Source organism: Mesoplodon densirostris, chromosome X (genome assembly GCF_025265405.1).
Source record: "Mesoplodon densirostris isolate mMesDen1 chromosome X, mMesDen1 primary haplotype, whole genome shotgun sequence".
Taxonomy (NCBI): Eukaryota; Metazoa; Chordata; class Mammalia; order Artiodactyla; family Ziphiidae; genus Mesoplodon; species Mesoplodon densirostris.
In genome coordinates this window covers 77346548-77634905 of record NC_082681.1, presented here as the reverse complement: position 1 = coordinate 77634905, position 288358 = coordinate 77346548, and the positions used below count along the sequence as shown (strand labels likewise).

The following is a 288358-nucleotide window of genomic DNA, read 5'->3' as shown; positions in this document are numbered from 1 at the left end:
TATTTCATAATATATTTTTTAACGAAAATGCTTGTTTTTAACACAGAAGTGAAATGTACCTCAAAATGATCAGTCCCTACCCTCTTGCACTGTTGGTAGGAATGTAAATTGATACAGCCACTATGGAGAACAGTATGGAGGTTCCTTAAAAAACTAAAAATAGAATTACCATACAGCCAGCAATCCCACTACTGGGCATATACCTTGAGAAAACCATAATTCAAAAAGACACATGCACCCCAGTGTTCATTGCAGCACTAGTTACAATAGCCAGGACATGGAAACAACCTAAGTGTCCATCGACAAATGAATGGTTAAAGAAGATATGGCACATATATACAATGGAATATTACCCAGCCATAAAAAGAAACGAAACTGAGTTACTTGTAGTGAGGTGGATGGACCTAGACTCTGTCACACAGAGTGAAGTAAGTCAGAAAGAGAAAAACAAATACCATATGCTAACTCATAGATATGGAATCTAAAAAAGAAAAAAAAATGGTTATGAAGAACTTAGAGGCAGGACAGGAATAAAGACACAGATGTAGAGAATAGACTTGAGGACACGGGAAGGGGGAAGGGTAAGCTGGGACAAAGTGAGAGAGTGGCATGGACATATATACACTACCAAATGTAAAATAGGTAGCTAGTGGGAAGCAGCCGCATAGCACAGGGAGATCAGCTCAGTGCTTTGTGACCACCTAGAGGGGTGGGATAGGGAGGGTGGGAGGGAGACACAAGAGGGAGGGGATATGGGGATATATGTATATGTATAGCTGATTCACTTTGTTACACAGCAGAAACTAATACAACAGTATAAAACAATTATACTCCAATAAAGATGTTAAAAAAAAAAAGGATCAGTCCCTGTACAGAGCAATGGGGCCAACAGGGCCATACTTGAGAGAGCCTCTTCTTGCTTGTCCCAAGCTTTTGAGCAGGGATGTGAGAAGCTGGCGACTTCCCCACTCTCCCCAGAGAGGGTCCCTGATAGGGTGGGTCCCCCTTTTCCAAAATAGATCTGCCTAGGTGACCCAGCCCTTAATCTTGTCCCTTCTTGACCTTTCCCACCCGAGGTGATGGTTTCAAAGATTTGGGCTGATACAGCAGAGGGCGGGGTGTGGGGTGTGGAAGAGCTCTAGCTATCAGGGGACCAGGGTTTCAGTACCAGCTCCATCTCGAGTGTGACCTCGGCCATTTATTATTCATTCATTCAGAAATCCTTCATTGTGTCCACAAGGCACTGACCATGGGGGGAAGGGAGGAGGCCAAAGCTGTGAACAATTATCCCGACCTTAAAACAGCTTATGCCTCACACAGGACCCCACACATAGGTGACCCACAAATATTTGCTGAATAAATAAATGCTACGTCTTAATCACTACACACAAGGGCAGGGAATTTTGGCTCACTGATGTGTCCCAGGTGCCTAGAACAGTGCATGACACACAGTAGGTGCTCAGTAGTTGGTCAAATAAATGATAAAGGAATACATTAGGCATTTTGTGAGCACAGAGAACACCTAACCCACAAGAGTAAGTGACATTTGAACCAAGTCTTGAGGAAGAGTGGGTGTTAGCTAGGCACCCAGGACCAGAAGGGAGGGCGATACAGGCAGAGAAGAACCTGTGCCAAGGTCCAGAGCTCACGATGTCCTCACCAATCTGTGCCTCAATTCGTTCCTGTAAGAAAAAAAAAAAAAAAAGGATAGGGTTGGCCCTCTAATCTCTCAGATTCTTCAGGTTCTGAGGTTCTCTGATTCTAAAAATGAATCTAGTTACCCAGGTTAGGGCCTGCACAGCTTTGCAGTTCAAGATATTCAGGTTTTGACTTTTGAGTGGGCCCATCCTCAGAATAAAGACTTGGCAATCTTAAGCACCCCTTTCCCATCCCTTTGCTCTGTCTTTTTTTGTTTGTTTGTTTGTTTTGTTTTGTTAACGTCTTTATTGGAGTAGAATTGCTTTACAATAGTGTGTTAGTTTCTGCTTTATAACAAAGTGAATCAGTTATACATATACATATGTCCCCATATCTCTTCCCTCTTGTGTCTCCCTCCCTCCCACCCTCCCTATCTCACCCCTCGAGGTGGTCACAAAGCACCGCCCTTGCTCTGTCTTAAACCTTGGAAATCTCCCTCGAATCCTCATACAATGAGTTATCTCTGCCACAAAAACCAGCACTCATTTGTGTATTGCCACGATTTTTCTTTGTATTCAATTGGTTTTTGAAAGAAAGCCTTTGTTAATTTCATATTATTAAACTAACACAGTTAATTGTGGGCAAAACAGAAACGTATACAGAAGAAAATAAAAACCACCCATCCTTCACCTACCTGATGTAGTTCCTGGAAGATTTGTTATGCCTTCATTATAATACACACACCTGAGCTCACAAAACACACTGTCACAGATGACTGTCATGTGAGCCTTACCTTCCCAGTGAAAGCATGAGCTGGAGGCAGTTCTCGCTTACCCTCCATTAGTTGTGTCTCTGATGAGAAGAGATGTTGGCTGGGACCCCAAAACTCTGATTCTTTAGCCAGGTGTAGACCATCATGTTAAGTCCTCAAAGGCCATACTCTTCAGAGAACTTTTCTTTCTGAGGCAGGGCTTTGGGCCTGAACCACTGTGGGGCCTTCTCACCCTGCCTGGAGTTGGGCTAGAGTTGGGCTAGATTACATGGGGGCCACCAGGCCTCCTTTGATCCAGACCAGAGACAGCGCTGAGCAGCTTTCTGGGGGCCCTGGGGAGAGGCTGCTTGGGAACTTACTTCCCTACCTGCCTGAAGGGGGCCCCACAAATAAACCCATAACCCTGGCTTACTCAGTTTCCCTTGGTCCCTCCCATTAAAAGCTTCATCCCCAGCACACTGACCCCTTATTGTGTCATAGTTCCTTTCTATTCAATGTGGGATCCATGGGCCAGTGGCATAGACAACAAGCTCTCTAGGAGATGGTTTGTATATTAAAGTTTAAGAAGTAAAGTGCAGATTCTGTTTCAGAAGGTCTGGGGTAGAACCTGAAATTCTTCATTTTCTAACAAGTTCCCAAGTAATTGTGATGCAGCTGGTCCACGGACCACACTTTGAGTAGCAAAGATCTAGAAGTCTCTTTTGCCTTCCCTTGTCCTCCCTGAAGGTGAAGGGTTAGGAGAGGCCTCCAGCATTCCCTAGAGGTTAGAATATGTAGACACACACACACACACACACACACACACACACACACGGAGTCAAGAGCTGTCCTGGGTGTTGAGTAAATGTTTGATGAGTGAATGCATGAAGTTTAAGGATGAGAAGACTTCAAGGTACACTTGCAGTCCTCCCACCCCTCAGTGTGTTGCCCATTTCAGTGGCGATAGCATCAGCTTCAGTCACCAGATGGAATTGGTTCCTTAGCCAATTTTTTAAAATTTATTTTTATTTTTATTTGTTTTAAAATTCACATTTTAAAAATTAATTTATTTATTTTCGGCTGCATTGGGGCTTTGTTGCTGCATGCAGGCTTTCTCCAGTTGCGGTGGATGGGGGCTACTCTTCGTTGTGGTACGCAGGCTTCTCATTGTGGTGGCTTCTCTTGTTGTGGAATGCAGGCTCTAGGCATGCGGGCTTCAGCAGCTGTGGCACGTGGGCTCAGTAGTTATGGCCCACGGGCTCTAGAGCGCAGGCTCAGTAGTTGTGGAGCACAGGCTTAGTTGCTCCACGGCATGTGGGATCTTCCCAGACCAGGGCTCAAACCCGTGTCCCCTGCATTGGCAGGCGGATTCTTAACCACTGCGCCACCAGGGAAGTCCCTCCTTAGCCATTTTTGCCTGGCTTTGTCTTTCCTTTCTCACTGCTTCTATTCTCATTCAGACACTTCTCATCTATCCCCAGGCTTCCTCCTGTCTCTGGTCCCACTCCCCTCCAGTTTACCAATAATCCTCTGCAGCTGCACACCAGGCCTTGAAAAAATATTTCCAGAATCTCTCTTCTCCACTCTGAACATGCTTTTAGTACCATGGTGTGTCTGGTTCCTGGAAACCTTACCTGGTTTTCCCCACTCCACCCAGCCCTGTTACAGCCTGCTGCTTAACTTGATGTCCACTTGGATCCAAGGTGCTACCCCCGTGACTTGCCCTGCTGCGCCCTCGCACCCAACTGCTTTTGCATTGCAGCCTCATTGCAGTGCCCCAGGCTCCTGCTTGGCCTGCAGGGAAAGTCAAACATGGCAACCTGGTTCTATATTCACATATTTCTATTACTTTCTATATCTTGTGTTCATAAGTAAACTCTAAGCTCCTGGAGGGCAGGGTTGTCTGTGTCTTATTCCTCTCTTTCCCCCTTGCAATATCAGCATCTTCATTCATTCATTCATTTCTCAGAGATTGAATCTCCATTCTATGCTAGGCCTGGTACCAGGTGCTGGGGCAGCAGAGGAGAGGCAGACACAGTCTAGTATATTCTAGGAGATTCAGGGCAACAGGGAAGTCCACAAACGTGAGACTGGCAAACTGATTTTGAGCCCAGGCCAGTAGAAATATTTGTGAAAATGGTTGGTGAACAGGCAGGGCCTAACCATGCTTGGGACAGATCAGGAGGCAATTTGGGCTGGTGGATGCTGGAGGCCTACCTTAGGGGCTCTGGGGAGAATTGGAAGAAAGATATGGAGTATTGTCTACATTAGCATGTAGAAGGGGAAGTAGCAATTATGGTCCTGACCAAAACAACGTTTCCAGTTGTTACCTGAAACAATAGGATTTGGGGTGTAATTCTGAGAGGTGGGTGATGTCATGGGAATAGCACTAAAGTCAATTCTTTCTAGAACTCAGATTCCACGACCCTTTGACCTGGGTTTGGGTGCCAGCTCTCCCTCTTTCTTGCTGTCAGACCTTGGCAGGCCCCATTCCCCTGTGGCCTCAGCGTCTTCCTCTCTGATATGGCAGGATGTGGAGTGGGGTGATGTGTGAGGAGTTGGGCTCATGAACCATAAGCTTCCTCCGAGCTCTTGACATCCGTGGCATGCAACGGGAGGAGAGGCACAGAGTAAGAAGGCTCAAGCAGCAGAGTGGACTAGGGTTGGGGAGGCAGGTGAGGAGTGGAGGGAGAGAGGGCCTGACCCAGGGCAGGTACTGGGGCATGAAGAGGGGCTAATGGATTGGTACCATATTTAGGAGGAAATGGAACTGACAGGAAGTACCAACTGACCAGATGATGGAGAAAAAGAAGAAGGGAGAAGTCAAAGACGATGGAGATTTTGCTCCAATCCAGGAGGACGGAATAAGAGGAATCTTGGGTCACAGGCCCAGCACTGCCTGCAAACTGCCACGTGGCCTTCAGCAAGTCTTTGCTTCTTTCTGGGTCTCAGTTGCCACATCTGTACACTGAAGGGATGGCTTTGATCTACACAGACCCCCTCCCTGACCCATGACGACTGCAATAAGTTAGGAAGTGCTTCTGGTTTCCAAATTACCCTTTCGCTTGTTAGAGGTTTGGAGGCGAATTCTAGACTCTTAAGTGGGAAACCTGAAGCCATGGCAGAGCCTGTAACTGCGGCGCCTTGGGCAGCGGAGGTACGGAGGAGGTGGGGGGGGGGTTGTTTGAGGGAAAGTGGGGCTATGGGGAGAGGCCTTGGAGGCTGTCCTGAGGCAAAGCCCAAGGGCAGGCAGTCCTTGAAAAGGGGCTTGTTTCTTGGCCTCAGAAGACCCGGCCTTGGCAGTGTTTTAAAGGGGATATTTAAAGATCCCAGGTCCCAGAAGAATACAAATGGCACAGCATTGTGCGTGGTGTTGGAGTCATCTTTGCATAGTAGGGGAGCTTAGCTGGAGGTAGGGCTTTGCCCTGGGGTTTGAGTTAATGAACTCTGCACCCTGATCTATGGAAGCCCATTTGTACATAACAATAAGAGCTAACACTTAAAGAGCACCTGCTGCGTCCTAGGCCTGGATGTAAGCACTTTACATGTACTCATCCACTCATTGCATCCTCACAGCAACCCTGTTTTACACATGAGGAGACAGGCACAGAGAGGCTAAGTAGGTTGGGCCAGATCACATAGCTATTGAGTAGAGGAGTGAGAAGATCTGTCTCCAGTGCAGTAAACCACAGTGGTATTAGCAGCATCTGGGACTGTCGCCGGTAGAGTCACAGCTTTTTTTTCATATCACATCACAGTTGTTGCATGTATCTCAAAAAATCATTTCTCCTTATTACTGCCTCAAAATGTTGTATTAGACCTACTGCTAGATATTGTTACATTGAATCTGTTCATCAAGAAGCACATATGAGGGCTTCCCTGGTGGCGCAGTGGTTGAGAGTCCGCCTGCCGATGCAGGGGACACAGGTTCGTGCCCCGGTCCGGGAAGATCCCACATGCCGCGGAGTGGCTGGGCCCATGAGCCATGGCCGCTGAGCCTGTGCGTCCGGAGCCTGTGCTCCGCAACGGGAGAGGCCACAACAGTGAGAGGCCCGCGTACCGCAGAAAAAAAAAAAAACAAAAAAAAGAAGCACATATGACCAGATTGTAAATTGCATTTCAGTAATCAGTTTCCTTTGTAATCCTAAGTAGTTATTTAACGTATTTAAAGGCTTTTTTTTTTTTTCTGAGAAAGGGTCCATAGACTGTCAAAAGGCTTTGCTGCATGCTCTAGAAGGCTCCTCTGATAGAGGGCAGGCTGGAGAGTTGGGAAGCGTGCACACCAAGCACCCCTCTGTGCCAGGCACTTCGCCCATGTACTTTCATTGCAGTCCCGTGACCCAGGAACTTGGTGTGATTATCCCACTTGACACACGAGGAGACCAGGGCTAGCGAGGAGGAGAGCCTCATGTACAGTCACCATCAAGTAAGTGGCCAGGCTGGGCTGTGCGTCCAGGTCTGTCTGACCAGAGTTTATTTTGTAACCACTGCAGCTGTCTGTCTCCCCGGAAGGTGAGTGCCAGACCTCAAATGCAGTTTCCTCAAATACAAATGACCTCCCTAGGACAAAGGACAGCTGAATGCATACGAGGTGACACCATTTTTTCAGCCCCAGTGCATCTCCAGACCTAAGGTATGGGATGAAGCCCCTTCCAGGGAGGAGAGGAGTGTCTTGAGAGCAGTGCCAGATTTGATGGTTGGCAGCCAGGGGGATGTGACATAACGGCTGACAGCTGCATGCCTGAGCTCAAATCCTACTCTTGGACCAATTGCTTCACCTCTCAATGCCTCAGTTTCTTCAACTGTAAAATAAGGATAATAATGATACCGCCTACAGTGGTCATGAGGATTCAGTGAGGTAACAAAGCCTTTGACACTGTGTCTGGCATGACGGTGTGAGCCGTTGGCATTATTTTCTCCTGAGAGAGTGATATGCATGGAGGGAAGAACTGCTTCTGGAAGAACTTTGGGAGATACCAGCCCTTTCTCTTTCCGCATACCTGTTATCTGGTCATCCTTCCTCTGATTCCCTGATGTATTAAGCAGCAGGAACCCTCAAACCCATGGCTCGCGCCTCTGACATCACATTAGAATCACCTCTAGAGCTTTTACACCCATGGTGCCCAGGGCGCCCTAGACTAACGGAATCTGACTCCAGGGGTGAGGCTTGAGTAGCAGCCTTTTTTTCCAAAGCTCCTCAGGAGATTCTTAGGTGGAGACAGCTGAGAACCATGGCCTCAAAAGGAAATGAGGCTGTGTGCTGCCGTTTCTGGTGAGAAAGGAGGAGGGAGCTTGGAGACGGTGCCCCGCTCTGCAGACAGGATGAAAAGGAACAGAAGCCCAGGGGTGAAGAGGTGGGAAGAAAGGGAGCTGGCGCCTGCAGTAAGAAAGAGCCACCAGGCCCAGAGCCTGGCCCCAGGCCCTGCCAGGCTGATGGCCTAGGTGGTTTTCCTGCAGAGGAAATGGTAAATATGGGGACAAGGGGAACATGAGGATGTGTTCACAGCCTCTTTCTGTGCCCTCGAATGGCAGATCCTGACAGGTTGTTAATACCTTGTAAAGGACACGGGAGACAGGCTGTTCCTCCTCCTCCTCCCCTGGCACCCACACAAAATGGCTCCCCATCTACCCACTCCCTAGCTCACACCCAGATTCCACCCCCACCCAACCCAGCAGAAAGTCCCAACTCTGATCCTTGTAAATATCTGGCAGCTGGAACAGCACAGCCTGCTGGGAGTCAGACGCCAGGACCCTAAGAGTGCTGCCTTCTGCTGTTAACAGGAGACGTCAGCAAGCTGGGAGCATAGCAGGGCTGCCACTGTTCGCTTTTCATGCGTCACGAAAGGAAACCGTGGCCCAGAGGAGGAGAGTGACTTGCTCATGGTGACACAGGAAGTAGTGAGAGGTGGGACTCCTGCTCCAGTGCTCTTTTCCCCACACCCACCTGCAGACTTCAGCAGACCAGCCCAGTGGCTCTAGCAGAGTCTCTTGAGTCACCCAGCAGAGGTCCTGAGTTGGCTGCTCTGAGGGAATCTCCAGCTGTGGGTCTGGATCAAGAGTGGAGGTGCGGGTCATTTGGGGTTTTGCACTTGTGTTGCCTTCCCCCTATCTTTTGTCCTGGGACATATTTGGGCCAGGTGAGATTCCCACCGCCCCGCCCCCCCCCCATAGTGGAGACTATGTCTTTAAGAAAGGCCGAGTCAGAGCCGCAGGGATCAGTTTCAAGCAGCCTTCAGAAGGCAAATCTGGATTGAGTTTAGGAGGAAAAAAGAAGGGGTTAGCTTTGGTCCTGCCTCTTTTCCTTTCTCTCCTTTGCTTGTCCCTCCTCCAGCTTTAGTCTGGAAATTCAGTTCATATGGCCAGGAGGTTACGGAGCCCAGGGCTTTCCCCAGCAGCCTTGTCCTCTCATCTTGTCCCTCCTCCAGCTCCCAAGCACACGATCTGGAGGACTACCGGGCAAGTTGCTGGAATGACTAGGTATGTAGTTTGGACATTTTAACCTTTGCCCTGTCACTGAGGTCCGGGAGTGTCTGACACGGACCTGGTGGGAGGTGGGAGGGGGACCCCCCAGGACCTCCAAGAACCGTCGTAACTGAGGCAGGAAGAAGATGCGTGGGCTTTGACCACAGCCCTCTGGTTGACTCCACCAGGGGCTCTATGTTTGGGAGTCTGTAAGCTCAGACAGAGGCCCGGTCCATGCAGGCTGGCCCACCAGCACCCTCATGAGTTGCCTACCCAAATTCTGATGAGTGGCAGTTTGGGAATGCGAAGTGTTGAGTGTGCTGCTGCTGCTGCTCCTGGAGGAATTGAGGCCAGAGGGGTGCCAGGAATCCCATGAGAAAGGCAGATGGGAACATTTCCAGCCCCAGCCATCAGTCTGTCTGTCCATGACACGCTGGTATATAACCTCTCCCATGAGGCAAATGGCATTCGGTCGGCTCGAGTTGCACGTGTGGTGGCCGTGGTAGCCAGGAGCCATGCAAGTTCTTCTAGGGCTTGTTTTCCACTTTGTGGATGACTACAAGCAAGGCTCTTAGTTTTTAAAGACTTCAGTTTACATTTCAGAGAAAAGGACTTAATGCTACTTAACTGAAAGGGGGGAAACACAAAGAAAGAGGTAGGGAAGGTAAACTGGGCCAGTGATAGAGATTCAAAGAGAGCCTGAGATTTCTGTGAGCTTAAGAATGCTTTTCTCCTATATTTTAGGATTCATCCATGCATTTCTTTATGGGTTTATTCAGCAAACATCTGTTAAATGACTATCGGCCACTGCTGGTGTTGGGGGAACCAGCAACCCAACATGGCAGCTGACCCTCCCACCTGAACTCCTTCTCTACGTCTCTCCTCCTCCCTTCCCTCACCCAACTCCCAGCCCCTTTGAGAGTGAAACAGGCACCAGCTTCTAGTGCACTCAGGTGACCTGATGAGGGCATGATAAGTGCTGACATTGTTGGCACTAGAGTGGGTATATCTCACCTGACAGCAGTCCCTCTTGAAAGAAACTTGGGGCTGGGCCCCAGACATGACCTCAACCACTGGGAAGGACTTTGAAGGTCAGGAACCAGCAGGGACACAGAAATCCAGCCTAACCCGTCCCAGACAGAAGGGGTGGTCTAGCCCTTCTCTGGATATTAGGGGTAAAGCTGGGCCCCTGGTTGGGCCTCAGCATCATACGTGGGCCAAGGATCGGTTGGATTTTCCAAGAGTATCTGAGGACTTTTTTCTTTGTGACTTAAGCAAGTTGTCATAATTTGGGCAGGAGGCATGCTGGGTTCTCAGCCACGAGGCTGTTGAAGAAGGGGTGGGGTTGGGAATACTGGTCCTTGGGTGGTCTTTGGGTGTGGAAGGCTTAGGCATGGCAGAGACAAGCTTGTGTGCCCACGTGTGTGTGTGTGTGTGTGTGTGTGTTATAGGAAGTAGTCCCTAGGAGAAAGAGCCTGGCAAAAGCCAGGCAGGAAGTGTAACCCTTTCCAAGTAGGCTTGGGATTCAGGACTGGACTCATAACTGGCAGGTTGCACAAGGGCCCCGTGAATACAGTGAAAGAGCAGTAGAACCAGTGCCTGGGCCTGCTCACCCTGCTGGAGGGAGAAACTGGAGGGGCTGAGTGGACTGGTGAGTTCCATGACTTCAGCTGAGGGGGCTGAGTGGGACTTCCAGGAGCTACCACCACTCCACTTAAAAACACCTCCTCGTAGCAATATCTGTCTACAATGCACTCTGGACACTTGGGCTTGAGCTGGGCTTATCTGAGGGGCTATTTCTGAGCCTAGAAGGGAGATGGGGACTAGACTGTATGATTTCTTGAGGCTATGATGGTGACGCTCTGCAAATTTATCCTCGTCCACCCTTCACATCCCACTGTGGTTGCTCCTAGCTCCCCATGAAGAGCTATCACCGAGCTACACCACCCTCTCACATGCTGTGCCCACTTCCTGGACCCCGGGCTCTGCCTGCAAGCTCCTGTCATTCTTTCACAGAATAAAGCTGCTGCCGCAAGCAAGTTGTTCAGCTGGGTGGCTGAGGGGAGAGGGGCAGGGAAAGCAGAGGAGGACAGGAATTGTGTCAGGCAGGTTAAATGCCAGCCAGCATCCTAAAGATAAAATAGGGAGCTGGGCCTTCCCATCTAGGGCAACTTCATGGAAGAAGTTCAGTAAACGTTGTTTTCTCTCTGAGGGTGCATTTTGGAGAAGCACTTCGTTTAGTCTCCACTTTCTCCACAAATTGATTGTCTAAGGAGAGCAGGTTTTGTGAACTATTTGTTTAAAGTGGAGAAAATCACCCCTTCAATGTAAAGCTAAGTAATTCCAGTAAAATGATCCAAGCAAATGAGGCTTCTGCCCAAGTATGGGAAAATATCCGTCCATCTCTCTCCACTTAATTAGAAAAATGATCTGCTGGGCAGTGAGTCATGCTGCCCGTCAGCAAACAGCACCATCCCTAGCCACAGAGCCAGGAATAACGTAGGTGAGAGATGACAGCAGCCATGACGAAGAAAAGACGTGACGGGACTCGGATTCCTGATGCCAGCAGCTGTTTGGACCACCTTTGCCCCCTCCTGCGCAATAGATAATACACTGAACTGGGCTGCCTCATCATCCGTGACGCATGCAGATCAGTATGGCTGGGGAGCGTCAGTGCAGCTTGATTAGTGGGGTCTCTGCAGGGGGGCACTCAGGATCAATCTGCAGCTCTTTGCATTGTCTGGGAGTTCCTTTTTATTGAGTAAAACATGCATACAGTAAATTGCATACATTTCGCTAGTTGTAAATGTGCAGCTCAATGGATTTTTACCTATGTATACATCTGTGTGTAACCATAAGCCAAATCAAGATAAAGGACATTCTCAGCACCCCAGAAGGCTCATTTTTGCCCCTTCCACCTGGGAGTTCTTTATTTACATGCACCTAGGTGCTGCAGCCAAATGTCTTGAATCAGCAGTGTGCTGGTAAATGTTTAACAACCAGTTCTGGTGTTTGTGGGGGGTGCCCTGCTTTGTAGCATTTGCCAATTTTTGTGGCATAGATATTCCTGCCATGGCTGATTTCAAGCTATGAACAGTTTAACAATTGATTTGCAAAATTCTGAAACTTTAACAATCAGCTATGGTGAGCCAGGGCAAACTGGCTCCAGTATACCAGTGGCTGTGATGTGGGCTCAAAGAGAACTGGGTCCACACATCTACCCAGCCCACCTGAGATAGATGAAGGTGGGCTGTCAGATACTCCCAGGTGCAGCCCCCTTAGTTAAGAGAATTGGTCACAGGATTTAAAGTGACCTCTAACTTCTTTCATCCATGCACCAGACATCAGTTGTTCCTCTATTCTAGAGTCATGAACCTGAGTAAACCATGGTTCTGTCTCTCAAGGAGCTTCCATAATTTAGCACCTGGAGGGAGAGGCAGGCATGTGGAGGTAGGTATGCAGTAAAGCGTTCTGGGGACTGGGGTAAGAGACTCATGGGACTTATTTAGGGCGCCGAGGAAGGCTCATCTCTGCTTTGGAATCTGAATTTCTTACCCCACTTTACTTTGGGAAGTGCCTTGGGGTTGAGGAAAAGAGCATCATACACGCCTGTCTTGGATCCTGATTCTACCTCTTCCATACTGTATGATCTTGAGTAGGTCATTTAACCTTGCTGAGCTTCAGGTCCCTCATCTGTTAAATGAGAGTAATAGTAGTACCTGCCTTACATAATTATTTTGAGTTATTAAATGAAATAATTCATTATAGCACTTAGCACACAAAGCACTTAATAATTATTAGCTTCAATTAGGAATTATTAGCCACTAACTTGGATAAGCTCTGAGTCTCTTTAAGACTTATTTTCTTCATCTGTGAAATGAGAAAAAAATACCAACCTTGCCAGAGTTGTCTTGAGATTTAACTACAGTCATGTAGGTGAGTTGTCTGGCCCAGAGCATGTTCCCAGCAAATGCTGGTTTCCATCCCTTACCTGCTTTCTGATAAACTGAGAATGAACCTCTCCCAAAAAACCCCAGCTCTGATATCTTAGGAAATAATACATCAAGTAAATATACCAACCCCCCTTTTTAAAATTTTTATTTGGAAATAATTATAAATTCACAGCAAATTGCAAAAAAAATGTACAGGGGGTCCTGTGACCCTTCATCCAGTTTTCCCTGATGTTGACATCTTATATGACTGTAGTACAATGCCAAAATTGATATTGGTGCAATCCACAGAGCTTATTCAGATTTCATGTTTTACATGCACTCTGTGAGTGTGTGTACGTATTGTGTGTGTGTATGCAATTTTATCACGTGTGTAACCATCCCCAAAATCGAGGTGCAGAATAGTTTGGTCACCACAAAGATCTCCCTGGTGCTACCTCTTGATATTCACACCCACCCACTCCCCACTGCCCCCATCGCTAACCCCTGGCAACCAAGACGCTATTCTCCATCTATATGGTTTTGTTATTTTTTTAATGTTATATAAATGAATTCATATCATATGTAACCTTTCGAGACTGGCTTATTTCATTCAGCATCACTTTCTTGAGATCCTTGCAAGTTGTTGCATCTATCAATAGTTCGCTCCTTTTTATTGCTGAGTAGTATTCCATGGTATGAATGTACCAGTTCATTTAACCATTCACCTGTTGAAAGACATTGGTGTTGTTTCCAGTTTGGGGCTGTATGAATAAAACTGCTATGAGTATTCATGTAACAAGTTTGTCTGTGAACATAAGTTTTCATTTCTCTGGGATAAATGCCCAAGAGTGCAGTTGCCAAGTTGTATAGTAATTGCATGCTTAATTTTTTTTCCATGAGGATTTTTTTTATTGAGGTATAGTTGATGTACAATATTATATAAGTTTCAGGTGTACAATATAGTGATTCACAATTTTTAAAGATTGCATTCCATTTATAGTTATTATTGGCTATATTCCCTGTGTTGTACGATATATCCTTGTAGGTTATTTATTTTATATGTAGTAGTTTGTACCTCTTAATCCCCTATCCTGTCCCTCTCCACTTCCTTCTCCCCACTAGTAACCACTACTTTGTTCTCTATATCTGTGAGTCTGTTTCTTTTTTTTTTTTTGCGGTATGCGGGCCTCTCACTGTTGTGGCCTCCCCCGTTGCGGAGCACAGGCTCCGGACGCGCAGGCTCCGGACGCACAGGCTCAGCGGCCATGGCTCACGGGCCCAGCCGCTCCGCGGCATATGGGATCCTCCCAGACCGGGCACGAACCCGTATCCCCTGCATCGGCAGGCGGACTCTCAACCACTTGCGCCACCAGGGAGGCCCGAGTCTGTTTCTTTTTTGTTATCTGTTTCTGTTTTGTTATATTCAATAGTTTTTTTTAGATTCTACATATAAGTAATATCATACAGTATTTGTCTTTCTCTGTCTGATTTATTTCACTTAGCATAATGCCCTCCAAGTCCATCTATGTTGTTGCAAATGGCAAAATTTCATTCTGTGTGTGTGTGTGCGTGTGTGTGTGTGTATACACACCATCTTCTTTATCTGTTCATCTGTTGATGGACACTTAGGTTGCTTCCATATCTTGGCTATCATAAATAATGCTGCTATGAACATTGGGGTACATGTACTTTTCAATTTAGTGTTTTCCCTTTTTTTGGATAAATAGCTAAGAGTGGAATTGCTGGGTCATATGGTAATTATATGTTTAGACTTTTGAGAAACCTCCATACTATTTTCTTTAATGGCTGCACCAATTTACATTCCCTCCAACAGTGTGTGAGGGTTCCCTTTTCTCCACATCCTCACCAACATTTGTTATTTGTGTTCTTTTTTATGATAAACATTCTGACAGGTGTGAGGTGATATCTCATTTGCATTTCTCTGATGATTAACAATGTTGAGCATCTTTTTTAAGTGCCTGTTGGCCATCTGTATGTCTTCTTGGGAAAATGTCTATTCAGATCTTCACATTTTTTAATCAGGTTGTTTGGTTTTTTGATATTGAGTTGTATGAACTGTTTATATATTTTGGATATTAACCCCTTATCGGCCATATCATTTGCAAATATTTTCTCCCATTCAGTAAGTTGTCTTTTTGTTTTCTCAGTCGTTTCCTTTGCTGTGCAAAAGCTTTTAAGTTTAATTGGGTCCCACTTGTTTTATTTTGCTTCTATTTTCTTTACTTTAGGAGATAGATCCAAAAAAATACTGCTACGATTTATGTCAAAGAGTGTTCCGCCTAGTGGCTGTACCAGGATTTGGTGTTAAGCCACTCTGATAGGTGTGATATCTCACTGTGATCTTAACTTACATTTCACTAATGGCTAATGATGTTGAACATCCTTCTCATAGTTTACTTGCCATCTATATATACTCTTCAGTGAAATGTCTGTTAATGACTTCTGTCCGTTTTCTAATTGGATTGTTCTTTTTTTACTGTTGAGTTTTGAGACTGCCTTATGTATTCTAGCATCTAGATATGTGGTTTCTTGGATATGTGGTTTGCGAATACTTTCTCCCACTCTGGAGCTTGTCTTTTTGTCCTTTACACATGCGCTTTTGCAGAGCATACATTTTAATTTTGACAAGATTCAGCTTATCAATTTTTCCTTTTATGGCTTATCCTTGAGATGTCAAATCCAAGAACTCTTTACCTAGCCCTTGATACCAAAGATTTTCTCTTTTTTTCTCTGAAAGTTTTATAGTTTATATTTACATTTAACTCATCATCCATTTAGAGATTCTTTTTCCCCCCTGGGGAGGTCAATTCCTTCAGTACCATTTTTTGAAAAGGTTATTCTTCCTCCATTGAATTGCTTTTTCACTTTTGTCAAAAACCAGTTGGGCGTATTTTGTGGGTCTATTTCTGGGTTCTCTATTCCATTTCATTGATCTGTATATCTGTCCCTCCACCAATACCACTCTTGATTAATGTAGCTATATAGTATGAGTAGAGTGAGTCCTCCCACTTCACTCTTCTCTTTCAAGATATTTTTAGCTATTCTAGGGCCTAGTGCCTTTCCACATAAATTTTAGAATAAGTTTGTCTATATCTACGAAAGAATCTGTGGGATTTTGTTAGGAATTGCATTAAACCTATACCTTCAGTTTGGGAAGAATTGGTATCTTTACTATGTTGAGTCTTCCAATCCATGATACAGTATTGTCTCTCCATTTACTTAGGTCTTTAATTTCTTTCCTGATCGATTTAGTAATTTTCAGCATAGAGATCCTGTACAAGTTTAATACATAAGTACTTCTTTTTCTTTGGAACAATTGTAAATGATATTATGTGTTTTTAATTTGGTTCCCACATGGTCAATGCTAGTATATAGTAATGCAATTGTCTTTTCTGTGTTGAGTAAGAGTGGTAAGAATAGACATCCTTGCCTTGTTCCTGATCTCCAGGGGAAAACAGTCAGTCTTTCACCATTAAGTTTAATGTTAGCTGCAGATTTTTTTTGGAGGTGTTCTTTATTAAGTTGAGGAAGTTCCACCTCTCTTCCTGGTTTTCTGAGCATTTCTATCACGAATGGGTGTTGGATTTTGCCAAATGATTTTGCTTCAGTTGATCCGATCATACGATTCTTCTTCTTTAGCCTGTTGATATGGTAGATTACACTGATTTTTCAAATATTGAACAACTCTTGCATTCCTGGAGTAAACCCCCATTGGAATAAAATATCCACTTTGTCATGGCATTTAGTTCTTTTTCTATATTGCTGATTTCTATTGCTAATATTTTGTTAAGCATTTTTGTGTCATGTGTCAATTCATGAAGGATATTGGTCTGTAGGTTTCATTTTCATACTGTCTGTGTCTAGTTTGGTATTGGGGTAATACTGAACTCATAAATGATTTACAGGAGTGTTCCCTCCTTTTCTGTTATCTGTAAGAGATTGTGTAAAATTGGTGTTAAATTTTCTTTAAATGTTTGGTTGAACTCTCCAGTGAAACCACCTGGGCCTGGAGATTTCTTTTTTGGAAACTTTGTAAATTTTGAATGCAATATTTTAAATCATTATAGGACTATTCAGATGATCCATTTTTTGATTGAGCTTTGGTAGTTTGTGGTTTTGAGGTATTGATCCATTTCTTCTAAGTTGTTGAGTTTATGAGTGTACAGTTGTTTTATAATATTTGTTTATTATTCTTCTAATGGTTTCAAGATCTGTACCAATATCCCTGTTTCATTCCCGATATTGGTAATTTGTGCCTTCTCTTTTTTACCTTTGTTATTCTTCCTAGAGGTTTATCAATTTTACTGATTTTTTTAAGAACCAGCTTTTTGTTTCATTGATTTTGATCAATTGCTTTCTCATTTTTCAATTTCATTGATTTATGCTCTTATCTTTATTATTTCCTTCATTCTTCTTACTTTGGGTCTATTTTTTTCTTCTATGGTCTTGGAGTATGAACTTAGATTATGGATTTGGGGCCTTTCGCCTTTTCTAAGGTAAGCATTTAATGCCACAAATTACCCTCTAAGCACTGCTTTAGAAGCATCTAACAAATTTTGATATGTTGTATTTTACTTTTCATTCAGTTCAATGTATTTTTTTATAATTTTATTTATTTATTTATTTTTGGCTGCGTTGGGTCTTTACTGCTGCCCATGGTCTTTCTCTAGTTGTGGAGAGCAGGGGCTACTCTTCGTTGCAGTGTGTGGGCTTCTCATTGCAGTGGCTTCTCTTGTTGCGGAGCACAGGCTCTAGACATGCAGGCTTCAGGTGTTGTGGCTCATGGGCTCTAGAGCACAGGCTCAGTAGTTGTGGTGCATGGGCTTAGTTGTTCCATGGCATGTGGGATCTTCCAGGACCAGAGCTCGAACCTGTGTCTCCTGCACTGGCAGGCAGATTCTTAACCACTGCGCCACCAAGGAAGTCCAGTTCAATGTATTTGTTAATTTCTTTTGAGACGTCCTCTTTGACCCATGGATTTTTTAGAAGTGTGTTGTTTAACTTCCAAGTATTTGGAGATTTTCTTGTTGTCTTTTTTTATTGACTTGTAGTTTGATTCCATTACAGTCATAGAATACACTCAATATGATTTCAAATATTTTTAACTTACTGAGGTCTGTTTATACATAGTCTAGGATATGGTTTACCTTAGTGAATGGTCCATGAATGCTTGAAAAAAAATGTATTCTGCTCCTGTTGGGTGGAGTTTTTCATGTATGTCAATTAAATCCTATGGATTGATTGTATTGTTGAGTTCTTCTGATTTTATGTCTAGTAGGTCTATCAGTTATTGCAAGTGGAGTGTTTAAGTCCCCAACTATAATTGTGGATTCATCTATTTCTCCTTTCACCTCTTTTAGTTTTTGATTCTTGTGTTTTGCAGCTCTGTTGCTTGATGCATCCATATTTAGGATTGCTGACTTCCTAATGAGTTGATCCTTTCATCATTATGTAATGTCTTTCTTTTTCCCTATGTAGACTTGAAAGCAAAGAAAGTAATTTTCTTTGCTTTCAAGTCTACTTTATCTGATATCAATATAGTCTCTCTTGCCTTTTAAGTTAATGTTTGCATGACATATCTTTTTCCATCTTCTTACTTTCAACCTACCTATATTGTTATGTTTGAAGCAAGTTTCTTGTGGACAACATATAGTTGGGTAATGCCTTTTAGTCCACTCTGCTAATCTCTATCTTTTAGTTGTAGTATGTAGACCATTTACATTTCATGTAGTTATTAATATGTTAGGGCTTAAGTCTGCCACTTTATCTTTTGTTTTCTATTTTCCTTTTCCTGTCTTCATGTGGGTTACTTGAACATTTTTTAGAATTCCATTCTGATGTATCTAAATGTCTTTGAGTGTATCTCTTTGTGTAACATTGCTGAAGGTATTTATAGATAGGTAGATAGACAAATAGATATAGATAGATAGATATTTATATAAATAGATATCTCATAAGATATAGATATAGATGTAGATATAGACCTTATCACAGTTGCTAATGTCATTTTACCAGTTCAATTGAAGTGTAGAAACCTTACCTCCCTTTATGTCCTTTTTAGCATCCATTTATAATTGTCTTAAATATTTCCTCTAGATACATTTAGAACTACGTCAGACAATATTATAATTTTTGCTTCAACCATAAAACGTAATTTAGAAAATTTAAGAGAATCTTAAATCTATTGTATTTACCCATATTTTTGCTTATTCTGTGCTTCCTTCCTTCCTGATGTTTCAAAATTCCTTCTTTAATAATTTCCTTTATATTTAAAGAATTTCCTTTAGCTATTCTTTCAGGGTAGTTCTCCTGATGACAAATTCTCTTAGTTTTCCTTTCTCTGAGAATGTCTTGATTTCCCCTCCATTCCTGAAAGATATTTTCATTGGATATAGGATTCTAGGTTGACAGCTCTTTTCTTTCAGCACTTGAAAAATGTTCTACTTTTTTCTGAACTCCATGGTTTCTGATGAAAACTCTACTGTCAGTTGCATTGTTTTTGCACTATGGGTAATAGGTTGTTTTTCTCTGACTGCTTTCAAGATTTTTTTCTCTATATTTAGTTTTCAGAAGTTTATTTATGGCTTGTCTTGGTGTGAATTTCTTTGGGTTTATTCCATCTGGGTTTGCTCACCTTCTTGAATCTGTAGGCGTATGTCTTTGACCAAATCTGGGGAGTTTTCACCCTTTATTTCTACTCTCCTTCTGGGGCTCTGATGATATTAATCTTAGATCTTTTGTTATTGTCCCACAGGTCTCTGATGCTCTGCTCATATTTTTTAGTCTATTTTCTCTCTGCTGTTCAGATTGTATAATTTCTGTTGTTCTATCTCCAAGTTCATGGATCCTTTCCTCTGTCATATGATTTCTTCTACTGAGCCTAGCCAGTGAGTGAGATTTTGTTATTGTATTTTTAAGTTCTATAATTTATGTTGGGTTCTTTTTGTATCTTCTATTACTTTGGTTGAAATTTTCTATTTTAAAAATTTTTTCAGTAGTATTTGTTGAAGCACTTTATGATGGCTGCTTTAAAATCCTTGCTTAATAATGCCAACATCTGATTCATCTTGGTGTTAGCATGTGCTGATTGTCTTTTCTCATTCATATTGTGATTTTCCTGGTTCTTGGTATGATGAGTGATTTTTTTTAATGTGTCCCAGACATTTTGGATATTATGTTAGGAGACTCTAGATCCTATTTCAATCTTGTATTTTAACAGGAAGTAATTCTGTTTAGGTTTAACGGGCAGGTCCTGGCCTAATTCTGTGGGCTGTGGTTCCAATAACAATTTAGTTTTTAGAGCCCTTGCACTAGTATTCTGGTCTTTTTGTTCACCCTACTGGTGAACAGTAGAATGGGAGTAGAATGCACTTTACATGGGAGTAGAATGCTTCACATGGGAGTAGAATGCACTTCTCCAGGACTGATACTGTTATGTGAGGGTGTGAGACACCAGGCCTGTGAAGGAAGAAAGCTCTTCGCCAGGCCAGATGTCTGTAGACCTCCCACTGGATCCCTACTGGTGCCCCCAGTGGTGGCAGAAGGTGCTTCCCCAGGCCTCTTACCAAGTTCTTCTTGGTAAGCAGTGAGAGATACCAGATTGCTAAGCAGAGAGTGCCGCACCCAACCAACTCTCTGGGCAGCCTGGTGCCAACAGGGTTCCCACTCCATCTCTACTAGTGCCATCAGGGAAAGAAAGGCTTACCTAGGCTACCTTCTGTCACTGGGTGGACGGTTGGGAGATGCTGGACCTGGGTTGCCTTCTGCCACAAGGTGGAGGGTTGAGAAATGCCGATCAATCCCGTTTAAGAATCCAAGCCACCAGAAAACTCAAAGAATCCCAGTTTGCTTTGGCAACATAGGACTTATACTTCCAGATGCAGGGTATGAGAATGAGGTCTGGGAGCCTAAGACCTAATCATGCTTCTTGTCTTTGGACAAGTCATTTCACCTGTCTGAGCCTTAAGTGCCTCCTTTGTAAAATGAGGTGAAGGTTGTGTGAAGGTTTAAATGATCTGTGGTCTGTAGCAGGCCCTCAACAAAGAAGCGTGTGTAAAAGGATGAGGCAGGGGCAGCCCGAAACACTTTTTTCCTCCATATTTTCAAAATTATAAACTCTTTCAAACATACATCAAAGTAGACAGGAAGGGGCCTCCCTGGTGGCGCAGTGGTTGAGAGTCCGCCTGCCGATGCAGGGGATACGGGTTCGTGCCCCGATCTGGGAGGATCCCATATGCCGCGGAGCGGCTGGGCCCGTGAGCCATGGCCGCTGGGCCTGCGCATCCGGAGCCTGTGCTCCGCAACGGGAGAGGCCACAACAGTGAGAGGCCCGCATACCGCAAAAAGAAAAAAAAAAAAAAAAAAAGTAGACAGGAAAATGTCAAATCTTAACATTTTGCCACATTTGCTTGAGATCTTTTTTAAGAAACAGCTCATTACAGATCCAGCTGTGAGCCCCACCCCATCCTGGCCTGGAGGAAGCCAGTATCCCAAATTGGCTCTTTCTAATTCCCATGCATGCTTCCACCACATACATATGCATCCATAAAAATATATATATTGTTTTTTGCATGTTTTTAAACTTTGTATAAATAGCATCATACTGTTCATGCATATTCTTCTGCAACTTTCCTTTTTTAAAAACATTATGCTTTTGAGATTTATCCATGCTGATACAAGAGTTACAATTTATTCATTTTTATTGCTGTATACTAGTCCATATAATAGCTGTACCACAATTAATTTATCCATTCTCCAGTTGTTAGACATTTAGATTTCTTCTCATTTTTCAGTGTTTACAAATACTGCCACTATGAAATGCCTTTTGAAGCTTTCAAAAAAAGTCTCCCACTTCGAGTTTAGTCAAGTTCAGTGGCAGGTACACTTCCAATCAGTAATCCCATGTGGTATCTGTGGGAAATCTCAGAAAGGTCCATTAACCACAATCTGGCCCATTTTAGTTGGGTAGGAGCTGGTTATGTCAGTGGGCTGGGTCCTGTGTGGAGTTGTTGTGGGTATTCAGGACACACACATGCATCTTTTTCACTCATTCTCAATCCCTTGGCCTCATCTCATCATGGGCCTATTAAAATTCCTCCTGTCCTTGTCACTTTCATGTACACCCCCTTCAGTACACAACGTGACATGTCCTCAGTGTCCCTCCCTCTGCCATTATTTATTTGTTAGCCTGCAGTCCTGTGGCCCCACGGAAGGGAAAGGGCCCAAGGTTTATTGAGCATCTGCTCTGTACACTAACACCAAGTTAAGTGCTTCAGATGTCCAGTCTCATTAATGGTCCCACCCAGCCCTCCAAGCAATTGTTATCATTTTCATTATAGAGATGAGGAAACATCCAAACAGCAGCCAAAATGGGTTAAGTGAGTGCAGCACCTATGGGTGTTGTGGGCACTAGGGGATGGGGATTGGGGTGGTGCAGAGCTCTGCTGTGCCTGTGAGCAGCCTTTGATGGAGGAACTGGACTTAGCTCTCTCTTTGGAGGTCTTGTTAACCATCCTGTAATAGGATTCTTCCTTTTAGAGGATGTGTCCTAATCTTCCCTTGAAGTATCCCAAGGAATCGGAGCTGAATAGGAAAACAGATCACATCTGTACAGTTCCACATGTAATTTAACATATCCACTCACTCTCACACACACACATACTCCTTACTAACCTAGACCAACAAAGGGCCCAACACTTATTAACTGTCTGTCTGCAACATTTCACTTGACCTAGAGATACCTTGTTTATACATCATACCTACTCTGTGATAAAGTATTATTATTATTTTCTCTTTTTTTCTGGTTTGGATGTTGAACCTCAGAGAGGTTAAGTCATTTGTCTAGGGCCCCAGAGCTAGGATGTGCTGGAGGCAGGATTCTAAACCAGAGTGATGTGAGGTGGCCCCTGGAGCACTCCAACTCCAAAATAAAGTTTAAGTATCACTCTCCTTGGTCAGATGAGCTCCATTCTTTTAATCCGTGAGCATTTAGAGTGTGACAGGCTCTGTGCCAAGCACTTGGTGCCTAATGAGATTGACTTCAGGGAAACTAGAATCGCTCTGGTACCACCCAACTGGCCTCTGGTCCCCATCAAGGGATAGTCACTATCTATCCTGAGTGAGCACTTTACAGCTCCCTTTTCATCCCTTCAGTCAGTCATTCCATCATTTATTCAACAAGCATTTGAATGTCTCCTATGTGCCAGGCCCCTTGCTAGGAGATGGCAATTCAAAGATAAGGAAGACCTAGTTTAGTAGCACACAGTTTAGTAGCAGAAACAGACATATAAATGCATAATTATCATCCAATGGGTAAATGATAATGGTGGAGCATTGGCCTCGATGCAAGAATCCAGACAATGAAATCCCCAGCTCTGCTTGCATGAGTTAGGGAAGGCTTCATAGGGGAGATGAGGTTCAGTTAGGTTGTAAAGGATGGGTAGACATTTTCTAGGTAGGCTATAGGGTGGCATTCCATGCCAACAGTAGAATAAAGCAAACATGGAGGTGTGTTTTGGAAATAATAAGTAGCTGAAAGTAAATCAGAGATCTCAACTGAAGTGCTGAGAGGGCCCAGGAAGTTAATATAAGTGTGTGAAGCAGGTCATGTACAAACAAAGACTAGCATGAACATAGTAAGTGGCCCTCCATGCCTGGAGCACCAGAGGGAAGTATGAGGAATGTGGGAGACTGGACAGTCTGTGCCCCAAGGGGACTGCTGCTTCTAAGCTCTACTACTCGTTGTCATCTCGAATTACTGGCCCAGTGCTGCCGCATTTTCCAGTTTTTCGAGATGCCAGAAATTAATATTTTTTACTGTAAAATATTGTCACTTTTCAACGTTGACAATGACTTCAAATGTGTAAGCTACACCATCGAAACATGTCTACTGCAGGAATAAAGATGCAAATGTAGAGAATGGACTTGAGGACACGGGGAAGGGGAAGGGGAAGCTGGGATGAAGTGAGAGAGCGGCATGGACATATACACACTACCAAACGTAAAATAGATCGCTAGTGGGAAGCAGCTGCATAGCACAGGGAGATCAGCTCTGTGCTTTGTGACCACCTAGCGGGGTGGGTTAGGGAGGGTGGGAGGGAGACGCAAGAGGGAGGGGATATGGGGATATATGTATACGTATAGCTGATTCACTTTGTGATACAGCAGAAGCTAACACACCATTGTAAAGCAATTATACTCCAATAAAGATATTTAAAAAATTAAAATAAAGGAATAGCTGGATGGAAAAAAAAAGAACACATCTACTGGCCACTCCTTTACGGCCTCTGATATGACTGTAACATGGAGAGCAGAGGGAGCAGGGAAGAAACACTAGGGCCAGATGCCCTACCCTTCTCCTCTGCAAGTAGCCCTACTCCTGGGTGATGCAGAAGTACATCCACCTGACTTTAAAAATTGGCTTTCAAACAGGAGACAGCACAAAATAATATCCAAGAAGTTGGAGAAGAAAAAATGGGAGGAGGGTTTCATGTCACTTTCCTCTTTCCCTTTCTGGGTGGAAACATTTAGTGTCTGGCTTATTTACTCATCTGATCCTGGCCTTCAGCTAGTGATTCTCAGCAGGCTAGGGGTGGGGGTGGGATGGAAAACAAAAGGAGTTCAAGAAGGGCATGGTGAGGGCTTCTCTCAGAAGCTGCCCTTGCAGGATGCTGCTTGCCTTCTCTTTCCCCTTCACGCCTCAGTTCTGGGCTCCTCTATGAGAGTTGCCAGCCCTGAGAGAAACAGCTGCCACAGAGCCCAAGAGCTTTCTTTCGGGTAAGAGCAGGTAGACTGGCCTGGGGTGGAGACTGGAGGCTTTGCTTGGGGACAAAGGCCTTGCAGGCATCATGGATGAAGCCACCCCCTCGGGCCTTGCCCCTGGGTGTTCTACTCTCCCCTCCCAGTCTGTCTGATCCCTAGTCCCTGTGATTTCAACAGAAAAACATCTAGGATGGTTTCAACCCACAGGGTCAGGTGGAGTGAGCTAGCCTTTGAAACAAAAGCCTGAAACTCCGGCTCACTGGGCTTCAACCTCCTGTGGGGATGCGGCGGGGCAGCCGGCCCAGTGTGCTGCCTCTGTGAGAGATTGGCTGTCCCAGTTCACCCCCAGTAGGGGTCTAGGAAAGGACTGTCCCCAGCTGACTTCCTGGCCTCACTGTTTCTCTGCCCTGCTCCATCCCGATCCACGTCCTCCCTGAGAGCAGGGCTCAGTTGCTCTCTTCTCTTTGTCTTTGAGTTGGTCCTCAATCCTGACCCCTTTTTCAGGCCAGTAGGAGCCTGGAGTGTTAGGGCCAGGCCAGGGTGGGGTGTCCTGGAGCTGGAGGGGGGTTAGGAGCTATACACCACACCTATTTGTAGGCCGTAATGGGAGGAGCCAAGAGGTAGGATTTAAGAAGCAGAATCTTGTGAAGAAGCTGAAAATCAAAGCTGAGCAGGATGTCCGGCGAAGAAGACAGTTCCCGAACCCAAAGAAGGAGCTGCAAGGACTTTGTAGAGTGAGCAGGGAGACTTAGGCCTGGGTTGGTGTGGACCTACTGTGTGCCTCGTGCATGGTAGGTGCTTTATTGAATAAGTGAACGTGTTGCAGGAAAGAGAGCTGGGGCCAGAGAGGATGGTCACGTCCCAGGTCTCAGGCGAGTCCCTGGGACGGCCGCCAAGTGTGTGTTCTTGGCTTCATGCAGAAAAGAATTCAAGAGCAAGCCATAGTAAAGTGAAAGGTTTGAAACATACTCCATAGACAGAGCGTGGGCCATCTTGGAAGCTGAGAGAGGCAAGAGGGTATGGAGTTGTCAGTTTTTATAGGGGTGGGTAATTTCATGGGCTAATGAGTGGGAGGAGTATTCCAGCTATTTGGGGGAAGGGGTGGGGATTTCCAGGAATTGGGCCACGGCCCACATTTTGACCTTTCTGGTTGGCCTTGAACTGTCATGGCACCTGTGGGTGTGTCATTTAGCTTGCCAATGTGTTACAATGAGCGTATACTGAGGATCAAGGTCTAGTGGAAGTCAACTCATCCGCCATCTTGGACCTATTTGGTTCTAATCAGTTTATGTCGTGTCCTTGGGCTATGTCATTCTTTTAAAGGTTGTGCCCTGTCCCCTTCCTGTGTCAAATGGATGGATGAACGAACAAGGCGAAGACATGTAATTCAGGGCTCTCACAGACCCAAGTTGGGTAGCTTCTGTCCAGAATTCTCTGGTTGCCCTGTCCCCTCATGCATCTGCTCTGTGCCAGGCCTGGGCTAGGTACGTAGGGTGGTGGGGCAGAGAGAGGAGGGTTGGGCTTGGTGCTGCCACTGGGGTGCCCACAGTTGGCTTGGCGGAGGTGAGCATGCACACATGCAACTGCAAGGTGCAGGTCCCTACTCCAGTGTTCTCTGCCTCATCAGACCTAATCCCCATCAGACCTAATAAATAGCCAGTTCACTGTCACCTCATTTACTATCCTAAAGTGAATTTCCTAGAAGATATAACCTGCCTACACACATAATTCCACCCTGAAGACCCTGCTTGAAGTCTCTGCAAATTTAACCAGGTTCAACTTTGTGCGTCAGGATCAATCATGTACCAAACATTATTAATCGTATTACTAATATATGCCATTTATTGAGAATGTTCCAGGTTACAAGGTAGCTTCTATGTATTATTTGTAACCTTTGTGCTAACTTGAAGCAGATAATGTTACTATCCCCATTTTACGCACGAAGAAATAGGCAATGAAGTTTTCTTATGAAATTGCCAAAGTCACCCAGTAGATGGCAAAGCTGGGATTTGATCCTAGGCACTCTGGCCTCAAACCTGTATGCTTTCTGTTACACCATGCTCCCTCAGAAATGACTTCTTTAGAGCCCCTGTGCACATTTCAGCACTCTTTACTTGGGGGCCCCTTTCCTCAGAGGCTGCCGTGCATTAAGACTCCAAGGCTTCCTTTTGACCAATGTGGTTGCTGTCCCTCTTGGACCACGCACAGTTGATTATGTTGGCAAATATTTACTCTCCATCTCATCTGGGGCCTGTGTTCTAAGCCCTTGTCCTTCCCCACTCAACTCAGCGTGAGCAAAAATTCACTTTGTAATCACAAGTGGAAATCCAAGTTTTAGGTCAGATCTTTCTTTGAAAGGAGTGGAGATTCTTCAAGGACAAAATAAGCTGACCAAGCCATGAGGAAGCCAGTTTAGTCCTACACTCGAAGCCGAGTGCAGGTATTTGTTCTGCCAACACTTACAGGCCCTCCTTTGTGTCACACACTCTGTGGGTGGTGATGGAGATACAGAGATGAATGAGACCCAGACCCCATCCTTAAGGGCCTCGCAGGCTAATTGGGAGGTTTGTGGAGAGCCAGTTCCAGATGGGCATCACCAGTGCTGTGGTCGTGGAAGACAAAAGGCTGGAGCTGAGGGGACACAGGTCAATCTTAGACCCGGCAGACTGGCACTTAAGGCAGACTGTCACAGAGAGCCAGCATTGACACGAGAGCCAATCAGGAATCCAAAGAAGTACCAGAAGCAGATATCTGGGGCCAACATGGTAGTAGTGGAGGGCGTTGTGGCTCTTTGGATTCTCACGTGCTTGGGGCCCATCCGACACAGCTAGAGACCAGGATTTAGGACAGCAGACTGAATCCCGGTTCCTCCTAGTTTGGGAACTCTTCCCCACATTGAGTGGAAGGGAAGGTGCTGCTCCCTAAACAAGGACTCAAGCCCTCTTTAGTGTGGGCATCAACCAGTATCCTTGTCAGTGTGCCCCTCCCACCTCCCACCTCAGCGTGGCTTGTGCCCCCACAGAACACTGAACTGAATGAAAAGTAAAATACAATATATCAAAATGTGTAGGATGCATCTAAAGCAGTGCTTAGAGGGAAACTTGTGGCACTAAATGCTTACCTTAGAAAAGGGGAAAGGCCCCAGATCCAAAATCTAAGTTCTTACTCCAAGAACACAGAAGAAAAAAACAGACCCAAAGTAAGAAGAATGAAGGAAATAATAAAGATGAGAGCATAAATCAATGGCTCATGGAAACTTCCTAACTGGGGTGGCCCTGGCTGTACAGCAGGCTAGAAACTCCCACGTGGGGGTAGGGGGCCATCAGGGTCCAAGCTGGCTCTGGACAGAGGGGCCGGGGACAGCTAGAACCCAGCAACCTTCCCAGCTTCTAGCTCACGGTAGGTGCTAAAATTAAGGAATAGCCCAGCCAGGGCATGAGAAGTAGTCTGAGTATAAAGTCTAAAGGATATGGGGGAAACTCAAGGCATATGTGATACAGAGTGCAATATCTAGGGAGTGTGGGCAGCAGGGTGCAATAGCAGGCTTTGGTGTTCAGTGGAAATCTAGTCACCCATCCCACAAGCCCACACAAGGCATGAGGTCTAAGTACAGTTTTAACATTGAGGAAAGGGAGGGACTGGCAGGAACCAAACCTGCCAATTGGCTCCCCAACAGCCAGCTGAGGCTCAGGACTGGATGCCAGGTCCCCTGGGAGGTGAGGCTGATGGAGAGATCAAGGACAGTGGCCCCAGGCACAATGGCTGGTCAGGAAAACCAGCCCTTCGAGGTGGGGGTTCAGGGGCAGTGGGAGGTGGGAGACCCCCATGACCTCTGGGGCTTAGCTCACTCCCAGCCTCAGATGCAGCGCCCAGGGCAGCAAATGCTATTTGCAGTGTCCCCCTCATACCGCTTGCTGAGGAGGGAACCCCCTAGCGCCCTGTCAGGCTGGGTTCACATTGATTCCAGAGCCGGGCCGAGTTGAGCGGGCAGAAAGTCTTTGATCATCCTTGCTGAATGAGACAGGCTTGAGGCAGGCAGGGACTGACATATAAATAGCTTTTCCTTCACTCAGGGGTTTAAGATGACCATGTGTGCCTTTTTATATCATGTACAGACCACATGCCTATGGCCTGCACAATTTGCATTTGTGCAGACCTGGCAAAAGCAAAAGTCTGCTAAAAACTGCTGTAGGTTTTTTTGTTTTTGTTTTTGTTTTTAATATGACTGAGAACTTACAGATGCCAAAGGCCTGAGTGGGAACGCCCCCAGCTTTCTTAAGCCCCCTCCATGGACAGGTATAAGTACCTAAACAGAGCTGCAGACCCCTCCTCCCCTTTCCCCAGTTCAGGAAGACAGTTTCTTGATCACAGCCAATGATAACCAAGGCTGCCTCATGGAAACAGAGGGGCTCATCCTCCATTGGTCCTTGGATGTTGCTGAGTGCTTTCATTGGTCCGTTCCCCCTATCTCCCTGGGCTCTGCATTCCTAACCTTTTAAGGTTTGGAGTTTCTTTCCTCCTAGGCCTCCCCACAGCCCCATCTGATAGGTAAAAGAGTCGCTTAGACAACACCAGGCAGCCTATCTTCCTGGAAACGTATCGAATGGCTCGAGACCCTAAAATGCCATCCCTAAAATTCTAACAGCAATAAGGCAACTCCGCGTACCCAGAAGAGGGTTTTGATCAGGCCAGGTGTTGGAAATGGCAGAAATCTTGTGCTTCCCAATTCCCACATCTTTAAACAAAAAGAAAAATACTCCCGTGGCCCCTGAGGGCTGATGTGGGAGTGAACTAATCAGAGTGATCTCGATGCACTTTGCCAATATAAAAGTGAGTTGGCAGTACTCATGATCGCTAAGGAATCTGGCCCATTTCCTCCTCTTCCTGTGGTTATGAAAGCAGAAAGCTTATTAAAGCTGAGAGTCTGGTGGCACTGATAAATGGGCCATGCCACCTGGATTCTGGCTCCCAAATCCTGGGCTGAGGATTATGCTCTCTTCTCTGGGGACATTTCAAGGACAGACACTACAGGGGGGCGGGTTCAGGGGTCACCTTTGCCCTGTGTTTCTGCTTCTCGGTGTCTTTACATTGCTGGAAAAGCCCCTAACGCTGGCTCAGAACAAAATTTAGATGTAACAAATAAATGACTTCCTCTGTGCCTGGCACTTGGCTGGCTTCCCTTGTACACATTTAAGCCCCCAAACAACATTACCAATTTAGTATTGTTATTGTTGTTATTATTATCAGGGTTGTACAGATGGGAAAACAGAGGTTCAGAGAGGTTAAGTGACTTCTCCAAAGTCACACAGCTAATAAGTGGCAGAGCTGGTGTTAAAATCTCAGGATTGTTTAATTCAAAATGTAATGTCATGTGCATACACTACAGCTGTTGTTCACCCTGAAGGTGGTGAACTTGAAACATGGCTGCCCCCTTAGTTCCCTCCCTCTTACACACACATACCTCACTTCATCATCCTTTTTGCCCACCATCCTGAAACCGTATCCAGGAGCCTAGTTTCCCTCATGCTTCCCCCAAGGGGTCTCCCCCATTATGCTTCCCTTACTTGTATTTGAGTATTTATTTCTCAGGAGGTGTTGGCAGACAGAGCATGGGGAGAAGGGAGCTGGCACCCGTTGTGTTTCTCAGTTTTGCAGAGACTTTGCTCAGTAAACTGTTCTACTAAAGCCATCAACATTCGAGACTGATTCACTGTGTTCCCATTCTCAGGCTTCGCATTCTCACTGGGAACAATGGCTTTGGCCATGGAATGAAGCTTTCTAATGGCAACAGCCACTGAATGACAGAGGAGGCACTTCTCGGCTTTTCTCTTGCTCTCCAAATCCTCTCTGCCTATATTGAGCCTGGCCCTGACTGTAAGTTTTTTAGTTCATTAGTTGTCTCACCAAATCGGGTTCCAGGGAGCCCCAAGTGTCTCAGGATGAGAACCGTTAGTAGATTTCTCCCAACCGTTGTGAGGCCCAGTGTGCTGAGCTGGACACAGAGAAGGTGTGCCTGGTGCCTGGATGCAACATGGCACCTGAGGCCAGCTCCTAGTGCTAGCAGCCCTTGGGGTTGCCCAGTCATTTCAGATCAGGAGAGCAAGTCGAAATAGGGTGAAGAGGAGGCAAGTTGGGAAGCCAAGAGTTTCAGGAGGAAAGGATTGCCGACTCCGCCATGCAGAAGAATGCACCCTGAGGGCTCTGGGATCCAGCCTGGCAGTGACCAGGAGCCTTCTTTTGTAGGGCTTCCATCCTGAAACAAACCCTGAGCTATCCAACCCAGACTTGTCCAGACTGGTTCAGTGCCATTGACACTTCATTGCCGTTCACCGTGCCCTTCACACTCAAGATAATGATAATAATAATAAGCGACACTTATCGAGTCCCTACTACATGGCAGGCACTAAGCTAAACACTTTATGTGGATTAACTCCCTCAATCCTCACAACAACTCCATAGGGTAGATACTGTTTTCTTCCCATAATACAGATGAGGAAGCGGAGGCACACAGATTAAGTCACTTTCCACCACTTGTGTTAAAGGAAAGGTAGTTAATAGGATGGGATGTGATCCAGGATAGAGGTGGGCAGGGGCAGACTTGAGAAAAGATGAAGGACCGATCACCCTTCAGGGGAGAAAGGAACTCACGAAAAGCAGATGCAGATAACTTTGTTGGTGGGAGGGGCGGAGTGACAGAGCTCCCATCTGATGGCTACCACTTTCTCAGAATTACGAGTCTGTATTCTCTTGCTTGAAAAGGGGTGACATGATCCCACTGCGATCTTGGGGAGAGTGCTGATGCTCTATCCCCATTATTTCCAATGCAGATGTTCCAGCAGACTCAAAAACTCACGTGTGGATGCCAGTGGGGGAGCCTTTTATTTCTCCTTCAGAGTGACAGGAGAAATGTCATCAACGTTGCCTTTAGGCAACACCAGGGGGTGCAGCAGCTTGTTTGTAGCCTCTGGCTTCTTGGACTTTACTCGACCTCTGTTGGGAGGGTAGAGAAGCATGTACCTCCCTAAATGAGGCAGGTGAGACGTTGCTGATAATAGAACACAGAGTCCTTGCTTGTAGAATAATATTCAGAATTCACCCAAGAACTGACTTTCGTCCGTTGGCTCCACCTACCTTCCTGCCAGGGAAGAAACTGCTGTGTTCCAGGGCAAGGTGGCCTGTCAGGAGCTGTGAAACAGGGATAGCAGCCAGGGTGGTGACAGTGCCCTCAGCAGGTGGCAGTGGGTTACAGAATGATGGGAGATTAGAAACAACCTGGTTGGCCAGAGGGCTGATACGGGGATCAGGACCGCTGCATATGGTTCTTCAAGTTGTGCCCTGTGCAAGGGCGCCCAAGCAAGTTGGGACTGAAATCCAGCCCAAGCTCCAATAGCCAAGCTCTGCATCTGGGGGCCATTTACCCTAATCCTCCCCAAGGCATCACTGCTCTCCAAATTGTGTGTCCAGCAGGAGAAGACACCTTTCTCAAATTTGTGCAAAGGTGCCCTTGTGAGCTAGCAGTGCCCAATGGGAGTAGGACCCTCCTCCCTTCCTTATTCTCTCTGGTGTCCGTTTTGCTTCTAAGAGCCCCCTCCCCATACATTTTTTAGGGACGTTTCCTGCCTGAGCCTCCTGGCTTTTTCCTCTTCCTGGAGTCTCGCTTCTCTGTAGCTCTATCACCCTTCCTTCTGCCGACGGCTCAAACCCAGTCCCCAGCTCCTACCTCAGGCAACAGTATACATTCCCTAGAAACACTGTGAGCACCTGCTTTGGCACATCTGAAATCCGGTCATTTGAGCAATCAAAATGATGCAGAGCTGGGGACACTCAAGGCTTCTCCCTTCCACCCTGTGCTCCTCAGCGCTCCTTCTCACTCACTCAGCAGATAGTCGGTGAGCATCTACTCTGTGCCAGGCGCTCTTCTAGGCACTGGGGACGCAACAGTGAACACGAGTAAATCCTGCTGGAGCTTACGTTCTAGTTCTAGAGAGATCACATTCCCTTTGATTTCACCATCCTTCTCTGGGTCTGATGACCTGAAAGCTCTCCTCTTCTCCTTCCCCTCCGGAAGACCCCCTCCTGGCCCCTGCAAAGGCTGGACCTGCCACCTTGGCTATGGATCTCAGACATCCTGCAGGGAGGAGCTGATTCTCATGTGAGGAACATATGTGTAAATTTTGCTCTCCAAGTGCCTTTGCATCCGGGCCTGGCAATAAGTTCCAAATCATTGTTCTCCACCTTGGGTCACTTTCGTTTAATATTTATTTATTGTTTTTTTTGACTGAAAGCCAGTGAAGCTGGGTACGGGCAAGGGTGGCACTGAACCCAGGCTCTGTGATTTGGCTTTTATTAGGAGCCGTGGGATCATTTTTCCTGTTATTTTTCCTGATCATGGCTGTGTTGTTCTTCAGTACGGGTCTGTGGGCTTCTAGTTGGTTGGATGTATTCGTGGCCAGCTCTGTATCTTTCATCCCTCTCCTACTTTGCTTTTTTCTCTTTTCCTTAAAGAATGTTTCAGAAAGTCAGAGGATAATGCAGCAAATGCTCATGTACCTTCCACCAAAATGAACAAATGTTAACATTTGCATCATGTTTGCCTGAGATTTTTTTCTAGCAAGATGACACATTACAGATCCCACTCAACTCCCTGTGCTGTCCTCTCAGTCCCATCCTTCATTGCCTTAACCATGATAACGTTACGTATCCAGGCCATGTTTATGTGTCCATATATGGTGTGTAGTGTTACTTTTTGTACTTTAAAATTTGTCATAAGTGATATTCTTTATGAAATAGCTCTCTAAAATTTGCTTTTTTCACTCAGCACTATATTTTTGGTCTCTGTTCTTTTTACACATATAGATGTAGGTTGTTCATGGTAACTGCTACATGGTGTACCATCATATGAATAATAAAATCTACTTCTCTAATCCCCGATGATAGAAACTTAGGTTGTTTCTATTTTTTACCACTGCGAACTACGCTGCAGTGAACGTTCTTGTGCATATTTCCCCACGCACATGTAGAAATTCAACTGTATGTACCTAGAAGTCAGATTGCTGGGTTGAGGGGTATGTCTAGATATTACAAAACTGCTCTTTAAGATGGCTGTGCCAACTTACAGTTCCACCAGTAATATATGAGAGAACCTCTTCCCCTAGGTCGACATCAGCATTTCCCACAGCAACTGCACATCCCAGATAATGTCATGCCACAGGATCACCTCCTACCTGACCCACCTCTCTCTTGCTTCTCCCACGTCACTGCCAGGTCAATCTTAGTTAAGATTTCCTTCTCCACAATGCATTCCTGATCCATTCCTCCAGCTGGAATTTAAGACCCTCCACAGGATGGGTACAGGCAACCTTTCCAATATCATCTCCTACCACTTGCTTCCAGCAAAGTCTTCTAATTGCAGGCCTCCAACCATGCATCCCAATCTGTTATCTACACACCTTTGGTCATGCTACTGTTCCCTACACCTAACCACAGTGTTCATTTCCACCTATGAAAACCTCATTTATTCCTCAAAGCTTGCCTCAATGGCACCTTCTCTGGAAGCCATCCCAGATACCTCTAGGCAAAGCCCCCTCTTGGTTCCCACTGCACTTAATACAGTATGTATCCCAGCAGCCTGAAAAAAATCAGACATAAAGCCTCTTGACTCTTGCTTGGAAAGTAAGTTTGGCCAGCGTGGACTCATTTTCCCTTGTTGCTTAGAATTTCTTCAAGAAATTAAACAAATATGAATCACATGCCCACTACATCCGGGCCAGGTACTGACTGGTGGCTGAGCCCAACTGGGCCCCTGCCCTCCTGGTGCTCCCAGTGTGATGGGACAAGGAGCAACATGCGTGCCTGTCATCCTCTGAGAAAGCTGGGCCCTCGGGCCTCTGAGGCATGCCTGACTGGATGCCCCACTTTATGTCCCCAGTGCCTGGCGCCAAGGAGGGATGAGAGTGAGCTTGCTTGTGTGCAAGGTCAGACACTGAAAGGCTTGGAGACTGGAAGGGGGAGAAGCAGTCCTCAGTTAGGTCACAGAGGTGCCAGGAGGCCTCCAAGCCAACCATCCTGGGAGTTGTCTGGGAAGCCACACAACTTCTGGAGCAAAGCTAGGAGTCTCAACTGAAGGAGGTGTGCTTGGAGGCGCAGGAGGGGATGGGGCAGGGACCTGACTACTCTCTGGTCCTCCCCACTTCTGCCTCTCCATTCCACCTTCCCCTGTGTCCCTCTCTCATTCCTCCAGGGGCACAGGACACTCTCACCTGCCTCTCCAACTTGGGCTGATGCCCTGGTGGTTTCCAAGCTTGACATTTTCCTGTGTGTGAGGAGTGAAAGCCCCCCTCCAGGTTGCAATGGAAAAGGCAGTTGGTGGCCTCCCTGGAGCCACCCATCTCTCTGGGCTTTCCCTCCACGCTGCTCAGGCAGCAGAGCTGGGGACATGTCACTGCCTTGCCCCCCACAGCCCCTCTGCAGACACCCCATTTCCGGGTTGCTAACTGAAAAGGATAATTTTCTCTCTTGTTAACACCTGTTGAAGGTGCCGCTGTGGTCTGGCCCTCTTGGCCTCTGTAGGAGGTGGCTTGATTTCTACTTGCAAAAGGCAGCAGGGATCTGATGTGAACCTTTCCTGTGGGGAAACATTTCCTGCCATTGCCCAGTCCAGTTGGCACTTTGTTTAAACAGCCATAACAATGTGTCCCAAATTGGGGAAGGGAAATGAAAAACAATACTTCTCCATGTTGGGAAGAACATAATGGCCAGAATTGAATGTGAGCCCTGCCTCATTAGGAATTGAGTGCAGCGAACCGGGAATTAGAAACCTGTTCTTTAGTCGGTCACTTCTCCCCGCCGACCCCAGGCTTCTGGGCCATTTCTTCAGAGTTGAGGGTCGCACCCCCTCTCACTAGATTCTTGCAAGAGCCTCCTGACTAGTTTGCCCGCCTTCATTCTCTCCCCATCTAATCTTCTCAATTCTGGAGATACAGCCTTCAGTGGCTCTTTATTACCTTTGGTACAATTTCCCAAAACTTGGAATCTCCTCCACTTTCATGAATTGAAATGCCTTCCAGAGGTATGGATGAACTTTTCCTTTTATTTGAATGCTTATGTATTTATTTTTCTATACACTAGAGAAAAGTATAAGCAGCATATCAAATCCATGGTGTCATAGAGATATTACTGCTTAGGATGAGGCTGAAGTTCAGAACCACAGACTGGCAGAGCTGAAAAGGGCCTGAGAGATCATCTTGCCCACTCACGTGTCTTTGCCTTCACTTCAATTCTCATCCTCTCCCTGACTACATCTGCCTCCTGAACTCCTACCCTACCTTCAAAGCCCATCTCAAAAGCCGCTTCTTTCACAAGTTGCATATTATCTTCCCCAAACTGGGAACTTTTTGTAATAAGCTTCTCATCTGGGGGTCCACTCCTCCACTCCCATCTCATGCCCAGCACATAGTAGGTGTCAAGCAATGTTTGTGGGAGAAATGAACAGTCTCACCATCTAGAGAAACACAGAATATGTCTGCTTCCCCTGGGTGAGTCCCTTGAAGGTGGCTTGGGGGCAGGGACTCCATCTAAGGACTTGGTCATCATGAAGAGAGCCTTACAGAATCTTCAGCAAGGCCTCACTGAGCACCTTCTCACTCTGGGCCAGGTCTGCTCTGGATGCTGGGGATACAGCCTAGCCCTCTTTCCAAGGAGACTACGTAACCCGTTCTCTGCCATACTCCTCTCTGTACTCTGTATAGGAAGCAGAGTTATCCACTTGCACATGTCAATGACAAGTTCTAGTACCGTTTGGTAGGTTGTTCTAAATTGGCTGCTTTTAGATGGGTTCAATAAGCTTTAGGAGACCCCCCACTCTCACCTCCCCAGTGCAATAAGCAGGACATTTTCAAACTCTCTCGTCTCTGGGCCACTTTTGCAGTTGTCTGAGCTAATCCATGTTCTGAGATTCTTAATAGCTTCCCTTTCAGAGAATGACATGTTCTTCTGGTCCTGCCCCCCAACCTTGTCTTAAATAGAGTTGATTTTCCTGATTATAAAAGTAGGGCTTCCCTGGTGACGCAGTGGATGAGAGTCCGCCTGCCGATGCAGGGGACACGGGTTTGTGCCCCGGTCCGGGAGGATCCCACATGCCGCGGAGCGGCTGGGCCCGTGAGCCATGGCCACTGAGCCTGCGTGTCCGGAGCCTGTGCTCCGCAACGGGAGAGGCCACAACAGTGAGAGGCCCGCGTACCGCAGAATAAATAAATAAATAAATAAAAATAAAAGTAAAATGTTTTACTTATTGGCAAAGAACTTATTACTTAAATCTCTTTACGTAACATAGATATTAACCTTTTTTTGCCCTGTGCTGCAAATATCTTTTTATTTCCCACTTTGGTACTTTGATTTTTGATTTATTGTGCTTTGGGATGTGCTAACATTTTTTTAAAAAATGATGCTGCCAAATGTGTGGCCGTTTTCCTTTGTGATTTTTATGCTTAGAAAGTCTTCCCTCTTCCCAGATCAGATGAGTACTCATCTATATTCTCCTCTAGTGGTGAGGGGAACGTTCACCGACCTTGCCCCATTCTACTGCTTCTGGGCTTCCCTCTTCCAGCCTCCAAGCAGCCCCTCCCCCTGCGGTGAACACAACCTTTCTTCAGTGGAAGCCAAAGCAATCAATTAGGCTGAGGCTTTAAATATGCTAATGAGGTCTATACCCCAGTCACTCTTTCAGCCCCTTTGACAAAGGACAGCGTGGTGTGGATCCCTCCCACCAAGTTTCTATCTCCTGCTTCCTAACCTCCTTCTCAGTGGGGAGAGGGAGGAAAAGAAAAGTGAGAACTAACTTCAAGTGTTGGAGGGCTACCTTGCTGTCACCCCATCTCCAGTGTATGCTTTTCACCTCTTCTCAGTAACTGCATTTTCAATTAGGTTCAAATCTAGTGCTCCCCGTTAATGGACAGTCCCTGAGCATCTAAACACTAGGGCCTGAGTGAAGTCATGCGGCCAGCAGCCAGAGCTCCCCCAGCAACCACCAGGCCAGGCTCCCCCAGCAACCGCCAGGCCAGGCTCCTGCATCTTCTCCGACACAGTTGCCATGGGAACTCGAGCTCTAAATTGCTTTGTGTGTTTGGAAGCTGAAGACCTCAGCTTTGACGCATGTAGCCCAGAAATCAATTGACCTTACATTAGGTTTTTGTTTTCCTGAAGCATCTTCTGCTCGCGTCTTGCCTATCCCTCTTGAGGACTGCATTGCAGAGAGACCCAAGCATTAGCTCAATTTTTGTAAAAAATGATTTATACCTTGACCTATTCCAAAAAGGATTTAAGGTAGCTTATGAAGGTACACCCAGTACTTGGAAAGAGCCTAAATCAGATGTAAGAGAGAAAGATGAGGCAAGGGGAAAACAAGAGTAACCGGTGAAGAAGTCCCTTCTTGATAAACATGAATCTCGAAATTTGGCTTTAAGCTTTCATGGCAGACAACAGAAAGGGGAGGCATGATCAGTTATAAGATTCACAGATAAAAGCAAATCAATTGCTTAGTGAAAGCACAAGTGTTCCAAACCTTGAGACTAAACAACAATCTGCTTTTTTTTCTGGAAACTCTAACAAAAAATTCTTATCTTTTTATTCCTGTCACCCAGCATGTAACTTGAACAAATGGAGACATATTCTAACCTCAGTAGATGCTCTTTTTTTTTTCCTTTTCCACCTTTGTTATTATCATTGTTAAATAAGTTTAAAAAAAATTGTAATGGGAAAAGAGTAGAAATGGCCTGAATAGCCATGGAATACTATGCAACCTTAAAAAATGAGGTGGCTCTTTGTGTTAAATGAAAAGTGTAAGGTGCCAAAAATGTGTGTAATATGATGCTACCATCTAATTTCTTGTATATGCACAGAACATCTCTGGCAGGATGTCCAAGAAACTGGGCTAGGACTCAAGGAGGCTCACTTTTCTCTGAATTCACTTTTGTACTCTCTTAATATTTATGCAGTGCATATGCATTAACTATTCAAAAAACATCCTAAAATGAGTAACACACATACACACAAGAGTGGTTAGAAGGTGGAGAAATGAGGAGAAATATAAATGTAGAAAATAAAACAATCTTTACGGAATTTTTACCACTTAGATCTGACTACTGTTGATCTTTTATTTTTTGAAACAGACTTTTTCCCACGTAAATCGGTACAGCCTTTCTGCAGGGCATTTAGGCAGCATGTTTCAAAAACCTTAAAATGTGTATACCCTTTGCCCTGGCAATTCTACTTTTAGAAATGCATGCTAAGGAAATAAACAAGTGCCCAATGATTCTTATACAAAGATGTACATCAAAATGTTGGTTATGATGTGGAGAGAAAAGGAAAAAATTCTAAATGCCCTAAATAGGAGACTGGCTAAGTCAGTTATGGCGTGGCCCTACAGTGAGGTACTGTGAAGCTGTTGAAAATGAGGATTGAGATCTCTATTTATCAGCAGGTCTCCCGAACTGCATCCAGCCTCACCAGTATACGCTCTCAACATCCTGTACCTTCTTCCTTCCTTGCAGTTATCATGGTTTAATTATATTTGTATTTATGTGCTCACTTAACACCCACCTCCCCCCACCTCACATACACACACATACACCCCTAGGCTGGCAGGTCCATGAGGATAGGGACTATGCCTATTTTACTCCTTATGGTATCCCAAGTACTTTGCAGTCTTCTTGGCACATAACAGACGTTCAATAAATATTTGTTAACTAATTGACTGACTAAATAAATGAATGAGAAATCAAGGCAGTTTTCCTCCCATCTATCTCAGAGGTTCCTCAGTCTCCAGCTGGGCCTTCGATGCTGCCTAGACATACTTTTATTTCTCTCTAATCTCTATGGCAGCTGCTTCACATCTTCCATGGATCCTCTTATTTTATTTTGTTTTGTTTTATTTATTTAATTTTATTTTTTATTTGGCTGCATCGGGTCTTAGTTGCGGCACATGGGGATCCTCGTTTCAGCATGCGGGATCTTTCATTGCAGCATGTGGGATCTTTCATTGTGGTACATGGGGTCTCTAGTTGTGGCACATGGGCTTAGTTGCCCCGTGGCATGTGGGATCTTAGTCCTCCGCCCAGGGATCGAACCCGCGTCCCCTGCATTGGAAGGCAGATGCTTAAACACTGGACCACCAGGAAAGTCCCTTCCCTGGCTCTTCGAGCCCCAACTACATACCATCTCCTAGCCACGATCTCATCTCCTACTTCCCAGAGAAAATAGGAGCCAGCAAGTGGAAGCTCCTTCCATGCCCTCCCCTATCTTATTCTGGCCTTATTCTGTGAACTTTAGAAACCAGGAGGCCAGTGGTAACCCAAGCTAGTGCATATTGGGTAGATTGATAGAAGGCAAAATGCAGATATCCAATCCACTTCTTTCTCGGGACCTCTCTCCAGCAATCCCCCCTGCCTTTCACCACCAGAGCTCTTGAAAGAGTAGACTGTTTTCTGCCTCCCATTAGTTCTGTCCTTATTTGCACTCAAGGGCACAGTTAAATATATTGCTCTGCATACTATTATCTATCCATGCAAGGTCCTTTAAATTTTTGTGTAGTTTTATTTTATTTTTCCCTTTCACCTCTAATCCCCACTCCCATCCCCTCTCTAGTCGGTTGGTATGTGTTCTTGGAAATACACGCATACCTCGTAGATGTTGTGGGTCCAGTTCCAGACCACTGCAATCAAGCTAATATCGCTATGAAGCAAGTCACACAAATTTTTTTTTCAGTTTCCCAGTGCATACAGAAGCTGTTTACACTATACTTAGTCTATTAAGTGTGCAATAGCATTGTGTCTAAAAAAAGATGTACATACATTAATTTAAAAATACTTTATGACTTAAAAATGCTAAGCATTATCTGACAATGCAGGGTTGCCACAAACCTTCAGTTTGTAAAAAAAAAAAAAAAACACGCCATCTGCGAAGCACGATAAAGAGAAGTGCAATAAAATGAGGTGTACCTGTATGGATGTCTTTGAAAAATACATAGTCTTTTATGTATATATGTGCTTTTAATTTACATAAGTGGTGTTGATCCATAGATCATATTCTTTTTTCCCTCAACACTCAGTTTTTGAAGTCTCCCTATGCTGCTATGTGCACACCTAGTTTATTACTTCTGACACAGCATACATCTGTCACATTTTACTTCTCCGTTCCTCTAAGATTGGACGTCTTGGTCCTGCCAACCTGTTATGACCACAAATAGTACTGCAATAAACCTTTCTTAAGTTGCCCCCATGGACCTGGGCAAGAATTTCTCTAAACCAGCAGTTCTTAAAGTGTGGTCCACAGACCCCTAGGAGTTACCAGTGCCCTTTCAGGAGGTGTGCAAGATCAGAGCTATTTTCAAGATAATATTGTACTAAGACGTTATTTACCTTTTCACAAGGCTGACGTTTGCACCAAAGGCAAAACCGCTGGCACCTTAGTATGAATCAAGGCAGTGGCACCAAACTGTACTAGCGGTCATTGAATACTTCACCACCACACACTCTCAGTTTTTTTTTTTTAAGTCGGTCTTACTGAAGAATGGCTTTGATAAAGCAGTAAAAATTGTTAATTTGATTAAATCTTGACCCTTGAGTTTAGATCTTTTTAATATTCTGTGTGACAGAATGGGAAGAACACATAGACCACTTGTGCTGATGCCGAAGGATGATGTTCATCTCGAGGAAAAGCACCTGTGCAGTTGTTTGAGGTGTGAGCTCAACAGGCCTCTTTTTTCATGGAACATCATTTTTACTTGAAAGGACGACTGACAGACAAACTATGGTTATTCAGACTTGGGTACTTGGCAGACATTTTCTCAAAAATGAATGGAGTGAGCCTGTCACTTCAAGGAAAACAGCTGACAGTGCCTGTTACCAAAGATAAAATTTGAACTTTCAAGTGAAAATCAGAATTTTGGAAAATTTGTTTCTGCCACCACGGGCTTGACAGCTTCTCAATACTTAAAGGCTTTCTCTTCCTGCCCCTTAATTCTTCATGACCTGTTGGGATTATCAAGTCCCTCTTCCAGAAAATCCTCATGTCAAGGCTGCCAGCTGCCTGCCTGGATTACTAAGGCCCTATGCACACGAGCCCATGTCATCTTTGTCCGCCCAGTTGCAGGAGGGCATTGGTCTGCATTGCAGGGGTTTCCCTAAAAGTTGGACTAGTAGCAGAGCCAGGGAGAGACACAAAAAGGGCACAAAACGTAAACGTCAGTGCTCCCTTCTCTTCCCATTTTCCCCACTCAAACTGGACCGGCTCATCTGTCTTTGGCTTCATATACCCCTGAGAAGTAGTGACTGCTCCATATACCCCTGACCTCCTCCGAGCTCCAGATTGCACAGCTCCTCCGCCTCCCAGACAGCTGCGCCCAGAGGCACTGCACATGCCCAGTGGCCAAGCTGAGCTCTCTCCCCTTTCCCTGCACCTGCCCCTCTTCCAGAGCCACCTAACTTGGAGAATGGCACCACCCATTCTATTCCCATGTCACTGTGGCTGTCTGTTCTTCTCTCCACCCCACCGCCAGGAGAGAGCCAGGGAAAAGGGTCAGGTCATGACAACCTGGGGTGCTGTGTTTTAGGGAAGTTAGGCAAATCTGCTAACCAGAAGTATTTCCCCAAGACACGGGCTTCGGACCCTGGTAACCTGGAAGTGAGCTCAGGGGTCTTTATCAGCATACGCAAAACCGGCTCGAACCTCTCCACGCCCTGCCTCTGGGAGATACCCCCACGGGGCTTGGGCCTCTCTGTTGAGGCAGCCCTTGAGCAGATTCAGGCACCCAGCTGCCTGTTGCCATGGCAACATTCCAGCGTGCTTTGCATAGTGACAGGGATGCTAGGCTTTGCTAACGAAATGCTCTGTAAAGGACTTCATGTCTTTGGCAGGAACAATTCCGCCTTCTTTTTCACACGGATAACTTTGGGGGCCGTGAGGGATTTGGCAAGTCACTTCCCCTGGCTTGGCCTGCGCCCCTGGGCTTTCCTTGAAGGCACAAATTGGCAGCTTTTTATTTTTCTCTTTCCAAATACACCATCACCACCCTCCTCCTGTCCACCCCCCCTCCAAAAGAAAGAATGGGTTCTCCCTTACTTTGAGCTCTGGTGAACTCAGCATGTTTAAGAAAACGGGACAAATGGACTGTTTTAATCACTTATATAACCTTGGCTGAGTGCTGGGTCAAATAGTCTTCAATCCTCTTTTCTTTGTTCAGGATGCCCAGTAATTTTCAGGATTGAATCAGGAAGACCCTGTATTGTCTTGGTGAATGAGTCCCTGGAGCAGGAAACATAATTAGAATTCTGAGTAGGATGGAAATGTAGCCAGGCAGACCTGGGTGAATCCTGCTTTTTATCACCTACAAGCTGTGTGATCTTGGACAAGTTAACTTCTCTTGGCTTCAGTTCCCTCATAAGGGGAGTGGGGATGATGATACTGGCCTTTCAAGGGCATTATTGTAAGGTTGTCACAAGGTTTAAATATATCTTATGCTCGCCTGCTTCTCGCTGTTTCCATTGCCCTGATCCTTGTCCATCGTCTCTTGCCTGGACCAGTATAGTAGCCTCCTCGCTTCCCCATTTCTACTCGAACCCCCTTTCAGTCCATAGTCCATATAGCAGACATGGTGGCCTTTAAAATTTTTAAATCAGACCTTGTCACACCCTTGTTTAAAACTCTAACAGTTTCCCATTGTACTTAAAATAAAATCCACGACTCTCCCCACCACCTCCTCCACCCTAGATGTGCTGGCCTCCTTTCCATTCAAAAGCATTAAGATCCTTTTCACCTCATGGACTTGGCACTTTCTGTTTCCTCTGCTGGCTCCTGGTCATCCTCATTTCTTAGCTCAGAGGGACCTTCCCTGATGACTTATCCAAACTAGCTCCCCACCCCACCCCCATCGCTCACCGTCATATTGCCATGTTGTTTTCTTCATAACACTTTTCACAAGCTAGCCCTACCTTGGTTAGTTGTGTCTTTGATTATTGTCTGTCTCCTCTGACCGGATTGTAAACTCCTTGTGTGTGTCCTGTCCATCTCTCTGTACCCCAGTGCCCAGCACAGGGCCTAGGTATAATAGGCTCAATGAAATCTATTGAATGAATGCATAACCAAGGCATGCAGAGCACTGAGAACAAAGCCTGAAAGCTAGTAGAGCGTAACACATGCTTATCCCCTCCTTTTGCCTTCTTCCACCACCTGGCTGTAAGGCAGATGGTGGTTCACTAGACCTGTGGCTTCCAAAGTGGGTGCATAATCCATCGGGGTGCAGGAAGAGAATATTAACATTCCTATTAACATTCATTTTAATCACATCTGAATTTCCATATTTGTCTATCTTTTACAATGTATAAGATCGATTGGCACAGTATTACATGAAGATCATTTATACATCAATATACAGATGTTGGGGTATGAGCTCAAGAGGACTGGGAGACCACAGCTGGTGGGAAGCACACTGGCAAGCTGTTGGCAGCCTGTGGACCACAGATAGGTTGGGCTGGGCTAGCATAGAGGTTTCCCAGATTGGAGGTTGAGTGCTTAGGGGCCAGAGTCAGGGATGGGCAGCATGCACACTCCAGCTCTCCACCCCCCACTGCTTCCCCCAGCAAACTTCACACATTTCTCTGCCCTTCCCGACCTCGTGCATTTCCAACCCCAGCTAGGGTTTCCCTTGCAAGTCTCTAGAGACCCTCCTACTCTGGAACTTGGTGCTGATCTATCCCCAGGAGCAAGTATATTGGAAAAACCGAGGCCTGGGAGCCCCCTGAGGGCAGCAGCTGGGGCCTCTCAATCTTGCATCCCCTATGACCAGAACGTTGCCTAGAGCAGAATGAGTGCTCAGATGATTCAAGAACGCATTCGTTGACAAATTTCAGTGCATAGGACAACACCTTTCTGAATGTCTGAGCTGACAGGACCCTCGGGGAGCAATTAGGTCCATATATTTCACTGCCCAAGTGGGAACTAAATGGGGTGCAGAGAGGCCCAGAACCCACCCAAGGTTATGAAGCATCCAGCCAACACTCTGTCCCCGGTGCCGGCCTCTTTGCTCAGCCTCTGGGATGTATGCTCGTTCATGATCCAGGCTGGTTCCACCCCCTTGGCCTGCGACTCATCAGCACCAGCTCTCAGAAGGTGCTCTGGCTTTCTTACTGGGACAGGGGACAAAGAAGAAAGCATGCCCCAAGTCACAAATCCATAGCCTCCTGCTTTCCCTAAACCCACTTTCTATACAGCCATGCCCTCCCTTCCTTGGATGTTAATGGCACCACCTTTCTAGTCACTTGGGCCCCAAACACAAAGTATTCAGCTCCTCTTGAGCAAGGGACTGTTTTTAAAAATTTGTCAGCTGCTTTTCCAAAAATAAATCTTATGGGTAATTAACATACACACCAAAAAATGCACACCTCAAAAAGTGCTCACACTGATGAATGATGACAAAGTGAACACACCAATGTACCCACTACCCAGGTCAAGAAGTTGAGCCTGACCAGGACTAAAGAAGCCCTCCTCAAAGCAGTTTTTGGCCATCACTGCAGATCTTCTCACTACAGCCCTGGGAGGAAGGTGTAAGTAATTCAATATACTTTAAAGATACTGAATTATTTTTCTTTAAACCAACTCACTTAATTCAGCCTTGAGTACTCAGGAAATTACACATTTTCTGCACTAGAGTTTTCCTCTGAATATTATTAGAATTTAATATGCATTAGAATGAATACATGACTATTAAACTTTAAAAAGATCCTTCACATATACTGAAAATTCCCGCTCTCGTACCATTCTCTCACTAGCATTTGCCACAGCAAAATGTATACCACACTTTGGGGAACATTGTATTGTAACATTGTAAACACAAGGAAGAGGCAGTTTACATTTGGGAAGATCAGGAAAGGCTTGAAGCAGGACGAGGAGGCATGTGCTATGGGCCTGACATTTGTGAAGAGGACATGTTTTTTAACCACTTTATTGAGGTATGATTGACATACAAAAACTGTACATAGTTAATGTATACAACTTGATGAGTTAGGGGAAAAAATTTTTAATAATAAATAAATAAAGAGGATATGGCCACGTGGAGGTGAGTTGGCTTCTGGCTGCAAGGCTGAAAGTAAGCTTCATGGGGGAGGAGGCTGGGTCTTGAGAGATGAGTATGACTTTTCACAAGCAGAGTTGGAAGTGGAAGGAAAAGCATTCCTGGCAGAAGAAGTAGAAGACAGGCAGCTCTTATTTGGGGCTGGAAGAGAAGTTAGTGCTTCAGGCTTGAGGGGCTGTGACTGATGTGCAGTGGGAAAGTGTCCCCAGGATGGGACACTGCGTGAACTTCCAGGGGCCAGCTTCTCGTCGGCGACGGCCTGCCAGAGCCAGAGTTGGAGCCGGGTATTAGAATCCACTTCTCCTTGTGGAACTTGCACCCGGAGGTTTGCCCACAGCAGGATGGTGTTTGTGAGGGTCATGGCAGCGAGGCCAGAGGAGGGAAGGACCAGGTTTGGAGTTGGTCTAACTTGGCTTTTAGTTCTGACCATGTCACTTAGCAGCTCCACCTCCCTCCCCAAGCTCTACTTCCTCATCTGCAGAACCGGGCCTAATAGTGCACAGGTCACAGGGTGGTTGTGAGGAGTGAGTGAGAGCATGACTCAAGCCACATGCTGGCTCTAGTCCCAGCTCCTGGGCTCCCGGGGACAGTCTGGAGATAGTACTGCCCCGTCCACTCTTCCCCCAGCCCCGAGTACAGCTGGATGTGACTGATGAGGGGGCAACAATGAGCCTTAAACGCTTTCACTTTGGGGAAATGGACCCCAGACTTGCTCATTTCAAGCCTCAGACTTCTCTGTCACCTCTCCTGGTGTCTCTAAGACTCCAAGTCGGGTGAGGACCTGGCCCTTCCTCCATAGACACGGCTGCTCCTGGCCTGGCTTGGCTTATGTGTGTGCTGAAGCCCTTTCCCCTCTAAAACTCTACATGAAAACACCATAACGGGTCTAACCCCTTCCTAAAGCCACTGCATCCCACCCCCAGCACACTACTCGGCGCGATGGGTAGCTGATCTTCCTGGCACCATTCTACGAGCAGTGATCTCACATCAGTGGACCCAGCAGAACAGCTGCCACTAGCACCACACAGCCTGGAGGTCCACCCTGATAAGTAGGAAGGGATGAGAACATTTTCAGAAGACTCTTGGCTTGTTAGGGACACGAGGACCAAGCATGTGGAGCCTTTGGAGGGATTGTCAGGGAGCAAAGAAGATGTGGAGGAAGAGGAGGAAGGAAGGTCTGCCTGGTCAGGGTAGCTTGGTCTTTGCTGATTCACTGGCAAACACTGAGACATCCTCTGTGCCAGGCCCTGCGCAGGGCATACTCGAAGATGCAAATTCCAACCCATCCCTCAAGGAACTCACAAGCTGCCTGGGCAGAGAAGGTTCATGAGCACATGCAAGATTTCTAACAATTTCAGGACATCTATGTTTAGGGACAAGTGAGTGGCTCATATAGCCGGGGCTGAAGGTACCGAGGAGGGAGTGAGCCCTGCAGACTGAGGGTGGGTGGGGAGAGGGCTTTCATGGGATGGTGGGGATTGAGCTGAAGCTTGAGGGGCTGTAGGATTTGGGAACAGTAAGGAGAGACAGTGAGAAGGGGATGAGAAGCACTTTTTAGCAAGCACCTACTATGTGCCTGATGCCCGTTAGCTCACAGAAATCTCTCAATAGCCTGCAAGTTAGATGTTTTCATCCTCCATTATACAGATACGGAAAATCGAGGGCAGGGATGTTAACTTTGCAAGATCACACAGGTAGAAATGGCAGAGTGGGGATATGAATCCAGATTTCTCTGACTACAAAACCTTTCCCGGCTTGCTGCACCATGGAGTGATAAGTCACAAGGACAAGGTAAAGAATATAACGAGTAGCCCACAGGTTGCATGGGCAGAGGGGTTTGTTTCAGGGAACAAAGTGAGAGAAGTTGAAGAGGTCAGCTGGGCCGGTTCTGAGTGGTGGCTAGAGAGCATGGACTTGACGCTTTAGACAACAGATCACTGGAAGGCTCCAAGCAATGGACTGATATGATTTGGTTTACGTTTATAAAAGCTCATTCTGGCTGTTGTGTGCAGAATAGATTATAAGATGCAGGGATGGAAGCAGGGAACCCAGTGAAGAGGATGCTCACTGCAGTTTTCTGGGGGAGAGGGATAATGGTGGCTGGGGCCAGGGTGAGAGAAGTGGAGGTGACACTGAGAAGTGCTTGGATATGAGACAGTTCCAAGGAATAGCTTACAGGATTCAGTAAATGGATCGGGGAAGAAGAGGAAAGTGGTAAACATGTCTAAAGGCATTTCCCATCCCCGTTAGATGATAAAGAGGGATATGGTAGAGAAGGTGCTGCATTTGGAGGTAGCCAGACAGGGGTTCAAATACTGGCTGCCCCGTGTACTAGTTGGGTTCATTTAGTCAAGAAGGAGCATGTGACTCCCAGTGGCAAACAGAGCAGGGAGACCCAATGACAAAAGATGCTGAAGCATCCTGGATGTGGCCATGGGGACATTGGTGACTGGATGAGGGATGAGGAGGGGCCAGGGCTGCAGAGGGGAGGAGGGGAGGACGTGGGACACGGGCTGTAGACTCCTCTTATGAAAAGCTCAGACAGGAAAAGGAGGGAGAGGAATGATAAGGTCAAGGGACACAAGGAGAAAGGAGGGGTTCTGTGTCTGTTGTTCTGTTCTGTTGGCTTTTCTCCTCTGGGGGCAACCTGAGCAGGTGTATAGGCCCAGTGGAAGAGGCCAATGGAGGCCTCAGTCAAGCTCCCTCCCCTCACTTAGCCTCCGTTTAGGTGTCTGTAAAGTGGATTGAACTGATATCTACCTGGCAGGGCTATTGTGAGGAGATCTGCAATAATGGTTTAAAAACTGCTTGTAGGAGGGCTTCTGTAGTCCTCGTCAGGCTCAGCTTGTTGACCTGGATAGTGAGTACACAAGTGTGCTCAGTTTATCATTCACTCATTCTTCAGCAGCCCCCTCCATCCCCTTAGTCCCCAAACACTTCCAAAACATGCCTGTTCCTATTCAAGCTTCCTCACCTGGCCCCTGGGAGTATCATCTGGTGGCCCAAGTGCACAGCCCAGTTGAGTTCGATTCTTCTTTGACTCTCAGGGTGTTCCTGTGCATTTTAGGACTATCTCAAGACATCAGGGTTCTGGCTCTTCCAGCCTCTCTAAGCTTTTTTCAGTCCATGTTTACAACCTTGGACCTACCAAGGCTCATATCTGGGACGCACCACAAGTGGACAAGAGGGCAGGGACCAAACCGTCCCCAAACCTCACCTTCAAGGTTTTTCCTAGGTTCATAAATCTTTAAGGTTTTTCTCATAAATCTATTTTCCCAAGATGCTTCACCCTCGGTCCTTCACACTTGCTCTGGGACCTCTATTTCCCAAGACCTCTTTTCTGACCTCCAGTAGGTCCCCTTGGAGGCCTCCTGACACATTCAACAGTGAGCTGCAAAGCCCAAGCAAGGATCACACCACCCTGTGACTTCTCAGTATAATTACCTAACTCCCCAGCAGTGTCTGCCTCCCTCTGTAGCCTTGTTCTGGCACAGAGGTGGAGCTGAAGGGATGTGTGTGGAATTATTGAAGAAACCTGAACAGACCCTTGACATCTGGGGGCCTGGCAGGAGATGTTCCTAGCACAGGTACTATTCCAAATATTTAACAGTCTACCCTTTCCCTTTCTGGGTCTGGCCAATTCTTCTTCATCCTCCTCGACCCACTCCAAGAGTTACCTCCTCTGGGAAGGTATCTCCAACCTTTCCAGACCAAAGAAGCTTCTCTGGTGTTCCCCCAGCATGTGACCCTTTCCCTGGTATAGCAGTGATCACACTGTACTGTCATGGTCTGTGGATATGTCAGTCACCCCTCCTACATGGTGACTTACACCACTGTGTCCCCAACACTTAGCACAAGGCCTGCCTGGCCAGAGCAGATCCCTGGGAACTGTTGAAAGGATGACTAAATGACTGAATGGGAGAGTGAGTGGGTGGATGGATGGATGGATGGATGGACGGACAGATGGATCCCACTTTAGACCTTTTGCCCCAAAGTCAGAAAGCTCTGCTTTCTGGGTGGCACAGAGCCTCAAGTCTGCCAGGCTGAGGCTGTAGTTGGACCTGCATCCACAGTGCTCTGTGGCCGTGATTGTGACAGACAGGCTCCCTGTCTCTGTGAGCATGAGTCTGATGACATCAGCGTTGGGCTCTGCTAAGTAAGTGAAGTCACTCAAGGCTGTCTGGCTCTGGCAGAGTTGATTCCAGGAGTCATGGCCCTTCCTTGCTGCCAGGCTATTGGCGCTGGAATGAGCTGCTAAGCCAGCACAACCTGCCCCATGTCATTTATCCCACAGGGCTGCAAGGCTTGCAGTGAACAGCTTTGTGTGTGTGTGTGTGTGTGTGACAGAGAGAGAGAGAGAGAGAGAGAGAGAGAGAGGAAGAGGATTTACAGTGGGACTCATGGAAGGAACCTTCTCATTGGCTGCCAAGGGTCCCGGCTCCAGTCTGTGAATCTCTGGGCTGCCAGCGCTACCCTCCCCTGGGAAGACAAGGCAGGCGAAGGAGGGGAGAGTGGAGTGAGACTTCAGGTGTGTCTGACAAGGAGGCAGGTACACCTAGTGGCCACATTGGGCATGCGAGAGGCATCTGGCTGTGTTCGTTCCCAGTCTGCAGCCTGGCAGCCTCGTGCTCTGCCCAGATTTCCTCAGTCAAGACTGGAGCCCAGAGTCCATTGGCAGCTGTCACTTACAGAACTGGATCCGTCCCCCAGCGGGGCAGGGAGCTGTGTCACTTAGAATTCCTGGGTAGCACATTCCTTCACTGGTCCCTGTCACACTCCCAGATTAGGCTCTGTTATTGGCCCCTCGCTCCTGCAAGCTTCTGCAGACAGAGCCGCAAGCTAGCGGCAGCAGAAATGACAGCACTAGGCACAGAGGCAGCCAGGGACGGTGAGGGCTGGCGAGACGGGTCCCCGAGGGCTCCCGTGCTGGCCCCGTCTGCAGAGGCAGATGTGGAGGGGGCCAAACTCGAGGCTCACTAGGATTCTCCTGGAACCTGGGCTGCTCAACCTGAGTGGAGCACCAAGCAAGGGGGAGGGGGGAGGGAGGGGGAGAGAGAGAGAGAGGAAGGGAGGGAGAGAGGGAGGGAGAGAGAGGGAGAGAGATAGAGAGAGGCTGAGAGAAGCTCCTAGCAGGCTCTAGTCCAAGTGAGAGCGTCAGGTCTGGACAATTGTGTGCCAGGGGCACAAGTGGGATTTTGATGAGCCATGTGTGTGAGAGGCAAAGCTGAGGTGATGTAAGCACCTGGGGAGGAGCACAGGCAGAGGAGGAGGAGGAGGGGGGAGGAGGGGGAGGAGGAGGAGGAGGAAAAGGAGGAGGAGGAGGAGGAGGAGGCGGCGGCGGCAGCCACGGGGCGGCTGCCAGTCCAGAACAGAATGATGGGCAACTCTCACCACAAGCAACCGAGGAGTAAGAGCCAAAGCAGGATGCATTCAGCAACAGGTACTCTCTTCCCTTCCCTCCTTTTTCCGGGGCCCCTCCAACCAGGGCCTCCCCAGCTGCAGCCGCGCGGGGGCCCCTGACCCTTGGCGTGACTTTCAGGGGCTGGCAGGGGGCGGCGAGAGAGCCCGGGGGGAGATGCCGGTGAACTCCCAGCTCCCCTGCTCCCGCGCCAGCGTGAATTGCATAAGTCAGAGCTCCCCGAGCTGGTAGGGGCCGGCCTCTTCACCAGCAACCCCGTGTAGCCTCTGGAGGGTAGCTGGAGCGTCAGGGAAGTGAGCAACGTGCTGTGGACTGAAGTTTATTGCTAGGACTGTGCTTTCTGTCTGCATCAGTAGGCAGAGACCTGGAACCATGCACGGCTTATCCTTCATGAGCCTTCTTTGTTATTCAAACCTTCATCTCCCCCAGCGGCCCCCACCCCCACACTGTACACCTACACCTCTCCTGGCTCTACCTCCTATGCTGCATGCACGGAATGATCCAGATGAATCTGTTTCTTGCTGTGTAATGCCCTGCCCCCACCTTCTGCCCCAGCCCCGGCAGGGAGCTCTCCTCACCACAAGGGCGAGAGGAGCCTATGCCAGCTTTGAGCTTGTTGCCTTCCTACCCTGGGCGTGCCCTGCTTCGCCCCTGGGCCCTCTCTAAACAAGGACACAAGGGTGCTGGCGTAGCTCCCCCCCAACAACCCCTTCCTGGATGCTAAGGGTGTGGAAATCAGGGACACAGGATCTGGAGACAACTTTTCCTAGCCCGCCATCCCAGGCAGTGCAAGAGCAACGCGGACGCAACTTCTCTTGTCCCGTTCACCCCCCACCAACTCTTTTCCCGCCTGCTTTTCCCTTGGTCACTGGGTAGCACCTTCCACTGCTGCTTCAGATCAGGCCGCACGCAGTAGGGCCAGGGGTACCTTCCCTGCCCTCCTCCGTCTGTCTTGATGGTGCCCCCTCCTCTCCCTCCTCACAGAGAAGCCCGTGGTTTTCATCTGTACCTGTTGGGGAGGCCCTCAACTACCATTCAGGCCAGTGGGAAGGAAGAAAAAGTTTTCGCTAAATTTAATTCAAGTTTTCCGTAAGAAAGCAACAAAGAGATAGGTGTCTTGCTGAAAATCTGCCATGCTCAGGCCCAGAGGGTTGCCTCTGCCTTTTCCTGGGGACTCAGCTGGCCGTCTGGTTGAGGGGAGTTGCCCAGGGCCAGCCAGTCCTAGGGGCAGCCCTAAAACGGGAGTCTTGCAGGGTGTAGTGGGGAGGGAAGCTACAAAACTAGTGACTTGGGATGTGCTGCCAGGCAGGGTGACTGCCACGGGGGCCCGCCTGTCAGAGCAGGTCCTGGTTTGGCCTCCTGGATGGGCTGAATTGGGGACCCTGTGGTGGAATGAGCCAACGGCAAAGGTTCTGGGCATTGAAGTTTCTTTGGAATCTTCTGGGGACACACTCTTCTAAGGACACCACTAAGTGAATGGCCCAACCACCACCTCCTGCTTCTCTGCCACAGAGCTGGAAGCTCAGGACCTTCTGGTATTAAATGGAGATGCCTTGTACAGGCCACTACAGGAGCTTGAGGATAACTTTCCACATAACTGCTGGTGCTACAGCTTGGGACAGTTACTGGCCGCCATTTCATCTCTTAAAAACTGCTCTGCATCTTCAATGGCAGCTCCAATCCAGGATCATCCTGGAGGCAGTAGCTATGGGAGTAGCTTCTGGCTGCCTGAGGACGTGGTCTCATGACCACTTCTCCCCCCGCCCCTCACTCCACCTCCTGCCCCGCTTCACCTCCTGGCCCTTGCCTTCCCCCAGCACTGTACCTTCACCCTCAGCATCCCTAGGCAGTCCCAGAAGCCTTGGTTGAACATTCATGCCCACTGGGCTAACTAGAGAAAGCCTGGTTAGCCTCCTAGCCCCAGGCCGCCCACAGACTGGTCAAGGAGAGGAGGGAAACACAGGAGGAAGTCAGCTAGTGGCCCAAGGAAGGAAGCGAGGCCCTGGCCATGGGAGGCAGTTTGTCCTGAGGTCATGAGGAAAGGCTCTGTGGAGAAAGAAAGTACCTCTTCCATTGCCCACCCTTACTGCAAATTCCTTTCCTCAGAGCGCTGTCTCAGCCTGTGTCTCCTCCTACTCTGCACCCTCTCCCCTGGCGGTCAAGGCCACACCCAGAGACCACCCCCAGAGGCTTGGCCTCCAAATCTCTACCTCCAGCTCAAACTAACATAGTCAGCTGCTCCATCTCCACCTGAATATCACATGAGGACCTCACACTCAGCTGAGCACATCTTCTTGTACCGCTCTCTGCCCCTGCAGAGAAGCCCCCCATTCTCTTTTCCATTTTCTCTTGGGGACACCACCATCTCTCCAGGAACCCAAACTAGAAAACTGGGAGTCACCTCCTCTTTCTCCCTCACCTCACACTTACAATTTTCACTCACCCACCCACCCATCCATCCGTTCATTCAACAAATCTTTATTGTTGAGTCTTCCTCTGAGACCTGGCAGCCCCTCCTCTTATCCCACTGTCAATGTCTGAGTCCAGGCCTTTGTTATCTCTGGCCCGTTCCAGAACTAGGCTTCCTGCCTCCATATTTGCCCTTCTCCTGGCCACGCATAGCACAGCCCCTAGAATGATCTGCCCCTGCACTCCCGTGCTATGAAGCCAAGCCTTGCTAATTTGCAGAAGGGAGATCAGGATTGCTCCCAACATGTACCCTGCATGTCCCAGGTGGCCCAGAGAATGATTTGCAGGTGGTATAGACAAAACTTTTTTTCACCTTTCAGAGTTCTGGATATATTTTAATGTGTATTAGGAAAAAATATAACTAGCAAATCCAACCTGTGGTTTCTCATGTATTTTTTATTAGGGCAAGATTAAGTGTTTTTAAAGTGAATCTTTTTTAATAAAATGGCTAAGTAAATAGTAGTATAGGTGCATTGAAATATTTGAGAATGTAAAACAGGATTGCCTAAGGTTTGGGAAGCACCAGTTTCTAGGGTAAATTGTATGTTCCTTAGCACAACTTAGAGACCTTCCATGATTGGACCCCACCTACTTCTCTGGCCTTACCTCCTGTCACTTCCTGTTGAACTTGATGATCCAGCCATCTTGAATAACTTGTGGTTTCCCAGGTACACCATGCCCATTCAACACGTCCATGCTTTCACAAATGCACTTTCCTCTGATTGGACCCCTGCCTCTAACCACCTAATATCTTCTGTTGGCAATTTCCTAGTCATCCTTCAAAACCCTGATTGGGTGTCACCTCTTCTTTAAAGCCTTACCTGACCGACCTCCTTCCTCCATACAAAATTAATTAACAGAGTTCATCCTTCCCTCCTCTGTACTAATTTGGGAACTTGTACATACTTGTATCGTTGCTGGCATTGTCTTTTTTTTTCAATGTGCTTTTCATCTGTCTTTTTAAAAATAAAGCCTTTTCTTTTTAAGAGCAGTTTTAGGCTCACAGAAAAATTAAAGAGAAGGTATAGAGATTTCCTATATCCCCCCTCCCCCCGCACGTGCATAGTCTCCTGCATGATCAGCATCCCCCACCAGAGTGGTACATTTGTTATAATTGACGAACCTACACTGACACATCATAATCACCCAAAGTCCATAGTTTGCATTACGGTTCGCTCTTGGTGTTGTACATTCTATGGGTTTGGACAAATGTATAATGACATGTATCCATCGTTGTGGTATCATACAGAGTATTTTCACTGCCCTAAAAATCCTCCGTGCTCCACCTCCATCTCCCCTCCACCACCACCACTGCCAATCATTCTAGCAACCACTGATCATTATAATATTAACATAGCTTTGACTTTTCCAGAATGTCATATAGTTGGAATCATGCAGTATGTAGCCTTTTCAGATTGGTTTCCTTCAGGCATTGTTGTTTTTATGGTTGTTATTACATGCTCCTCTGCCCTAGTAAAATGTGAGCTTTTCTAAGGCAGGGGCTAACATTTGTTTACCAGAGGGTGGAGAAAAGCTGTTGACCAGGCCTTGGAAGGCTTGGGTTCTCATCTCTCTTGCCTGTGACCCAGCAGGGTGATCTTAGGCAAGTCATTCACCTCTGTTACCTCCATCCTTCAGCTATAAAAGCTATAAATCCTTAAAGGTGATCCTTAGCACACACACCCCACCCCACCCTTGCCAAGGGGGCTTGGGAAGATGTGGTGTGAGATGCTAGGAAGCTTTTAGAAAGTTGGGGTTGCTTTCCAAATGAAACAAGTGATTATGATTGCAGATCGGGGAGCACCATGGGTCTTGCCCTGAGAATGGAAGCAGAAGTGAGCTTGGCATGTGTGAGGACCGTGGGGAGCAGCCAGTGCAGCTACAAAGCAGGTGGAGGTGGGGGGTGGGGGCACGGTAGTCACAGTGTGTGGAAGCCCAACATGACCTTAGAGCATAGGTTGCTTTGACCCTGGAAAGACTTGTCTACCAGGCTCGTGAGTTGGAATTGATTTCTCATCAACTTTCACACCCCCTTTCACCTCTTGAGTAAGTGTAGCCCTGTTGCCCTGTGAATCTGTATGGGGCGAGGGAAGATACATGCTAGTGCCACCCTAACTACACAGCATGTGCATACCTGTGCACATATGAACCATCTATGTGAACCAGTATCCCACAGAGAAGAGACAGGGAACCAATATCACACACCTACTGTATGCCAGAACTTTTTTTTTTTTTTTTTTTTTTTTTTGCGGTACGTGGGCCTCTCACTGTTGTGGTCTCTCCCGTTGTGGAGCACAGGCTCCGGACGCACAGGCTCAGCGGCCATGGCTCACGGGCCCAGCCGCTCCGCGGCATGTGGGATCTTCCCAGACCGGGGCACGAACCCGTGTCCCCTGCATCGGCAGGCGGACTCTCAACCACTGCGCCACCAGGGAAGCCCTGCCAGCACTTTTTAAAATTGAAGTATAATTGATTTACAATGTTGTGTTAATTACTGCTGTACAGCAAAGTGATTCAGTTATACATATATATACATTCTTTTTTAATATTCTTTTCCATTATGGTATATCATAGGATACTGAATATAGTTCTCTGTGCTATACAGTAGGACCTTGTTGTTTATCCATCCTATATATAAATGCCGGCACATTTCATCCACAACTTTACCTAACCCTCAGAACAACCTCCAGGCAGGGAGTGGTTTTTTTTTGGGGGGGGATTGTTTTTTGGAAAACGATAGAGAAACATTTTATTTATTTATTTAAATAACTAGCACATATTGCATTCAACTTCCCATTACTGTTCTGTGAAACAGTGAAACTGTGAAACAGTTTTCAAAAATGGTTTGCCTGGAGGTGAGATGACCAAATCACAGTCTTGGACTTGATGAATCTCTCCTGGTAAATGATCCACACCAACTTTCACTGCTCCCTTCCCCCCACCACCCCCACTCCCCTCCTCCTCCATGTACCCCTCACTTCCCATCTGCCCCCTTCTCCCCTTCTCTCCCAGAATGCTTCTGACCTGTACCTGCTGGGGGTAACCTCTGCTCATGGGTAGTCTTGTCTGTGCTGGTCAGGCAGGGACTGTTGATGCCATTTTACAGAGGAGAAAACTGAGACTCAGGGGGTGAGCTCCCTCATGGTCTGATAGCAAGGAAGCTGCAGAGCCAGGATTTGAGGCCAAGTCTGTCTGATTATCAAGCTTGTGCCCATTGTGCCATGCCATGTGCTTTTCAGCATCTTTGCATCTGTGACAGGAGTTAGTAACCCTGGGGACCAGGTATGGTGAAAGGAGGGTTCTATGGTTCTGTGCTGGTAGGGCTAGCAGATCTCTATAGCAGCAAGGACTGCAATTCCCAGCCTTGTAGGAGTCCCACCATTTGTGTGTCTGGTGACACGTTTGTGTTGTTGGAATAATTGAACTCACTTGAGGCTCCATGCTGGGTCCAGAAGCTAGAGCTGAGGATTCCTGAGATAGTGAGAAAGCGGGGGATTCTTGAATTTAAGCCCAAACCAGGTGTTGTGAGGGGCTTCCGATGCAGAGACAACTGGTATCATGCTTCTTTCCAACCCCTCTCCACGTCACCAAGCAGCCATGCTGGCACTGTAAGCAAGGTGATCTGTGCTTCAAGATGAAAATGAGTCCACCATTCTCTCCTCTGTACCTAAACACAATGAAATCATCTCATTGCGTTTGCCAGGCATTTTCATAGTTGACCTGGCCCTTTCATAGTCACAAGCTTATGGAACTCTCACAATCCTTGATTTCAGTATGATGGATGCTGAAGTGGCAGAGACTTATAAGGGCGTCAAGTGGTGTCTATCCCCCTGGGGTCCTTCTTCCCAAAGGCATAATCCCTAAGCCAAATTAATGAGCCCATTGGAAGGTATGGAGGAAGTTGAAACCCTAGGCCACCAAACAAAATATTTCCTGGTGCTCCTCACCTCCCACAGCTGAGAGACATGTTGAAGGTAGAGGCATGGGCCCAGGGCTTGAGGCCAATCGTGATACTCCCACATTCCCTGGGCCAGAACTAGAAGGAAGCAAAAAGCGTATATAAAAAAAGTACAGGGCTTCCCTGGTGGCGCAGTGGTTGAGAGTCGGCCTGCCGATGCAGGGGACACGGGTTCGTGCCCCGATCCCGGAAGATCCCACATGCCGCGGAGCGGCTGGGCCCGCGAGCCATGGCCGCGGAGCCTGTGTGTCCGGAGCCTGTGCTCCGCAACGGGAGAGGCCACAGCAGTGAGAGGCCCGCGTACAGCAAAAAAAAAAAAAAAAAAAAAAAAGTACAGTGCCCACCCTACTATCAAATAATAGGGGAATGGCTAAGTGAACCTGATGCAGCCAACCTCACTGAAGTGAGATGGAGCCGCTAAAGAGCTAATTATGAAGATAGTTGAGCAACACGGACAATGCTCTTAGTAAAGTATAACATACAAAAGGCACGATACCAAATTTTATCTAGGCTGAGCTCCACAAACCCTGCAAAAAAGCATGTCTACACACGAGCGAGGGCTGGAAGGAAATTTGTGGAAAAAGCAAAACTTGATTTATTGTGGGTGGCAGGCTTATTGGTGAATTTTCCTTTTCCCTTAGACTTCCATTAATGTTGTTATAATGTCTGTGCAAAGAAAAATAAAAACCATTAACATATAGAACAATTACCCTGACAAATCATTCTGTCAAGCTGAGAGACCAAATCATATCACGTCCCTGAGCCAGCAAATATACTTGAAAGACATAAATGCAAAAGTCGGCGTCTCTTTTTATGGAGAGAAGCAGCCACAGGGAATGTGGAAATGTGTGGATTTAGTGTGGGAAACCTCAGGTTCGAATCCAAGCTCTGACCCTTGCTTAGGGTCTTTGGAGGAAGTTATTTTACTCCTGTAGCCTCGGTTTCTTCATCTGTCACGAGAGGATAATAATAATCACCACCACCACTTTACAGGGCTGTGGTGAGGAGAAAATGGCACAGGATGTTTTAAAGGGCTTTTTGTGTGAGGTGTAAAAATGCCACACAGTGTAAAGCCTCATCATGGTAGAGATACAAAGACTTGGAAACAAAAGTAATAGGTACTGTTTGCCACTGTCCCACCTCACTTGACAACAAAGCCAGGCTGGGCCTGTGCTGCTGGGTAGTTTCAGGTATCTTCTCTGATTGCAGGATGCCATTGAAATTTGATTAAGCAAGTGAGGCTTTCCGGTTTTACCTATGGTTGGAGAATAACTGGGGCAATGTTGTAGGTTTTTCTCCTCTAAAATGCTTAAAATTCATGGAGAGATTAGAATCATTGATACAGAACATGGCGAAGAGTTCCACAGCTGCTTGGATTCTCAGCCAGACTTGGCCACGTACTAGCTGTAGGCCTTTAGGCAAGTGACCTAAGCTCTCGGAGTCTCCGTTGCCTCCTTGGTCTGGTAGGCTTCATAGTGTCTACCTCATAGGGTGGTTGTGAGGATGAAACCAGGTGCTGCGTGCAAAGCCCCTGGCACATGGTAAGCAAGGAGCATGGGTGTGCTGCCATCATTACTGCCTAAAACTGTCAGAGTAGGAGGGGTCTCTAGGGATCACCTGATTCTGAGCTTCTCAACAGGTGCCAAGAGGGGTGTGGAGGGAGTCCTAGAGGAGCACAGTGTGTATATATTATGATTTTTGCATGTCAACGTTAAAAAGTCTTCCATGGGAAAAGTAGACATTTTGTCTATCATGGTGGGACCCTTTTAAAAGGTGAGATATGCTTTTGGAAACCACTTATCTCCCACAAACCTTTCATTTTATAGACCCACACAAGTGCGGTGATGTGCCCACAGTTACCTAGCTACAGAGATGAGATTGATGTGGGTCACAGTCCAGCTGCTCTCCGCCCCCGCTCCCCCCACCCACCACTGTTACCAGTGCCCAAGAGATGTCCCTGTGGCCTCTGAGATTTCCTCACCACTCTGGTGGCGACACACTGTGCCACACTGGCCATGTGACCAAACTGGGAGAAAACAGACAAGGCTCTGACATGGAGGAGAGGCAAAAACGATGCTTGAGACGACAAGGAAAGATGTCCCTGGAAGGGGGTCCTGCATGCTGACAGGTCAGTTCTGCATCACCCCTGGGCAGTACTTCCAAACAATCTGGGCTGACATGGCCTCCTAAGTGCCATCTGCATCCCTGTCGAGTAAACGGTCTTTGATGAAACCTTCATCTCTCCCAACAGCAGATTTTCTATTTAACAATCTCCTGTCAAATTCTCCAAGAGCACACATGGAGGGCTGTGGGGTCCCAGAAGCGGGATGAGGCTCCCAATTGCTCCCTGCCATCCGAGTGGAGTGTGTTCTCTGCCTCTCGTTTCTGGCATTGGGGAAGGTGGCACAGAGCCACCTCTGTGAATTCCTTTTGTGGAATTTGTAGACCTGGAGGTTGGGGGGTGGGGCAGGGCGGCACGGTTTGCTGGTTAGCCCCTTTAGGCTTGCCTTGGAGAAGACGTGCCCCTCTCCTGTGCCACACAGGAGATAAAAGGCACATACCATGTCTAGCATACTGCTCCTTTGAAATATTCTCACCCACCCAGCAGCCTGAAACCTTGCTCTTGCTTTGGGGACCTGGCTTTGGGGGCCTGGCTTAGCTCCTCACACTTCTGCCCTTACTTTTGTTGCGGAACACAGATGCTTACCCCATCTCCTTTTCCAGACTCTTGACTACCCCTGCCCCTGTACCATGGCTGTCTTCCTGGACACCTACCCCAACCTTTGGTTCTGTCACCAGCTCTTTCCTATTCTTTGGGTGCTTCAGGGCCTAGCTTGGGGGCCAGGAGATGTCTACTCAAGGTAAAGGGCAAAAGGGGAAAGTTTGAGGTCTCTTTCAGTGGCCACCCAAGCCAGAGTCCTGATCCAGAGAGCCCAAGGTCACACTGCTTATTCTGAGGATGAAGACAGCCCCTTCCCCCATCATCATCAGGCCTCCAACCCCCCCCAAAATGAAGTCTGTGTTGTGGAAACTGACACACACCAATCATTTCTCCACCCAGGGACAATAGTTTGCCCTGACTCCAGCCAGAAGAACTCAGAAACCTGAGTTGAGAAACAAAGGGCAGATATCGGCCGAGACTCTAATTGTGGAGTCTTCCCACTCCAAACAATATGGCTCTGCTCATGCGTGGTGCTGGTTCCTATCACAGCAACAGCAGCCAGCTCCAGCCTAGAGGAGCCCAGGTGAGAAGCAGCTGCTGAGGGGGCTGCCAGAATCCAGCCTGTGCAAGGCAGGCCAGGGATGATAGCTGATGGGAGACCAAGCCGAGGGCAGGACCACCAACATTTTTGAAGGGAGGCTCTCCTGAGCCTTACGTGGACTTCCAGGAGGGATAGTAGAAGACACGGGCCAGCCCCAGCTGTCAAACTCTATCAAACTCGGCAGCATCCTGAGTACTTTGCAGATATTAACTCATTTGATCCACACAACAACCTGATGGTATAGGTACTGTTATTATCTTTTAAAGAGATGTATAGTTTAGAAACGGTAGATTATATAACTAATCTATAGATTAGAAACTGAGGCTCAGAGAGGGTAAGTAACTTGTCCAAGGGTGCACAAGTGAGACTGGGATTCAAGTCCAGACAGTAGGGCTCCCAAGTCTGTCTTCTTAACTACTCTGCTAAGCTGCCAACATAGGGGAGCTAAGAGAGTCAGGCCACTTTCCCCTCTACCCACTAGCTGGGCTAAGACTGGACTTCAGTCTCTACCAAGAACCAGTGTGATGATTCTCAGCCGGGGGAGATTTAAAACACTATCAACTCCTGGGCACCACCCCTGAGAAATTCTGGTTTAATTGGTCTGAGATGACGTCCAGCCTTCAGGGGGTGTGGAGGGTAGGATGAGAGGCAATTTTGATGGAAGCTCCTCGACTTAAAAACACACAGCATGGGCTTCCCTGGTGGTGCAGTGGTTAAGAATCCGCCTGCCAATGCAGGGGACATGGGTTCGAGCCCTGGTCTGGGAAGATCCCACATGCCACGGAGCAGCTAAGCCTGTGCGCCACAACTACTGAGCCTGTGCTCTAGAGCCCGTGAGCCACAACTACTGAGCCCACGTGCCACAACTACTGAAGCCCGCGTGCCTGGAGCCCATGCCCCACAATAAGAGAAGCCACCGCAATGAGAAGCCCATGCAACGCAGCGAAGAATAGCTCCCCTCGCCGCAACTAGAGAAAGCCCACATGCAGCAATGAAGACCGAATGCAGCCAAAAATAAATAAAATAAAAATAAATAAATTTATTTTAAAAACCCAGCAATCTTGACACAAAAATAATAAATGAACATATATATCTATATATAAAACACACACACACACACACACACACACACACACAGCATCTCTCCCATCTTGACAAACATCTAATTCCCAGCCGTAGCTCCGCCTCTCCCTCTAACTATGGCTCTCTCTCCTCTCTAACCGCAGCCAGACTCCCTGAGGGGTCTCCCCTTCCCTGCCGTTTCCCTCCCTAACCTGTTGTCGTCTGGCCTCTGGAAGCTGGCCTTGCCAAGCTACCCTTTCGGTGTTGCAACAGTGTATATTCACCGCTTGGTCCTCAGCCTACTTAAATTCTTGAATGCAATTGATGATGTCAATAGGTCCTTGCTCCTAGAAGCTAACCTTCTCCCAACCTTGCGGGCACAACCCATTGTCCTTGCCTGGAAATTTCATGTCAGTCTTTTTAGATGGGATTTTGTCCCAAGCCACACAAATATGTTCTGAGGGTGGGGCCTCCAGAGACCCACAGCCCTGCCTTCGAGGAGTTGAGAGTCTCGTCAGCACAAGAGGGGCTCAGCATCCTTGTACTTGAGGCAACAAGGTGGTTCCTCCAGTGGAGGCCCCCACCTCCCTCCCTCAAGCTGCTTCCCTGTCTCTTTGCACCTCTGGCAAAAATGGGAAAGAGAACAAAGCTCCGGCTAGGTCTTCACTCTGTGAGCGAGAACCCATGATGCCTCTCTTCCGGTTAAAAGCCGGTTACTGGGACAGGGCGCCGTCCGTCCGCCTGTGCTCTTTTTGCCAGGTATGGTCATGGAGTCCCTCTGCAATGAGCTTCTAGCACACGTGGCTTATTTCCCGGGACCTTGTCTTTCTAAACACACAGAGACAAATTTGAACAAGATATGTTTTAAATGTTTTAAAGTCAGCAGTGCTCTCCTGCTTTGTGTCCTGGGAAATAGGCTTTGCTAGAATTTGCAACGCTGATTCTAGAATGCTGGCAGGGTGGAGGTGGGAGAAGCAGTGAGGAAGGACAGCAGGGTTCTCCACTTGATGCTATGGAGAGCAAAGTCGGACTCTGAGTCTCACTAGTCTCTGGCTGTTGGACCTTGTGAAAGCCCCTTTCCCTCCTCGAGCCTCAGTTTCCTCCCCAGTTACTGGGGCTCCTAATCATTAGCTCCTCTGTCTGTGGCGAAGATGCTGGGACATGACCCTTATGTGCTGGAGGCGTGATCCTCTGCCAGAGTAGGCACTCGCTAGGAGTTGGGGAAACTGAATTGAATTGTGTTTGGCCATAGTGCACAGCCTTGTTCCAGGCCAAGAGAGAAAGTGTGTGTGTGTGCAAGAGAGGCTTGCAAAAAACAAGGCCTATCTCTCTGCACGTCTCTCCTCTGGGAAGGAAGGGGCCCGCACGGTGACAATAGACCAGGGGCGCTGACTCAGACAGCCAGTTCCTGCTCATTTCCCCTCACTGTAGGACAGCAGCAGAGCGGGAGGTCAGCCCTCCGTGTGGCTCTGATTCGGGCCTTTGGCCGAGAACCTTTCCTAGAGAAAGACAAGACCAACTCACAGACAGGTCTCGCTGTGACGGGACGGACTGGACCACTGTGGCTGTGGGCAGGCAAGTGGGGGCAGCGGGGAGTGGAAAAGGAGAGAGAGGAAACTCACTCTTTGAATCCTGCTTCGCTTTCCCTGGGCTGGGCAGCCTGGGAACAACTTTACGGGCAACAGAGCATGTGACCGATAGGGCCAAACAGACCCAGCCAGGGTGCTGGGGAACGGGGTTCAGGAAGAGTCCCTGGGTGTCCGCTGAGGAGCCTGGGGACGGGGTTCAGAACAGCGTGGAGCCCCTCGGCTCCCTGCCCTCAGTGTGGGCTCACCACACGCTTCTCCCTTGCATGAGGAGTTGCTGGATGTGGAGTCTTGGTCGTCCACACCGCTAGGATGGAGAGAGCCGAGGCTATCACCCTCTTCTGGAGCCGGGGAGGTGAGTCGGAGGAGGAGCAGGGTCGCATGCTCAGCAGAGGGGGCGTGGGGAGGAATCGGGGCTCACTGAGGGGGAGGGTCGTGCACTCAGAGCTGTTCTGAGGCAGCCTGGGCCTCTTGGGGGGAAGATGGGTTCCTTTAGTGCTAGAGGCATGCGATGAGGGGCAGGATAACCACTTGGCAGAGGGGCTATAAAAGGAACTCAAAATTGGGTGGCTCTGGAGGAGGAGAGGGTGGATGTGATCACATCCCAACCCTGATAATCTGGGATTCTAGAGGGATAAGAAAAGTGACTGAAGAATTATAAGTGTATGTGTCAGAAATACTATCTCTCATTTTCTATAAATCGACTTAACATGCTCTCTGAAGCCTTGTCCCTTGCATGGTGGAAAATGCCTTTGCAGTCAGTCTCGGGGCTTTACCCGCCTCCTGAAGTCCTGCTAAAATGCTGATTTTTTTGCACTACCAAAGGATGCGGACGGGAGGGGGCAGGAAAGGGGTGCCTATCACTGGTCATCTGTCAACACAAGTTACTGCCAAGGGACCAAGTGCTTTCTAAGCACAGTTCAAGCCAGGCCTCCTGGCAGTAGGGTGGAATCAAGTTCAGGGTCCTGAGCCACACCAGGGGACCCCTCTTTGGTTTGTGTGAAGAAGATGTTGCCTGCCCTTGACAATGTACTGGAAGCTCTAGTTACGGCCGCAGAGGTAGCTTGCAGGAACAAGGGTTGGTCCTCTGTGGTAGGCTCAAAAGGAGTTTATGAGCTAAAGGAGTTTGAAAAGCAGAGTGATGACACTGACAACTGAATACTGTGAGGACTACGTGCTGTTTGACATGGAGAAGGAGCAGAGGAAAGTGGTCTTTGGTCTTCAGGTCTTTGAGGGTCTGTCACAGGGTGAAGGGAATAGATGGGAGCTGAGGGGGGCTCAGGAGGCAGAGCTGTGTGACCTGTGGACAAGGAGGAACTCTCTAACAGACTCTCCATGGGCTGCCTTACAAAGGAGTAAGGAGTCTGGGTGTCTTTGGGAAGTAACAGAGCGAGCCCTAGAGAAGACAAGGGCAAGTGAGAGCTGGTCTTCTTCTTCCAAGGAGGGAGGGGTGGAGGGAGGGAAGCACCAGGGGCACCTGGCCTGCAGGGCCGGCCCCATCCTGCACTGGGTTCTCTCCTCCCATTCCTCTGGTCCAGCACTCCCATCTCCCTCCCTGCTGCTGGGCTCCCTGCTTCCACTCTTGCCCCTCTCCAACCCATTCTCCACTCAGCAACCAGAGTGAGACCTTATACAACAGCCCCGGCTGCTAAAAATCTTCCAGTGGCCGCCCACCGCCCACTGGTGCAAGTCCAGATTTATTTCTCTTCTCTATTGCCTCCTTTCTACTCTCTAAAAACAGAGCAGAGATAAGACCGTTTCTCACTCTAACGCAACTCTGACATTTCATAAATCTATGTCCTAGACAGCTGGAAAGGGCTATATTTAACCTTCCGCCTTGTAGTTTATAATGGAGGGACTTGTTTAAGGCGCTGCCTTCTAACGCCGCCACAGGAGCCTAGCGCCTTTCCTTTGTTCTCTGCTGAGCCACAGCCAGCCTTTCCCTCCAGCGGGTGCAGGCCACTTGCCCCCAGAGCACCCACCATCCCCTCTGTCTCTCGGTGAGAGAGGTCCCCGTCCCATCCCCTGTAGTGTGCCCCCTCAGCTTTCTTATCTGCAAATACCTGAAAGACTGCTTATGAACCCCATAGCCCAATAAGTGGGACAGCAGGTGAGCACAAGAATAGATCAGAGGATGGGCTGCGAGGGGTGGGCTGGGCTAAGGGAGGGAGCCAGGAGAGAAGAAAATGTCTTGTCAGGGGTCTGGTTGTGGCCATAGAAGGGGGAAAGGGAGTAATGCTGAGTAATGTGCCGGACCCTGTATATGATACTTTGCATACATTGCCTTGTGCCATCCTCACAGCATTCCTAGGAGGTAGATGCTAATAGTACCCGCATCATCTCCAGAGAGGGGATGGGCTCAAAGCAGTTCAGTGACTTTACCCAAAGTCAGACACAGCTAGAAAGTGACAGAACCGGGATTGAGCCCAGGCCTGTCAAACTCCAAAGCCCGGTGGTGAATAGTATGGAGGTTCCTTAAAAAACTAAAAATAGAATTACCATATGGCCCAGCAATCCCACTACTGGGCATATACCCAGAGAAAACCATAATTCAAAAAGACACACGCACCCCAACGTTCATTGCGGCACTATTTACAATAGCCAGGTCGTGGAAGCAACCTAAATGCCCACTGAGAGATGAATGGACAAAGAAGATGTGGTACATATATACAATGCAGTATTACGCAGCCATAAAAAGGAACGAAATTGGGTCATTTGTAGAGACGTGGATGGATCTAGAGGCTGTCATACAGAGTGAAGTAAGTCAGAAAGAGAAGAACAAATATCATATATTAACGCATATATGTGGAACCTGGAAAAATGGTACAGAAGAACCAGTTTGCAGGGCAGAAATAGAGACACAGATGTAGAGAACAAACATATGGACACCAAGGGGGGAAAGTGGCGGGGGGGCTGGTGGTGGGATGAACTGAGAGATGGGGATTGACATATATACACTAATATGTATAAAATAGATAACTAATAAGAACCTGCTATATAAAAAAATAAATAAAATAAAATAAAATTCAAAAATTCAAAAAAAAAGAAAGCCCGGTGGCTTTGCCCAGTCCCGGGACACCTCTGGCTGTGTTGGTACTGCCCTTTGGAGGCAGTTCTCCCTCATTTCTTTGGGTATCTTTTGCAAATGCTTGAGCCCCTTGCAGGCTCTGTCCACACTGCCCACTACGCAGGCCCCAGGCCCACCTCAACCTCTGCCCCTAGCTGTGGAGCCCAGCCTAGGAGGTCTTTTGATGGTGCCCCCGTGCTCTCAGGCCTGATGGGCTGACTTCCGCCTATCTCTTCTTCCACATTCTGTTCTCTTCTCCCTCACAGATAGCAGCTACTAGGACCAGGAGTCTCAAACAGTAGGCTATACGATTCTTTCTTCCATGTCTGCCCACTAGACCACTAACACTAACACCCTCTGTGGCCTTAGACAAATTGTGTCCCTCCTCTGGTCCCAGTTTCCCCACCTGTAAAGTGGGAAGATAGGGTGCTCTATAAAGGCCCTCACAGTTCTAAGAACCTGGGATGCCCAGGGTCCTGCCCCTCTCCCAGCCCCACCCTTTCTGCTTTCTCTCGCACAATATGGATAATGATGGTCACCACAGGCACTGGTTTGGAAACCTTCACTAAGCCAAGGAAAGGACAGCTACATCAGAATGACTGCCCCAGAGCCAATGGACAAAGCAATCAAGTGGTAATAACAAGCACATTTGTAGGGCACTTTATTGTTTACCAACTGTTCTCATAGCCAGCCGAGCGCTAGGGAGGGGGATGCCAAGGGGATCTTAATGGTACACGGTGCATCTTTAAAAAACATTAAATTACATGGTGAGAAAATGATTCTCGCTTCCTTCTCTTTCCAGTTTTCTGATTACATCAAGGAGAAAGTCTCAGTGTGATGTTATTCTTCACCCTGTGTAATGCTTGCTAATCTTCTTTCGGAACAGAGCTAGAGCAGGCCTCAGGCTCGAAGACAAAGACAGGCAATGATATCTACACAGAATTTAATTACTCTGTTCTGTTCCCATTGTATTTATTTTTACAATTACTTTCTATTTCTGGCAAAAGATCCTCTTTTTTGTTTTGGTTCTTGGGTGCCATATAAAATTTTTTAATATATATTTCTTTAAGCAAAAAGAAATTCACGTCGAGAAAAAGATGAAGTGAATAGTAAATAGAGCCAGCAGTGCGCAGATATGGCAAAACTTGTCAAAGTGGTTCCTAAATGGCTGAAGCTTAGGCAACACTGGAAGGTGGCATTCGTTCAGCACCAAGTTCCTCAGTGTGACCCATAGCGCCCTGCACAGTCTACACCCACTAGTGTCCCAGAATTTGTTGTTCCTTACTCCTTTCCCTCCCACACCCTACACCCTTTCACGCCTGCCAGCCTTTGCACATGCTGTACCCTGTGTCTGGAGTGCCCCTCCCACATCCCTTGTCCACCCATCAAACCCTAACTCAGCCTTCAAGACTCAGTTTAAATGGTACCTCCTCTAGGGAGCTTTTCTTCAGCTAAGCACTAGGTTCATTTATTTCTCTATTATAGTCTCTCCCATGGCTATAATCATGTGCTTCCAGGCTAATATCTTCCACCCTATTGGTTCCAAATGCATTTTATAAGAAAGAGAGAGAGAGAGAGAAATGAATAAAAATGTAACTGTGAGTAAGGCCTGGGCACAGTGATTGGGCCTTGGGGATGTTACAGCTCCTGGGATCACTTGGAACTGAGACTTACCAGATGCTGAGCCAGAGCCTACACAGGCCACAAAGCTGGCCCAGGAGCTGCCTCTGGGGGACGGTTGCAGGCTGAATGTAAGAAGTTTACTGGGTGCCTTTGAGATCAACACCTGGGATCTAAGAGAAGGAGGCAAGATTGGTTCGAGGGAGAAGGCTGGGCTGGGACAGCTCATAACAGCTGACCCTGTGAGGAGCTCTGGAACTGGGTTGGCCCTTCAGAGTTGTTCTGAGTTAGGGTGAGGGGCCCAGGCGTTGACACCAGCCCATATGGACCAGTTATTAGATGCAGGCTGGTCCCAGGGAAGGAGCACGGTCTTGGGCGATGCAGCACTGGTCTGAGGAGGCGGCTGGGCAATCCTCGAAGAGGACTGTCAGCCAACAGTGCTCAGTCCTGGGGGAGTCTGGGGGGGGGCCTCGCTGTGTCCACAAAAGGAGCTTTGTCTTGCCCCCTGGGACTTCAGTGCTGGGAGGGCAGGGAAAATAGAGCAGTGGTTTGAAGGGCAGAATGTAGCTGTCAAGAGTTGGTGGCTGGAAGAGCCTAGTAAATGTTTGTTAAAAAATAAATGGCTGAGTATGAGGTTTGAGGCAACATGCTTCGAGGCAAGGAGGATACAGAGGCAAACAAGTCACAGGGAACTTCTGGTATAATTAGGGTGACAGATACGGAAAAATAACTATTCTAGAACAATGTGTATAAGGGCTACAATGTGTCCCACAGACCATGCTGCCACAGCATCTCGTTCTTGCTTCTCTTGGAAGCCTTATCTTACCACACTTCTGACAACCCTCTAAGGCATGAATTCTTGTCTTCACTCTTCACATGTGAAAATTGAGATCCAGGGATTTTCTCTAGAACTCACTGCCACTTAGATCCCCCAAGCGGGTGGGCCTAAACCACCCAGCCCCTCTCCAAGCCACGTGCAGTCCTCTGCAGAGTGCTTATTACGTACATTCCATCTTGTCACAGCCCTGTGAGGGAGTAAAATAAGGGCGTCAGAGGAAAGTAGATTTTTACCTTTATTTTCTTAACTTGCCTGGTATGCTTTCAGATATAGATATATTCTGATCATATTTATAACAGTGACATTCTTTTTTCTTCTGGTTTTCTTTTTCCTACACATTCTTAACCACCTGTGAAATTCTTCCATTACAATCATCTGTTCTTCCATATCTTGTCTCAAAAGTGAGAAAATTGTGATCAAAATCCAATTCGTTCCTTTTGAGCTGTGAGGGGGAAAAATATGTTTTTTTTTAAATTTCAGCCTTACTCAAAAAGGCAAAACTTTCTTGGTTTGAAACATTAAAAATGTATGAAACCAAGAATACCCCTGATTCTATGTGTGATTAATACTCTAGGAGAGATGTTCTATGGGGGAGATTGTATAGTTTGAATAAAAGACCGCTCAGGAGCAACTAAAAATCCCCATTGAGAAGCTGTGTCTTGGGCAGGGTTGTTGTTCCTTGCTCCCCGACCCACCCAAGTCTGTGCCCTCTCCCTACCTTTGTGCCTACCCTCCTCCTCAAACTGCAGGCTGAGTTTCTTTCTTCTCTTCATTCCCTGCCTTAAAGATTTTCTGTCAAATGATGATGAGGGCAAAGTTTGAAGCTGCCCCCAAAGAATACTAGCATCTCTCCCAGTGGATTCATTTCTGTGGCCTCTCTGGTCCCAGAGCTCACCTAAAGCAAAACTTTTCTCTAGAGTTTTCCTAGCCGAAGCTGTCACACTGTAGAGAACCAACAGTTGCTCTATGTTCCGAAGGAGAAAAGTCTCCATACGTTCCCAGTGAAAATAAAGATGTACACGCTCTGTGTCCATGCCTAGCCCTGCATGGTTTTATTTGCCATCACTATTACGGGATCATAATTAGAATTTCCCCTCTTGTTATAACTACCAAAACACCATGCTGGCCTCACGGCAAGGGAGCCCTCATTTCTACTCATTTCCTTGACTTCCTTGTAGGGAGCTTGCAATAGGCAATAGGGGCCGAAGTGGGGTGCAGGAGTCAATTTTACGCTTTAAAGATTAGCAAGGTAGATAAATTGCCCTTATCAAAGTGTAACTTTCAAAGAACTAAAAACATGACTCTCATTGAAATGTATAGTGATCACGTATCAAAAATGTATTGAACTCATTGATGAAGGAACCAACATTGTGGTAAAGCTGTTTTTAAAAAGATATGAGAGTTTGGCAGTTCCTCAAAGTTAAATATAGAAGTGCCATATGAGCCAGCAATTCCACTTCTAGGTATATGACCAAAAGAATTGAAAATAGGGACTTGAGCAGATACTTGTATGTTGATGTTCATAGCAGCATTATTCACAATAGCCAAAATGTCCATTATTCACAGCCCAAATGTCCATCAATGGATGAATGAATAAACAAAATATGGTATATCCATACAGTGGAATATTATCCATCCATAAAAGGGAGTGAAGTTCTAATCCATACCACAGTATGGATGAACTTTGAAGACATTATGCTACGTGAAAGAAGCCAAACACAAAAGAAATATTGTATGATTCCATTTATATGAAATATCTAGAATAGGCAAATTCATAGGGACTGAAAGTAGGCTGGAAGTTACCAGGGGTTGGGAAGAGGGGGAAGGGAAATTACTGCTTAACGTTTCTGTTTGGGGTGATGAAAAATTTTGGAAATGGATAGTGGTGATGGTTGTACAACATCGTGAATATAATTAGTGCCACTGAACTATATACTTAAAATGATTTAAATGGCAAATTTCGTGTTATATCTATTTTACCACATTAAAAAAATAGTAAAAAAATGTATCAGAGATCAAAAGATTTGAGGGACTTCAAAAGAAGGCTGGAATAAGGTCAAAAAGCTGGATACAAAACTGGTTAGTTATACAGGATAATAAAACTTTAACTCTTGGGGCTATCTTTCCTACTAGACAGAAATAATTTTCATTTCTACCAGGCAAAAATCATTTGCAACTTATCAATCTTTTACAAGATAACGTTTAACTTTACAGAGTGGGCCTTAATTAATAGTGAATAGTCAAACAACAAGGATTTACTGTACAGAACAGGGAATTATATTCAATACCTTGTAATAACCTATAATGGAAAAGAATGGGGAAAAAAGACTATATATATATATATATATATATATATATACATATATATATACACACACACAGATATATATGTATAACCAAATCACTTTGCTGTACACCTGAAACTAACACAACATTGTAAACCAACTATACTTCAATTTAAAAAATTTTTTTAAATAGTGAATAGTCAAACAACCACATAGATGATACTCTCCTATGTTCTTGAAAGGGCACTCAGTAATATTTTTTGCCCTGTGTCAAGCTGCAGATAATTTTTCTTAACACCTCAAATAATACATGACAAATCACAACTCCCATATGGGTCTCCATGAAAGAAACAACTTTAGCTTCAAGGCCTGACTCTCATGGCATTAACATCTTGGTGGCATCTTCTGAGGGGTACCCAGCAAGTACAGACCTGGGCCACTTGTCAGGCTCATTTCAGTCCATACTAAATCCAGTATGAATCCACCAGACTGGTCTTTCAAAACACCACTTTCACTGTTCCTCCCACACACAGAACTGAAATGACTCCTGATCTAGCCCACACTTCCCAGACTGGTTAGCAGAAGCCTCTGGAATCTAGCCTGGCTCAGAGTTTGAAAAGGAGCTTTCAAGTCTCAGTGCCCTCAGTCCCAGCCAGGTTGGCTTCTCCCAACTCCCTGCTGAGTTTCTGAGCTTCACTCAGGCAGAGCTCCCACTTTATGCCCCTGGCCCATCTCTTATCCTAATGGGCTTATGGCAGTTTCCCAAATTTCAGTCATCCATGTACCTCTGTCACAAATTTTGTTTGCTATCTGTACTGTTTCCTAATTTTTAAAAAATTGACTCTCTTTTAAAAGATTTTACTTGCCCAAAGCTGCAGGTTTGCTAAGCTATGTAAAGAAAAAAGTTCATCGGTGTACCACCTCAAATCACATTTATTTCATACTTGGTTGTATTCTAATTGTTCAGCGTGTTTGGCCTCAGTTGAAGATGGTAAGCTCCTTGAGGACAGGTACTATGGTTCTGGTGTCCCTCAGCATGCAGCACTGGCCTAAGCCCTCGGCAGGTCCCCACCACATGCCCTTTGGTTGACTGTCAGTCTCCTTTGGTAAGCTTCTCATAAGAACACTGCTGGCTTTCCCTCTGTCCCCTTAGTGTGCACAGAAACGTTGAAAATGTACCTCCAGGGACTTATACTCTGGCTGGAAAAACAAAAGCAGGTGTTCTTGGTGAGTCCGGCAGACCTAGCTCCCTCTTGGCCACTTTCTATGTATGTTACCTTGAAGAAGAAGCCTCCCTGCCCCTCAGTTTCCTCATCAATAAAATGAGAATAATAATCATAATACCTGCCTTGCCTCCTTCATAGAATGGACGGGAGGCTCCAATGAAGTGATAGTCGTATAAGTGCTTTGTAAACAAGAACATGATATCCATATTTTAGTTAAATGTTTCCATAAAGCTTCCATAACAATACAAGATGGCCAAATAATGTCACAAGACAGTTTCCCAAGCTCCAAATGAGTCCCTGTGGTGCTCGGTTACTAATGGGCGGAAGGCTTCCAGAAGACTTGCTTGAGATGGGCCATGAAGCATGAGCAGAAGGTCGATAAGGAGTGGGGGTGGGGAAGGACAGCAGAGCCAGCTGTGGAGCATGAGGGAAGCAAATTGAATAGGGAAGAAAGATGGACACCTGCTTGGGCCTGGTGAGGAGTGAGGAGGCCAATTGGGCTGCACAGAGGAAAGCGTGAAGGGGCAGTGGAAGAAAAGGGGAGGTGAGCCAGACCTGGAGGCCTCCAGTGCCAGACTGAGGTGCTGGACCTTCCTGCTGTGAGGTCACTGGGCAGCTTTTGAACAGAGGAGCATGTGAGGAAACCAAGCTTTAGAATGCAGATTCCTCTAAGATCAGACTTCTTGTTTTCCTCATCATTTATTTACCATTTATATATTTTTATTATGAGATAAAATACAGAGTTATTATGCCAAAAAAATCACAGGTAAATCAGCAAGCATTTAGAGAAAAAAATTAAAGTTCCCCTCTAAACTCTCCTCCCCTCCCCCTAGTCAATCCCAGTCACTTTCAAAGACTACATCTGTTATTTGCATGTTGTGACTCATTCCAGATCTTTTCCTATGAATATGTCCGTGTATGTGTATACATATCTTTTTACATAAGTGAGATTCTCTTATGCATCTTGTACAGAGCCTTGATGTTTTTAACCTAATCTGTCTGTGGACATTTTTCTATGGCAGAATCTCTTCTTCTGAATGGCTATATAGCATTCCTTAGTAAGAATATGCTGCAACTTATTTAACCAACACCCTACTGATAAAGAATTCTGCAATTAATTTTGCTTTTTCTTTTTACTTTCATGTCTTTGAAGTAATATATGCATGTGGCAAAAGAAATTCAACAGTAAAAAGGAGTATTTAGCGAAAAAGTAATTCTCCTGCCTACCCCTAACCCCCACCCCCACTTTAATAGCTCCCCTCTCAAGAGGCAACCACAGAGACCAGTTGCTTGTGTGTCCTTCCAGAAGTGATCGACGGGCATACATAGATCACTTCTATGTGTGAGAGTATGTGTGTGTGTGTGTGTGTGTGTGTCTGTGGTGGGGGAAGGAGGGAGGGAGAGGGCAGAGGAAGAGACAACATTCCATATCAGCACATATTTCAGCTACATGATTCTTCTTAATGGCTGCAGAGTATGCCATCGTGTGGCTGAACCACTGTTTAACCTATCTTCTACTGACGGGGTTATTGCCAGTAGTTTGCTATTGCACATAGTACTACAATGTATATCTTTGTTCATGTGTCTTCGTGTGTACTTTGTCTCTAGTGTAAATTCCTAGAAGTGGCATTGTTGGATAAAAGGAATGTGCATTTTACACTTTTGACAGATCATGCCAAACTGTCCTCCAAAGAAATTGTTCCAGTTGACCCTCCCACTAGCCATGAGAGTCCTGTCCCTCTCTCCCCATCACAGTGGGTAACAAAATTTTTTCCTCTGTGCCAGAGGAAGAGGATGAAAACCTGAAGTGGTGGGGTGGGAGTGTAGTCAGGGAAGTCACAGATCGCCCACTTGTTCCCCATGGGTATGGTTGAGACTCTCATAACAGCCCGATGGTGCATTTAACCCACAAAATTGTGTCCCCAAGACCTTAGGTATCTAGTGGCACCCAGGAATTACCCATGATCCACAAACCCATGTGATACAGGTCCTGGACTGCCCAAAGAGATCCTTTTGACTCTTGCCACCCTCTTCCAGCTTCACACAGAACCTCTTCTGGACCTGCTTATGTGCATCACCAGCCAGGACCAGGAAGCCTGGATGGCATTCTGCTGGAGAGCGGGGCCTCCAGCAAAACGTATTTTCACCCACTGTTCCCAAATTCACACACACACACACACACACACACACACACACACACACACACACCCAAAAGGACTGAATATGGAACTCAAGACCCAGGTTCAGAAATGCAAGCCCGGGCCTTGGGAAGCACAGCTCATGTGCGGTCTGGGTTCCCAGACACTTCAGGTTAGTTGGTTGAAAGAACAAGGGTGTGTCTTGGTTTCCTGGGTGGCAGGGCGTGAGTGTAAGGATTCACGTGTAAGTGAAGGACAGGAAGTCATCTCCGGCAGCCACTACTCTTCACAACTGATGCCTCAGCAGTGCTTTACAAGAAAGCAAAGTGCCCACCACTCCTCCCACTCAGCTGCTCTCTGCCATTGCTTCTCCTGCTGCTCCCTGTGGTCTTGCTTTACCCACTTCCCGTGGCTTCTGCTTACTGCTGTCTCTGTGGGCATCTCCTGGCTTCTGGGCCTCCCCCACTGCGTGTGCTCTTCTGTCTGTATGTCTCACATCACATTACTTAGGGAAGGAGTCTCATCGGGTCAGTTGGTCATTCTGCATTCTGGAACACCTGTCTGTCTGGGTCCTCACTGCAGAACACTCACAGGCCACTGGGCGCCCTCAGAGCCAGCTGGCAGATGGCTACCCTTGACTCAGGCACAGGTTCCCCAGTTCATTCAGTCATTACCAAAAGAACAGTGCCTGGCACAGAGTAGCCACTCAACAAAATATTTATTGAATGAGTAAAATAATAATCCAGAATCAAGGAATCACTTCTGTACACTTTGTTCAGAAGGGGCTATGGGTGAGGCAGGCACACAAAGCATTGTGGGAGCCCTCTCTAAGGCCACACTTAGCAAATCAATTACCTGGGTTTCTGATCTACTTCTGTCTTCAATGTAAAGGTGCAGCATGTTATAAAGAGAAGAATGCAGGCTTTGTCACCAGACAGACCTGAGTTCAAATCCTGACCATCACTAATGCTGCAGCTTTGGGCAGGTTCCTTGACCTCTCCCTGTCCTTACCAATAAAATGGTAATATATATATATATCATAATATATCTATCTTGTGTCATTAAGAAAACTAGTCTAGACAAAGAATGCAGTGCCTGGTACTTAAAGGTGTTCAAGAGGTATTATCTATTGTGATTATTAAAGTCACTTTTAAAAGTTAAACCTTCTGGCTTTATCTATTAAGCTCCCAGTAAATGAGAGTGTGCTTGCAGTTCTAGAGATATGCTTGAATGTCAAAAGTCAAATACCACCAGGCACCACAAACATTTCCTCTTATTGGTGTTCATTACCAAAGGAAAGAGCCTTTTCTTCCTTTTCTTTCTGCTGGCCATTTAGCTTTGAGACTAAACAAGCCACCTCATCAATTTGCAAATGTTCCTTTCAAACACTTATGAATTCTGTCTCCCTCTGATTGATAGTTCCACAACCTGAGTTCTAATTTATTCCTTGGATGATTTCCCTATTTTTCTTGAAATTGATTGCCAGGAAAGGCACCTTCCCTGCAGACATGGGACTCTGGCCAGGTCTCCACATGGCAGGAGTGAGGGTATCTCTATCTAATACACCAGCAGTTACAAGTCACCTCCCGGGTACCTGACCCTGTGCTGTGAGCAACATTATTTCCTCAGTCCAGGAGTCAAGGCAGTAGGTGAGAAAGGGACTGCTTAACATTGCTTTCTTCCAGAGTCCAGGCATTCTCTAGGGTGGGGGTTCCATAAGTTGTTCATCTGCCCTGCTCTGCACTGATGGATGTTGAGATTGTTTCCAGTTTCACCCAATTGCTGATAACGGGGCGATGAGTGTTCTTGTACATAAATCTGTGTGTACATGTATGACTACTTCCCTAGTCTACTTTTATGAAAGTGCAGTTACTGGATCAAATAGAGTATGAATAGTTACTTTGGATAAATATCAGAATATTGCCCTTGGGACTTCCCTGGTGGTGCAGTGGTTAAGAATCTGCCTGCCAGCTCTATTTACAATCGCCAGGACATGGAAGCAACCTGAGTGTCCATCGACAGATGAATGGATAAAGGAGATGTGGCACATATATACAATGGAATATTACTCAGCCATAAAAAGGAACGAAACTGAGTTATTTGTACTGAGGTGGATGGACCTAGAGTCTGTCACACAGAGTGAAGTAAGTCAGAAAGAGAAAAACAAATACCGTATGCTAACACATATATATGGAATCTAAAAAAAAATGATTCTGAAGAACCTAGGGGCAGGACAGGAATAAAGACGCAGACATAGAGAATGGACTTGAGGAGACACGGGGAGGGGAAAGGGTAAGCTGGGACAAAGTGAGAGAGGGGCATGAACATATATACACTACCAAACGTAAAGTAAATAGCTAGTGGGAAGCAGCCACATAGCACAGGGGGATCAGCTCGGTGCTTTGTGACCACGTAGAGGGGTGGGATGTGGGTGGGAGGGAGGCGCAAGAGGGAGGAGATATGGGGATATATGTATATGTATAGCTGATTCACTTTGTTGTAGAGCAGAGGCTAACACACCATTGTAGAGCAATTATACTCCAATAAAAATGTTAAAAATAAATAACAAAAATAACAAAATAGAAAAAAAAAGAATCCGCCTGCCAGGGACTTCCCTAGCAGCACAGTGGTTAGGAATCCGCCTGTCAGTGCAGGGGACATGGGTTCGATCCCTGGTCCAGGAGGATCCCACATGCCGTGGAGCAACTAAGCCTGCGAGCCGCAACTACTGAGCCTGTGTGCCGCAACTACTGAAACCCGCGGGCGTAGATCCCGTGCTCTGCAACCAGAGTAGCCCCAACTCACCACAACTAGAGAAAGCCCATGCACAGCAACGAAGACCCAACAGAGCCAAAAATTTTTAAAAAATATAAAAAAGAATATTGCCCGCATATAAGGCTTAAAAATTTACACTTCCACCCTTTACCTCAATTATTGCATGCCTAGGTGTGTATCCTAGAGAAACTCTCACGCAGGTGGACACTGGCACATATAACATGGATGTTCATGACAGCATTGTTTAAAAGAGCAAAAACTTGAGAAACAACAGGAGGACAGGTAGATAAATACAATCACTGTAAATTCAAACAATGGAATACTACACAGCATAAAAATGTCTGAACCAACATCAATGTGCTATTTCTCACAAATCTAATGTTGAGCAAAGAAAGCAAATTGCAGAAAGATATATACGGTTCAATGTAATTTGTACAAAGTTTAAGGACATGCAAAACAATACTGTATCTTGTACATTGTTTACGAGCATATGCAGAGTATATTTTGAAACATGCATGTGAATCATAGGCTGTCCATTCAGGAGGATGGCTGCCTCTGGAGGGAGGAATATGTGACTGGGGAAGGACACAAGCAGCTTCAACTGAACCTGTACTATTTTATTTCTTTAAGGAAAAGGTTCTGGGGTAAATACTAGGGAATGTGTTTGTTCCTAATACTTTTCTTTATGCTTAAAATAGTTCACCATCTTCAAAAAAGAAGAAAATAGAAGTAGAGCAAAGGTTCCCTCTGCTCCTTTTTTGCAGATGAGGAAACTGAGGCTCAGACAGGTTCACAGCCTCTCTGGAGCCGACCCTTTTGTCCAGGATCACCCAGTACATCAGAGAGACCAATATCCTCTACGGGGAGGGACCTCGCACCCTGATTCACTGAGAACCCCCTTCTGTCCCAGACTCCAGTATAAATCCTTGGCGTGGACTGCTTGGGTAATAACATCATGATTCTTGGCTTCCTGGCCCAAGAGGATGGCCACCTAATTTTTGCTATTGTCACCCAAATGGTGGAGGCTGCCTGCCCGCCCATGTAAGGATTCTGTGTGTACTCAAACCGAGTGTGATGAATGCTTAGGGCAAATATTAGATCCAGTCCTGATTTGTCAAGAGCCTTTACCATGGACCCACCACTGCAGCATGGGTGCAGGGAAGCAAGAGTATTGCAAAGCTCTTCCCAGAACTGAAATTTTGCCACAATGCCTCCTGCAAGCAGCATTGCCCTGATCGGGTGACACAATGGAACCATCAGGCCTTATCAGCAGCACTTGGTCTAAAACAGAAACTAGGAGGGGTAGGAAGGGTGGTCCTCAGTGCTTGGCCCTGTTGCCATGGCCCCTGTTGCCATAGTCCCCAAGCACTTTTGCTTATTATTTCTTTCAGCCATTCATGGCATCCATCAGCAAGCAGGACCTAGAAGTTCTTTGAGGCAGACCAGGGAGAAAGTGGTTAACAGAAAAGATAAGAGAGAGTAGGGAAGTAATTAAACAAACAAAAAGAGTGGGTGGAAAGAATTTGGTGTATAGAAACACGAGGCCCAGAAAACAGTTACTTTTAAGGAATCTTCTTGAGATGTGATGGACCAAGATGGCTGAGTCAGAATTAGCTGAGAAGTGCCCATTATGCAGCTGTCATGTGTTTCAGGTATAGCAACTCTGTGCCCTAGATTTTCCAGAAAAGTCCCAGTTTCAAGTATTGGGTTCTGTTTGTCAGACCAAGGATCCTGATTTGAGATTCAGAAAATAAGGTCACTGTAGTTATAGTAGTTCGCTAAGTCAGCCTGGAAAAGCTCATTAGAATTCACTCTGCCCCACTGGGCGGCAGGGAATCCCCACAGTGCCTGCCCCTGGGCACTAAAGGCCTGAGCAAGGTGGCCTCTTATACTGCCAAGAAACATCAAAGTGCCTCTAGACTCCTTGCCCTCCACGCCACTGTAGCTCTCCAGGGGGCGTGTAGCCAGAAAGGCATAGGTTTTGACCCCCACAGGCCTGGGTTTCAATATTCTCTGCATTAACTCTGTCAGCTTGGGCAATGCTCTGAGCCCCAGTTGCCTCATCTGTAAAGTGAGAACAGTAATATCTACGATACAGTGTTATTTCAAGCAAGCATCGAATGAGATGTTTACCTTTAAAGCTCGTACAAGGGTTAGTTGTTAAAATTTATCCCTACATTCAATCAGTAAGTGTCCACTACATGCTAGGCACGAAGCCAGTCCTGGGGATACAGACATGAGCAAAACAGACAAGGTCCCTGCTAGCATGGAGCTTTCAGCCCAAGGCAGATGGAAGACAGTAGCCAAAGAATTACCCATCCAAAGTTCACACAGAGGTAGAGCTGTTCTTTCTAAATGCTGGCTCTGGCTGTTTTGTAGAGTGAGAGGGTGAGAGAAGGGTCTGGAGGCCACTTAGGAGGCTTCTGCCAGCCGTGGTAGCGTGGACTAGGGTGGTGGCAGTGACGGTGAGAAAGGGTCAGATTCTGGATCTATTTTGAAGGTAGAAGCAACAGAACTGGATGATGGACTGACATTTGGGAGCAGGGAAGAGGCAAGGAGGTATCTTAGCTAGCTGTGTCCCAAGGACTGGAGCCATGGGAGCCACACAGAGTCAGTCCCAAGGCTGCTGAGGGATTCCATGTGGAGGTTGAGTTTCTTCTCTTCTCCCTTCTGTAGAATGGTGCAATTCCAGTCAAATTGGTTTGCTAGACTTGATCTTAATCGTTTAGTATTTAAAATTTTGCTTTGAGGTAGATAATAAAGGCAAATATACGGCATTCCGGCTTTACAATGAATGCAGATTTCCCCTTAAAGGGAAATCCTTTGCTTCCAAATTTCAAATGTAATGTTACTTTAAAAACAACATAGTTTCCATTCATTTAGGATGCTGAAAAAACTCTTCAGTCTAGGTGATCTCCTCAGGGACCAGCATATGTTCTTTAAACTGGATTCCTTTCAAACCTCTGGCTCAGTATTTTTTGTTCCAAGAGTCTGGGAGAGAACAGGCCTGAAAGGGGAGGGAGAGACAGGAAGGGCCAAAGACAAGTTTGAGTTTCATAACAATAGTGAACCACACTTTATAGTTTTCGAAGGAATTTCACACCAATTATTTGTTGTCATATTTTGCAAATTCAGGACCAGAGCTATGTCCTGACTCCCAGTCCAGTGCTTTTGCTACTTACAACACTGCCAGGTCCTTAACTTTGGGGAGTGGGGGAGGGAGGGGTGGGGGAGGGGCAGGTCTCTCCATGAAAAACAAAAAGTTCAAATAGACATTCAAGACCTTTCTTTATTGAAGCAATTTATTTCATTTGCACTGAGAATGATTGTTACAAGAAAATTTGGTATTTTCCCACACCAATTGTCCCCTCTACACATCAACAGGGCTTTTATTTCTCAATTCTTGCAGGCCCACCCTTCAGAAGCTATTATCTGCTTGACAGTCTGCTGAGACCTCTTGTCTTTTTTCCTCTCTCAATTAAACACTAAGGACTGAGGTTCCATCTGCCCTGGAGCAAACAAATCTTTTGTTATACCTGTTTCCCAGTAGCTAGAGAGCTTTTTTCCTTTCTCCAACTTCTATAGTTCTCTCTTCAAAACACTTGAACCTCTTAGTGATTTTTAACTGCAGATGGCACGTGAAATTGGTTTCCCAAACTTGGACCAAACCTCTCCAAAGCCCACTGCTTTTACCCTGCCTCCACCCATCCCTGAACTAGGAAAGAAAAAACCACACACAAGTTTTCCTAAGTTGTTATTTTTCTCTTTTCTAAGCAGTCTCATCTTAACATGAATGTAGCAAACTCCTAGGGAGAAATGGTAGGGTGTATCTCCACTGGGTAGGTTTTTCTCTCCACAGTGGATGGGGCTGACCTGGTGGTCTTTGTCTTTTTTGTTGTTGTTTTTTTTTAAAGACTTATTTATTATTTATTTATTTTTAAATTTTATTTATTTTTGGCTGCGTTGGGTCGTAGTTGTGGCACATGGGCTCTTCGCTGTGGCACGCGGGCTTCTCTCTAGTTGTGGTGTACGGGTTTTCTCTTCTCTAGTTGTGGCGCACAGGTTCCAGAGCACATGGGCTCTATAGTTTGCAGCATGTGGGCTCTAGTTGAGGCGCACGAGCTCAGTAGTTGTGGTGCCCAGGCTTAGTTGCTCCGCGGCATGTGGGATCTTAATTCCCTGACCTGGGATCGAACCCATGTCCCCTGCATTGTAAGGTGGATTCTTTACCACTGGACCACAGGGGAAGTCTCCTGGCCGTCTTTGATAATGCTGTGGGCAGTTGAGCTTTATCCAGCATGGTGCCTTCCTTTTCTATGGAAAGACATAGGGGGCCTCAGGTTCAAGCTGAGCAAAGAGCCAACAGAAGTGGAATGGCTCCCCATGCACAGAGTTTTGAAGGTGAGAGGAAACAGAAGGTGAGGAAATAAAAGGGCAGAAAAGGAGGAACAAGAAAGTGTAAGGCAAGAGGGGTGTTTGCAAGTAGAAATAAAGCTATGAAAAGAATAATAGAACCTCTGATTTGGGGGCTGAAAAATGTTAATACTTTTATACTATTATATAAACTATTATAATAAATTATTTTCCAACATATAAAATTTAAATATATGTAATGGGTTCATTACTGTAAAAATATCACATTTGTTGTTAAAACTTCAAATAGCACTGAAGGGTTTAAAGTGAAAAATCCGGGTCAGAGTCCTTCTCCCTCCCTCTCAAAGCCCTCCTCATGCTCCCAAGAGGCCGTTGATGGTAACAGTCCTTGTGTGTCCTTGGCAGACTTGTTTACAATATGATATATTATGCAATATACAATTATATATTGTATATTATACAATATACAATTATATAATACAATACAATATATTGTATCATTCATATACAAACTTATGTGTGCTTTCTAGATGCACAAATGAGATCATATTATACATGCTGGCCCATTCCTTATACTTTTTCCCTTAAAATTAAAAATAACTCTCTGAAATTTTCCCATTTCTTTTTTTAAGTTTAATTTTTGGTAGTTTTAAAACAAAGTTTTTATTTTAATTGAAGTATAGTTCATTTCCAATGTTGTGTTAGTTTCTGGTGTACAGTAAAGTGATTCAGTTATTCACCTATATATTCTTTTTCATCTTTTTTCCATTATAGTTTATTGCAAGATACTGAATATAGTTCCCTGTGCTATACAGTAGGACACTGTTGTTTATCTATTTTATATATAATAGTTTATATCTGCTAATCCCAAACTCCTAATTTATCCCTCCCCCTCCCTTCCCCTTTGGTAACCATAAGTCTGTTTTCTATGTCTGTGAGTCTATTTCTGTTTTCTAAATAAGTTCATTTATATCATTTTTTATACTCCACATATAAGTGATATCATATGATATTTGTCTTTCTCTGTCTGACTTACTTCACTTAGTATGATAAACTCTAGGTCCATCCATGTTGCTTCAAATGTCATTATTTCATTATTTTTAATGGCTGAGTAGTATTCCATTGTATATATGTACCACATCTTCTTCCTGATTTATTTTCATTGAAGTAGAGTTCATTTACAATGTTTGAAGTTTTCCCGTTTCTACTCATAGATATCTACTTCATTCTTCTCAGTGGCTGCATGGCACCCCATTGTATGGACACCCTGTGGTGTGTGGAACCCTGTTGATTGACATTTAAGTAAAATAGGAAGCCCAGCACACAGCGCCATCCAATAGAAATAGAATGTGAAGCACAAATGAAAGCCACCTATGGAATTTTGACTTTTCTGGTAGTAGCCACATTTTCTCCCTGCTGATTTGAGATGCCACTTTTATGATACTCTAAGCACTCATATACACATGAACCTCTCTTGGGCTATTTTATTTCATTCAACAACTTGCCAGTTTCTACACCACTATCGCCCATTTCCAGTAGCCACATTTTAAAAGGAAAAAGGAAAAAAAAGAGATTCTAGAAACGATTTTTGGCATAGTCGGTTTTTTCCATTATATATCTTGTTTCAACTCGTTTCCATACTAAAAAATAAAATAAAAAAAGATGAAATTAATCTTGAGAATATACTTCATTGACTCCAATTATCAAAAATATTTTTCAACATGAAATCAATATTAAAAATTATTAATAAGACAGATCCACCAGAGGGCAGGCAGCAGAAGCAAGAAGAACTACAATTCTTCAGCCTGTGGAAAGAGAACCACATTCACAGAAAGATAGACAAAATGAAAAGGCAGAGGACTTTGTACCAGATGAAGGAACAAGATGAAACCCCAGAAAAACAACTAAATGAAGTGGAGATAGGCAACCTTCGAGAAAAAGAATTCAGAATAATGATAGTGAAATGATCCAGGACCTCGGAAAAAGACTGGAGGCAAAGATTGAGAAGATGCAAGAAATGTTTCACAAAGACCTAGAAGAATTAAAGAACAAACACCTAAAAGGATTAAAGAACAAACAAACATAGATGAACAATACAGTAACTGAAATGAAGAATACACTAGAAGGAATCAATAGCAGAATAACTGAGGTAGAAGAACGGGTAAGTGACCTGGAAGACAGAATGGTGGATTTCACTGCTGTGGAACAGAATAAAGAAAAAAGAATGAAAAGAAGTGAAGACAGCCTAAGAGACCTCTGGGACAACATTAAACACAACAACGTTCGCATTACAGGGGTCCCAGAAGGAGGAGAGAGAGAGAAAGGACCCGAGAAAATATTAGAAGAGATTATAGTCGAAAACTTCCCTAACATGGGAAAGGAAATAGCCACCCAAGTCCAGGAATCTCAGAGAGTCCCAGGCAGGATAAACCCAAGGAGAAACACACCGAGACACATAGAAATCAAATTGACAAAAATTAAAGACAAAGAAAAATTATTGAAAGCAACAAGAGAAAAACGACAAATAACATACAAGGGAATTCCCATAAGGATAACAGCTGATTTCTCAGCAGAAACTCTACAAGCCAGAAGGGAGTGGCATGATATATTTAAAATGATGAAAGGGAAGAACCTACAACCAAGATTACTCTAGCCGGCAAGCATCTCATTCAGATTGGATGGAGAAATCAAAAGCTTTACAGACAAGCAAAAGCTAAGAGAATTCAGCACCACCAAACCAGCTCTACAACAAATAGTAAAGGAACTTCTCTAAGTGAGAAACACAAGAGAAGAAGAGGACCTACAAAACAAACCCATAACAACTAAGAAAATGGTAATAGGAACATACATATCGATAATTACCTTAAACGTGAATGGATTAAATGCTCCATACAAAAGACACAGGCTCGCTGAATGGATTAAAAAAACAGACCCATATATATGCTGTCTACAAGAGACCCACTTCAGACCTAGGGACACAAACAGACTGAAAGGGAGGGGATGGCAAAAGATATTCCATGCAGATGGAAATCAAAAGAAAGCTGGAGGGCTTCCCTGGTGGCGCAGTGGTTGAGAGTCCGCCTGCCGATGCAGGGGACTAGGGTTCGTGCCCCGATCCCGGAAGATCCCACATGCCGCGGAGCGGCTGGGCCCGCGAGCCATGGCCGCGGAGCCTGTGTGTCCGGAGCCTGTGTTCCACAACGGGAGAGGCCACAGCAGTGAGAGGCCCGCGTACAGCAAAAAAAAAAAAAAAAAAAAAAAAAAGAAAGCTGGAGTAACAATACTCATATCAGATAAAATAGACTTTAAAGAATGTTACAAGAGACAAGGAAGGACACTACATAATGATCAATGGATCAATCCAAGAAGAAGATATAACAATTATAAATATATGTGCACCCAACATAGGAGCACTTCAATACATAAGGCAACCGCTAACAGCTATAAAAGAGGAAATCGACAGTAGCACAATAATAGTGGGGGACTTTAACACCTCACGTACACCAATGGACAGATCATCCAAACAGAAAATTAATAAGGAAACACAATACTTACATGACACAATAGACCAGATAGATTTAATTGATATTTACAGGACATTCCATCCAAAAACAGCAGATTACACTTTCTTCTCAAGTGCACACGGAACACTCTCCAGGATAGATCACATCTTGGGTCACAAATCAAGCCTCAGTAAATTTAAGAAAATTGAAATCATATCCAGCATCTTCTGTGCCCACAACGCTATAAGATTAGAAATCACTTACAGGGAAAAAAACATAAAAAACACAAACACATGGAGGCTAAACAATACGTTAGTAAATAACCAAGAGATCACTGAAGAAATCAAAGAAGAAATCAAAAACTACCTAGAGACAAATTACAAGGAAAACACGATGATCCAAAACCTATGGGATGCAGCTAAAGCAGTCCTAAAAGGGAAGATTATAGCAATACAGTCCTACCTCAAGAAACAAGAAAAATCTCAAATAAACAATCTCACCTTACACCTAAAAGAACTAGAGAAAGGAAACAAACAAAACCCAAAGTTAGTAGAAGGAAAGGAATCATAAAGATCAGAGCAGAAATAAATGAAATAAAAACAAAGAAAACAGTAGCAAACATCAATAAAACTAAAAGCTGGTTCTTTGAGAAGATAAACAAAATTGATAACCTTTAGCCAGATTCATTAAGAAAAAGAGGGAGAGGACTCAAATCAATAAAATTAGAAATGAAGGGCTTCCCTGGTGGCGCAGTGGTTGATAGTCCACCTGCCGATACAGGGGACACAGGTTCGTGCCTTGGTCCGGGAAGATCCCACATGCTGTGGAGCAGCTAGGCCTGTGAGCCATGGCCTCTGAGCCTGCGCGTCTGGAGCCTATGCTCCACAACGGGAGAGGCCACAAAGGTGAGAGGCCTGCGTACCGCAAAAAAAAAAAAAAAAAAAAAAAAAAAATTAGAAATGAAAAAGAAGTTACAACAGACACTGCAGAAATACAAAGCGTCCTGAGAGACTACTACAAGCAACTCTATGCCAAAAAAAGGAAAACCTGGAAGAAATGGACAAATTCTTAGAAAGGTTAAACCTTCCAAGACTGAACCAGGAAGAAATAGAAAATATGAGCAGACCAATCACAAGCACTGAAATTGAAACTGTGATTAAAAATCTTCCAACAAAAAAAAAGCCCAGGACCAGATGGCTTCACAGGTGAATTCTATCAAATGTTTAGCGAAGAGCTAATACCCATCGTTCTCAAACTCTTCCAAAAAATTCCAGAGGAAGGAACACTCCCAAACTCATTCTATGAGGCCACCATCACCCTGATACCAAAACCAGGCAAAGATACTACAAAAAAAGAAAATTACAGACTAACATCCCTGATGAATATGGATGCAAAAATCCTCAACAAAAGACTAGCAAACAGAATCCAACAACACATTAAAAGGATCATACACCATGATCAAGTGGGATTTATCCCAGGGGTACAAGGATTCTTCAGTATATGCAAATCAATCAATGCGATACACCATATTAACAAATTGAAGAATAAAATCCATATGATCATCTCAATAGATGCAGAAAAAGCTTTTGACAAAATTCAACACCCATTTATGATTAAAAAAAAAACTCTCCAGAAAGTGGGCATAGGGGGAACCTACCTCAACATAATAAAGGCCATATACGACAAACCCACAGCAAACATCATTCTCAATGGTGAAAAACTGAAAGCATTTCCTCTAAGATCAGGAACGAGACAAGGATGTCCACTCTCACCACTATTATTCAACATAGTTTTGGAAGTCCTAGCCATGGCAATCAATCAGAGAAGAAAAAGAAATAAAAGGAACACAAATGGGAAAAGTAGAGGTAAAACTGCCACTGTTTGCAGATGACACAATACCATTCATAAAGAATTCTAAAGATGCTACCAGAAAACTACTAGAGCTAATCAATGAATTTGGTAAAGTTGCAGGATAAAAAATGAATGCACAGAAATCTCTTGCATTCCTATACACTAATGATGAAAAATCTGAAAGAGAAATTAAGGAAACACTCCCATTTACCACTGCAACAAAAAGGATAAAATACCTAGGAATAGGGGCTTCCCTGGTGGTGCAGTGGTTGAGAGTCCGCCTGCCGATCCAGGGGACACGGGTTCGTGCTCCGGTCCGGGAAGATCCCACATGCTGCAGAGCGGCTGGGCCCGTGAGCCATGGCCGCTGAGCCTGCGCATCCGGAGCCTGTGTTCCGCAACGGGAGAGGCCACAGCAGTGAGAGGCCCGTGTACCGCAAAAAACAAACAAACAAACAAAAAAAACCTAGGAATAAACCTACCTAGGGAGACAAAAGACCTGTATGCAGAAAACTATAAGACACTGATGAAAGAAATTAAAGATGGTACATACAGATGGAGAGATATACCATGTTCTTGTATTGGAAGAATCAACATTGTGAAAATGACTATACTACCCAAAGTAATCTACAGATTCAGTGCAATCCTTATCAAACTCCCAATGGCATTCTTCAGAGAACTAGAGCCCAAAATTTCACAATTTGTATGGAAACACAAAAGACCCCAAATAGCCAAAGCAATCTTGAGAAAGAAAAATGGACCTGGAGGAATCAGGCTCCCGGACTTCAGACAATATTACAAAGCTACAGTAATCAAGACAGTATGGTAGTGGCACAAAAACAGAAATATAGATCAATGGAACAGGATAGAAAGCCCAGAGATAAACCCATGCACCTATGGTCAACTAATCTATGACAAAGGAGGCAAGGATATACAATGGAGAAAAGACAGTCTCTTCAATAAGTGGTGCTGGGAAAACTGGACAGATACATGTAAAAGAATGAAATTAGAACACTCCCTAACACCATACACTAGAATAAACTCAAAATGGGTTAGAGACCTAAATGTAAGACCGGACACTATAAAACTCTTAGAGGAAAACATAGGAAGAACACTCTTTGACATAAATCACAGCAAGATCTTTTTTGATCCACCTCCTACAGTAATGGAAATAAAAACAAAAATAAACAAATGGGACCTAATGAAACTTGAAAGCTTTTGCAAAGCAAAGGAAACCACAAACAAGACTAAAAGACAACCCTCAAAATGGGAGAAAATATTTGCAAATGAATCAACAGACAAAGGATTAATCTCCAAAATATATAAACAGCGCATGCAGCTCAATATTAAGAAACAAACAACCCAATCAAAAAATGGGCAGAAGACCAAAATAGACAGTTCTCCAAATAAGAGATACGGATGGCCAAGAAGCACATGAAAAGCTGCTCAACATCACTAACTATTAGAGAAATGCAAATCAAAACTATGACGAGGTATCACCTTACACCAGTTAGAATAGGCATCATCAGAAAATCTACAAACAAGAAATGCTAGAGAGGGTGTGGAGGAAAGGGAACCCTCTTGCACCCTTTTGGTGGGAATGTAAATTGATACAGCCACTATGGAGAACAGTATGGAGGTTCCTTAAAAAACTAAAACTAGAATTACCATATAACCCAGCAATCCCACTACTGGGCATATACCGAGAGAAAACCTTAATTCAGAAAGATACATGGGGCTTCCCTGGTGGTGCAGTGGTTGAGAGTCTACCTGCCGATGCAGGGGACATGGGTCCGTGCCCCGGTCCAGGAAGATCCCACATGCCGCGGAGCGGCTAGGCCCGTGAGCCACGGCCGCTGAGCCTGCGCGTCCGGAGCCTGTGCTCCGCAACGGGAGAGGCCACAGCAGTGAGAGGCCCGCGTACCACAAAAAAAAAAAAAAGACACATGCACCCAAATGTTGATTGCGGCACTATTTACACTAGCCAGGTCGTGGAATCAACGTAAATGCCCATCGACAGATGAATGGATAAAGAAGATGTGGTACGTATATACAATGGAATATTACTTAGCCATAAAAAGGAACGAAATTGGCTCATTTGTAGAGACGTGGATGGATCTAGAGACTGTCATACAGAGTGAAGTAAGTCAGAAAGAGGAAAACAAATGTTGTATATTAACGCATATATGTGGAACCTAGAAAAATGGTACAGATGAACCAGTTTTCAGGGCAGAAATAGAGACACAGATGTAGAGAACAAACGTATGGACACCAAGGGGGGAACGTGGCGGGGTGGTGGTGGTGTGATGAATTGGGAGATTGGGATTGACATATATACACTAATATGTATAAAATGGATAACTAATAAGAATCTGCTGTATAAAAAAGTATATAAAATAAAGTTCAAGGGGCTTCCCTGCTGGTGCAGTGGTTGAGAGTCTGCCTGCCGATGCAGGGGACGTGGGTTCGTGCCCCGGTCTGGGAGGATCCCACATGCTGCGGAGTGGCTGGGCCCGTGAGCCATGGCCGCTGAGCCTGCGCGTCCGGAGCCTGTGCTCCACAACGGGAGAGGCCACAACAGTGAGAGGCCCACGTACTGCAAAAAATAAATAAATAAATAAAGTTAAAAAATTTAAAAAAAAAAAGACTACGAAAGCGGAAATAAACATATTGGACTACATGAAACTAAAACACTTTTCTTGGTAAAGGAAACCATCAACAGAATGAAAAGGCAACTTTCAGAATGGGAGAAAATATTTGCAAATCATGTATCTAATAAGGGGTTAATATCCAAAATATATAAAGAAGTCACACAACTCAATATTTAAAAAATTCCAACTAAAAAATTATTAATAAGACATTTAACACTCTTATTTTCATACTAAGTTTTAAAATCCGGTGTGAATTTTACACTTATAGCACATTGCAATTCAGAGTAGCCAATTTCAAGTGCTCAAGAACCACACATGGCTGGTGGCTGTGGTACTGGAGAGTGGAGGTCTAGCAGGCAGAGGCCAAAATGTCACCTGAGTTGTGTGTCTCTGTGGTGAGTAGGAATGGATTAGAAGGGCAGAAGCTGAGAATGAAAACCTCAGCGTCACCACTTGGGACAACTCCTGGGGCCTCTCGGGTCCTTTGTGTGTGGACCCCCATAAACTCGCTGCACGCTGGCCTGGTGCAGGGCAGAACAGCCAACCAAGTACAAAAAGCCCAGCTCCTTACCCCTCATGGGCTCTAGCTCTGCTGGCCACAGAGATAAGGAAAGGACCTCGAGTGCTCAGGAAGTGATCATCTGGGGCCTGTCACAGGTTCCCCTTTCTTTGCTTCCAGAGGTACCTCTGTTCACAGCTTCTTATTGTACTTAATGAGCATTGTACCCAATGCTCCATTTCCTTTTTTCAAAAACAGAGTGGTGTGGCAATGGGGCTCTGAGGAAAGCCCTGGCACTGGGGTCACGGAGGGTGTGGTGTGAGGAGCCCACACTGTGGCTTACTCAACTGTGAGATCTTAACCCAGTGGCCCCCAGAGCTCCTGCGGTCCTTGGTGTCAGTGGTGACGGCCATGTCAGCCCAGCCTAGCACCTGGAATGGTGAGCCTGAGCACGATTGCATATTGTGAGGGGACTTGCAGTGGGGTTTGAGGTTGGGGGTTGGCGCCTGGATGGATGCTGGCAGTGCGGGACGAGGCAGGTGGCTGGAGGGCCCTGAGGATGGGGAAGCCAGCTTTGGCCTGGCCTGAGCCAGGCCAGGTTTGGGAAGCATTTGGACTTCCCAGCAGGCTTGAGAGCTTGCCCCTGGGTTGGCAGGAAGCTGAGAAATGTGATTATCCCCTGCAGGGCAGCATGCTGCCGCTGGGCAACGGTGGTGGCCCCCTGCCCACTGCCTGACTGATTTCCAAATCAGCCCCACCCCAGCCTACCCTTCCCCTCCTGGCCAGCCACAAGAACCAACCCATGGTGGCGGGCTGCGCCAAGGTCTCACAGTGGACTCTGGAGCAGGAGAAAGGAATGTCGTCCTGTGGCAGCTGGGAGGGAGCTCTTCTTCACCTGTCTCACACCCAGTTTGCCGGCGGCTGCCTTGCGGGGGGCGGGGGCCCAGCATTCCTCTTTCACTCCTGCTGCTGCCTTCTCCAGCCCTGCAGCCTAGAGGCTCTCAGAGGGATTAGACTCCTGAAACACCAGCAAAACCCAGCTGCTTTCTGCCTGGTCACCTAAGCTGGAGCCTCCCAACAAGTCGAGCCTGGGCCAGAGGAAAAGGACTAGGAAGACAGAGCAGCTTCACAACAAATCAAAGTCCCATATGCACATGGTGGCCTCACCCCAGTTCCACCGTGCCAGCTCCCTCCCCCAGCTGGCCAAAGGGTGGAACCCTGCTGATTAAGACTCATCCCTGAATGTCAGTAGCTCAGCACCTAATGCAGAGCCTGGTACATACATGGGAGCTAACCAGTAGAGTTCCCATGGATGGATGGATGGATGGATGGATGGATGAACATGCTCTAGATTTTGTCTTTGCTGTACCACTTGCTCCCAAAGCCCTCAAACTAAAATCTCTCACATCATCACTTTAGTGCCTTCTACTCCAGGCACCTAGGCTGACACTAATCTCCAGTAAGTAAGAAAAAATCCTGAGTACAACCAGCCCGAGGATTCCTGAGGGTAGGCTTGGAGAATGGTCTCACAACCTTGTCTCTCCTCGCATTATTGCTTGTAGGGTCTTCTGGGGCGAATCATCCTACTTTGCGAATCAAGAGCATGGGGGTTGGGTTCAAGTCTCAAACCTGCTTTTTCCTATCTATGTAACCTTAGTCAAAAGTCATTTTGCCTCTCCAAGACTTAGGACTCTGCTCTGTAAAATGGAGCTAAAAATACCTATCTGGGATTATGGTAAGGAATAAATGAGAAAATGTATTAGGTTGAACCCTAAGAAATTGCCCCAAAACAGTTGAACACCAGCAATTTTGTACGGTTCAGCCTAATATATAAAGTGTTTTATCCCTTTCATCAGAATACAGGTCAAACTAATAGAAGCAGCCACTTCTCCACCAATCATGGCTGCAGACATTTCCTGCAGTAGTTTGGCCTGGGAACAGGGTGACTCGTGGCAGCTCCTGCCTGGAAATGATTTACCCACAAGAGCACAGTAGGAGTTGGCACCTTCTCCTGACCTGGGTGAGAGTGCCCACTCCCTAGGTCAAGTTCCAAGGCAGAGATGGCCCAGGACAGGCCTTCCTTCCCAGGGGCAGAGCCACAGGGGTCCCAGGCCACCAGGCACTTGGAAGAAACTGAAAGCAGCTGCCTGCCAGCTTTTCTCTGCCTAGTGACAGCTGTCAAGCCCAGATCCTCTTGATCCAGCAAAGATCCAGGCCTGAGAAAGCTGCAGTTTGGAACTGACAGCTGTGGGGACCACAGCAGGAAAAACCCTCTCACCATCCTACATATCTGCTACCCAATCCCAGCTCTAGCTGTAAAAGTCACAGGGATTTCAGGTGGGAGGGGGATGGGAGGAGTCAAGAGAAATGCCCATTGACTGGCCACGCCTCGGATGCTGGCGCCCCAGGCTGATGAGGACCACGGGGGCACTAAGCAGACATTTATAGAGTGCCTACTCAGTGTTTCCCATTGAGGGCATGATTGTCATTTTGGTTAAGACAATTCATTGTATAGGACTGTCCTGTGCATTGCAGGACAAGTAGCATCTGACAGCAAGATAAGGATAGGGTGCACATTGTAAGCCTAAGAACCCGGTGAGTCCCAGCCACTGAGGCTCAGGAGAAGGGCCCCAGCGGAGTGGTAGCCTCTCCACCGTTCTGAATGGCACCTTGAAGGTGACTTTTTTAACTAGATGCTCCACAGCTATGTGTTGGCCTGATGGCCGTGAGTTACCCCATGATCCTAGTGCCTGGGTAATCTTGGCTAGGCCAGTGGAGACATGTAAAATCACTCAGGCCCGGCCTGGGACCTCAGGGGAGAAAAGCCAGGGAAGACATCCCCCAGGAGCTGCCCAAATGGAGTGTGTACTCCTGGCAGGCAGTGAACCACTCTGCTCAGGGCCCCAAGCCCTGGCCAGCCTGCGCGCCAGAGAGTCCACATGGAGAGTGAGGCCAACTCGACCCATGGCCCAAGTGCTAGTTTCCCAGCATCAAGCAGGATGGGATGTGTGAAATTTGTTCAGGGAAGTGTGATGAATCTCCAACTTGAGCTACAGCATCGACTCCCAGAGCACAGAGGTGCCTGACCAGGAGTCCATGTACTTGGATGGGAAAAAAAAAATGACAACTTTGTCCTAACTAACCTCTAATTGAAATTTCACCTTGCCTTCCCTAAAGAATGCAGCAGCACACTGAAGTCATATGAGCGCTACCTGCGACTTTGTCTCCAATTAGCACTGCAGAGATTTTTCTCTCATTACCGTTGCTGCAGGTATTTTGAAAGAACATTACACTCATGGCTACTTCAAAAGTGTGGTAGTTACTGGACCTGCCACTAGATCATGTTACTCAATGTGCTCATAATGAAATGTCTATTACTATATCACAAATTTTAAAACATATATATGTATAACCATCTTTAAATATGGTTGGCTTCCCTTGTTATCCTATGTATCTTATTTTATGCTTATAGAAACATTCCAAGAAGGGGTCCATAGGTGTCATCAGACTCCCAAAGTGGTCCAAGCCATAAATGCGTTAAGAACTCCTGGGTTCTAGAGTTGGCAGGAAATCAGGCTGATTGGGGTCAACAGGGAAGGCCTGGATGCCAGAAGAGGCAGTACAGGCTTGTGCTCGGAAGGTACCAAGAGGATATGCTAAAGGCTTCTAAGCAGGAGACGACGCAAGATGATGCTGAGGTTTCCGGCCTGGGATTCCAGAGATGGTGGTAGCATTAACAGAAGTCGAGAAGTCAGGAGGAAAGTTTGATCGGGGGAGTGGGAGAGGGTTTTGTTTTAAACATATTAAATTTGGGACTCAAAAAATGGCCATCCAGGTGAAGTTGTCCACCCAGCTCTGGGAAATGCAAGTGGGCAGACTGGGAGAGTGGCCATGGCAACAGGAATGATTTGAGGGGGGTCATCCTTCAAGATGGTCATGGAAGCATTTGGAGTAATTACAGTCATCGGTGGAAAAAGGACAGTGGGAGAAAAGAGACCAAGGCAAGGGGCTGTCATAGGCTGGCTTCTCTGGGAAACAGATTCGGAGACAGAGATTTGTGTTCAGGTTTATGGGACTGGCTTCTAGAGTAGCACCTGTGAAGAAGTAAGGGAGGCAGGATTGGTCAAAGGCAGGAGTTGAACTGCAAAACACAGTCACACTGGAGACCTTAGCTGATCCCATGAGGAGCTCCGAGCTGGGATGTTCCCTTCAGAGGGTCCCAACTGAGGCTGGCGGCTGGGCCTTTCTCCTCCCACCACCCTTGCCCCCCATCTATTGACTAGTCTTTGGATGTAGGCTGCCCTCTCCCCGGGGAAGGAGCATTACCTTGGATAGGGACTCAACTGTGAGCCATCAGCCAGCATCTCTGGCAGCTGGGGGATTGAGTGCCTTGGTCCTAAATGGGGGAAGAGGGGAAGCTCAAAGTCTGTTCTCCCAGCCGCAGGGAAAGTGCAAGTGGCTACCCACCCAACCCTGCGCAGGCCTCTGAGCAAGCCCCACCCTGCCGTCCACAGCCAGTTGTAGGAGTCCCAGGGACAACGAGTCAGGGCCTAAAAGGAATTTGAGTCCTTGGTGCCTATAATTCAGGGTCCTCAGTATCTCCTCCAACCTCTCCCATTTGGGGCCAAGCTGCGGGGAAGTTGGAGAGAGCTGAGCCGTTGCCATTCTCTGCAGTTTGTTTTTAAGAGGTTACCAAACTAAGCAAACCAACCACAGCAGAAACAGGTTCTGTGGCCTCTGTGTCCCTCCCTTCCTTCTGGGGCGACCCACATCTCAAAGAGGGGATGTCACCACAATTGAGGTTAGAGCCCTGCTCACAAGGCCTGCAGTCTGTCCAGGAAATGATACTGTTAGAGCTGCCAAGTAAAAGGAGGTTGGGCTTCATTTTGAAAGCGACAAATGTACAAACTTGACTTTTGATTTTGACATTTATGTCCTACGACCAAAAAAGCAAACCAAATAGCAACCCAACTGATTAGGCACAAACTCTCCCCAAACTTTAAAATCCAGAAAAATTGATTTGTTCATTCATTCATTCATTCATTCCACAAAAAAAATAACAGGTTCTGAGTTTGCAAAATGATAGGCTGACAGACCAAATGTGGCTGAAGACCAGCTTGTTGTTGTTGTTGTACATAGTTTAAAAAAATAATTTAAGTTAGTTGCCAATTCACTTTTTATTTTAACATCTTTATTGGAGTATAATTGCTTTACAGTGGTGTGTTAGTTTCTGCTGTATAAAAAAGTGAATCAGCTATACGTATACATATATCCCCTTATCTCTACCCTCTTGTGTCTCTCTCCCACCCTCCCTATCCCACCCCTCTAGGTGGTCACCAAGCACCGAGCTGATCTCCCTGTGCTCTGCGGCTGCTTCCCACTAACTATCTAGTTTACGTTTGGTAGTGTATATATGTCCATGCCACTCTCTCACTCTTCATCCCAGCTTACCCTTCCCCCTCCCCGTGTCCTCACGTCCATTCTCTAGTAGGTCTGCATCTTTATTCCTGTCCCGCCCCTAGGTTCTTCACGGAATCTAAGGGGGAAAAAAAAGGTTCTGGAGACCCTAGGGACCAATTCACTTTTTTAAAAATTGTAAGATCTGACCACAATGAACCCGTCAGCAAGAACTAAGTGCTGCCCCCTTGTGGGTGGGCGTGGGTCCCCCCTCCCCAGTTCACCTCAGACCCCATTCAAGCCTGCTGCTCTCCTCAGCAGGGGCCCTGTCATGTCAGCGTTCTTGTTCGTGAACACTAGGGCCAGAAAAGCTGGATGCTAGGATTGCAATGCTGGATGGTGTTATGGCTCTTGCTCACAGGGCTGTCTCTGCTCTCTTCCACTCACTACCTAGGGTGGGACTTGGACCCACCGACCTAGACATTGCAGACTCGTGTACCAATATACAGGGCCTTGGGGAAGGAGCCACAAATGTGGTCTAGAGAAGTTGGGAAAACTTAACAGAGATTCTAGGAGGATGGATAGACTTCTACTGGGTGGAAAAGAGGGCAGGGGTGGGGGAAAGAGGCGTGTCAGCACAAAGGAATGCCGGAGGATGGCGCTTCTAAAGGAAGTGGCACGTGTGTAGTGGAGAGGGGCGGAGGAGGCCTTGCCAGCCAGGCTGAGGAACTGGCATTTTATCCCAGAGGTTTTGAGGCAGAGGCATGAGGTGATCTGACTTGTACGACTAGAAGCTGACTCTGGTGGCCCCATGGAGGGCAAGATCCCAGGCAGGGAGGACAGGCAGGAGGTTCCTGCCACTGTTTAGGTGAGAAGTTAAGAGGGCTTTGATGTGGGGAGGTGCCAGTGAGTAGAGGAAGGAAGGGATTCAAGAGGGATTTAAGAGGTCAGACTAACAGGTCCTCTTGATTCCTCAAGGTGGGTGGGAACTTGCACACCATGGCGCATTGCTGAGCTCTGCTGGCGGCCACAGTAGCGGGTGCCCTTTGTTCGGCACTTGCCCATCCGTTAATGCACTCCAACCTCAAAGCCAAAGACAGCCAAATGACTGTCTTTCCACAAGGCAAACAGCTCCTTGAAGAGCTCCCTAGCATCCCTCCGGACACCCTGGCACATCCTGACCTTAGCCATAAGGACGGTCTCCTCAAACCATCCTTTGCTTCAAAGCAAAGTCCAAGAGGGCAGGGACTGTGCCCATCCTGGTCATCACTGTATCCCCCAATGCCTGTGTGCCCAGTACACAGGAAGGACCCAATGTATTTGTTGAATGAATGAACTATTTTTTTGGCACCTACTTTGTGTCTGGTACTTTGCAAATATTAATTCATTTCATCTTTAAAACATCCCCATGAGGATAAGCCAGGTATGCTTATGATCCCCATTTTGTAGATGAGGAAAATGAGGTACGGAGAGGTGGAGAGACTTTCCCAAGGCCGTGGGGCTTAGGAAGAGACGGAGCTGGGATGTGACTCCTGACGGATGCTGGTTCCCCTACAACTCATTGCTCCAAAGTGTGCATTCAAACAGGATCTCGACTGAGAAGGTTGAGGTTGTCCCATTTTTTTTTCTTGTTTATTAAAAAACCCACAGATTTAGAGAAGTTAGATTTGCCCCTCAGAGTGCAAAGCAGAATGTCTACTCAGTAAGAAAGTCATCTCACCCCAGTGGGAGATGCAGCTGAAACTCACAGGACTGAACATCCCCTGGAGGATGCAGGAACAGAGGGGTGAAATGCCTCCCTCTGGCCCAGGTGTCTTTTCTCTACCAACTTCTTCTTAATCAGAGTGTGATACGAGGACCAGCAGCAATAGTGGCACCTGGGACCTAGTTAGGACTACAGCATCTCAGCACACACCCCCTTCCCACCTACTGATTCAAACCTTCATTTTAACAACATCTTCATGGGATTCACATGCATGAAAAGTTTGAGAAGCAGTGACCTAGGGGGGCAGCCTCTGAGAGTGACCTAGCCCCTCACCAGATGGGAGCTCCCTGAGGGCAGGGTTGTGTCTTGTTGTGTCCCCAGTTTCCTTGCACAGTGCCGGGCACCTAGCAGGTACTTAGTAATGAGTGTTGAATGAGTATATTGCTGAAGAAATCTAGCCACATACAGCCAGCTTAGGCACAGATAGAATCATGTACCAGGCACATTGTGCAGCCCTGCCTGCCCTTGTCACCCACTTCTGCAAGCTACCCAAGGCAGAGGCCCAGTCCTGGGGTTCCTTCCTAGCCTATGGTCCCGTGAGGGAGGCCCAACAACAGGGAATTTGTCGCTATAGGCCTTAGACTTTGGACAGGACGCTGAATAGGCTTGCTTCCTCCATCCTCCTACCCCGAAAACCCCAAGGAGGAACTTCTGAGGTGCCCACACTCTGGTTTTTGCTCTCTTCACCGAGAGCCTGGCCTCCTCAGCACAAGTGACCACCGCCATCCCCATGCCACTTCTCAAATGCCCCCCCTGGAAATCCAGGTCCCTTCCAGGGTGCAGAAGGTGCTGCCAGGTGCTGGCTACCAAGCCCTTGCTGAGCGGGCAACCAAAATAAACCTCAGTTGATATGGAAACGGGTCAAATTATTTTAAGAAAAAAATTGCTCCTTCATTAAGTCACGTTGTTATGGCAACTGGGATTAGGAAAGTAACTTGGCCGAGGAGGTTATGTGCAATGTTTTGGGACTGAGAGTTTTCAGAAGAGCGGAAAACAATTTGTGAGCTCATCTCCTCATCCCCTGGCTCTGCCTAGAAGAGGAGGAGGAGGAGGGCCAGTTGAGGATCAAGCCATCCCACCTGGGTGGGCTTGTGCAGGGGGACTGGGGGGCGCTCTCAGGGGACCCACCTGTGGTGATTCAGGCTGAGGTCATAAAGGATACGTGGGAAAGGAAGCTACCCGGGAAGAGGATGTCCTGACCAGAGGTCCAGCAAGCGTGTGCAAGCGAGCCCTCCACTCTGCTGCCAGAGGAACACCACAACTTCCTGGAATAAGGGGAAGGCAGGAGAGTTGAAGAAAAATCACAGTAGCTACTCTTGATTGGGTCCTAACTACGTGCTGGGCACTGAGCTAAGTTGACTCTCTCTCTCTCACATTCAATCCTCGCAACAACCCTGCCAGGCATTATTATTACCTCAGTTTTGCAAATAAGGAGACAGACTGAGTCTTAGGTCTGTGGAGTGACTTGTCAAAAGTCACACAGTAAGTGCAGAGCCGGGATTGGAATCTTAGTCACTGCTTGTGGCCTTTGCTGCAAAGTCAAGGGACTAATCAGCTGAAACATGAAACCAGGTATTATCTTATGCCCTCATTCATTCGTTCATTCAGTTCAAAATAATTTATGGAGCACCTACTCTGTGTCAGGCCCTGAGAAGAGCATAGACATATTACATTTGCTTTTTGCCTTCAAGGAGTCCAAGGATGCGTTGGGGGAAAACGTTGCAGTAAGTTGGGTGCCAATACAGGCATCCCCAGGCAAGATGCTGGGCAGCGTTGGGGAGCCAGAGGGCCCTGCACAGAAGGAATGGCAAATTGGTCCCTCCTCAGAGGGGCCCTGCTCTCGCTTCTTGATTCCCTCTCCCTTTCAGATATTCCAAAGGGCTCCTCAGACTCAGGAAACACTGGCCTTTGGGATGGGAAGAAGAGAGGTTGAGTGTCTCAAGCCAACAAGGAGGGGGGTGGCAGCACCTGAGACTCCAAGGGTCAGGAAAGGAGGCCAATCAGAGGGCCCAGCCTCGGTCAAGTTTTCTGCTTCCTTCCCTACAAAGCTGGGCAATGCACTGTGAACCTTGGAGGTTAGGAGGCTGCTGTGAGGTGTCCTGGGCCCACTAGAATAAGCAGGCTCCATCCCGCTAAGCTGAGTCATTGTGCACCAAGGCTTTTCTTAAAACATAGCAAAATCTGTTGCTGCCTTTGAAATTGCCAGTTAGTATTAAATGAATAGTGCTGAGGCCCTTTGCCCTCTTTTCTTTCTAGCCTTGAACGGGCTACTGTTGTGAGATTATCACCAGCCTGTTGTACGCTGGTTTGCTTGGTGTTATGTAGCTGTCAGCATGGGCTGAGGCCCAGCTGAATAACAAGGGCCTAAGAAAGAGCCCCTCACCCAGCCCAAGACAAAGCCTTCAGAGCCTGCCTGGAGGATCACCAACCCAGGACCAAGCGGGTACACCCTCACCCCAGCACACCACAGTCAGTGCTCAGCAGGGAGCACAAAGGGGGTCCATCTGCACTCCGGAGACCCAGCGAGGGCCCTCACATGCAGACGCGCACACACACACACGCACGCACATGCACACACACACGCACCAGGTCTTGTGCGGTTTTGAGTAGGGGAATAAAATTTGCCAGAAATTAAACATCCCCATTCCCACTTAATCCTCACTGTAAGGTAGATGCTATTTTCCCCATTTTATAAAAGATAAAACGGAGGCTCTCAGAGGGCTAGTGACATGCCCATGGTCACACAGCTGGGAAGTCACAGAGCTGGGATGAAGAACCACAGAGTTCTCATCCCTCATTGCTTCCAGGGCTAGAAGGACCCCCCAGAAAACTGCCTTATGACTCTGTCGACTGCCTCAGCAGCTCCAAGCTCTATTTACATTCAGCTCAGTGTTAGCAAAGCCACTGCCCACTGGAATCACTGGGGATATATATGATTAAGAAATCATATCTATTTCTGCAAGCTGGGTTGGAAAATTAACTGTCAGAGAGACCTGAGTTTAAGTGTAGGGCTACTCTTTACTGGCTGGGTGATTTACAGAGCCCCTCAATCTCATTTTTTAAATGAAAGCTTGTTGTAGGAATTAGAGATAATATATGTACGGGGCTTACCTAATGCCTGACATACAATAGGAACTGAATAAAGGGTTAAAAAAAAAGAATCATCTGGAGAGTTTTTTAAAACAGCCCATGTTGGAGCCTTACTCCAGACCAAATAAATCAAAATCCCTGAGGGTGGAGCCCAGGGATTAGTATTTTTAAGTTCCCCAGGTAGTTCTAAGGTACAGGTGATGTTCCAGGAATGACGCCCACGGCCCCTCTCTTCAAGGAGCTCCCAACCTGTGGAAAAGACAGAGGTCACCAGGCAACCACAGTCCACAGCAGCCAGGACTGCTTCCAGGTGCTGGGACTAGGACTGGGTAGCAGCTGACAGCAGGTGGTAAGCGCCATCAAAAGCTAAATTAAAGAATCACAGGGAATTCTGTGGCAGTCCAGTGGTTAGGACTACGCGCTTCCACTGTCGAGGGTGTGGGTTCGATCCCTGGTCTGGGAACTAAGATCCCACTAGCTGCGCTGTGCGGCCAAAAATAAAAAAACAGAGCTATAGCAGCAGTAGCAGTTCCAAGGTAGCGTGTTAGCAGTGAGCAAGGGCTGCACTGATCCTCCACACACCCACACTCAGTCTCCCTCAGCATCAGGAGCAGATATTTGAAAGGACAGTTGGCTGGAGTGAGAGTCACTCGTTTATTCATTCAACATGCATTTACCCAGCACCTGCTATGTGCCAGGCACTGTGGATAGGCTGGTGACCAAGACAGACAAAGTCCCTGGCTTCAGGGAGTTTACCATCCAGTGAAAGGCAAATAGACAGGAAACAATGAAATCAATAAACCAGAAAAGTTTCAGATGGTGGAAGCACTATGAAGGAAAGCAAGCAGAGATGTGGCCAGGGCGACTAGGATCTGGGTACCATAGGATTGCAGGATCAGAGAAGGTCTACCTGAGGAGGCGATAGTTGAGCAAAGACCCAAATGAAAGAAGGAAGCAAACCATGTGATTATCTGGTAGAAGGGTGTTCCAGGCAGAGGCAGCAGCCAGTGCCAAGGCCTTGAAGTGGGAATGGGCCTGGCATGTTTCAGAAGCAGCAAGAAGGCAGCGGTGACCAAAAAAGAGCAAGCAAGGAGAGTGGTAAGCAATGAGGCCAGAGAGGGAGCCAGAGGCCACATCACGGTAAGGACTTTGCATTTTCATCTAATGGGATGAGAAGCAATGGGAGGGTGTGGTGAGGAACAATAGAATATAATTTACTTTTGTGTGTGTGTGTGTGGTACACGGGCCTCTCACTGTTGTGGCCTCTCCCGTTGTGGAGCACAGGCTCCGGACGCGCAGGCTCAGCGGCCATGGCTCACAGGCCCAGCCACTCCGCAGCATGTGGGATCTTCCCAGACCAGGGCACAAACCCATGTCCCCTGCATTGGCAGGCGGACTCTTAACCACTGCGCCACCAGAGAAGCCCTACATTTTTCTTTAGTAACGGGTTTATTGAGATATAATTCACATGCCGTATAATTCACCCATTTATTTATTTATTTATTTACTTGTTTATTTATTTAAATTGAAGTATAGTTGATTTACAATGTTGTGTTAATTTCAGGTATACAGCAAAGTGATTCAGTTATATATATACATATATATATATATATATATATATTCTTTTCTAGATTCTTTTCCATTATAGTTTATTACAAGACATTGAATACAGTTCCCTGTGCTATACAGTAGGTTATTGTTGTTTATCTATTTTACACATAGTAGTTTGTATCTGTTAATTCCAGACTCCTAATTTATCCCTCCCCCACCCTTTCCCCTTTGGTAACCATAAGTCTGTGTTCTATGTCTGTGAGTCTATTTCTGTTTCGTAAATAAGTTCATTTGTATCATTTTTTTAGATTGCACATATAAGTGATGTCGTATGATATTTGTCTTTCTCTGTCTGACTTACTTCACTTAGTATGATAATCTCTATCTACGTTCATCCATGTTGCTGCAAATGGTATTATTTCTTTCTTTTTTATGGCTGAGTAATATTCCATTGTATGTATATATACCACATCTTTATTCATTCATCTGTCAATGGGCATTTAAGTTACTTCCACGTCTTGGCTATTGTGAGCACTGGGGTACATGTATCTTTTCACAATTCACCCATTTAAAGCATACAATTCAATGGTTCTTAGTATATTCCCATATATGTGCAACCATAACCACTGTCTAATCCCAGAACGTTTGCAATCCTTTACCCATTAGCAGTCACTTCCCACTTCCACCAACACCCACCCCCGACCACTGGTAGTCACTAATCTACTTTCTGTCTCTTGGATTTGCCTAGTCTGGACATGTCATATGAATGGAATCATACAATGTATGACCTTTTGTGACTAGCTTATTTCACTTAGCATAATGTTGACAAGGTTCATCCATGTTATAGCATGTACCAGAGCTTCACTACTTTTTATTGCCAAATAATGTTCCATTGTGTGGATATACCACATTTTGTTTATCCATTCATCTGTTGATGGACATTTGGTTTGTTTCCACCTTTTGGCTATTATGCATAGTATTGCTACAAGCATTCGTGTACAAGATTTTGTGTGAACGTATGTTTCAATTTTCTCGGGTGATAACTACAAATGGAATGGCTGGGTCATGTAGTAACTCTGTTTAATCATTTGAGAAACTGCAGCCTGTTTTCCATAGTGGCTGCACAATTTCACATTCCCACCAGCAGTGTATTTGGGGCCAACTCCTCCACATCCTTGCCAACACTTGTGATTATCTGATTCTAGCCATCTTAGTGAGTGTGAAGTGGGATCTCATTGTGGTTTCGGTTTGCATTTCTCTGATGACTAAAGATGTCAAGCATCTTTTCATGTGCTTACTGGCCATTTGTATATGTTTGTGTATGGAGAAATGTCTACCCATTTTTGCATTACGTTACTATTTGTCATTTTATTATTGAGTTGTAAGAGTTCTTTATATATTCTAGATACAAGTTCCTTAGGTAGATGATTGGCAAATATTTTCTCAAGTTTTGTGAGTTGTCTTTTCACTTTCTTGATGGTGTCCTTTGAAGCAGAAAAATTTTTAGTTGTAATGAAGCCCGATTTATCTTATTTTTTTCTTCTGTTGCTTGTGCTTTTGGTGTCATATCTAAGAATCCATCTCCTTTTCCCTTGACTTTGAGAATGACTCTTCTGGACATCATGCTGGGAACAGAGGGGAGGCAGGGCAGCAGAGTACTGAGCAGAAGCAGGACGACAGTGGCCGTGAGGGCTGCTCTGAGTACTCTGCTTAGAGTACTGAGCAGAACATTGGCCTCCTGATTGAGGGCTGGGCTCTGAAGCCTGCAAAGTGGCCCAGACCCGGGCACAAACACTGATATGCTGTCCTTGTTTTCTTGCCTTTCTTTTATGCAAATCCTGTTTCCTGCTCCTCTCCTGGTTTGCACCTCATTGGGCAACTCAGACATCTGGAAAACAGGCTCAGGAAGTGATATGGATGGCCTTGGGTGGTGGGGAGGAGCCCCTGTCACACTAACACAATGTGAGACCTGAGAAGACACCTTTCCTCTTTCTCGGCCCCAGTTTCCACATCTCTATTATGTGAGGGGCTGGACTTGGGTCTCTGGCTGCCCACAGGCTTCTGGGTCTTTACCTCCTCAGTCTCACAGGGTAGCTGAATAAGGCTGGCAGAAAAGATTTATTGTGGGAGTGAGAGAGAGTTTAAGCAAACAAACCACAAAGCAATATTTACAGTATGATCCCTTAATTTGTTTGGCATAGGAAAATTTCAGGAAAGATACAGGCAAGGTATCAGCAGTGTGTAGGATGATGTGTATTCTTTTCCTCTTTCAGTTTGTTTGTATGTTCTGGTTCTTCACTGTGACAAACACGTTTTGCTTTTGTAAAAAGGGGAAAAAAGAAAGGCATAAGAGAAAGAAACTAAATTTGACAATTTTTTTTTGAAGAGAGAGATTGCCTAGAGGTCATTAACAGGAAAAGGGAGAGGGAAAGCTAGTCTCCGTCAGGGCCGGTAGGAGCATGCCTCTACGCACCTTTCAAAATGCAAGGTGCTCTCTCTGCCAAGCGAGGTTGGCTGTCCCAGAAAGTGGGCTCTGAGAGGGAATGAGCGTGCGGGAAGTTTAGTAGGGAGGATCTTGTGATCGACAGCTGTGGAAAGTGGGTAAGGAAGCAGGATCGTGCAGAGGGGATAAAGTAAACTGCACCGCAGTCCTGACAACAGCCTCACTCGGTCAATCTAAGCGGGAGGCTCTGTCTCTGAGCTGGCCCCTCAGAGTTGGCCTGACTTGGGATGAAAGAGCCACCCCAGGAAGGAGGTGCGACATTTGACAAGCGATCCCCAAAGAGGGCTGGCAGTGCAATGCTACCTATGGCAGCTCTGCTGACACTTAGGAGACTAAGTTGTTTGTCCCTGAGGTGAGATCTGGGCAGCACATCACAGTGTCCGCTATAAGAGGACTGCCTTGCAGGTGACCCTCATGAAGGGCAAGGCCATAGGCAGATATTAGGGGGCGGTTTCAAAGAGGAAAACCTCATTTTTTTTTTTTTTTTTTGTGGTACGCGGGCCTCTCACTGCCGTGGCCTCTCCCGTTGCGGAGCACAGGCTCCGGACATGCAGGCTCAGCGGCCGTGGCTCACGGGCCCAGCCGCTCCACAGCATGTGGGCTCTTCCCAGACCGGAGCACGAACCCGTGTCCCCTGCATCGGCAGACGGACTCTCAAACACTGCGCCACCAGGGAAGCCCCGGAAAACCTCATTTTTGAACTCAGATGCCTGTCTGCTCTATCATTCTGAGCTCTGATCTCTATTCCTGATTTGTCTCCTTAGGCAGTGAGCTTTGAGGGCCACCGATGGGCCAGCCTTTAGTTTAGGTGCTTCCCAGGATCCAACACATTGCTCCAGACTTTGTCTCCTAGGATCCCTTCATGGCTTTGGAATACAGACAGGGTGGAAATATTATGGGTGCATATTATTAGTGAGGAATCCTGGGCTCAGAGAGGAGACACAGCTAGGTGGTGATGAGGTAGGCTCAGAGCCCCAGGTCCCACCCTCTTTCCCTGGTGACACAGCTGCCCAAAATTTCAAGTGATTTGTTTTGTGATCAAGTGGACAAATCTCTTCCTCCTCATTAATGCTAAACCAGCTTGTTCCCCACACCTACCAATCAATTTCCAGATGAGCCCATCTCAATCCTGCAAATCACAAAGTGAAATTTGACTTAGTGGATGCAACACAAAATGGCCCTTCCTCTTCTGGAAAGCTGCTCTCTTTGGAGGCGAGCAGAGCTTCCTTGCACCAAGGACAAGCCTGAGCCTCCCCAGTCTGGGGGGGGGGGCATGAGAGGCTTCAGGCAGTCTGGCTGAGTTAACCTTGAGTTAATCTTATTAACCTGTGAGATCAATTGGCTGCAGGCACCAGACAAGTGACAGCACAGGCATTAATTCAGCAGTGGCCGGGGCAGCCTGACAGCCAGGGGCCGATTTATCAGCCTTTTTAATGGATGGGATTGCATTTAGCTAATTGAGTCTGAGACTGGCATGAATCAGCCCTCTCTTCAGGCAACCCCCTTGTGATGTGGTGCTCCTCGGTGGGTGTCCCGCAGAGGGAAGGATGGGGGAAGGGGAAGAGGAGGCAGGTGACAGGTGATGCCCCCTCCCTGACCACTGTAATAACTGGTTTGGGGATCCAGGTATCTCTAAGCTGCGTGCTGCTGTCGGGAAACAGTGGTTCTCAAATGTGATCCTCGCCCCAGCAGGATCAGCATCCCTTGGGAACTTGCGAGAAATGCAGAATCTTGGACTCTACCCCAGACCTACTCGATTAGAAAGTCTGGGAGCGGGGCCCAGCAGTCTGTGTTTTAAGAGGCCCTCCATGGCGTTCTGATTCTCACTAAAGTTCGAGACTCGCTGGATAAGTTATGAGCACAAACTCTGGCACCAGGCAGCCTGGGTTACTAGTATATGACTTTGGACAAAGCATCGAACCTCTCAGTGTCTCAGTTTCTTCATCTGTAAAATGGGGGCTATGATAGTACCTGTCTTATAGAGTTATGGTGAAGATTAAGGTTGCAAAGTTCCTAGAGCAATGTCTGGGACGTGGTAAGGGGCTGTATTTATAAATGTTAACAACTGCTGTTATTGTTGGAAATAATGGAGCCTAGGGCTTCTGTCTGCTCCTTCAGCATGACAGTGACTCTAAGTAAAAAACAGGATCATAAAATTCCTATGATTTGATAAGTAAAACCATATGGTACAAAATTGTCTCTTTACTGTGATTGTATTTATGTAAAAATGTGTATGCACGTGAACAAGGTAAAATTATGGGTGATTTATTTCTCTAATCACACATGTTTGCATGTGGCTAAATGTAATATACCTTTGGAATCAAAATATTAACTACATTCGACTAGATGAGAAAAATGTATTGGATCATAGATAACCAATGGGCAGAGTTGAAGACTACTCCAGAACACTCAACATATAGGGCTGCCACATGTGGGTCCCTGTCTCCACTCAGGGACAGGACAGCAGTTCTGGGCTCATCGGGTCACATCGGAGCAAAACACAAGGTCCCTCAAGGTTAAAAGGGAAGAGATGTGAGCCAGAGTCTGGTCCAACTAAGGAACCTCAATAATAGCATGAAGGATGGCTGGGAGGTGGGCATGAGGGCTGGGCAATGAATTCATCCTCAGGAAGGGAGAAAGTTTCCAGCTGAGAGTCAGCATGGCCTTGGGAGCTCTAAGACCTTGATGATTGCTGTGTAAAAGTCTGAATATTTGGTGAGAGCTTCAATTAAATCTCCATCTCTAAAGGAATAAGTCCAGCTAGCCGGCAGGTCTATATCTCCACCTTGTCACCTACATATATCTAGGTACCAGGGGACTCCTGATTGGGCTGTAAAATCCTAGCATAGGGCCAGGATAGCTGACTTCAAGATTAAGATCTAGGTCAAATTATTGGGGTAGGTGTGTAGTAAGCTTGAAACTTCAAACATGTATGCTACTCTCAGCTCCACTTTCCTCTTTTAAACTTTGGTACCTAGAACAAGGACACTCCAGTTAGAGTTTACTAAGATCTGAACATAGTGCTTGTTTCTACAGAGTATTTCTTTGTACCTCGGTAACCTGTTTACTTTTAAATGGTAGCATATCTGTTGATACATGGTGACTATGGAATCTACTAAGACGTACTAGAATTTCTGCAGTTTATCACATAAACTACCCTGATCTCATCTTATGGCCTTTGTTTTAATACTTGAGTATGATATTGTGGTACATTTCTGACTTACCAAGGTTATTTTTCATGTATACAACAGCTTTATTGAGACGTAATGCATGCATATACCATATAGTTCACCCATTTTAAAATGTACAATTCCATGGGTTTTAGTATATTTAAAGAGTTGTGCAGCCATCACCACAATCTTAGAACATTTTCAACACCCCTGAAAGAAACCCTGAACCCCCTCCCCAGCCCTAGGCAAACACTAATCTACTTTGTCTCTATGGATTTGCCTATTCTGGTCATGTCATATAAATGGAATCATTCACTATGTGGCCTATTGTGTCTGGCTTCGTTCACGTGGCATAATGTTTTCAAGGTTCATTGATGTTGTAGTATGTCTCATTACTTCATTCCTTTTTATGGCTGCGTAACATTCCACTGCGTGGCTATACCACATTTTGTTTATTTATTTATCCATTCACCAGTTGATGCTCATGAGTTGCTTCCACTTTTGGCTATTGTAAATAATGTGGCTATGAATATTCATGTACAAGTTTTTGTGTGGACGTGTGTTTTCATTTCTCTTGGGTGTATGCCTAGTAGTGGAAGGGCTGGGTTGTATGACAACTCCATATTTAACATTTTGAGGAACTTACCATTTTCCAAAGCAGCTACACCATGCTACATTCCCACCAGCAATGTGTGAGAGTACCAGTTTCTCCACATCCTCATCAACATTTGTCTGACTTTTTGATTCTAGCCATCCTAGTAGGTGTGGAGTGGGATCTCATTGTGTTTTTTATCTTCATTCCCCTAATGAATAATGATGTTGAGCATCTTTTTATGTGCTCATTGGCCATTTGTATATCTTCCTTGGAGAAATGTCTATTCAGACCTTTTGCCCATTTTTGAATTGGTTTATTTGTCTTTTATTATTGATTTGTAAGAGATGTTTATATATTCTGGATACAAGTCTCTTATTAGACATATGATTTGCAAATATTTTCTGGCATTCTGTAGGCTTTTTACTTTCTTGATGACAAATTTTCTAATTTTGATGAATTCCAGTTTATCTATTTTTTCTTTTGTTGTTTGTGCAATTTGTGTCACATCTAAGCACTATTGCGTAATCCAAGGTCTCAAAGACTTACACCTATGTTTCCTTCTCAGTGTTATAATTTTAGCTGTTATGTGTAAGTCTTTGATACAATTTGAATTTAATTCTGTAAGAGTGTGAGAATGAATTCCAATTTCGTTCTTCTACATATGGAAATCCAGTTGTCCTAGAACCACTTGTTGAAAAGACTGTTCTTTCCACATTGAGTGAATTTGGCACTCTTGTCAAAAATCAACTGGCCTTGAGTATGAGTTTATTTCTGGATTCTCAGTTCTGTTCCATTGATCTACATGTCTATCCTTATGCTATCAGCACATTATTTTTTATTATTTTTTATTTTTTTGCGGTATGCGGGCCTCTCACTGTTGCGGCCTCTCCAGTTGAGGAGCACAGGCTCCGGACGCGCAGGCCCAGCGGCCACGGCTCATGGGCCCAGACACTCCACGGCATGTGGAATCATCCTGGACCGGGGCATGAACCCGTGTCCCCTGCGTCGGCAGGTGGACTCTCAACCACTGTGCCACCAGGGAAGCCCAGCACGTTATTTTTTTATATAAATTTATTTATTTTTTTATTTATTGGCTGTGTTGGGTCTTGGTTGCTGTGCGTGGGCTTCCTCCAGTTGCAGCGAGCGGGGGCTACTCTTCGTTGCAGTGCACAGGCTTCTCATTGCAGTGGCTTCTTTTGTTGCGGAGCACGGGCTCTAGACACGCGGGCTTCAGTAGTTGTGGTGCATGGGCTTAGTTGCTCTGCAGCATGTGGGATCTTCCCAGACCAGGGCTTGAACTCATGTCCCCTGCATTGGCAGGCGGATTCTTAACCACTGCGCCACCAGGGAAGTCCCAGCACATTATTTTAATTACTGTAGCTTTGTATAAAGTTTTGAAATTGGTGGGAAGTGTGAGTCCTCCAACTTCGTTCTTTTTTAAGTTTGCTTTGGCCATTCTGGGTCCCTGGAATTTCCATATGAATTTTAGGATCAGCTTGTCAATGTCTATCAATACAAAGAATCCAGCAGGGCTTCTTATCGGGATTGCTTTGAATCTATAAATCATTTTGGAGACTATTGCCATCTTTACAATATTAAGTATTTTGATCCATGAACATAGGATGTCTTTCCATTTGTTTCAATCTTCTTTAATTTCTTTCAACATGTCTTGTAAGTTTTCAATGTACAAGTCTGGCACCACTTTTGTTTAATTTATTCTAAGTGTTTTATTATTTTGATGATATTGTAAATGGAATTATTTTCTTAATTTTATTTCAGATTGTTCATTACAAGTGTATTACAATACAATTTTTATATTGATTTCATATCCTACAACTTTGTTGAAATCATCTATTAATTTAAATAGTTTTTTTACCAGATTCCTTAGGATTTCTATATATAATACAAGATCATGTCATCCGTAAATATAGTTTACTTCTTCCTTTCAAATCTTTCCAGTGCCTTTTATTTCTTTTTCTTACCAATGGCTAGAACCTCCAGTACAATGTTGAATAGAAGTGGCAAGAGGGGACACACTTGTCCATTCCTGATCTTAGAGGGAAAGCTTCTAGCATTTCGCTATTGTCATGTTCTTGTGGGTTTTTCACAGATGCCTTTTGTTAGGTTGACGAAGTTCCTTTCTATTTCTAGTTTGTTGAGAGGGGTTTTTTTTATTATTATTATGAAAGGGTGTTGTATTTGTTTATCATTCCATTGATATACTCTATTTTATAAATTGATTTTCAGACGTTAAAACAACTGTGCCTTCCTGGGATAAATCCTACTTGGCCATGGTATATGATCCTTTTTATATGTTGCTGGATTTGGTTTGCTCGTATCTTGTTGAGGATTTTTGTGTCCATAATCATAAGAGATATCGGTCTGTAGTTTTCTTTTCTTGTGATGTTTTTTGTCTAGCTTTGGTATCAGGGTAATATGGGCCTCATGGAATGAGTTGAAAAGTGTTACCTCTTCTTCTATATTTTGAAAGAGTTTGTGAAGAATTGACATTAATTCTTTAATTATTTGATAGAATTCATCAAAGAAGCCATCTGTATCTGGGCTTTGCTTTCTTTTTTTTTTTTTTTTTTTTTGCGTTACGCAGGCCTCTCACTGCTGTGGCCCCTCCCATTGCGGAGCACAGGCTCCGGACGCGCAAGCTCAGCAGCCATGGCTCACGGGCCCAGCCGCTCCGGGGCATGTGGGATCTTCCCAGACAAGGGCATGAACTCGTGTCCCCTGCATCGGCAGGCGGACTCTCAACCACTGCGCCACCAGGGAAGCCCTCTTTCTTCTTCTTTTTTTCTTTTTAAGTCAATCTTATTTATTTATTTATTTATTTATTTATTTAATTTATTTATTTTGGGCCGCCTTAGGTCTTCGTTGCTGCACGCGGGATTTTTCTAGTTGCAGTGAGCAAGGAGGGCTACTCTTCATTGCCGTGCGTGGGCTTCTCATTGAGGTGGCTTCTGTTGTTACAGAGCACGGGCTCTAGGCACACGGGCTTCAGTAGTTGTGGCTCGCGGGCTTCAGTAGTTGTGGCTCGCGGGCTTCAGTAGTTGTGGCTCGTGGGCTCTAGAGCACAGGCTCGGTAGTTGTGGCTCATGGGCTTAGTTGCTCTGCGGCATGTGGGATATTCCCGGACCAAGGATCGAACCCGTGTCCCCTGCGTTGGCAGGCGGATTCTTAACCACTGCGCCACCAGGGAAGCCCTGGGCTTCTCTTTATGAGTAGTTTTGATTACTAACTCAATCTCTTCACTTAGGTTTATTTGGAGTTTTTGTTTCTTCTTTGTGTCTTTTCAATAGTTTGTGTCTTTCTAAGACTTTACGCGTTCTATCTAAGTTGTATACCTTGCTGTCATATAGTTGTTCATAGTATTCCTTTATAATCTTTTTTTATTTCTGTAAGGTTAATTGTAATGTCCCCTTTTAAATTTCTCATTTAAGTAATTGGGTTCTTCTCTCTTTTATTCTTGATCCATCTAGCTAATCAAAGTTCTTTTGAATTCTCATTTGGTCCTCAGTCTCTTTCTGCCTCTGTTTGGGAGCATTGGCCAACCTAAGAACACACATCTATTTCTTTTATAGTCAAGAAAACAGGTCTTATTCACGCTCCAGCATGTGGAGCTCTCAATCTGAACCCCCAAAGCATACTATTCTCTTCCCTCGACTAACTGAGGCAGACTCACTGCGAACCAGACTCTCTATTAGCCCCTGGCTATAGCTCATAAAGCTATCACAAACTCATCCTCTCACTCTGACAATTAAGCTGCAGCTCTTTTAGCACATTAGCCATCAGCCAAGTATTGCTCATTTCTGAGTAAATATGGGTGCCTGGGGAAGAGCAGAAGGCAGCGGACCCTGGCCAGCTGGGACCCCCAAGCAAGGCATTGTGAGTAGGCCTGGGGCCTGGTCTTGATGAACAGTGCTTTTTGAGTCTTGAATGGGAGCAGAGGCCTACTGCTGTTCTGACCATTTGTCTGCTTGGCCATGGCACCCACACTGTGCTGCCCTGCTTGGCAGGGATTCAGCTGACAGGTGGCAAAGCCAGGAAGTCAGGAAAAAGCATTTGGTACTTTGGGAAATTGCCGATTTTGACTGGTGTTCTGGGGTGCATGGCACAGTTGGTGATCTTTCCCCTTCTCTCTGCAAAACTTAAGCCTGGCTGGGGTGCTAGGGCAGAAGCATCCACTAGCTCAGAAAATGTCTTCGAGCCAATAAAATGTTCGCTTAAAGATTACTTCCAAACTAATGGGAAATCTGTGTGTGCAAGCAAGTCCAAATTTTAAAATGGAGCAAAACCCACCAAGATTTCACTGGTAAGGAAGTGGCAACAAATCAACTCTTAGGGAGGAGTGTGTGGTGAGCTTGAAACTCAAACCAAGTGTGACAGCCTCAGCCCCACCCTGGGCTGCTGACTCAGGACCAAGAGGAAGAGGGAGCTGCCAGACTTCATGATTTCTGTAAACAGTTCTTGAAAGAGAAACCACACACTTGTCTTTCTGCCAGCCCCCAGCTTCTCCTGGGAGCTTACAGTTCAGCTATTGTCTTTTCTCTGACACCCGAGGGCAGGGTTTCTCAACTTGAGCTCTATGGACCTCCAAGGGGTGGAAAGAATTTGGGGGTCTGTGAACTTGCATGGGAAAATTTTTTGATCCTTTTCCACTAACCTCTAACAGAAATTTAGCAGTTCCTCAAAACTAGGAATGTAGGCAGCCCGCATAACAGTATTAACAGTATCTTTATTAACAGTGACTTTATCCCCACTAGAAATCACAAATATTTTCATATCAGATTACAGCTATTGTATCTCAAGAAAGTTACTTATGCTCATCATCACTTCAAAACGTCTAATCTATAGACTTGCCGCTCAGTCTTGTAACTTAATGCATTATTAAAGTAGTAACATAACTAGATCATAATTTCTGAAAAGTATTTTATAACTATTTCAATATGATTCATTTCCTTTTTAATTCTATGCCTTATATTTTATGCATCTGAAAACATTATTCTGAGAAGGAGTCCAGAGGTTTCACCAAACTCCTAGAGGGACCCATGATCTAAAAGGGATTGAGACCCCAGCCCCGGATCTTGGCCCTCTCCTGCTCCACTGGCCTCATTTCTGCTCCACAGGACTTTCCCTGTCTTACTGGAGGGCTCGAAAGCACTAGCATGCTAGTGCTGTGACATTAGGCAAGTTAAAATTTCCCTGCTGTTTCTTAGCCTGCAGAATGGGGAATAATAACACTACCTACTTTCATAGGGTTGTAGTGATGATTCAATGAGTTAATCAGTGTAGAGCGCTTAGTGCCCAACCAATAGTAAGTGCCTGTAAGTATTAGCTATTTTTATTGTTGTTGTCATTTGATATCAATTATCTCACTAGTATCTACTATTATTATCTCCATTTTTAGAAAAAGGAAACTGGGGCTTAGAGAGGTGAAATGACTGACCCAAGGGTACACACAAGGAAATGGCGGAGCCAGAGTTCAAAGCCAGGTCTGTGGGATTCACAAGCCCAGCGGATGTCGCTCTCCACCTCATCACAGATTGGGAGTGATGGCCCCCCAAAGAGACAGGGACCATCAACAGGAGGCTTAGTTGGGAATGAACAACAAGCTCTGCACCCTCCTGCTTTCCCTTCCCAACTTACTCCTACTGTCCACACCTCCAACTTGATGGCGGTGGGGGGGAGGGGTGGTGCTCCCAGTTCCACTTGCGTGCCGTCAGCCCTCAGCCAGGTCTCAGGAAGTCAGTCCTCCTCCCAAAGGCTACTGCCAGTGCAGCCCCCACGTGCCAAGGGGACAAAGGAGCACCAAGCTCATTTGGGGTCATGGACCAGCCTCTGCTCAAGCCTTATGGAGCATTGGGGTCAGGGGCAGGGGAGTGACTGGGGACTCAGAAAGGCAGGAGCCTGTCTGGGGAGTGAAGGCAGCATCGTGGAGGAAGTGGTCTTGGAGCAGAGGAGGTTGCCAGTTGGAGTGGGCCCAGGAGTGCTTATGCATTTTTAAGGCAGAGGGAATAGAGTGTGCAAAGGGCCAGAGGCATAAAGGGGCCCGGGATGTAAGGAAAGAAGAAGGTAATTCAGGATGTCTGGGGTTTGGACTGAATGGAAGAGGGAAGAAGGTTGGCATGGGCAGAGGAGACGGCATAGGTGGTTTATTTATAACCAGCTAGTGAGGAAGGCCGGAACCGAGTCCACAGGCCTTCCAATAGAGGAAGGAGAGGCATTGAAGGGTTTTTGTATAGGAGCAACAGGAGCAGATTTGTGCTTTCAAAGGACCATGCCCACCCACACTCCAAGCAGGCGTGTGGAAGGTGGACTGATTAGAAGGGGTAGAGACTGGAGGCTGGTTAGACCAGCAGGGAGGCTACTTCGGCAGTCCAGGGGAGAGATGAGGGGTGTGCCAAACTGGGTGGGGAGGAGTCTGGAACTTGTGACACTCCCTCTGGCTCACGTGTCTGCACACTAAGTGGTGAGGAGGAGGTAGGACCAAACCGGCAACTGCTGGGGGCACTTGCCCCCCCCTCAAGTTTGACTGTGGATGGAAAGGCTTCCTTGGGCCAGAGGAGAGTCGCCATGAATTCACAGGCTAACACCTTCCATTTTAGCCTCTTTCTCGTATTAACAGTGCACAGCAAGAGCAGGATAAAAAGCCAGGGCCCTACTTTCTGGCCCTGCCCTCCTGGGAGAGTAGCTGAGGTGAGGGGCCCCAGCTGTACCCCTCTGTGTGGCAGGCAGGAAGGGCACAGGGGCCGTGAAGAACAGGTCAGAGCCCGCCCTCTGTCAAAGGAAATATCCACCCTCCTAAGCCTTTCAGAGACTATTTTCTTCCAAGTAGGTCCCGCTGTTACCAGGGCAACCGAGAGCCCTGGGCTTTGTGTTTCTGTGTCTGTGGAGTCCCTGGGGAGAAGTGGTCTGCCGAGCTTTCCCTAGTCTGGGCAGGATGCAGGAAGTGCTAGCCGGAGGTAGAGCCCCCATCCCCATTTGGGGGTAATCCCTTGCCTTGTTAATGCCTGTCCTCATCCCCTGGGAGGGGCCAAGGCCCCATGGGAGTCAGTTCTGGCGGTCAAGGGTTAAGGCTTAGGACCTGGTTTCTCAAAGTCAGATTTCTGCACTGATCCTATGGCACACCTCTCTCAGGAGGTGCAATCTGAGCAGGTGTCCTGGAGGGGCGAGCTCACACCAGACCATTGTACATGCTGGGGGATCATTGCACCAATATTTCTTGATTACTTACTGTGTGATAGTGCAGGATCTCCAGGCTGGTTCCTGCTCCAGGGAGCTCTATGGGAAGTCTCAGGACCAAACTGGCTGCTAAATATCACCTGGGCTAGTTGGTCCCCAATGCTCTTGTCTGCACTGGGCTGAGCTGGTCATTAGAATTGCCTAGGGAGCTTTTTAGAAATAGAAATTCCTGGACATTCTGATTCTACCAGCGTGGGTTGTGAGTGGAGGGTGGAGGTTAAGAGTTACGGAGGTCTAACCGCTGGAGTTCACAGTCAAACTCTGCAAATGGAGCAAGTGACCTTGAGCTGCCAGTTTCCTCACAAAATGAATGAGAGGAACAGTGAAGCCTGCTTCACAGGCAGCAAGCTTTTCTCTGCCTTCCTCCATACCTTGGGGACAGAGTTTTTATGACTCTTGCCATCCTTGTCACCCTTCTACTGCCCCCACTCTTTCCTTCCTTCCTTCTTCCTGGCTTTTGCTCTATTTTCTTATTTTGGGCATGCAAAAGGGCTTCTGTGAGATGCAACCTGGTCACCTTCCATTGGGCAGCCAGGATCCCAGGTGGGCCCTGTCCATCTCCTGGGTCTCGCACTCACTCTGTTGCAGCAGCCCCAGAAGGTATTAGCATTTCTGGCAGCCACGGCAGTCTGCTGATTCATCCTGAGCCCCCATCAACTCAGGTTTTCAGATTTTTTTCCGCAAGTTTCTTCTCATCCACATCTTCCCCACTCGGGCTTCTGCAGATGGTTTTCGGAACTTAACTGCAAGATCTCACAAGTGCACCTAGTAAAGGTCATTTCAGTACATCCTTCCAAGTTAGAGAGATTGCAGGGGTGCTCCTGATTCCATTTGGGAGGGGATCCTCTAGTCCTCCAAGCTTCATGCCATCTGCAGATGCCCTCAGCGAGCTACCTCTAGGTCTCCATCCAGCGGCCCATTTATTCACTCACTTCTTAGTTTATGTACTTAGTTTATGGGGTTGCGATCCTACTGTGTATCCAGCCATGTGCTGGGCCCCAGGGACTAGGTGGATGAGGAAACTGTGTTCTGAGCAGGAATGGGACTCACATAGGGCCCCAAGTCCAGTCAGTGGTGGGGCCGGACTGGAATCCAGGGTTTTTTTTCCCTATGCTCATAGGGCTCCCCACTGCAGGGGTGGGCAAGGCTGACCTTGCTCTTACTTTCCCCCCGCCTGCTCTGATGGGCCATCGCACACTCAATCTGGGATCACCTACTCCCTACCTGCAATGGCGTGAGAAACTCCAGGGGGTGCTGGAGACTTTATCTGACCCCCTGAAGCAGAAAGGGGAACCCTAGTGCTCACTGATGCTGCTCACGGCCCCACAGCCCTGTGCCTCCCCAGAAGGGGCAGTCAGCCACACACTCATGCATACTCATCGCCGTAAACTCAGCCCTGCCACTGGCCTGGCTTGCTCTGCAGGCCCTTCCCTGCAGGGCAGAACTGACTGGTTCTGGAGCCTCCAGAGAGAGGGCACCTGATGCATACCTGGTTGCTTTGGCAAAGACCCAGAATCCAGTCAGGGTGAGGCTTGAGCTCGTCAGGGGGCTTTCCTGGGAAAGGGCATGGAGTATCAGAGTTGAGGGAGTACGGGTCTGGGAGTCACAAGGACCCAAGTCCCCCACGCAACCTAGTATCTCTGAAATTCAGGTCCCTCAGCTCTAAAACAAGACACCTGCCTCACTGAGTGTGGGAATGAAATGTGGTGAAAGTGTCTGGCACACAGTCAGAAACGAGCTGGTTTCCTCCCTCCCTCCCTCCCCCATAAAGAGGCAAAGCAAGTGCAACTCTGATGCCTGGCTTCGTTTCTCACTGCACGCCTGTACGGTGGCAGGGCAAGAGGACAGGTGGGCAGGACAGGGCAGACCCGGGAAACAGGAGGGCCACTGGAGGGGAGGCAGAGAGGGGTGAAGCATCCCTGGAGCTGACGAATGGGCAGCTGCCGTGCTGTGATAGAGCCACTTAGAAGCTGTAAACTTTGGGCCAGTGACTTCTCCTCTCTAAGCCTGTTTCCTCATCTGTAAGATGGGGGTGAGATGAAATGAGAGAACGCACGTGTAGTGCCTGGAACGGCACTTATACCTGGTAGGGGGTGTAAGTCCATAAACGTTCTCACCCACTGTCCCAGGGGAAGAAATTTCAACTCATGGCTGGGAAACTTGAGCAAATCCCAGAATGGGATTCAGTTTCTTCTGCTCCCACAATCTGTGAGGAGCAGTGAAATCTTACTGGAGGGTGTCTGCGTGGACTGCTCTAGGGATGTATTTAAAAATCTTCACCAGCTTTCTCACTGGTGTCCCATAGCACCATCTAGTGCCAAGAAGTGGAAGGGCCCTCCCCCTTCCCCACCGTGGGCCCCCTCCCTCCCTCAAAAGTCCTGTGTGTGGGGGTGTGTGCGGCGGGGGGGGGGGGGGGGGGGGAGGGGTTGTGTTTGGGGGCCAGGGGTCGGCACTGTTATAGGATGGTAGGGCAGGGCTAGACCACTCGTACCCTTATATCTTTATATTAGTGGAGAACTAATGCTGTTTTTCAAGATACCCAGTCCCTCCACTTCCCTCCTGACAACTTCTGCCATCCACAAGCCCTTAGTTTCCTCATCGAAGGACTTCAAGGCTTCAGGCTAGGGTTGATCCAGGCGAAGTGCCTGGTAAGTACCTAATGCCTCCTAGGTGGGCTTCTGTGCTTGCTCAGTAACCCAGAGAGACACAGTCTTTACACACCCTATATCTTTTTTATTGAGGAGCAAGCTTTAGCATACAGAACGATTTCTCATCTTCACAACACAGTAATGCAACAATATACGATAACACATTGGTTTCAAACGATTTCTTCCCGGGTCTCTGGGAATCCGTGGGCTGCCTTCATACCCCTGCATGCATCCCCTCATCCCCACCCACCCCTCTTTCAACCCAAGAAAGCGCCCAAAGCCCATAGTTCCTCTTACAGCCCTTGTGGCTGTTACATCACAATACTGAAGACCTGGGAAAAGGGGGGAAGAGGGTCAAAGGGAGCCCAAGCCCCCTTGCCACCAGAGGGCCAGAAACCAGCTCACTGCTCATCTGCCCTTTCCCCGGCCGAGGCTACACGGGCTCAGGATGAGAAGCACCATGGGAACAGGCAGGGCCTGTGCTGAGGGGTCCCTGGAGATGGGCGTGCAAGGCACCTGTCCTTTGCACTTCTCCGGCAGGCACGTGGGCAGCAGGGCCAGCGTGTCGACCATCAGCAAACAGGGTCCACGGCCTTGAAGAACAGCGGTTCCCCTTCTGGAACTCTCTCCTGAGGAAATAGCTGAAAAACAGACAAACTTTTCTTTACAGGGTTATTTACTCCTGCACTGGTGGGGATGGGGGAAACCAGGCAATTGACATGTCCAACACATTAGGAGAATTCTTAAATAAATGATTCAGTCTGTGTGACTGCATAGGTGGCAGCCATTTTAAATCCTGCTGATCGAGAGCTCGCGGGATGATCTTGGCTTTGAAAAGACGCAGTGAGAACACATTAGAAAGAAAGTGTTAACAGTGCTTGCGTCTGTGTGGTGGGATTCTGAATGTTTGGGACTTTGGGGTTCTTATCGTTTTCTCCATTTGCCAATTTTTCTATAATGATTGTGTATTACTTTTCTCTTTGGAGGAGGGGAGTAGCCTTTTTAAAAGATAACAACAGGTTATAGGAACTTGACTCCACCGATCCCCAGGCTGAGAAATGTGTGAGCAACAAAAGGGCTTCTTACCTCCCACTGATGAACAGAGACCTCACCAGAAACCAGCCGAGGCCTGGGTTTCTCCATGACTCCTCTTCCTCCAGCTCCTTCCTCTTGCCTCTGGGCTCAAAATCCTAAGGCTGGGCTGAGGTTACCTATCAGACTCCAGTGAGGAACAGAGGCTTGATTTACTATGTTTTCCTCCCTTTGGCCGCAGACACTTCGGCTGCACTTGCCCGGCTGCCAGGCCCTGTGCAGGAAGCCCAGTGTGGAGGGCAGTTCAGGCCAGCAGTGGATCTGACTGGCATTCTGTGGCCAGAGTGACACAGTGTGTATTTTTCACTGCAGAAGCAGTGTTTTCTGGACCCAAGACAGGCAGCAGGTCTCTATGAGGGCCCCTAGGTTAGGACCCAGAAGCCCCAGGAGTTACTAGGAGGCAGTCAGCCGCTTAGGCCTCACCGCCTACTCGATGCCCAGCGCCAGGCCATGGCCTGCCCCGAGCGTGAGAGACACAAGGTCATCCCGACAGCAAGGCTGCAGTGGGTGAAGTCTCTGTAGACAGGACCTTCCTCTCTACTCTCAGAAATAAGGAGTCCTTTAAGTTGGAGTTGAAGAGCAGGCCTTGGGCCTCTCTCTCTGGCAGTCTGGGAAGGAAAGGCCAATTAGGCCACCTCTGGAACCCCAAGGATGGCAAATCTTCTGCCAAGACCTTTGGCTGGAGACTGCAGTCCAAGGCCTGCCTGGCCGGGGGGAGGAGACCACCGTCCCTAAGGAAAGAGTCACTCTTTACAAGGTCAAACTGAGTTGTTGCTGCTGCTTTCTCCTCCTCCGGCTCCCCCACCCAACTGCGTACCCTCTAGGCAATGTCAAGGAAAAGGGTAGGGCATGGAACATTGGGCTCTGTCCACTGGGGATGCCCAGGAGGGTAATGTAGTAAGAGGAGAGGGTCCCAGATCTGGGGAGCCCTGAGGCCCTGAGCCTGTAGTCTGTGGGAAGGTGGAACCAGCTTGCTCAGTCAGTCAAGGTCAGGTCTCAGCTGGGTGGTCCACTGGACACGTGGTTTTGCATACTCTCACTGGGCTAGATGGAGGGGGTTCTTCGGGGCCCTCCTGCTGGAGGGGTGACCCGAAGCAAGTGTAGGCTTCCAGGAACGTTTCTTGATAGCATTTGCTCTCCACTGATTATACCTAGTAAGCGGCCTCAGTGGCTTTAAGAGTTCAGTGGAGCCTGTCCTTTCACTCACTGGGGCAGAGCAGTGAGGCACTGGGTGAAGTCCTGGTTAGCCCGTCAGAGGATTAAACCATAGAACACGGCGTGAATAAACGCAGGAGAGGTGAGCGCCGGGAACAACTAGAGGGGAAATACAAGAGGGTGACCAGTTCATTTACAGGAACAGGCCCAGACACCTGCTCTCTAGCTCGTGGCAGGACTGAGCAGAGTGCACGCCAAGAGGGCAGCTATTGCTGAGCCCTCCCTTCCCGGGTGTCACTCCCCGGTCACGGTCGCAGGAAGGTCTGGAGTTCTCCAGGTCTTCTTCGGGTTCTGCAAGTTTGGAAGTCCCTTAAGTACTGGTCAGTCAATGGGGCAGGTGTGGCAGCGAAAGCAGGGGCAGGGGACGCAGTGGAAGGGTGTGTTCACGTTGGTGGGGGGGCGGCTCGCCCTGGCTCTCACACGCGAATGCGGCCCCGCGCAGCCCGGTGGCCCCCCTGCCTCGGAGTGAGGCGGAATAGCACGGGGGGACGGCGTCGTATTTGGCGTTGCCCCAGGCGACCTGCCCGGCGAATCAGTGGCGGCGAACTGTAGAATGGTGAATTGGTACCTGGAAGGCCCTCCAAAAGTGGGACTCGATTCTGGTTCCTCCGTCTGCTGGGCTGTATGATGGGAGGTGACACATCTAGGAAATTTTCATGATAGTAGCCAGAAGTCTGGGATGAAGCATTGGCGTAGGTGGGCTCTATCTCCATCAGCTCATCCAGGTCATCATCTTGGGTCTCATCCTCTGTCTCTTGCTCCTGTTCTGGCTCCTGCTCCGGTTCCTGGCGGCCACCCTCATGTTCATCGTCTTTCTCGTCCTTATTCTGATCTTCCTCCTCCTTCTTCCTCTTCTTCCTCCTCCCCTCCTCCTCTTCCTCCTCTGCTTCCTCCTCCTCTTCTTCCTCCTCCTCTTCTTCCTCCTCCTCTTCTTCTTCCTCCTCCTCGTCCTCCTCCCCTTTTTGTTTCAGCTCCTTCTTCCTCATCTCTTCCTCCCTCTTCTCCCCCTCCTCCCCCCTGGTCTCTTGCTGAATAGCTCTCACGCGCCTCCCCTGGTCCTTGTCCTGGAGCCTGGGCCTGCATGCCTCTTCATCTTCATCCCCACTGTGGCACTCTTCTCCCTCTTCACCTTCAAGATTACGGTCTGCTGCAAAAGGGAAGAAAACACTGCGAACCCCAGGGAGTGGGATTGGCTTGGGGACACGCACCTTTCTTTCTATCTCCACGCACTCGAGAATCAGCTCGTCCAGGTCGGCCATTTCAGTTGACCATAAGAGCTCCTTGCGGAAGAATTCTGACAGGCCTTTGAGGAATTGGTTTTGAAGGCGGCAGTCATCCCAAGACAAGAATTGAGCCAGGAACTGAAAAGCATCTGCATAGCTGCCCAGGGTACAGTCTCCCTGCTTGAGCTTGCGGATGGCTTTTTTTGCCACGCTTGGGGGGATGGGGCCACAGAATTCCTTACGGATTTCATCCAGGAAGCGCGGGAAGTTGGCATGCAGGGGGCTCCCTTCCTGGGTGACTGAGACAGCCCAGTCCTTGGCTTCACCAGCGAAAAAGGAGATCAGAAAGGACACCCGCTCAGCGCCCCCGGGGAAATGATCCTCATGGTCGGCTATGAAAGTCTCTAGCTGCATCAGGAATTCAGCCAGGTAGACTGGGTCGCCCGAGAAGGGTTCTATCTCGGGCCGCTCCAGCGGCGGCAGAGGAGGCTGCGGGGGCAGCTCCTTGGCCGAGGGTGGGGGCAGCGCCGGCGGGGGCGGGCTGGGCAGCGGGGGTGGGTCGGTGGGCCCGCCGGACGTGCCGCAATCCTGGATCACGCTAATCAACAGTTCGTCTGGGGCGTACTCGGGCTCGGCGCGCGGGGGAGGCCAGCACAGGAAGGGCAGCTCTCCCTCAGGAACGGCGTCAATCTCACTGAGCGGGAACTCAAAGTTCTCCTCGGAAAGGACGGGCACCACGGGCACCGGCCAACGCATGTAGCTCGAGACATTGCCCCGCAAGGAATTGACCTCGGCCAGGGCTCTGCCGAGCTGAAGGCCCAGATTGGCATTCTCCCCGCGAAGGGCATTTAATTCTTCTCGCAGGGCCACGTTCGCCATGCGGAGACTGTTGAGATTCCCGGCCGCCTCGGACATCAGGACTGGCCTGGGGGCCTGGGGCTGCGGGCGGGGAGGGGATGGGGAGCTGGGGGCCGCTAGAGGAGCCGGGGGCGGCGGCAGGGCGCGCGGGAGGCCGAGCCACACCCACCGGGGCAAGGGCCCGGCGGCTCGGCCCAGGGCGCGTTACCTCGTCCCGGGGAGCGCAAAGGGCGGGCGGCGGCGGGAGCCGGGAGGCGCCGGGCGGAGGAGGCGGGCGGCGAGGCAGCGAGGCGAAGATCGGGCGGGCGGAGGCTGATGGCGAAGGAGAGAACGGACTGCGACACCATCTGTCGAGGAAAAATCGTGCGGCTGGCGCATCCCCGCCTTTTAAGTGTGGCCCGCGCCGCCCCCTCACCCCCGGCCGGGGCGGGTCTTGGGGAACCGCGGGCGCCCACTGGCCGCCGCGCGCCGCCCCCGCCCCCCCGTTCGCCGGCGGCGCCTCTCACTGCCTCTCTCCTTCCCTAGCTGCAGCTAACTCGGGTCGGGAAAATGCGACAGCGACTGCCCACTCGAGGTCGTCATGGCGACAGCCAGTGAACGTGTTCCTCTCCTCGGGCAGGCCCCCGAGTGTAGAGGAGCTGCTTCGCGAGGCGCAGCTCAATCTCCAGAGCCTGTTGCAAGGTACTGAGAGGGAGGGGGGCTGCGGCCGGAGCCCACGGGACAGATGCATAGCGTCTGGAGGGAGGCGACGAAGAAAGAGGACAGGGACTCGCGAAATAAAGAGAGAGAATAGTAGAAAACCTATTGAGAAACAAAACACACTCTTTCCATCTTTCACCTTCCAGACTACTGACTCCAAAAGCCCTAATTCTACGGCTGTTTACACCCTCTGGTCCCCCTCCCTCGTTTTTTTCAGTTCAGTAGTCTCTGGGGAAAAGGGACAGAGGCCGAGGCAGGGCCACGGGTCAAGTCATTTACAAAGAGCCCTGGATGAGAGGCTCCCGCAGTGTGGGCCCACATACCCTCAGGCCTTCTCTTGCAACATCACCCAAGTCTTTGGAATCCCGTCGCCCAAAGACAAAGGAGGCATCTGCAGGGTCTCCCACTCTGGGCTTCACTCACTCTGCTCTTGCAATAACCTTGTCCACATATCTCCTGGGTCGCTCCTGCCTCACCAAAGTAAGCCCAATACACAGCACTCAGAGCTCACCTCATCCCCAATTCCCAACCCCATGTCTCTGAAGTATACTAATGAGCACCTTGTACACAAAGCTGGGTCCACACAACCCAGAGAAACAGCCCAGCCATAATGCCTGAGCAGTCAGATTGCCTGCACCAGGCAGAATGAGAAAACCGAGACTTTCAAATCAGACAGAGCCAGAATCTAATCTGAATCCCACACCTAACTAGCTGTGTGACATTATGCAGATTACCCAACCTCTCTGAGCTTCAGATTAGTCAGTCATCTTTACTTTTTTTTTTTCTTCTTTTTGCGGTACGCGGGCCTCTCACTGTTGTGGCCTCTCCCGTTGTAGAGCACAGGCTCCGGACGCGCAGGCTCAGCGGCCACGGCTCACGGGCCCAGCCGCTCCGCGGCCTGTGGGATCTTCCCGGACCGGGGCACGAACCCGTGTCCCCTGCATCGGCAGGTGGAGTGTCAACCACTGCGCCACCAGGGAAGCCCAGTCAGTCATCTTTAAAATGGGGATTCCACTTCCCCACATGGCATTTTGTGAGAATTAAAAATAGGGTGTCCATAAACTGACTAGCAAGAGTATCTTGCAGCTGGAGAGACCCAGATAAGATGCAACGGCAACTCCCGGTCTGTGTCCTTTGGAACATAGGATGATCTAGACGCAATATTAAAATTAACGTAAAAGAAAAAAACAATTGTGGTCCCCCATAGGACCTTACAATGTGAAGAACATACACACTGACCAGAGGGATTTATCCAGTGTAAGTGGCAATAGGATTAAAACTCAGTGCTATGAGAGAGACTACTGGGGTGCTACAAATATCTGGATGGCAGTTACAAGGGGCATGCATATGTCAGAATTCACTGAGCTGCACACTTAAGATTTGTGCACTTTACTGTAGGTAAGTTAGATCTCGAGAAAATAAGACAAATAAAACCCCAGTGCTAGTCACAAGCTCCTTACACCCTCCAGGCACTCACCCTCCCATTCGGGCCTCTTTTCCAAGCCTAAAAGCCCTTACTCCCTCTTCCCCACTCCAATCCTTACACTTTCTTCCAAGTTCTATTCTTGCCGCATCCAAAAAGACCTTTAACACTAGTTCTGCACTTTGCATCATTCCCTCCCTAAGCACTCATACGAGGCCCTTTGTACCACCCAGCTCAAGAGGACTTGTATAGTTCCGAACTGATTTTTCTTTCATTTGTTCATTCATTGACTCATTCATCTACTAGTCCCAGGTATATATTTTGTCCACCTAACCAGACTGGGCTTCTGAATGTAAAGGATCACGTCTCTTACTACTCTCCGGTTTCCAGAAACACCTGGCACAGGGCTGGATCCCCAAGAGGACATTTGCTGAGTGAACGTTAAAAGTGAAAAGAGGTCTTATTAGCTGTCATTTACCCATACCAACAAAGAGTAACTTTTACGGAGAACAGAAAACTGCAGAGGGGCCACCCAACTGAACAACGGCCATGACCCCACCTCCCTGCCAGGGCAGTGGCAAGCTTAGAGAAGCAAGATTCTAAGGGACACCATGAGCCTTGTGTTCAGATAAGAGAGGAGCTGCTATGCAGAAAGAAAGAGTCAGTGTGCTCTGTGTTGCCACCATGGGCAGAATGAGGACACGTGGGTGGAAACCTAGGGGGAGGCCAAGGTACCTCAAGATGAGGAAGAACTTTCCTGACATGCCTGAAAGCCCCAACTGTCCTTGGATGGAATGAGCCACCTTGGGAGGAAGGCTTCTCCCCTTCTCTGCAGGCAGGTGTGTGTGGAGGCTGAAGAAGCACCTGGAAGGGATGCTGAGGAAGCCGGAGCCCAGAATGGGATGTTGGACCAGAGGACCCTCGAGGCCCCTCCTGACCCCAAGTTTCTATGATTCTTCAAATCTCTGTTCAAATGTGCAGAGTCCTGACTGTTCTTTAGTCTCACTTCCTTCACTCGTTGAATTCATCACTTAAATGAAACCCATTCAAATCTTCTGCATCCTTCTCATTCCCCAACGATGCCCCTGAACTTCTCCTTCCTCCTCCGCCACTACCTCCACCTTCCCTATCCTTCCTGGACCTGATATGCCCCCCCACAGCGGGACTAAGGTGCAGGGAACCGAGCCCTCAGAGGCTCAGGTAAGAGTTCTCAGCATCCAAGGGAGCATTCCACGTTGGACTTCCCAACGCAAATTTCTTTGTGCTTCACACAGGTCATGTCCCTGGTAGGGTTGCAGCAAACCTGAAGAGATGCGGGGCTTCAAAGAGAGAATCTCGCAGCAGAGAGTAGCAAAAGGCATCTGCATCCTGAGCCTCTTCCCTGAGTTGAGCACTTAAGGTGGGGGCCGTGGAGACAAAGGCTTGGTCCCCGAACCAGCACAACTCAAATCCATTGACTCTCTTTTCTCCTCATAGGAGGTAGGCATTTTTCCATTCCCAAATGGCTCAGATGCCGGGAACTATCCTAAAGAAACAATGAGAGTCAGACCTGGCAGCTAGAGCAGGAGCCCCCAGCTCATGGTCCTTCCCTGGCCCACCGCTTGGCCGTGGCTCCCTAGAGTGTGTATCCACTGTGCTGTTTTTCAGAAGAATATGAGGAACAGTACTCGGAGGCCAGACTTCTGGGGCAGACCTTCCGCTCTGCTGATGAGGCCCCTGAGCCCACTCCCAGCCCAAGGCCCCAGTCTGCCAGGCGTCTGGAGTTTGTACTGATGGTGAGTTGCCTCCTCCCCCACCTGGGAGAGCCAGCATGCAGAGCTCGCCCCGCACCCATTGACGGGGAACCTGGAACTGCTTGCATTACCCACTGGAAGCTGCTGCTCATCTCTGCTCACCAGCAGAGCCATCCTGAGGCCCTGCCGAGATGGGACCTGCACGGCAGGCGTCCGGCCTGGCAGCCTGTCCACACTTTCCTGCCTCCCAGATGAAGCCTCCAACCACCCTGCCTAGACAGCCATTCTGTGGGCACGGCTCGTCTCCAGTCGGGAGCACACCCTTCCCATCACCTTCTTTCCCAACAGCCCACAAAACGGCAGCTGAGCGAGGATGAGACTACCATGCAGGGTGTGAGGGCCCCTGAGGCCTCCCTGAGCCTGCCTACCACAGCCGACAAGCAAGCTGCCTGGAATAGCCCCTTCCCTCTGCCCGTCCTAGAGGAGAAGCGATGGCTTCAGCCTTGCCCCACGCACTCTGACATCGTGCCCATCAATGTCTCCGGTAGAGTTGTTTAGCATCGCCTCTGTTCGCTTCCTCCATGCCAACTACAGATCATCCTCTCCAAATGCACTGGGCGCTGGGGGCGGGAGCGAGACTTTCTTTGCTACTGGCTCACCCTGCACTGTCAAGGTCGTGGCTCTCGCCCGGGAACAGAGGCATGCTCGCTCTTCACTCTCTACTGGCCCTGCCACACTAACTGAGACCATTTGATGGCAAAGGAAACTCTCTTAAGAGAAAACTCTAAAACCTTATGAATTCATGTGCTCTTTGGAGCATCTGTGGAAACTTAGAGTGTATGAGTTATGTTTGGTTTGGGGAAAGAAGACTTCTTGTGCCAGAAGCCGGGTTTGGAGCGCACAGATAGGAGTTGCAGGGGGAGTGTGGGGTTCAGAGTGCTGGCGGTAAATGGGAGGATCAGACCCAGAGTACAGGCCAAGGGCCTTGTGGCCCCTTGAGTCATCACTCAGTCTCCTAGTGAGGTGGGCCTCTTGCACTTGTGTGAGACCAAAGAGGGATCCAGTACTACCTTGGGATGGGGAAGATAATGTACGCAGCTCAGCTGGCTATGTCTCTGGGGACATGTGGCACGCTGTACCATGCCCATTATTAGTTCATTCTCCACACTTAACCGGCTGTAAGTGGAAGAGGAAGAGGGTCAGCCATTTCAGAAGGAGATAGGGCCGACGGCCTGATGAAATCAAGACCTCCTAACCCAAGGGGACCAGAGGCACCCTGTGAGCCAGTGCCAGCCCGTGGCGTGTGCTGGAAACAGTTGGTGCAGATGAGGAGGACAGCTCTGGCCACAGGCGGTGATGCTCCCCGGATATGGGGTGACCTCAGGAAATCAGAGGCAGGAAGCAGAGCCCAGAGCCTAGGGAGATGTGCTAAGAGGTGTGAGGGCTGAGAGGAGAAGCTCACAGAGTGATGGTGGGTGCTTTGTTTTTGAACTTCTACCTTACCCTCAATGAGGCTGGCCCCGTGTTTTGCCCACAGAGCCACTTTCTGTGGAGGGGGTTACCTATGTGGCCATGGGGCTGAGAGGGGAGGGTTTGGTTAGCCAGTCGCTGAATGAAGACAGTGCAGGGGAGCAGCAAACCTCACCCCACTGCCCCCGCCCTGCCCCTGCCCTAGCAATTCCATAGGAGCAAAGACTGAGCGGGTGCTTTGAGAAAAATAGATCTCAGTCACCACGCAGGGGCGGACTTTGATCAAATGTGATCATGTGGCTGGAGGGCAGACCATCAGACTGCTTCCTGGATAGTGGGGAGGGATGGCGCAGCTTCGTGGAGACGCTGTCTTCGTCGGCCTGAATAAAGGCTTTTCTCTGAGAAAAGACTGCAATCAAGCAATATCTAGTCTCAACATGTCTCTCCACTCCAGTGGTTCTCATCCCGGGCTGTACATCTGAACAATCAATCACCTGGGGAGTTTGAGAAAATGCTTCTATCTGGGCCCTATTCCCAGAGTATTAAGTGTTCTGAGGTGGGGTCTAGTTATTAGAGTTTGAAAAGCTGCCCAGTTTATTTCGATATGTAGCCAGGGTTGAAAACCATGGCTCTCGGCCACCTAAGACTCACAGGGGACCCTGGGTGGACCTCTGAAAGCCAGCATGCGTGCTTTGGAGCTGCGGGTGCCCGGGGCCAAGTTGGGGGGGATGGGGAAGAAGGGTCACCTGCCTGGATGCTATTCATGCTCATCGCTACTGCCATCATCCCTTCTCTCAACCTCAGGCCAGTTTCTACCATACTGTCAACAGAAACCAGGATGCACCCAAGTGTCTTTATTTTGGCTACAGGGCAGCAGTTTGATAAACATGCAAGTTTGCGACACTCGTTGTTTAACACAGAGACAGCCGTGAACCCCAAGTCCACCCTGAGGCGGAGGCGGACCATTATTGGATTCTCTAACTATTCTCAGCGAGACCAAGGTGACCCCACCATAGCTGATCCCCCAAACCCTTCCCCTTGCTCACTCTCACCATCTCTGCAACCCAAGTGGTATGGCTGTGACAGGGAACGGGAATGATTGGGGGGCGGGGAGGGACTTTGGATGTCCTGAAAAAGCCAATATAGTAGTTAAGGATAACCAAGGACCTTCTGTCTAGGGCAGCAACCGAATATGGAGAGCAGGTCTCCCAGGCTAATAAATTCGTTATGTTATTGTTTCCTATTATAAGTGGAATATAACTATGTATCTCGAATTTAGGCAGATAGATGCCTAAGAGGGGGAATCATCGCTAAAAGTGCCATCTTCACAAAACCATTACTGCCATTAAATGAAGGCCATCCAAAGAGCATAGACCAGAGAGATATGGATACAAATTCTGGCCTCTCCACTTACTGTGAGGCCTTAGCCAAGTTTCCTAACCTCTCTGAGCCTCAGCTTCTTCATCTGTAAATTGGGGATGATGATTCCAACCCGGTGGAATGTTCCTGAGGATCAGAGTTATTGTATGTAATTTTCCTACCATGTGCCTGGTACATAGTTTGTGTTCAGCAAATGGTGGCTGTTATTATAAGTTATCATAAGAGTAGTCGTCATCGTTGTCATCATCAGCATCATATAACATCATCATGATATAATTGTTGTGTATATGAGAAAATATTGGGGGATTTTCAACATCTGAATGGTTTCCTCACATCTGTAGGTTATTCTCACTTTTTCCTATTGCCAAGTTAAAAAGTGAAAGGTGTCAAAAATGCAACCAGACTCTGAACTTTCCAGCTGTGGCACACTCCCAATGCACTGCTGGAGCTGAAGTTCACACTGCTGTCCTCTGTCAGTTTGAAAGCCTCTGCTCTCATCTCAGAGGAGGTGAACGCTGAGGTCTGTGGTCGTTTCATGAGCCTGGGGTGAAAGCCTGGAAAAAACCCATGGTAGTCCCACGTGCCGCTTCAGCTCTGAAAGGCATATTCAAAGCTGGAAAGTCTTTGGCAGCCATCTGGACAATTCAAGGGCGCCCTGTGACTCACTGTGTGGTGATGGGCAAGGACCCAACGTCCAAGGAACCAAGGAATTCTGACCAAGCTGTTGGCAACTGCTTCTTGGCAAAACTTTGGTGCTCCCATCTCTTTAGTGACAGCTGCTGCTGGGGGATCTCTGGCTGCACCACTAACATTCTGTGTTTACCTCCCCCAGGTCACAGCAACAGCCCCACAGGCAGTGTGGCCCGCTCTACCACCTCAGACATCAAGCCCAGCCATTCAGTTCCAGGAGGTGTTCATGGAAGAGTTGCCGTCAGTCAGGAAGCTCAGTTACCAAATCTCACCTCACCAGTCCTGAGAAATCCTTCTAGTGATCTGGAAGAACCTCTCCAGGCACGTGGTGGCACCAAAGTCCCTGGCATGGAGAGCATGGGGATGGTGTACAGAGTCCCCAGTTCTTGCAATGGACCAACAGAATCAACGTTCTCCCCTTCCTGGAAGGGAGATGCTTTTACCTACGTGACTCCAAGTGCCACTGCTCAGAGCAGTCAAGACAGTGAAAATGGAAAAAGTCCTTCCTCTGGGAATTCTTGGATCTCTCTGCACACATTGCCACCTCTTCCTAAGGAGGCTGCTACCTTCTTTGTCACTCGTGACACCCCAGCAGGATGCAGTGGGTCTGCTGGCTACTCTGAGCATTCTACTCAACGAAGGCACGTATCAGAACGACCCTCCAAGATTGGCCTCCTGACTGGTGATACCTCAAGGCTGGAGACAGGCCCAGGTGGGGCCAGCAGGTTCCGGGAGCGGTCACTGTCTGTACCCACAGACACAGGCACCACGGGTGTGGACAATGACGAGGAGCAGAAGGCCAGTGAAGCCTGTGCCCTGCCTTATGCCAGTACAAGTTCTGAGGGCAGTAACAGTGCTGACAACATTGCCTCCCTTAGCGCCCAACAGGAGGCCCAGCAAAGAAGGCAGAGGTCCAAGAGCATCTCACTCAAGAAGGCCAAGAAGAAGCCTTCCCCTCCGACTCGCAGTGTCTCGCTGGTCAAAGATGAACCAGTCCTCTCGCCAGACGGTGGGTCAGCGCTAGCCAAGGACCAGAGGCCCAGGAGCCTTTGCCTCTCCTTGGAACACCAGGGACATCACTCATCCCACCCAGATACTCAGGGTCACCCAGCTGTGCCAGCCTTCAAAGACCCAGAAGGTACACAATTTGCCCACCACTGGTATCTTACTGACTGGAAGTCTGGTGACACCTACCAGTCCTTGTCCAGCTCCAGCACTGCCACTGGCACCACAGTCATTGAGTGCACCCAAGTTCAGGGCAGCTCAGAGTCTCTCGCCTCCCCTTCCACCTCCAGAGCCACAACGCCTTCCCAGCTTTCCATCGAGGTGGAGGCCAGGGAGGTATCCTCCCCAGGAAGGCCCACTGGGCTCATGTCACCCTCCAGTGGATACTCCAGCCAGTCAGAGACACCAACACCCACTGTCTCCATGTCCTTGACCCTGGGCCACTTGCCCCCTCCAAGCAGCAGTGTCCGGGTGCGTCCAGTGGTACCTGAGAGGAAGTCATCACTACCCCCAACGTCACCAGTGGAGAAAATGTCCAAGTCACGGCTATCATTTGACCTACCGTTGACCTCTTCAACCAACCTGGACCTGTCTGGGATGAGTATCTCCATCCGAACCAAAACCAAGGTGAGCCGGCATCACTCGGATACAAATTTTGGGGCCAAGCTGGCCCAGAAAACTAGCCCCAACCAGCCAATCATGCCCATGGTTACTCAGTCTGACTTACGTTCTGTTCGCCTGAGGTCAGTCAGCAAGTCTGAACCGGAAGATGACATTGAGAGCCCTGACTATGCTGAGGAGTCAGGAGCCGAAGTCTTCACCTTGCCAGAGAGAAAGGCAAAACCTCCCATAGCCGAGAAGCCCCCACTGGCCCGAAGGCCTCCAAGCTTGGTCCACAAGCCACCAGCTGTCCCCGAGGAGTACCCACTAACTTCACCTACCTTGGCTATGACCCCCAAGACCTCAATTCAACATATGAGGCCACTCCCTCAAGATATATACACCGTGGTTCGGAAACCAAAGTCCTCCAGCTTCCCTGAGGGCAGAACCCTGGGGGAGTCAACAGCACCCTCATCTCTTGGTTTCACGCCTTTTTCCAGTTCCTCTGGTGCTTTCTTCTCAGGAACACAGCAACCTCCCCAGGGAAGTACGGAGGATGAGGGCCCCAAGGGGAGAGCCCTACCTGAAAGAATTAGCCTCCAGAGCCAAGAAGAAGCGGAGAAAAAGAAAGGCAAGATTCCACCTCCTGTACCAAAAAAGCCCAGCGTGCTGTACCTGCCTCTCACCTCACCTACAACTCAAATGGAGGCCTACACGGCTGAACCAAGGCCGCCTCTCAGCCCCATCATCACCCTGGAGGAAGATGCCAAGTGTCTCCCAACTAGCGACCACCTGCCATCGGCTGGTACAAGGACAACCTCCACACCACAAGCTGACAGTGAAAGGGAGGCAAGCGCTCTGGGTTAGTAAAGTGTCTGCTGGCTTTTCCTTTCAATCCCAGGAGAGGTGAGGGTGAGGACAGAGTGCCAGAGGCAGAAGCAAATGCCCCCAGATAATGATCCTGATCCCAGGGCGACCAAATCAGTAGGGTACACCTCTTGAGGGTTTGAGTTACTCTAAATCCATCTCACTGCCCTTGGGATCGGGACCAACCCAGGGGTGGATCTCCAAGGCCCAGTCTGGGCCAGACTACTCTGAAACCGCCAGTGCTGAGCTAATGAAATCAAACTAGGTCTTAGCACCCTAGGACCTTAGGAGCTTATCTTCCTCCTCAGGCAGGCATCTCCTGCCCTAGGCACTGTCTCTCCACGTCACCACACAGCACTTTTCACCAGCCACACTGAATTTAGTTTCATGCGCGGGACTCAGTACCTTCCCAGCCTGAGTTCAAGCGCCATGGCAGGCTGGAAGGCTTCAAGCAGTGGAATATGTTACCAGCAGCAGCTTTTCTTAGTGTCTTCTAGAGGGAAGGGGGCTCATTTTCTTGGATGGTTTGAGCCTTGCTCTTCCTGGAACCTTAAGACCAGGCTAGAAAATGTTTCTCATCCTTCTGGGGGTTTTTCTTGTCTCTCTTTGTTTTAATTGTGGTAAAATACATATAACGTAAAATTTACCATCTTAACCTTTTTTTTTTTTTTTTTTGCGATACGCGGGCCTCTCACTGTTGTGGCCTCTCCCGTTGTGGAGCACAGGCTCCGGACGCGCAGGCTCAGCGGCCATGGCTCACGGGGCCAGCCGCTCCGCTGCATGTGGGATCTTCCAGGACCAGGGCACGAACCCGTGTCCCCTGCATCAGCAGGCGGACTCTCAACCACTTTGCCACCAGGGAAGCCCTATCTTAACCATTTTTAAGTGTACAGTTCAGTAGGTGTTAAGCACATTCACAATGTTGTGCAACTATCACCACCATCCATCTCCAGAACTGTCTTCATCTTGCAAAACTGAAGTCTGTACCCAGTCAACAATAACTCCCCATCACCCTCTCCCACCAGCCCCTGGCAACCACTCTTCTACTTTCTGTCTCTATGAATTTGACTCCTCTAGGGACCTCATATAAGTGGAATCATACAGTATTTGTCTTTTGGTGACTGGCTTATTTCACTTAGCATAATGTCCTCTAGGTTCATCCATGTTTCTCATCCTTTTTGAAACCCTTAACACCAAACATCAAAATCTTATGGCCTTCCTTAAGCTGATTTGGACTTTCAACGTAAGTTAAATCATTGTGACTAAAACAAGCAAACAAATCAAAGCCACAGGTAATTTTAGAATCTGCTTCCTCAAACTCCACAGGCTCCCTCTGAGATTCAGATAGGTCCCACTCCCACCCACTGGTTGAGTCATTGCTTTAGATTGCTCTCAGCTCCTTGAGCTTTAAAAATGATGCATTTAAAATGAGAGAATGCTCAGGCAACCTGTTGTAATGGAAAAGGCATGAGAGAACAGGAACCCAGGCTGATCTTCATCACTCCCTCCATGTTTTGTTGGCCACATCACTAACCTTAGGAACATTTTGTTCCTCTGCAAAATGGAGACAGCAAGTCTCTGCCCTGCTGCCCTCCCAGAGTTGCTTTGAACATCACATGAAATACATATGAGAATGTGCTTTGTCCTAACAATTGTGGTCAAAGTCATTCCTTCTGGTTCTTATGCCTAGGGAGCTCGATGGAACCAAGCACCGAAGAAAAAAGTGTAATCAGTGATAAAACAGCCGAATGGATTGCGGAAGATGATGATGATGTGTTTGTGGCTTCACGAACAACTGAAGATTTATTTACTGTGATCCACAGGTCTGGACCAATTTCCTAAATTCCTATTATAATCGCCTCTCCTTCTTATATCAGAAGAAAAACTGCTACCTCTAAGCAGAATGCTTAGAATGGAAACTGGAGACTAAGTTCAGATACCCACGTAGTGAACCCAGTCCAGGGCCTCACCACCTCCAATTCACTGACATCTTTGGGTGAAGTGGAAGAGAGGCGGGCGGGGAAGGGAGGACCAGGTGCAGAGTGAGAGGCCCCTCGTCTCCTAGCAACCCCATGGCCTATTGTGGCTCCATCTGCTTTCTCACAGCTTTGCCTAGAGTCAGAGACATTTAACCCTTCACAGAATTCCTTGTACCAAAAAATCTCATCAAGAAGTGAAGTGGGGCACCAGGCCGAGCATCAAAGCAGGAGCTTAGGCAAAGGGGGACCAGACGGGGACCCAGTTATTGGACAGAAGCACAAGGCACGGGCTCCATGATGAGGAAACGTGAAAGAGCCCAGTTATCGGAGTTGGAGCACCAGTTCAGAACAGGATCAGCTCGTGGGCTGTCTTGATTCAGAGTCATTGAGCTACTAGCTTTGACTCCTTCAATTCTTCCTTGGTACCAGAACCTGGGCAGGACTGAGCCTGCAGGCATAGGCCAAGTGACTCTAGCTGTGGGCATTGAAAGGAGTGTAGGGACAGGGGGCCAGACAAGGGACTCTGAGGACTTAGTGGAGAGAGAGAAAGCTGGTAAGTACAACTGCTCACAAGGCTGTTGCGTAGAAGTTCCCAGATTGTGTCACTGGCATTCGTGAAGTTATATGAAGCATTAGGAAATGTCTGCCGCATGAATTCACTCAAAGCAAACTTTCTCTCATTTAGGTCCAAAAGAAAGCTGCTTGGCTGGAAGGAGCCTGGTGAGGCCTTTGCTGGTGGCAGCAGACCAACCTCCCACTCACCAATAAGGAACACGGCTGAGTCTCCCGTCAGTGAGTTGGCTGCCTCTGCAGGGTCAAGCGGCAGTGCCAGCCTAGATGCTGGCAGAAATGATGATTTCAAGGCCTTGCTACAGAAGAAAGGAAGCAAGGCGACTCCAAGGTCCCGCCCCTCAGCAGCTGAACTGCTGAAGACCACTAACCCACTAGCTCGGCGAATTATTGCACAATTTTCGAAAGACTACGAAACCCCTGATAACCCCAGTACCTAAGCCCTGAGTTCAGCAAGCAAGGTTGAGTTACTAAGCTTGAGTAGAAAAGGGGGAAGAGAAAAAGGGTTTTAAAAAGGAACCATGGAAATAACAAAAGAGCCTGCATTTCTTTTACATTAACTCACACTCTGGACAGCAGGAGAGAGGCCACATCCAGAACTAAAATCATCAGGCACTTTAATCATCTTCAGACATTTTATGTTCTCATACCTACAATCTTGCCATTACTAACTACCGATTTTCTCCTTACTTCCCCCAAGTGGTATGCACTCAGAAGAAATTCTCAGATGCAAGGGCACATATGCCATCTTTTAAATCAATGACCAGGCTGCTCGATCCCTGGCTCCTATCACTGAGGGGCACAGTGAGAGAGCAGATTGGGGGCTGCCAAACCCAGGGGACATAGGGTGCCATTGCTGATTATTCACTTTCCCAGCAAGGCCCTGATGGCCCTGCATGGAGAAACAGAAGGACCCTCATGCCTCTTCAGCCACAGTATAATTCTCCGCCGCGAGAGGTTTGCAGGTGTGCACTTGTTTCGGCATGAGGTTGATTGGATGGCTTTTGTCGTGCAAAATATGAATGTGACTCTGTCCTGAACTTCACACCTTTTTCAGTTTGATTGTCTACACGGAGATCAGGGTGATGAGTTTTAGTAAACATATAGACCTCCTCCCCCCTCCCCACCCCCTTTTGCTAGAAAAGGTCAGGACTGGGTTGCTTTGGATGAACCAACCTCGGCCAACAAACAAGGCAGCCGTTTGTTCACTCAGATCTAGCCAAGGTAACTCACATGTGCACCTTGAGATCCTTCAAATGTCTGCCAACAACGGTAGCTAGTGTCTGTGCCCAGCTCATGCTGCATTCGAAGAACTCTCGCTTCATTTGCTTATAGTATTCATTACAGGAAGTCTTTAGCTGAAGGAACAGCATCCTCAAAGTCACAAGGAGGAGAGAAAGTAAGTGTAACTTGCCCACCACCATTCACTTCAGATTGTGGTTTGTGGTTGGTTTGGTTTTGTTTAAAGGAAATCTTCCTCTGTTCCCAAACCGAGAACGTACAGACTAAAAGGATAGATCCAAACTCTGAAAGGCAGCCTTGCAAGTTGCTATGGCCCATAACCCAAAAAAAGGGCTACTTTTTGCCATTTACTTTCTGCTGTTTGACCAATTTTCAATTAACCTGCTGGGGGAGAATATAAGGACTGGGGTAAATGGGATACTGGATGCTGACAGAGTCCCAGGACAGTCATTGTGACCCCTTCTCCCCACCCCCTGCCAAAGCTTATAGACACTAACTTTCCTTGTCAGTTCAATTTTCTAAGCAAAGCAAGAGCCGTGATTCATTTGATTTTCATATGTCTGGTTTCTGGGAGGTTGGGGGGAAAAATAGCACTGAACAAAGAAAACTGGCTGACCAATAATTGAGGATTAATTGTCCACCATTCCCAAGAGGGAAAAAGGAAAGTCAAATGAAATTGTAGCCTGCTTCACAAAGAGAGTCCCCTGACCTCTTCCTCCTTCACCCCCCACCCAACAGATTCATTGGTCAACCTCTTGGAGAATGTGGAAACTGCTCCCAGAGACAAGCAGATCTTGATTTTGGCAGGTCTCAATAAGAAGCAAGCTCTTTAGCCCAACTGCCCACACAGCGGAAGAGCAGCTGGAAAACCACACTGAGTGCTGAGGGGACTTGGGCCTCTCACATAGAAGCCCTAGGCCTGGGCCCTTGGTTGGTACAGTTGTGAATTCTAGACTTCTGAGTACAGGCCAGGCCCAGCACCTCCCCCTGATTTAGACAGAAGCCACCTCAAATAATAGGCAGTTCTTAAAAGCCCAGTTGCTTTTGAAAGCGTACCAACTATTTAGTTCAAGGGTCCTGACCAAATTTCAGAGGTTTTGCCTGAAATAAAATAAGATTCATTCCTGGCCTTAATTTATATACGAATGCCACACACTTGTCTGCCCCGGACTCAGAATCCCAAAGGATGGAACCATTTTCCTCTGTGGGGAAATGAAGGGGTGTTTGTGCTTTTGCCTAACAAAAGTGAAAGGCCGCCGGGGCCCTCTAGTCCAGAACCATTGGGAGCTCTAAAGCAGAGTATGAGAGTCACACAGTATAGGACTTGTTACTTCCGCTAACTTTTCTGGAAGCTTCTTGTTTGGTACTTCTAGTGGGTTTTGCCTCTCCCCTCACCTTGCCACCTCTGGTGGTTTTCCCGAAGGATTCTAAAGCTGAATATCCAGACACCTTGACGTTTTTCAATTACCTTGAGTCTTGCTTTCCCCTGCAATACTTCGTATGCCTGGAATTGTTTAGAAGGTCTTCTACATCTTCACTATGGCCCTCCAATGCCCAGTGGTGTTGCCATTAGCATAAGAGGATTCGGGGCAGAGATGATGTGGTCACAGGTAACACTGAGGACTGGTAATATTCATTTAATATTTTGCAACAGGTGGACCTAGTCCCAAACAAACAACCAAATTGTAGAATTTCTACCAATCTCTGATGAACGTAATACCGGACAACTCTCCTAATCCTCACACTCAACGTCTCGCCTCCCCTTGGGTATCATAGCACCAACTCTGTCTTCCACCCAGGCACAAGCCACAGTGTCTGCTGCCTCGTGCACCTACTCTGCCAAGGCTGGAGAAGAGAGGCTGAAAGCCCCTTCCAGGAGGCCTTTCAGAGAAGCAACTGTTGCCACTATTACTAGTGTGAAGAGTGATAACAATTTTTGAAGGTGGAATACAGAAGGGATACAGGTGAAATGAAGTTGGCCCCAGGAAGTCAGGTTCCAATTCAAGTTGTTTCTGTCCCTTTGTTTCCTCTGACTCCAACCAACAGCAGCAAGTGGCTCTACTGGACTGACTTCTGCCTAGGCAGGAGTAGATGCAGTCGTCCCCAGGGGAGGAGGTTAATCGGTAGCTAAGAGCACTTTGCCCTTGGTGGGTGTTCATTATGTATTTGTGGTTCAAACATTGAGGGTAGGGAGCAAGTCGTTCTCAGCACAGCAGGAAGCTTCGCTGCTCTCTCCTGTCCTTTGCCTGTCTCAGTCTCTCACCTGGGCCTCCCACACGGCCCCAACTTGCCCCTCAGCCCCTATTTCTTTGAACTGCATCCCTAGCCGACAGCTCACCCTTTAAGGATGCAAAACCGCAGGCAGCAAAATAGCTTGCGTTAGCTTACTGACCACAGATCGACCAGTTGATCTGGAATCATTACCTTGAATGTGCAAAGACAGAGGAGAGTCTGCAAGGCTCTCACAACAAGCACGTCACCGGACACCCATTTTAACTCTCCGACAACGTGGGTCGGATTGTGATCCCGCTGGCCCCATCAGTCTGAGCAGGTACGTCCATGCCACCTGCTCTCTTCCTCTTCAACAAACTACTTATTAAAAATACAAGTTCACAGTCAGTGCTCTGTTCCGCCAGAGAACCTTCCATTATCATCAAGTCTGTAACACAATGGCCAGGCTTCACTTTAATATGATTTGCCAGGGCCAGGACTAGAGTGGGGTGAGTGAGGTGCCTGGGGTGCAAAATTTAAGGAGGCACCCACTCTCAGGGCCATGTTAGTGCCTTACCCTCGTCCCGGCCTTGCGATTTGCACTCTATAAAGTAATATTGGTTTATCTTCTTTCTATGGACATGTATGGTTCTTCTGATTTGGGGGGGTAACTCCCTATCTGTTGTCGCACCAGATGTTTTACTGCCATCTATTTTCCCATTGTTCTAAACCTTTGTATGCCTACACATCAAAGACTCTTCAATATTATCAGAAAACATGGCCGATTTCTAAGTAACCTACTCCAAGTGGCAAGTTAGCACCCATTTCAATAGGGATGCTGACAGGGACAGCCCTTCAGCAAAATAGTGAATGAGTTGGAGGTCTGTCAATGGGATCCTCCGTCTCCTCTGTCTGCTCAATTCCCCCCAGACCTTGCTTCTTGGCACCAACTCTCCTGAGTGCGTCCTCATTTGTCCTCCTCCTTGCTAAGGAAAGCATGCTCTCAGGAAAGGGATAAATTCCTTTACTTTGAGATTATAAGGCTTAATGATACCTCTTTGGAGGGTCACTTGCATTTTAACAGGGAAATAGCCTTAAGCCAAAGGAATGACGTTCTACTTGTAGAATTCTAGGCATCAATCAGTTGCAGAAGTGTCTTTTTCACCATGGAAAGGTCAAATTCCCTGATGACTAACTCCCGAATATAGAAAAAAACCTTAATCTCCTGGAACTAAGTAAATTGCTGATGGTCGATTAAATTCTCCTGATTCGCAGTGCTGTTCAGTATGGTTACTACCAAGGGACTCTCGGAAATGGCTACTAAAGCCACTGAGAAGGCCCAGATAAGCTTATTATACCTTAACATTTTTACACAAATGGAATTAATACTACTTATTATTTGAGTAAAGAACACAAGGATTTAAAGAGTTTGTGAAAATGTGTCCTGTTTATGAAAGGTGAAACTGTCCAATCAGTGTCAGATCAATGTCAGCCGTCTAGTACCTCTGGTACCAGATTATTAAACTTCCTCGAGGCGCAAATTTACTGCACGCAGCCTCGGCTGCCCCCCAACGCTTATCTGTGTTTTGTGCTACTACTTCCCCTTGGTGTGAGAATGAGACCCGATCTATTCCAGAGCACCCAGTCCCTCCAAAGCCTTTGCGTGTATTTCAGCTGTACTTGACTAAACTATTTGGTATTTAAACGGATGAGTGGGAAAGAGGTACAGAGAGCTACATTTGTCAAAGGGCAGCAAAAATGATAAGGATTTTAACAAGGATATGAAATAAACAAATTTTTTAATACTCTGAAATATTTGTAGAGGAATACAGTAGGAAATGGTTATAGGCACACATTTAAGGCACTTTTAATAAGTTTAACAAAACAAGAAATTTGCATAAGTAATGGGTTATGTGAAATAGGTATCTACTTTTGCTCAGTAAAGCCCAAAATCTAGGCCAGTGGTTCTCAAAGCGTGGTCCCAGGACCAGCAGCAGCATCCCTATAGTGTGTGTGTGTGTGTGTGTGTGTTCCAGTGACGTTACTTCTTCAAGTCCCTGAGTCACTGTAGCCACGACTCTCCAAACGATTCCAGTCTTTCCCATCTTTTCTGCTGTCATTACTTTATGTTGTCAGTCTCTGGCCATGTGATTTATATTGTCATGTTGCTCGGATACATTTTTATTTGCTGTTAAGAAATTATCAGATTGAATCAACTACTTGCTCAACCTGCAAAACCTTTGATTTGACTTAGCCAGCACATCTGGCCAGTTTTTGGTTTAAAAACAATTTTGTAATTCACAAATAGGAAAGAGGAAAATGTGTTACATTCATTTGGTACCCTTAAATGTCTGTCTTTCCTGTGGTGGCTGTTCTCTAGGAGGGCTCTGGCAGAAATAGATTTGATTTTAAGATTTTGCATATTTGTGGAATTTGATATCAACAAATCTGTAAACAAAATCTGAACTGGAACAACGAGTTAACTCCTCTCTCTTTAATTCCAAGCTTTATGGAAATGTATTCCTTATGTGGTGTTGAGCTCTTTTTAATGTTCAATTTTATAAAATGTTCTGCATGCAAACGCAGCATCGTGCTCATTGTACAAGTCACCTGACACTCATCTCCTCCTCCATATGTGTGATGGTGAAGAAACAGCAACATGTATGTTCTTACCTCTGCTGAATCAATTGTAAATTACAAATCTTTTCATTAATTTTTAAATGAGATCTATTTACTCTGGCTAGTAGTTAAAACTTTATTCTTTTTATTATATTTCATTGCTACTTTTTTCTACTGACTCCAGAGCTTACTTTGGGGACTAGTTCTTATTTCTAGATTGCTGTATTGATCTTATTTCTATATTTATCTGTAGTCATGGAATGTTAGAGCTGAAAGAGACCAACCTCTCCTTTTACAGAGGAGGAAACTGAGGCCCAGAAAGTCAAAAAGCTTACACAAGGTCACGCAGTGGCAGGGCCCAGCCTCAATCCCAGTTCTCCTGCCTCTGGGCCCAGTGTTTTTTCATCCAAAGCACTGCATTTATGGAAGAGCCACAGCTGGCTTCTACTTTTATGACACGTGAATTTCCCAGGTATTTCAGCGAGCAATATATATGCTTTAAGGAAAATGTTCGAGTTCTTCAGCTTGTGAATCCAAAGACAAATCTGATTTGCAGTTTAGAAACTTTCATTTCCCTCCAATTTCAGTGTACATGCCCTACTCTATACAGTGGATGCTTTCCCTAAAAGTTATTTGAAAAATGAATTTTTATAGATTAAATTTCATTTTTTTTTAGTAGAGAAGCTTCCTATGGAAGGGAGTCTTCTGGTGACTTCTTTTGAAAAATGAAAAATCCTCTTGTCAATGTCCCCTAATACCTCTACTTTTCTTTTTCAGTGTGAACTTTTGTAAGTGGCATTTATTTAAAGTAGGGCAAACCAGTGTAGGCTTTCCTAGAATCTACTTTATCCTCCCCTTCTTAAACTTTACAAGATAGTTTCAGACTGTTAGGTGTTCATGAGATACTTAGTTGTATTCTAGAAACTTCTTGATATTTTAACAATCCCTGGGCTCAAACTCTATCTCAGTCTTATCAAACGATAACCAAATTTCCTAATCAGTACTGAGCTCTGCATGCAGTTTCGTTTCCAGAACATTCTTTGCCTAATGCTCCTTAGTATGACTCTCTCTTTAGCTATTCTCAGGCTTCCTTCTATAGCTCCTGTGTACCTCATTAGTCTGGTTTAGTAGAGTTGCAGGCAGTGCTCATCAGATGGAGTCGTATTTCCAATTATCCCATTGTTCCAGTCCTTCTCCTGGACCTCCTCTGGTTTCCCTTTTTAGGAACGCTCAGAGATTGGTGGGATTTTCCTCATCATCTACACCAAGGTTTGACAAAGTTTTTCTATAGAGGACCAGATAGTAACTCTTTTAGGCTTTGTGGGCCACAGATGATCTCTGTAGCATGGTCTTCTTCTTTGTTACTGTTTGTTTGCTTGCTTGCTTGCTTGACAACACTTCAAAAATGTAAATACTATTCTTAGCTCTTGGGCCATACGAAGCTGCAGATTGGATTTGGCCTGCTTGTCATAGTTTGCTGACCCCTGGGACGGGCATTTCTGTGACCCACATGATGACTGAGTTGTGTGCTGGGTGATGTGGCTCACTGCCCTCCCATCTCCCGAGCTATCAGGCCGGCTTGTGCAGAAGGGAGTGGAAAGGGGCTGCATTTGCCAACTAGTACTCTCCGCTAGATGGACTCTCTCATCTGTCTCTGTCTCTCTGTCTCACTCTCTAACTACCTCGGTGTAGAAACCCTCATTCTTTTCTTTAGATCTCCTGTACTGGTTATCCAATGTGCCTCTGCTTCCTCGAGTGTGGGGTGAGCTGGCAGGAAAGAATGGATTTCTGAGGTTTCTTATTTCGTTTGTCCCAAACTGTGGTCAGGGACGCCTGCCCTGGATCATCTATCCCACTCTGCCCTATACTGCCATCACGTGTTCAGGGCCATCTCTGGAAAGTCTGGTGGCCCAGGCCATGAAATTCCAGTTCAGTCTACTGTTTCCTAGGGGAATCACTAGCTCTCTTGGTTCCAATGGCTGGTTTTAAAACCCAAAATGTCCATGTGTCCAATTTAATGTGATTTGGACCTGTTCTAGACTCAGCCCCAGCAATGAAATCAATGAGGTATGGAAGGTGTTTTGTGCCCACAGTTTTTCCCCACCTTAACCCCCTGCCTCCTAGACCCCCAGCCTTGGGGATCGGCTCCTTGGGATGCCCCATGCAGCACCACAGCCAGCGGTCATTCAGCACACCACCACCTCCTGTTTTCTGAACCCCTAAGAGGGTTCCTTAAAGCTTCTTCACATCTCTCTCATCTCACTCCCATCTCTAACTTTCATGCTACTTGGGGGTGTAAAGCTCAGTTTCACATTTTCACATTTGCTTGTATAAATTTTGGGGGATACGGGTGAATGACAAGGTGTGTGCCTGTGTGTGTATGCGTGGTTTCTCCACCTGGACGATGAAGGTCCCATTTACTCGTGTATCTCTCTCTCTCACACACACACACACACACACACACACACACACACACACACACCATCCAGTTTTGTCATCAGTTCTCTGGTCCAGTTCCAGGTCTGATGGGGCTCGTCAAGGAGGAGGGATGGTGGGGCTCCTGAGGCATTTCCCTTTTCTTGTCTCTTGAAACCTTCTTTCCACTGGCTTGTGCTGGCTTCTCCCAGGAAGCCATTTGAAGAAACTCCCCTGGGGCAATTCTGGACAGGCCAACATACAAAGAGCTAGGACTTTAATTCCATATGAACTCTGTCACTTAGACATACCTCTCAGGCTGCAGGATTTTTTTTTTAAATCTAAGAACATTGCTTCTTGGGACCTTTAGTTTGCTTTCTGTCATTTGAGCCCAGGGATTTACCCACTTACTGAAATCTAGATTTTAAAAACTCAAGACAGGGCTTCCCTGGTGGCGCAGTGGTTGGGAGTCCGCCTGCCGATGCAGGGGACACGGGTTCATGCCCTGGTCAGGGAAGATCCCACATGCCGCGGAGCGGTTAGGCCCGTGGGCCATGGCCGCTGGGCCTGCGCGTCCGGAGCCTGTGCTCCGCAACGGGAGAGGCCACAACAGTGAGAGGCCCGCGTACCGCAAAAAAAAAAAAAAACTCAAGACACGAGTAACTTTAGGATTTCCTTATTTGAAAGCATCCACGAAACAGTTTCTTTCTGCCTTTTGTTTAGGATTTCCAGCCTTAAGAAGGAAACCAGGCTTGTACCTTGGACTCTAAAGCAGCAAAAGTACCACACTTGCCAAAAGCAAAATGAGGAAGGAGGATTGGCTAGGCCTACTCTGCATAGTCAGGAGAAGGACTTTTGTTATGTTAGCGCTCACCATTCAATGCTTACTGAATGCCAACGGTGCACTCAAGAAAAATAAGGGAAACAGGAATTTGCAGACCGAGGTCCTAAACTGGAAGGCAGAGATAAGGCAATTCCCCCAAGTGATGAGAATGTGGCCCTGGATAAAAATATCAAGAAGCAGCATAAACTAAGAGAGATTGTCATCCCGGTCTTTTTAGAGTTCCAACACAAAATGGAAGGGAGCCCTCTGTGGGGTGATATTACAAAGGGTTTTTCTTGTCTTTCTTTTTCTTTTTTTCCTTTAAAAGAAAAAGCATTCCTTACTGGCTTGCTACCAGCAATTGAACTGTATTCTTTATATAGCTAGAGCTGTTTGTGTCTTCTTAAAATAAACTTTTTCTGTTAAAAGCATTTTCTGTTTCACCCTCTGATTCTCATTGTAGCAATGATGACTTTATCCAGACACTAAGCCCAGTTTGTGAGTATGTTTTCCAGACCACACAAGTGTGGGACCCACAAACATGAGCTTTGATTCTCACAAACCCCTGAGAGCCCAAAACAGATACGCGGGACACAGTGTCTTGCAGAAACCTGGCCCACCGAGCTGTGAACCTAAGTTATAGGGGCAGGGAATATGTCTTTGAGGACTTTGTCTCAGGGATTCTAGTTCAACTGCTCCTAGAAGCAACAAGGGGCCTCAGACAGGCGCAGCTCTGGTGAAGTAGGCACCGGTCACCAGGCTCCTAAGGAGAGGAGGTTGCCATAGCAACTGTGCTCAGGGCATGCACTCCCTCTTTGTTCTCTGGCTCAATGAAGCCACCCAGCAGGGAAGACCAGAGTGAGTCAGGGCTGGGAGCAAAAAACACAGACCAGATGTGGCCCACATCACTTCCATCCCTCAAGAAGGGTATGGTCCCACCATGTAGGTGGTGACAGCTATATTCAAGGGTCAAGTCCCATCCAAAAGGAGCTTTGTTCTCTGGTGCCAATTGGCTCAGGCCTCTAAGGCTGAGGCCCTTGCAGCCAGTATCCTTGTCTCCCCAGGCCCCGTGCTAGCTCACGTCCCCTGACACCACTGGGCTGATCTTTCAAAAAGACACCACAGAGCCTGAAACAACCTAGAAAGCTTACAAGGGAAGGGAGAGGGGCTAGGGCTACTCTCAGACAATAGTAGGTGTCAAGACTTAAGACCAAGATCAGAGAAGGAGACTGGCTCGAGGTAGGCCTCACAGCAAGCAGTACCTTGGTGAGACCCTGTGGTTCAGGGGCTGGTGTTGACCCCGGCAGGGTCTGGGCCTGCTTGCGCCCCCCCACCATGAGCTGGGGGAGCTTTGAGGGATTGACCCACACTGACCAAACTCACAAAAGACATGTTAAAGCCAGGGGCCGGTATATTAACCAAAGAGAGAGGACACCTTTAAAGCCCAGGTCCTAAACAGGAGGCCTGCAAACTGAATTGAGTTTTCATACATTGCCAGGAGTACACAATGTTGGTTTTTAATTTTTCAAAATGTAGATGGGGCACAAACTCTCCACTTTACGTAGTTCCCCACCACTCCCTGTTATATGAAGCCCAACCAGCTTCATTCATTTATATCACGTGCCAGGCTCCTGAAGGCATTTGAGCCTTGTTGCGGGTTGGGTTCCCTGGGAAGCAGACTCAGGAATGGAGTTTGGTGCACGGGATGTTTATTAGGAAATGTCCGAGGGATTGACATCTGTGGGAGGGAAGGGAAGGAAATAAGCTTAGGCTGAAGAAGGAAAAGGCAGCAACGCAGGTGCCACAAAGCCTCAGCTGACTCAACAGAGAGCTCAGGCACTAATGTGACCCATCAGAGTTGTCCCACATGGGCCAAAGGCAGGCTTTCACACCCCTGCTTCAGTCAGTCCCTGGGTGAGGTGGCTCTCTGCAGCAGAGGCAATCTCCGAAGGAGTTGACAGCTAAAGACAGTTCTCGGCTGACAGCACTCCCAGAAGCTGGGGCAATATCTGCCCTTGAAGGGGGATCTGGGCAACACAGTTTTGTGTCCATTACAGGTGTCTTTCTCCCAAGCACAATGCAGGTTAAACACTTACAAATTCTTATTTTCTGGTTCCTACTCCTTACCTCAGAAAGATTACAGTTTGTTTGATGAGGTTCTTACCTTCCTCAAATTGTAGTCACCATGTCGGGATATATACCAGTAGCCTTAATTGGCCTTTGGTGTTTCACAAGCCTCATTCATGCCCATTAACAAACCTTCTCCAAGGGCATGTCACAGATGCAAATGGATAAGTAGAGCCATCATAAGATACCAGGAATAAAATGGCACCAGCATCTATCAAGCACCTGCAGTGGGCCAGGCATTTCGTGCTCCTCCAGCCACTTCTTTTATTCATCCAGTCAGCAAAAATGTAACAAGCTCCTTCTACCTGCCTGGCAGCTAGATGCTGAGGGTAGAGTAGTGACGGACACAGACAACATCCCCATCCCTCATGGAGCTTACAGGCGAGTGGGGCCACTGCTGAGATTAGTTCAGTCTGCAGCCCTGGGGACCAGGACCAATGGGCCACACGTTCCTGTTATCTGGGAGTCACCACCCTGGATATGAACTCCCTTGGTCACCCCTTTTCTCTCAATACTGATTTCACCGTGCTCTAAGCTTCCACTCTCCTACCCAACCTTCCACTGTCCCCCTCCCTCCCATCATTTTCAACTGTGCCCACTGGAACCTCAATTCTAGGGATTAATAATTACCCCTACAGCCCCAACATAAAGCATCCCTATGCATTCCTTAACTGAGATCTCACTCTCCCCTGAGAACTCCACTTCTCCTATAGGCCTCTCCCCAGAGATTCCTTCCCTCCCTAAATACTTCTGCATATGGAGGTAGAGTGGGTTCCTTACTTACTCCCCACTGTACCTTCCAGACCATGATTGCTGAACCTCTCAGTCACTCCCCTTCATTCAGTCTTCCTCTCCACCCCTAGACTTGCCAAAATCTGGGGTCACTTCAACCTTCCTGTGGAAGACCCGTTGCAAATCCCTGGCTTCTTCTTCCTTTCCTGCTCTTTTCTTATGGCCTCCTCTCCTGCTCCAGTCACCCACTCTCAGGGTCACAAATGAACCTTGTCATCCTCCAGAATTGCTATATCACTGAAATCTTAACTTTAGTCTTCCACAACCTCCTAGCTTTCCAACTCTCTCATTCAATTACTCCATGACACTGTTCAAGTTCATTGAGACCTCCAATAACTTAACACATTCATTCATCCAATATTTAGTAGGCATCTAACACACCAGACACTGTATTAAGTACTGGAGATACAGCTTTGAATATGAAAAACATCATCCCTGCTCTCATGGAGCTCAGTGTACTTTTCCTTTATATTACAGCCCTTCCCTCTCTTTTAACTTCTTCCCCAGTTAGTTCAGGTCTATCATTTTGACCACTCTCTTGCAAACATCCTCGACTACCTTAGTTCCATTGTCCTTCCTCCCACCCACGAGGTACAACCCCCCTGGATCAATCCAACTGTCCACATTCTCTGTTCTCGCACCCAGGGTGCTGGAGAAGACCACGCACAGTCATGCAAACTGGTGTTCTCTTACTGAAAAGGGGCCTTTGGCTCTACTCAAAAAAAAAATCTCTCTCTCTCATTCCATAATCAGCTCTCCTATTCATCACAACTTCAAACATCCACTTTCCTCAGAGTCAAAACCCTCCACTAGTCTCCCCTCCCTGCTACCTCTCCAGCAGATGATGTTGCCACCTGCTTCTCAGAGGAATTAGAAGCCATCAGAGGGGAAGTCCTCTACCTTAGTAACATCAAGTCCACAATCCCACCAGTGTGCACTCACTTCCTTATCCCCCCTCTATCCTATATCTCCAACATCTCCTTTTCAAATGAACATTTAGTCAACAAATATTAACTGAGCACCTACTATATGAGAGGCACTCGTCTAGGAGCTGGGACTATAATGGTAAGCAAAACAGTCAAGGTTCCTGTCTTTAAGGAGCTTACATTCTAGTGTGAGGGAACAGACAACACACTGATAAACAAACAAGCAAGATGATTTTAGATTATTAAGGAAATACAATAGGATGTTATGATAGAAAGTAATAGGGGAGAACTATTTTGGGTAAGGTGGTCAGGGAAGGCATTTGTCAGGAGGTGATGTTTGAGCTGAAGGGAACAATTTGTGTTTTAAACACATGAAGTTATTAGTTATACAAGTGGAAATACCAAGTAGAGAGCAGGTTATGTGAAGCTGGAGCTTAGGAGAGAAGTCAGGGCAAGAGATATAAATTTGGAGCCATGAACATATAGGTGGATTTGGTGCCATGGTACTGAATGAGCTGACATAGGGATAGAATGTAGATAGCGGAGAGAATCAAGACAGAGCTGTGGGAAGCCTCGAATACTTAGAAACTGAGTAGAAGAAGAAGATCAGCAAAGAAAACTGAGACAGAGCAGCAGAAGGAGAAAACCCAGAGAAGGTGGTGTCATGAAAGCCAAAAAGGAAGGTTTTACAAGACGTAAGGAATGACCAACTGTGTCGAGTGCTGCTAAGAGATCAAGTAGTATGATACAAAACAGAAATAGACTCATAGACATAGAAAACAAACTTATGGTTACCAAAGGGGAAAGGGGGGAGCGATAAATTAAGAGTTTGGGATTAACAGATACATACTACTAGATACAAAATACATGTCAACAAGGACCTACTGTATAGCACAGGGAACTATATTCAATATCTTGTACTAGGGAAAAACCAAGATGGCGGAGGAGTAGGAGGACGTGGAGTTTATCTCTCTCCACAAATGCATCAAGAATACATCTACAGGGACTTCCCTGGTGGTGCGGCGGTTGAGAGTCCGCCTGCCAATGGAGGGGACACGGGTTTGAGCCCTGGTCCGGGAAGATCCCACATGCCACGGAGCAACTAAGCCCGCATGCCTAGAGCCCATGCTCCCCAATGAAAAGCCACCGCAATGAGAAGCCTGTGTATCACAAAGGGTAGTCCCTGCTTGCCGCAACAAGAGAAAGCCCACATGCAGTGACAAAAATCTAACGCAGCCATAAATAAATAAATAAATAAATAAAATAAATAAATAAATAAAAAGAATACATCTACAGGAGGAGCTTCAAGATGGCAGAAGAGTAAGACGTGGAGATAACCTTCCTCCCCACAAATACATCAGAAATACATCTACATGTGGAACAACCCATACAGAACACCTACTGAACACTGGCAGAAGGCCTCAGACATCCCAAAAGGCAAGAAACTCCTCAAGTACCTGGGTAGGGCAAAAGAAAAAAGAAAAAACATAGACAAAAGAATAGAGATGGAACCTGCACCAGTGGGAGGGAGCTGTGAAGGAGCAAAAGTTTCCACACACTTGGAAAGCCCTTCACGGGCGGAGACTGCAGGTGGTAGAGGGGGGAAGCTTTGGAGCCACAGAGAAGAGCACAGCAACAGGAGTGCGGAGGGCAAAGTGGAGAGATTCCCGCACAGAGGATAGGTGCCAACCAGCACTCACCAGCCCGAGAGGCTTGTATGCTCACCTGCCAGGGCGGGCGGGGCTGGGAGCTGAGGCTCAGGCTTCAGAGGTCAGATCCCAGGGAGAAGACTGGGGTTGGCTGTGTGAACACAGCCTGAAGGGGGCTAGTGCACCACAGCTAGCCGGGAGGGAGTCCGGGAAAATATCTGGAGCTGCCGAAGAGGCAAGAGACTTTTTCTTGCCTCTTTGTTTCCTGGTGTGCAAGGAGAGGGGATTAAGAGCATCACTTAAAGGAGCTCCAGAGATGGGCTCAAACCGCAGCTATAAGCGCAGACCCCAGAGACGGGCATGAGATGCTAAGGCTGCTGCTGCCGCCACCAAGAAGCCTGTGTGCGAGCACAGGTGACTCTTCACATCTCCCCTCCCGGGAGTCTGTGCAGCCCACCACTGCCAGGGTCCCGTAATCCAGGGACAGCTTCCCCAGGAGAACACACGGTGCGCCTCAGGCTGGTGCAACTTCACCCCAGGCTCTGCCGCTGCAGGCTCGCCCCACATTCGGTACCCATCCCTCTCCCCGGCCTGAGTGAGCCACAGCCCCCAGATCAGCTGCTCCTTTAACCCCATCCTGTCTGAGTGAAGAACAGACGCCCTCAGGCGACCTACACAAAAAGGCAGGGCCAAATCCAAAGGTGAACCCCAGGAGCATACAAAGAAGAGAAAGGGAAATCACTCCCAGCAGCCTCAGGAGCAGCGGATTAAATCTCCACAATCAACTTGATGTACCCTGCATCTGTGGAATACCTGAATAGACAATGAATCATCCCAAATTGAGGAGGTGGACTTTGGGAGCAACGATATATATATTTTTTTCCCCTTTTTCTTTTTTTGTGAGTGTGTATGTGTATGCTTCTGTGTGTGATTTTGTCTCTATAGCTTTGCTTTTACCATTTGTCCTAGGGTTCTGTCTCTCCGATTTTGTTTGTTTGTTTGTTTGTTTTAGTACAGGTTTTAGGTCTTCTTATCATTGGTGGATTTGTTTTTTGGTTTGGTTGCTCTCTTCTTTCTTTCTTTCTTCTTTTATTACTTAAAAGTTTTTTTGATAATTATTATATATTTTAATAACTTTTTAATTTAATTTTATCTTCATCTTTCTTTCTTTCTTTCTTTCTTTTCCTCCCTTTTATTCTGAACCGTGTGGATGACAGGCTTTTGGTGCTCCAGCCAGGCGTCAGGGCTGTGCCTCTGAGGTGGGAGAGCCAGGTTCAGAACATTGGTCCACAAGAGACTTCCCAGGTTCCATGTAATACCAAATGGTGAAAATCTCCCAGAGATCTCTATCTCAACGCCAAGACCAGCTCCACTCAATGACCAGCAAGCTCCAGTGCTGGACACCCTGTGCCAAACAACTAGCAAGACAGGATCACAACCCCACCCAAGAGCAGAGAGGCAGCCGAAAATCATAATAAGGCCACAGACACCCCAAAACACACCAACAGACGTGGACCTGCCCACCAGAAAAACAAGATCCAGCGTCATCCACCAGAACACAGGCACTAGTCCCCTCCATCAGGAAGCCTACACAACCCACTGAACCAACCTTAGCCACTGGGGGCAGACACCAAAAACAACAGGAACTACGAACTTGCAGCATGACAAAAGGAGACTACAAATACAGTAAGTTAAGCAAAATGAGAAGACACAGAAACACACAGCAGATGAAGGAGCAAGGTAAAAACCCACCAGACCTAACAAATGAAGAGGAAATAGGCAGTCAACCTGAAAAATAATTCAGAATAATGATAGTAAAGATGATCCAAAATCTTGGAAATAGAATGGAGAAAATACAAGAAATGTTTAACAAGGACCTAGAAGAACTAAAGAGCAAACAAACAGGGATGAACAACACAATAAATGAAATTAAAAATTCTCTAGAAGGGATCAATAGCAGAATAACTGAGTCAGAAGAACACATAAGTGACCTGGAAGATAAAATAGTGCAAATAACTACTGCAGAGCAGAATTTTTAAAAAATGAAAAGAATTGAGGACAGACTCAGAGACCTCTGGAACAACATTAAACGCACCAACATTCAAATTATAGGGGTCCCAGAAGAAGAAGAGAAAAAGAAAGGGATAGAGAATATATCTATTGAAAACTTCCCTAATATGGGAAAGGAAATAGTTAGTCAAGTACAGGAAGCACAGAGAGTCCCATACAGGATAAATCCAAGGAGAAACACAACAAGACACATATGAATCAAATTATCAAAAATTAAATACAAAGAAAAAATATTAAAAGCAGCAAGGGAAAAACAACAAATAACATACAAGGGAATCCCCATAGGGTTAACAGCTGATCTTTCAGGAGAAACTCTCCAAGCCAGAAGGGACTGGCAGGACATATTTAAAGTGATATAGGAGAAGAAACTACAACCAAGATTACTCTACCCAGCAAGGATCTCATTCAGATTTGATGGAGAAATTAAAACCTTTACAGACAAGCAAAAGCTAAGAGAATTCAGCACCACCAAACCAGCCTTACAACAAATGCTAAAGGAACTTCTCTAGGCAGGAAACACAAGAGAAGGAAAAGACCTACAATAACAAATCCAAAACAATTAAGAAAATGGTAATAGGAACATACATATCGATAATTACCTTAAGTGTAAATGGATTAAATGCTCCAACCAAAAGACATAGACTGGCTGAATGGATACAAAAACAAGACTAGTATATATGCTGTCTACAAGACACCCACTTCAGACCTAGGGACACATACACACTAGAAGTGAGGGGATGGGAAAAGATATTCCATGCAAATGGAAATCAAAAGAAAGCTGGAGTAGCAATTCTCATATCAGACAAAATAGACTTTAAAACAAAGACTATTACAAGAGACAAAGAAGGACACTACATAATGATCAAGGGATCAATACAAGAAGAAGATATAAAAATTGTAAATATTTATGCACTGAACACAGGAGCACCTCAATACATAAGGCAAATACTAACAGCCATAGAAGGGGAAATTCAGAGGAACACAATCATAGTAGGGGACTTTAACACCCCACTTTCACCAATGGACAGATTATCCAAAATGAAAATAAATAAGGAAACACAAGCTTTAAATGATACATTTAACAAGATGGACTTAATTGATATTTATAGGACATTCCATCCAAAAACAACAGAATACACTTTCTTCTCAGTGCTCGTGGAACATTCTCCAGGATAGATCATATCTTGGGTCACAAATCAAGCCATGGTAAATTTAAGTAAATGGAAATCGTATCAAGAATCTTTTCCGACCACAACACTATGAGACTACATATCAATTACAGGAAAAAGTCTGTAAAAAATACAAACACATGGAGGCTAAACAATACACTACTTAATAACCAAGAGATCACTGAAGAAATCAAAGAGGAAATTAAAAAATACCTAGAAACAAATGACAATGAAAACACGATGACCCAAAACCTATGGGATGCAGAAAAGCAGTTCTAAGAGGGAAGTTTAGAGCAATACAATCCTACCTTAAGAAACAAGAAACATCTCAAATGAACAACCGAAACTTACACCTAAAGCGATTAGAGAAAAAAGAACAAAAAACCCTCAAAGTTAGCAGAAGGAAAGAAATCATAAACATCAGATCAGAAATAAATGACAAAGAAATAAAGGAAACTATAGCAAAGATCAATAAAACTAAAAGCTGGTTCTTTGAGAAGATAAACACAATTGATAAACCATTAGCCAGAATAATCAAGAAAAAAAGGGAGAAGACTCAAATCAATAGAGTTAGAAATGAAAAAGGAGAAATAACAACTAACACTGCAGAAATACAAAGGATCATGAGAGATTACTACAAGCAACTCTATGCCAATAAAATGGACAACCTGGAAGAAATGGACAAATTCTTAGAAATGCACAACCTTCCGAGACTGAACCAGGAAGAAACAGAAAATATGAACACACCAATCACAAGCACTGAAACTGAAACTGTGATTAAAACTCTTGCAACATGGCTTTCCCGGTGGCACAGTGTTTAAGAATCTGCCTGCCAATGCAGGGGTCACGGGTTCAAGCCCTGGTCCGGGAAGACCCACATGCTGCAGAACAACTAAGCCTGAGTGCCACAACTACTGAACCTGCACTCTAGAGCCCACACCACAACTACTGAAACCGCGTGCCTAGAGTCGTTGCTCCGCAACAAGAGAAGCCACCGCGATAAGACTGCGTGCCGCAATGAAGAGTAGCCCCCTGCTCACTGGAACTAGAGGAAAGCCCATGCGCGGCAATGAAGTCCCAACACAGCCAAAATAAATACATAAATTTATTTAAAAAACAAAATCTTCCAACAAACAAAACCCCAGGACCAGATGGCTTCACAGGTGAATTCTATCAAACGTTTAAAGAAGAGCTAACACCTATCCTTCTCAAACTCTTCCAAAATATAGCAGAGGGACGAACACTCCCAAACTCATTCTACGAAGCCACCATCACCCTGATACCAAAACGAGACAAAGATGTCACAAAGAAAGGTAACTACAGGCCAATATCACTGATGAATATAGATGGAAAAATCCTCAACAAAATACTAGCAAACAGAATCCAACAGCACATTAAAAGGATCATACACCATGATCGAGTGGGGGTTATCCCAGGAATGCAAGGATTCTTCAATATATACAAATCAATCAATGTGATACACCATACTAACAAATTGAAGGAGAAAAACCATATGATCATCTCAATAGATGAAGAAAAAGCTTTTGACAAAATTCAACACTCATTTATGATAAAAACCCTCCAGAAAGTAGGCATAGAGGGAACTTACCTCAACATAATAAAGGCCATATATGACAAACCCACAGCCAACTTCGTACTCAATGGTGAAAAACTGAAACCATTTCCACTAAGATCAGGAACAAGACAAGGCTGCCCACTCTCACCACTATTATTCAACATAGTTTTTGAAGTTTTAGCCACAGCAATCAGAGAAGAAAAGGAAATAAAAGGAATCCAAATCAGAAAAGAAGAAGCAAAGCTGTCACTGTTTGCAGACGACATGATACTATACATAGAGAATCCTAAAGATGCTACCAGAAAACTCCTAGAGCTAATCAATGAATTTGGTAAAGTAGCAGGATACAAAATTAATGCACAGAAATCTCTTGCATTTCTATACACTAATGATGAAAAATCTGAAAGTGAAATTAAGAAAACACTCCCATTTACCATTGCAAAAAAAAGGATAAAATATCTAGGAATAAACCTACCTATGGAGACCAAAACCTGTATGCAGAATATTATAAGACACTGATGAAAGAAATTAAAGATGATACAAATAGATGGAGAGATATACCCTGTTCTTGGATTGGAAGAATCAACATTGTGAAAATGACTCTACTACCCAAAGCAATCTACAGATTCAAAGCAATCCCTATCCAACTACCACTGGCATTTTTCACAGAAGTAGAACAAAAAATTTCACAATTTGTATGGAAACACAAAAGACCCCGAATAGCCAAAGCAGTCTTGAGAAAGAAAAATGGAGCTGGAGGAATCAGGCTCCCTGATTCCAGACTACACTACAAAGCTACAGTAATCAAGACAGTATGGTACTGGCACAAAAACAGAAATATAGATCAATGGAACAGGATAGAAAGCCCAGAGGTAAACCCACGCACATATGGTCAACTTATCTTTGATAAAGCAGGCAAGAATATACAGTGGAGAAAAGGCAGCCTCTTCAATAAGTGGTGCTGGGAAAACTGGACAGCTACATGTAAAAGAATGAAATTAGAACACTCTCTAACACCATACACAAAAATAAACTCAAAATGGGTTAAAGACCTAAATGTAAGGCCAGACACTATTAAACTCTTAGAGGAAAACATAGGCAGAACACTCCATGACATAAATCACAGCAAGATCCTTTTTGACCCACCTCCTAGAGAAATGGAAATAAAAACAAAAATAAACAAATGGAACGTAATGAAGCTTAAAAGCTTTTGTACAGCAAAGGAAACCATAAACAAGATGAAAAGACAACCCTCAGAATGGGAGAAAATATTTGCAAATGAAGCAACTGACAAAGGATTAATCTCCAAAATTTACAAGCAGCTCATGCAGCTCAATATCAAAAAAACAAACAACCTAATCCAAAAATGGGCAGAAGACCTAAATAGACATTTCTCCAAAGAACATATACAGATTGCCAACAAACACATAAAAGAATGCTCAACATCATTAATCATTAGAGAAATGTAAATCAGAACTACAGTGAGGGGGCTTCCCTGGTGGCGCAGTGGTTGAGAGTCCATCTGCCGATGCAGGGGACATGGGTTCGTGCCCAGGTCTGGGAAGATCCCACATGCCACGGAGCAGCTGGGCCCGTGAGCCATGGCTGCTGAGCCTGCGTGTCCGGAGCCTGTGCTCTGCAATGGGAGAGGCCACAACAGTGAGAGGCCACTACAGTGAGAGGCCCGCGTACCACACACACACAAAAAAAACTACAATGCGGTATCATCTCACACCGGATAGAATGGCCATCCTCAAAAAATCTACACACAATAAATGCTGGAGAGGGTGTGGAGAAAAGGGAACCCTCATACACTGTTGGTGGGAATGTAAACTGATACAGCCACTATGGAGAACAGTATGGAGGTTCCTTAAAAAACTAAAAATAGAACTACCATATGACCCAGCAATCCCACTACTGGGCATATACCCTGAGAAAACCATAATTCAGAAAGAGTCATGTACCACGATGTTCATTGCAGTTCTATTTACAATAGCCAGGACATGGAAGCAACCTAAGTGTCCATCGACAGATGAATGGATAAAGAAGATGTGGCATATATATACAATGGAATATTACTCAGCCATAAAAAGAAAGGAAATTGAGTTATTTGTAGTGAGGTGGATGGACCTAGAGTCTGTCATACAGAGTGAAGTAAGTCAGAAAGAGAAAAACAAATACCGTATGCTAACACATATATATGGAAACTAAGAAAAGAAAATGGTCATGAAGAACCTAGGGGCAAGACGGGAATAAAGACGCAGACCTACTAGAGAATGGACTCGAGGATATAGGGAGGGGAAAGGTAAGCTGGAACAAAGTGAGAGAGTGACATGGACATATATACACTACCAAATGTAAAATAGATAGCTAGTGGGAAGCAGCTACATAGCACAGGGAGATCAGCTTGGTGCATTGTGACCTCCTAGAGGGGTGGGATAGGGAGGGTGGGAGGGAGGGAGATGGAAGAGGGAAGAGATATGGGGATATATATATATGTATAACTGATTCACTTTGTTATAAAGCAGAAACGAACACACCATTGTAAAGCAATTAAACTCCAATAAAGATGTTAAAAAAAAAGAATACATCTACAGATGGAACAATTCTCACAGAACACTGCCTGAACACTAGCAGAAGACGTTGGACACCGAAAGGACAAGAATGATCCCCGCATAACCGGGTAGGCGGAAAGAAGAGGAGAAGAAGTCGGATGGTATCTGCACCCCTGGGGGAGAGCTGAAGCAAAGGAGAGGCTCCCACATTGGGGTAGCCCCCTCACTGACGGGGAAATCCGTTGGGACAGAAGGGGAGCATCTGAGGCTGTCAGAGGAGGGTGAAACGGCCAGTTTGTGGCAGACAGGAGAGAGTGAGTCCTACACAGACAGTCTGTGCCACAGCCCTGTGCACCCCAGACTGGGACATGTGTCCGCCGGTGCACACAGAGGCTGAGAGCTGGAACGTGGGGATTGGAGAGCAAACCCAGTGGGAGGACTGCTGTTGGCTGTGAGGAGACAGCCTGAGGGGATGGGAGGGAGGAAATCCACATACAGGAATGCTTGTGGAGGAAACCCAGACTGCCATAGAAGCAAGGCTCCACTGCTGAGTGAAGCATGGGGGAGAGCCACCATTGCAACCTCTCTCTCCCCACACGCTGGCCCCCTCCCCTGCCAGGTGCTAGGAAAAGCCCCCACCAGGGCTGGCCTTTTCGCAACTGCCACCAGGTACTAGGAAAAGCCCCCACCAGGGCTGACCTTTGCACGTCAGCCACCAAGTGCTAAGAAAGGCACCTACTAGGGCTGGACCTTTCGCACCAGTGGCCCCCAGCTTTCCCACGCAGCTGTCATCGCCAGGGCCCCCACGACCCAGGCAGTCGTGCCATCTCCATGCCCTGTCTTCATGGGGACAGACCTGAGTGCTCTAGGGCAGCCTCCTGTGGGAGGCCCACACCAGAGATGGGGCTAAAACCACAGCTGAACCCCAAGGGTGGGGCAACTAAGGAAGAGGTAAAAAATCTTTCCATGCAGCTGCACAAACCACAGATTAAATCCCCGTGATCTGCTTGGTAAACCCTGCATCTATGGAGTATCTGAATGGATGAGTGTTCCCAAAACTGAAACCAGTCTAGCTCTAGGAGCTGTGGACTTTGAATGGACAAGTGTTCCCAAAACTGAAAGCGGTCTAGCTCTAGGAGCTGTGGACACTGGGGACTACTACACGTAGGAGTTGGGCCAGGTCAGAGTCTAAGCTGCTTGCGCAGTGCCCACAGAGGGACCAGAGACCTACCTAGAGGTTTCAGAGGGCCTCCTGGGTAGGCAGAGGTTGGCTGTGACTCACAGTAGGGGCAAGGACACTGACAGCTGAGACCCCAGAAAATATAATTATTACTATTTTCTTAATGTTTTGTTTTGTTCTGTTATTTTTTATTATGTTTTTATTTAGTTTTTTAATTTTTTAATGTATTTTTTTAATATTTCTATTTCTATTTTACTTTTTTCTTCTGTGTTTTTCCTTTTTTTCTTTCCGTTGTTCTGTTTTGTTTTTATCTTTTTTCCTCTGTTCTATTTGTTCTTACCTTTTTTTAATCGTTTTTGTGTGTTTGTTTTGTTTGCTTTTTCCTTCAGTTTGAATTCTGCTTTTGTTTTGCTTTTTATTTTTTGTTTTTGTTAGTTTTGTTTTTAATTCTTTGATTTCATTTTGGGATTCTTTTCTTTGTCTGGTTGTTCTCTTGTTTTTTTGTTTTCTCTGTTTTATGTTTTTGTTTCTTATTTTGTATGTGTGTGTTTCTTTGGGTTTTGTTTTGTTTTATTTTTGTTTGTTTGGTTTTGCTTTTACCATTTGTCTGGGGTTTTGTTTGTCCATTTGTTTGCTTGTTTGTTTTTAGTTGTTGCTGTTGCTGTTTGCTTGTTTTCCCCTTTGCTGTTTGTCTTGGGTTTTGTATGTCTCTTTGTTTTCATTTGTTTTCTTCCCGCCCTTTTTTCTTCGTTCTTTCTTTTTCCCTTTCTTTTTTTTCCCCTTTATTCCTGAGCCATGTGGCTTCCAGGGTCTTGGTTTCCAGGCTGGGAGTTGGGCCTGATCCTCTGGGATGGGAGCTCTGAGTCCAGGATGCGGGAACGCCAGAGAATTCCTGAGCTCTCCTGGAGGTCTCTATCTCAACTCCAAGACCCGGCTCCACCCAACTGCGTGCAGGCTCCAGTGCTGAACGCCTCATGCCAAACAACAAGCAAGACAGGAACACAAACCCACCCATCAGTAGACAGGATGCCTAAAGTCATACTAAGCCCACAGACACCCCAATACACACCACCTGATGCGGCCCTGCCCATCAGAGGGAAAAGATCCAGCTCCACCCACCAGAATGCAGGCACCAGTCCCTCCCACCAGGAAGCCTACACAAGCCACTGAACCAACCTCACCCACTGGGGGAAGACACCAGAAGCAAGAGGAACTACAACCCTGCAGCCTGCAGAAAGGAGACCTCAAACACAGTAAGTCAGACAAAATGAAAATACATGTTGCAGACCAAGGAGCAAGGTAAAAAGCCACAGGACCAAATAAATAAGGAGGAAATAGGCAATCTACCTGAAAAAGAATTCAGAGTAATGATAGTAAAGATGATCCCAAATATCGGAAATAGAATGGAGAAAATACAAGAAACGTTTAACAAGGACCTAGAAGAACAAAAGAACAAACAAACAATGATGAACCCAATAACTTAAATTAAAAATACACTAGAAGGGGGACTTCCCTGGTGGTCCAGTGGATAACACTCCGCACTCCCAATGCAGGGGGCCTGGGTTCAATTCCTGGTCGGGGAACTAGATCCCTCATGCATGCCAAACTATAAGAGCCCACACGCCACAATTAACAAGTCCACATGCCTCAACTAAGAAGCCCACATGCCACAACCAAAAGATCCCACGTGCTGCAATGGAGATCTTGTATGCAGCAACTAAGAACAGGCAGAGCCAAAATAAATAAATAAATAATTTTAAAAAATACACTAGAAAGAATCAATAGCAGAATAACTGAGGCAGAAGAACAAATAAAAGAGCTGGAAGATAGAATGGAGGAAATAACTGCCGAGGAGGAGAATAAAGAAAAAAGAATGAAAAGAAATGAGGATAGTCTCAGAGACCCTGGGACAACATTAAATGCCCCAGCATTTAAACTATAGGGGTTCCAGAAGAAGAAGAGAAAGAGAAAGGGCCTGAGAAAATACTTGAAGAGATTATAGTCAAAAACTTCCCAACATGGGAAAGGAAATAGCCACCTAAGTCCAGGAAGCACAGTGAGTTCCATACAGGATAAACCCAAGGAGAAACAAGCTGAGACACATATTAATCAAACCATAAAAAGTTAAATACAAAGAAAAAATATTAAAAGTAGCAAGGGAAAACAACAAATAATATAAAAGGGAATCCCATTAAGGTTATCAGTTGACCTTTCAGCAAAAACTCTACAGGCCAGAAGGGAATGGCAGGATATATTTAAAGTGATGAAAGGGAAGAACCTACAACCAAGATTACTCTACCCAGCAAGGATCTCATTCAGATTTGACGGAGAAATCAAAAGCCTTACAGACAAGCAAAAGCTAAGAGAATTCAGCACCACCAGACCAGCTTTGCAACAAATGCTAAAAGAACTTCTCTAGGCAGGAAACACAAGAGAAGAAAAAGACCTACAAAAACAAACCCAAAACAATTAAGAAAATGGTAATAGGAACATACATATCGATAATTACCTTAAATGTAAAAAGATTAAGTCCTCCAACCAAAAGACACAGACTGGCTGAATGGATACAAAAACAAGACCCATATATATGTTGTCTACAAGACACCTACTTCAGACCTAGGGGCACATACAACTGAAAGTGAGGGGATGGAAAAAGATATTCCATGCAAATGAAAATCAAAAGAAAGTTGGAGTAGCAATACTCATATCAGACAAAACAGACTTTAAAATAAAGACTGTCATAAGAGACAAGGAAGGACACTACAAAATGATCAAGAGATCAAGCCAAGAGATCTCCCTGGTGGCACAGTGGTTAAGAATCTGCCTGCCAATTCAGGGGACACAGGTTCGAGCCCTGGTTCAGGAAGATTCCACATGCCACGGAGCAACTAAGCCCGTGTGCCACAACTACTGAGCCTGTACTCTAGAGCCTGTGCTCCACAACAAGAGAAGCTACCTCATTGAGAAGCCCACACACTGCAACGAAGAGTAGCCCCCGTTTGCCGCAACTAGAGAAAGCGCGGGCACAGCAACACAGCCAAAAATAAATAAATAAATAAATTTATATATATATATATATATATATATATATATATATATATATATATATATAGACATCAAACCAAGAAGAAGATATAACAATTGTAAATATTTATGCAGCCAAAAAAGGAGCACCTCAATACATAAGGCAAATTCAAACAGCCACGAAAGGGGAAGATGACAGTAACACAATAATAGTGGGGGACTTTAACACTCCACTTACACCAATGGACAGATCATCCAGAAAGAAAATTAATAAGGAAACAGAAGCCTTAAATGACACATCAGACCAGATAGACTTAATCAATATTTATAAGACATTCCATCTGAAAGCAGCAGAATGCACTTTCTTCTCAAATGCACACAGAAAATTCTCCAGGACAGATCACATCTTGGGTCACAAATCAAGCCTCAGTAAATTTAAGAAAATTAAAATCGTATCAAGCAGCTTTTCTGACCACAATGTTATGAGAATAGAAATCAATTACAGGAAAAAAAAACTGTAAAAAACACAAACACATGGAGGCTAAACAATATGCTACCAAGAGATCACTGAAGAAATCAAAGAGGAAATCAAACAATACCTAAAAAAAAAATGACAATGAAAACACGACGACCCAAAACCTATGGGTTGCAGCAAAAGCAGTTCTGAGAGGGAAGTTTATAGCAATACAATCCTACCTCAAGAAACAAGAAAAATCTCAGATAAACAACTTAACCTTACACCTAAAGCAACTAGAGAAAGGAGAACAAAGAAAACCCAAAGTCAGTAGAAGGAAAGAAATCATAAAGATCAGAGCACAAATAATGAAGTAGAAATTTAAAAAACAATAGCAAAGATCAATAAAACTAGAAGCTGGTTCTTTGAGAAGATAAACAAAATTGATAAACTTTTAGCCAGATTCATCAAGAAAAAAAGGGAGAGGACTCCAATCAATAAAATTAGAAATGACAAAGGAGAAGTTACAACTGATACGGCAGAAATACAAAGGATCATAAGAGATTACTACAAGCAACAATATGCCAATAAAATGGACAACCTGGAAGAAATAGACAAATTCTTAGAAATACACAACCTTCTAAGACTGAAACAGGAAGAAACAGAAAATATGAACAGACTAGTCACAAGTAATGAAATTTGAAATGTGATTAAAAATCTTCCAACAAACAAAAGTCCAGGACCAAATGGCTTCACAGGCAAATTCTATCAAACGTTTAGAGAAGAGCTAACACCTATCCTTCTCAAACTCTTCCAAAAAATTGCAGAGGGAGGAACACCCTCAAACTCACTCTACGAGGCCACCATTACCCTGATACCAAAACCAGACCAAGATATCACAAGAAAAGAAAATTACAGGTCAATATCACTGATGAACATAGATGCAAAAATCCTCAACAAAATACTAGCAAACTGAATCCAACAACACATTAAAAGGATCCTACATCATGATCAAGTGGGATTTATCCCAGGGATGCAAGGATTCTTCAGTACACACAAATCAGTCAATGTGATACACCACATTAACAAGCTGAAGAATAAAAACCATATGATCATCTCAATAGATGCAGAAAAAGCTTTTGACAAAATTCAACACCGATTTATGATAAAAACTCTCCAAAAAGTGGGCATAGAGGGAACCTACCTCAACATAATAAAGGCCATATATGAGAAACCCATAGCAAACATTATTCTCAATGTTGAAAAACTGAAAGCATTTCCTCTAAAATCAGGAACAAGACAAGGGTGCCTACTCTCACCACTATTATTCAACATAGTTTTGGAAGCCATGGCAATCAGAGAAGAAAAATAAATAAAAGAATCCAAATTGGCAAAGAAGAAGTAAAACTGTCACTGTTTGCGGATGACATACTATACATAGAAAATCCTAAAGATGCCACCAGAAAGCTACTAGAGCTAATCAATGAATTTAGTAAAGTCACAGGATGCAAAATGAATACACAGAAATCTCTTGCATTCCTATACACTAACAACAAAAGATCAGAAAGAGATTTCTGATCTTTCAGTAGTAAATGGGAAACAATCCCATTTACCATTGCAACAAAAAGAATAAAATACCTAGGAAAAAACCTACCTAAGAAGGCAAAAGACCTGTACACAGAAAACTATAAGACACTGATGAAAGAAATAAAAGATGACACAAACAGATGGAGAGATATACCATGTTCTTGGATTGGAAGAATCAACACTGTGAAAATGACTATACAACCCAAAGCGATCTACAGATTCAATGCAATCCCTGTCAAATTACCAATGGCCTTTTTCACAGAACTAGTACAAAAAAATTTACAATTTGTATGGAAACACAAAAGACCTCGAATAGTAAAGGCAATCTTGAGGAAAAAAAAAAAAAAGGAGCTGGAGGAATCAGGGTCCCTGAATTCAGACTATACTACAGGGCTACAGTAATCAAGACAGTATGTAAAAAGATAACCAACAAGAACCTACTGTATAGCACAGGGAACTCTGCTCAATGTTATATGGCAGCCTGGATGGGAGGGGAGCCTGGGGAGAATGGATACCTGTATATGTATGGCTGAGTCGCTTTGCTGTGCACCTGAAACTATCACAACATTGTTAATTGGCTATTCTCCAATATAAAATAAAAACGTTTAAAAAAAAGACAGTAAGGTACTGGCACAAAAACAGAAATATAGATCAGTGGAACAGGATAGAAATCCCAGAGATAAACCCACACAGCTATGGTCACCTAATCTATGACAAAGGAGGCCAGAATATACAATGGTGCAAAGACAGCCTCTTCAATAAGTGGTGCTGGGAAAACTGGACAGCTACATGTAAAAGAATGAAATTAGAACACTCCCTAACACCATACACAAAGATAAACTCAAAATGGATTAAAGACCTAAATGTAAGGCCAGACACTATAAAACTCCTAGAGGAAAACATAGGCAGAACACTCTTTGACATAAATCACAGCATGATCTCTTTTGACCCACCTCCTAGTGTAATGAAAATAAAAACAAAATAAACAAATGGGACCTAATTAAATTTAAAAGCTTTTGCATAGCAAAGGAAACCATAAACAAGACGAAAAGACAACACTCAGAATGGGAGAAAATATTTGCAAACGAAGCAACAGACAAAGGATTAATCTCCAAAATACACAAATGGCTCATGCAGCTCAATATCAAAAAAAACAGACAACCGAATCAAAAAATGGGCAGAAGACCTAAACAGACATTTCTCCAAAGAAGACATACAGATGGCCAACAAACACAGTAAAAAATGCTCAACATCACTAATTATTAGAGAAATGCAAATGAAAACCACAATGAGATATCACCTCACACCTGTCAGAATAGCCATCATCAGAAAATCTATAAACAATAAATGCTGGAGAAGGTGTGGAGAAAAGGGAACCTCTTACACTGTTGGTGGGATGTAAATTGATACAGCCACTATGGAGGACAGTATGGAGGTTCCTTAAAAAGCTAAAAATAGAACTACCATGTGACCCAGCAATCCCACTACTGGGCATACACCCAGAGCATACACCGTAATTCAAAAAGATACAACCATAATTCAAAAAGACAAATGTTCACTGCAGCACTATTTACAACAGTCGGGACATGGAAACAATCTAAATGTCCATCAACAGAGAAATGGATAAAGAAGATGTGGTACATATATACAATGGAATATTACTCAGGCTTATTTATTTGTTTGCTTGTTTGTTGATGGCTGCATTGGGTCCTCGTTGCTGCACATGGGCTTTCTTTAGCTGTGGTGAGCAGGGACTACTCTTCATTGCAGTGTGCAGGCTTCTCATTGTGGTGGCTTCTGTTGTTGCGGAGTACAGGCTCTAGGTGCATGGGCTTCAGTAGTTGTGGCACACGGGCTCAGTAGTTGTGGTGCACGGGCTTAGTTGCTCTGAGGCATGTGGGATCTTCCTGGACCAGGGTTTGAACCCATGTCCCCTGCATTGGCAGGCAGATTCTTTTTTTTTAACATCTTTATTGGAGTATAATTGCTTTACAATGGTGTGTTAGTTTCTGCTTTATAACAAAATGAATCAGTTATACATATACATATGTTCCCATATCTCTTCCCTCTTGCTTCTCCCTCCCTCCCACCCTCCCTATCCTACCCTTCTAGGTGGTCACAAACCACCGAGCTGATCTCCCTGTGCCATGCAGCTGCTTCCCACTAGCTATCTATTTTACGTTTGGTATATATGTCCATGCCACTCTCTCACTTTGTCACAGCTTACCCTTCCCCCTCCCCATATCCTCAAGTCCATTCTCTAGTAGGTCTGTGTCTTTATTCCCGTCTTACCCCTAGGTTCTTCATGGATGGACCTAGAGTCTGTCATACAGAGTGAAGTAAGTCAGAAAGAGAAAAACAAATACCGTATGCTAACACATATATATGGAATCTAAGAAAAAAAAAGGTCATGAAGAACCTAGGGGCAGGCGGATTCTTAAGCACTGCGCCACCAGGGAAGCCCTACTCAGCCTTAAAACGGAACGAAATTGGGTCATTTGTAAAGACGTGGATCAACCTAGAGGCTGTCATACAGAGTGAAGTAAGTCAGAAAGAGAAAAACCAATAACATATATTAATGCATATATGTGGAATCACTGGTGTAGACGATCTTATTTACAAAGCAGAAATAGAGACACAGACGTAGAGAACAAACGTATGGATACCAAGGGAGAAAAGGGGGGGGTGGGATAAATTGGGAGATTGGGATTGACATATATACACTATTGATACTATGTATAAAATAGATAACTAATGAGAACCTACTGTATAGCACAGGGAACTCTACTCAGTGCTCTGTGGTGACCTAAAAGGGAAGGAAATCCAAAAAAGAGGGGATATATGTATATGTAGAGCTGATTCACTTTGCTGTGCAGTATAAACTAACACAATATTGAAAAGCAACTATACTCCAATAAATTTTTTTTAAATCTTGTAATAATCTATAATGGAAAAGAATCTAAAAAAGAACGTATATATAAGTATAACTGAATCACTTTGCTGTACAGCTGAAACTAACACTACATTGTAAATCAACAATATGTCAATTAAATTTTTAAAAAAGAAAGAAAAGGTGAGAGTGAATAATACCCTGAACACAGGAGGAAGGGTTGGTTGACTTTTTATAGGCGTGAGGACAGTTCTTCCATATTAACAGGACAGAAGGCAGAGTATTTGGGCACAGCCACGGGTTGCACGGACTGGTGTGGATATAGGAGCCTGAGGAAGTTCATTTTTGGCTGCTTCAAGTTTCTCAGTGAAATAGGAAGCAGAGCCATCAGCTGAGATGGTGTGGCCTTTTGAGGGGAGGGGTCACTCTCTCTGGAAATAACAAGGCAATGTGGAGGTCATACAGTGACCTGGGATTCCTTTCTCCTAACTCCTTTTGTTTGGAAAAGAAACAGCCACATCTCTCTATCCTAAAAATAACTCTTCCTGGACATCACACTTCTTTCCAGCTACCATCCTGTGCCTCATCTCCTTTCATTAAAATTAACATCATGATACAAATGAACTTATTTACAGAACAGAAACAGACTCAGACATACAAACTTATGGCTACCAAAGGGGAAAGGGGGAGAGGGGATAAATTAGGACTTTGGGATTAGCAGATACACACTACTATATGTAAAACAGATAAAACAACAAGGTCCTACTGTATAGCACAGGGAACTGCATTCAATACCTTGTAATAACCTATAATGGAAACAAATCTGAAAAAGAATCTATATATGTATGTATGCATAACTGAATCACTGTGCTGTACACCTGAAACTAACACAACATTGTAAATCAACTATACTTTGATTTTTTAAAAAATCAGTTAGGATAGGAAAATCTTTAATATTAACTACATTTATGACTAATTTATTTCTTTCAAGGGTTGATAATGAAAACAAATTTGGATTTTTGATCTCTCATGAGCGAGAGTCTCAACTGTGCACTGCTGTGTAAAATAATATTTTGTGAATATTTGCAACTTATGAGAAGTCACTTTTTTAAAGTATTTTAAAATTATAATACCTCAGTCAAATTCTCCTAAGGAAAGTTACCTATTCTCTGGTTGTGCTCAATATCAAAATAACAAATATAAAACCAATAGGTATTGAACAAGAAAAAAAATTAACATCATGAAAGAATTGTCAGCACTGTCCAGCTCTGTCCTTCATGTGCCACCCACTCACAACTCTCTCTGATCTGAGTTCTCTCCACCATGTACACACGCCATCCTGAGGACCACTAAGGACCTCCATGTCAAAAAAAAAAAAAATCGGGACTTCCCTGGTGGCACAGTGGTTGAGCGTCCGCCTGCCAGTGCAGAAGACACAGGTTCAAGCCCTGGTGCGGGAAGATCCCACATGCTGCAGAGCAACTAAGCCCGTGCGCCACAACTACTGAGGCTGTGCTCTAGAGCCCACAAGCCACAACTGCTGAGCCCACGTGCCACAACTACTGAAGCCCGTGCACCTAGAGGCCGAGCTCCGCAACAAGAGAAGCCACCGCAGTGAGAAGCCTGTGCACCACAACGAAGAGTAGCCCCCGCTTGCCGCAACTAGAGAAAAGCCCGTGCGCAGCAATGAAGACCCAATGCAGCCAAAAAAATTTTAAAAATCCAGCAATGCTTTCAGTCCTGTCTTATACCTCTGAAGCACTTGGTACTGTTGAGCTTTTTTTCTTCTCAAAAAGCTTCTTCTTTTGGCCCCTTGACGTTGCACTCTCCTGGTTTCCCCACTCACTTATCTGACCGCTCCTTTGCAATTTCCTTTGCTTCTCCCTCTGCTCTTTTTTAAAAAAAATATTTATTTATTTATTTGGCTGTGCCGGGTCTTCCCTGTGGCACGTGGGATCTTCGTTGTGGCATGCAGGATCCTGTTTTTTTTGTTGTTGTTGTTGCAGCATGTGGGACCTAGTTCCCTGACCAGGGATCAAACCTGGGCCCCCTGCATTGGGAGCATGGAGTCTTAGCCACTGGACCACCAGGGAAATCCCTCTCCCTCCACTCTTATTTTAAGTTGGAGTCCTCAGGCCTGTATCCCAGGCTTTCTCCTCCTTCTCCTTTACAAGCTTTCCCTGGGCTGTCTCAGTCACACCTACTGCCCCTCTCTTTGTGTTTCTTCCCTCAGTGAATTGTGTCACCATCCACTCATTTGCATGAGCCAGGGGCGTGGGCACCTTCCTAGATGTCTCTTCTTATCTCCTACATCCAATAAGCTTTGCAGATTCTACCACCTAAATATCTCTCATATGTCTTTATTCTTCATTTTATTTGTTGCCATAGGGGCTCAATAAATATTGAGAAGCCTATCATTCTATTTTATTTATTTCACATGATAAACAATAAGCCTCATACCATACTGAGAAATCGGTTCCAAGTAGACAAAAACCTAAATATGAACAGCAAGAATATAAAGCTTTTGGAAGATAATGAATGAAAATATCTTCATGACCTCAGAATCGAGAAAGATTTCTTAAATAAGATATAAAACCACTAACCATAAAGGAAAATCGATAAAATTCAACTACTTTAAAACTAGGAAACTATTTAAAGAATGAAAAGGTGAGCCACAGTAGAAGAAGAGATATTTGTAACACATATAACCAACAAAAGGCTGGTATTCAGAATACACAAAGAACTACAAATTAGTAATAAAAACAAAACTCAGTAGAAAAATGGGCAAGGGACTTGTATGGGCTCATGATAAAAGAAGAACTCCAAATATCCAATAAGCATGAAAAGGTGCTTAATCTCATCTATCAGAGAAATGAAGAATGAGGGAAGAGGGAGGATGAATTACCAAGGAGCAGGGGAACTTTTGGAGGTGATGGGTATGATCATTATATTGATTGTGGTTCTGTTCACAGATGTTTACTCATCAAATTGTCACTTTAAATACGTGCAGTTTGGTGTACATCAATTATACCTCAATATAGCTGTAAAATAAACACACACACACACACACACACACACACACACAATGACATACCATTTCACATCCACCAGACTGGAAAAATATTTTTTTTAATTTTATTGAAGTATAGTTGATTTACAATGTTGTGTTCATTTCTCCTGTACAGCAAAGTGAATCAGTTATACATATATATTCTTTTTCATTATGGTTTATTAGGGGATATTGAATATAGTTTCCTGTGCTATACAGTAGGACCTTGTTGTTTACCCATTCTATATACAATAGTTTTTTTTTGTTTTTTTGTTTTTTGTTTATTTGGTTTTTTTTTTGTGGTATGCGGGCCTCTCACTGTTGTGGCCTCTCCCGTTGCGGAGCACAGGCTCCAGACGTGCAGGCTCAGCGGCCATGGGTCACGGGCCCAGCCACTCCACGGCATGTGGGATCTTCCCGGACCGGGGCACGAACCCGTGTCCCCTGCATCGGCAGGCGGACTCTCAACCACTGCGCCACCAGGGAAGCCCACAATATTTTTTTTTAATTTTAATGCAAAATATTTTTAAGTCTGACAATAACTAGTGTTGAGGAAGATGTGTAAGAATAGAAACTCTGATACACTGCTGGTGGGGATCTGAATTGGTTCAACCACTTCGGTTAAAACAGTTTATCGATTCAAGTTGAAGGTACACATCCCCCAAGACCCAGCAATTCCACTCCTAGCTATATATCCTAGAGAAATGTGTACCTATCTTTCCCAAAAGATATACAGAAGATACATAGCAGCATTGCACATAACAGCCCAAACTGGAAACCACCCAACATTCCATCAAGAGGAGAACAAATAAACTGTGGAATATTATACAGCAATGACAATTAAACTACAGCCACATGCAACAACGTGTATGGAGCATACAGATATAAATTTGAGCAAAAGAAGCAAGGCACAAAGGAACACATACAGTATGGTTCCATTTATATAAAGTGCAAAAATAAACAAAACTACACTCTTGTTTAGGGATGCACAGATAGATGATAAAACTATTTGTGAAAAAGCAAGGAAATTGCTATCATAAAAGTTAAGAGAGTGGCTCCTTATAAGACGAAGAGTAAATTGTAATTGGTGAGGACACAGGGGAGGCTTCTAGGGTGCTGACAAAGTTCTAGTTTTGGACCTGGGTAGTGGTCATACTGGTGTTCACTTGTAACAATTTTTACAAGTGTACAAACTGTACATTTGTTTTACTTTTCTGTACGCATACTTTTCTGTACGCATGTCTGTGTATTATATTTTACAACAAGAACATTTTTTAAAGACCTGGGATACAACTCTGAGTTGCACCAAATTTAAGGGAAGGGCTGCAGGAAAAGGAGTCTAGGAAAGAGACGGGGCAGGCAGCAACCAAGGAGAGAAGCTGCTGCCAAATTTCCAAAGGAAGTGGACCACAGCACCAACCCTTATTCACCCCTGCTCCACAGGATGCATCAGAGCAGGTCTGAGAGCCACCAGCCTGGGTCTTTGCAACCATGATAGGAATACGCTTGCATGAGAGGAAAATGAGCGAAGACACAAACAGACGGGAATACTATTAGGAGGCAAACATATGGGGAAATGTCTACTCTTCCTTAATGAGAGAAGACATACAAAATTTTGAAAACTGAATGGCAATTTTTTTGCCTATTATAGTAGCAAAAATTGAGGAGAGGCGGAAGAAATCACAATATGTCAGGCTGGAAAGAGTACCAAATTGATGCCTGGAGTTACTGGCTGCTGACGCTATGAATAAACATGATCCCTTTAAAATAAAATCTGGCAATTGCATCAGGAAATTGTAAATGCTCATACCTTCTTATTCAGTAATCCTACTTCTGGGAATCTATGCTAGGAAAATTATGCAAAGGAAGGAAAATGTTATATGAATGAGTCTGGAAGTGACTCAAGTATCCCTCAACAGGGAAACCATTGAATAAACTTTGTTAAGCACCACTAAGTAAAAATCATAATTATGATAATGGGAAGGAAGGAAACTAACATTTATTTAGTGATACTTCTTAACATATATACTATACTAAGTGTATTACTTTATCTAGTTTAATGCAGTCTTTTATTGTTACTTTCATTTAAATATAGAGAAACTGGGACTTCCCTGGTGGTCCAGCCCTTAGGACTCCACGCTCCCAACGCAGGGGCCCCAGGTTTGATCCCTGGTCAGGGAACTAGATCCCGCATGCCACAACTAAAGATCCCGCTGCTGCAACTAAGACCCAGCACAGGCAAATAAATAAATAAATATTAAAAAAAATAAATATGGAGAAACTGAAGCTCAGAGAAGCAAATTAACTTGCCAAAGATTACACAGCTAGTGAGGGGTAGAACCAAGATTTGAGTACTATGTCTGAATATGAAACCTCTGTTATTTTCACTCCATTACACTGCAACATGAAAACAAATACTTCTGCTAGCATTTCTTGAAGTATTTTTTTCCCAAAACACATAAGACATTACTAATAGGTCTTTTTAATACAGATTTAAAAGGTTTCTTTAGTAGTAACTGGACTTCTCAGAGCCTTTATTATACATTTATTCATTTGACAAATATTTATTGGGTATATAAGACACTTAGGTGTTAGGGATACAGCAGTGAACAGAGACACAAGATCCCTGACCTCATGAAGCTTATATTCCAATCAGAAGAGGCAAAATACAAATAAATATGCCAAATTACTTCAGACTGCAGCAAGTGCTGTACAGGGAATTGACAGGGTGATATGGGAGATGGGAAATGAGAGGGAAGGGCTACTCTAGATGGGTTGATCACAGAAGGTTCCTCTGGGGTGACATCAAGGAGCCTGAAGGGAGAGTCTTCTGGGCAGGGGAACAGCAAACGCAAAGACCCGGATGAGGGAGAGAGTTTGTTGTTTTACAGGAATAGAAAGAAGCCGACATGACTGGCAGAGAGTGAGTGAAGCAGAGTGACCAAGCTAAGGAGTTGGGATTCTATTCCAAGAACAAAGGAAAGCCCTTAGAGGGTTTTAGGAGGGTTGCTGACATGATTTTTGTTTGTTTGTTTGTTTTCAAAAGTGTTCTGGCTGCTCTGTGGAGAACAGAGTGGAGTGAAGCAAGAATGAAGGCAGAAGACCAGTAAGAAGACTACTGCTTCAAGCCAGGAAGAGAGGACAGCAGCTTGGGCCAGGGCGGCAACAATGGAGATGGGGAGAAGTGGAAGGATTTTGGTTATGTTTTGAATATTGGACCAACCAGACTGTCTGGTGACTTGGAAGTGAAAGGGAGGAATCAAGAATGACTCCTGGGGGATTCCCTGGTGGCGCAGTGGTTGAGAGTCCGCCTGCCGATACAGCGGCCACGAGTTCGTGCCCCGGTCCGGGAAGATCCCACATGCCGCAGAGCGGCTGGGCCCGTGAGCCATGGCCACTGAGCCTGTGCATCCGGAGCCTGTGCTCCACAACAGGAGAGGCCACAACAGTGAGAGGCCCACGTACTGCAAAAAAAAAAAAAAAAAAAAAGAGAGAGAATGACTCCTGGGCTTCCCTGGTGGCTCAGTGGTTGAGAGTCCGCCTGCTGATGCGGGGGACACGGGTTCGTGCCCCGGTCCAGGAAGATTCCACATGCCGTGGAGCGGCTAGGCCCGGGAGCCATGGCCGCTGAGCCTGCACGTCCGGAGCCTGTGCTCCGCAACGGGAGAGGCCACAACAGTGAGAGGCCCGCGTACCGCAAAAAAAAAAAAAAAAAAAGAATGACTCCTAGTTTGGAATTAACATATACACACTACTATGTATAAAATAGGAATTAACATATACACACTACTATGTATAAAATAGATATACAACAAGGTCCTACTATAGCAAGGGAACTATATTCAATGTGTTGTAACAACCTATAATGGAAAAGAATCTGGAAGAGAATATATATATTATATATATAATATATATATAGTTTATATATATATAATATAATATATATTACATATAAATATATATATAATATATAATTTATATATATAAAACTGAATCACTTTGTTGTACACCTGAAGCTAATACAACATTATAAATGAACTATACTTCAATTTTTTTTAAATGATTATTAGAAAAAAGAATGACTGCTAGGTTTGGGGTTTCAGCAGCTGCATGGATGGTGGTGCCATTTATTAGGATGGTGATGATTTGAGAAAGAGCAGATTTGGGAAGGTCAGAGGAATGAATGGTTATGTTTTATATAAACTGAATCTGAGTTGCCTATTAGACATTCAAAGGGTGATGCCAGTGGACAGCTGGATATACAGATGAGCAGTTCAGGGCAGTGGTGAGGGCTGGAGAGAAATTTGGGAGTCCTTAAAACATTGATGGTTTAAAGCCTTGAGACTGGATGAGTTCACCTAGGGAGCAAAAGTAAATAAAGAAGAGGACCCAGGATGAGCCCTGGGGCTGTCCAGTGTTTAGGTACCTGGTAGAGAAGCAACAACCAAGAAAGGAAACTGAGCTGTAAACTGTCAAGAGAAGAGCTCTAGATTGCAGTGTGCCCAAGCCTTCTTGATCATGGAAGCTTTTTGTCATGGGGCAGCTTGTGCTCAGCAAAACACATGAGGGAAATGCTGGCTTATGCTACTGTAAGTGGAGAGGCGGGCTACAAAATGATGTGCAAATTATGATCACACCCACGTACAACCATGTACAGAACATGCCTGCACGTGTGCTCAGTAAACATTTGTTGACTGAATTAAGAATGAAAAGTAATATACATATGGTATCACAACCACTACAAGGGGATAAACAAAAATGACAGTAGTTGTTAGTAGTGAGATATGATTAGAAATAGTTTTTTCAAATTTTCTGCAATGTTTTATTGCCTATTTTTTTCTAACGGTGCTTTGCCAATTCCATGCATCCATCTGCCTCTGCTGCATTCAGGGCCACTGTTCCCAGACACTCTAGGAATCTGCTTGTTCTCTCCTGCTCACTTTGGAATCCTTGACACCTGTTTAATTTTAATTCCATTCAGTGCCATCAATAAATATTTACTGAATCACCTTCAGCCTAGAGAGATGATTAATACATGTGGCCCCTGCCCTCACCTTGCTCACAGTCTAAAGGGAGATAGATGTGTAAACCTTACTCAAAATCTACTTCCCCTCTAGCCCCTCTTGTTCAGTCTATCCCTGAATTTTGACACCTGTTTATTTACACTTTCCTGCTTCAAGTCAATTCCCTCCAGCTTCCAGCTGTGGCCCTAGCCCTGCCCCTCCAAATAGTCCATTCACGTATCTAGTGAGGGTAAATAAACTCCACTGGCAAATATCTGGAATAAAAGGTTACAATGGAGTTTCTACCACAGAGGTGATTTTCTGAGTCCCTGCATGAAATGTCTTTTACGGACAATTGTTCATTGCTGTTAAATGTGTCTCTGTGTGTGTGACTTGCTTCTCTTTGTTTTTGGAATAGCTCCTAAGGGTTTGATTGGTTTTGCTAGGAGAAGGCACCTTACACTGTAAAACACCCTACCATCTACCAGGACATCATCTCACGGAGCTTTGATTATGTTAATTAATACATTTTGCCAAAAAAGAAAAAATACTGGCTCATGCAAACATAGTAATTGTTTATGTTTGTTGAGAGTGTACCATGTGTTAAGCATCATTCTAAATGCTTTATTCAAATTAATTCTTGTAATCCTCCTAATGTCCTATGAGGAAGATACTAGTATTACACTGCTTTGCAGACGAGGCCAGAAATATTAAGTAACTTACCTGTGATGTTACAGCTGGTAGGTGACGAAATTAGGATTCATACCCAGACACGTGCCACCCTCACTATACTCACTGTAAACCTACTCCCATATGCAGATACATCCTACAACACTTTTTGTATTGTTTTAAGTCAACTAACATTGACTACCACCTGAATCACACTAAGCTCTTATAGCAGACCTAGCATACTTTCATATCACGGAGTTAGAAGTGGCAAAACTTTGAGACACCAAAATGCCCCATTAGAACATGTGAACTTCATATTCTTTGTAGACAAAAGCATTTTGTTGAGGTTACAAAAGAGTAACATGCCTAACTTTGCTAAAATACAATTACTAACTTGAAATGTTTTAGATGTAATCCTAGTCCCAAAGGAGCTAAACCCCGCAAAGGCCTGTAATTAATTTACTTTGCTTAAGAAATGTTTCAGCAGAGCAAAGACTAGCACGTTGGAACCTTGCCATGGCACTGTTCCCTATAAAACCAATTTAGTATTAGGCCAGAGGCCTTGGATGGGATCCAAAGGGGGGTTATTTCTGAAGTAATCGGAGACCCTTGCTAGATGGTGACTTCCCTTCCTGAGGCAGTACTATGGCCTGAATACAGAGGAAAATGTTTTCTAGGATGATCTTATTAAACTATTAGCTAATTAAGTAATCAAGGCAGCTCTTTTAAGAATAAAAGGTTAGTAGAGAAATAGGTGCCCTTACACATGGTCAGTGGGAATGTTGGCTGGTCTTCTCTCTTTGGAGGGAAATTTGACAATTACTACCTAAGTTCAAAACGCACACATCCTTTGCCCCATGTGCGGGAATCTATCCTAAAGACATCTCACATCTGTGCAAAATCTACATTCAAGATGTTCATTGCAAATAATGCCATTTGCAGCAACATAGATGGACCTAGAGGTTATCATACTAAGCGAAGTAAGTCAGAAAGAGAAAGACAAATACCATATGATATCACTTATATGTGGAATCTAAAATATGACACAAATGAACATATCTACAAAACAGAAACAGACTCACAGATATAGACAACAGACTTGTGGTTGCCAAGCGCGGGGGTGGTGGAGGAGGGAAGGATTGGGAGTTTGGGATTAGCAGATGCAAACTATTATATATAGGATGGATACAACAAGGTCCTAATGCACAGCACAGGGAACTAAATTCAATATCCTATGATAAACCATAATGGAAAAGAATATGAAAAGGAATATATATACACATATACATGTATAAATGAATCACTTTGACACAACATTGTAAATTAACTATACTTCAATAAAATTTTTTTAAAAAGATGTTCTTTGCAGCACTGTTTGTCATAGCAAGAGACCAGAAATAATCTCTAAATGCAAATCAATAGGAAACCAGTTAGACAAATTATGATACATCCATACAATGGAACTCTATGCAGCCATTAAAAAAAGAGAAAATGTCCATACAATGGAATATTACCAGTAATTTTAAAAAGAACACAATCAAAAAAAATGGGCAGAAGATCTAAATAGACATTTTTCCAAAGAAGACATACAGTTAGCCAAAAAGGACATGAAAAGATGCTCAACATCACTAATTATTAGACAAATGCAAATCAAAACTACAATGAGGTATCACTTTACACCAGTCAGAATGGCCATCATCGAAAAAATCTACAAACAGTAAATGCTGGAGAGGATGTGGAGAAAAGGGGACCCTCGTACACTGTTGGTGGGAATGTAAATTGGTACAGCCACTAGGGAGAACAGTATTGAGGTTCCTTAAAAAACTAAAAGTAGAGCTACTATATGATCCAGCAATCCCACTACTGGGCATATATCTGGAGAAAACCATAATTCGAAAAGATACATGCACCCTAATGTTCATTTCAGCACTATTTACAAGAGCCAAGACACAGAAGCAACCTAAATATCCATTGACAGAGGAATGGATAAAGAAGACATGGTACATATATACAATGGAATATTACTCAGCCATAAGAAAAGAATGAAATAATGCCACTTGCAGCACCATGGATAGACTGAGCGATTATCATACTCAGTGAAGTAAGTCAGACAGAGAAAGACAAATATCATATGATATCAATTCTATGTGGAATCTAAAAAATGATACAAATGAACTTCTTTACAAAACAGAAATAGACTCAACAAACTTAGAAAACAAACTTATGGTTACCAAAGGGGAAAGGTTGGGGGGTACAAATTAAGAGGTTGGTATTAACATAAACACACTACATATAAAATAGATCATCAACACGGACCTACTGTATAGCACAGGGAATTCTACTCAGTACTCTTTAATAACCTATATGGGAAAAGAATCTGAAAAAGAATAGATATATGTATATGTATAACTAAATCACTTTGCTATACAACTGAAACTAACACAAGATTGTAAATCAACTAGACTCCAATATAAAATAAATTTTAAAATAAATAAATAAAAAGAACGAACTGCTGCTACTCACCAAAAGAAGCCAGATACAGAGGAATACCTTCTATACGGTTCCATTTATATGAAGTTCAGAACTTCCCTTTCTGGACAAGATGGAGTAACAGGGACCAGATTTATCCTCCTGTCCAAAATAAAAAAATAATAGACAGAATATATGAAACTATGGATTATGGTTTTTAAGACACTGAACATCAGAAAATGAAGGATAGTGATCCCTGAGAGACAGAGAACAAAGTAGGTAAGCCCTACAGTTGCCCCAGCTACTACTTTGTGAGAGTTTCCAGGCTCTGGTGCAGGGAGGGGGAACCCAGTTAGAATCCAGTGGACTTTCTGAGTCGGGTAAATGGAGCTGAGAGTCCAAGAAGACCAAGGCAGCTAGAGTTTGCAGGACAGTAGTCCAAAGAGGAGGACACCACATAGAAAGAAAGAACCTCAGAGATCTGCAGAGGGTATTCCTCAAGTATTCAGATGAGTACTGATCAGTTTGGAGGAAACTGCCTGAAAGGAGTAGGAGTAGAAATTGCTGGCGCTCACATAGGACTATAAATAGTTCATGTTCCCACCAAGAAGAGCTGCAAAACTCCTGACTCATGGGGAATTGATTAGAGTCCTCAGAAGGCTATTGCCTCAGTAGTGGGGTCAAATTAGATCTAGATTGAAGCCTATTCTGGGCCCCGTTTAACAAAACTTAAAAATAAGCCTCAAAGGAATCAAACTGTTTCCAAGTAACTTAACTGCATCCCAGAACCTAGCTCAAGAATCTTTAAAGGAATACAGAAATCTAGCACACACAACATAAAATTCAATGTCTGGCATCCAATCAAATATTAACATGGTGTAAAGCAGAATTCCAAAATGGCTCCCCAAGACTTCCTGCCCTAATCCCAAGAACTATAAATATGATAATACACCCATGATTATGCTAAGCTTCATGGCAAAAGTGATTTGGGGGATGTAATTAAGGTCCCTAATCAGCTGACTTTGAGTTAATCAAAAGGGAGATTATCCTGGTTGGCCCAGTCTAATCACATTGAGATCTTAAAAGCAGAGTGTTTTCTCTGGCTGGTAGTAGAGGAGGACCTGAGAGAGATTCTAAATGTGAGAAGGATTCAACACACCATCATTAACTTGAAGATGGAGAGGGCCAAGTGTCAGGGAATACAAGTAGCTCAAGAAACAGAGAGTGGCCCAAGGCTGTCAGCCAGCAAGAAAACAGGGACTATAGCCCTACAGGTGCAAGGAAATGACCTTCAGTCACCTGAATAAGTTTGGAGCAGATTCTTAGCCAGAGGCTCCAGATAAGAGCCCAGATCAGCTGACATCTTGATTTTCAGTTTGTGAAACCCTAACTAGAGAATCCAGCCAAGCCCACCCAACTTCTGACCTACATAACTGTCAGATAATAAATAGGTATTGTTGTTTTAAAGCACTAAGTTTGGGATTTCCCTGGTGGTCCAGTGGGTAAGACTCTGTGCTTCCACTGCAGGGGGCACAAGTTCGATCCCTGGTCAGGCAACTAAGATCCTGCATGCTGCGTGGCATAGTCAAAGAATAAAAATTTAAAAAAAAATTTAAAGCACTAGGTTTGTAGTAATTTGTGACTTTTTAAAAAAGACTAATATACGGACTTTCCTGGTGGTGCGGTGGTTAAGAATCCGCCTGCCAATGCAGGGGACACGGGTTCGATCCCTGGTGTGGGAAGATCCCACGTGCCACGGAGCAACTAAGCCTGTGCACTATAACTACTGAGCCCACGTGCCACAACTACTGAAGCCCATGCGCCCTAGAGCCCATGCACCACAACTACTGAGGCCATGTGCCGCAAGTACTGAAGCCCGTGTGCTCTAGGGTCCGTGTGCCGCAACTACTGAAGGCCATGCGCCTAGAGCCCGTGTTCTGCAAAAAGAGAAGCCACTGCAATGAGAAGCCCACGCACCGCAACAAAGAGTACCCCCCGCTCACCACAACTAGAGAAAGCCCACACGCAGCAACGAAGACACAATGCAGCCAGAAAAAAAAAGGACTAATATAAATCATATGTAAAGATGCAAGAAAATACAACCCATAAAAAAGAAAAATCAATCAACAGAAACAGAATCAGATTATCTATTTAGTAGACAAGGATGTTAAAACTGTGATTATAACTATCTTCCATATATTCAAGAAGACAGAGGAAAGAATAAGCACAATAAGAAGAGAAAGAAATGATATTTTAAAAGACCCAGATTAAAATTCTTATAAATAACTGAGAGGAAAAATATTCTAGATGAAATTAATAGAAAATTAAATACTGCAGAAGAAAAGATTAATGAACTTGAAAGCAGATAAGTAAACTTTAGAGCAAAGAAAATTACTGAGGACAAAGAGGGAAATTGCATAATGATAAAAGGGCTGGAGGAGTGATGGGAACAAAATGGCAGAGTAGGCAAATCCAAATGCCTATCCCTCCACAGAAACCTTGAAAAGCAAGCAGAAACGATCAGAACCAACTTTGTCAGAACCCTGGAAAATAGTCAAAGGTTTATAGCAACCAAGCAAATGCTGAATCAAGAAAAAGGTAACTTTAAAATGGTATGTAGGAAAGCTTCATGGCTTTGCCCTCGCCTCACTTCTTCCCTGACTGGGTAGTGGTCTTGAAGATGACAACCTATGTTCCCACCATGCAGACCTCATCCCTGGTTCCAGAGGGAATAGAGAAGACCTTGCTTGCAAATTATTTTGTTTGTCTCTTCTAAACTGTCTGGGGGCTACCTGAAGGACTGAACTTGGAACTTGCTCAGAGTGAAAAGGTAGCAGGCATTGCTTGAAAACCTGCATCTTTCCAGGGCAAGAGATTATGGTTGAGACATACAATAGACCACCTAAGGCCTAGGATAGAGTTTCTTTGGAAATTAGGGCATTTGAAAGCACCTGTGTATACTGGAGAGCTTAGAAAGCCAGATGCATGCCCAGGACAGCTTTCACCTCTGGCTGATCTCTAAGCTCATAGTAAGCAGTAAGTGAAGGCTAAGGCAGAGCTGTAAATGATCAGGCTAAGTGTTGAAAGGGTGACCCAGCACAGAGCCAAACCACAAATACTGGGAGAGAAGCTGTTTGTTTGCTTGCTTTAGTTCCTGATGTTCAAGGAAACTTATGTCCAATACTAGTTGAACACAAGCTAAAAGAACAAAGACTTCAGGGACCCCACAAAAAGGTAAGTAAGCAGGCTAACAGACATATTATGGGAGTCCCAGAAGGAGAGCAAACAAAAAGAAGGAAATAATAAAAATAGGAACAAAAATCAGTGAAACTGAAAACAGAAAGACAATAGAGAAAATCAATGAAACAAAAATCTTGTTCTTTGAAAAGATGAATAAAATTGGCACACTTCTAACAAGACTAGAAAAAAGAGAGAAGATACAAATTATCAATAATAAAAAAGAAACAGGGCCAAACCCTATGGATATCTCTACACAGATAAATTTCGACATTTTGATGAAATGGACCAATTCCTCTGAAGAAAACCGCGTATGTAATTAAAAATTTGTCCAAAAGAAATATTCAGGTCTGAGGACTTCCCTCGTGGTCCAGTAGTTAAGAATCTGCCTTCCAATACAGGGGACACAAGTTCAATCCCTGGTCAGGGAACTAAGATCCCACATGCCGTGGGGCAACTAAGCCCCTGTGCAGCAACTACAGAGCCTGTGCGCCACAACTAGAGAGCACACTGCAACAAAGAGCCCGCTCACCGCAATGAAAGATCCCACATGCTGCAACAAAGATCCTGCATGCCACAACTAAGACCCCACGCAGCCAAATAAATAAATAAATAAATATTTTTAAAAAGATAAATATTCAGGTCTGGTGGTTTCACTGGACAAATCTACCAAATATCTAAAGAAGAATTAATACCAATCCTATATAATCTCTTCCAGAAAATAGGAGGGAACATTTCCCAACTCCTTTTGTCAGGCCAGGCCCTGATACGATAACCAAAGACAGTACAAAAATTAAACTACAGGGGCTTCCCTGGTGGTGCAGTGGTTGAGAGTCCGCCTGACGATGCAGGGGACACGGGTTCGTGCCCCCGTCCGGGAAGATCCCACATGCCGCGGAGCGGCTGGGGCCGTGAGCCATGGCCGCTGAGCCTGTGCGTCCGGAGCCTGTGCTTTGCAATGGGAGAGGCCACAACAGTGAGAGGCCCGCGTACCGAAAAAAAAAAAAGAGCAAATAGAATTCAGCGATATATAAAAAGAATTATACAGCATAATCGAGCAGGGTTTATTCCAAGGATGCAAGGCTGGTTCAATATTTGAAAATCAATATTTGAAAATCAATCAGTGTAAGAAGAAAAAAATCATGTGATTATATCAACTTATGCAAAACAGGCATTTGACAAAATTAAACACACATTCTTTTTTTTTTTTTTTTGCGGTACGCGGGCCTCTCACTGTTGTGGCCTCTCCCGTTGCAGAGCACAGGCTCCGGACGCGCGGGCTCAGCGGCCATGGCTCACGGGCCCAGCCGCTCCGCGGCATGTGGGATCTTCCCGGACCAGGGCACGAACCTGTGTCCCCTGCATCAGGCAGGTGGACTCTCAACCACTGCGCCACCAGGGAAGCCCACACATTCATTTTTAAAACCCTTAGAAAACTAGGAAGAGAGGGGAACTTCCTTAAGTTGGTAAAGAATATCTATAAAAACCCTACAACTGGGGACTTCCCTGGTGGTCCAGTGGTTAAGGCTCAGCACTCCCAGTGCAGGGGGCCTGGGTTCGATCCCTGGTCAGGGAACTAAGATCCCACATACCGCAACTAAGCCTGTGCACTGCAACTACTGAGCCTGCGCGCTCTAGAGCCTGTGTGCCGCAACTAGAAAAGCGCGTGCACCGCAACGAAGACCCCACATGCCACGATGAAGACCCAGTGCAGCCAAAATAAATAAATAATAAATAAATAAATAAATAAAAACTCTGCAACTAACATTATACATATTTAATGGTGAAATATCAAATATTTTCTCCTCTAAGATTGGGAGCAAGGCAAGGACGTCTACTCTTACCACTCTCATTCAACATAGTACTGGAAGTCCTAGCCAGACAAGAAAATGAAACCAAAAGTGTACAGATTGGAAAGGAAGAAAAAAACTATCCCTATTTGGAGATGACATGATGTTCTCTATAGAAAATCACAAGAAATCTACAAAAACAAACTAATACAATACCCAACCTTCTAGAATTAATAAATGAGTTTAGCAAGTTCACAGGATACAAGATCAACATACAAAACTCAATTGTACTTCTAAATATCAGCAATGAACATGTGAAAGACAAAATTAAAATTACAATATCATGCACAAATCACTCAAAGAAAATGCAAAGGTATAAATCTAAGAAAACATGTACAGAACTTGTGTGCTGAAACTACAAAACATTGATGAAAGAACTCAAAGAAGATCTATCTACATGGAGAGTTATACTGCGTTCATGAATTAGAGGACTCAACAGAGTAAGGATGTCAATTCTCCCCAAAATGTTTTACAGGTTTTAACACCATTCCTATCAAAATCTCAGCAACATTTTGTTTAGATACAGACAAAATTATTCTAAAATGTACATGGAAAGGTAAGAAGAACTAGAATAGCTAAAAGAACTTTGAAAAAGGAGAATAAAGTGGGAGAAATTGCTCTACCCAATTTTAAGACTTAGTACGTAGCAACAGTAATGAAGGCTGCATGACATTGTGTGATACTGATGGAGGGATAGACACATAGATCAATGGAACAGAATAGAGACTCCAGAACAGATTCACACAAGTACAGTCAACTGATTTTTAACAAAAGTACAAAAGCAATTTAATGAAGAACAGCTTTTTCAACAAATGTTGCTGGAGTAATTGGACATCTATATGCCAAAAGAGAAAAAAGGACTTCAAACTAAACCTCACACCTTCCACAAAAATTAACTCAAATGTATCACAGATTTAAGTGTAAAACATAAAGCTATAAAACTTTTAGAAGAAAATATAGGAGAAAATATTTGAGACCTACAGCTTGATAAACAGTTCTTAGACATGACACTATAAAAGCAAAATTTGGGGCTTCCCTGGTGGCACAGTGATTGAGAATCTGCCTGCCAATTCAGGGGACATGGGTTCAAGCCCTGGTCCGGGAAGATTCCACATGCCCCGGAGCAACTAAGCCCGGGTGCCACAACTACTGAGCCTGCGCTCTAGAGCTTGCGAGCCACAACTACTGAGCCCACGAGCCACAACTACTGCAGCCCGCGCGCCTAGAGCCCATGCTCCGCAACAAGAGAAGCCAGGACAATGAGAAGCCCGCGCACGGCAACGAAGAGTAGCCCCCGCTCGCCTCAACTAGAGAAAGCCTGCGAACAGCAATAAAGACCCAACACAGCCAAATATAAAAACAAATAAATAAATAAATTTATTTTTTAAAAAAACAGTTGTTGGACTTCCCTAGTGGTGCACTGGTTAAGAATCCGCCTGCCAATGCAGAGGACATGGGTTCGAGCCCTGGTCTGGGAAGATCCCACATGCCGCGGAGCAACTAAGCCCGTGTGCCACAGCTACTGAGCCTGTGCTCTAGAGCCCGTGAGCCACAACTACTGAACCTGTGTGCCACAACTACTGAAGCCCACGCACCTAGAGCCCGTGCTCCGCAACGAGAAGCCACCGCAATGAGAAGCCCATGCACCACAATGAAGAGTAGCCCCCGCTCGCCGCAACCAGAGAAAGCCTGTGCCCTGCAACGAAGACCCAATGCAGCCAAAAATAAATAAATTAAAACAACAAAAAAAACAGTTGTTGGGACTTCCCTGGTGGCACAGTGGTTAAGATTCTGTGCTCCTAATGCAGGGGGCCCAAGTTCAATCCCTGGTCAGGGATCTAGATCCCACATGCATGCTGCAACTAAGAGTTCGCATGCCACAACTAAGAAGCCCTCGAGCTGCAACTAAGGAGCCTGTGAGCCGCATCTAAGGAGCCCACAACTAAGACATGGTGCAACCAAATAAATAATAAAATAAGTAAATTTTCTTAAAAAACAGTTGTTCAAAGCTTATCTCATGTCAGACATGTTACAACAGCATGAAGAGGGACAGAAAGTTTTCCGCCCACTGACTGTGCTCAGGAGACACATCCATCCCATCAGCAATATCCCTCCATCCATTTGCCTTAATGGGTGGCTACTTTTGCAGGTGGTTATTCTCATCTACCATGTACTGAATTTTCCTTGTTTCAGTTTCCAAAGGTGACCTTCTTCTACCTTTGTCCCTAGAGTCTGGGGCCCAGAGCTCCCCATATACTGACCTCCTCTGAATGGGATCAACCAGAGTTCTGTGTTTTGTTCTGTCAAGGCCCCCTTTCAGAATAAGCTCTGCTGGCATCTCAAACGGGAAAGAAACTGCAGCCCTTTGGTTGTGGAGCAGGTGGGGCGGGACAGCGAGTTTGGGTCAAGGTTTGTGAACCTGTGTCCTGGGAAGAGGGCTGCCAGCTTCCCTGCCTGATTTTCCTCATTTAAGAAATGTGTGGGGCCTCCCTGGTGGCGCAAGTGGTTGAGAGTCCGCCTGCCGATGCAGGGGATACGGGTTCGTGCCCCGGTCTGGGAGGATCCCATATGCCGCGGAGCGGCTGGGCCCGTGAGCCATGGCCGCTGGGCCTGCGCGTCCGGAGCCTGTGCTCCGCAACGGGAGAGGCCACAACAGTGAGAGGCCCACATACCGCAAAAAGAAAAAATAAAAAAATAAAAAAAAAAAAAGAAATGTGTGGAAGAATCAGTCTGAGGAGGTAATTAATAGAAAATACGACTGGCAGCCATCCCTGGCTCTGACTCACTGTGCACGCTCCTGCAGTCGTTACCATGGTTTCGAGGCTGAAGTTTTCTCCTCTCTGCCCCCCTGCCCGCCTTGCTGTTCATTCGTCACTCTGCTCCCACAGACTCCTCCACAGCTGGCCTCCACAGACTGGTGCAGACTTAACCCTGTATAGAGGCTAGCTTTTTTGTTGTTTGTTTTACAAATAGCATTATCTTTTTTCTTGAATAAAAAATATATATATATGCCAATTCATATAAACAGAATATAATTTAAACAGAAAAAAATGAAAGTTAGCCATAAATTCACATCCCAAAGCTAACACTTAAGATGTTTGTGATGCACACTGCATAGTTGAGATCGTACATGATTTTATCAGTCTTAAAGTGCTTTTGACCTCGAAACCCCTGGACCTATGCCCAGAGTTTTCTCCTTTGAACTACTGGCCTTTAGGCACTGCTTTGGGCACATTCAGCCAGTTACACAGGCTTGTTTATTACTGTTGTTGTTGTTATCTGCTGGAATGCCCAGAACTCTCACAACGTTCCAGGCACCAAGCATTTGCCAGGTACGTCAGCCATTTAATGCTGGCTCTTCATTGGGGTCTGAACTTTGCTTCATTCCCACTCCAAGACTGCCATAGCCAGTGGTTGCAGGAAAGGCTGTTCCCTAAGAAAAACCAGAAGTAAAGGTGCCCCCTCGGCCTCCTGGCTGTGGATGAACTGATGAACATGAGGCCATACTGTCATTGTCAACCCGCCCCATCTCCCAGCTGAAGTCTGAAAGTCAATACACAGGTGGGATCCACCTCAGAAGTGGGGGAGCAATGATCTCCTCAGCGCTGGATGTGTTCCCCACAGTTGATCACTCCCAATCCAAAACAAGGAGTGCCTAAGCTGAAACGTGTTCAGAAATGACAGCAGTACAACGTGAGGGGGCTGCTTGAAATGTATGAGTTGGAGGTGGCACAGTCTCAGAAATACTTGATCCCCCAGTCTGGGCATGAAGCATGCCAAGTCCCACAAGACTGTATCCAAAAACTAAACTCTGAGCTGGAGGGCCTACACATTCTGGCTGGCAGGGGCAAGCTAGGACAGCTGTCTCATGGAGTAGAGGAAAAGCCCTGACCTTATATTGGGAGGAGAGGCGTTGTGGATAAGGGTAAAAAGTTTGAGGGCATAAATTCAAAACTCATTCACCTTAAGCTAACACTCCACAAGCTAGTCGTCGTTTTATGTGCTTTACAAATACGAACTTGTTTAATTCTCTTCACACCCTATTAGAAGGTATTATTATCATCAATTCCATTTTACAGATGATGAAACTGAGCCAAAGAGAGGTGAGGTAACTTCCTCAAGGTCACAGAGCTAGTAACCAAATGGTGGAGCAGCGATTTGAAGCCAGGCGGTCCAGAATCCTTGCTTTTAACTATAGTACGCTGCACCATTACAGAAATTTTGGAAACTGTGCAGAAACATACACTGCACTGGCACTCCTGGTCACGTTTTGCTGGATAGTCTTCCTGTCCTCTATAAGCAAATATATAGTACACGAGATGCCTTTTTTTTAAAAAAAAATGAATCATATTCTATAGCTTGGTCTGTAACCTTCCTTAACGCCATTTCTCGTGTCTCTACCGAGAGCTTTACACTAGTTATTTTAAGTGGAGCATATCCTATGGTGTGGTTGAAACATCATTTATTTAAACAATACCCTATTAAGGGGAATTTAGACTACTTCCATTTTTTCTCCATGACAGAGTTCTGCAAGAGGCAGACGGGTGATAGTCTTCTTTTAAAAGAGGGAGGGTAGGAGGGAGATGCAAGAGGGAGGGGATTTGGGGATATATGTATACGTATAGCTGATTCACTTTGTTATACAGCAGAAACTAACACACCATTGTAAAGCAATTATACTCCAATAAAGATGTTAAAAAAAGAAGTACCTTTTGAACTCAGTCAACTACAGGCTGCAAAATAAACTTTAAAAACGAAAACCCGCAAGGGAGTGTAGGCCCGTGTGTAGGAGGGCGCAGGAGGGAGAAGCGGCCGCCACTGTTCTTCCGGCTTTGCCTTTGTCTGGCGGCCCCGCGGGATTGGCTAGAGCCAGCGCGGAGAGACTGCAGAGGTCCGCGGCTTTCACTACGCACGCATGGAGGAGGTGGGTAGGGAAGCGGGAGAGCTGTGGGCAAATAAGGGCTTGTGAAAGAAGTTCAAAAAGCGCAGAGGCTTGGTTTCCCGCCCCGGCCCAACCTTTGGCTCCGCCCCTCTACCTGGCCCAAGCTCCTTATTGGTCAGACTCTTCAGCCCCCATTGGCCCTAGAGCCAAAGGACCGGGCCTGCCCCAAGATACGCCTGCTTCCAGAGCAACAGTAAGGATGGCCAATTGCGATGTCACTTTCAGGCATATGTTTAGGACATACCGATGGGGCCTGAAGGGGCTTTGTGCGGTAACCGAAGCAGTTGAGAGTTCGACGGCGAATTTCGGGGATGCCGCCGAAAGGAAAAAGCGGATCTGGGAAAGGGGGGAAAGGTAGAGCAGCCAGAGCAACCAAGGAGAATGGGGTTGGGTGAGGAGCGGGAGGGAGGGAGCAGACCGGCGGTCCCCGGGGTCCGGGGCGGAGGCAGCGGGTGGCCAGTTACTAGAAGACTGACCAGGAAGTGATAAGTTGGAGACAGTCAGTGTGGACTTCTCTGGAAGGTTTTGATTAAAAAGCATGGGGATGAGATGGTGGATAGACGAGGGCAAAGGATTATGAGAAAGCTTGACTTTGATAGATTTTTCCGAATGAGCAAAACTTGGGAGTGAGGCTGAAATGAAGGATCCAGTAGAGCTAGAGAGGTAAAGGTACAGAGGAGTGAGATTTGGAAGAAAAGAGGTGGAGCAGTTGACCTTTGAATAGGAGAAGGGACACCTTATGTTTGACGTCACAAAGAGACGAGGATGGATGTGGTGGTAAAAATTGGGGCCAGAGCGGGGGAGGTTTTAGGAGATCTGGCTTAGTGGCCTGAATTTTTTAATAAAGTGGAAGGCAAGGGTAGTTTTTAAGACTGCGGGGCAGGGACTGGCTGGGGGTCTTGAGAGTGGTAAAGGTTTGGAATAGTCGTTGGGGTGATGGGAAAGGGGATGAAACACTTATAAAAGGATTTCCTTCAGGGCTGAGAGCCTAAGATTGAAGGCCATGAATTTGTAGAGGACACGATCTGCTTAGTCATGATTTACCTAGTACCATATAAGTGGCACAATACAGGACTGAAAAGAGCTAGGTGTAGCCTTGAGCCAAGGTTGAGGTTTTGTTGGACAATGATAATAGAAGGAAAGCAACACAAGGGAATTAAGGGTGCCAGTGGGGACGCAGTTCAGATGATCAAGCATGGGATCCAGACTGGGAAGGGAATGAGAAGTCTGATAGTCTAGGGGGACATAGCAGGATAAAGGGACTGAATGGGGGGGGGGCGGTTCTGTGAAATTAAAGAGCCAGTGTTGTGGGAATGAGGCATGAGAAGGCTGGAAGAACAGAGTTGTAGCCAGAGACTGAACTACTAGTTCTGAGTGGCACAGTTCCATCGTGTGCCCCTGGCAACAGGTGGCCTGGAGTAAAAGGCATGGGCATTTGGGAAGGAGGTCCAGAAGTGTGAGATTAGACTGTTGGATGATTCCTCTGCATAGATGGTGAGGTCATCCAAGATGATGGCAGTAGTGAGGGTGGGAAGGAAGCCTGAAGTTGCTGCCAGGGTCGTCAGTCAATCAGGGAGTGAGGTGGCAGTCAGAAGATGACAGCATCCAGTGGGGGAGAGGATGGAATAATTGGAAGGTATCATTGTTCTGGAGTGAATATACAGCAAACCCCTTGAAGAGTTTGGTGTAATAAAACTCCTTTGGCAGTAACATTTTCTTAGGCATTTGGTGGTCAGCATTTTGGATTTTCAGTTTGGTTGAGCATTCATTGAACAACTGTTGTGTGCTAGGCTTTGGAGATCTTAAGACAAGTAAGATGGAGTCTCCTGAATAAAATTTTTCAATGGCTCCCTATTACTTCTAAGATAAATTCCAAGTTCCTTAATGGGGCCCACAGGCCCTCATGCCCTAATCCTCAACCATCTCCCCTGGGCTCATCTCACAGCACTCCCACCTCAGATTTGGCTTCACCCGTAGTTTCCTGCACATACTACACTGTTCCCTCACCCTGGAATGTCTCCTCACCTATGTCCTTTCTTTGCCTGGTCAGCTCCTGTTCATCCAGGAAAGCTTCCCTGACTGGCTAAAATGTCCCTTTGTGCTTCCACAGCCCCCTGTCTGTAGAGCATAGCTCATTCTCCTGAAAAGATCTATTTTACATAACTTTACATAACCATCTTCCCCAGTAGTATATGAGCTCCCTGAAGGAAGGTACCATGGCTTGTTCATCTTTGTATCCCCAGTGCCTGGAACTTAGTTATTTAGGAAATGTTTATTGAACTGAACACTTAATCCAACAATAGTTTTTAGGAATATCAGCCTCTAACAGTAAGTATGCTGCCATCAACACAGATGTTGGCATAGTAGCAAAATGACACAGTAGTAACATGTAGAATGCTGCCAGTGGTTCTTTTTTTTTTTTTTTTTTTTTTGCGGTATGCGGGCCTCTCACTGTTGTGGCCTCCCCCGTTGCGGAGCACAGGCTCCGGACGCGCAGGCTCAGCGGCCATGGCTCACGGGCCCAGCCGCTCCGCGGCATATGGGATCCTCCCAGACCGGGGCACGAACCCGTATCCCCTGCATCGGCAGGCGGACTCTCAACCACTTGCGCCACCAGGGAGGCCCCTGCCAGTGGTTCTTAATCTGAATATCGATATCTTTTCTTAGGAAGGTATCAATAGGCAATGTAGTCGACTACAGGAGTTTGGACATCAATGTGTTCTTTAGCCAAATATGGGTGGTGGGAAATTTGATCTTTATTTAAAATATATTCTTGGAGATTTTACTTACTGGAATTGTGAGTATTCAGGTACATACTTGCAGTGCTTATTAGAAATCTCACAAGAGCTCAGGGGTTTGCCCTTAGAAGGCAGGATTTCAAATTGGGTCCAGAGAATCTGGGCCAGGCTTTTGGCGCTCCCATTCAACTATTAGCACACTCACTTGTGTATCCATTTTCCTTGAAGGGTTTATGTAGGGCACAAATTTCCTGTTTGAAGAGGTGAGTCACAGGTTAATTTAGCTTGATGTAGCAAAGTGTCTACAGAGTTCCCTTTTGAAGCTTGGTGCTATGATGGAAGTATCAACTCCTATTGTGTTGAACTTTTCTGTAAATAACAAGGGGAAGGTGCAGTTTAAATGAGTACCTGTCATCTCTTCTCTAAAGGAAAAGCAGCCTCTGGGAGTGATGGTTCTGACAAGAAGGCTCAGGGTCCCAAAGGTGGTGGCAATGCAGTAAAGGTGAGTTACTTGTTCCTTTTTTTCATGTTAAATATAAATAACATACATCTGTTATTTTGGTTCACATAAAAGGAAAAGACAGTATGCTTAACTCATTCTAAGGCTAGCCTAATACTGATGTACGATAGCACAAAAGTGCAAAATAATAGGTCACTCTCATTTATGAAAAGTAATTCCTTTTAAATATTTTCTCAGATGTTTTCTCAGACATCCAGAATTTCTTCATACTCTAGTATTTTTCCTTCAAATGTATTAAGTTAGGTCTTCCCAAGTAAGTGAACGAATTATTTCTCAGGACGAAATAACATTTGACAAAACGAAGAACTGAGATGAACAGGCAAAGGCACGGGTCTCATTAGATAGCTCCCCTGCTGGTGAGCTACAAGCCAGAGCCCTGACCATGAAAATGAGGGGAGACAGGTGCAAATAATTACTTGAAGTACTTGACCTAGTGCCAGAGGGGTGTCTGCCCTGGGAAAATATAATCTACAAACAGAATTATACTGCTTAGTGCTAGTAACAAGGCAGTTACCACGTTTCAGTCAGGATATGGGGTTCCATACTTTGATTCATTCATTCATTAAAGATTTAGTGACATCTGCCCTGTGCTAAGCAGTGTATTAAATTCTGGGTATTTAAAAAGACAAAAAAAACAGATAAGAGATGGTCCCTGTTATCACAGTCTAGTTGGGAGCAGTTAGGTAAAGAAAGAAATTTCATTGCTATATGAGAAGAGCTGTAGTGGAGTTGTATCATATAAATGCACCCTCATACACATGCAGCCAAAAAAAAGGAGAGCGAATGTAAATAGTGTGGGCCATTCTGCCCACTTTTCTACTCAGTGAACCCAGAGAGAGAGAGAGAGATGGGAGACATGAATTTGCTTTTCCATAGTCGACCTCCATTCGCGTATGAACATCCAACCATGTAAAGTGGGATTCTGGGGCTTCCCTGGTGGTGCAGTGGTTGAGAGTCCGCCTGCCAATGCAGGGGATACGGGTTCGTGCCCAGGTCTGGGAAGATCCCACATGCCGTGGAGCGGCTGGGCCCGTGAGCCATGGCCGCTGAGCCTGCGCGTCGAGAGCCTGTGCTCCGCGACGGGAGAGGCCACAACAGTGAGAGGCCCATATACCGCAAAAAAATAAATAAATAAAGTGGGATTCTGGTATCCAAAGATAATTTTCATAAAACATGGTGCCTGAATGCAAGCCAGCTACTTCGTCCTGCGGTCCAGCTGAAGAAGTGGTCATTGTTACAACACAGGTGGGGGAGACAGGCTGTGTTGGGCTTACTGAGGGCTGACGTGTTGGTTTCAAGTACACCATCTTCGTAAGGGTTGTTGTAGGGTAATTTTGACTGTTATGTGCTGACTTTCACAAGCACCTAACCTAAGAGACTGCTCCACTGCATATGGCTTTAAAGAGGCATCTTGTCCTTTCTGGAAAAAAATAAGTTCAGTGTGGCTATACCTGAGGTATATGGAAAGGAGTGGCATGTAATTAGCTAGGAAAGTCAATTAGGATTAAACTCTTTTGTTAAACTTTTCCTTTTGAGATAATTTTAGACTCACATTCAACTGTAAGGTAGATGTGCCTTTTATACATGTACATGTACTTTTTACCATTTCCCCAATGGTAACATCTTACAAAACCCTAGTACGTTAGCACAACCAGGAGATTGTCATTGCTACAGTCAAGATCCAGAACATTTCCATCACCCCAGGGATTCCTCCTGTTGCCCTTTTATAGTGATACCCACTTCCCTCCCACCCCTACCCCTGCCCCCTCCTTGACCCCATAGCAGTGGCTAATCTCTTCTCCATTTCTGTAATTTTATGATTTCCATATGAGTGAAATGATACAGTGTGTAACCTTTCGGGATTGGCTTTTTTTCCACTCAGCATAATTCTCTGGAGATTTCATTCCAGTTGTGTGTATCCATAGTCTGTTCCTTTGTATTACTGAGTAGTGTTCCGTGGAATGGAAGTGCTGTAGTGTGTTGAACTGTTCACCTGCTAGAGTACAGCTGGGTTGTCAGTGTTTGTGAAGGCCCCAGCAGGGGAGGGACCCCAAACCCTCCAGCCTTTTAGGATCTAGGCTCCTTCCACATCCTGCTATTCTGCTTCAGACCCCACTCCTGAACCCACCCCGCTCTGTGTCACTAGAGCTGCCCAGATTCTGAAACCCACCTGCCGACCACAACTTCCTTCCTTCCCCACTTCCCACCTCCCCCAATCCTTTTCTGTTCCTCTCCACGCACAGACTTCCAGGCAGGCCCTCAAGCCTGCCCTGTTCGCCTCACCTTCTCTAAGGCCACATGTCTGTTCTCCAAGCCCTGTATGTCTTGTAGGCTGGAAATTAAATGGAAGGGTTTGACCACTGGATCAAGGAGTCCCACCTCCTTTTCCTTTTGGTCATCCACTGCATCTACCTGCCAGACTACAACTCAGGATCAATCCAATTGTCTACTTTCTTTACACTCAGACCCAGAACTGCTGGGCCCCACTGGAGAGTCACACAACCTCGGGTTGGGGCCACTGATTCCTGGTCTCTAACGTGAGCTGGGCCCTCAGTACTGCACAGTGATCCTTTGCCACTTGCCTCAAGCCATCCACCACCCTCCTCCAGTCAGTCAGCAGACAACTTCATCCAGGGTTCTCAACCCGTGTACATCAGATTCACCTGAAGAACTTCTAAAAGTCTCAGTGCCTAGGGGCCCACCCCAGACCAGCTGCCTCAGAATCTCTGGCGGGTGGTGACTGGACCTTGATATATTTTTTAGAAGCTCTTGGTGTGATTCTGACATTTGCCAGGGTTGAGAAACACTGATCTAGTCTCATGGGGTTGGTGTGAGGATTTCATGAGATCACACATGTAAAGCGCTTAGCACAGTGCCTAGCGAGTATTAAGTACTCGATAACTGAAATATTGTTATAATTGTCACAAGAAAATGGAAACTAGAACTTTAGTCATGAACTCATGGCTTCCCAGCCCCCTACCAACAAAGTTATCTTCACCCACACCTCCCTCATCTCTCTTACCTCTCTTCCTTTAAGGCTGATTTTTCCAGCAGTGCTCTGAATGCCCAGCCTTGCTCCTTCATTTATCTCCACCCTCTTTCTTTGCTCTGTCTTCAACCTTTCCCTCTTTACTGCATCTTTCCCTTCATTCTGAAAATATAGCCAGGGATCTTTAAAATATATCCGTGACTGTGACCCTTTCCCTTTGACTAGAGCCCTTTCTCCTTCTTTTCTAACTCAGTTAGTTGGGGAAACCCCACCCGCATTATTGGCCTCCTTCCTGTTACTTCCCCAGTCAGTTGCTGCAGCCTGGCTTCTGCACTTACTACTCTTCTGAAACAGCTTTTGCTAAGGTCCTCAGTCAATCATTGCTAAATTGATTATACTTCTAACCTGATCACTCTGAAGCATTTAACCCTGTTGACCATTTCCTCCTTGAAACTTTCACTTGCCTTGGTTTCTTTTAACACACCTTTCTCTCTACCTGTCTGGCCCTTCATTTTTATCATGCTTGTTGAGCTTCTTTCTTTGCTTATTGCTTACACATTGGTATTCTCCACGGATGTCTTGAGTCTGCTTTCCTCCTCTTCTCATTCTGTGTAGCCTCCCAGGATGATCCGTCACCTCCCATAGCGTCAGCTACTACCTCCATGCTCATCACTCCCACATTCTCTGGAGCTTGGTCTCTCCTAAGACACCAGTCTCATACTGCCAGTTGGTCGGTCACACTTGCAAACTCCACAGGTACTACAGACTCATCATGTCTAACCCATCAAACTGTCTAAAGCAGAATACTTGTTTATTCATTTATAAAGTGGTGGATGGGATCCCCTTTCTGTGATCATTAATGCTGTGTGCACTTTCCCAGTCATTGAACCAGAAGGTTGCTTTGTGAGTGTGGAAGCGGAAAGACGGAGGCAGTCGAGAAGGTGTTTTAGCCAGGCCAAGATGAGGTCTGAGAAACCATCCTTGTCCCCCAACATGGATCTCTCTGGTGCCCAGAGTGTTTGTCCCTGTCTCCCATGAACAGCGCTGGACACATTCTATAGAAGTTTGCCTCCCTGAGCCCTACTTTTTCATACATTCTTTCCTTTGCTGTGTCTGTATCTCCTGTGTCGCTCCTCCAGTCAGGGATCCTCTCACCCCGTTTCAGTAATTGAATCCTGAGGACAGCCATGGTTTGTCTTTCTCTACAGGGAGACACCTTTAGCCCCCACCCTAGTACACGACAGTAAGAAATGAATAACGGATTCTATTTGAATAGAATAGAGAAATGGCAAATCCTACAAAACAGATATCTTGACAAAATCATTTTTAAGGATATAGTGATTTTTTTAAAACATGGCTTTATGTAAACATAGGTTACATTTGAATACTTCTCTAGGGTTGAGTATTCTTTCATTTTTTAAAAGATTTATTTATTATTTATTTTTGGCTGTGTGGGGGCTTAGTTGCGACACGCGGGATCTTTTGTTGTGGCTTGCGGGCTTCTCTCTAGTTGTGGCGTGCGGGTTTTCTCTTCTCTAGTTGTGGCGAGCAAGCTCCAGGGTGCGTGGGTTCTGTAGTTGTGGTGCATGGGTTCCAGAGCGCGTGCACTCTGTAGTTTTTGCAGCACATGGGCTCTACTTGAGGCGGGCAGTCTCAGTAGTTGTGGCACACAGGCTTGGTTACCCTGCGGCATGTGGGATCTTAGTTCCCTGACCAGGGATCAAACCAGTGTGCCCTGCATTGGCAGGCGGATTCTTAACCATTTGCACCACCAGGGAAGTCCCCCGGTTGAGTATTCTTAATCTTCAACATATGATTCATTTTCAAAGTGTTAAATTGTGGGGAGGCTTTATACATTGGGCCTCTTTTGGTGAAAAGTATTTCCTGGTGGGTTTTTTTCATATCATCCCCACTCTGATGAAATAATAGCTAACCTTTATTGAGTGCTAGCTGCATCATCTCAATCTTCACAAACCTATGAGAACATATAGGTACCGTTATCTCAGTGCACAAATGGGGAAACATTTAGAGGTTTAAAAACATGCCTAAGGGACTTCCCTGGCGGTTCAGTGGTTAATCCCTGGCTGGGGAACTAAGATCCTGAATGCTGCGAGGTACAGCCTTAAAAAAAATGCCTAAGATCATACAGGAGAGTGGGGATTTGACTCGACCTAAGCTCTCAACCATTATCATGTTTCCTCCTCCTGTTACCATTGAGGTACATGGTAAAGGCTGGGAGCTTCCCACATCCAGGTGCCCACTTTCCATCTAAATCTGGGTTCTGAGATATTGTCATGATATGGGAAGTGGGTTTGTGGCCATCGCCCAACTGGGCAGACTTCCAGGATTTCCCATTGCCTGAGCGAATGTGTTTTTTTCACTAGTGGGGGGTAGTCCTGACACGACTGCTGTACTGTGAGGAAAGGAATCATTTGGGTCTCCATGTATTACGTGAACATACTTTTTCCTTGTAGGTCAGACACATTCTGTGTGAAAAACATGGAAGAATCTTGGAAGCCATGGAAAAGTTAAAGTCTGGAATGAAATTCAATGAAGTGGCCACACAATATAGTGAAGATAAAGCCAGGCAAGGGGTATGGTGCACTCATCATTTAAAACGTCCCCCATGGAGGACACACAGCAGTAGGGATTATTTCTGTTTCGCCATTAATTTTAGCCATATCTTAGTTTAAAGATCTTAAAAAAGCAGAAATGTCCAACTTGTGAACAGTTGAATACGGGTCACCTTTGTCTAAACCTAGGCATAACCAAACTTGCACAACTAACAGACACCCAGCAACATTGTGTTTGTATGTTCAGCCCAGGGTTCAGCCCTGTTTGTCCTTGTCGAGCCTACTTCTCTCCAGCCCAGATGAATAAACCTAGGAACCTTAGCATTTGTGTTGGGAAATTCTCAAGCTACAGTAGAACTGTGCCCTCTTCAGGGCCACTTGACATCACAAATCTTTTGGGTTTTTCAGGGCGACTTGGGTTGGATGACCAGAGGGTCCATGGTGGGACCATTTCAAGAAGCAGCATTCGCCTTGCCTATAAGTGTGCTGGATAAGCCTGTGTTTACAGATCCTCCAGTTAAGACAAAATTCGGGTATCATATTATAATGGTTGAAGGTAGAAAATAAAATTGTACGAAAGACTACATGTGTTTTATACATTGTTTATTTATTTATTTAAAAGGTGTTGAATAATCCTTGTATTTTATGAACTCTGTCATCATGGGTTTGTGGGTGCAGAATCAGGTGGGTAAATGTTGGTGTGCACAGCAGTAGGTATTCAGTCAGTGGGTCTTTAAGATAAGTCAAGCGGACTCCTCTTAACCTGTTAGTCCCTTCCCTCTGAGAACTGCTTTATCTGATTCTCAGTATATCCCATAAGTTAATTTAGAAACCATCTCTAGGGGCTTCCGTGGTGGTGCAGTGGTTAAGACTCCACCTGCCAGTGCAGGGGACACAGGTTTGAGCCCTGGTCCAGGAAGATCCCACATGCCGCGGAGCAACTAAGCCCGTGCGCCACAGCCATTCAGTCCATGTAGGGAAACGGTGAGCTGGAGTTAGATGCAGACTATGAATTGCTGAATCACACAGTGTTATCACCGGGATTTTTCTCAATAATGACATGTGTTCAATCATATCACCCTCCCTAAAATACTAGTCAGTCGTCTGTATCCACGGTTCTGCATTCACAGATTCAGCCAATTGCAGATCAGAAATATTTTTTAAAAAATTCCAGGGCTGGACTTCCCTGGTGGTGCAGCGGTTAAGAATCCCCCTGCCAATGCAGGAGACACGGGTTCAAGCCCTGGTCCGGGAGGATCCCACATGCCGCGGAGCAACTAAGCTCATGCGCCACAACTACTGAGCCTGTGCTCTACAGCCCGCGAGCCACAACTACTGAAGCCTATGCACCTAGATCCCGTGCTCCGCAACAAGAGAAGCCACCACAATGAGAAGCCCATGCACCGCAACGAAGAGTAGCCCCCACTTGCTGCAACTAAAGAAAGCCCACGGGCAGCAACGGAGACCCAACGCAGCCAAAAATTAATTAATTAATTAATTTAAAAATTCCAGAAACTTCCAAAAAGCAAAATTTGAGTTTGCCATGCACAGGCCTAACTATTTACATAACACTTATATTGTATCTACAAACTATTCTCAATTTATATTTATGTTGTATTAGGTATTATAAGTAATCTAGAGATGATTTTAAAGTACATGTGAGAATGTGTGTAGGTTATATGTAAATACTACACCATTTTATATGAGGGACTTGAGCATCTGTGGAGCTTGGTATCCACAGGGAGTCGTGGAAGCAATCCCCCTTGGATACCGAGGGGCAACTGTAATAATTTCTTTCGGTAAGAGCAAAATTTTGTACTGTCAATAAATAACCTAGGGGCTTCCCTGGTGGCGCAGTGGTTAAGAACCCGCCTGCCAATGCAGGGGACATGGGTTCCAGCCCTGGTCCGGGAAGATGCCACATGCTTCGGAGCAACTAAGCCTGTGCACACAACTACTGAAGCCCACATGCCTAGAGCCCGTGCTCTGCAACAAGAGAAGCCACCGCTCGCCACAACTAGAGAAAGCCTGCGCACAGCAACAAAGATCCAGTGCAGCCAAAACAAACAAATAAATAAATAATGAAAAACTAAAGTGCTAAAAAAAATGGCAGGTCAATTATTATAGTGGCTTTTCACTAGGTAACACATGGTTAACAATCCATTTCACCCCTTACTGCGTGATCTTGGGCAGGTCACAGCCTCACTGAGCCATTTCCTCAACTAAAAAATGGAAATGCTACCCTCGACCTCAAAGGATTAAACAAGAAACGTATGTAGAGTACCTAATACATAGTCAGTACTTGATAAATTCTCCAGTGACAGAGCACAGAGTGCCGTGCTGCACTTTATGTTTCTGGGAGGGAACCAAACTCCTTTTCAGTCTGCAACCCAAAGATACAATGTGCTAGCATGTGTCAGAATGCAGCTGGTGGTGAGTGAAGGATGGCCAAATGGTAGGCAAAGGGACTCCAGGGTAGGGTACCGGTGATAAAGAAGCCCAGCACCAGGTAGCTTATCCCAGTCTTCGGCTATAGTGAACCGAGAGCCTACAATAGCATGTTAAGTGCGTCTTAGATCTTGAATACTAATGACAAACTTCTGCCTAAATGAATTTTTATATGCATTTGCCGATATCAATCATCTCAGTGAAAGAAAGTAAATGAAAAGTAACTTTAATATTATCTGAACTGTGATATACAAAATTCATCATTTTCAGAATAAAATTTTAAATGGCCAGAGTAATGTTACAAAAATTTCTCTAGAAATAACACAGTTCTATTATGTTTATAGAGTATGCCTAAAAGAAAAATACAAGAATATTTGAGTAAAGAAATACTAACCTAATGCTCAGAATACCAGAATATATGTATAGGAGAAAGCAGGAGCAGGTGGTAAAGGCAAAATTTACCAAAAACAATTGGAAACAAAAACTCCCTTTTTGACTTCTCTCACCTTAAGCCTGAATGCTTCATGCTCCCAAAGAATCCAATTATGGGAACAAATTACCTTATACTCAGTTTTGCTTTAAAATATAAAATTTTTGCTTTAAATATACAATATATTCTCAAGTTTTATTAAGTTGCTTATACAAATTTAAAGTCATGAGCATGACTTCAGAATCTGAGCTTTTTATGTCAAGTGCTTTAACTAAGCAGTCTAAGGCTTCCTGTATTTTTCCACACTCTTTCAGTTCTTTTCCACGCAAGACAAGAGTCTCATAGTCGTCTGCAGCCTCCAGTGCCACATCCTGGGGAGAGTCAACCGACTGTCCACCAGACAAAGGCTCAGGGTCACCAGGAAAGTTCTCCTGAGCCAGAGCACCAGGCTTAGGTGTACTTAACCAGCTAGACTTATTTTCTGAAGACAGTGTTTCTCTGGAAGGATCTTCTTCTGTATGCTCTGGGGCTTCACCACTGCTTTCCTCTGCTCCTTCCTCCAGGTAATCTTCAGCAACCTTTGCTTCACTGCTATTGTCAAGTCTTTCCTCCATATCCTCCACATGGTCTAAAACCACATTAATAAGAGACCTCCTAGAAGCCAGGGATCTTCTAGAGTTTATAGACTTATTTAAACTATCAGATATTTTAGGTGAAAAGAACCTTCCAGGTGGACTGATGTCATCTTTGGGAGTTGAGGCATCAAATTGTTTTACAGATAAAAACGGGAAGGGAGATGTGTTGAATGGGTTTGTGCCTGAAGTATCTGTAATAAAAGTATCATGTTCAACTTCATCGTCTGAATCGATACGTCTAGCTTTTCTTCTGACTTTCACATTAACTACTACTTCTTCTGGCTCATCATCTTTCTCAGAAAGATCCACACTGAGACATGCTTTGCTATGCACGGACTCTGCTCTGGAATTAGCTGCAGAGCCACACAAGCTATTTTCTTTCTCCACATGCTCCAAAGACTGACTGGAAAAATTTCGTCCATTGTCTGCAGAATCTTCCAAGAAAAGATTGAAGTCACATGCATACTGTGCTGGAGATGCTAAAGGTTCCTCTTCCAACTTGGCCTCATTCACTTGAACATCCTGTAGTGCACTGTGGGCTGCTGCTAAGTCATCATCAGCTATCTTAATAACAGATACATTCGATTCTGGCCTTTGATATTCCTTTGTTTCGGGATTAGCAGGCCAGGGATTGCAGTGATGTAAAATCTCATCCTCCTCTAGTTGATCTAGATTTGGCCCAAGATCAGCAGCTCTAACTGACTTGCTAGGTAAAAAATTGAAACTTCCCTGAGGGCTCTCTTGCTGTGCCTCCCGCATAGGCCCCTCTTGCGACGCCTCTTTTTGGAGAGCCATTCCTGATAAAGAGTCAGTCCAAATTTCTTCTACATCTTCACACCCCTTGGGTAAAGTAGCTACAAAATCAGCATCAAATGTACTTGCACACGGGTGCCTACCATCTTGTGGGATGGTAATGTTCATCTTTCTCCTGGTGAGATCTTGTTTTTCACCCTCTTCAGGCAGATCCTCAATGATTACACTTGCCATTTGGGAACTGATTTCGTCTTCCTGGGTGTGGTGAGTTGGTAGAAGACGTGAAGGCCAAGGCTGTGGTTTATTTAATTCATGGCATTTCTTCTTTGTTTGAGAAGGAAATACAGGTTCTCTCAGCCATATCCTCTCATTTCCAGCTTTTTGTCTTTCCATTAAGAACTCTGTATTTTGAGACTCGAATTCAACAAGGAATTGAGCTTTCTGAACCCTTTGTTGAATATAGTGAGAGTCTTCGATCACATCAAGCTCTTCTTTAACAGATAGGTCATGCGTGTACATCAAATCATGGTCTGAGATTCCAGCTATCCTCAAAGAGTGCAGGAAGGCAATATGTTCATCTAGTTTCTTATCAGATCTCCTCTGAGCAGCATGCAAAGACTGAAGCTGCATCTGGGTTGCAGAGTTCTGAAAATCCTCAACTGTAAAGAGCTCTCTCAATTCTTGTTTACTAAAATATCGGAAAGGGTTCTTCTTATCACCAGTAGTTTGTCTTATTAATGAGTCCTTGAAAACCTGTCTTCTGTATATTTTTTCCTCTACAGTTCCACAAGTGATTAGCCTATAAACTACAACATTTTCTTTTTGTCCAATTCGGTAAACTCTATCCACAGCTTGAGCATCAGTTGCAGGATTCCAGCTAGGGTCAAAGATGACCACTCTACTTGCTGCGGTTAGTGTTAAGCCAACACCACCTACTTGAGTGGTAAGGAGAAAAACAGAGTAATCTTTATTTTGCTGGAATAAGCTAATTCTTTTTTCTCGTTCCACAAGATGAGTAACTGTTCCATCAATTCTCAATATCTTAAAGTGCCTATTCTTTAACAGGCGTTCGATGATGTTTAGAATTCGTCTTGACTGGCAAAACACCAGAGTTTGATGCCCTTCATCTCGCAGTCTCTTAAGCAGGTCCATTAGAAATATCATTTTTCCAGATTCTTCCATCAGTGCATCATCACTTATTTGATCAATATGGTCCACATCTGAGGAATCTTCCCCTTCAATTTCATCTTGAACAGAGAATTTGACAGCTCCTAGATTCAGCAAACCACAAGCCCGTGCAGATAGCAGCCTAGGATGATCACAGAGCTTCTTTAAGACACTTAGCTCAGCCAAAGGCGAGCGTGTCTCCATTAACAACTCCTTGATATGATCTAGAGACACGAATTTCCTGTATATTTCTTCCTGTAAAGGTACAAGACGTATCCAAATAATTAAATCATTTTTTCTGGAAAGGGAAGGCATTTCACATATGGCACCAACATCTGGACTCTTTTCACTAAGCTGGACCTCTGGGTTGCTTGACTTTTTCTTCTGTACCTCTTCTTTAGTCCTCCTAAGAAAATAGGGCTTTATGATTGCCATTAAATTTTCAGATATTTTAAATCCCAAGGCTTTTTCCCCTGGGGTAGCGTCCTTCTCTCTTGCTCTAGTAATAGGATTTTCGTACTCCATTTTAAAAGTTTTTAATGTTCCTAGCAGGGACCCTTGACAAGCGAAATCAAACAGGGACCACAGTTCTTGTAAATTATTCTGGATCGGGGTTCCTGTGAGGAGGATGCGATTACTGGCAGGGACAGCACGAGCACATATTGCTGACTTGGTAGATGAGGTTTTTATTTTATGTGCTTCATCAAGGATGACATAGTCCCACACAAACTCTTGGCCATTCAAGCTGGAAAGTTGCTGCCAATTATTGATTAACATTTGGTATGTGGTGATAATGACACCATTCCTTTGCTGAATCCGACTGAGGTTTCTGGTACGTTCATCCTTGCTAGGACCGTGAAAGGTTTTGACTCTCATTCCTGGGGTCCACTTGACAAATTCTTTTAGCCACGTGCTGATGAGACTGGTTGGCATGATCAGTAGCACATGGTTCACAAGTGAAGCATCAAACATACCAGAAAGGAAAGCGATGATTTGAACAGTCTTTCCTAATCCCATATCATCTGCCAGAATACCACCTCTCCTTCCATCCCTATATAGGCTATAGAGGAAAGCTACACCTTCCTTCTGGTACTCAAATAGTTGGTTGTGCAGTTCTCGATAGAGCAGCAGGCCAGAGTTGCACACATCCGTGAATTCATCATCTCCATGTTCTGCCAACTCCTCCAAGGCTTCCTGTAGTTTTTGGATTCTGCTCATCACCTTTTCATTGGGAAAAATGTCCTTTGCCAAATTGAAAAGTTTAAGTGCTTCTTCCAGATCTCCATTCTTAGTTGCTTCTTTGGCCTCTTTCACGTATCTATAAAAAAAAAGTTTAAAAAAAGATATATATACATAGAGAGAGATTGATAGGTAGAAGATTAGAAAGAAAGGAAACAGATTGAACATTCAGTCTAAGAACACTTTAGAGTCCATTTTGGAATCCAAACCACAGTTGAGCTTTCAATATCCTCAATTCAGGATGGGAAAGATGAGCACAGAAGATGCCAATGAAAGCTGGCACCACTTAAGAAGACACAAATATCCACCAGACACTGCCAGCAACAACTTCATGCATTAGTTGTAGGAAATGTATGTGCAAAGGTTATTGCACATACAGTAACAAACCAACCAACCTATATTGTGGGAACATGGAAACAGGAAGATACATGGGCACTTCTCGGACCTTATTTTTCTGGACCTCTGTTCACACTATTGATTACTCTCCTTACAATTCCCTCCTTCCACCAGATTCCTATAGATTCCTCCTGGTTTCCTCCCCCATCGCTGGCCCTTTCTTCTCTGTGTCCTTCTTAGGCTCCTATTCTTCCTCCACAAGGGCTCAGTCCTGGGCCCTCTTCTCACTCCTTTTACTCTTTCCTCATTGTCTCCCAGAGCTTCCACTCCCACCTATGTGCTCATAACTCCCAAAGCACTTTCTCCAACCCAGGGCTTGCCCTCAAGCACTAGTCTAGACCCATATTCCAAATACCTTCTGGACATCTCCACTTGAAAGTTTCACATGCACCTCCAATTCAATTAATCCCAAATTAAACTTATTATTTCCCCTCTTAAAACGTGCGTCTCGGGACTTCCCTGGTGGTCCAGTGGCTAAGACTCTGCGCTCCCAATGCAGGGGGTCCGGGTTCAATCCCTGGTTGGGGAACTAGATCCCACATGCATGCCACAACTAAGAGTCCGCATGCTGCAACCAAGAAGCCCGCATGCCACAACTAAGATCCCGTGTGCCACAACTGGGACCTGGTGCAGCATGCATGAATGCATAAATAAATAAACGTGCTTCCCCATTTGTGTGGTAATAAATGACACTACCATCCACTTAGCCATAAAAGCTAGAAATCGAAAGATCATCCTTGATCTCCAAACGAAATGAGTCATTCTTGACTTCTCCCTCTTTTTAACCACCTCAGCCCTTAGCCAAGAGTCCCTCAAGCCCTACTAACTTTATTTTCCAAATATAACCTGTGTCAAAACAGAAATATAGATCAATGGAACAGGATAGAAAGCCCAGAGATAAACCCACACACATACGGTCACCTTATCTTTGATAAAGTAGGCAAGAATATACAATGGAGAAAAGACAGCCTCTTCAATAAATGGTGCTGGGAAAACTGGACAACTACATGTAAAAGAATGAAATTAGAACACTCCCTAACACCGTACACAAAAATAAACTCAAAATGGATTAAAGACCTAAATGTAAGGCCAGACACTATAAAACTCTTAGAGGAAAACATAGGCAGAACACTCCGTGACATAAATCACAGCAAGATCCCTTTTGACCCACCTTCTAGAAAAACGGAAATAAAAACAAAAATAAATGGGACCTAATGAAACTTAAAAGCTTTTCCACAGCAAAGGAAACCATAAACAAGACGAAAAGACAACCCTCAGAAAGGGACAAAATATTTGCAAATGAAGCAACTGACAAAGGATTAATCTCCAAAATATACAAGCAGCTCATGCAGCTCAATATCAAAAAAACAGGGCTTCCCTGGTGGCGCAGTGGTTGAGAGTCCGCCTGCCGATGCAGGGGACATGGGTTCGTGCCCCGGTCTGGGAGGACCCACGTGCCGTGGAGAGGCTAGGTCCGTGAGCCATGGCCGCTGGGCCTGTGCGTCCAGAGCCTGTGGTCCGCAACGGGAGAGGCCACAACAGTGAGAGGCCCACGTACCGTAAAAAAAAAAAAAAAAAAAAACAAGCAACCCAATCCAAAACTGGGCAGAAGACCTAAATAGACATTTCTCCAAAGAAGATATACAGATTGCCAACAAACACATGAAAGGTAGCTCAACATCACTAATCATTAGAGAAATGCAAATCAAAACTACAGTGATGGGGCTTCCCTGGTGGCACAGTGGTTGAGAGTCCGCCTGCCGATGCAGGGGACACGGGTTCGTGCCCCGGTCCGGGAAGATCCCACATGCCACAGAGCAGCTGGGCCCGTGAGCCATGGCCGCTGAGACTGTGCGTCTGGAGCCTGTGCTCCGCAACGGGAGAGACCACAACAGTGAGAGGGCCGCGAACTGCAAAAAAATAAAAAATAAAAAACCTACAGTGAGGTATTACCTCACACCAGTCAGAATGGCCATCATCTAAAAATCTACAAACAATAAATGCTGGAGAGGGTGTGGAGAAAAGGGAACACTCTTGCACTGTTGGTGGGAATGTAGATTGATACAGCCACTATGGAGAACAGTATGGAGGTTCCTTAAAAAACTACAAATAGAACTACCATATGACCCCAGCAATCCCACTACTGGGCACATACCCTGAGAAAACCATAATTCAAAAAGAGTCATGTACCACAATGTTCATTGCAGCTCTATTTACAATAGCCAGGACATGAAAGCAACCTAAGTGTCCATCGACAGATGAATGGATAAAGAAGATGTGGCAGAGCTTCCCTGGTGATGCAGTGGTTGAGAGTCCGCCTGCCGATGCAGGGGACACAGGTTCATGCCCCGGTCTGGGAAGATCCCACATGCCACAGAGCGGCTAGGCCCATGAGCCATGGCCGCTGAGCCTGCGCGTCCAGAGCCTATGCTCTGCAATGGGAGAGGCCACAACAGTGAGAGGCCCATGTACCGCAAAAAAAAAAAAAAAAAAGATGTGGCCCATATATACAATGGAATATTACTCAGCCATAAAAAGAAATGAAATTGAGTTATTTGTAGCAAGGTGGATGGACCTAGAGACTGTCATAGAGAGTGAAGTAAGTCATAGAAAAATAAATACCGTATGCTAACACATATATATGGAATCTAAAAAAGAAAAAAAATGGTTCTGAAGGACCTAGGGGCAAGACAGGAATAAAGACGCAGATATAGAGAAGGGACTTGAGGACACGGGGAGGGGGAAGGGTAAGCTGGGACGAAGTGAGAGAGTGGCATGGACATATATATACTACCAAATGTAAAATAGATAGTTAATGGGAAGCAGCCGCATCGCAAAGGGAGATCAGCTCAGTGCTTTGTGTCCACCTAGAGGGGTGGGATAGGGAGGGTGGGAGGGAGATGCAAGAGGGAGGAGATATGGGGATGTATGTATATGTATAGCTGATTCACTTTGCTATACAGCAGAAACTAACACACCAGTGTAAAGCAATTATACTCCAATAAAGATGTTAAAAAACAAACAAAGAAAAACAAATATAACCTGTGTCTTTCTCTCCCATCACTACTAATACTGTGGTCCAAGTCACCATCATCTCTGGATTGGATAACTGCAACTTCCTACTCACTGGTCTCCCTACATCCACTCTTGGCCCCTCCAATACATTCTCTACATAGCAGCCAGTGATATTGTCTTAAAACATAGAAGAAATCGTCACTCTTCTGCTTAAAATTCTTCAGTGGTTTACAGTTGATAAGATTTTGAGAGGATGCCATAACAATTCACTGAGGACAGGATAGTCTTTTCAACTAAATATCCATGTGCAAAAGAATGAAAGTGGTCCCCGACCTCACACCATACACAAAAATTAATTCAAAATGAATCAAAGACCTAAATATAAGCGCTAAAACTATAAAACTCTTAGAAGAAAATATAAGTATAAATCTCCATGACCTTGGATTTGGCAATGGTTTCTTAGATACGATGCCAAACACACAAGCAACCAAAGGGAAAAATAAATTGGGCTTCATAAAAGCTAAAAACTTGGGGACTTCCCTGGTGGTCCAGTGCATAGGACTCCATGCTCCCAATGCAGGGGACCCGGGTTGATCCCTGGTCAGGGAACTAGATCCCACATGATGCCACAACTGAAGAGCCTGCATGCCACAACTAAGACCTGGTACAGCCAAATAAATAAATAAAATAGTTTTTAGAAAACAGCTAAAACCTTTTGTGCTTCAAAGGATACCATGAAGAAAGTGAAAAGACAACCCAAGGAATGAGAGAAAATACTTGCAAATCTTGTACCTGGATAAAGGATTTGTACCTTAAAAAGAACTCTAAGAACTCAATAATTAAAAGACAAATAGGGACTTCCCTGGTGGTCCAGTGGTCAGGACTCAGCACTTTCAGTGCTGTGGCCCCGTGTTTGATCCCTGGTCAGGGAACTAGGATCCCACAAGCCGCGCAGCATGGCCAAAAAACAAACAAACAAAAAAAAGACAAATAACCCAATTAAGGTGGTCAAAGGATCTGACTAGACATTTCTCCAAAGAAGAAATACAAATAGCCAATAACCATATGAAAAGATGCCCAACATCATTAGTCATCAGGGGAAACGCAAACCAAAACCACAATGATACCACTTCATGCCCATTAGGATGGCTAGAATCAAAAAGAGAGAAAATACCAAGTGTTGGCAGCAATATGGAAAATTGGAACTCTATAACACTGTTAGTAGGAATGTAAAATGGTGCAGCTGCTTTGGAAATTAGTCTGTCAGTTCCTCAAAAAGTTACACATAGAGTTACCATGGAATTTAGGAATTCTACTCCCAGGTACATACTCAAGAGAAATGAAAACATTTGATCACAGAAAATCTTGTCCATGAATGTTCATAGCAGTATTGTATTATTCACAAAGCCAAAAGGGGAAATAACACAAATGTCCATCAACTGATGAATAGATAAAAATGTGGTATATCCACACAACGGAATATTATGCAGCCATAAAAAGTAATGAAATACTGATTCATGCTACAGCATGAATGAGTCGTGGAAACGTTTTGCTGCATGAAATAATAAGGCAGTCACTCACAGATGCAGAGAACAAACTAGTGGTTACCAGTGGGGAGAGGGAAGGGGGAGGGACAATAGGGGTAGGGGATTAAGAGGTACAGACTATTAGGTATAAAATAAGCTAAAATGATATATTGTACAACACAGGGAATATAGCCAATATTTTATAATAACTATAAATGGAGTATAACCTTTGAAAATTGTGAATCACTATATCTTACATCTGTAATTTACATAATACTGTGTATCAACTATACATCCAAAAAAAAAGCCAGTCACAAAAGGCCACACATTTTATGATTCCATTTATATGAAATGTCCAAAACAGGCAAATTCACAGAAAAAGTAGATTAGTGGTTGCCAGGGGCTGGGGGGCTGGGGGATTCATGGACTTGGGGGTGGTACGTATGATGGCTAAAGGGTAAGGAATTTCTTTCGGGGTGATGAAAATGTTCTAAAACTAATTGTGGTGATGGCTGCACAACTCTGTGAATATACTAAAAATTATTAAATTGTACATTTTAAATCAGTGAAATGTATGGTATGAGAATGATACCTCAACAAAGCTGTTAACAACAACAAAAAAATCTTGGGACCTCCCTGGTGGCGCAGTGGTTAAGAATCCGCCTGCCAATGCAAGGGAAGTGGGTTCGATCTCTGGTCTGGGAAGATCCCACATACCACAGAGCAACTGACCCCGTGTGCCACAACTACTGAGCCTGTGCTCTACAACCTGCGAGCCACAAATACTGAGCCGACGCACCGCAACTGCTGAAGCCTGTGTGCTCTAGGGCCTGTGCTCCGCGACAAGAGAAGCCACCGCTATGAGAAGCCTGAGCACCACAACGAAAAGTAGCCACTGCTCGCCACAACTAGAGAAAGCCCATGCACTGCAAGACCCAAAACAGCCAAAAAAAAAAAAAAAATCTTCAGTGGCTTCCTATGGCCTACAGAATGAAGTTTAAGCTCCTTAGCTTGGCAATCCAAGCCCTGACTGATACAGCCAGGAACTGCTTTCCTCTCTGCCTTAACTCCTGCACGTCCTGCCTCAAACATTTTATTTTAACCCCTTATGCCCATCATACTGTGTTATGTGCTCTAATGCTTAAGGTCACCCCACCTTCCTTTTCTGGAGTACACTCCTCTCCTTTCACCAAGCTTACCTCAATGAACTCATTCTATCTATCTATCTATCTATCTATCTATTTACTTATGGCTGCATTGGGTCTTTTTCTTTTTTTACATCTTTATTAGAGTATAATTGCTTTACAATGGTGTGCTAGTTTCTGTTCCATAACAAAGTGAATCAGTCACACACACACATATGTTCCCATATCCCTTCCCACTCGCGTCTCCCTCCCTCCCAGGTTCCCTATCCCACCCCTCTAAGTGGTCACAAAGCACCAAGCTGATCTCCCCCGCTTGCTATGCAGCTGCTTCCCACTAGCTATCTATTTTACGTTTGGTAGTGTATATATGTCCATGCCTCTCTCTCACTTTGTCTCAGCTTACCCTTCCCCCTCCCCATATCCTGAATTTCATTCTCTAGTAGGTCTGTGTTTTTATTCCTGTCTTACACCTAGGTTCTTCATGACATTTTTTTTTCTTAGATTCCATATATATGTGTTACCATACGGTATTTGTCTTTCTCTTTCTGACTTACTTCACTCTGTATGACAGACTCTAGGTCCATCCACCTCACTACAAATAACTCAATTTCGTTTCTTTTTATGGCTGAGTAATATTCTATTGTATATATGTGCCACATCTTCTTTATCCATTCATCCAATGACGGACACTTAGGTTGTTTCCATCTCCTGACTATTTTAAATAGAGCTGCAATGAACATTTTGGTACATGACTCTTTTTGAATTATGGTTTTCTCAGGGTATATGCCCAGTAGTGGGATTGGTGGGTCATATGGTAGTTCTATTTGTAGTTTTTTAAGGAACCTCCATACTGTTCTCCATAGTGGCTGTACCAATTCACATTCCTAGCAGCAGTGCAAGAGTGTTCCCTTTTCTCCACACCCTCTCCAGCATTTATTGTTTCTAGATTTTTTTTTTTTTTTGCGGTATGCGGGCCTCTCACTGTTGTGGCCCTCCCGTTGCGGAGCACAGGCTCCAGACATGCAGGCCCAGCGGCCACGGCCCCCGGACCCAGCCGCTCCGCGGCATGTGGGATCCTCCCGGACCAGGGCACGAACTCGCGTCCCCTGCATCAGCAGGCGGACTCTCAACCACTGTGCCACCAGGGAAGCCCTGTTTCTAGATTTTTTGATGAGGGCTATTCTGACCAGTGTGAGATGATATCTCATTGTAGTTTTGATTTGCATTTCTCTAATGATTAATGATGTTGAGCATACTTTCATGTGTTTGTTGGCAGTCTGTATATCTTCTTTGGAAAAATGTCTACTTAAGTCTTCTGCCCATTTTTGGATTGGGTTGTTTGTTTCCTTTAATTGAGCTGAATGAGCTGCTTGTAAATTTTGGAGATTAATCCTTTGTCAGTTGCTTCATTTGCAAATATTTTCTCCTATTCTGAGGGTTGTCTTTTGGTCTTGTTTATGGTTTCCTTTGCTGTGAAAAGCTTTGAACTTTAATTAGATCCCATTCATTTTTCTTTTTATTTCCATTTCTCTAGGAGGTGGATCAAAAAGGATCTTGCTGTAATTTATGTCACAGAGTGTTCTGCTATGTTTTCCTCTAAGAATTTGACAGTTTCTGGCCTTACATTTAGGTCTTTAATCCATTTTGAGCTTATTTTTGTGTATGGTGTTAGGGAGTGTTCTAATCTCATACTTTTACATGTACATGTCCAGTTTTCTCAGCACTACTTATTACAGAGGCTGACCTTTCTCCCCTGTATATTCCTGCCTCCTTTATCAAACATAAAGTGACCATATGTGCGTGGGTTTATCTCTGGGCTTTCTATCCTGTTCTATTGATCTATCTTTCTGTTTTTGTGCCAGTACCATACTGTCTTCATTACTGTAGCTTTGTAGTATAGTCTGAAGACAGGGAGCCTGATTCCTCCAGCTCCGTTTTTCGTTCTTAAGGTTGCTTTGTCTATTCGGGGTCTTTTGTGTTTCCATAAAAATTGTGAAATTTTTTGTTCTAGTTCTGTGAAAAATGCCAGTGGTAGTTGGATAGGGATTGCATTGAATCTGTAGATTGCTTTGGGTAGTAGAGTCATTTTCACAATGTTGATTCTTCCAATCCAAGAACATGGTATATCTCTCCATCTATTTGTATCATCTTTAATTTCTTTCATCAATGTCTTATAATTTTCTGCATACAGATCTTTTGTCTCCTTAGGTAGGTTTATTCCTAGATATTTTATTCTTTCTGTTGCAGTGGTAAATGGGAGTGTTTACCTGAATTCACTTTCAGATTTTTCATCATTAGTGTATAGAAATGCCAGAGATTTATGTGCATTAATTTTGCATCCTGCTACTTTACCAAATTCATTGATTAGCTCTAGTAGTTTTCTGGTGGCATCTTTAGGATTCTCTATGTATAGTATTACGTCATCTGCAAACAGTGACAGTTTTACTTCTTCCTTTCCCATTTGGATTCCTTTTATTTCCTTTTGTTCTCTGCTTGCTGTGGCTAAAACTTCCAAAACTATGTTGAATAAGTGTGGTGAGAGTGGGCAACCTTGTCTTGTTCCTGATCTTAGTGGAAATGCTTTCAGTTTTTCACCATTGAGGACAATGTTGGCTGTGGGTTTGTCATATATGGCCTTTATTATGTTGAGGAAAGTTCCCTCTGTGCATACATTCTGCAGGATTTTTATCATAAATGGGTGTTGAATTTTGTCGAAAGCTTTCTCTGCATCTACTGAGAGGACCATATGGTTTTTCTCCTTCAGTTTGTTAATATGGTGTATCACATTGATTGATTTGCATATATTGAATCCTTGCATTCCTAGAATAAACCCCACTTGATCATGGTGTATGGTCCTCTTAATGTGCTGTTGGATTGTGTTTGCTAGTATTTTGTTGAGGATTTTTACATCTATGTTCATCAGTGATATTGGCCTGTAGTTTTCATTATTTGTGACATCCTTGTCTGGTTTTGGTATCACAGTGATGGTGGCCTCATAGAATGAGTTAGGGAGTGTTCCTCCCTCTATATTTTGGAAGAGTTTGAGAAGGATAGGTGTTAGCTCTTCTCTAAATGTATGATAGAATTCACCTGTGAAGCCATCTGGTCCTGGGCTTTTGTTTGTTTGAAGGTTTTTAATCACAGTTTCAATTTCAGTGCTTGTGATTGATCTGTTCATATTTTCTATTTCTTCCTGATTCAGTCTTGGCAGGTTGTGCATTTTAAAGAATATGTCCATTTCTTCCAGGTTGTCCATTTCATTGGCATAGAGTTGCTTGTAGTAATCTCTCATGATCTTTTGTATTTCTGCAGTGTCAGTTGTTACTTCTCCTTTTTCATTTCTAATTCTATTCATGTGGGTCTTCTCCCCCTTTTTTTTTTTTTTTTTACTTTTTCGGTACGCGGGCCTCTCACTGTTGTGGCCTCTCCCGTTGTGGAGCACAGGCTCCGGACGCGCAGGCTCAGCAGCCATGGCTCACGGACCTAGCCGCTCCACGGCACGTGGGATCCTCCCGGACCGGGGCACGAACCCGTGTCCCCTGCATCAGCAGGCGGACCCTCAACCACTGCGCCACCAGGGAAGCCCTCCCTTTTTTTCTTGATCAGCCTGGCTAATGGTTTATCAATTTTGTTTATCTTCTCAAAGAACCAGGTTTTAGTTTTATTGATCTTTGCTATTGTTACCTTCATTTCTTTATCATTTATTTCTGATCTGATCTTTATGATTTCTTTCCTTCTGCTAACTTTGGGGGTTTTTTGTTCTTCTTTCTCTAATTGCATTAGGTGCAAGGTTAGGTTGTTTATTCGAGATGTTTCCTGTTTCTTAAGGTAGGATTGTATTGCTATAAACTTCCCTCTTAGACTGCTTTTGCTGCATCCCATAGGTTTTGGGTCGTCGTGTCTCCACTGTCATTTGTTTCTAGGTATTTTTTTATTTCCTCTTTGATTTATTCAGTGATCACTTCGTTATTAAGTGGTATATTGTTTAGCCTCCATGTGTTTGTATTTTTTACAGATGTTTTCCTGTAATTGATATCTAGTCTCATAGCGTTGTGGTCGGAAAAGATACTTCATACAATTTCAATTTTCTTAAATTTACGAAGGCTTGATTTGTGACCCAAGATATGATCTATCCTGGAGAATGTTTCATGAGCACTTGAGAAAAAACTGTATTCTGTTGCTTTTGGATGGAATGTCCTATAAATATCAGTTAAGTCCATCTTGTTTAATGTATCATTTAAAGCTTGTGTTTCCTTATTTATTTTCATTTAGGATGATCTGTCCATTGGTGAAAGTGGGGTGTTAAATTCCCTTACTATGAATGTGTTACTGTCGATTTCCCATTTTATGGCTGTTAGTATTTGCCTTATGTACTGAGGTGCTCGTATGTTGGTGCATAAATATTTACAACTGTTTTATCTTCTTGGATTGACCACTTGATTATTATGTAGTGTCCTTCTTTGTCTCTTCTAATACACTTTATTTTAAAATCTATTTTGTCTGACATGAGAATTGTTACTCCAGCTTTCTTTTGGTATCCATTTGCATGGAACATCTTTTTCCATCCCCTCACATTCAGTCTGTGTGTGTCTCTAGGTCTGAAGTTGGTCTCTTGTAGACAGCATATATATGGGTCTTGTTTTTGTATCCATTCAGCCAGTCTGTGTCTTTTGGTGGGAGCATCTAATCCATTTACATTTAAGGTAATTATCGATATGTATGTACCTATTCCCATTTTCTTAATTCTTTTGGGTTTCTTATTGTAGGTCTTTTCCTTCTCTTGTGTTTCTCGCCTAGAGAAGTTCCTTTAGCATTTCTTGTAAAGCTGGTTTGGTGCTGCTGAACTCTCTCAGCTTTTGCTTCTCTGCAAAGGTTTTAATTTCTCCATCAAATCTGAATGAGATCCTTGCTGGGTAGAGTAATCTTGGTTGTAGGTTTTTCTCCTTCATCACTTTAAATATGTCCTGCCAGTCCCTTCTGGCTTGCAGTTTCTGCTGAAAGATCAGGTGTTAACCTTATGGGGATTCCCTTGTGCGTTATTTGTTGTTTTTCCCTTGCTGCTTTTAATATGTTTTCTTTGTATTTAATTTCTGACAGTTTGAATAATATGTGTCTTGTTGTATTTCTCCTTGGATTTATCCTGTATGGGAATCTCTGTGCTTTCTGGACTTGATTAACTATTTCCTTTTCCATATTAGGGAAGTTGTCATCTATAATCTCTTCAAATATTTTCTCAGTCCCTTTCTTTTCCTCTTCTTCTTCTGGAACACCTGTAATTAGAATGTTGGTGCGTTTAATTTTGTCCCACAGGTCTCTCAGACTGTCCTCAGTTCTTTTCATTCTTTTTTCTTTATTCTGCTCTGCAGTAGTTGTTTCCACTATTTTATCTTCCAGGTCACTTATCCGTTCTTCTACCTCACTTATTCTGCTATTGATCGCTTGTAGAGTATTTTTAATTTCATTTATTGTGTTGTTCATCGTTGCTTGTTTCCTCTTTAGTTCTTCTAGGTTCTTGTTAAATGTTTCTTGTATTTTCTCTATTCTACTTCCAAGATTTTGAATCATCTTTACTATCATTATTCTGAATTCTTTTTCAGGTAGACTGCCTATTTCCTCTTCATTTGTTAGGTCTGGGGGGTTTTTATCTGGCTCCTTCATCTGCTGAGTGATTTTCTGTTTTCGCATTTTGCTTACCTTACTGTGTTTGGGGTCTACTTTTTGCAGGCTGCAGGTTCGTAGTTCCCGTTGTTTTTGGTGTCTGTCCCCAGTGGCTAAAGTTGGTTCAGTGGTTTCTGTAGGCTTCCTGGTGGAGGGGACTAGTGCCTGTGTTCTGGTGGATGAGGCTGGATCTTGTCTTTCTGGTGGGAAGGTCCACGTCTGGTGGTGTGTTCTGGGGTGTCTATGGACTTACCATGATTTTAGGCAGCCTCTCTGCTAATGGGTGGAATTGTGTTCCTGTCTTGCAAGTTGTTTGGCATAGGGTGTCCAGCACTGGAGATTGCTGGTCGTTGAGTGAAGCTGGGTGTTGGTGTTGAGATGGAGATCTCTGGGAGATTTTCGCCATTTGATATTACGTGGAACTGTGAGGTCTCTTGTGGGCCAGTGTCCTGAAGTTGGCAATCCCACCTCAGAGGCACAGTACTGACTCCTGGCTGCAGCACCAAGAGCCTTTCATCCACACAGCTCAGAATAAAAGGGAGAAAAAGTAGGAAGAAGGAAAGAAAGAGGATAAAAGAAAAGAAAATAAAGTAAGAAAAAATAAAATAAAGTTATTAAAGTAAAAAATATTTATGAAGGGGCTTCCCTGGTGGCGCAGTAGTTGAGAGTCCGCCTGCTGATGCACGCAGGTCACCTTCCTCCCCACAGATACACCAAAAATACATCTACACGTGGAACAACTCCTACAGAACACCTACTGAACGCTGGCAGAAGACCTCATACCTCCCAAAAGGCAAGAAACTCCCCACGTACCTGGGTAAGGCAAAAGAAAAAAGAATAAACAGAGACAAAAGGATAGGGACGGGACCTGCACCAGTGGGAGGGAGCCATGAAGGAGGAAAGGTTTCCACACACTAGGAAGCCCCTTCACGGGCAGAGACTGGGGAGGCAGACGGGGAAAGCTTCGGAGCCGCGGAGGAGAGCACAGCATCAGGGGTGCGGAGAGCAAAGCGGAGAGATTCCTGGACAGAGGATCGGTGCCGACCGGCACTCACCAGCCCAAGAGGCTTGTCTGCACACCCGCCGGGGTGGGCAGAGCTAGGAGCTGAGGCTCGAGCTTCCAGCTTTGGTCGGAGCACAGGGAGAGGACTGGGGTTGGTGGCGTGAACACAGCCTGCAGGGGGTTAGTGCACCATGGCTAGCCGGGAGGGAGTCTGGGGAAAACTCTGGAGCTGCCGAAGAGGCAAGAGACATTTTCTTCCCTCTTTCTTTCCTGGTGTGCGAGGAGAGGGGATTAAGAGCGCTGCTTAAAGGAGCTCCAGAGACGAGCGTGAGCCACGTCTAAAAGTGCGGACCCCAGAGACGGGCATAAGACGCTAAGGCTGCTGCTGCCGCCACCAAGAAGCCTGTGTGCGAGCACAGGTCACTATCCACACCCCCTTCCAGGAAGCCTGTGCAGCCGCCACAGCCAGGGTCCCGGGATACAGGGACAACTTCCCCGGGAAAATGCACGATGCACCTCAGGCTGCTGCAACGTCACACCGGCCTCTGCCACTGCAGGCTCGCCCCGCACTCCGTACCACTCCCTCCCCCCGGCCGGAGTGAGCCAGAGTCTCCGAAGCAGCGGCTCCTTTAACCCCGTCCTGTCTTAGAAAAAAACAGACGCCCTCAGGTGACCTACACACAGAGGCGGAGCCTAATCCAAAGCTGAGCCCAGGGAGTCGTGAGAACAAAGAAGAGAAAGGGAAATCTCTCCCAGCAGCCTCAGAAGCAGAGGATTAAAGCTCCACAATCAACCTGATGAACGCTGCATCTGTGGAATACCTGAATAGACAACGAATCAGCCCAAATTGAGTAGGTGGACTTTGAGAGCAAGATTTATGATTTTTTCTCCTTTTCCTCTTTTTGTGAGTGTGTATGTGTATGGTTCCATGTGAGATTTTGTCTATATAGATTTGCTTCTACCATTTGCCCTAGGGTCCTATAAGTCCTTTTTTTCCCCTAATAATTATTTTTTTTAATAACTTTAAAATAAAGTAAGATAAAATAAAATATTTTACTTTGTCTTCTTTCTTTATTTCTTTCCTTCCTTCCCTACTTCCTTCCTCCCTCCCTCCCTCTTTCTTTCCTTTTTCTTTCTTTCTTTCTTTCTTTCCTTTCTTTCTTTCTACTTCTACGAATTCTTTCTTTCTACTTTTTCTCCCTTTTATTCTGAGCTGTGTGGATGCAAGGCTCTTGGTGCTGCAGCCAGGAGTCAGTGCTGTGCCTCTGAGGTGGAAGAGCCAACTTCAGGACACTGGTCCACAAGAGACATACCAGCTCCACATAATATCAAATGGTGAAAATCTCTCAGAGATCTCCATCGCAACACCAACACCCGGGTTCACTCAACTACCGGCAAGCTACAGTGCTGGACACCCTATGCCGAACAACTAGCAAGACAGGAACACAACCCCACTCATTAGCAGAGAGGCTGCCTAAAATCGTAATAAGGCCACAGACGCAACAAAACACACCACCAGACGTGGACCTGCACAGCAGAAAAACAAGAGCCAGCCTCATCCACCAGAACACAGGCACTAGCCCCCTCCACCAGGAAGCCTACATAACACACTGAACCAACCATACCACTGGGGACAGACACCAAAAACAACGGGAACTACGAACCTGCAGCCTGCAAAAAGGAGACCCCAAACACAGTAAGATAAGCAAAATGAGAAGACAGAAAAACAAACAGCAGTTGAAGGAGCAAGATAAAAACCCCCCAGACCTAACAAATGAAGAAGAAATCGGCAGTCTACCTGAAAAAGAATTCAGAACAATGATAGTAAAGATGATCCAGTATCTTGGAAATAGGATAGACAAAATGCAAGAAACATTTAACAAGGACCTAGAAGAACTAAAGAGGAAACAAGCAATGATGAACAACACAATAAATGAAGTTAAAAATACTCTACATGGGATCAATAGCAGAATAACTGAGGTAGAAGAACGGATAAGTGACCTGGAAGATAAAATAGTGGAAACAACTACTGCAGAGCAGAATAAAGAAAAAAGAATGAAAAGAACTGAGGACAGTCTGAGAGACCTGTGGGACAAAATTAAACGCACCAACATTCTAATTACAGGTGTTCCAGAAGAAGAAGAGGAAAAGAAAGGGACTGAGAAAATATTTGAAGAGATTATAGATGACAACTTCCCTAATATGGGAAAGGAAATAGTTAATCAAGTCCAGAAAGCACAGAGAGTCCCATACAGGGTAAATCGAAGGAGAAACACACTAAGACACATATTAATCAAACTGTCAAAATTAAATACAAAGAAAACATATTAAAAGCAGCAAGGGAAAAACAACAAATAACTCACAAGGGAATCCCCATAAGGTTAACACCTGATCTTTCAGCAGAAACTCTGCAAGCCAGAAGAGACTGGCAGGATGTATTTAAAGTGATGAAGGAGAAAAACCTGCAACCAAGATTACTCTACCCAGCAAAGATCTCATTTAGATTTGATGGAGAAATTAAAACCCTTACAGAGAAGCAAAAGCTGAGAGAGTTCAGCACCACCAAACCAGCTTTACAAGAAATGCTAAAGGAACTTCTCTAGGCAAGAAACACAAGAGAAGGAAAAGACCTACAATAAGAAACCCAAAAGAATTAAGAAAATGGGAATAGGTACATACATATCGATAATTACCTTAAATGTAAATGGACTGAATGCTCCCAGCAAAAGACACAGAGTGGCTGAATGGATACAAAAACAAGACCCATATATATGCTGTCTACAAGAGACCCACGTCAGACCTAGAGATACATACAGACTGAAAGTAAGGGGATGGAAAAAGATATTCCATGCGGATGGAAACCAAAAGAAAGCTGGAGTAGCAATTCTCATATCACACAAAATAGACTTTAAAATAAAGACCATTAGAAGAGACAAAGAAGGACACTACATAATGATCAAGGGGTCGATCCAAGAAAAAGATAAAACAATTGTAAAGATTTATGCACCCAACATAGGAGCACCTCAATACATAGGGCAAATACTAACAGCCATAAAAGGGGAAATCGACAATAACACAGTCATAGTAGGGGAGTTTAACACCCCACTTTCACCAATGGACAGATCATCTAAAATGAAAATAAATAAGGAAACACAAGCTTTAAATGATACATTAAACAAGATGGACTTAACTGATATTTATAGGACATTCCATCCAAAAACAACAGAATACAGTTTTTTCTCAAGTGATCATGGAACATTCTCCAGGATAGATCATATCTTGGGTCACAAATCAAGCCTTCGTAAATTTAAGGAAATTGAAATTGTATCAAGTATCTTTTCCGACCACAATGCTATGAGACTAGATATCAATTACAGGAAAAGAGCTGTAAAAAATACAAACACATGGAGGCTAAACAATATACCACTTAATAACGAAGTGATCACTGAAGAAATCAAAGAGGAAATAAAAAAATACCTAGAAACAAATGACAATGGAGACACAACGACCCAAAACCTATGGGATGCAGCAAAAGCAGTCTAAGAGGGAAGTTTATAGCAATACAATCCTACCTTAAGAAACAGGAAACATCTCGAATAAACAACCTAAACTTGCACCTAAAGCAATTAGAGAAAGAAGAACAAAAAACCCCCAAAGTTAGCAGAAGGAAAGAAATCATAAAGATCAGATCAGAAATAAATGATAAAGAAATGAAGGTAACAATAGCAAAGATCAATAAAACTAAAACCTGGTTCTTTGAGAAGATAAACAAAATTGATAAACCATTAGCCAGACTCATCAAGAAAAAAACGGAGAAGACTCAAATGAATAGAGTTAGAAATGATAAAGGAGAAGTGACAACTGACACTGCAGAAATACAAAAGATCATGAGAGATTACTACAAGCAACTCTATGCCAATGAAATGGACAACCTGGAAGAAATGGACAAATTCTTAGAAATGCACAACCTGCCAACACTGAATCAGGAAGAAATAGAAAATATGAACAGACCAATCACAAGCACTGAAATTGAAACTGTGATAAAAAATCTTCCAACAAACAAAAGCCCAGCACCAGATGACTTCACAGGCGAACTCTATCAAACATTTAGAGAAGAGCTAACACCTATCCTTCTCAAACTCTTCCAAAATATAGCAGAGGGTGGAGCACTCCCAAACTCATTCTACGAGGCCACCATCACCTTGATACCAAAACCAGAAAAGGATGTCACAAAGAAAGAACACTACAGGGCAATAACACTGATGAACATAGATGCAAAAATCCTCAACAAAATACCAGCAAACAGAATCCAACAGCACACTAAAAACATCATACACCATGACCAAGTGGAGTTTATTCCAGGAATGCAAGGATTCTTCAATATACGCAAATCAATAAACGTGATATACCATATTAACAAATTGAAGGAGAAAAACCATATGATTATCTCAATAGATGCAGAGAAAGCTTTCGACAAAATTCAACACCCATTTATGATAAAAATCCTGCAGAGTGTACGCACAGAGGGAACTTTCCTCAACATAATAAAGGCCATATATGACAAACCCACAGCCAACATTGTCCTCAATGGTGAAAAACTGAAACCATTTCCACTAAGATCAGGAACAAGACAAGGTTGCCCACTCTCACCACTCTTATTCAACATAGTTTTGGAAGTTTTAGCCACAGCAATCTGAGAAGAAAAGGTAATAAAAGGAATCCAAATCGGAAAAGAAGAAGTAAAGCTGTCACTGTTTGCAGATGACATGATACTATACATAGAGAATCCTAAAGATGCTACCAGAAAACTACTAGAGCTAATCAATGAATTTGGTAAAGTAGCAGGATACAAAATTAATGCACAGAAATTTCTGGCATTCCTATACACTAATGATGAAAAATCTGAAAGTGAAATCAAGAAAACACTCCCATTTACCACTGCAACAAAAGGAATAAAATATCTAGGAATAAACCTAAGGAGACAAAACACCTGTATGCAGAAAACTATAAGACATTGATGAAAGAAATTAGAGATGATACAAATAGATGGAGAGATATACCATGTTCTTGGATTGGAAGAATCAACATTGTTGAAAATGACTCTACTACCCACAGCAATCTACGGATTCAATGCAATCCCTATCCAACTACCACTGGCATTTTTCACAGAACTAGAACAAAAAAATTTCACAATTTGTATGGAAACACAAAGGACCCCAAATAGCCAAAGCAATCTGAAGAACGAAAAACAGAGCTGGAGGAATCAGGCTCCCTGACTTCAGATTATACTACAAAGCTACAGTAATGAAGACAGTATGGTACTGGCACAAAAACAGAAAGATAGATCAATGGAACAGGATAGAAAGCGCAGAGATAAACCCATGCACATGTGGTCACCTTATCTTTGATAAAGGAGGCAGGAATGTACAGTGCAGAAAGGAAAGCCTCTTCAATAAGTTGTGCTGGGAAAACTGGACATGTACATGTAAAAGTATGAGATTAGATCACTCCCTAATACCATACACAAAAATAAGCTCAAAATGGATTAAAGACCTAAATGTAAGGCCAGAAACTGTCAAATTCTTAGAGGAAAACATAGGCAGAACACTTTATGACATAAATCACAGGAAGATCCTTTTTGACCCACTTCCTAGAGAAATGGAAATAAAAAGAAAAATGAACAAATGGGACCTAATAAAACATCAAAGCTTCTGCACAGCAAAGGAAACCATAAACAAGACCAAAAGACAACCCTCAGAATAGGAGAAAATATTTGCAAATGAAGCAACTGACAAAGGATTAATCTCCAAAAGTTATAAGCAGCTCATGCAGCTCAATAACAAAAAAACAAACAACCCAATCAAAAAATGGGCAGAAGACCTAAATAGACATTTCTCCAAAGATACACAGACTGCCAACAAACACATGAAAGAATGCTCAACATCATTAATCATTAGAGAAATGCAAATCAAAACTACAATGAGATATCATCTCACACCAGTCAGAATGGCCCTCATCAAAAAATCTAGAAACAATAAATGCTGGAGAGGGTGTGGAGAAAAGGGAACACTCTTGCACTGCTGGTGGGAATGTGAATTAGTCCAGCCACTATGGAGAACAGTATGGAGGTTCCTTAAAAAACTACAAATAGAACTACTTATGGAGGTTCCTTAAAAAACTAAAAATAGAACTACCATATAACCCAGCAATCCCACTACTAGGCATATACCCTGAGAGAACCATAATTCAAAAAGAGACATGTACCAAAATGTTCACTGCAGCTCTATTCACAATAGCCCAGAGCTGGAAACAACCTAAATGTCCATCATCGGATGAATGGATAAAGAAGATTTGGCACATATATACAATGGAATATTACTCAGCCATAAAAAGAAACGAAACTGAGCTATTTGTAATGAGGTGGATAGACCTAGAGTCTGTCATACAGAGTGAAGTAAGTCAGAAAGAGAAAGACAAATACCGTATGCTAACACATATATATGGATTTAAAAAAAAATGTCATGAAGAACCTAGGGGTAAAACGGGAATAAAGACACAGACCTACTTGAGAATGGACTTGAGGATATGGGGAGGGGGAAGTATAAGCTGTGACAAAGCGAAAGAGAGGCATGGACATGTATACACTACCAAACGTGAGGTAGATAAATAGTGGGAAGCAGCCGCAGAGCACGGGGAGATCAGCTCGGTGCTTTGTGACCGCCTGGAGGGGTGGGATGGGGAGGGTGGGAGGGAGGGAGGTGCATGAGGGAAGGGATGTGGGAACGGATGTATATGTATGACTGATTCACTTTGTTATAAAGCAGAAACTAATAAAAAAAATTTAAAAAAAAAGAACTACCATATGACCCACCAATCCCACTACTGGGCATATACCCTGAGAAAACCATAATTCAAAAAGAGTCATGTACCAAAATGTTCATTGCAGCTCTATTTACAATAGCCCAGAGATGGAAACAACCTAAGTGTCCATCATCGTATGAATGGATAAAGTAGATGTGGCACATATATACAATGGAATATTACTCAGCCATAAAAAGAAATGAAATTGAGCTATTTGTAATGAGGTGGATAGACCTAGAGTCTGTCATACAGAGTGAAGGAAGTCAGAAAGAGAAAGACACATACCGTATGCTAACACATATATGTGGAATTTAAGAAAAAAAATGTCATGAAGAACCTAGGGGTAAGACAGGAATAATGACTCAGTCCTACTAGAGAATGGACTTCAGGATATGGGGAGCAGGAAGCGTAAGCTGTGACAAAGCGAGAGAGAGGCATGGACATATATATACTACCAAACGTAAGGTAGATAGCTAGTGGGAAGCAGCTGCATAGCAAGGGGATATCAGCTCGGTGCTTTGTGACCACCTAAGGGCTGGGATAGGGAGGGTGGGAGGGAGGGAAACACAAGAGGGAAGAGATATGGGAACATATGTATATGTATAACTGATTCACTTTGTTATACCGCAGCAACTAACACACCATTGTAAAGCAATTATACTCCAATAAAGATGTAAAAAAAAAAAGAAAAAAACACAGATCGCTGGACCCCAACACCATATTTTCTGATTCTGTAGTGAGGCCCCATAATTTGTATTTCTATAGAGTTCCCATGTAATGCTAATTCTTCTGGTCCAGAGACCACACTTTAAGAGATGCTTTAAGATCAGGCCTCACCTGTAGTTCCTCTAGGATGCCTTTCATCACTACCCTATCCCCCATCTTGATCAGTTGTTCCACCTCAGTACTCCTCTATGTGTTCATCTTTATCAGTACATTTAACATATTGTACTAAAATCATTACAAAACAATCTAGCTGTATTACAAATGTATGAAAAAACCTCATTGAAGGGGGTCGAGGGAAAAGGTGCTGACCTAAGTAACCTAGGAAATGAATGAAGTCTATAAGACTAAAACCAAAAGAAACAACATAAGCATGTACTCTAGTGGATAAAGTTGTTTCCCATGGGGGTTATAAGCTAACAATTCTGATACTGCAATGCATGTATACTAGAGTTGAAGAATTAAGTAAATGGGTGGCAGATAGTGGGAGCCAGGTTTCTGACTGTTGGAGTGGGATTTTACAGATTGGCAAGAGGAGGTTAGAATGATCCATGTGGTAATGGATCAAAGTTGGAGACATGAGTACAAACCCACGTTCAACATAAATACAGATAGTTACACCTAGAAATATTTACAGACCTGTGTATACACATGGGTTAGTATATACACGTATTTCCTTGCTCTGTCAGCTAAGAGGGCCTAGAAGCAAAGAAACCCCAGCAGCAACAAGTACACTTAGCACCCATATCTTTTTTTAACATTTTTATTGGACTATAATTGATTTACAATGGTTTCTGCTGTATAACAAAGTGAGTCAGCTATACATATACATATATCCCCATATCCCCTCCCTCTTGCATCTCCCTCCCATCCTCCCTATCCCACCCCTCTAGGTAGCACCCATATCTTGGTTTCTAATACCATTTGCCAATAAAAAGAACTGGGCCTTCTTGAAAAATGGCTGATTCTAGGGCTGTGGGAAGAAATCTATAAGATGCACAGAAATATCTCGCATTCCTGTACACTAACAATAAACGATAAGAAGGAGAAATTACGGAAACAATCCCATTCACCACTGCAACAAAAAGAAAAAAATACCTAGGAATAAACCTACCTAAGGAGGTAAAAGACCTGTACTCAGAAAACTATAAGACACTGATGAAAGAAATCAAAAATGACACAAACAGGGACTTCACTGGTGGCGCAGTGGCTGAGAGTCCGCCTGCTGATGCAGGGAACACAGGTTTGTGCCCCAGTCTGGGAAGATCACACATGCCGTGGAGCGGCTAGGCCCGTGAGCCATGGCCGCTGAGCCTGCGCTCCGCAACGGGAGAGGCCACAACAGTGAGAGGCCCGCATACCGCAAAAAAAAAAAAAAAAAAAAAAAAATGACACAAACAGATGGAGAGATATACCATGTTCTTGGATTGGAAGAATCAATATTGTGAAAATGACTACACTACCCAAAGCAATCTACAGATTCAATACAATCTCTATCAAAATACCAGTGGCATTTTTTAAAGAACTAGAACAAAAAAATCTTAAAATCTTAATGGAGACACAAAAGACCCCGAATAGCCAAAGCAGTCTTGAGGGGAAAAAAAAAAAAAAAAAAAAACGGAGTTAGAGAAATCAGACAACCTGACTTCAGACTATACTACAAAGCTACAGTAATCAAGACAATATGGTACTGGCACAAAAACAGAAATACAGATAAATGGAACAGGATAGAAAGCCCAGAGATAAACCCACACACATATGGTCACCTTATCTTTGATAAAGGAGGCAAGAATATATAGTGGAGAAAAGGCAGCCTCTTCAATAAGTGGTGCTGGGAAAACTGGACAGCTACATGTAAACTAATGAAATTAGAACACTTCCTAACACCATACACAAAAATAAACTCAAAATGGATTACAGACCTAAATGTAAAACCAGACACTATCAAACTCTTAGAGGAAAACATAGGAAGAACACCCTTTGACATAAATCACAGCAAAATCTTTTTTGATCCACCCCCTAGAGTAATGGAAATAAAAACAAAAATAAACAAATGGGACCTAATGAAACTTAAAAGCTTTTGCAAAGCAAAGGAAACTACATACAAAGAAGATGAAAAGACAACGCTCAGAATGGGAGAAAATATTTGCAAACGAATCAGTGGACAAAAGATTAATCTCCAAAAGTTATAAGCAGCTCATGCAGCTCAATATTAAAAAAACAAACAGGGCCTCCCTGGTGGCGCAGTGGTTGAGAGTCCGCCTGCCGATGCAGGGGATACGGGTTCGTGCCCCGGTCTGGGAGGATCCCATATGCCGCGGAGCGGCTGGGCCCGTGAGCCATGGCCGCTGGGCCTGCGCATCCGGAGCCTGCGCATCCGGAGCCTGTGCTCCGCAACGGGGGAGGCCACAACAGTGAGAGGCCCGCATACCACAAAAAAAAAAAAAAAAAAACAACCCAATCAAAAACTGGGCAGAAGACCTAAATAGACATTTCTCCAAAGAAGACATACAGACGGCCAAGATGCACATGAAAAGCTGCTCAACATCACTAATTATTAGAGAAATGCAAATCAAAACTATAATGAGGTATCACCTCACACCAGTTAGAATGGACATCATCAGAAAATCTATAAACAACAAATGCTGGAGAGGGTGTGGAGAAAAGGGAACCCTCTTGCACTGTTGGTGGGAATGTAAATTGATACAGCCTCTATGGAGAACAGTATGGAGGTTCCTTAAAATTCTACAAATAGAACTACCATATGACCCAGCAATCCCACTACTGGGCATATACCCAGAGAAAGCCATAATTCAAAAAGACACATGCACCCCAATGCTCACTGAAGCACTATTTACAATAGCCAGGTCATGGAAGCAACTTAAATGCCCACTGACAGATGAATGGATAAAGAAGATGTGGTACATATATACAATGGAATATTACTCAGCCATAAAAAAGAACGAAACTGGGTCATTTGTAGAGACGTGGATGGGTCTAGAGACTGTCATACAGAGTTAAGCAAGTCAGAAAGAGAAAAACAAATATTGTATATTAACACATATATGTGGAACCTAGAAAAATGGTACAGATGAACCGGTTTGCAGGGCAGAAAGAGAGACAGATGTAGAGAACAAACGTATGGACACCAAAGTGGGGGGAAGTGGCAGGGGCAGGGTGTGGTGCTGGTGGGATGAATTGGGAGATTAGGATTGACATATATACACTAATATGTATAAAATAGATAACTAATAAGAACCTGCTGTATAAAAAGTAAAATAAAATTCAAGATAAAATCTATAAGATAAGCCTGGAGCATCTTGTACTGTCAGAAAGTAAGGAAGTGCTCAAAACAAACAAACAAAAAACAAACAACACACAACAATGATGGGAGTATGTCAAAGAGACACAGGAGCCAAATGAAAGAGCTCCCAATGGTCATAGCTGGAAGAATTTGAGCAAAAAATAAAGTAGTACTGGATTATAACCCAAAGTATAAAATAAATATCTGTGAGTCCATACTAATATAAATGAGTGAATAAATACATATAGGAGATAAGACAAACCTCCCATACAGAAGAATTTCAAATAATTTATGTAGATACTCCACCCTCAAGAAGATGGAGCATAATTCCTGCTCCTTAGCTGTGGAGTGCATGTAGTAACATCCTTACAAAGAGTACAGTATGGAAAGGTGCAGTGGGGGAAAGAGTAACTTTAAGGTGAAGAAACTGGGAATTCCCTGGTGGTCCAGTGGTTAGGATTCCACTGCAGGGGGCATGGTTCGATCCCACAAGCCATGCAGTGCAGCCAAAAAACCCCACCAAAACCCAAAACAAAACAAAAAAAAATAAAGTGAAGAAACCTGGCAAACAGTACCCCAGCCAGGTGATTACAGTCAACATCAACAGTGATAAGTCATGTGGGTAGTACGTACCCTTGATACGATTTAATGAGAAGGGTACTTTACCTCTGTAGTCTTCCCCCCCACCCCGCCCCAAACCAAAAACCCCAGTCTAATCATGAGAAAATACATTGACAAATCCCAGCTGGGGGAACAGTCTACAAACTGCCTGATCAAGTACTCTTCAAAACGGTCAAGGTCATCAAAAACACGGCAAGTCTAAGAAACTGTCACAGGCAAGAAGAACCTAAAGAGACAGATGACTAAACGTAATGTGGTGTCTTAGATAGGATTCTGGAACAGAAAAAGGACATTAGGTAAAAACTAAGGAAATCCAAATAAAGTATGGATTTAGTTAATAATAATGTATCAGTATTGGTTTATTAATTGTAATTAATGTACCAAACGAATGTAAGATGTTAACGATAGGGGAAACTAGGTGTGGGGTTATATGGGAACTCTCTGTACTATTTTTGTGATATTCCTGTAAATCTAAAGCTACTCTAAAATTAAAAGTTTGTTTAAAAAATTATCCATTTGTGTATCTGCCTGCTTGTGTATCTGCCTGTGAACTCCTTGATAACAGGGATAGGGATCAGGTCTTAGAGCAGACACTCATTAAAGTCAGGTGAATGAGGGCTTCCCTGGTGGCACAGTGGTTGAGAGTCCGCCTGCCGATGAAGGGGACACGGGTTCGTGCCCCGGTCCGGGAAGATCCCACATGCCGTGGAGTGGCTGGGCCTGTGAGCCATGGCCGCTGAGCCTGCACATCCGGAGCCTGTGCTCCACAACGGGAGAGGCCGCAACAGTGAGAGGCCTGCATACCACAAAAAAAAAAAAGTCAGGTGAATGAAAAGATGAAGAAGTGAAGAAAAGAGCCCACTGGCTACAAAACTCTGCCATTCCTACCCTGCCAGGTTAGCTGCCCACCTCCCCTACTCTGGTGGGCTTTAGAATTAAGTTACATTCCCCGTTACTCTGATCTCGAACATGATGCCATAGTGGTGACCACTAGGCTCCTCTACCTGAGAGCCAGACCCTGAACCCATTCAGTGTTCTCCCTTTCTTCCTGGCCCTTCCCACCCCCAGGGTGTCTTCACCTGGATAACTGGTCTTCTGCCTTGGTCTATGTCATTTTTTATTACTATTAGATTGTCTCCAAGTTCCCGAAGTGGTCATCTACCCAGTATCCTGAACCCCTATGAAGCCCCTGGGCTTCTAACTCCAGCCAGGCCTCCACCCCAGAGAGAAAAGTGCTGCCCCTGAACCCTACCTTTTGGCCAGAGTCCCCATAATCATGCACCAACCTCTAAAATGGCAACTGCCTGCCTAGACTTCTTACCACCAGCCCAAGACTCATACTACTGGGTTCTTTCTATCCATCCTCTGTAACTCCCACATTTGTCAACCTTCTGCCTGAACCACAACTGGAATTTTCAGTATTCATTGGACACCACCACTTTCTGGCTGGGTCAAACCCCCCTGCTGTCAGCCAAACTACCTTCCCAGTCCCTGGAACACTCTAGTTAGCAGATCTAATACTGCATCTCAGCTCTTCCCCTCCACCCTGTCTTCTCCAACAACAAAGTTAGACCTAGGATGCTATTCTTTCCCTATAATGGAATCGGAGGAAAAAAATGAAATCTGCTTTTTATAGCACTGCTCTGGATATCTTGTTATTTACAAGACTACAATGCTTTCTGTAATACAGTTTGAGTTAGCCACTTAACCCTTAATCCTGGGCTTGGAAGGAAAACATGTCATTTTTACTACCACTGCAATCATGTGTCCATCTATAATGCATAGGATCCCTAACGATCTGGAGAACTCAGCTAATACTTCATGGGCTCAAATATTTTTTCCAAAATTTAATAGTTTTTAAAAGATGCTTACATGTTAAAGAACTATTCAGATGCAAAACTGTCAACCCAAAAGAGAGTTTTAATTCCATAGCAAGGGACAACAAAACAAAAATCTTTACATTTTAATGATTGTACCCTAAATTACATGCCTAGAATATGGTTCCCTTTAAGGAACGCTTTAAAGGACATATGGAAAGACTGTATACAAACAACTCCTGGAGGAAAAAGACACAACCATTAAACATAGGCTACAAGTCCTATACCTGCAAAGCTACCCTTTCATTGGCAGAACTGCCCAGCTGCTAATTCCCTGGGTCCTAACCCATCCTAAAGATGTTTGCCTTAAGAAATCCTGCCCAAGTGGCCATTTAAAACCATCTCTGCCCAAAAGCACTTTCTGTTTCCCCGGATGCAAAAATCTTCCTCAACCACAGCCAACTAACATCTCAACAATCCCATCCCATCTTCCACCTTTCCATTCCTTGCCTGATACCTTGCGAAGCATTTCCTGTCCACAGAGGGAATGCCAGGCTTAGATGCTGCAAAGTTTTCCTACCAGGAGAAACCAATTAGCCATGCTATACCTATATGCCAAAAAGCTAAGCCCTGCCAAACACAGCAGTGTTTGCAAATCAGCAGCTGAAAAGACACAAGCTTAAACTGCAGAGCCAAGCACTAGGTTTTCCTTAATCTGGAGGGCCCTTTGGAACATTCCCTATGATGTTCTTCTGGAATGTGACAAGACACGGAACTAAATGCAAAGACCCCAACCCAATAAAACTTTATCAGCTTCACTTGCAAAGCAACCAGAAGTTGCTCTTTTCTAACCTGACCACCAGCCACAGGGCCTCTGGTAGTGGTATAGGAGCCTGGTCCTGCTAATCTCAGTCCATGTGAGTAGAGTTATCGCTGTCCTTCCCACAAGAACTCAGTTCCCCATAACCTATAATGGAAAAGAATCTAAAAGAATCTAATTCAGATATATATATCTGAATCATCTTGCTGTACACCTGAAACTAACACAACATTGTAAATCAACTATATTTCAATAAAATTTTTTTAAAAAGAACTCAGCTCCCCTATCCTGATCCAGCCCCCTCATAAGGAGCTCACTGACACATCTCTATGTATTCAGTCCCCTTCTCAAGATGCATGTGGATACATCATACACAATTGGTTAAGTCTTTTGATTCTCAATCAGAATCAATAAAACATGTGTGGCTGACATAAAAACTGCAGATGGGGACTTCCCTGGTGGCGCAGTGGTTAAGACTGCACTTCCAATGCAGGGGGCTCGGGTTCGTTCCCTGGTCAGGGAACTACATCTCACATGCATGCCGCAACTAAGAGTTCGCATGCCACAACTAAGGAGCCTGCGAGCCGTGACTAAGGAACCAGTGAGTCACAGCTAAGGAGCCTGCAAGCCACAACTAAGGAGCCCACCTACCTCAACTAAGGAGCCCACATGCTGCAACTAAGGAGCCGGCTAGCCGCAACTAAGGAGCCCGCGAGCCACAACTAAGACCTGGCACAAACAAACAAATAAATAAATAAATATTTTTTAAAAAAACTGCAGATGACCTGAATGCCAGTATTGGCAACTGGTCCATCAAAACCTGGATCACTGGGACTCCCCTGGTGGTAGAGTGGTTAAGAATCTGCCTGCCAATGCAGGGGACACAGGTTCGAGCCCTGGTCCAGGAAGATCCCACATGCCACAGAGCAACTAAGCCTGTGCACTACAACTACTGAGCCTGCACTCTAGAGCCTGCATGCTGCAACTACTGAGCCTGTGTGCTGCAACTACTGAAGCCCACGCACCTAGGGCCCATGCTCCACAACAAGAGAAGCCACCGCAATGAGAAGCCCGTGCACTGCAACGAAGAGTAGCCCCCGCTCGCCACAACTAGAGAAAGCCTGCGTGCAGCAATGAAGACCAAATGCAACCAAAACACACACACACACACACACACACACAAACCTGGATCACAGAACTAGCCTGGGAAGATGGCCGCCTTTTGGCCTTACTTCCAGGGGTGATCATTTTAACCAAAGTGGAAAATTGTTTATAATAATAACTTATAAATACAAACTAATTATTAAATTGCAACCTCTGGGATAAATTAGAAGAGAATATGGTCCACATTTCAGTCAAATAGCAAGTATTACTAATTATTTAATAGTTAGCTTTCCCCTGCTTAGCCCCATTTGTGAGATGGACATCTAAGAATAAAAAAACAAACAAACAAAACCCCCCTACATTGCTTTATTCTTTTAAAAAAAAACCTTTTTTAATTTATTTATTTTTGACTGCATTGGGTCTTCATTCCCGCCAACTCTTCGTTGCAGTGCATGGGCTTCTCATTGCAGTGGCTTCTCTTCTTGCGGCATATGGGCTCTAGGACCATGGGCTTCAGTAGTTGTGGCACGTGGGCCCAGTAGTTGTGGCTCATGGGCTCTAGAGCACAGGCTCAGTAGTTGTGGCCCATGGGCTTAGTTGCTCCACAGCACGTGGGATCTTCCCGGACCAGGAATCAAACCCATGTCCCCTGCATTGGCAGGCAGATTCTTAACCACTGCACCACCAGGGAAGCCCTCTTTTTTTTTTGAATTTTTTTTGATGTGGACCATTTTTAAAGTCTTTATTGCAATTGTTAAAATATTGCTTCTGCTTCATGTTTTGGTTTTTTTGGCCCCAAGGCATGTGGGATCTTAGCTCCCCAACCAGGGACTGAACCCACACCCCCTACATTGGAAGGCGAAGTCTTAACCACTGGACTGCCAGGGAAGTCCTCTTGCTTTACTCTTAATAGCCAAAAAATGGCAACAGCCCAACTGTCCATCAGCTTGAATTATCGATCTGTGGTATATTCAAATAATAGAATACTACTCAATAACAGAAAAGAATGAACTACCATATGTATGAAAGCATGCATAAATTCATACATGTATGAATCTCAAAAACATTATGCTGAGCCAAAGAAGCCAGGTATAAAAGTAGAAGCAGTGTGATTTTTTTTTACTTACGTGAAGTTCTGTATTAGGCAAAACTAATCTGTGGTAGAAAACATCAGAGCAGTGGTTGCCTCTGGAGGTGGGATTGGGGATTGCCTGGGAAGGGGCATAAGGGAACTTTCTGGGGTGATGACAATGTTCTATACCTTGACAGGGGTTTGGGTTACACAGGTGTATGCATTTGTCAAAACTCAATAAATGTACACTTAAGGTGTGTCCATTTCTTGGTATGTAAACTTTACTTCAAAAGAAAAAAACCCTAAAATATTGAAATCTAGTTAATGGTAAGTATGCTGAAGCAGGAGGAAATATCCTGATGTCTGCAACTTACTTTGAAATGCATCCAAAAAATGAGATGGATTGGTACAGCAGATATGTGATAAAAACAAATATACTGAAATGTTAATAATAGAATCTGGGTGGTGGGTCAGAAAAAAACGGGGCCTGCTTTGCCCATAGACTGCTGCCTCTCAGTTCAAAGGCACACATAACTGGGAGTCATAACTCAACACACTGCAATTAGGCTTCTTACCCAAGCACCCTAATGCAACTGTTTTCACCAAAGGCACCAATAACCTCCATATTGCCAAACTCAATGGCCACTTTTTGGTCTTTCTTGACCTTTCTGCTGCATTTAAAAGCACTGAGGGACTTTCCTGGTGGTCCAGTGGCTAAGGTTCCGTGCTCCGAATACAGGGGGCCCGGGTTCAATCCCTGGTCAGGGAACTAGATCCCACATGCTGCAACTAAAGATCCCGCACGCCACAACGAAGATCCCACGTGCCGCAACTAAGACCTGGCACAGCCAAATAAATAAATAAATAAATATTTTTAAAAATAAAAAGTAAATAAAACCACTGACCACCATGGGACTTCCCTGGTGGTCCAGTGGTTAAGACTCCATGCTTCCACTGCAGGGAGCGTGGGTTTGATCCCTGGTCAGGGAAGTAACATCCTGCATGCCAGTAATGTGTGGCCAAAAAAACCCACTAACCATCATCCCCCTCGTTAACTTTTCCCTCCTCCTTGGGTACAGTGGCACACAACACTCTCTCCTGGATTTCTTCCTACCTCTCTAACCGTTCCTTCTCAGTCTGCATCTTGAATTCCTCCCCCTCTGCCTGTCCCCATATAAACATTGATATTTCCAAGGATCTTTCTGTTGTCATTGCCCTTCTGCCCTTCTGACTCTATGTACTTTCCCCCAGAAGATTTTATCCACAGCAGTGGCTTCCTACTGGGTTGAATAGCATCCCCCCAAATTTCATGTTGACCTGGAACATGTGAATGTGACCTTATTTGGGAAAATAGAGTATTTTGCAGATGTAATCAAGTTAAGATGAAGTCATACTGGATGAGGGAGGGCCCTAATCCAACATGGTGTCCTTATAAGAGGTATATTTGCACACAGAGAGACAGACAGACTGGAGAATGTCATGGGAAGACAGAGGCAGAGACTGGAGTGATGCATCTACATGCCAAGGAACTCCAAGGATCGCCAGCACCACCAGAAGCTAAGAGAGGCATGGAAAAGATTCTCTCTCACAGCCTCCAAAAAGAAACTAACCGCACCCCCAAAAATGTCATGAAGAACCCTGGGGTAAAACAGGAATAAAGACACAGACCTACTTGAGAATGGACTTGAGGATATGGAGAGGGGGAAGGGTAAGCTGTGACAAAGCGAGAGAGGCATGGACATATATACACTACCAAACGTAAGGTAGATAGCTAGTGGGAAGCAGCCGCATAGTACAGGGAGATCAGCTCACAGGGAGATCAGCTAGGTGCTTTGTGACCGCCTGGAGGGGTGGGATAGGGAGGGTGGGAGGAAGGGAGATGCAAGAGGGAAGGGATATGGGAACAGATGTATATGTATAACTGATTCACTTTGTTATAAAGCAGAAACTAATACACCATTGTGAAGCAATTATACTCCAATAAAGTTTTTTAAAAAAGAAACTAACCCTGCTGACACCTTGATTTCAGACTTCTGGACTCTGGAACTATGAGAGAATAAATTTCTGGGGAATTATTTTATTGTGGTAAAATCTATGTAAGATAAAATTTGCCATTTTAACTATTTTAATTGTACTTCAATGGCATTAATCACATTCATAATGTTGTAAAACCATCACCACTATCTATTTCTAAAACTTTTACATCACCCCAAACATAAACTCTTTACCCATTAAGCAGTAACTCTCCATCCCTCCCTGCCCCCAGCCCCTGGTAACCTCTATACTTTCTGTCTCTATGTTGCCTATTCTATTTATCTTATGCAAGTGGAATCATACAATATTTGTCCTTTTGTGTCTGGCTTATTTCAACCAGCATAATGTTTTCAGGGTTCATCCATATTGTAGCATGTATCACAATTTTACTCCTTTTTTCTTTTTTCTTTTTTTTTTTTTTTTTTGCTGTACGCGGGCCTCTCACCGTTGTGGCCCCTCCCATTGTGGAGGACAGGCTCCAGACGCGCAGGCTCAGCGCCCATGGCTCACGGGTCCAGCCGCTCCGCGGCATGTGGGATCTTCCCAGACCGGGGCACGAACCCACGTCCCCTGCATCGGCAGGCAGACTCTCAACCACTGCGCCACCAGGGAAGCCCACAATTTTACTCCTTTTTAAGTCTGAGTACTCCACTGCATGGAAAAACATTTTGTTTATCCATTCATCTGTTGGTGGACACTTGGGCTGTTTCCACCTTTTGGCTCTTATAAATACTGCTGCAATGAACACTGGTGTACAAGTATTTGTTTGGGTCCCTGTTTTCAATTCTATTGGGTATACAACTAAGGTGGAATTGCTGGCTCATATGGAAATTCTGTGTTTAACTTTTTGAGGAACTGCCATTTGTTTAAGGGGATGGGTGTGGGTAGGTGGGAAGTAAAGCAGTCTGGAGGAGATATAATAATTTGGCTAAGAGAAGGAACAGAACAACTGACCCAGGCCCAGATATCCCCATTTTATATGAGGAAACTGAGACTCAGCATGCATGGTCAAATGAATTGTCTGAAGTTACCCAGCTAGCAAAGCAAGTGGCCGAGCTAGAATTTTAACTGAAGCCTGAAAAATCCAAAGTTACTGCTCTATCTACCATTCCACCTTGCCTGCATATTATATTTTTCACTGGCCTACCATCAAGGTCCAAAGATCTGCTTTCACTCCCCCCAACCTCCACTGTGTTCCAGCAATATGAAACTTCTACACTGCTCTGAAGGGGCCAGCCATGCTTCCTCTTGCTTCTGAACCTTTACACATAAAACTATCTAGTATGCCATGTACATCAGCTTCTTCCCCACTGCTTAGTTAATTCCCACTCATCCTTAAATAATATACTTTTTAAAATAAATTTATTTATTTTATTTATTTATTTTTGGCTGTGTTGGGTCTTCGTTGCTGTGCGCAGGCTTTCTCTAGTTGAGGCGAGCAGGGGCTAATCTTCATTGCAGTGCACGGGCTTCTTATTGCAGTGGCTTCTCTTGTTGCAGAGCATGGGCTCTAGGCACGTGGGCTCAATAGTTGTGGCTCGCGGGCTCTAGAGTGCAGGCTCAGTAGTTGTGGCACACGGGCTTAGTTGCTCCGTGGCATGTGGGATCTTCCTGGACCAGGGCTCGAACCCGTGTACCCTGCATTGGCAGGTGGATTCTTACCACTGTGCCACCAGGGAAGTGACAACTCTCCCCTTCTCTCTCTCTCTCTCTCTCTCTCTCTCTCTCTCTCTCCCTCCCTCCCTCACACACACACACACACACACACACACACACACACACACACAAAGCCTGGATTAGGGACACATCCTCTGTATTTATATCTATCATATGAAATTTTCCGTTTGCTTTCTTCTACTCTAGACTATAAGGACATGTGTCTTCTTCATCATTGCATCCTCAGCAACCAGCAGTGTGGGCTGGTCCACAGGAGGCATTTGGTAAATGTTCACTGAAGGCATGGAATGGTGAGATCGGGATAGATACTCAGAAAGTTAAGAGAAAGCAAGCATCTTTCACATACAATGGGCAGTCTTTTGTCTTTCCAGGAGTTTGCAACTCTCCGAAACCTTCTTCCACTAACCATACATTAGCAGATCTTAATGGAGGAACTTGAGCTTAGCCATAAGGCCCAGCAGAAGCTTAGATCCTGAGACATAATTGCTCCTGAATTAGCTCTAATCACAGGTAGCATGAAGGCACCAATCCCCAGTAATGCCCCAGTAAGCTCTCGCTCAGAATATTCTCCTGTGATAATCACCCAATGTTTATAGGTTCTCCACTGGTGAAATTGTAACCACTGTGGTTGGAGGACATTTGACCAAACAAAATAAGCTAAGAAACATTCAGTTGTTCATCAAATATGTATAAAGCATTTACCACATGTCAAGCATTGTGCTAAATGCTGGAGATATACCTAAGAGCAAAACAGGTCTCTGCCTTTGTGCAGCCCATAGTACAGCAGACTGACATTTACCAAAGAATCACATAAATAACTAGCTACAAACTGTAGTAATGGCTATGAAGGAAAAGTATAGAGGGCTATTAGAGCATACAAGAGGGGAACTCAGGGATGAAGAGCAGTGGGCCTCAAATCTTACAGAATTCTATTTTAACTCTTCAGGTTTGGTCCTTGCCAAATACACCCAAAGTATAGAGGTCATAAAGCAAAGACTTACAGGGACAAGGCAAGTAAAAGAAACAAGTGAAGCTGCTGTATGAAAAGCAACACTGGGGCATGTGCCCCATGTAAAGGGGGCACGCTGCTATTCATCTCCAGATGGTAACTGAAGCACAGAAGTAAGAACCCAGAGTTGCCAATATCTTCTGATGGTTGAAAAACAGTTGGAAATTCTGATTTTTACATGAATTCTCCTGAGTTTTAAATGGTAACTAGTGCATACATTTTAAAAGCACTGGGCAGGACAAATAAAACTTATCTGTGAACATGGCTCATGGGCTGCCAGTTCGTGACTTCTGGTTTATCTCAGAAAGAAAAAGTACCATCAACTTTGGTTGTATCCCTTCTCCAAATGCTTTCACCTGCCTCCACCCCAAAAATGGTAAGCCTAGGGCTCTCAGGATAGAACCCTACCACAAGGTTTGATTTGGGTCTTAACACTGTCCATATATGTACTCTGTTTCCCCTATCACTTAAAACAGTTTAAGGCTTTCTGTAGCATTTATTATCTGTGTCACTGGCTTGGGATTCCAGACAAGAACTATCTGGACCAAACCATATGGCCCAAAAGAGATCCAAGGTTCCCAGTGCTCTTTCAGGTCCTTTGTACCCTGTCACAAAGAGAATATAAACAGGCAGGAAGAGCAAGGCCTATTTTAAAGTGAGTAAAGGCAGACAGGGATCTAGTCCACCTCCTTTGTAATTTAAGACCTGAAAATTTTGGTTGAATTGGGCAAACACTCTCCTACCAGAATAAATAGGAAGATAGCATCATCTTACATGTTAACATGCCCTTAGAAAGCAGCTGAACCTGCTCCTAATTACTCCAGAAAAAGCAGCTAATTAATAATTACGCCAAAACCAAAATTATCTTTTATTCTGACACAGAGGATGTGCTTTGGCATCCAGATGGATCATACCAGCTAATGCTCCTCATCAGGAAAGATAGTTTCATTATTTGGGGGAGCATTTGGTGGCTAACATCCTGACTGACCCTTTGAGATAAAGTCTAACTAAAAATGAAAAATTCTCCAGGAACAATATTAAGTTCTTTTATGGGGACTTCCCTGGTGGCTCAGTGGATAAGACTCCACACTCCCAATGCAGGGGGCCTGGGTTTGATCCCTGGTCAGGGCACTAGATCCTACATGCAGGCTACAACTAAGAGTTTGCATGCCACAACTAAGGAGCCTGCCTGCCGCAACTAAGGAGACCACGTGCTGCAACTAAGGAGCTGGCAAGCTGCAACTAAGACCTGGCGCAGCCAAATAAATAAATAATTTTTTTTTAAAGTTCTTTTATGGTAGAAAAGAACTTTGGTGCCTCCAGCCCCCAATCTTCCAGCCCAAGGTTATCTGGTTAATCACTGCACTGGAATGCAAAACTCTGGGGCTTCAAGCAAGCAATTAATCCAGAATCTGAATAAACCTAGGGTTGTTTGGGAAAAAGTCCTGAACCCTCAAGTCTGCCTTCAGTTCACCTTCAGGCCACCTCAGTGGGGAAGTAGATAAGACTTTCCATTAAGACAAGAATATAAATCTAAAAACAAACCATGACCTAGGTAGTGGTTACAATAATAATTCATTAAATTGAATATTTACATTTTATACATTTTCCTATATATGTCTTATTTTCAGAACAAAATGTTAAAGAATGTTACTCGCCCACCCTATTGGCCAAAGGATAAGCTCTACCACCAGAAGAAGGTGGATGTGAAAGCTTGCTGAGCAGACAAAAAACCAAGACAACAAAACACAATAGCAACCATTTAGTTTTGTAGTAAGCTTTGATATCAGGTACAGTGAGTGCTCCAACTTTTATTTTTCAAGATTGTTTTGGATATTCTGGGTCCTCTGCATTTACACAAGGCTTTTTTTTTATAATAGCTTGCCAGTTTCTGGGGGAAAAAAAACAGCTAGGATTTTGCTTGATATTGCATTAGAATTTGTCTATCACTTTGGGGAGTACTGCCATCTTAACAATATTAACTCTTCCAACCCATGAACACTGGCTATCATTCCATTTAATTAGGCTTTCTTGAACCTATTGCAACAATGTAGTTTTCAGTATACAACTCTTGCACTTCCTTGATTAAAATTATTCCTAAACATTTTATTATTTGTGGTGCTATTGTAAACGGAATTGTTTTCTTAATTTCTTTCACTGCTGTGTAGATAAATACAACTGAATTTTGAATATTAATCTTTGCATCCTAAAACTTTACTTGTGGGAAGCAGTCAGCCTTGAGAGCAGGCTGCGGACGTGCCAGGCATGCCACCGCTGCTCGAAGGGACTGGCCCTACTTGTTACCCTCCTTGTTCCATTCCATGGGAGATAAATCACCCAGAGATCAGAAAGAATGTAAAATGAGATAAGCAAAACTGTCTCCCCCCTGCACGTGCAGGTTATTTTTGATGATTCTGGGTTTATGGGTTTTCTCCCAGGGAAGTTAACCTTGAGCCGAGACAGTCTTTAGATAATGTAAACCATCGTCTGGCAACCTTCCCTTTTCTAGTCTATATAATCTGCAACTGTAGCACAATAAAATTCGCCTTGCAACCATCAGTTGTCTTCATCCTTCTGACCCCATTTGTCCATGCTATTTCAGTTCCTTACCCCTTCCCTTTTGACCCTGGGCGGTGAGATCCTCTTTCTCCGGCTGGTCCGCGGCATTTACTGAACTCATTTATTAGCTCTAAAGGTTTTTTTTTTTTTTTGTAGATTCATTAGGGTTTTTTATATAAAAGTTCATGTCATCTGCAAATACAGATCGTTTGACTTCATTCTTTCCAATCTGCCTGCCTTTTATTTCTTCTTCTTGCCTAATTGCCCTGGCTTGAACCTCTATTATAGTGTTGAATCAAAACAAATTATAACGTTGAATAGAAGTGGTGAGAGCACCCAACCAAAAAGTGGGCAGAAGACCTGAATAGATATTTTTCCAAAGAAGAAAAAGAGATGGCTAACAGGCATATGAAAAGATGCTCAACATCGCTAATTATTAGAGAAATGCAAAACCACAATGAGGTATCACATCACACCTGTTAGAATGGCTATCTTCAAAAAGTCTACAAATAACAAACGTTGTACAGAATGTGGAGAAAAGGGAACCCTTGTACACTGTTGGTGGGGATGTAAGTTGGTGCAGCCACTGTGAGAAACAGTATGGAGGCTCCTTACAAAACTAAAAATAGAAATACCATATGATCCAGCAATCCCACTCCTGGGTATCTGGAAAAAACGAAAACACTAATTCAAAAAGATACACGCGAGAGCCCTGAACCTAGATGGCGGAGTAGAAGGACGTGCTCTCACTCCATCTTGTGAGAACACCAGAATCACAACTAGCTGTTGGACAATCATCGCCAGGAAGACACTGGAACTCACCAAAAAAGATACCCCACATCCAAAGGCAAAGGAGAAGCCAAAATGAGATGGTAGGAGGGGCACAATCACAGTAAAATCAAATCCCATAACTGCTGGGTGGGTGACTCACAGACCAGAGAACACTTATACCACAGAAGTCCACCCACTGGAGTGAAGGTTCTCAGCCCCACGTCAGGCTTCCCAACCTGGGGTCCAGCAACGGCAGGAGGAATTCCTAGAGAATCAGACTTTGAAGGCTAGTGGGATTTGATTGCAGGACTTTGACAGGACTGGGGGAAACAGAGACTCCACTCTTAGAAGGCACACACAAAACAGTGTGCGCATCAGGACCCAGGGGAAGGAGCAGTGACCCCAGGGGAGAATGAACCAGACCTACCTGCTATTTTTGGAGGGTCTCCTGCAGAGGTGGGGGATGGCTGAGGCTGACCGTGGGGACAAGGACACTGGCAGCAAAAGTTCTGGGAAGTACGCCTTGGCATGAGCCCTCCCAGAGTCGGCCATTAGCCCCACCAAAGAGCCCAGGTAGCCTCCAGTGTTGGGTTACCTCAGGCCAACCAACCAACAGGAAGGGAACACAGCCCCACCCATCAACAGTCAAGCGGATTAAAGTTTTACTGAGTTCTGCCCACCAGAGCAACAGTCAGCTCTACCCACCACCAGTCCCTCCCATCAGGAAACTTGCAAAAGCCTCTTAGATAGCCTCATCCACCAGAGGGCAGACAGCAGAAGCAAGAAAAACTACAGTCCTGCAGCTTGTGGAATGAAAACCACGTTCACAGAAAGACAGACAAAATGAAAAGGTGGAGGACTTTGTACCAGATGAAGGAACAAGATAAAACCCCAAAAACACAACTAAATGAAGTGGAGATAGGCAACCTTCCAGAAAAAGAATTCAGAATAATGATACTGAAGATGATCCAGGACCTCGGAAAAAAAAATGGAGGCAAAGATCAAGAAGATGCAAGAAATGTTTAACAAAGACCTAGAAAAATTAAAGAACAAACAGAGATGAACAATAAAATAACTGAAATGAAAACTACACTAGAAGAAATCAATAGCAGAATAACAAAGGCAGAAGAACGGATAAGTGACCTGGAAGAAAAAATGGTGGAATTCACTGCTGCGGAACAGAATAAGGAAAAAAGAATGAAAAGAAATGAAGACAGCCTAAGAGACCTCTGGGACAACATTAAACACAACAACATTCGCATTATAGTGGTCCCAGAAGGAGAAAAGAGAGAGAAAGGACCCAAGAAAATATTTGAAAACTTCCCTAACATGGGAAAGGAAATACCACCCAAGTCCAGGAAGCGCAGCGAGTCCCATACAGGATAAATCCAAGGAGAAACACGCCAAGACACACAGTAATCAAATTGGCAAAAATTAAAGACAAAGAAAAATTATTGAAAGCAACAAGGGAAAAACGACAAATAACATACAAGAGAACTCCCATAAGGTTAACAGCTGCTTTCTCAGCAGAAACTCTACAAGCCAGAAGGTAGTGGCATGATACACTTAAAGTGATGAAAGGGAAGAACCTACAACCAAGGTTACTCTAACCAGCAAGGATCTCATTCAGATTCGATGGAGAAATCAAAAGCTTTACAGACAAGCAAAAACTAAGAGAAAACAGCACCACCAAACCAGCTCTACAACAAATGCTAAAGGAACTGCTCTAAGTGGGAAACACAAGAGAAGAAAAGGACCTACAAAAACAAACCCAAAACAATTAAGAAAATGGTCATAGGAACATACATATCGATAATTACCTTAAACGTGAATGGATTAAATGCTCCAACCAAAAGACACAGGCTCGCTGAATGGATACAAAAACAAGACCCATATATATGCTGTCTACAAGAGACCCACTTCAGACCTAGGGACACATACAGGCTGAAAGGGAGGGGATGGAAAAGATATTCCATGCAAATGGAAATCAAAAGAAAGCTGGAGTAGCACTACTCATATCAGGTAAAATAGACTTTAAAATAAAGAATGTTACAAGAGACAAGGAAGGACACTACATAGTGATCAAGGGATCAGTCCAAGAAGAACATATAACAATTATAAATATATATGCACCCAACATAGGAGCACCTCAGTACATAAGGCAACTGCTAACAGCTATAAAAGAGGAAATCGACAGTAACACAATAGTAGTGGGGAACTTTAACACCTCAATTACACCAATGGACAGATCATCCAAAATGAAAATAAATAAGGATACAGAAGCTTTAAATGACACAATAGACCAGATAGATTTAATTGATATTTATAGGACATTCCATCTAAAAACAGATTACACTTTCTTCTCAAGTGTGCATGGAACATTTTCCAGGATAGATCACAACTTGGGTCACAAATCAAGCCACAGTAAATTTAAGAAAATTGAAATCATATCAAGCATCTTTTCTGACCACGATGCTATGAGATTAGAAATGAATTACATGGAGAAAAACGTAAAAAACACAAACACATGGAGGCTGAACAATATGTTACTAAATAACCAAGAGATCACTGAAGAAATCAAAGAGGGAATCAAAAAAAAAAAAACCTAGAGACAAATGACAATGAAAACACGACAATCCAAAACTTATGGGATGCAGCTAAAGCAGTTCTAAGAGGGGAAGTTTCCAGCTACACAAGCCTACCTCAAGAAACAAGAAAAATCTGAAATAAACAATCTAACCTTACACCTAAAGGAACTAGAGAAAGAAGAACAAACAAAACCCAAAGTTAGCAGAAGGAAGTAAATCATAAACATCAGAGCAGAAATAAATGAAATAGAAAGCAAAGAAATCAATAGCAAAGATCAATAAAACTAAAAGCTGGTTCTTTGAGAAGATAAACAAAATTGATAAACCATTAGCCAGACTCATCAAGAAAAAGAGGAAGAGGACTCAAATCAATAAAATTAGAAATGAAAAAGGAGAAGTTACAACAGACACCACAGAAATACAAAGCATCCTAAGAGACTACTACAAGCAACTCTATGCCAAAAAATTGGACAACCTGGAAGAAATGGACAAACTCTTAAAAAGGTACAAACTTCCAAGACTGAACCAGGAAGAAATAAAAGATATGAACAGACCAATCACAAGTAATGAGATTGAAACTGTGATAAAAAATCTTCCAACAAACAAAAGTCCAGGACCAGATGGCTTCACAGGTGAATTCTATCAAACATTTCGAGAACAGCTAACACCCATCCCTCTCAATCGCTTCCAAACAACTGCGGAGGAAGGAACACTCCCAAACTCATTCTATGAGGCCATGATCACCCTGATACCAAAACCAGACAAAGATACTACAAAAAAAGAAAATTACAGACCAAAATCACTCATGAATATAGATGCAAAAATCCTCAACAAAATACTAGCAAACAGAATCCAACAACACATTAAAAGGATCATACACCATGCGCAAGTGGGATTTATCCCACAGATGCAAGGATTCTTCAATATAGGCAAATCAATCAATGTGATGCAACATATTAACAAATTGAAGAATAAAAACCATATGATCATCTCAATAGATGCAGAAAAAGCTTTTGATAAAATTCAACACCCATTTATGATAAAAACTCTCCGGAAAGTGGGCATAGAGGGAAACTACCTCAACATAATAAAGGCCATATATGACAAACCCACAGCAAACATCATTCTCAATGGTGAAAAACTGAAAGCATTTCCTCTAAGATCAGGAACGAGACAAGGATGTCCACTCTCACCACTATTATTCAACATAGGTTTGGAAGTCCTAACCATGGCAATCAGAGAAGAAAAAGAAATGAAAGGAATAGAAATTGGAAAAGAAGAAGTAAAATGGTCACTGTTTGCAGATGACATGATACTATACATAGAGAATCCTAAAGATGCCACCAGAAAACTACTAGAGCTAATCAATGAATTTGGTAAAGTTGCAGGATACAAAATTAATGCACAGAAATCTCTGGCATTCCTATATACTAATGATGAAAAATCTGAAAGAGAAATTAAGGAAACACTCCCATTTACCACTGCAACAAAAAGAATAAAATACCTAGGGATAAACCTACCTAGGGAGACAAAAGACCTGTATGCAGAAAATTATAAGACACTGATGAAAGAAATTAAAGATGATACCAACAGATGGAGAGATATACCATGTTCTTGGATTGGAAGAATCAATATTGTGAAAATGACTATACTACCCAAAGCAATCTACAGATTCAATGCAATCCTTTTCAAATTACCAATGGCATTTTTTACAGAACTAGAACAAAAAATCTTAAAATTTGTATGGAGACACAAAAGACGCTGAATACCCAAAGCAATCTTGAGAAAGAAAAACGGAGCTGGAGGAATAAGACTCCCTGACTTCAGACGATACTACTAAGCTACAGTAATCAAGACAATATGGTAGTGGCACAAAGACAGAAACATAGATCAATGGAACAAGATAGAAAGCCCAGAGATAAACCCACACACCTATGGTCAACTAATCTATGACAAAGGAGGCAAGGATATACAATGAAGAAAAGACAGTCTCTTCAATATGTGGTGCTGGGAAAACTGGACAGCTACATGTAAAAGAATGAAATTAGAACACTCCCTAACACCATACACAAAAATAAACTCAAAATGGATTAGAGACCTAAATGTAAGATTGGACACTATAAAACTCTTAGAGGAAAACATAGGAAGAACACTCTTTGACATAAATCACAGCAAGGCCTTTTTTGATCCACCTGCTAGAGTAATGGAAATAAAAACAGAAATAAACAAATGGGACCTAATGAAACTTAAAAGCTTTTGCACAGGAAAGGAAGCCATAAAGGAGACGAAAAGACAACCCTCAGAATGGGAGAAAATATTTGCAAACGAATCAACGGACAAACGATTAATCTCCAAAATATATAAACAGCTCATGCAGCTCAATATTAAAAAAACAAACAACCCAATCAAGAAATGGGCAGAAGACCTAAATAGACATTTCTCCAAAGAAGACATACAGATGGCCAAGAAGCACATGAAAAGCTGCTCAACATCACTAATTATTAGAGAAATGCAAATCAAAACTACAAAGAGGTATCACCTCACACCAGTGAGAATGGGCATCATCAGAAAATCTACAAACAACAAATGCTGGAGAGGGTGTAGAGAAAAGGGAACCCTCTTGCACTGTTGGTGGGAATGTAAATTGATACAGCTACTATGCAGAACAGTATGGAGGTTCCTTCAAAAACTAAAAATAGAATTACCATATGACCCAGCAATCCCACTACTGGGCATATACCTAGAGAAAACCATAATTCAAAATGACACATGCACCCCAATGTTCACTGCAGCACTATTTACACTAGCCAGGTCATGGAAGCAACCTAAATGACCATCGACAGACGAATGGATAAAGAAGATGTGGTACATATATACAACGGAATATTACTCGGCTATAAAAAGGAACGAAATTGGGTCATTTGTTGAGACGTCGATGGATCTAGAGACTGTCATACAGAGTTGAGTAAGTCAGAAAGAGAAAAACAAATATCATATATTAATGCATATATGTGAAATGGTACAGATGAACCGGTTTGCAGGGCAGAAATTGAGACACAGATGTAGAGAACAAACATATGGACACCAAGGGGGGAAAGCTGTGGGGGGGTGGGGGTGGGGGGTGATGAATTGGGTTATTGGGATTGACATGTATACAGTGATGTGTATAAAACTGATGACTAATAAGAACCTGCTGTATAAAAAAATAAATAAAATTAAATTTAAAAATTAAAAAAAAAGATACACACAACCCAATGCTCATAGCAGCACTATTTACAATATCCAAGACACGGAAGTAACCCAACTGCCCATCAAGAGACTATTGGATTAAGAAGATATGGTATGTGTGTATGTATGTATGTGTGTGTGTGTGTGTGTGTATATATATATATATATATATATATATACACACACACACACACATATATTTGTGTGTGTAGACACACACACATACACACTGTACTATTAACCATAAAAAAACATGAAATACTGCCATTTGCAGCAATGTGGATGGACATAGAGAATATTATGCTTAGTGAAATAAGACAGAGAAAGACAAATACTGTATGATATCACTTATATGTGGAATCTAAAAAAATAATACAAGTCAGTATATATGCAAAACAGAAACAGACTCAGATACAGAAAACAAATTTGTGTTTACCAAAGGGGAGAGGGAACTGGGGAGGGACAAATTAGGGGTATGGGATTAACAGATATAAACTACTATATATAAAATAGATAAGCAACAAGGATATAAACTGTATAGCAAAGGGAATGATACCCATTACCTTGTGATAACCTATAATGAGTATAATCTGCAAAAATATTGAATCACTATGCTATACACCTGAAACTAACACAATATTGTAATTTAACTATACTTCAATTAAAAAAAAAAACTACTGGCGAGAGCAGACATCCTTATCTTGTTCCTGATATAATGGGGGAAAGCTTTCAGTCTTTCACCGTTAAGTATAATGTTAGCTGTAGGTTTTTGTAGATACCCTTGACCAGGTTGCGGAAGTTATGTTGTATTCCTAGCTTGTTGAGTGTTTTTATTATTGCAGGATGCTAGATTTAGTCAAATGCTTTTTCTGTACCTATTGAGAACACATGGTTTTTGCCCTTTGTTTTTGGATGAGTTAAGTTTGATATGTCTATTATCAAGTAGAGATGTCAAGTAAGCAGCCAGATACAGGAGTCTGGAGTTCAGAAGAGGTCAGGACAAAAGACAAAAATGTGAAAATTCTCAACATAAAGATGGGATCTAAAACCAAGAACCTGAATAAGATCACCAAAGGAAGGAGTATAATTTTAAAAAGACATGGCATTCCAACACTCCAACATTAACAGATGAATTCCAGCTAATGAATACAGAAAGAATGGTGAAATTAGAAAACCATCACTTGTAATCCCTAATGAAATAACTGATTTGGGCAATGATTATCAATGGATGAAAGGTTGCTGGGGAACTGGGTATCCACAGGATGCTAAAGTATCCCCGACATATTATTTATTCATCACAAGGGGGGAAACGCAACTTTGCAAAGGAGTGATCAGCCTATGACTACCTGAACCCATTGATCAATCATAAAATTACTAAAAGTAGGAAAATCAGACATTATATGCTTCCTGATATGATGCAATAGGAAGTACATGACCTCACCTATGAAGTATTCATGTCAAAAATATTGAACCTTAAATCTTTTTGTTTTGGCTCTAGAATAGTTTTTTTTTTAATTTTTATTGAGGTATAATCGACATACAGCATTATATTAGTTTCAGGTGTACAACATAATGACTTGATATTTGTATATACTGTGAAATGATCACCACAATAAGTCTAGTTACCATCTGTCACCATATGTAATTACAGATTTTTTTCTTGTGATGAGAATTTTTAAGATTTACTCTTAGCAACTTTCAAATATTCAATACAGTATTATTAACTATAGTCACCACACTGTACATTACATCCCAGGATTTATTTATTTTATAACTGGAAGTTTGTACCTTTTGACCCCCTGCATCCATTTTGCCCACCCCTCAACTCCAGGAACCACCAATCTGTTCTCTGTTATCTATGAACTTGGTTTTGTTTTTGTTTTAGACCCCACATATAAGTGAGATCATACAGTATTCGTCTTTCTCTGTCTGACTTATTTCAATTAGCATAATGCCCCCAAGGTCCATCTATGTTGTCGCAAATGGCAATAATTCACTCATTTTATGGCTGAATAATATTCCTGTGTGTGTGTGTCTCTCTGTGTGTCACATTTTCTTTATCCATTCATTTATCAGGCCTTTAAATTTAAATTACAGGAGATAGAAGAACAAACTAATGACACTACAGACTAATCCAAATCATTGGCATAGAAATAAAAGTGGGGAGGGATTTTTCTAGATTAAAAGATGCTTAAGAAAAGAATCTAAAAAAGAGTGGAGGGACTTCCCTGATAGTCCAGTGGTTAAGACTCTGTGCTCCTGGGACTTCCCTGGTGGTTGAGTGGTTAAGAATCCACCTTCCAATGCAGGGGACATGGGTTCAATCCCTGGTTGGGGAAGTAAAATCCCACATACCGCAGGGCAACTAAGCCTGCACGCTGCAACTACTGAGCCCACGTGCTCTAGAGCTCATGTGCCACAACTAGCGAGCCTGCACGCTGCAACAAAAGATCCCACATGCCGCAATGAAGATCCTGCATGCCGCAACTAAGACCTGATGCAGCCTAATTAATTAATTAAAAAAAAAGACTCCGTGCTCCCAGTGCAGGAGGCCTGGTTCGATCCTTGGTCAGGGAACTAGATCCTGCATGCTGCACCTAAAGATCCCGCATGCCACAGTGAAGATCCCAAGTGCCACAACTAAGACCTGGAGCAGCCAAATAAATGAATAAATAATTTGTAAAGAACAAATGAGAGTGGATATATGTATAACTGATTCACTTTGCTGTACACCTGAAACAACATAACATTGTAAATCAACTATACGCCAATAAAAACTTTAAAAAAATAAAGTGTTATCTTAAAAAAAAAAAGAGGCTTATGAAATATAACCAAATGCAGCTTGTGGAACTTCTTTGGATCCTGATTCAAACAAATCAATTATTAAAAGACTTAAGACCATTTGAAAAATGCAGATAGGAACTGTGTATTAGCTGATATCAAAGTATTAATTTATTTTGTTAAGTGTGATATGGTACAGTGGTTTTGTAAGAATATGTTCCTTTGTAGAGACACGTACTGAAATATTTAAGGATGAAATACTATGATGCCTGAGAACTTACTTTAAAGTACAGTAGGGACTTCCCTGCTGGTCGAGTGGTTAAGAATCCACCTTCCAATGCAGGCCACAGGTTCGATCCCTGGTTGGGTAACTAAGATCCCACATGCCACGGGGCAACTAAGCCCGCAGACCACAACTACTGAGCCCGTGCACCACAACTAGAGAGCCCACGTGCTGCAACTAAGACCCAATGCAGCCAAAAATAAATAAATATTTTCTTAAAAATTAAAATAGGGGCTTCCCTGGTGGCGCAGCGGTTGAGAATCTGCCTGCCAATGCAGGGGACACGGGTTCGAGCCCTGGTCAGGGAACTAGATCCCACATGCCGCAACTAAGACCTGCATGCCGCAACTAAAGATACCACACGCCACAACAAAGTTCCCGCGATCCCACACACTGCAACTAAGACCTGGCACAGCCAAATAAATAAATAAAATATTTTTTAAAAAATAAAAAGGGACTTCCCTGGTGGCACTGTGGTTAAGAATACACCTGCCAATGCAGGGGACACAGGTTCAAGCTCTGGCCTGGGAAGATCCCACATGCCGCAGAGTAACTATGCCCGTGCACCACAACTACTGAGCCTGTGCTCTAGAGCCCACGAGCCACAACTCCTGAGCCCATGAGCCATAACTACTGAAGCCTGCGCACCTAGAGCCTGTGCTCTGCAACAAGAGAAGCCACCACAATGAGAAGCCCATGCACTGCAACGAAGAGTAGCCTCTGCTTGCCACAACTAGTGAAAGCCCATGAGCAGCAACAAAGACCCAACATAGCCAAAAATAAATAAATAAAATAAATTTTAAAAAATGTTTAAGCAGTGCCTTTAAAAATAATAATAATAATCAGCCTGCCAGTGCGGGGGACACAAGTTCGAGCCCTAGTCCAGGAAGATCCCACATGCCGTGGAGCAACTAAGCCTGTGTGCCACAACTACTGAGCCCACGCACAACTACTGAAGCCCAAACACCTACAGCCCGTGCTCCACAACAAGAGAAGCCACCGCAATGAGAAACCCGCGCACCAAAACAAAAAGTAGCCCCCACTCGCTGCAACTAAAGAAAGCCCGCACACAGCAACGAACACAGCCAAAAATAAATAAATAAATAAATTTGAAAATAAATAAATAAATAAAACTAAACTTTCAAAAAAAATTTTTTTAAATAAAGTACATTAGAAGAAAAAGCAAAAGCAATTGGGGATATGAGAAGAAATCAGCAGAATCTAAGAAGCAGCAACCAGCGAGGTAGAAAGAAAGTCAGGAGAGTGAGGGGTCCTGGTGGCCAAATGAATCTAGCATTTTGTGGAGAAGTGATCAATTCTGTCAAGTACTACTGGTGGGTCAAGGAAGAGGAAGATTATGAAGTGACCATTAGATTTATGAAAGTCGACCTTGACAAAAGCAGTTGGAGTAGAATGATAGAAGAAAGTGGGTGACATAGAGAATAGAAAGCAGATGCATAGAGAATAGAAAGCAGATGCATAGAGAATAGAAAGCAGATGGGTGACAGCAAGAGTTGACAACATAGAGTACAAGCAAGTGAGTAACAGAGAGGGTGACACAGACAGTGAGTGACATGGGAGAGAGGTTGGATGACAGATAAGTAGAGGGTCAGATAATTCTGCCAGTCGTCATTTATTGCCTCTCAGTTCCAAATTCACCCCTCAATACCTGCTCTGTGATAATGACAGAATTCCTTTAAGCATCTCTCCTCTACAGCCAGCATGATGTTAAACTTTCTCAGTAGAGGACACCTGAGGGACACTGCAGGAGGAGGGGGCTCTCCTGAAGTTGCCAGCTGCCGCTGCACAGGGGGTCAACCAAGTGACACACAGCCACCCACCCAGAACATGCAGTCTTTCAACGACCTTGAAGTCTCCACCTGGCCTGGCGATAACCTTCTTGCAGCCCTCCCTACATGGGAACCAGCCTCCCCAGCAGCTGCCTGTGCCCCAGGTCCCACCCCTTCTGCACTCCTACACCATGGGTTGCTGCTAGCCTGCTTCCCACCTGCACTCCAGAAGGTTGCTCCCTATGAGCCCAGGGAGTGCAGACCAGCTCCAGCCTGGGCAAGCCAGCACACTTCTCTGCTATCCAGTGGGCTGAACTATACCTTCTCCAAGGAGGTCTGAACCTCAGCCATGGGGAGAGGGCCTCCTTGCAAGTTTGTCCTTCCTTGGGAACTCTCCCTTAGCCCTAGGGCACCATGTGGAGTTTCCCTATTTCTTATAGTTACTCATTTATCAATTTAATAACTCTTACTTTAAAATTCCTGTTTTAGTGGTTGAGAGTCCTCCTGCCAATGCAGGGGACACGGGTTTGTGCCCCGGTCCGGGAAGATCCCACGTGCCGTGGAGCAGCTGGGCCCGTGAGCCATGGCCGCTGAGCCTGTGCATCCGGAGCCTGTGCCCCACAACGGGAGAGGCCACAACAGCGAGAGGCCCGCGTACAGCAAAAAAATAATAATAATAATAAATAAAATTCCTGTTTTAATATACTGTATGGTTTCTACCTCCTGATTGGACCCAGAATGATATAGTGACAGAGAAAAAAAGAGGATGGGTGACTGAATAAGGGAGTGGGTAACAGAGAAAGAAAGTGGGTAACAGGGAAAGAGTGGGTAACAGAAAGAGAATGGGTAATAGAGGTAGACAGTAGGTGACAGAGATGATAGGTGACAGAGAAAGGGGGTACAGAGGTACAGAGTGGGGAGGTTGACAGAGAGACAAAGAGTAAGTGGGTGAGAATGAATGGATGACAGTGTGAGCAGGTAGTTGAGAGTGTGAACAGGTGGGTGACAGAGAGGAGGGGGTGGTAGGTGACAGAGAGATAATGGGAGAAAGGGAGAGAATGAGAGAGAGAGAGAGAGAGAGAGAGAGAGAGAGAGAGAATTGAGTGCCAGAGAGGGAGAGCAGGTGACAGAGGTGGGTGACACAGAGAAAGAGATAATGGACAACAGAAAGAGACAGAGGCAGGGGAGGGAGAGAGGGAGGGAATGCCAGAAGAAGAGAAAGAGGGGGCAACAGGGGGAGAGGGACAACACAGAGTGGAAGCAAGCAGGGGGTACAGAGAGCACAAGGGGCCGGTAGGCAAGAGAGGAGCTGGTGGGCGGGCATCACCGAGGGAGAGCATGACTGACACAGTGTGTGACAGAGTCATTGTACGCGACAGAAGATGAAGGTGTGGCAAAAGGAAAACGTGCAGAGAGTGTATGACAGCAACTCTCAGTTCACTTTCATCTCTTGGACTGGAGAGGCAAAGAAACAGGGAAGGAGAGGGACAAAAAAGTGAGAGGAGAGAGGAAGAGAGAGACAGAGAAACTGTGAGAGCAGGATTGTACCAAGGAGTAGAATTATGAGCAAGAGAGAAGGGAGAGAATGTAGAGAAGGCGATGCTCTGTGCAAGGCGGTTTTGGTTTGGGGGGATTTGGAAGAGGATGAGAGAGATTGAGACAGATTAGGAGAAATAAAAGAGGGATTGGGGGAGTTGAGGGCTCATGAGAGATGGAATGTCAGGAGAGACAGAGAAATGAGAGAAAGGTTGGGATTGTGAGAGTAGAAGATGATTGCGAGAGAAGGGGGTGCTTGTTGAGGGGGGTGGGAAAGAGACCATTTGAGCATGCTCACAAGAGAGCATGTGGACTGAGTGAGACAGGTGCCAGCACGAGAGGCAGTGTTGGTGAAACCAAGTGGGGGCCCTGTGGGGCTCCTGGACACGGAGGCCTTTTTGTCCCCTGTTTCTTGTAGGCAAGACTCCAGCCTCCATGACCTCCCCTGAGTTCCAAAGGGCAGATTCAAACAGTTGCTAATCAATGGGGGGAAACAGCCAAGAAACCACCTGAGGCAAGATTAAAAGGACCAGAGAAGCTCATCAAGATTAGGAGAGGACCACCTGAGACCCTACACACACCCTAATCTTGTCAGCAACCCCACCTTGGGAAGTATTGTTATAAAACTCATCAGGGCTTCCCTGGTGGCACAGTGGTTAGGAATCCACCTGCCAATACAGGGGACACGGGTTCGAACCCTGGGCCGGGAAGATCCCACATGCCGCGGAGCAACTAAGCCCCTGTGCCACAACGACCAAGCCTACACTCTAGAGCCCGCGAGCCACAACTACTGAGCCTGTGTGCCACAACTACTGAAGCCCGCACGCCTAGAGCCCATGCTCCTCAACTAGAGGCCACTGCAATGAGAAGCCTGTGTACCGCAACGAAGAGTAGCCCCTGCTCGCCACAACCAGGGAAAAGTCCACGTGCAGCAACAAAGACCCAATGCAGCCAAAACTAAAATAAATAAAAATAAATAAATTTTTAAAAACTCCTCATCAAATCCTCGGGGTTGGGGGGTGGGTGGGCACATAGTTTTTTGAGACAGGAGCCCGCTGCCCACTGTGTCCCCCTTTGCCTGGCAAGGTAATAAAGCTACTCCCTTTCTACTCCTCCAAAGCTGTCTCCACGTTTCTATTCGGCACTGGTGAACAGAGGCCGGGTTTTTGGCAACAAAATTTGGGGGGCTCTCCTGGTATCTGACTCGAGGGCCGGCAGCCCCGTGGGGCCCCTCGGCTTGATCAGACGCTCGCAGGTTTCTCTGCACACCAGCCTCCTTCGGGAGAGCAGAGGTTTGGAGGACTTCTCTGAGGCCAGATCACTAGGGATGCCCTGCCATAGGGCTGTTGTGCCCCGATAATACCCGGACTGCCATCTCAGTAGTCGGAACTCCGAGATGGAGGTGGAGAACGGGAGAGAGGTTGCCCTAGTAACTGCTAAGGCCACCTTTGCCTTGAGGACACCCCCTCTTCTGTCCACATCAGTCCGGACTTCCTGCTCTGAGAAAGCATTTTGGAGAAGGAGAAAAGTAGGATTAGGTACGTCACAACACCTCTGCCAGCATTTTTGGAAGTCCCCCAGCATGCACACCGAGGTAGTTCGACCTGGTCCGTTTGGGGGAACTCTGGTTCCTGTTTGGGGATTTTCCATTAGGAAGATCCCATTTGTAATGCTCAACTTGGACCAAGGCCACCAGCTTAGTGGGACTTAGAACCCAGTTTGAACCTTGGGCTGTTTGTTTTGTGTGTGTGTGTGTGTGTGTGTGTGTGTGTGGCTTCCGTTTGGCTGGCGAGATTTCTGGTTTTGCTTTCAGTTTTGTGTACACAGCTGTTTAATTCGACTCAATATGGGAAGCGCTTCCTCTTCCTCTCCATCTGACAGTCCCCTAGGGAAGATTTTGGCAGATTGGTCAACCTATAGCTATGAATCTATTTTAATTCTGTTTAGCCAATGTATATTCTTAAAAGTGAGGAGAGGTGGCCTTTGTATGGTAGCCTAAATTATTATACTATTCTTCAGCTAGAATTGTTTTGTCACAGAAATGGAAAGGCTGGGAATTCTCTCCACTTCATCTGGGCTAGCCACTTTGGCCTCGCTCCCTTGCAGCAACTGAGCCACTCTGGGCCCCCTGAGAGCCAACTCTGGGTTTGTTCTCTTTCAAGAACTGAGCCAATCTGTTTGGAAGCCTTTGTCCAGGAGTGGAAGTGAAATTTTTAAACTATACCTCCTCTGAGTTTCTGTCTGTGTGGCCATAGCCTATCTGTCGTTTGTGTTTTTGTGTGTATTGTTTTGGGGTGAGCCACTCTCGCTTGTGTAGGGTGGGAAAATTCTACCAGATCATTGCGAGCCATTTTGAGTCCTATGTCTGGGAGTGGAAATGGGCTACATCTTGTCTGATCTTTTGTTTGTAGGACCATGTTTGTTGTCTATGTATGTGTCTCAGTACTTGCATTGACTGGTTGAGACGAATAACAGGGCTCACGTGTGACAACACCAGTGTACCCTATCGCGTCGGGCTTTGCCTGTGGCAGAATTGTTGGTTGGGATTTTCCCTTTTGGACTAGCCTTGTTGAAACCATGCACCTCAGATTGGGACTTGAACCCACGTGCCGGGACTCAAACCCAGCCAAAACCCAGACTGGGACTTGAAACCATGAGGCTGGGACTCAAACCCGGCCAAAACTCAGATTGGGACTCAAACTCACATGGCTGGGACTCAAACCCAGCCAAAACTCATATTGGGACTCGAACCCACACAGCCGGGACTCGAACCTGGCCAGAACCCACCTGTCTTCCAACTGAGATCACATACCTGGCTTCAGGACTTAATGAAGCTCAGGTTCTCTTTTATTTATTTTTTTTAGAAGTAATGGATTTACTTTACTTTATTTTTTTAACATCTTTATTGGAGTATAGTTGCTCTACAATGGTGTGTTAGTTTCTGCTTTATAACAAAGTGAATCAGCTACACATATACATATATCCCCATATCTCCTCCCTCTTGTGTCTCCCTCCCACCCTCCCTATCCCACCCCTCTAGGTGGTCACAAAGCACCTAGCTGATCAGAAGCTCAGGTTCTTGATGTCCCATCGCAGAAAGAATTCAGTGAGAGACAAAATGATAGGTAAGAAGTGGATTTATTTACAGAGAAACACACTCCACAGACAGAATGTGGGCCATCTCAGAAGGTGAGAAAGGCACCAGGGTATGGGGTTGTCAGTTTTTATAGGGGTGGGTAATTTCATAGGCTAATGAGTGGGAGGAGTATTCCAGCTTTTTGGGGAAAGGGTGGGGATTTCCAGGAATTGGGCCACAGCCCACTTTTTGATCCTTATGGTTGGCCTTGGAACTGTCATGGCGCCTGTGGGTGTGTCACTTAGCTTGCTGATGGGTTACAATGAGCGCATACTGAGGCTTAAGGTCCAGTGGAAGTCCACTTGTCCTGCCATCTTGGACCCATTTGGTTCTAATCAGTTTATGTCATGTCCTTGGACTGTGTCATTCTTTCAAAGGTCGTTTCCTGCCCCCTTCCCTCCTGTTTCATCGTTATGGATGACCAGAGTTCTATTCCATCTTGTAACGGCCCCCCCAGGGTATTTTTACAAAACTAGGAGATCTTCAGCTATGCCCCCATGAAAAGGGATTGTTATTTCTCTCCCCCTGTGCCTGGGCCCTCCGGGAACACTTATCTAGGCCATCTCTAGTTCCTGAGACTGAAGAAAAAGGCAGGGAAAGAAGGCCTTTTTTGTGGAAGGGGGAAAACTGAGGTCTCTGGTTTGGTCTTTATGTAAAAGTTAACTTGTAAATGAGCTCTGTTTAATTGACTTGAAAGTAAGCTCTTACAAACTAAATCTAAATGTCTAGAAAATTGGCCAAGATAAATTTTAGGACCACATGATCTGAGAAATATTCAGTACTGAATTGATATCTGCTATTGAAGGTGGCTTAAGCTTGTTGGTTTGATTAATATAGACATGTCTTTAGAGTCATCAGTGTTAAATAATGCAAGTGAGATAAGAGCTTTTGGGTAAACTCTTCAGAAATAATTGTTTTAGGAATGTGTACTTAAGAATAATCTCTTCAGTTACTTTGTAGCTTAAAAATTTAGAGTTAAGTTTATTGAATAAGTAGGCCATTTACAAATAAAATAAGATACTGAAACATTAGTTAGTGAATATTGGCTTACCTTGGCAGAGAGAGCAACTAAAGGTATTTGGTGCCACCCTGAGATACTCTCCATAAGAAAGAGACCCTACACACACCCTAATCTTGTCAGCAACCCCACCTTGGGTAGTACTGTTATAAAACTCCCAAATCCTCCGGGGAGGGGGGCGGTGGGGACACATAGTTTTCAAGGCTGGAGGCTGCTGTGTCCCCCTTTGCCTGGCAAAGTAATAAAGCTACTCCTCCAAAGCTCTGTCTCCCGCGTTTCTATTAGGCAACACTGGGGAATCAGCACAAGCTGCTTGCTTAGGGAAAGGACGGGGTGGGGGACTAAAGGTCTTAAGCCTTATCCCCATTTTCCAGATGAGAAAATTGAGGCTCAGAAGTCAGGGGACTTACTTGAGGCCTCCCAGCTAACAAGTGCCAGAGTCATAATTTGAACCCCAAATGGCCCAACTCTGAAGCCAGCACTCTACCCCCCACACACTTCCTCCCTCTGTTTTCCCCAAGTCTTCTTTAAGGAAGTCATGTAACTCAGTCCAAAGATGTGTTTCACTCCTCTGTAAGGAGACCTTTTGCCTTCTAACAGCCTTAAAACATTCTTTTTTTTGAAAAGGGAGATGGAACTATTCCACTGCTCCAATTGATTTCTTTGTACTACAACAAAATTTAAAACTTCTGTGCATCAAAGGACACAATCAACAGAGTGAAAAGGCAACTTACAGAATGGGAGAAAATATTTGCAAATCATACATCTGGTAAGAAGTTAATATCCAGAGTATATAAGGAATTACAACTCAACAACAATGAAACAAGCAACCCAATTAAAAAATGGGCAAAGGACTTGAACAGATATTTCTCCAAAGAAAATATACAAATGGTCAATAAGCACATGAAAAGATGCTCAACATCACTAGCCATTAGAGAAGTGCAAATCAAAACCCCAATGAAATACCACTTCAATATCACTAGGATGGCTAGTAACAACAAAAACAACAACAACAAAATAAGTGTTGGAGAGAATGTGAAGACATTGGAACCCTTGGGCACTGTTGGTGGGAGTGTAAAATGGTGCTGCTGCTATAGAAGACAGTATGGCAGTTCCTCAAAAAATTAAAAGGAGAATTACCATATGATCCATCAATCCCACTTCTGGATATATACCCAAAAGAATTGAAAGCAGGATCTCAAAGAGATATCTGTACACCCACATTCACAGCAGCACTATTCACAATAGTCAAGAGATGGAAGCAACCCAAATATCCATCAACGGATAATTGAATAAACAAAATGTGACCTTATGCATACAATGGAACATTATTCAGGCTTAAAAAGGAAGGAAATCCTGTCACATGACACAACATGGATGAATCTTGAGGACATTATGCTACATAGAATAAACCAGTCATGGGCTTCCCTGGTGGCTCAGTGGTTAAGAATCCACCTGCCAATGCAGGGGACCTGGGTTCGATCCCTGGCCCGGGAAGATCCCACATGCCTTGGAGAAACTAAGCCCGTGTGCCACAACTACTGAGCCTGCGCTCTAGAGCCCGTGAGCCACAACTACTGGACCCACATACCACAACTACTGAAGCCCACGCACCTAGAGCCAGTGCTCCGCAACAAGAGAAGGCACAATGAGAAGCCCGATCACCGCAACGAAGAGTAGCCCCTGCTCGCCACAACTAGAGAAAGCCTGCGCACAGCAACACAGACCCAACACAGCCAAAAATAAAAATAAATTTATTTTAAAAATTAAAAAAATAAAAAATAAACCAGTCACAAAAAGACAAATACTGTATGATTGTACTTATATATAAGGTCCCTAGAGAAGTCAAATTCACAGAGAAAGTAAAATGGTGGCTGCCAGGGGCTGGGGGAGAGAGGAATGAGGAACTGTTGTCTAATAGGTATAGAGTTTTAGTTTTGCAAGATGAAAAGAGTTCTGGAGAGGGATGATGGTAATGGTTGAACAACAATGTTCATGTATTTAATACCACTGAACCGTACACTTAAGAATAGTGAAAATGGGTGCTCACTTTGGCAGCACATATACTAAAATTGGAACAATACAGAGGAGATTAGCATGGCCTCTGTGCAAGGATGACACGCAAATTCATGAAGCATTCCGTATTTCTGGAGTTTGGGATTAGCAGATGCAAACTGTTATATATAGAATGGATAAACAACAAGGTCCTACTGTATAGCACAGGGAACTATATTCAATATCCTGTAATAAACCATAATGAAAAAGAATATGAAAAAGTATACCTGAAACTAACATGATACTGTAAATCAACTATACTTCAATTTTAAAAGATTTTTTAAATTTTAAAGACTATATATAAGTATAAATGAATCACTTTGCTATATACCAGAAACTAACACAACATTGTAAATAAAAACACTTCAATAAAAAATAAATTTAAAAAAAATAATGGTTAAGATGGTAAATTTTATGTTGTATTTTATAATAATTTAAAGAAAATTTTAAATGCTCATTCCCACATCACCATGTCCTCCACCCTTAGCCATCCGGTGAATGATTAGTTTCTCAACACCAATGTCTCCTCTTGTGAGCCCTTCCCTTAGCTCACTGATCCTTGTAGTTGGCCATTCCCTCCTGTAGTATGCCTTGCACACTGTACCTCTTACAGCACTTATCAAACAATATAGCAATTATGGTCTACCTATCCCTTTCCACCACTAGATTATAAGCAGTCTGGGGGCACGGACAGTGTTTTACTCCTCTCTGTATCCCCTAGGCCTGGGGCTTGGTAGACTGGACAAACCCAAGAAAGGCTTTTGTAGGGGGGTATCTTAAAATTAATGCTTATTTTTGTACATTAAAGCACAGCATACACAAAAATCACTGAAAAACTACAAAAGGAAAATATTTTACCATATATAACAAGAACTTTAAATTTTTAATATATTAATATATATTTAAATAATTTTAAAAAGGTAGTTCCAAACAGAAAGATGAGTGTTGAACCTTGACTGGAAATGTATACAGTAAATTATAAATGTAAAATAGAATAATAGAAAATATTTAAATTTAGAAAGAATAATATCATAAGGCATTACCAATCTTTATTTATTAAAAGAAAACGGATTTCAAAATGGTAATTTTGTGATACAGCCACTATGGAGAACAGTATGGAGGTTCCTTAAAAAACTAAAAATAGAACTACCATACGACCCAGCAATCCCACTACTGGGCATATACCCTGAGAAAACCATAATTCAAAGAGAGTCATGTACCAAAATGTTCACTGCAGCTCTATTTACAATAGCCAGGACATGGAAGCAACCTAAGTGTCCATCCACAGATGAATGGATAAAGAAGATGTGGCACATATATACAATGGAATATTACTCAGCCATAAAAAGAAACGAAATTGAGTTATTTGTAGTGAGGTGGATGGACCTAGAGTCTGTCATACAGAGTGAAGTAAGTCAGAAAAAGAAAAACAAATGCCGTATGCTAACACATATATATGGAATCTTAAAAAAAAAAAGATTCTGAAGAACCTAGGGGCAGGGCTGGAATAAAGACCCAGATGTAGAGAATGGACTTGAGGGACACGGGGAGGGGGAAGGGTAAGCTGGGATGAAGTGAGAGAGTGGCATGGACATATATACACTACCAAATGTAAAACAGATAGCTAGTGGGAAGCAGCCGCATAGCACAGGGAGATAAGCTCGGTGCTCTGTGTCCACCTAGAGGGGTGGGATAGGGAGGGTGGGAGGCAGACGCAAGAGGGGAGAGATATGGGAACATATGTATATGTATAGCTGATTCACTTTGTTATAAATCAGAAAGTAACCCTCCATTGTAAAGCAATTATACTCCAATAAAGATGTTGTTTAAAATGGTGATTTTGAAAGCTGTAGACCCGAGAAAGCCTGGATCGATTGAAGTTCTGGCTCTTAAGGAGTTCATACTGGAGTTATTTGACCCGGGGCATCGGGGGCTCCCCAGGCTTTAGAAATCTGGGGAAATCCCCACGCCTCCTCCGAGAACACGGGCGCGCGTCTCACAAGGCTCCACCTCAACAGTTTGGGCCCCTGGGAGGGTCCAGCGGACCCCCACACACACCCACACCCACTCCCGGCCAGGGCCTGTGAACTAGACCCGCCCAGCGACCCAAATGTACCTCAGGTAACGGGCAGCCTGCTCTGGGCTTAAGGCCCCAGCTTCCGCAAACCCTCGGGACGCCTTCATGACCCTCAGATTGGGCTCCGTGTATCTCAACCGCGGATTGAACTTCCCTCGCTCCCGCCCTGCGCATGAGCCTTGCGCGTGGAGGCGGGGCAGGGCCAACGGACAGTGTAGCGGCCGGCCAATCCACTGCACCGCGCTCCGGCGCCGCCGCCTGAGCCCCGCCCACGAAGGTCGCGCGCATGCGCCTACGCCCGCTGTGGGGGTGTAGAGGCGGTGGCTGACCCCATGGCGGGGGGTGGGTAATGTCCTCTTGTCTCTTGCATTTTCAGTCTAGTCCAAACCACGCTGCGGCGAATTCTTGCGTGCGTGTGATATCCTTGTGAGTGGAGTAGACTGCCTGATATGATCTCAGTCGTTTTAGTGGCCCTTAGAAACCTCCTCCACAGCCCGGATCCCCAAATATCCTCCATTCTCTGCTCGCCAGCGTCTGGTACTGAGCGTGCTTTGAATTCATACATCCTAGGAGGCATAGTCCTCGTGATTTAAACTCACAGTAAAGAAGAGTATTCAAGAACCAAGCCAAAAGTCTCATTTGAGAAATAAGTAGTGCTGTTGTGTATGGTCACCACCATTTCTTCAGAAGCTCCAACTGAGATGCAGTCATATTTTCAAAGGCAGAGCTCAGGGCTTCAGGTAACATGGTGATTGAGTTTAAGTGGCTTCCCTGGGCAACGCTAAATAGGTTTGTGAGCCAACAAAAATTGTCCTTTTTCACATACTGGCAAGAATATGGACATTAAGATTCCTCGAGGTACTAATTAACATTCAGTATTTGAAAACTCACCTATTGACCCAGTCATATGCCTACCACATATCCAGAAGATTTTAAGATTTTTGTAAATTTCATAGAACGTTAGTGATAAGGGAAACACCGACTGAAACCACCCGCCCTCGCCAGGCACCATAGTAACCACTTGCATGAGTTATCTTAAAACAGAAGGTCCCAGGGCTTCCCTGGTGGCGCAGTGGTGGAGAGTCCGCCTGCTGATGCAGGGGACACGGGTTCGTGCCCCAGTCCGGGAAGATCCCACATGCCGCGGAGTGGCTGGGTTCGGGAGCCATGGCCGCTGAGCCTGCGCATCCGGAGCCTGTGCTCCACAACGGGAGAGGCCACAACAGTGAGAGGCTCGCATACCGCAAAAAACAAACAAACAAAAAAACCAGGAGGTCCTGGTAAGGAATACGGAACTAACAAGCTACCAGCGACCAGAGTTAAAAAGGGAACTTAAAGAAGGTGGTCTACTTTCCTGGTTTATATGACTTTAAGTCATATGTTCATGTGACTTTAGGCCCTCTGTTAAGAGGGCTTTTAGTATACCACTACTGTCCCCATTTTTCAGATGTGAAAATTGAGGCTCAGAGAAATAAAGTGACTTGGCCTAAGGTTCCAAAGCTGGGAAATGGTAGAGCCAGAATTCCATACCAAGTCTATGTGAACACAAATCTGTGCTCATTCACAGTGTCACACTGCCTATTGCTGCAAAGAAGAGGGGAGTGGTGGGAAATGAGGTTTCAGGGGTAGTTGGAAGCTAGTTTGTGAAGGAGCTTGTTTACCCTGCTAAAGTGTTTGAATCACTTCTTCTCCTGGAGGCAAGTTTGAATTGGGGATGGGGGTGGGGAGTCAAGTGTATAGGTGCCCTGGGTACCCAAAGGATGAGTGTGGTGAGAAGTAGGGCTGGTGGAGATAATTCCATTGAAAAGAAAAGAGAGATATGAGCACAAAAATCTTTTTTTTTTTTTTTTTTTTGTGGTACGCGGGCCTCTCACTGTTGTGGCCTCTCCCGCTGTGGAGCACAGGCTCCAGACACGCAGGCTCAGCGGCCACGGCTCACAGGCCCAGCCGCTCCGCAGCATGTGGGATCTGCCCGGACCGGGGCACGAACCCACGTCCCCTGCATCGGCAGGCAGACTCTCAACCACTGCGCCACCAGGGAAGCCCCAGAAATCTTTATCTTGAGTCTGAGGAAGGCCATCTCTAGTTGTGCTTTGGCTCAGTGTCTGCCATCATCACTCATACCCTTGGAATTGTTGAGAACCCAGGGTGAAGCAAAGCAGAACCCTGATTGCTGCCTTAGGCAACTGCCCCTATCTTGGCTTCGGAGAAAAGCTAAAAGGAAGGCCCTCAGGAGCCATGCTACTCCCTATATGTTTCCCTGGGACAGTGATCTCCAAACGACCTGATCATTAGATAAAAGGACCAACCCTCCTGCTTACCTGCCCTTAGGCTACTGGATTTTTCTCAGTGCCATTTTCACACAGCCACAGGACTCCCCCTCTTTAAACACAAAGTCCTCCAGCTCTCCTTCCCTCCCCCTCAGTCCTGCAGTAGCTGCTTCCTTTGGGCCCTTCTCAGTGCCTTCTGGAGTGCCAGCTCCCACCATAGGGTGCCAATGGCCTAGGAAACTTGGCACCCATGACTCCTAGTCCTCCTCTGTAAATGGTCACACACATTCACAGGCTGAAAATAAGAGAGAGGTTGGGGAGGATTTAGAGTGGATAAATGGAGAGAATGAAAAAAAGATCAAAATAAGAGTTACCACTCATACTGAAGAATAAAAACCATATGATCATCTCAATAGATGCAGAAAGAGCTTTTGATAAAATTCAACACCTATTTATGATAAAAACTCTCCGGAAAGTGGGCATAGAGGGAACTTACCTCAACATAATAAAGGCCATATACGACAAACCCACAGCAAACATCATTCTCAATGGTGAAAAACTGAAAGCAATTCCTCTAAGATCAGGAACAAGGCAAGGATGTCCACTCTTGCCACTATTATTCAACATAGTTTTGGAAGTCCTAGCCACGGCAATCAGAGAAGAAAAAAATAAAAGGAATATAAATTGGAAAAGAAGAAGTAAAACTGTCACTGTTTGCAGATGACATGACACTATACATAGAAGACCCTAAAGATGCCACCAGAAAACTACTAGAGCTAAACAATGAATTTGGTAAAGTTTCAGGATACAAAATGAATGCACAGAAATCTCTGGCATTCCTATACACTCACAACGAAAGATCAGAAAGAGAAATTAAGGAAACAATCCCATTCATGATTGCAACAAAAAGAATAAAATACCTAGGAATAAACCTACCTAAGGAGGTAAAAGACCTGTACTCAGAAAACTATAAGACACTGATGAAAGAAATCAAAGATAACACAAACAGATGGAGAGATATACCACGTTCTTGCATTGGAAGAATCAATACTGTGAAAATGACTATACTACCCAAAGCAATCTACAGATTCAATGCAATCCCTATCAAATTACCAGTGGCATTTTTTACAGAACTAGAACAAAAAATCTTAAAATTTATATGGAGACACAAAAGACCCCGGGTAGCCAAAGCAGCCTTGAGGGAACAAAACGGAGCTGGAGGAATCAGACTCCCTGACTTCAGACTATACTACAAAGCTACAGTAATCAAGACAATATGGTAGGGCTTCCCTGGTGGCACAGTGGTTAAGAATCCGCCGGCCAATGCAGGGGACATGGGTTTGAGCCCTGGTCTGGGAAGATCCTGCATGCTGTGGAGCAACTAAATGTGTGCACCGCAACTACTGAGCCTGTGCTCTAGAGCCTGCGAGCCACAACTACTGAGCCCGTGAGCCACAACTACGGAAGCCCACGCGCCTAGAGCCCATGCTCTGCAACAAGAGAAGCCATTGCAATGAGAAGCCTGTGCACCACAACAAAGAGTAGCCCCCACTCGCCGCAACTAGAGAAAGCCCATGTGCAGCAACGAAGAAGACACAACACAGCCAAAAATAAATAAATAAAATTAATTAATTAATTTTAAAAAGACAATATGATACTGGCACAAAAACAGAGATATAGATCAGTGGAACAGGATAGAAAGCCCAGAGATAAACCCACGCACCTATGGTCAACTAATCTATGACAAACGAGGCAAGGATATACAGTGGAGAAAAAACAGTCTCTTCAATAAGTGGTGCTGGGAACACCGGACAGGTACATGTAAAAGAATGAAATTAGAACACTCCCTAACAACATACACAAAAATAAACTCAAAATGGATTACAGACCTAAATGTAAGACCGGACACTATAAAACTCTTAGAGGAAAACATAGGAAGAACACTCTTTGACATAAATCACAGCAAAATCTTTTTTGATCCACCTCCTAGAGTAATGGAAATAAAAACAAAAATAAACATATGGGATCTAATGAAACTTAAAAGATTTTGCAAAGCAAAGGAAACTACAAAAAAGATGAAAAGACAACCCTCAGAATGGAAGAAAATTTTTGCAAATGAATCAATGGACAAAGGATTAATCTCCAAAATATATAAACAGCTCATGCAGCTCAATATTAAAAAAAACAAACAACCCAATCAAAAAATGGGCAGAAGACCTAAATAGACATTTCTCCAAAGAAGACATACAGACGGCCAAGATGCACATGAAAAGCTGCTCAACATCACTAATTATTAGAGAAATGCAAATCAAAACTACAATGAGGTATCACCTCACACCATTTAGAATGGGCATCATCAGAAAATCTACAAACAACAAATGCTGGAGAGGGCGTGGAGAAAAGGGAACCCTCTTGCACTGTTGGTGGGAATGTAAATTAATACAGCCACTATGGAGAACAGTATGGAGGTTCCTTAAAAAACTAAAAATAGAATTACCATATGACCCAGCAATCCCACTACTGGGCATATACCCAGAGAAAACCATAATTCAAAATGACACATGCACCCCAATGTTCACTGCAGCACTATTTACACTAGCCAGGTCATGGAAGCAACCTAAATGCCCATCGACAGACGAATGGATAAAGAAGATGTGGTAGGGACTTCCCTGGTGGTGCAGTGGTTAAGAATCAGCCTGCCAATGAAGGGGACATGGGTTCAAACCTTGGTCCGGGAAGATCCCACATGCCACGGAGCAACTAAGCCCATGTGCCACAACTACTGAGCTAGCGCTCTAGAGCCCATGAGCCACAACTACTGAGCCTGTGTGCCACAACTACTGAAGCCCGTGTGCCTAGAGCCCGTGCTCCGCAACAAGAGAAGCCACCGCAATGAGAAGCCCGCACACTGCAACGAAGAGTAGCCCCTGCTCACCACAACTACAGAAAGCCCATGTGCAGCAACCAAGACCCAACACAACCAAAAATAATAAATAACTAAATAAAATTAATTCTTTAAAAAAAAAAGACGTGGTTCATATATACAATGGAATATTACTCAGCCATAAAAAGGAACAAAACTGCATCATTTGTAGAGACATAGTTGGATCTAGAGACTGTCATACAGAGTGAAGTAAGTCAGAAAGAGACAAACAAATATCGTATATTAACGCATATATGTGGAACCTAGAAATATGGTACAGATGAACCGGTTTGCTGGGCAGAAATAGAGACACAGATGTAGAGAACAAACATATGGACACCAAGGGGGGAAAGTGGCATGGGGGTTGGTGGTGGGATGAATTGGAAGATTGGGATTGACATATATACAGTAATATGTATAAAATAGATAACTAATAAGAACCTGCTGTATAAGAAAATAAATAAAATTCAAAAATTAAAAAAACAACCAAACCCAGTGCCAAGAGCCGCATCTCAAATCTCCTGGAGCTATCTTTTTCAGAGATATGCTTGTGTAGCCAGTAGCCCCAGTTACTGCAGTTACAAATCAGTATAGTGTGTTCAGACCGCCATCCTCCTATGATTCATCAGGGAAGTGATGAAATAAATTAAGTGTAGTGAATTGCTTTAGAGACCAGGGAATGAAAAATATATGCTTGTTTCTGTTCTTTCTTTTGTATTCCTTTTCAAACAAATAAGTACTCCATAAACATTAATTTTTAAAAAATGAGTTACTACTATATTCCATTTATGTGTCAGGCCCTGTTCAAAGCAGTTTACTTTTATTAACTCTCTTGGCTGTTCCTCATTTCACATCTACCCCCAAAGCAAGTGCTTGAATTCTCACTGCTTCTCTCAAGGCAATGGAGTTTTTTAAACCTTCCCTAATTATTGTTAATTTTTAAAGTGTGATGGTGGTATTGTTGTATGTTTTAAAGCCCTTATCTGCTAGAAATACATAATGGAGTATTCTCAGATAAAATGACATGACACCTGGGATTTACATTAAAATACTCCAGTAGAGAGCAAAATGAGAGACAGGTGAACATAGATTGGCAAAATGTTGATAATTGTTGAAGCTTGTTACAGAGGTTCATTATCCTCTTCTCTCTACTTTTCTGCATGTTTGAAAATTTCCATAATAAAAATTAAAAAAGAAAAAAACCTTTGCTTTCTAATCTGCAAATTACACTGAGTCACCCGCACTCACAGACCGGAAATAGGATAATGAGGCCTTGTGGGAGAGTTCAGAATAGGTAAATGGAGAGATGGATGAGGCAGAATACAAACAATAGCTACTACTGGGACTTCCTTGGTGGCACAGTGGTTAAGAATCCGCCTGCCAATGCAGGGGACATGGGTTTGAACCCTTGTCTGGGAAGATCCCACATGCTGCAGAGCAAACTAAGCCCGTGCACCACAACTACTGGACCCACGTGCCACAACTACTGAAGCCTGTGCTCCGCAATGAGAAGCCACCACAATGAGAAGCCCACACACTGCAACGACTAGCCCCCACTCACCGCAACTAGAGGAAGCCTGCACACAGCAACAAAGACCCAACGCAGCCAAAAAATAAATTAATTAAATAAATAAAATTTTTTTAAAAAGAACAATAGCTATTACTAATAGAGCACTTGAGTGCCAGGCCTTGTTGTATGCGCTTTACATATATTAACTCTTGTAATCCTCACAACAACCTTGTTAGGTAGTGTATACCATTATTAAAATCCCTTTATAGATAAGGAAACTGAGGCACAAGAAAGACTGAATAAGTTACACAAATTTACACAGCTTGTGAGTGGTAAAGCTGAGTTCCAAACACAAGCAGCCTGGCTTTTGACTCTTTGCTCTTAAATACAATGCTAGTTAGATATAGAAAGCAGCTGATAGGTGTAAAGAAGGATTCATTCTTCTATTATTCATTTATTTAATAAATATGTGTTAAGCCTTTACAAGATGGCCAGGCAAGGATATGGGTGCTAGGGAACAGTGGTGAGCAAAACAGACAGACAGATTCTTGCTATCAAGGAGTTTAAATTTTGATTGGGGGCTGGGGGTTGGGTACACTTGAAACAATGATCACGCAAGCATATGGAAAATTACAAACCATGATGAGGTTTGAGGCAGGAAAACTCCAGGGAGTTCTGAGAGCATCTGATGAGGTACCTGACCCAGTCTGGAAGGGCTGGGAAAGGTTTCTCTGAGAAAGTAGTATTTGAGCTGAGAGCTGAAGGATAAAGAGGAGTTAATTAAACAAAAAAAAAAATAAAAAGGGAAGGGAAGAGCATTTCAGGAAGAGGGAAGAGCATTACTAAAAACCCTGTGACAGGAGAAAGCTTGATGCATGGGAAGAATTGAAAAGGATAGGGTGATTGGAGCAAAGCCTAGAACACTAAAGTTGGAACAGTTTTCTGGAGTCAGTGCAATGTCACAGGTGAGGGAACTGCCACTGGGAAAGAAGGGAGTGGCTTGTCTGAGGTTACACCCTGAATCAGTGGCAGAAATGGGATTCAAACCTAAGTTCCTTGACTCCCAGCCAAGTGCTCTTTCCAGCACAGACCTCGGCTTCACTGCATGTGAGGAGGAGGGAAGCCAACTTGGTGTCAGCAAAATGCTGCTCTTGGGGACTGAGAATGGGAGAGGGTATTTTTAGAGATAGATAAAAATAACCAAATGAAGTCTTCATGGGCAAGGAGATCAAGAGTGGGTTGGGGGCATAAAAAATAAGAAAGTGATTTGGAAACAGAAAGAATTTAATTTGTGATTCCCAGATACCTAATTAGGCTTTCCTCCCCTATTTCTAGCTAGGGTTCTAAAGTGGGTGGAGGTTTTGTTGGCGGGTGGAGAAGGGGACTGAGACTGAGGCCTTAATTCCCTTTTGTGGGTGAGAGGCATCTGTTCCAGGGGAAGGAGGGAAGGTGCTTGGAGGAGGTGAGTCTTCTCCAGCTCCGCCAGCAGGGGGAGCCGGAAACCAAATTTCCTAAGAACGGCAGCTGGCCTGGCCCGAGGGCTGGATAAATTCTTTTCTTTTTTTAAATTAAATTTCTATATTTTATTTTTGGCTGCACTGGGTCTTCGTTGCTCCACGCGGGCATTCTCTAGCTGCGGCGAGCGGGGTCTACTCTTCATTGCCGTGCGCGGGCTTCTCACTGCAGTGGCTTCTGTTGTGGAGCACAGGCTCTAGGCACGCGGGCTTCAGTAGTTGTGGCACACAGGCTCAGTAGTTGTGGCACACAGGCTTAGTTGCTCGGCGGCATGTGGGATCTTCCCGGACCAGGGCTTGAACCCGTGCCTCCTGCATTGGCAGGTGGATTCTCAACCACTGTGCCACCAGGGAAGCCCCGGGGCTGGATAAATTCTTATAGGAAACTAGTCAAGTCAGCCTGAGATGCTGTGGAAATGACAGGAACTGCGAGGAAAGAGGGAGCCAGGAGTTAGGATTATCCACAGGGTCTTTGCACTAAATTGCAAAGTCTGATGAGTGCTTTCTAAACTGTCTCCTAGGGTTTGGGCTGAAGCAGGCACCAAAGGGGAGGGAATCCTTTGACAGGAAGGACAGTGCTGCTGCAGAAAACATGGCATCCTCCACTCTCCTTGGGCTACCTCATCCACTCCCAACACATCACAGTTCTGTCTGTAACCTCATCCTCTCTCCTGAGTTTCAGACCTATATGGCCAGATGGCTACAGGACATGTCTTCCTGGAAGCTCGAACTCAACATGACACTGACTTCATTTCCTACCTTCCCCTACACCTGTTCCCTCAATATTCCCTGTCTCCATGAACAGCACTGCCAATCCCCCAGTTGTTCAAGTCAGAAACTGGGAGGCCTCTTTCCAATCTACCAATAAGTCCTGTTGCCTCTACCTCCAAAATATATCTCAAATCCAACTGCCACTGCCAATCTCCACTGCCACCATTCTGGTCTATGCCACTATTATCTCTAGCCTGGCTCACTGCAATAGCCTCCTGACTTTCTTCCAGCTTTTATATTTGTGCCTGTTCCTCATTGTCTCCGCACCCAGAAACCAGAGTGATCTTGCAAAAACACCGATCTGATCATGTCATGGGCCAGTCTAAACCCTTCAAAGCCACCTCTTTGCCCTCAAAATCAAATCCTGCCTTCTCACCATGGCTTACAAAGCCTCCCTGATCTGGCACTTGACTGCTTCTCCCACCTTATGTCTCACTTCTTCACAGCCCCTACACACACACACACACACACACACACACACACACCATGATCGTCTCAAAATGAACCACCTCCACTTACTCAAATCTTGCCTCTAGGCCCTCGCACGTTCTGTTTCCTCTGTCTGGACTTTCTTTTTTGTCTCAGTATCCCCTAATCCACTCCTTGGCTCTCAGGTCTCCCTCCTTCCAGAGACCTTCCATGATCCTTCCCAACAGTGGTCCTCTGTGACGCAGTGTGACACACCTTGCCTTTATCCTTAGATTTAGTCCATGGAATGTGGCTGCCTGATTACCTCTCTGGCTCCCCATATTCATGTGAGCTGTGTGAAGGACAGATCTGTCTTTTGCACAGTTACAGCTTCACAGAGCTTAGCAAGCACTTACACGTAGTAGCTGATAAGTAAATATTTGTTGGAGGGATGGATGGATGAACTGTCAATTCACTAATCCTAAAGGAGAGCAATGGGCACCATGTTAGTGAGCTCGAATGAGGCTGTGGGTGAGATTGATATATCCAAAACAATAATAGGGACCAGGAACCTGGGAAGAGGGGAGGTCCAAGCATGCCCATCCCAACCACTCCTCTTGCCAGCATTGCCCTGTTTCCCTCTTGAACCTGCTTCAAGAGGGGCCTGGAAATAGCGTAAAGGAATCTGAGTTACACCCAGGAACAAGATTTTCCTTTTCTATTCCTTTCCCAAATCTTGGGCAGGGGCAAAGTCATGCATGCTTGGCTGTGAGATGGATGGGCTCTAGCCAGGTCCAAGAGTTGGTAGATTCTCTGGATGTCCTGTACCCACGTTCCCCAGGTCAAGGGCATTTCTGGGAGCTCCCTGTGAGTTCCTTTTCAGCTCCCTCACCCTCCCTGAAGCAGCAGAGAAACCCTCCCTACACGGATGGGCGCCTCTCCCAAAAGCTGGAGTCAAGGCTCCACCCTGGAAGCCCAAGAAGGGATTCCTGGAGGTGTCGGGCGGGGTGGGGGGGGACCTAACCTTAACCTCTGTGATCCTTTTTCTTGCCTCTTTGGCACTAAAAGAGACAGACAGTAAAAACTACAAGCTCTCGTGTGGGGGATGAGGGTTACGTTTTTCTCCAGCCCTTCGAAGGCCTTGGCCCCCTGCCCAGATCTGAGTCAGGAACTGTATGTCCCAAAGAACTGGCTTCCCAGCCATCTGCTCTGAGCTTAAAGAGCCTAGGGGCCCTCGTGGGATGCTTTGTTCAAATTAGCCAAGAAGGGCAGGGCGAGGACAACACAGCAGGAGGGACCTTGGCCAGTCTAGGCCTCTGAAGGTGTGGAGGGAAGGGGCAGATACATGACACCAGGGCATGTTGAGGGCATGGCAAATCCCCAAGCAGAGAGCTCCTCTCACAGTCCAGCTGCACTGCTCCTAGAGCCAAGCTTTCCCAGCTCCCCTTCTGAGGGAACTAATGGCTTTGTGAGCACCTACTTTATGCCAGCCATTTCCCCTACAACAAGCAAGAAATGACAGTTCTCCTTCACCAGCCACAGATATCAAAACTCAGGGAGGTTAATTGCATTATGCAAGGTCATGAAGCAAGTACACAGCAGATTCAAAGAGACCAGGACCAGGCTATCAACTCTCAGCCCCTTGGTGAATGGTTGCCAAGGCTACTAGAAAGTGAGTCTCCCTATCAGTGAGCAGGTAGGAAGACTGGGGATGATGGCTGAGAGGAGATACAGAAATTCACACTCCTTCTGTGCCTGGGATACAGCTTGCTCCATTCAGGAGAAAACTTATCTTTGTTCCTTTGACACACACCATCTCAAGTTGGTAAGAATAGGTCAAGCAATAAGGTCAAGTTTCACATGAGGAAAATTTTAGGGTGGAGACAAAAAAACACTTACCCAAGGTCTCATATCAGAGGATAAGAGAACAATTCAGATGAATAGACCTGTCCAAGAAGCCAGACAGATCCACAGAAGGAAGACTGACAAGGCACCCCTCACTCCTAAAATCCTCACAGACCTGGATGTTCACATAGATTGAAGAACCAGTCCTCAGGCATAGTTGCCAGGGGGCAGATTTGGAGACCCATAAAAGTAGGGAGACTTTGGGGCTGATCTTTAATGTACCAGGAGTTCTCAACCCTAGATTCATGTTAGAATCACTGGGGATCTTTTAAACAGTGATTATATTTGCAATACATGTATCTGACAAAGGACTAGTATCCAGAGTATATACAGAGTTCCTACAAATCAACAATAAAATGATTGGGGACTTCCCAGGTGGTGCAGTGGTTAAGAATCCACCTGCCAATGCAGGAGACATGGGTTCGATCCCTGGTCCGGGAAGATCCCACATGCCACAGAGCAACTAAACCCATGCGCCACAACTACTGAGCCTGCACTCTAGAGCCCATGAGCCACAACTACGGAGCCCACACATCACAACTACTGAAGCCCACGTGCCCTAGAGCCCGTGTGCCGAAACTACTGAGCCTGCATGCTGCAACTACTGAAGCCCTTGCGCCTAGAGCCCGTGCTCCACATCAAGAGTAGCCACCACAATGAGAAGCCGGCGCACCGCAACGAAGAGTAGCCCCCGCTTGCCGCAACTAGAGAAAGCCCGCACATAGAAAAGAAGACCCAGGGCCTCCCTGGTGGCGCAGTGGTTAAGAGTCCGCCTGCCGATGCAGGGGATACGGGTTCGTGCCCCGGTCTGGGAGGATCCCATATGCCGCGGAGCGGCTGGGCCCATGAGCCATGGCCACTGGGCCTGCGCATCCGGAGCCTGTGCTCCGCAACGGGAGAGGCCACAACAGTGAGAGGCCCGCATACCGCAAAAAGAAAAAAAAAAAAAAAAGAAAAAAAAAGAAAAGAAGACCCAACACAGCCAAAAATAAATAAATAAAAATAAATTTTAAAAAAGACCTATGCAGTTTACCATGTGTTAATTACACCTCAATTTAAAAAAATCATGCCCAGGCCCCACCCCTGACTAATTAAATCAAAAATCTCTAGAGGTGGGGCCTGGGCAAGGGCATTTTAAAAATCTCCCCAGGTGACACTAATGTGCAGCAGTCTGAGAACCACTGATTAATATATTACCGCCACCTTTCCCTAGCAACAAACCCTCTCAGCGTCCTGAGTCATGGAGGCTTTTCAAAGATACCCATTGGAAAAAGTCCCTCCCACTATCACCAGCAGAGGTGGGAACCGAAGGTGAGTGAGGGTAGGCACTTACCAATATATCTTGGACAGTGTTTCACATAAAAACATAAAGACACCCTGAGAAAACCATAATTCAAAAAGAGTCATGTACCACAATGTTCACTGCAGCTCTATATACAATAGCCAGGACATGGAAGTAACCTAAGTGTCCATCCACAGATGAATGGATAAAGAAGATGTGGCACATATATACAATGGAATATTAGCCATAAAAAGAAATGAAATTAAGTTATTTGTAGTGAGGTGGATGGACCTAGAGTCTGTCATACGGAGTGAAGTAAGTCAGAAAGAGAAAAACAAATACCGTATGCTAACACATATATATGGAATCAAAAAAAAAAAAGGTTCTGATGAACCTAGGGGTAGGACAGGAATAAAGACGCAGACATAGAGAACTGACTTGAGGACACGGGGAGGGGGAAGGGTAAGCTGGGACGAAGTGAGAGAGTGGCATGGACATATATACACTACCAAATGTAAAATAGATAGCTAGTAGAAAGCAGGTGCATCGCACGGGGAGATCAGCTCGGTGCTTTGTGACCACCTAGAGGGGTGGGATAGGGAGGGTGGGAGGGAGACACAAGAGGGAGGGGATATGGGGATATATGTATACTTATAGCTGATTCACTTTGTTATACAGCAGAAATTAACACAGCATTGTAAAGCAATTATACTCTGATAAAGATGTTAAAAAAAAAAAAAAACAGTGTTTCTCTGGTGGCACAGTGGTTGAGAGTCCGCCTGCCGATGCAGGGGACACGGGTTCGTGACCTGGTCCGGGAAGATCCCACATGCCGCGGAGCGGCTGGGCCCGTGAGCCACGGCCGCTGAGCCTGCGTGTCCGGAGCCTGTGCTCTGCAACGGGAGAGGCCCGTGTACGGCAAAAAAAAAAACCAAACAAACATAAAGACACTGAATTTTACACTTTAAAATGAGTGAAGTTAATGTTATGTGAATTTCATCTCAATTAAAAAATAGTAAATAAAAACATCAAGAGCTTCCTTTGTTTTAATGGCTGCGTATATGCCATTGTAAGAGTCCATTTTAATTTATTTGTCCAGTCTCGTTGATGGATATTTTTTCCAATCTTTTGCTATCACAAACATTGCGGCAATAAATATCCTGGTATATGCATTTCTGTGAATATGTGTGAGTATATCTGTAGGATAATTTCCTAAAAGTGGAATTGTTGGGTCAGAGTGTATGTGTCTTTCTCATTTTGATAGAACCTGCTAAATTGCCCTCCATAAGGGATGGGCAAACTTACATTCGCATGAACAATATATGAGGGTGCTGTCTCCCCACATCTTTGCTAACAGTGTTTTGCAACCTTCTGATCTTCACCTTTCTGACTATTAAAAAGGCACACCTGATAGTTTTATTTTGCATCTCCCCTGAGAGAAAGTCTTCACTGAGACAGGTCAAGGGCATTCAAGTGGAGGGCAAGGGTATTGTTTTGGAGGCAGGGAGGGAGGCATTTATCCCCACCCCCATCCCCCATCTCTGTTCTAGCTTATTGTTAGCTTTGAACAAATCACCAAGAATTCCCAGAACTCTTAGCTAAATATTAAGGACTCCCACATATCTTTCTTAGGTCCAAACCTCTCACTTGAGCCCGAGACTCCTATACCAAGGCATCCCTGAGATCTCACACTGAAAACATCCAAAAGAGAAGTATCGATTCCCAACCCTCAAACCTCATCTGCTCAAGTCTTCCCCGTCTCTATATATGACAACACCATCCACTCATTTGCTCAAGTCCCAAACCCAGAAACTAGAAGCGTTGTCTCTTCCCTGTCCCTCATCTAATCCATCACCAAGCCCAGTGGGCTCTGTCTTCAAAATACATCCTGAAGCTCTCCACCTCTCCCCACCCAACTGCAAGCACCCAAGCCTAAGCCACCTGGCATTTACCAATGGCTTCCTAACCAGCCCCTGTACTCCTATTCCTGTCTCCCAGTCCATTTTTCTTATTAGGAAAATCTAATCCGTTCTTCAAACAGCAGCCAATAATCTTTTTAAAAAATATAAACCAGATCACATCACGCCTTCGCTTAAGACCTTTCAGTGACTTCACAATGCACTGAAAATACCATCCAAACTCCTTACTGTGGCCTGCAAATCCCTAGTGACCTGGCCTGTCCGAATCTCATCTTGTTTGTTCATTTCACCTCAACCACATTGGCTTTCTGGGAACTACCAAGCCCATTTCCACAGAGGGTCTTTACATTTGCTATTCCCTCTGCCAGGAACACCTTCCCCTAAAATCTTAGTATGGCTGGCTCCTTATCATTTCAATCTCAGCCACCTCTCCCTTGAGACCTTCCTGTTTATATCCTTTAGAGCCCTTACTACTATTTAAACTTATCTCCTTTCTGTTTACTTCCATACTGTCTGTTCCTCCTCTAGAACATTAGCTCCATATCTGGATGTCCAATACCCGAAATAGTTCTGGCACATAGTAGGTGCTTAAAAAATGTTTGGAATGAATGAATAGTTCAACAGTGCTTTCTTGTTTTCAAAGCCTTCTTTTGGTCAGGATCTCAGATTTAGATACAGAGGAGGCGATTGGAGAAGGAAGGGTTGTTTTCCATCTCCTTGGAAGGAACAAAACTGATTTTAAGGACTTTAAGGTCTGCGTCTATCCAAATAATTAGCAAAAGTCTTATTTATTCCCTAACTAAATCTCTCCTTGGAAACACTCTGGGAGCCTCCTTTGAATTATCGCGTGTCACTGCAGGCAATAAAACGTCCTTTCTTTGTCGATATTCTCTGCTTCAAATTTGTCACTAATTCCAGCTGGCCTAGTCCCAGCCCATCTGAATGACCGAAAGGCAGAGTGAATACAATTTAATCAGTGGCTTGGCCCCCGCGGGATGAGCTGGCAGTGTCTCTGTGGGCCTCATAGCCAAAAGGTGTTCAGGGGCCGTGATTTTTGCACTGAACAAAGGCGGGCCAGCAGGGCCCTCGCTCCTGCGGCGGCGGGGGAATCTGGCAGGCGCTGGCTCCGGGCGGGGGCGAGGCGGCAGGGGGAGCCGCAGAAAGGCGGGGAGAAATAAATGGGAAAGGAGACAATCCCACAGAGAAGAATAATCATTGTTCTCATAACCGGCCCTCGATTTACAGTTGTACAAACTGTTCCAGCCATTATCTTGTTTCTGCCCCACGACAGCCCGCGTGCGGGTTAGTATAACATCCGGTGGTAGCAACGGGGAAACCGAGGCTCCGGGAGGCCGGCCTGGGAGTGCGGCTGTGCCCCTGGCCCTGCCGGCCGCCCGGAGCCCGGTGGCGCTGGGGCCGTTGCTATGGCATTTCTGGATTGTCACAAGTGCCCAGGAAGCATACAAATCGACCTGCGTGAGACACGGCCCTGGGCAAAACAACTTCCAATTTACTCGCAATAATTACCACCCCCAGATAATCGCCTGTACCCGGGCGGGCGCGGAGGGCTTGGCTGGGGGAAGGGAGGGAAGAGGCAAGGAAGGGAGGGAGGGAGGCCGGGTGGAGGTGGCCGAGCCGAGGTTGGGGTTTGGGGCGGGGTGGGGGAAACAGAGAGGGAGTCTTCCTGCACTCGGTACTGAGGAGGGTACTGAGGAGGGCTCTGTCCTGTGCCCATTGAAGAAAAACACACAACCTAACGGTTTCAAGTTAAGTTTGGGGGGGTGGGGGGGAGCGGGAGGGGGACCTTACTGAGGACTGTAGCCCGGGAGTCAGCCTCTCACACAGCTCTCAGGAGCTGCTCCTAAAGAGGTAGGGGAGGAGCCAGAATACACAGGAATTTTTTTTTTTTTTTTTGGCCTGGGGAATACATAATGTCAAGCATACATCTTGGGAAAAGTTACTGCTAGTCATGAGGATCAGCTATCTCAGTTAATGATTTTAGTGCTTTTTCTACGTATGAGTAGATGCAAGAGTCTGTGGTCATTGAAATTCTTCCTTAGATATGCATCTTAACTATCTAAGGCCAGTCAGTATCCAAAGCAAAGGAATGTTTTCTGTTTTTCTCCATTTGAATTCCCCTCAGGGTGCACCTTGAAGGGGTGCATGTGGGGGGAGGCTGCAGTGGCTGACGGCTTGATGGCGGCAACATTTGATGTTTACTGGAATGGCAGGCAACATTCTTTGTCCGCACCTGTTTGGTTCTGGAAGCTCAACATTCTGGATGGATCATATCAAGGCATTTCATTCAATATGTACTGGGCACTTTTGGTGGTGGACACTTTGCCTGGCATTAGGGCTGCAATGGCCACTCTGTGGTGGAGTATGTCACAGACTCCTGGGAGACACACACACACACATGCACATACACAAGACACACAAACAAGGTACAATTATAAGGGCCATTATTCATTCAACATATATTTATTAAGTACCAGGCATTGTGCTGAGGATACAGCAGTGAACAAAACAGACATAAATCCCTGCCTTCATGAAGTTTACGTTGGCGTGGAGGGAGACCAACAATTTTTTTTTTAAATAATGAAAGTATACTGTTGGTTGGTGTATTTGTCTGGGTTCTCCAGAGAAACAGAACCAATAGGATGTGTATATATACATAAAGAGATTTACTATAAGGAATTGGCTCAAGCAATTTTGGAGGCTTGAGAAGTCCAAGACGTGCAGTGGGCAAGCTGGAGCCCCAGGAGAGCCAATGGTATAGATAGTTCCAGTCCAAGTCCAAAGGCCTGAGCCAGGAGAACCGACAGTATAAGTTCCAGTCCAAGTCCAAAGGCAAGAGGGAACTGATATCCCTCATGCAGAGAGAAAGGATTTCTTTCTTCCTCAAACTTTTATCATATTCAGGCTTTCAATGGATTGGGTGAGGCCCATTCACATTGGAGAGGGCAATCTGCTTTTCTCAGGTCTACCGGTTTCAAATGTTAATCTCATTCAGAAACACCCTCACAGACACACCCAGAGATAATGTTTAGCCAAATATCTGGGCACCCCCGTGGCCCAGTCAAGTTGACACATAAAATGAGCCATCACAGTTGGTGATAAGTGCAAACAAGGGAGAAAAATGAAACAGGCAAGTAGGAACAGGAAGCGTTGGTAGGGCAGGGGTGGAAAATTTTAAACAGGGTGATGGTGAAAGTCTCACTGAGAAGGTATCATTTGAATGAAGACTTGAAAGAAGTGAGGCAGCAAGCTGTGCAGATTTCCAAGAATGTTCCAGGCAGAAGAAACAGTATATACAAAGGCCCTGAAACAAGAGCATGTCTGGTATATCCGGAGGAGCAGGAGTGAGTCCAGAATAGCCAGAGCAGAGTGTGCAAGGGAGAGAGGGTTAGGAGAGAGGCAGAAACAGAGCACACAGGCCATGTAGGCCAACATAAGGACGAACACTGTAAGTGAAACAAGAGCCAGGTCAGGATTTTGAGTTGAAGACACATGATTTGACTTGTGTTTTAATGGGCTCCCTCTAGCTTCTGCGTGGTAAATAGACTGTGTGTGTGTTGAGGCGGAGGGTGGTGAGGGGCAAGGGTGAAGCAGTTAGGAGCACTGTGGGAGGGGGGGCAAAGGAGCACTTAGGGTACCACTGTAGTAATCCAGGTGAAAGATGATGGGAGCTTAGACCAGGGTGGTGCCTGTGGAGATGGTGAAGTGGTAGATTCTGGATATACTTTGAAGGTAGAGCCAATGGGATTTGCTGATGGATTGGACATGTGGTAGGATAAAAAGAAAGGAGTTAAAGGTGATCAAGGAAGAACGTGTCCTGGGACAGGCAGTGCGGTATAATCCAGAGAAAGTTCAAGTTCATAGGGACTTGGGAGTTAAATTGCGCCAGATCCCTGCCCTCCTCGGCTGTGGGACCTTGGGCAGGTTGCTTTCCATCACCGAACCCGGGATCCTTTACCTGTAGAACCTCACAGGGCTGCTGTGAAGATTGAATGAGGTGAGGTATGTAAAACCCCCAGGGCTACAGCTGGCACAGAGTACGTGCTCCCTGAGCACTTGCCCCTCTGCCCTTCCCTTTCTGGGGAAGCTGAAGAAGCTTCATAGGAGGGCCAACCAACATTGGAGGCGACTGTAAGGATGAGTGGGGCTTTGTTAGGAGGAAAAGAGGGGCAAAGGGATTCATCCTTCACAACAGGCAGGGTGAAATGGAGCCAATGGCCAGGCAGGCCTTAGTAGACGTCCTACGGTGGGGAAAGCTGCAGGAGGACAGGGAGCATCTGGGCATAGAAAGAGTGTGAGGGAAAGAAAGTCATGTGCGAGGAAATGGGCCCCAACAGGGAGTTGTGAGAGGATGGGAGGCCAGCCTTCTTCCTCCCTGGCTCTGCCTTGGGCCAGCCTCGGCCCAGAGGATCTTTGAAACCTTCTGAATTAAGGGATGAAGCTGATTGGGGCTATGGCACACAAATTCCCACATGATGAGGGGTAGTGAGCTCTGCGCTGTGGGGAGTCACATGACAAACATCTGGCTTGGCCACTGACCAGGACAGCCCACCCCTCCCACCCCAGTGGTACACATACTGATTGTGAACATATGGCCCCCAAGGAGGGGGCTTTCCAAAAGAGCCATCTTTGCCTTCTGCCTGAATCACCCTGGCCTGGGGCCTACCACCAGGGCCTCCTTACTCCCTTACTCCTTGCATGAAAACATGAATTCCCCTTACATGGGACCAATAGGCCCATGCCGAGGAACCCCTCTCCAGAACCACAAACACCAACCCTCCACTTCATGGGAGGCTCAGGCAACAGACTGCCTGGGTTTCCATCCAGCCCCATCCCTATTCATTGTGTGAACTTGGGCCAAGGTTCTTGACCTCTCTGAGCCTTATTTTCTAGCTCTACAAAGAAAGATATAAATGACACTTCCCTCGCAGGCTTGAGGAGAGGCTCAAATGGGATTATATGAGACTATGATCCAGAGGCTCTAACTACTGAAAAGATGTAGATTCTACCTGTAAACCACCCCCCACCAAATCTACGCTCAATACTACTGCTCTCAGTAGGTGATTCAGAGTAGAACTTATCACAGAATGTAAAAAGGGAAAGTCCAACCAAGTTCAGATTTTTCCTGTGATGACTCCTTTGATGGAGTCTCTTGAAATATCAGCTATCATATCCTTTCCTCAAACACTTTTGTTGTTGTTCCTGCTATACGAATGCCCTAAGCATTTTTTTAAACATTTAAAAAAATTAATTTATTTTTGGCTGCGTTGGGTCTTCGTTGCTGTGCACGGGCTTTCTCTAGTTGCAAGGAGCGGGGGGCTACCCTCTTCATTATGGTGTGCGGTCTTCTCATTGCGGTGGCTTCTCTTGTTGCAGAGCACAGGATCTAGGCACGTGGACTTCAGTAGTTGTGGCTTGTGGGCTCTAGAGTGCAGGCTCTGTAGTTGTGGCGCACAGGCTTAGTTGCTCTGCGGCATGTGGGCTCTTCCTGGACCAGGGTTCAAACCCATGTCCCTTGCGTTGGCAGGCAGATTCTTAACCACTGCACCACCAGGGAAGTCCTGCCCTAAGCATTTTTATTGAGCAATTGGGCCCTGGAGAATTTGGATTTGGAAACTATAATGGGTCAGATACATTCTTGTTGGCCAGGATCAGCTAACATTCAATAGAGTTTACTACCTGCCAGGGAATGTTCTAGTTCATTTTTTTTAAATATATATATATATATATTTATTTATTTATTTATTTATTTATTTTTGGCTGTGTTGGGTCTTCCTTGCTGCACATGGGCTTTCTCTAGTTGTGGTGAGTGGGCGCTACTCTTCGTTGTGGTGAGCAGGCTTCTCATTGCAGTGGCTTCTCTTGTTGTGGAGCACAGGCTCTAGGCACATGGGCTTCAGTAGTTGTGGTGCACAGGCTCAGTAGTTGTGGCTCATGGGCTTAGTTGTTCCACGGCATGTGGGATCTTCCTGGGCCAGGGCTTTAACCCATGTCCCCTGCATTGGCAGGCAGATTCTTAACCACTGTGCCACCAGGGAAGTCCCTGTTCTAGTTCATTTTATCCTCACAACAAACGCTATGAGGTTGGTACAATTATTATCCCCTTTTACAGATAGGAAAGCTGAGAATCGCGTTAGGAGGTAAACTGACTTGCCCAACGTCACACAGCTAGTGAATGCTGGTGGAGGTTTTGAACGCAGGCAGTCTTGCTGTAAAGGCCATATGCTTAACAACAAGGTCCTACTGTATAGCACAGGGAATTATACTCAGTTTCCTGTAATAAACCATAATGGAAAAGAATATGAAAAAAATGTATATATGTATAACTGAATCACTTTGCTGTACACCAGAAACTAACACAACACTGTAAATCAACTATACTTGAATTAAAGATTTAAAAAATAATAAAAATAAATTTTTAAAAAGAGAGACTGGGACTTCCCTGGTGGTACAGTGGTTAAGAATCCGCCTGCCAGTGCAGGTGACACGGGTTCGAGCTCTGGTCCAGGAAGATCCCACATGCCGTGGAGCAACTAAGCCCGTGCACCACAACTACTGAGCCTGTGCTCTAGAGCCCACAGGCCACAACTACTGAGCCCGTGTGCCACAACTACTAAAGCCTGTGCACCTAGAGCCCGTGCTCCGCAATAAGAGAAGCCACCGCAACGAGAAGCCCGCACACTGCAACAAACAGTAGCCCCCGTTCGCCACAACTAGAAAAAGACCGCACGCAGCAATGAAGACCCAACGCAGCCAAAAATAAATTAATTAATTAATTTAAAAAACCAAAAAGAGAGAGACTGAGCTATTTTTTTAAAAAAGGCCGTGTGCTAAACCACTATGCTATACTGTCTCTTCAAACAGTTGGATCAAACCCTTGTCACACAGGTGAGAGCCTTGTATCCCAAGGGGGACTGGGATGGGTTGAGGGAGTGGGATTGGCCCTCAGTAGCCCTCCCCATGGCTGAAGACCCAGCCCCCCAGCCCTCATCCTTGCTACAAAATACATGAGTGCTCAAATTGGCAGTGGGGCTGCCCAGTGTCCCTCTTTGCGGAGGCATCTATAATTGAGAGAGAGATTTGAACTAAATACCTTCCAAAGGTCCTTTCAGTTCAAGAAGTTGAAGTCTCTAATCTACCTCAGGTCTGCCCGCTGTCTCCTCCCAGAAGAGCAAGCCCACTCTTCGCTGTTCCCTGCAGCCCCTTTACCCTTGGTTCTCCTACAAACGGGTGGGGTACATCTGCCCTTGCCTTGCTCACTGTGCGCACCTGAGAGACCTCATCCCTCCATGGCTGATGCCTTCTTTTTCCTGATGCCTGATCCACACCTCTTCTCTGGGCTCTAGAACTATCTGTCCAGCTGCCTCTTGGACCACTTGGTGCTCTACCTGCAGTGTGAACTGCATGGGTGTCTTCTTCCCTGAAACCTCTTCCTCCTCTAGTGCTCCTCTTCTTGAGGAATTGCTTCTCGATTTATCCATTTGCTTAAGCCAGAGCCCCAGGAGGCATCCTCAAAGTTTTCTTGCCCTCACTCCCCACATCCTATCAGGCACCAGGGCCTGTCAGTGTTACCTCCTACGTATCTCATGAATCCACTGCCTTCTCTCCATCCCCACCACCACTTCCCCAGTCCAAGCCACCACCATTTGAGAGAGGAAGTAGAAAGCAAAGCCTTCCCCTGCCCTCTCTGCCTCTATTACCTCCCTTCCAGTCCATCTTCCACCCCGCAGCCAGGGTGAGCTTTTTTTTTTTTTTTTTTTTTTTTTTGCGGTACACGGGCCTCTCACTGTTGTGGCCTCTCCCGTTGCGGAGCACAGGCTCCAGACGTGCAGGCTCAGCGGCCATGGCTCACAGGCCCAGCCGCTGCGCGGCATGTGGGATCTTCCCGGACTGGGGCACGAACCTGTGTCCCCTGCATCGGCAGGCGGACTCTCAACCACTGCGCCACCAGGGAAGCCCCAGGGTGAGCTTTTGAAAACAAAATCTGGGTGTCTCTTCTCTGCCTAAAACTCTTCTATGACTTTCTCTTAAGATTAAGTCCAGGACTTCCCTGGTGGCGCAGTGGTTAAGAATCCGCCTGCCAACGCAGGGGACATGGATTCGAGCCCTGGCCCGGGAAGATCCCACATGCCACGGAGCAACTAAGCCTGTGTGCCACAAGTACAGAGCCTGCAAGCCACAACTACTAAGCCCACGTGTCACAATTACTGAAACCCACACGCCTAGAACCCATACTCTGCAACAAAAGAAGCCACCACAATGAGGAGCCACTGCACCTCAAGAAGAGTAGCCGCCGCTCGCTGCAACTAGAGAAAGCCCACGCACAGCAATGAAGACCCGATGCAGCCAAAAATAATAAATTAATAAATTAAAAGATTAAGTCCAAATTCCTATACACGTGTGATGAGGCACTGTGCTATTAGGCAAGCCATTTTCCAGGATAGGTTCTGGAGTCTATATACATGCTTTTTTCTTTTTTTAAATTTATTTATTTATTTATTTTTGGCTGCATTGGGTCTTCATTGGTGCACACTGGCTTTCTCTGGTTGCAGAGAGTGGGGGCTGCTCTTCGTTGTGGTGCGCGGGCATCTCATGGCGGTGGCTTCTTTTGTTGCGGAGCACGGGCTCTAGGCGCACAGGCTTCAGTAGTTGTGGCACGCAGGCTCTAGGGCGCAGGCTCAGTAGTTGTGGCACACGGACTTAGTTGCTCCGCGGCATGTGGGATCTTCCCGGACCAGGGCTCGAACCCGTGTCCCCTGCATTGGTAGGCGGATTCTTAACCACTGTGCCACCAGGGAAGCCCCTCTATACATGTTTTTAATTGAAGTACAGTTGATTTACAATGTTGTGTTAGCTTCAGGTAGACCGTACAGTGATATATATATGTATATATATATATATATATATATATATATATATATATATATATATACACACACATATAATTATATATTCTTTTTCAGATTCTTTTCCCTTATAGGTTATTATAAAATATCGGTATAGTTCTCTGTGCTCTACAGTAGATCCTTGTAGTTTATCTATTTTATATATAGTAGTGTGTATATGTTAATCCCAAATTCATAATTTATGCCTTCTGGAGTCGATATTAAACCTCGATCCTGATGTCAGACCAGCCACCTAATAGCGAATGCGACTTTCAGTACACTTGTTAAACTCTCTGACCTGCAGTTTTCTCACTTGTAAAGTAGGACAATAGCAGCACCTACCTGGTAGGCTTGTTGTGAGACTGACAGAAGGTAGTGTGTGGAATGCACTGAGCTCCGTGCCCTGAGAAGATGTGCTTTAATCATTCACTGCAAGTGAGATCTTATGATTTTAAACTTAGCAGTATCAGTCATATAAACTATTATTGATTGAATCAACTAATGATTAATAATTACAATTAATAACACCGTGGATCTTCTTATATTGTATTAGACATTATTATTATGAGGTTATTATTATATTACTTTGGATTTTATGATTCCCTCTCCAGGCTCACCTCTCACAACCCCCCCCACCACATCTTTTCCCTTCTTTTCATTGCCACAAACTCTCGCCACACCCCACCCCCCAGCTTTTTCACTCTCTCCCTGGAAAGTTATTCTTTAAAAAAAAATTATATTGAAGTATAGTTGATTTACAATATTGTGTAAGTTTCAGGTGTACAGCACAGCGATTCAGTTATATATATAAATATATATATATATTATTTTTCAGAACCTTTTCCATTATACATTATTATGTAATATCGAGTTTAGTTCCCTGTGGTATACAGTAGGTCCCTGTTGCTTATCTAACCCTGGAAAGCTCTTTTCTTCCCATCCTCTGGTTCCTCAAGCCCCTTTTTCTATTGCTAAGTCCCTTCCGTTACCAGCTCAGGCATCGATTCCCCTGGGAAGCCTTCCTAGACCCTCCCCCAGACCACTGTAGATGGCTTTTCTATGGGTCCCCAGAGCACCCTGTGTTCCCCTTCTCAAAGCATCCATCACACCATATTTATAAACATTTACTTGTCAGGCTCCTGGAATTAGGCCGTCAGTTTGGGGAGGAGTTCTGTGTCTCATTCACCACTGTATTCCAATCTCTTAGCACTGTTGTGCACATAGTAGTTGTCCAGTAAATGTTTGCTGAATGAACAAAAGACTGGCCTGGCAGCAATCCTCCCCCACACGACTCCTACCCCCCTCCCAAGGCCCTGAGCCAAAGCTCTTCAAAGCCAACAGCTGTTAACTGAGCACAGAATCAGACTGAACCCAAGTGGGTGGGTGGACCACCTGGTCACAGAAAGAACTTTCTGTCTCTACCCTAGAGGTATTTCTGTCCTTGGGTTCATAAACCTCTCACTCCCTGTGGGCTTAGTAAAGGTGTGGACGTTAGTGGTAGGGAGTGATTTAGGGCAAGTTGACTCACCTCCCTGAACTTTATTTTTGTCATCTGTAAAATGATGAATAAGGCCCACTTGGCAGGGTCATCATGGAGATTCACTGAGGTAACACACAGAGGTGCTTTATAAACTGCAAAGGACTGCATGTAGCACTTGATGACAGTCAGACACAGAAAATGGGTCACTCTTTGGCTCAGATCTTTTCAAGACCTCATGTAAACCAGGGCCCTCCTGCTTATACAGCATTATCTCCAGCAATCAGGTTACAGTTGATTGACATTATTGCTTTCTTTATATTTGGCAGATTCCCAGCCTGTGGCAACATGCTGGTCACCATAGAGACCTGAGAAGCACCCTTGTCTCATTGGTACCACATTTACAAACCAACCCTTAAAGTGGATTATTTTGCAGATGGCTGATCTCATCTATTCATTGTTGATTGTATTAGTTCCAATTTGAGAACGTGACATTTTCTGACCTTGTCCCCTTAAGCACAAGCAAAAACTGTGGCTTTTTTTTTTGAAAATGAAAAAGTACAAGGTGTGCAGTAAGGATACAAGACAGATGGAGGGAAGGGTTTGTAGGGGAACTGCAGGATATACCTTTCATTCATTCATTCATTCAGCACCCACAATGTGCCAGTTACTGGGCTAGATACTGGGGATACAGCAGTGAGCAAGATTAGCCTTTAGGGCCTCGCAGTCTCCCGGAAAAGACAGACAATTAAATAGACAATTATAATACAGTGTGGTAAATTCCATGATGAGAAGAACAGGGAAATGGTGGGCCATGGGCCCCTACTCTTCCCAGAGGTTTCCCAGAGGAAGCAACATCTCAGCTGAGACTGGAAGGATGGGTGAGAGTCCGCCAGAAAAAACAGATAGGGGAAGGGCATGCAGGAGAATGGAGCGAAAAAAAAAATGTTCCTGGAAGAAAAAAGTGTCCAAATAATATGAAGAGAGACAAGAACGGGGTAAATTTAAGGGCCAAAAAGAAAATCATTGACTATAGGAATAGAAGCACTGTGGGGGCGAGAGGGAGAGGAAAAGGATGTGTTCTACTTGGGACATGCTGAGGAGACGTCCAAGAGGAGACTCCGGGTGGCAGGTGACTATGTGGGTCTGACTCCAAGAAAGAAGTCGCGGGGAATAGAAACCTGGGAATCGGGAGCTAGCGTGTTTTCCCCTATTGAGAAAATAGCTTAGGACCACACTGGGGAGGGTTTGCAAGGGTAGCCCAGGCATTTGGACCTGATTCTACAGGCAGTGTGTTTGAACAAGAAGCCTTGAAGAGGAAGTGACACAATTTTAAAAATCTACAAACAATAAATGCTGGAGTGGGTGTGGAGAAAAGGGAACCCTCTTGCACTGCTGGTGGAAATGTAAATTGATACAGCCACTATGGAGAACAGTATGGAGGTTCCTTAATAAACTAAAAATAGAATTACCATATGACCCAGCAATCCCACTATTGGGCATAACCCGGAGAAAACCATAATTCAAAAAGTCACACGTGGACTTCCCTGGTGGTGCAGTGGTTAAGAATATGCCTGCCAATGCAGGGGACACGGGTTCGAGCCCTGGTCTGGGAAGATCCCACATGCCACGGAGCAACTAAGCCCGTGTGCCGCAACTACTGAGCCTGAGCTCTAGAGCCCGCAAGCCACAACTACTGAAGCCCGTACCCCTAGAGCCTGTGCTCCGTGACAAGAGAAGCCACACAATGAGAAGCCTGCACACCACAACGAAGAGTAGCCCCTGCTCGCCACAACTAGAGAAAGCCCGCACGTAGCAACAAAGACTCAACGCAGCCAAAAATAAATTTTAAAAAAAGTCACATGTACCCCAATGTTCACTGCAGCACTATTTACAATAGCCAGGAAATGGAAGCAACCTAAATGTCCATCAACTGATGAATGGATAAAGAAGATGTGGTACATATATATATATATATAATGGAATATTACTCAGCCATAAAAAGGAAGGAAATTGGGTCATTTGTAGAGATGTGGATGGATGGACTTAGAGTCTGTCATACAGAATGAAGTCAGAAAGAGAGGAATATCGCATATTAACGCATATATGTGGAATCTAGAAAAATGGTACAGATGAACCTATTTACAGGGCAGGAATAGAGACGCAGACATAGAAAACGGACATGTGGACACAGGGGGCGAAGGGGAGGGTGGGATAAATTGGGAGATCAGGTTTGACAGAAGTATACACTACCATGTGTAAAATAGGTAGCTAGTGGGAACCTGCTGTATAGCACAGGGATCTCAGCTCGGTGCTCTGTGATGACCTAGACGGGTGGGATGGGATGGGGGCGGTGTAAGGAGGTCCAAGAGGGAGGGGAATATGTATACATATAGCTGATTCACTTCATTGTACAGCAGAAACTAACACAATATTTTAAATCAATTAGATTCCAATAAAAAAATAATCAATTAGAAAAAAATTCTAAACGTTAATATATAAACTTACAATTAAGTAACTTATATTCAATAGAGGTAATAAATAAATACTAAAAACTCATCACTTCCTAATTATTTTACTACATTTTACTGTTATCTATAATCTTGAGGTTATTTGCACCTGCTGTATCCTCATGGTGGGAATGCTATATAATGGTGTACTACTGCTAACTTCTTCCCAGCTGCCTGTTCATGGTGGTAGCTTGAAATAGGCTATGGAAATTGGTAAACACTACAAATCAGGACTTGATTACTGTTTTGTTGATTGTCTAGAGTTAAGGAACTGATGGAGAAAAATGTTAAAATGC

General features: G+C 45.0%; 4 protein-coding genes and 1 non-coding gene across 6 annotated transcripts; 3 read left to right on the top strand and 2 right to left on the bottom strand.

Annotated features, from left to right (window-relative positions):
• Positions 1-63745: 63745 nt before the first annotated feature.
• On the top strand, positions 63746-141221 carry NHSL2 (NHS like 2). Its single transcript, XM_060086848.1, has 8 exons — positions 63746-63797; positions 123153-123308; positions 126397-126524; positions 126831-127026; positions 128822-128953; positions 130165-132489; positions 134185-134317; positions 135159-141221. The coding sequence occupies exons 1-8, from the start codon at positions 63755-63757 to the stop codon at positions 135481-135483; spliced, it is 3438 nt and encodes a 1145-aa protein (XP_059942831.1). The 5' UTR covers positions 63746-63754; the 3' UTR covers positions 135484-141221.
• Positions 118304-187530, bottom strand: RTL5 (retrotransposon Gag like 5). The gene is made up of 4 exons (XM_060086846.1): positions 187339-187530; positions 177597-177704; positions 119326-122974; positions 118304-118880 (listed from the first exon to the last, which is right to left on the bottom strand). Exon 3 carries the CDS (start codon positions 122682-122684, stop codon positions 120963-120965), a length of 1722 nt encoding a protein of 573 aa, XP_059942829.1. The 5' UTR covers positions 122685-122974; positions 177597-177704; positions 187339-187530; the 3' UTR covers positions 118304-118880; positions 119326-120962.
• A 282-nt stretch (positions 187531-187812) lies between these two features.
• On the top strand, positions 187813-285971 carry PIN4 (peptidylprolyl cis/trans isomerase, NIMA-interacting 4). 2 transcript variants are annotated; one of them, XM_060087425.1, is made up of 4 exons: positions 187813-187925; positions 190738-190811; positions 196293-196412; positions 285882-285971. In XM_060087425.1, exons 1-4 carry the CDS (start codon positions 187883-187885, stop codon positions 285969-285971), a joined length of 327 nt encoding a protein of 108 aa, XP_059943408.1. In that variant the 5' UTR covers positions 187813-187882. The 2 variants fall into 2 exon arrangements, with proteins under 2 accessions (XP_059943408.1, XP_059943407.1); XM_060087424.1 differs by lacking the exon at positions 285882-285971 and adding an exon at positions 196800-196975.
• Positions 199132-260823, bottom strand: ERCC6L (ERCC excision repair 6 like, spindle assembly checkpoint helicase). Its single transcript, XM_060087930.1, has 2 exons — positions 260710-260823; positions 199132-203142 (listed from the first exon to the last, which is right to left on the bottom strand). Exons 1-2 carry the CDS (start codon positions 260775-260777, stop codon positions 199458-199460), a joined length of 3753 nt encoding a protein of 1250 aa, XP_059943913.1. The 5' UTR covers positions 260778-260823; the 3' UTR covers positions 199132-199457.
• Positions 258581-258687, top strand: LOC132482837 (U6 spliceosomal RNA). Its single transcript, XR_009531000.1, has one exon. It is a non-coding gene; the product is annotated as a U6 spliceosomal RNA (small nuclear RNA).
• Positions 285972-288358: the final 2387 nt, after the last annotated feature.

What these genes read in the sequence shown, in the direction of transcription:
- RTL5 (XM_060086846.1), bottom strand. Translation starts at nt 122,684, where the DNA reads ATGTCCGAGGCGGCCGGGAATCTCAACAGTCTCCGCATGGCGAACGTG.
- PIN4 (XM_060087424.1), top strand. Translation starts at nt 187,883, where the DNA reads ATGCCGCCGAAAGGAAAAAGCGGATCTGGGAAAGGGGGGAAAG. An exon ending in ATCTGGGAAAGGGGGGAAAG is followed by an intron (nt 187,926 to 190,737) that starts GTAGAGCAGCCA and finishes TCTTCTCTAAAG; the next exon opens with GAAAAGCAGCCTCTGGGAGT. An exon ending in AAGATAAAGCCAGGCAAGGG is followed by an intron (nt 196,413 to 196,799) that starts GTATGGTGCACT and finishes TGGGTTTTTCAG; the next exon opens with GGCGACTTGGGTTGGATGAC.
- NHSL2 (XM_060086848.1), top strand. Translation starts at nt 63,755, where the DNA reads ATGGAGAGAGCCGAGGCTATCACCCTCTTCTGGAGCCGGGGAG. An exon ending in CTATTCTCAGCGAGACCAAG is followed by an intron (nt 128,954 to 130,164) that starts GTGACCCCACCA and finishes TACCTCCCCCAG; the next exon opens with GTCACAGCAACAGCCCCACA. An exon ending in TTATTTACTGTGATCCACAG is followed by an intron (nt 134,318 to 135,158) that starts GTCTGGACCAAT and finishes TCTCTCATTTAG; the next exon opens with GTCCAAAAGAAAGCTGCTTG.
- ERCC6L (XM_060087930.1), bottom strand. Translation starts at nt 260,777, where the DNA reads ATGAAGGCGTCCCGAGGGTTTGCGGAAGCTGGGGCCTTAAGCCCAGAG. An exon ending in CAGGCTGCCCGTTACCTGAG is followed by an intron (nt 203,143 to 260,709) that starts GTACATTTGGGT and finishes TTTTTTTTATAG; the next exon opens with ATACGTGAAAGAGGCCAAAG.